Below are 222,199 nucleotides of genomic sequence, written 5' to 3' on the forward strand. Positions count from 1 at the left end.
TTATTATTATATTACCTACTTCGTTCAGATCAATATTAAATTACAATAATAAAATGAATTTTAGTGAATTACTATATTATGGTTGTTTTCAACAATGATACAGGAATTCAATTTTTATAAAAAAGTAATGTTATTAAAGTGAGTGAAACTTGGTGAAAATGGCCATATAATGATTATTAAGGGATCGTGATGGCAGTGTCAGAAAAGAAGTTGCCGGAAGGAAAAAGGTTTAAGAGTCTTATTTGGCAGAATTTATGTGGAGAATACGTATCGGAAAAAATGATGCATTTGAAACTACGTATATATTAAAAGATATTTTTCAAAAATTAAACATAACAACATACGCAGATTTAAAAAGTCTAATCAAGGAACGCATACAATTAAAATGGCAAACGCACTGATGGCTCAATCAGAAGACCAAACTAAGAAGAATAAAAAACTCAATCTTCAACTGGCCAAATTTCTCTCCGAATAGAAGGGACAAGGTAATTATAAAAATACTACGCATCGGCCACACCCGTCTAACGCATGGATACCTCATGGACAAAGGAGAAAACCCACAATGCACTATGCACTTCTTGTGGAACTGAACTCTCAGTTAACCATATAGTTATCGAATGCCTCCAATATACGCAGATGAACAGAGAAATTTCGAAATACCCAACACACTAGATGCGACCCTCGGACCCGACACAACTACCACCACACAAATCCTTAAATTCCTAAGCAAAACAAATCTGTATAATACAATTTAAATCTAAAAAAAATGTATGTATATAAATAACTGTAACTAATGGCCTTTGTCGCCGATGTTTATAAGAGCAATAAAAAAAAAGAAGATATTTCTGAGTTCTGGCCTTCTTTGTAAATTTATATTATTTTTTTTAAATTTATAATTATAAGACATTTTTTAAATTTTTTTATTGTGTTATACTATATTTTATTTATGGCGGAGCGATAACAAACGAGAGTGGCGAGGAGATAAATTGTATTTAATGTACTGGCGAGACGATAACAAACAAGTACCTTATTTTATGATGAAGTTGAAGAAATAAATCATACTGACGTATAATAATTTGAACTATATAGGTGCTTATTGACTTAGGTCTATATGCATAATAGATGGACGCCATTTCGAGGAATTATTAACAGACTTACCGTGTAGGTACACGTTTAATTGTGAAGGCCATCGTGTCACGGATGATGATGGAGTAAGCATAATACTACTTGTACGTATAATGTACATAAATTATGTATTGTGTCAAATTTATATTGCACTAAAGGTAGTTGGTGCGATTCCAGAGTGTGTGATGTAACCCCATAATTTTTGTTTGCAGTGATCATTCATTATTTTAAATTTTTTTATTGAGAACAAAATAGGTACTTAAATATATGATAATATATTATAGTTTTAAACATACAACTGCAATTATTGTTCGACACAAAAACATAAATTCCAAATTATGATTAAATTCAATTTTAACGATGATACACTTATTGGTATATTAATATCCTCAATACATAAAGCCCAAGTCGTAATGTTTATTTTTTATGATTGCGTCCTTTGTCAGTAGAAAAGGTTGATCATTTGATACAGGGATCCTCATAAGCGGGTCTTACAGCATTCTAGAAATTTCAAAAACGTATACACACAATTTTCTTTTGTAGACTTTTTAAGTTTTAATTTCGACGGAATTGGATTATATTATATATTATTCCTCTGCCGTGGAAAAGTGAGAATTTTTCTAATCATGCAATGTTATGTATATTATTATTATTAATAGCATTTATATAATATAATAATAATTCGTTTTTCATTCTTAAGTCATACAACAAGGAATGTACACTACTATATGCAATAATTACATAGACTCTATAGGTATAGACCAATAGACCCTAATTTACACAATACACATATTATATGGGTATACCTATTACCTATATACCAAATGTTATGTGGTTGGGAAATGTTTTATTTTCACACACGCCAAAAATCACGTCGACAGACTCTACAGAACGTCTACTGTCTATATATATAATTTTAATCACCATATTACAATTATTATCCAGTATCGTTATATTATCCAATACCGCCATATTCACTTTTACATTGGAAACCATCCCCAAAGTTTGAAATTGAAGCATTATTTCGACTAGTTATGCTGAACACAGACACAAAAAAAAACACATCATTGTAAAATCAATACATTATTCATCACTTCGTTCAGAATTTAAAACTAAAAATTAAGTGAAAAACGGGAAATTTTACGCACACTCAGTTTTCGACAAAATCGATTTTGATTTTTGATGTAACTTTAAAACAAATGACCAATGATACATGAAATTTTCACCGAATATTTATATAAGTATAAATCCAACCATGCAATTTTCGAAAATTTTCGATTTTAGTTGAACTATTCATAGGCATATGCAATTTTCGATCATCATTAGTTTTTTTAAAATTAATATCGATAAAAATTTATTTTTTGGGCAGAAAATCTTGAAAATTTAATACAATACTCTTAACATATTGTTACAATAGTAGTTGAAAAATAAAAGAAATTCATAGTCACAACTTTTTTTTATAAGCATTAAAATTTTGGATTTTGACAAAATACGTAAAAATCACAAAAATTCGCAAATTGTTTTAAGCTAGAAATTCATAAAAAATGTTCTTTTTAAATCTAAGATTTGAAAATTTAATACAAGATTCCTTACAAATTTGCCAATCTTTATCATAAAAAAAATGTCCACCGGAAATTCAAATTCAATTTTTATTAACATTTGAATTTCAAATATTGACAAAAATTCGTCAAAACCATGAATATTTGCAAATTATTTTGTAGTTCAAAATTCATAATATTGTTTGTATTTATATCTAAGGTTATAAAATTCAACACTAAGTTTTCCATTAATTTTGCTTCAAACAGCTATAGAGAAAATTTGAAGCGCCATTATAGGAAAAATGTTTTGAGCGTTTGAGTTTTAAATTGTTATGAAATCGTGAAATGATAACGATTTATCCTCAAAACAGGTAAATGTATATCTATGACAATATAAGGTATTATGAATTATGATAACTACATTCAATGTTTTTGGAAAAATTGATTAACCATGCCTTATGCAAAATGCGTCTTATAATTGAAAAATAAAATATTTGTTTCAAAATAGAATATATGACAATATTTAAATATATCCTAGACTGACAAATCATCTCCGTTCAGAATCGTTTTTCGTATACAATGATACCTATCATTGCATTCAAATCTAACCTACCCTAACCAGAGGTCCAGTCCACCACCTAATGTACAGCAGAGCGACATCCACTTACCCACCTTTTTTTTTTCAGTGAACAGTTAAAAATTTAATCAGAGTTTGACGACAATTCAATACATATTTATCACTAAAAAAAAAAAATACTATTAGTTAAATTGACAAAATAGATTTGTAGAAAATTAACAAAACTGACATTTGTTATAATGACAATATTTTATCAAGATGACAGAAATATTATTTAATTAATAAACATATTACTGTAGTTGTTTTGTTAAATGAACAATGCATTGTTAATTCAATAATAATTAAAATATTATTTCAATGATATAAGTTTATTATAATTTATATTATATATTGTTAAATCAATAACTATATTATTTATCATATAGAACAATTATAAAACAATATAGTTAATTGTAACGGATTTTTATATGTATATAGTACCTATACCTATTAATGTTTGTTTTAATCGTCAGTTTGATTTCAATACCGATTATTTAAGAATTGCGAATAATTAAGCTAAAAAGTTTTTTTAGTTCACGTGTTCATTATTATTTACGTATTACCTATTGGTGGTGGATATCCGAAATGGACAAAATGGTGCAACTGGTGAGAGTAAATAATCAAACAAAAGTTTGTAGGCATACACAAATGTAAACGGAATAATAGGAGGATTGTTATTGATTATTATTTTATATTACATACTAATATCCCCAATACTCCGTTAACCCTCTATAGTTCTATACATTTTCAGTGAATATAAAATAAATTTGAAAATTATATAGAGCTCGTCATTCGTTACTCGCATAAGACGTGGGGCCGTATTATTCTGCAATTGCCGACTTCCGTGGGCAATGTGAGATATCTAGACACTCAAACTCGAAATTCAAACGTTCCCGCTTTCGGAACGCGATCACCAACACCGAGTCTTATCAAAACTTCTTATCACTTTGGAAAATTTTGTTTTTTAACCAACAATTACTTTTATTTGTTTAAAAATAAATACGACACTATCGTTTCCAGCCAACACCACCCACTCACAACGAGTCTCACGGGCCCCCGAGTTTCAGGACAGCGAGTTTCCGATGGCAGCTAGTTTGTTTATAAAACTAATACCAGTAAAGGTCGCCACACACTGCAACGGTAGCGGTGGTGGTGATGGTGGCGGTTACGGCAAAATGAAGCCGGACTCGATTTTACCGCCACCGCTGCAGTGTGTGAGGCGACCTTAATACTATAGTCTATAACTGATATGGATTATGACGTTGTAAACACTTTAGCCGATCTAGTGAAAATCGTGTGTATTATTTTGGTGTATGTGGCTCAAAAATAGGACTGGTTATATAATGATTTATCCTGTTTTAGTAGTATAGACGTTAATAGCTTAAAAATATTATGCTTTAATAGTTTAATTATATAATAATCATTGAATCAAAAACGTTAGATATATCATTTATCACCTTATACAAATTTAAAAAAATATTGGTGCTCGTCTACTAATATGCTACTTACCATAAAATGGTATCTACCAAAAAACTGTATGCGTTTTATTTCATTTTATTACAGAAAAGTACATTTGAATCATTGAGATAAATAACATAATATTATAGCAGTTGTACAAAATGATATCTTAATTCTTAATACTTAATAGCCATTATGATATCGATCCACCAAGACTCATGATAACTTACTGTTAGATATATTATTTTAGTCTATATTGTGTTTGTGTTGTGTTCGTGTAAGTGTCCTATTAGTTGCGAGTTTTACTTTTTATTTTTTACTTTAAAATAAACAAAGATGAATAAATTAATGCGCTATTTGTAAGGCATGTAATATTTTGTAATGAGGAAACATGTATTCATTATCTTCAAGAGAGAAACTTGTTCCCAAAACTTGGTATAGTATGATAGTTCCAAATTAAAAGATGCTGTTATTTGTGGAGGTACGTTGAAAGAATATCAAAAAATTTCATAAATTATTTAGTTATAAATTGTTGTTAATTTGTTATTATTTTACGGCAGGTTACTACACCAACGAAGTAGCGGTAGGTACTAGATACCATAATAGACGAGTACCAAAATATTTAATATAAATCATTTTTAACCAATTCGTAATAAATACGAAGTTAAACAAGTTTACAAATATAAAAAAGTGGCTTGGTGTATCTCGGTTTCAGATCACAAACGTATTCAGCTAACTACTATAACACCGTCTGGGGCCTCTAGTTTCCTGGTAGGTGACAACTAGATCAACAATAAATAGGTAAATAAAAAATGCAACAGAACGATAGTTGCAGAAAATTTGATAGGCAAAATGTGTCGAAAAATAATCGATCGTAAACGTAAAACAATAGAAATTACTAATAAATAGGTATAATAATTTGATGAGAATCACAAACATTTCTTGAGCAATAACAATTATTTATGATATGTTTCAAATAAAGCTTAATTGAGGAATAAAAATTATATTAAATATTAAGTTTACTTATGGTTATTAAATAAAATAAAGGTAATCGATATAAATTGTCGAATAAAGTAAATACAAAAAACATAAACATTTTAAAATTGGATCTTTTTTTTAAAACTTAATCAGTGGTCTTTCTAGATCATAGCGTCTATGAAGTATATAGAACTCCATGTTCTAGATACAGTTTTAGTCATCACCGCTTAACGCTGATATTGATAAGAATCAAAAAAAATAACAATGTTATTATGTGTGCATGTAGTGTCACTGAATAAAATTAAATAGGGATTACCTATTTACTACCTCTAATCTATTATAATGCATTATTAAAATTAAGACTAAACATTTTTAATATTTATTTTAATGTACAATATATTTTTACACAATACCATGTGGTTTATATGGTAAGAGATTGCAGTAATAACTTAAATCTAAATAAGACGATTTCATAGTGTACGAAACGCGCTCAACAAAAATAACATACAAATCAGGTAAAAGTGACTAAAATAATTTTGATTACATTCTCCAACCACGTATGACATATAATTCGCAAGTAAAAACATCAAAAATAATCATTTTTTTAAGAATACTTTAATGCGTTATAAATTACCGAATAACGTCACAGATATATGTACTATTTATATATACATATTATAATTATATAAATAGTGAACGTGAGTTCATAAAAATTGTCGACGTCCGAAAACTATTAAAATTGGTGAAAGTTTCAAGGGTAAGATACGGAAAAACGCGAGCCATAACATCTCCAAACGTAAATGCTGTATAGTAACAATAATATTGTCCGAACCGAATAACAGATAACCTAACGCAATAATATTATTTAAGTTAAAATATTATATTTTATCCGGCTGTGCACTGCAATGGTAGGAGTAGAAGATCGTGTGACGTTCAAGAGGGGTAGTCTGTGTCTCTTCTACTTAAACCCATTGAGGTGGTCGATGATCGGGACGAGCAGAATTGGAGCGCGACAGCTGTTCAAATGGCGAAACCACCCGGCATGGGCGGATATTCGTCTGGTCTCTTCTTAACGGCGCCATTCTGGCCACGCGTGACCGGAAGCGGTGGCGGCGGTACGTCTGGCACCGAAGAGTCTGCCGGCCTGTTATTCTTGACGACCGGAACGTCCACGGGCCTGTTGTTCTTGATGGCCGTAGCGTCCACGGGTCCGTTGCTGTTGACGACCGCAGCGACGGGCCGTGACTCGTCGTGTTCTAACGATCCGTCGTCGGTACCAGACACCTCCACATCCGTCATTGACGACGGGTACGACGGAGCGGCCGCGTACTTCACTTGTGGCCATTCGTAAAGGAACTGGAACGGACGGAACACGGGCATGACGATCGGTTCCGCTTGGCTGGGCAACAGGCGCTGATCGGTGGTGATTAGGGCGTTGTAGACGCGCGGCAAGCGGCCTGCCTTCAACACCACTTGTTGCGCGGCTCCAAGCTGGGCCGCAAACATGACTATTGCAACGACCACGACCACGGTCCGTACGTTTCCCCAGCCGACCACGACGTCGGCGGCGGCGATGCGGCGGAACCTCGCCGACTCGGTCACCTGTTTAACAGTCATCAAGAGATTAGTATAAGGTTAGATATTATAGTATAATATTATGATTTATTTGGTCGTGTTTATAAAAATCGACGATTTTCCATAGAGATGCGTATATATAATGATGTACGAGATCAATTTTCTGCTTTTAGGTTCTAACCCTCTGGAGTGATAATAATTATAATTATTACGTGCAGTAAGTGATAAAACGTTCTCACCGTCCTGGATAAAAACGTGTCAAAAGAATAGTTTATAATTTATAAAAAAAGAAAAAACTAAAAAAGAGAACAATTTTCCATTCACCCAATCGCAATGAAAGTCCCTGTATCTCTTTAGAGTACGTAAAGTTTATAAATAAAAGTAATTTATAATTTCGCTATATACATAAAATACATTTACGAAAATTTCAAGTATCTGCGGTAATTTGTTTTAGAGTTAGGCCAAAATAAGATCGATAAATGAGAAATCTAGTGAAAATCCACTATTTAAATATGTTATATGTAATATGTTATGTAATTTGTAAAAATTTAAATTTCAAAGCTCTTAAAAATTTAATTTGAATTTCTAGGGGACATTTTTTTTTTTTTTTTTGATAAAGATTGACAAACTTGTAAGGAATCTTATATTAAATTTTCAAATCTTATTTTTAAAAAGAAAATTTATTATGAATTTCTAGCTTAAAATAGTTTGCAAATTTTTGTGATTTTTACGTATTTTCAAAATTCAAACTTTGAATGCTTATAAAAAAAATTGTGTCTTTGTATTTCTTTTATTTTTCAACTGCTATTGTAACAATATGTTAGGAACCTTGTTAATAATAATTTTTAAGCTTTTCTACCCAACAAATACATTTTTATCGATATTAATTTTAAAAATAACTAATAATGATAGAAAATTTCAAATGCTTATGAATAGTTCAACTTAGGTCGAAAATTGCGCGGTGGATAGAATATACTTATTTAAACATTTGGTGAAAATGTCATGTATCTATGATAATTTGTTTTAAAGTTACATCAAAAACCAAAATCGATTTTCTTGAAAACTGATTGTGCGTAAAAATTCCCGTTTTTCCTTAATTTTTAGTTTGTTTATCCCGATTATTTAGAAAAATATAGAGAATATTTTACTTTTGACCCCCCCCCCCCTCCTAAGTACCAACTAGATTCACTTTCTGATCGTACGAGGTATTGAAGTCGAAAATCGAAGCATATTTACTGCCCCAAAACGTGATTACAGACACACACACATCATAGTAAATTCAATACATTCCTTGCTCCGCTCAGAATCTAAAATCAACTAAATACAAAGTATTATGGTTTTTATATGTATATAGTTATGTTTATATGTTACTGGCAATGAAAACTTTCGGGCAATGTAGGCAAAATGAAACATTGCTTTGACTGTAGAGAATTGCCCAGTAAAGCTTGGACAATATAAACCGAAAGTTTTTATTTTATAATTATAAATCTTTCTAATCTTATCGATCTTATTAATAACTGTATTAGTTGAATATTATTACCTTAACTATTTATTGTTACGATAAGTATTACATTTTTTATCACAATTACATAAAACAAAAAAAAATATATGAATTATCAATAAAAAATTATTATCAAATTATAAATAATTATCAATATTGTTAATTACTTTATTAGTGGAATATTATAAACTTACAATTTATTTTTACGATTAGCATTACATTTTTGATAACAATTACCAAGGCTGGGAATTAACGCGTTGAGAAGTTAATTTAATTTAAACTTTTTAACTTAACTAGTTATACATGGATTTTCATTATCTTAACTATTCACTTAGGCACTAAATTTACTTTTTAATCGACAAATTAATTTTTATTTAAAGAAATAAACATGGTATATTCCTAATCTATATGTTGCAAGTATTCTTGATATAGTCACCCCTGATCTTTATACCTATGACGATTCATTAATAACCTACGAACATTATTTTTAATTTTTATACTATGAGCCATTAGCTGAATTTCGTACCGTACTTGTAATAAAATACAATATGCATACGGTATACGTTGCGGGTTTACGTTTCTCGCATACTGCTAGAGCAACACACTCGTCATCATCGGTCATATTAAACATTCGTGATGGGTATTATATAGTCACGTACAATATGTCAATATATAGTTATTAGTATTATTACAAGCACACGTTATGTCGTGTGAACGTATTTTCTTAAAATCGTTATTTTTTTTTTCAAGTTTTTAACATGGTCTATTATTTTTGTAAATTTTAATCAAATAACGGCGAACTTAATGAAAAAATGTTTAGCTATTTTTATAGATATTCAGTGTATTACGTCACATTTAAAAAAAAAAAATCCTTACCAAAAAATGTATTTTATAACACAATATAAATACAGAACATATATTTTCATGTAATGCTTACCGTCTAACTTTACCTACATGACTACATGCTTTTATTTTTATAATCCTGTTTTTTCTACGATTAATATAGTATATTAGTATATAATATAATATATACATACATTTTAAAAATATTTCCTGTTTAATCAATATAAATATTCGGTTTGATTATACAATATACCTACTAAACCTATTCACATTTCACTTTTTACGAATATTTTTCCTGCTCATCAAATATTTTATAATAAAATGCTAAATCAAAAAATCCATGTTTTTATACCTAAATATTGTGCTATATTTTTTGTACAAAGTTAGATGACAGCAATGAAGTAAAAAAGTAGGCACTTACATATACTTTACGCTTATGGAAGTTAATATGTAGATAGTTGCGTATGATAAAAATTATGTCAATTAATTTACAGCTGTTAACTGATGAGCTATATATACAAATATTTTGTTCCGTGAATTATTTTATCTAAGTATAGCTTATTAATATATTTTACTACTTAAATTTTATCATAACTTTGAAAAATATAATTTTTATAATCTATTGTATTTATGGGATATTAGAGCGTCATAATTTTGGGAGAGGCGACTTTAACTTTTAAATCTGTTTTCAGCCATCAGAAAATATCAATCAGTCACAGATCGGAGTCCCAAACCTTAACGATTGTGAAATACTTAATTATAACTACCTAACACGGTGTTCCTATAAAATAAATATCACTTTAGTCGAATTTATATTTCTAAGCAACAAGAAAATGATTTTTCAATAGCTGTCAAAATATATATATCTATAGGTAAGTATTAAAGTATAATGTGTATATATATACAATTATATTGCCAGTCCTAAGTCTGAAAAATGGGAAGGAAAATATTGATTTCGTAACCCTTAATGTAATTTACATAACAATAACAAATATTTATGTAGGCAAATATATTAAAATATACCGGGGCAATTTACGTATGATGTATAAAACTATAAAATATACCCGGGCCGCAATTTACATAAAAAAATTGAAACGGAACGCAATTTACAGCGACCCGTATAAATGTATTAATTAAAACAATTCAAATTAACTTTATATTTTGAATTTCTACTTTGAGGATAAATATGAGATTTCAAAGATATTATAATAATATTAGTTTAAAAAATTTGCGAAATCGATGCTAAAAATATAATTACTTATTATTTACAACTATATAATCAACTTGCGCTTATAAAATGTATATATTTCAAATATTATTTAGGTTAATGCCAAAATCAGTAAAATTTGCTATGAATGTTGAACAGCATGTTGTTAAAACCGCATTTCATCACTATGATTTAAAAATGGTTTGGCATAAATAATTAATATTTTTAACGAGTTCGGCCTAATCTTACAGATAACAGAGGTCATATCATAAAATTTATTTATAATAACTACAAAATTATCATATTTTATGTATTGCATGATTAATTTTTTTTTTTAATATGCTTTAATCTATTTTGGATGATCGTAATATAACCTAAAAAGAAATTTCATTGTAAACATTAAAAACTAGATTTACATATTATCATTGAAGCAGTTTTGATATCAAAACTATTAATTTGAATCAATAACATAATAAGTCAAAAACTGCGATTATATTACAGTAGGTAGATACTGAATACAAGAATTGTTCTACATCAATAATAAAATACCTAATTCAACATTTTACACAAAACCATATATTACTACATTAAAAAGATGAATATATATAAATTGTGTATTTGTTTAGATATTTCCATATTAGTAAGTCTTATTGAATTATCTAGATGTTGTTTAAAATTATCAGGATGCGATTCAATCAAGCATCTCATAAATTAATAATATATATTTAAGTTATGATATTTCTGTTGTTATGATTATAAAATATAATATAGACAATAAACAAAGTTGCGTAAAAAGTTGTCAAACTAGTTTATTTAATCAATTCAAATTTGCCTTGAACGTATAGTATAAAGGTAATACTGATGGAATAAAAATGTATCCGCAGAGAATTACTATATAAATTAATGTGTTTTGTTTTTACATTATTTATATTTTATGCAGAACCGATTAATACTTTAAACTTATATAAGTAAAGATAAGAACATGTAAAATCAAAAAATAATATAATCTTAAAATGTATGTAATTTGTAATACAACTATAAACGTAAACAAAATAAAGTAGTTAATTTAGTCAAACTGATATTTTAAACGTTTTTGTTACATTTTAATATCGATATTTTAATTAAGTAAATTTTAATTGCATGCAATAAATTATAATAAGTGATTAGTGAATTATATTTGCTGTTAAATTTTAATTTTTAGAGGTCATGATAAAATTAAAATACTATAAAATATAAAAATTGTAGAAAGACAAAATATGTATATTTATTTAAATAGTCGTAATTGTATGATAAAGGAACTTACATAATTTATAATCTCTAATTATTTTAATTATAATCGTTTTTCTTTTCAAAGAAACAATTAGCTGAAATGTATTTGCTTTGTAAGTCCAAGGTGTATTGCGGACAGCAACACAAGAAAAAATAAAAACGTTTGGAGTAGTATCGATAAAGAAAATCGTTTCTGTCTTTAACAGTAACACAAATACTGTATATTACTTAAATTTACTCACCTTATGAAAATAAGTATTTAAAAAGAAAATGTTATAACTTTCCAACATAAATATCGTAAAAATATATTATATATACAGTGGCAGCTGTTTTTACTATAATATGTATAATATATATTTTTAATCTCTTTGTTATGATATTTAATGATACAGGTAAAAGTGCCCAACTTTAAATTTACTTTTTATTATTATTATTATTTTACACAATAATATATACAATCTGCACCATACTTAAATAATACAAATATTACGTTTAGCTTGAAATTATAGAACATCTACTCAATGTTTGTTGTATTCAACATTTCAGCGTATCAATAATAAACAATTATTAAAATTATTAGAAATTTAGAACTCAAGATGTTTAATCTTAATTATACAGTACATCCATTATTATTTTAAAGTACATATAATGTAAAAGCACCAATAGGAAATTTATTTTATTTAAAAATTTAAAATAACCGTTTAATTTATATTTGAATAAATGTACAATATATGTATACATTTCATGTTATAATTAGGTACTAATGTATTTTTGAAAAATTAAATTAAAAATATGATAATAAATAATACAAAAATAACCTTGTTGTTCTATTTAAATTATTTATTTAATTAATAACTATATAATTTGTTGTATCTGTTAGAAAAATTTAATACTCACTATAATATATATGTATTATATTCCTGCGAATACGACTCAACTTTTCCTGTCTGTCAAAATATACCTAACGATTCACTTATATTTAGCGCGTAAAAAAAGTAAAATTACTTGCAATTAAAATATTCTTATGTGGATAAAATTCGGTGCACTTCAATATAATTATAAACAACTACAGCTTGAAATATTTCAAAACTCGGTTTATATACGTCTGCACTTGGTCAACAAAACTCGTGATATGGAACAACAATAAAAATTTAACACTAAAACAAGAATGTTCTTATCGCAGTACCGCACTTCGGTCAATTTATGTGGAGCGATTAAAGTCAAAATTAATTTCGTATAGTTTAGATTTTGTACATTGGTTTCTCTTCAACAGCGTTCTCTATGAACCTCATACAACCATAGATTACTGACGACTTGGAAACGACTGAATAATGTTCCAATACAGATCAAAACACAAAGTGGTTCTTAACCTTCAGTTCTTATTTACTCACAATACCATATAAATAAATTATTTTCTTCGATAACCTAGTCGTTGTTGTTATTTTCTTATGAAAACTTTTTTTACATTGAATTCATATGCATATACATATATATATATATATATATATATATATATATATATTATATATATATATATATATATTATATATATATATATACATAGTCAGGTTAGTTAAAACGTGTATGGCTGCATATTAAATTAGACTATTGTGTTTGGACTATGATTTTTGACTATTCATGCACAACTATTTACATAGAATATTTAACTCACGAAAACAAACTATTTGTAATGCATATTCATTTTTTATCTGTATAATTAATAATAACGAAATTCAGAACAAATGAAAAAATAAATAAATCTGAATGTTGCAACTCAAGTGTCATTAATTTAAATGATATTTACAATTAACTAATTAAATTATGGGACCTATAAATTACAATTTACGATTATTTTCAGTGTTCCGAATTTTTTATTCGCGCATAATATAATATAATCAATGTGTAGGAAGTAAGAATTTAATTTTAAATAGATTCCAAAGTGATCAAATTATGGTTATAAAATTATTGTTAGACCACGAAATAATTCCATGTTTTCTTGCTGCACTATTGATATTTATTTTATTACTTTTAACATATTTATTATACTCTAGCTTTAAAAAAAAAAATTAAATATAAATTCAATAACATACCGTTTTACGTATATCGTGTATTAGCTGTACCTATACTTAAAGATGCGGAGAGACGTCTTATAGTCGATTGACAGTTTTGTACGGTTTTGAATATCTTATTAATAACTAATTTATAAACACTGGAATATAGCATTTTACAGTAACATATTTATGAAATGCAAATTCGTTAAGTTAATAGGCACATATTACCTTCACATTGAAATGACAAAATGTCCGACAATGTAATAGACTATAATAATAATAATATATAGGTGTTCTTCGTATTTCTATTAAATTACCATTAATCAATATTATTTATCGTTTATTTTAACACATGTGTAATGTGTGAATTAATCCTCAACTAGAAACAATTTTAAGAACATAGTTTTCGAATTAAAATGTTATAAAAATAAAAATATTAATATTTAATTTGCCTATAACTAGCTGGTATGTACATATTTTGTTTGAAAAAAAAAAATTTCATTAGAACAAATAAATAAGTTATTACTTTAAATATTTTGTTTTTAAATGTTATTATTATTATTTTAGTTAAATTAACATTGCTTATCTGTCTGGTCATGTACTTATGTTTAATAGCTGTTATAGGTCTTTTACTACGGTAGTTAATTTAAATATTACGGATCCTTGAAATGTGTACCCACACCTTGGTGATGCCTATCAGCTATAGTAAACATACACGCTCTATTTACCTTAAGTGTTTAAAAATTAAGAAAACATAAAATCTCTATCACAACATTCTACAGTGACTGTACACTGTATAGATTTTAAGTCCTTGAAGATAAACAGTAAAGCTGTTTGTATTGTCTTCACACTTAATAAATCTCACAATCCAGGAAGTTATTGGAAATATAATTATCACTCCTATAAATATCTTAATGCATTTGCAAATACTCTCCATTCCAAGTATTTGTATATATACTGCCAAATATGTTATTCCCTTTTTAAATATAAGTAAAATGTCTGTATTTTTAATTTTTATATTTTATACGTTATTGTTTCCACGATATTAAATTAAAAAATTAAGTATAGGCATAAAATGTCTCGAGTTATTTTCTTATGAATTTTAGTACCTAATATGTTTGACTGTTTGAGTAATACGGCTATTAACTAATTATACAAAGAATATAAAGTTAAATAGTTTTCTAAATAATACTGATACTTTAACGTGCCTCTAGAATGTTTCATTATATATTGTTAGTATAAACCAATTGGTACCTATTAACACATTTAATTGTATTTTAATCATAATTTAACTATATAAATTTAGCATCTGCCTATAATAATTCATGATTATTAAATTAATAAAGAATATTTGTAAAATAGGAACTTTCTTAATGATAATATAATATTATTTATTCAATATATACTATAAAAAGAAATTCCATGACACATTAAAATATTAACTGTTTGTTTTCCTCTCAATAATAAGAATAATAAAATGTTAGATATATAATATTATATGTATACTATATAGTATATTATAATATGTATAGTATTACCTATACGTCCTATACTCGTATGATTCGTTATCAATAAGAATGGTAATAGGCATTAATAAATAATACGTATATTTTAATTTTATATAAACATACAAAATAATGTAGGTACAGATGTTTATCTAAATTAGATCAATCAAAATCAATTATATTATATTAGCGCACAATTTATTTTCTCTATCTGACCATTGACCAACATAGAAAAATCGCATTCAGAAAAACCTATATTGAGCTGCAGGTACATAACCTTTTATTTTCAGCTTTTATAAGTTTGAATATTTTTATATACCTACTCATATAGATCTCAAAAAAAGTGTAAATTTTAAAAATCAAACGTAAGAACACAGATGTTACAGATATTGTTCTAAACTTAAAGTTTGATATTAGGTCGATGCTCTTTAACATTATTAAACTAAACCATAATGCTTATGATACATGATTAGTTCTGCTGATCGGTAATTTACTATATGATGACTCATCATTGATGAGCCTGAACTCGTGTTTCGAAGAAAAAAAACAAATTGTGTGCAGACATAATTCTATAAAAATAGAAAAATATTTCTAATAGTACCTATATAGTATATACTTATAATAATTACCTATTACCTAAATGTTTTCTTAAGTACTGTGTTTTTATATTTTAAGACAAATTGAACTAAACTTTTAAAAATTTTTGTTAGTAGTTTTAAATAATAAAATGGTTATGATAATATAATGCTGAATTGTACATATACCTATGCATAGATAATACATTTAAAAGTAAAATAGACCGACCATAAAAATAAGTGAACATTAAAATTGTACTTATTTCGTTGTATGTACACATTGTAGGTATACTTATATATTTTGCAAGGGTAAGATCTGTTAAGTTAACTAAATTTAAATAAACAATATATTTTTTTGTAATCACGATATTACTAACACGATTAAGAGTTCCTTTATTGTAATAATGTAGGTATGAATAAATTAAACATGGTCAACTGTGGAATAAAACGTTTCACATACTTAAAAATGATAAATTAATAAAATCTAAGTAAATTTTTCTTATAATATGTAGGTATTTAAATAGTATACTTTAGCATACCTTAATATTCATAATTGTATTCGGACTGTGTTGGACGTCGATCGGACACTGTTCGGTTGGACTGTAGTTTTCAACGGCACTGTCCATACTGATATAAACTAGTCAGAAGGCCGTCGGGTCAACTTCCAGCTGTCTTTGTGTTGAACTCATGATTTCGACGGGACTCCAAACAGGTGATTTGACTTTCGTTAAATAGATTCAAAAGGAATGGTACCTAAACGACGAATGATAAGCAGTGGCAACTTGGGCAAAACTTCAAAGATTACGGTAGGCATCAGAGGATTAGCCAGAACCATAATAGCGGTATACCACATTGCCGACTGCAATAGCCACCAGTAAGCCATCTTCTAGCACGATTCTATAAAAAAAAAAAGGATACATAATAAAATAGTAAAGTATGTATGAAAAAATAATAAGATTAATACAACATTTTCAGAATAAATTTTGCAGCTTATGCATTCACTGGACTGGGTAGGTAAATATAAAAATTGTAACAATTGCACATATATAATAATAATAATTATCCATTGCAAAATATATACACAGGTATAATATGAATATTATTTAATAATTCATATTATTATATTATTACGAAAAATGAATTTTTTGCATGATTGGCGGATTAACTATGTGTTATGTACCTACCTGCTGGCTATAATAAGCAATATGTAATTTAAGTTGAATTCACTATACTGTAAAAATTTTTGTTTAGTCACATAACGATTTAGTACAAATAGTGCATTCGCAAAATTAAAATACGAACATTTTACTTATACCTAATACTTATTTAAAAACAAAAAATAGAATATGATAGGTAAGGAAACTATTATAACTGATTAATTCAATTTTAAAAATAAATTAAATGTGTTTTTATCTTTAATTCACTCATAATAACTCACAAATTTAATGGGCATAAGTATTCAAAATTAATCCTGTACTTAAATTTTTTTTCGTTATTGGGTACTTGGAAAAATTCAAAGATAAGAAAATACTATCCAGTATGGATAGTATGAGTTTACTGTCGGATATCGAGGTGCCTACCTAAATATAATAATTTAAAATCATAAAACCATTTTATCAATTTGGAATACCTATAAAACAAAATACAAGTAAAAATCGTTTTAACTATAGGGCCCAGATTTCAATGCAAAGTGCATCTTTTTTTGAGTGATCATAGACAATGCTTTCCAAATATAAAATTCGTTCTATGTAACGAGTTTTTCAAAGCTAAACATTTTATTTTGGCGTTTTTATGTTTTAAGAGCATTTTTAGCATTATTGGGTCATTTTTATGGTTTTAGTGCATATTCGTGTTTTTGGTGCATATTCTTTCAATATACTATACAAATTTAGAGTATTCATTAATATATATTTTAGTATCTATGTTTAGAATGAATAATATGCCCCAAAACATATGCGTGTCAACATCATAGCAGCATCAAGTCAATTTTTCCAATTTTTTTTTCAATAGTAATAAATATTTTTTAATAATAAATTCCAAATTAAAACAACAAATTGTATAAAAAATAAATATAAATGGCATTTTTAAGGTAATTTTTTTAGGTAAATTGCATTTTTAAGGACATTTTTGGCTATTTTTTAGAGCATATTTGTATGGTTTTAAGTGAATTTAAATCCGGGCCCTAGTTTATAACTTATAACTAATTATTATAAGCATATAGTCAACACATTACTATATAATATTTCCTGATTACTATACAATTTCAGTGGTTTTATACATTTTTTAATTAAATACAGCAATGCTACCTGCTGTATATAACGGACAGTCAGATGGCCATAAAATGTGTCCATTATATATAGACAGGAACTTTATAGAATACCTTTTATAATAGTTTATTTGACATTGTCATATTGACGTCCGTTGGAGGAAAATTTCTGATAAGATAGGTTTCACTGAAGTTATGTAAGTAGTTATATTTTCAATTTAAAACCAAAAATTATTTGATCTATTCGAAGTTTTTGATCGAACATAATATGAGCAGATAGTGATTATCGGATAATGCCAATACCTCGACGTCCGGATGAAACCGAACCGTTGGTAATCCTGTGTACAATGATTATTACTATACAGCTATGTATTTTCAACCTTAATATGGTGCGTCCTTAACCCGTAGGATATCATTATTCATTAAAGATTCATTTCACGATACATAACCATCATCATGTATGATGTATATGTATGTAGATACGCCTAGTCGTCTAAGCATTAAATTATTTAAACATATATGATGTTCGAGTACGTTTAAAATGCATCTCTGTAGTCTGTATTACAGTCTGAGGTCTGTACAGCCAGGCACCACAATATAAACACGTATAATAAATATAGCCTTCTCATTATTCACACATTTAAAAGTATCGTCAACATTAATTTTATAGTAAATTTAAGTTAAGAAATTTAAACGATAATCGACATTGATTAACTATAAGATACGAGCAGGTATATAATTCAAGTCGTTTGGCATCGAAACGTTGTAAACATTATAAAGGTTCACGATTCACGATTGAACATAAACATCACAATAATTATTTAAATACATGTTGTGTGCAATTGTATAATGCAATTCGTTCGAACTAAGTGCAGCCAACAAGGCGACAACCAATTAACGGTGATACGATGCCCGCGTAATTATCTTCATCCATCACATTTGATTTGGGCAAGTAATTATTGAGGTTCGAATTTATTAGGTTTACAGTCTCGTGTTCCCTTGGCAGTGATTTTAAAGGGATAGCAAATCTCTTAAGTATAGCTGGGTATATTTCATTATTTCAACCCATTAAGTTTAATAATTTTGAAACAAAATAAATTATATAAGTAGGTATACTTAAAGTTTTTAAAATTTGTACTTTTAGCATGTTGCGTAAAAAAAAATAGCTCAATTTTTTTGTTGAGATAATTAACTCAATTCTGAGGTGCCCGCGGTGGGTGGCAAAAGTCTAAATACAGGCCACTGCGTCAAGTTGCGTATATGCAGTATGCGTGGCCCAAGTGCATGGTCTAAAAACGACCATAAGTTATGTCATCCGCGCGAGTCGGTGACCTGGATTACACCAGACTGTCGAGGTGTTAAGCAATACAAGTGGTTTATTATTATTATTATTAATCCGGTCAGGCGGCGGCGGTTTAAGTTGGTCGTGGCAAAGTGAAAGACTGCCGCGTGCGCGTGTTCGAGTGCTTATAATAATATTATATTATTCTATAATAATATAATAGCAATTTTTTATTTTTTACCTACAACAGTTCAAGGACACGCGAGACCAGTCCTTGTCATGAGAGGATTGCCTGACTGTAATATGAACGTCGTAGTTAAGATATTATCCCCTCTGTTCGCGAAAGTATACGATTATAACTTACGTATAAGACAGTGGACCGGTTTAAACGTGTGGAAAAACTAAAAAATGCATTTATTTATTTTTTGTATTTAAACTTGTGGGTGAATTTTCAATAGGTAGGTACTTACGGTATTCAGTAGGTTTATGTAGTATTTGTGATCGAACGTCGTGAAGTTATGACGATGACTGCGGCGATGACGGCGGCGGGAGAGCGCGCCCGGTGCGTTAGAGCCGAAGTCTGCGAAGAGACTGCGCCGGCCGCATGTACCACGCTGTGTTACCTCCTATCCGACAAGTCTCAACGGCTCCGACCACGGCGAGTGATGTTGCAACCATTGAGTAGGTTATACACGTATATATATATTTACTATTTAGTACTATTATTGCATTTTAATTTAATGATAATTGTCATTTCAATAATCGGAGACATGCAGGCGCATCGTCATTTTTAATTTTGAGCGATAATATAATAATATGTAGCAACTACCTATTATACAAGCTATAACTCACAAGTCATATCTCTAAGTTTAAGATATTCGTTGTCATGGTACGTCGTAGATAATAACAAGATTTTGTTTTTACAATTCATTTGTAAAATAAGAATTAAACATAATATGTATGAATAAATAAATACATTTTAATAACCTATCCTGGCTACCTCCTGGGTACCTGGCTACCTACCTGCACTTGTGTAAAATTTTATTATTTGTGAAATCCAAAATAATTCATGAAAAGCATACTGAATTTTTCAAATTCTAGACAATACGATATAAAAGGTTATATATAATAAGCAGCGTAATTTATAAAATAGTTTGAACTCGTTATTAATTAATTTGTGTTTTTTAGAAAATATTTATTATATTACCTTATTTATATGAACAAATGATTGCTATATAAAAATTTTAAAATATATGTATATCAAAGGTCATAAAATGGTAAATATTATAACTAGTAAGTAATTATCAATAATATATTGATAAAAAAAAATAAGTATTGAATTTGAATAATTGTGTGGAAAGCAGAGTGATAAGATTTACGTATGTTATAAGTTCGTCCATTAAAAATATAGCATATTTAAATACAGAGTGATTTTTTAAACATGATGCCTACCCTATTTTTATACTTAAATTATACTTATACATGAATTTTGATTTCCTGAATTTTAAAACACCTTAACTTGAAGACTATATTTTCGAATACTTGAGTTTTTTTGTACCACTTGAGGATAATCCTGTAACAATGCAAAGTTCTGTGTTTCACAAGTTATGAGGTATGAAGTTATGAGTATATATATACAAACAATATACAATTTTAATTTTAAAATACACATAACTCGCTTTAAAATTAAAATATAATTAAAAGCCTATGAAAAACCTTTGATGATAATGTTACCTTTAATTTTTATAAGAGCTAAATTCACTCTAAATTTTAAACTAACGGAGCTATAAACGTGGTCTGTTGACCGTAAAATTTGCCGTGTTACGCACTTGTTAAGACGAAGACAACACGTGCGGGTATACCGTCCTCTTAACAAAATATGATACTGAAATACTTCCAACCATAAGATTGTATTTGCAAAATATATTAGCAACACTCCCAGTTAGTGTTGCATCGGCTGAGAGAAGTTTTTCAACTTTATAAGCAGAGTTAAAACTTGGCTTCGATCAAAGATAAATGAGGATCGTTTAACAGGTTTATGCTTGCTAAACGTACCTACATCAAAATATTAGTATGTATGACAAAGTGGATAAAATAAAATAATTATTTGTAAAACAAAAAAAAAATGAAGGCTGCAGATTGTTATATAAAACATTTAATTAAATAATACCATGTATAATGTATAAATACGAAACATTATTTATTGACAAACTTACGTTCTAGGTTAGGATATTCTCTAGGCCCCCTTTGCAATTTAGTTATAGCGACAAAAAAAATACCTCCCCTCAGAGACTTCTCTGAAGCCACGCCTGATTCAAATACTTTTTTCCATAATATATTGAATACTTTTTTAAAATACTTGAACATTGGACGGTACCTATATAAAATACATTTTTAATAATGAATACAATATTATTGAGTACTACTTTTTATTCTAATTTGTGATCTTTGTTAAATGAAAATTCGGCGCGCTCGTTGTCATGCTTCAACGTCAATAATTAGTAGCCGTTAAGTAAAAGCTAAATTGCCATTGTTGTTAACTGTAGAGTATGGGTACTGAGTGATTTTATAATATCAATCTTGCTATACGAAAATATTGTTATATTATAAAATATTTTAATATTTTAATATAAATATTATAAAGTATTTTTTATTTTTTTTATTGGGGGTTGAGGCTTCAACAACAAGGGCTATTAGCCTGTAAATTTTTCGGGAGGGAACTGTGGTTTTGGTACTCGTGAATGTTTTTGACAGAATTTCGAATGGGCACCTGTAGGTTTTTGTCATGTCTGGGTGGTGGGCGGCGGCCTTTCCTTTCCAGACAGTATGAACTTTCTGGAAAGCGATGCCACCCATGACCGGGATTCGAACCGGTGACGGTGCACGTCACAACCGACGCCTTAATCCACCCGGTCACTAGACCCATTTTAAAATATTACTATACATGGTGGTGTAACATAATTAACAAAAATAGAATAAATGTGACGGATCAGCATTTTAAGCAAATAATATTTTTTAAATGCAACATTAAAATTTTTAATTAATACACCTATAGTAAATACCTAGAAATAAATTGATTTGTTTTTGTTTTAGATTCTGGATGAAATAAGGAATGTATTGATTTTACAATGATGTACCTATATAAGTTTTTTTATATCTGTCGACTGCCATCACGTCATGGAGTAGAAATAATGTTTTGATTTCTGACTTTAGTACCTTTTTGAAAAGGAAAATTCGTCTAGTTGGTACTTTGGGGAGTCGAAAGTAAAAATTTCCAGCAGTTTTCATAATTTTCAGGAAAACCCTTAAAAAAGTAATGAAAAAACGGGACATTTTACGCATAATCATTTTTCGATGAAATCGACTTTTTTATTTTGTTGTAACTCAAAAGCGAATCAATGTAAATACTTGAAATTTTCACCAAATGTTTATACTATAGTGTTATGTATTTACGATTAAATTCTAAAAATATTTGGACATTTTTCAAAGCTATTTATAAACAGTTGAAATTTTTAAATTTTTCTAAGTTTTTTTTATTAAAATGCCTATAAAAAATTTGGCGGTCCAAAAAATCTTTAAAATTTAATACAAGGTTTATTATAATAAATTGTACTTATCGTAGTAAGAAAAAAATCGTTAGTCACAATTTATGTTTATAAGCATTTAAAGTTCAAATGTATTTGCGAAATATGTCAAAATCACGAAAATTTGCATTGAATTACGAAGTTAAAAATTCATAAAATTGTTATGATTTAAACCTAAGGTTAAAAAACCCAACACAAGGTTCTCCATATTTTTTTCTTGAAATAACTATAAAAAAATAATATCCTGAGTCAATATTTAAAACTTTTTGTGAAAGTATAAAAATATACTATAATTTAAATATATGTAATGTAATATATCCTAGACTGACTAATCATTTGCATTCAGAATCATTTTTTGTATTCAATGATATTCCGTCATTGCATTCAAATTTAATACATTCATTAAAGTGGCCTACTCTCCATCTCTACCACACAGCAGAGCGATACCTACTTGCCCACTTTTTGAAGATAATTTCAAATACTTTTAAAAAATATTTCAGTTTTCAGTAATACACAAATAATTTACTACAATACTACAAATAGTACCTATTTGAAATACTTTACTTTATAAGACATATTTGAGTAATTAATTTTTAAAAGTATTTTTTATAACACTATCAAAGTGTCAAACTAATAAAATATGATAAAATAAATACCTAATAAATTATAGTTATCAGTGGTGAAAAGCGGCATAGAAGACGAGACATCATCAACCCACTTAATATACGAACAATATGATTTTAATAATTTATTATATTTAAATAAATTTTTTTTACAATTTGAATAAATAATAAATAATAATATAGCTTTAATAATCAAGAATTTAAAGAATTTGGTTTTTTGCGAATTAGGAAAAATATTATAATACATGACTAAATCAAAAAAAAAAAGCGGGTAAGTCGTGTATGTCGCTCTGCTGTACAGTAGGTTACAAGTGGGTTACTGCAATGGATGGAATTAAATTTGAATCCAATGATATTACATCATTGTATACGAAAAACAATTCTGAGCGAAGACGGTTTATCTGTCTAGGATATATTATAGATTATTAAAAATTTTCAAATCTTAGTTTTAAAAAGAAAAATTTTTATGAATTTCTAGTTTGAAATAATTTGCGAATTTTCGTGATTTTTACATATGTTGTCAAAATTCAAACTTTGAATGCTTGTAAAATAAATTGTGACTATATATTTCTTTTATTTTTCAATAGCTATTGTACAAATTTATAATGAGCCTTATATTAAATTTTCAAATCTTAGATATAAAAGGAAAATTTTTTATGAATTTCTAGCACAAAATAATTTACGAATTTTCGTGATTTTTACATAATATGTTGTAAAAATTCAAACTTTGAATGCTTATAAAAAAAATTTGTGACTATGTATTTCTTTTATTTTTTAACTTCTATTGTAAAAATATGTTAGGAGCATTGTATTAAATTTTCAAATCTTAGAATTAAAAAAAAAAAACTTTTATGAATTTCTATCTAAGATAATTTGAATATTGCCGTAATTTTTACGTATTTAGTCAAAATTTGAACTTTAAATGCTTATAAAAAAAAATTGTGACTATATATTTCTTTTATTTTTCAATTGCTATTGTAAAAATATATAATGAGCCTTGTATTAAATTTTCCAATCTTAGATATAAAAGGAAAATTTTTTATGAATTTCTAGCATAAAATAATTTACGAATTTTCGTGATTTTTACATAATATGTTGTAAAAATTTAAACTTTGAATGCTTATAAAAAAAAATTGTGACTATGTATTTCTTTTATTTTTCAACTTCTATTGTAAAAATATGTTAGGAGCCTTGTATTAAATTTTCAAATCTTAGAATTAAAAAGGAAAACTTTTATGAATTTCTATCTAAGATAATTTGAACATTGCCGTAATTTTTACGTATTTAGTCAAAATTTGAACTTTAAATGCTTATAAAAAAAAATTGTGCCTACGAATTTTTAATATTTTTTAACTTCTATTGTTACAATGTGTTAGAAGCCTTGTATTAAATTTTCAAGCTTTTTTACCGAACAAATAAATTTTTATCGATATTTATAGAAAAAAAAACTAATAAAGTTGAAAAATTAAAATGTCAGTAAACAGCTCAAAACAAATCTAAATATTGAAAATTTTATCAAATATATATTACGCCTATATAAACATTCAGTCAAAATTTTAAGTATCTGTGGTAATTTGTTTTAGAGTTACACCAAAATAAGGAAATCGCTAAAAGTGAAAATCCAATGTTGTAAAAATTTAAATTTCAAATGCTCATAAAAATTTAATTTGAATTTCAGGTGGAATTTTTATTGGTGATAAAGATTGAAAAACTTGTAAGGAATCTTGTATTAAATTTTTAAATCTTAGATTTAAAAAGAAAATTTTTTATGAATTTCTAGCTTAAAATAATTTGTGAATTTTCGTGATTTTTACGTATTTTGTCAAAATTCAAACTTTGAATGCTTATAAAAAAAATTGTGACTATGAATTTATTTTATTTTTTAACTGCTATTGTAACAATATGTTAAGAGCCTTGTATTAAATTTTCAAGCTTTTCTGCCTAACAAATAAATTTTTATCGATATTAATTTAAAAAAAACTAATAATGATCGAAAATTTGAAATGCCTATGAATAGTTCAACTTAAGTCGAAATTTTTTGAAAATTGCATGGTGGATAGAATATACTTATATAAACATTAGATGAAAATTTCATGTATCTATGGTCATTTGTTTTAAAGTTACATCAAAAACCAAAATCGATTTTGTCGAAAAATGAGTGTGCGTAAAATTTCCCGTTTTTCCCTTAATTTTTAGTTTGTTTTTCTCAATTATTTAGAAAAGTATTAAGAATTTTTTACTTTTGACCCCCCAAAGTACCAACTAGATTCACTTTCTGATCGAACGAGGTACTGAAGTCAAAAATCGAAGCATTTTTACTGCCCCAAAACGTAATGACAGACACAAAAAAAAAAAAAAAAAAAAAAAAACACACATCATGGTAAAATCAATACATTCATCGCTCCGCTCAGAATCTAAAATACTAAAAAAAGAAGAAAATTTCAAATATCTATAAATATCACAAAATGAGAAAAAAATATTTTGAAAATATTATCCCATGGCTAGAAAATTGTGGTATTTTTGATGACAATTTCAAGTCCACATGCAGTTATTTTTAATTACTTGCAGGCTACAACAAAAAACAAAATCAATTCATTGCTCGACTCAGAATCTATAGTTTCAAATGAAAATTCCCATTACCACGTAAAATAATTATATAAGTCATTCAAATAGATAATATACAAACTTCAAACAAAATTGTAAATATGGTACCTGTTGGCTGTTACGATGTCGAGCATCGAGCGCAGGAGCAGAGCATAACTTATTTGCGCAACCAAGGGCAGTAGCGTATATGAAAATCGTCCGTGATGAAATATGGACACTGTAGGAGGGAGGTGATTAAAATGCATTATTTAATTAATTGTTGTGCTATAATCGACAATTTACGGATAACCTAACATATTCTTTTATTTTAAACATTTATTTCAAAATTTGAAATATACAATCTACCTATAAAGTTTATTTTCAATGTAATTATTTTTTTAATTCGTAACTACAATATTATTATATTACACGTAGATACCAATTTATTATTTACTTCTTAATTTAATAAAACACTGACATACCTATTTGTTATATTAGTTAATCAGAACATCACTAATAGCTTTTTTTTAATAGTAATAGGTAACAAGAACATATAGACCACTATAGGGATGGTCACTAACCTTTATTTTGGGAGCTGCAAATTTATGAAGCTATTTTGAAGTGATTCACATTATTAAGATACGAATAGGCGGGCAGTGGTAAACTCTCCCGAGTTAATATTATGTTAACCTGAAGTAAATGTGTAAACTCTCTTGGGTCAAAATTATGAATACCTAGAGTAAATGTGTAAACTCTCCCGGGTTAACTTTATAGTGACCTGTAGGAAGTATGTTAACTCTCCCGAGTTGTTTTAAATGTTAAAACATTTTTTTAGAAAAAAAATAAATAGATTCCCTAACTTTTTTAAAATCTGTATGTTCTTATTATCAAGAACAATAATTTTAACATTTTTACGTTTATTTTGTATTTGTAACTTATATCATTATTATTATTATTATTGACTATTTAAAAAAAAAACTTAAATGTATATTAGATTTTTAGAAAATTAATTTTTATTGTATTTTCAATTTTTACTATAATATTAAACTCATAGCATCTAAAGACATTAATTTATATTGTTATTATTATTATTGTTATTATATATGATCGACTATTTTTAAACGCAACTTAAATGTATATTAAATTTATTTTATGATTTTTACTAGACCTTGGAGAGTTTACATGTTTCCATCAGGTAATACAGGAATAGACCTGGGAGAGTTTACATATTTCCGTTAGGTAGTACAGGAATAAACCCGGGAGAGTTTACCATCAGGAGAGTTTACCATCGGGAGAGTTTACAATCGCCCCGATAGGTAGATATATTTATAAAATGAAACCACATTTTTAACTTTATACCTAACAAATAAAGGAACATTCATTTTTTACACGACATAGAGCATTTACGTTCAGATAGGTACACAAAGAAATGGGATTTTAAATTTGAGAGGTGCTTCTTATATTATATAAATTAATTTTACTCTAAGCTTGATTTCAAGAGTCACGCGAAACTCACCCGCGGAAGCTGCATGTAGCTCGCGAAACTCGTTGAGGCCATCCCTGCTATAGGCTATAGCCCGCCATTCAGGAGCGTGTTAAAAATTTTATTACGTGAGGGGGGCACACACAAAAAATTCAAATTATAAGTAAGTCCAGTCGTTGCCAGATAAATTGAGACGGCGGCGGTAGCTCTTTTTGGTAGGGTGTAGCCCAAACTAGTCTCAGTATGTGTCGATCACGCCTTACCAGTTTGTTTATTGTAAATATATAAAAATAAATGACTCAGCTGACAATCAAGTGGGGAGAATCTCTGGTTTTTCGTTATCGCCCCGCCGGTATGAGTTGCAATTTTAGGTGCCTATTAATTTATATTGTCTGACTTAAATATAAAAGCGAAAATTGAAATCTTTGTTATGAGTTGGCTCCAAAACGACTTATCCAAACGTCATGCGGGGTTTTTTTTAATTAAAAAGGACATCATGGAGCGACTTTTAGGCAAAATTATTATAATAAAAATTATTAATTATTAGTTTTTAATTTTTTTTTATACAAGAGTATTTACAATCTATAATATTTATATACAATACAATAAGTAAGTTTGATAGTTAAGAAACGATAAACACAACATGAAATGGCGTGAGGAAGGAGGTCCACCAGTAAGGAAGCCCTCAAACTTGGAAGAGAGAAGTTATTTTTTTCAATTAATACAGATCGGGATTCAAGAGAACTCGACATCAGTGTCTTTTTAATCGACGTGGGAGGTTATTTAGCATGACTTCACTGGCTAAATTAGAGATTAATGGACTTATGTGGTGAACTTTTTTGGTTTGGAATTTTTATAGCAATTTTTAGCTGTAGTAAAGACTGTTTCAATTTTAAGATCTTTATGTAGTGAAAGATTAGAAACATACCATGGCGCAGATGTTATTTGGCGAAGAGAAATAGATTGGAAGGCTTGTAGGGTCCGTATTTGGGAAGGCAGCACATCCACATATTTGGATCTTGGATTCCATAGGACTAAATAGATTTTAAAATAGATTTGTAAATTAATAGCTTATTGTCAATTGAGAGTTTGGAGTTGAGAATAAGTCGTAATAGATGAAGTCTAGGATTAAGAACTTTTCTTTTATACTTTCGGTGTGGGCCCCAGATTAAACGCTTGTCTAAAATTAGACCTAAGTAATTGGTTGAGTTGTAGTTTGAATTTGATTGTTTTGAAAATAGATAACCGGTAGAACAACTTTTCTTAAAGTGAAAGGGATGTGAAAGTACTTGCCTGAATTGATTTTGATTCTCCATTTTATTTCGTTCAATATCAGCATTCAAAACGGAAGTACACGGCACGACACATTTTTAATAAGCATTTATTATATTCACAATTAATTAAAATTTATAGCACCATTAATTTATTGTATGCAAACAAAATTATTATTAAAATTCACTAAAATTAAAAATTATATTTCAAAGAGACATTAACATCCAGTAATACGACGAGACCGCTACACAATGGAAGAGAGAGTGTGAGAGCACAGTTCGGCAGATATACACAATTTGGGAGCGATTATGACGCCGTTGACCAGGGTTAAGCACTCCTACTTCATAATTAATCACGCTTAAGCCACTTGTAATTTCTTAAAACATTTGTGGTCGGCGATGGAGGAGCCCGAATCAAGTTGTTTCTCGAAGAAGCAGATGCTCATCTTGGGCACGCCGTTGATCAGGTCAATTCCAAATAACACGATATTGATCGAATAAGCGGAAACCCCGAACAACAAGGACATGCTGGGCTCGGGCTGCACGAGTTCATGATCGAGGTACATATGTGGCTGCGGATTGATGTTTTTTGCAAACCGCAAGCATAATTCTAAGTCCAAGATGCCACATGGCCCTACAAAAGTGTATCCTTTGGTCGACAAATTAGAGCCATCGCCCTCGTTGACAACCATTTCGTCGTCAAACATGTTTTCCGGGCGAGACGCGTGCTCCTCGTATTCGGCCAACAGAGCAGCCGCGTCCTTGCCAACCTCGCCGATGGCCCACAGTGCGTACTGGTACATGTCACACTTCTCAAGCCCGTAACACTTGCAAAACTCCTTGTCCACTTCCCAAGTCCGCGTCTCACCGAGCCTTGTCAGTTCGGTGATCGTATCATCGTGTTTTGCCGACAGTTTGTTCGCCTCCACCAGGACGCGGTTCAAGCAATATTCAACCAGAGATTTTCTAATCGGTTTCTTCGGCGCACATCCATGTACACTGTCCAGCAAATTTATCATGCGCTGGCCGCGCAACACGAACTTCACGCTTTCGTCCACCGCGATGTTTTGTACCAAGTGACGCAACAAGTCGTCGACGCTTAGATGGGTTATTTGCTTTTGATATTTTTCAAACACAAGGCGAATCGCTTTCCACGCGAAAAACAGATTTTCCACAGTGAGATTTTCATTAAAAAACATTATGACTCGTTCCATGAATACAGCGAAATGATTTTTGAAAAAGTAAACGGAGTTCCATAACGCTTGACCCAAACAGTAAGGAATTTGCTCCATAGTTTTGTAAATAGGCGTCCACACAAATTGACAGGCAAGAATCTAAGAAAAAATGATTCAATTAGACCCATCATAATAGTTATTGACAAATAGACTACACAAATCTAAGTCAGCATATAAAGATGAGCAAGTCATCGAAAAAATAATAATAATTTGAGTAAAAAAATTAAACACAAATTTAAGCAATGGGTGTTTTACCCATGTAAAAAACATGAAGTATAGCTTAATTACATTTTAGATAAATAACATACTTATTAGATAAATTATTAAAATGTTAGTAAAATATTCTCTTTGAAATTAATACAATAAATGCATGAAAAATATATAGATATAGTAATGAAAATATACTTTTACTAATAGGTATTTTCTAACCTTTCTATAGTATTCAGAATATAATGCATAAATATCGCGTACATTGATTATAGAATAGACAAATAGCCCATACAATGTAAATATTTGGCAACGACGCGTAGGATGCAACCACTATGGAGCGCTAGTATAGTTGGGATGCAAGGAGGTGGTACCCCCATCATAAATGTTTGTTATAGCTATGCAGGGAAGGAAGAAGGTGGCTTGTCACGCGGTGCCCATCTAAAAATAGAATAATAATAAAAAAAACTCAAGATATACTAATATTATTAGAAATAATAATAATATTTTATTATCATTCATTACTATCTTGTTCACTGTGGAGCAATCTGCCATTCGAATTTGTGTGAATGTGTCACTTGGTGAGGCTGGCAATAATGTATGGATCGGAATGTTGGGCTATAGATAAAATAATAGAAAGGAAAATGAGTGTTGCGGAGATGAGAATGTTAAGGTGGATGAGTAGAGTAACGAGAGAGGACAGAATGAGAAATGAGTAAGTATATAAGGGGTAGTATAGGAATGGCTCCAATCGTTAACAAATTACGTGAGAAAAGGTTGAGATGGCTAGAATATGTTTAAAGAATAGAAAAAACTGAGGCAGTTTTAGTAACAAAAAACATTAGTGTGGATGGAAAGAGGAAGAAGAAGGTCGAAAAAGAGATGGTTTGAAGTTATAGGGTGCAATATAAGAATGACTAGTGGTTGTGAGGAGTGTGGTAAGGATCGTAGAAAGTATAAATAGAGGACCAGGGTGGCCGACCCCAAATAGTTGGGAGAGAAGGTGAAGGAAAATAAGAAGATATCAGCTATCACATAATCTCCTATTAGTAGTGCTACTTCTGAAAGAGCATTCTTTGCGACGTGTAAAAAATTTACTACGTTCAACAATGTCACAAGATCGTTTTTCTAATTTAGCTTTGTTAAGCATAGAAAAATATTTGACAAATACCATAAATACAGTGATACTGTCTTAGAACATTTTCTAGCTGATAATAAAAACAGACTATTAGATCTCAGTATGTAAATTATAATCAATGACCTATGTGACCATATAATATTTTATATACAACTTACAAGTACATCATTCTAAGTAATATAGTATGGTAATAATTTAATATGCTTGGTTTTTTTTTTTTAAGTAATAATTATTTTTTAGTAGATGGTGCCAAGGACGAAGCCCCCCCATGACTCACTTGACTATATTTATCTGTAGGGCTTCAGCCCTCCTAATATTTAAGTTATAGTTGCACAAATGTATATTCTGTAAGAAAATAATGAAATAAATTTTTATTGAAAATGATAAAATAAACATTTGGTGAAAATTTCAAGTAATCTACAGTTATTCGTTATTGAATTCCAACAAGACAGAAAATCGTTCAATAATTCGTTATTTATGGGTGAAATACTGATATCCAATGTGAAAAAAAGTATACATTATGTAAGAAAAAATGGTATTTTAACAAAATTGTTCCGAACAGGTATGGCTTTAAGTATTTGGCCGCTCAGTGCGATATTATAATATGTCCAATATATACCTACCATAGTGTATATATAAACGAATGCATATAATTGTATGATCTATTTAAAAATGTATATTACATTGATGGAACACTGGTTGATTCTTACCTTTAAAATATTTACAATATAGTTTGAAGGCATTAATAATCCCATAGCAACAAACAAATCCAAACGTAGTTTTAAGACATTTTCCGATGTTATTTTGAAACCATCATTTATAAAGTCCAGAGTAACACGGACGATTTCCAATGCACATTGAGTAATACAAGCACCATTTCGAAAAACAGTAAGAGCCTTTCTAGTCGATTGAATAGAAGAATTAATTTCTGAAGTAATTGCAGAAAATGCATAACATGGTGCTACTAGTACGCCAATCGCAGAAATCGTTAATTCAATCCATTTTGACGTGGCTTTTGTGCAAGATACATTATTTTCATATTTGTACATGTCTCTTAAATTAACAATCTGTCGATATGCTTTAAATGAAGAAGCACCTGTTACAACTGTAGCAGATATGTATATAATAGGTGCCGCTAAAGGAAATATTAAACTACCAGTTATCAATATTAAACCGCTCGCCCAATTGAATATGCCTGAGATATTTTCAATTGTTTTTAAAATTTTTTCAGTTTTATAGGAAGCCGGTGTTATATTTTGAGACAATTTTTTTGATGCATCATAAATTCCTGATTCAGGGTAGAATATAAATCCTTCGGGGAGATTATTTTTTTCTATAAATTCATCCCAACCAGTGTATGTTCTATGGTTTTCAAAATCAATAAAAATACATTTATTGTTTAATTTAAATCTGATTAATTTTAATAGGTGTATATCCTTGTCAGGAAAATTTTGACAACCATCACACTTATTTTTGCAAATTCTATGTATTATAGTTAAACCCAGTTTAATACTATTAAAAATATCAGGTTTAATATATTTTTCATCTATGAAATCATTCATTTTTAAAATATCTTTTTGATTTTCAGTTTTATATAACTTGAATATTTCATCGGAATTATTGTCATGTCTATAATTTTTTTCAGCAATTGCGTTGTTAAGAAACGGACTGTCATAAAATACGTATGCTAAAAATAATTTTAAATCATTCTTTTGTATGGTAGTCCATTCTGGACGACCGTTGAAATAGAGATATTGTATTTCTTCTAAACGATTAAGTAATAAGCGTCCTCTCTATAAAAAAAAAAAAAAAAAAAAATGGTAAATACAAATATGTTAAGAAATAAATTAGATTAATCAAGTAAATTTAAAAAGGTTATGATAGGAATAATTGATATGAAGGATTGATATGAGTTATCAAATAGGAAACTTAAAAACTTTTTTTCTTAAATAATTAATTAACTAACTAAACGTGATAAAAATATGAATAAATAGGTGAATATTGACAAAATGTTTATTAATTAATTTATACTAACTTTAAGACTTTCTTCAAAATTTTCGTCCATATTGAAAATCTATCAAATGTTTTCACCAACCACAACTTAATTTCCTAAACAATTTTTAAAAGGAATATTAATGTTATTAATCTTAACATTAAATAATTTAACTAATATTACAACACTTTAATTCCTTTAAAGTTGTATTAAAAATTTAGGAAAACTAAAACTACCAAGTATAAGATGTGTGTACATAGTTTGAGGTTTAAATTCAAGTTATATTTAAAATAAAATAAATGGTTTTCTGCTGCCTCCACCAGGGAATGGCAGAAACGGGCATAACACATTTCCACCAAAAGTAGACCTTTCCCTTTTCCACTAATACCTGTTTCTACCAATATCCGTTACCACCAGGCCCTGATTTACGCAAGTGCAGATGGAAGCACTTGCACTTGGCCTCCAATTTGGGGGGGGGGGGGCCGATCTCCGTGAATTGTAAAAAATTGTCTGTATTAAAATTTTTTTTTTAAATTAATTATAATTCCCATAGACCTTATACTAGTATAAGTCATTCCACACCTCAATACAACATATTAAAATAATAATAATAGAAAATTGTTTGAACATCGAAAATATTTGATACATAATAAGTAATAACTATTTATAGATTTCTTCCAGCCCAGTATCTACTTATTACCCGTCGTTGGTGACGCATTTCGCTCCCACAATTACCATTTTTATAACCATTAGTTTAAGTTATTCAGTTATCCAAGGAAATGAATAGCGAAAAACATTAATTAAATGTTATAATTATAAATAAACTAATATAGTTATTGTTGTCCAATGTTGTCGTACATGTTAGCGTTGTGCCCGCACGTCACTGATCGCTTTACCATATATTATTTATTTTATGGCAATATTATTATTATGAATATTATGCTTTGGCCGTAATTTCATATTTTCATAATTGTATAATAATTGTCAGTACCGTGGTTTATAAATTTGTACGCTCGTCACTCACACGAGTTACACGTGTATTTGAATAGGTGAGCATTAATGTGATAATTTATAATATTCGAAACTTTTTTTTTTAAATTTTCATGAATATTATTTAGATTTTTAAATATAATTGTTTTGAAAGTTTAATAGGCAATAACTAATATGTCGCGGCTGTATTTAAGCGGGGCGGCTAAACGAAAACTTAAATAAGGAAAATAAGAACAAAAAAAGCTATCGGGGTCTATGGATCGATTTTTTAATAAAATACTAGTTTTGGCTTGTGGTGGTGGGGGTAGGGGGTATGGGGCCTCCAAAAAAATTGTGCACTTTGCCCTAATTTTATTAAATCAGGCCTGGTTACCACCAAATGAGATCTACCTATAATTAAACCACGGTTAATTTACCAAAATAATTTGTAAACTACGCTTATATTAAAATCTTTAATACAGTAATAAGTTTATTTAAAATGCTAATGCTGGATTGAAAAAATGATATATTAGAGTATTTAGTTATGAATACCTATATTGTATCTACTTATATATATATATAATTGGTTTATATTTTTTTTCAATCCTAGAATATAATAGTTTACAATTGTTTTTGTAATTACGTGGTAAATAATTTTATTTGGTGGAAACGGATATTGGTGGAAAAGGGAAAGATACACTTTTAGTGGAAACGAGTATTGGTGGAAAAAGGAAAGGTACACTTTTGGTGGAAACGGGCATCGCCCGCAGAAACCTAAGGTTGTCCAATTCAAAATTCTGCCAAAAACCACACATGTGTACCAATAAACCTAGTACCTACCCAACACAAAAACCTACAATAACCTCCCCCCACCCAATGGGCTATGGTGCCACGGATTAATTAATAAAAAAATAAATAAATAAATGGTCTTAAACAGGATGAATTTTGTGGTTTTAAATGTAATGTTTGTGTTTTATAATAATAACTATATGTAATTATATTTGGTATTTAAAAATTGTAACATAAAACACATAAGTGATTAAGTTATAATTGGAGAGAAGCTAACTTGTCAGAAATTAAGTTAAATTTTTTAAGTTAACTGAAATTAGTGGTGTAGCCAGGATTATCCTCGGGATTATCCAAAAGGAGGGGGATTATTTTTTTGCACATCACTAAAATCGTTTAACTGTTTAGATTTGTCATAGAATGTATGTTTTTGTGGTACCAGTGCCTAATGTGAATTAATATATTATCACTGCGACACTGCATTATACCACAAATATATATAATAAACTAGATTGCTAACTGGCCTATACAGCCTATGTATTTAATTGAAGCCAACAATCCATGTCATTTTAATCGAGGCCTAAACACCATATTACTTATTATTTATATTGATAATAATATTTTCTTACAATCAATATTAAAAATAATTCTGTAGGTAGTTCACAATTAATTATAATTATATCAAGTAATTAATATACTTTTAAATATTTTTAGTTTTACATTAAATAAAAAAAATAGACTATCTTCAGTTTTTATAACATTAATCAAAAAATCACATACTTAAGTATTAAAAATTTATTGTCACGAGTGTATAACATTATAAAAATAATTAGGTATGGCTATTATAGACTAAAGTAAACTATTTTTAGTACATTCACAAAAATGTATTCAATCTAGGAAATGTAATACTTACAGTAGAATAAATTACTTAATAACGATATGTCAATATTAAAAAACGCATCATAAAATAAACTTATTAAAATATGCTGACAGACTGTTTTTACACAGAATGGTTATTGTATTCAGTGAGTTTTTCATTGATATCATATTTCATCATACTTTCTCTCTTTTGTTATAGTTGATTTACCAAACTATTTAGAATAGTAATAACATATTTTCATTTTAACTCTCCAAATTACTAACTGGATTCAGTTTCCTACTAAAAAAGTTTAAAATCTTAGAATTTTCAGTGATACGAGAGATGATGATAATTACAAAAAAAAACCCATGGTAATAATATCAATACATTCTCCACTTCACTACTTGGGTTTCTAAAATGTGTGACTCAAGTTAAGTATATAAGAAATACATACACTACCTAGTACCTACAATCACTGTTATTATCAAAGTGTATTAGGTTAAAACTACTAAAATTCATTAGGAACTAAAACTAGAGAAACTTGTCGATCATCAAAACAATATTGTGCCTAGACTATATACTGTGACAATGGGTATTTTAACAAATATTATAACCATCGAAGAATATTCTGTATTACAACTTACCAGTTAGTAGTTACCAATAAAAAATCATCGAATAATTATATTATTTATGGAAAACATCGTAACTCCATGGTGTTAACAATTGAATATGTCAACTTATAGGTATTCAATGAGTATTTTTTAGCGTTTCTTCTCGATGACTTAAGCCGCGGTCGCACCACAGATATATAAAAATATATATTTTATAACACTGATCTTCAATTGCTTATCATCAATAATATAAAACATAAACATTCACCTCTTAGATAAGGATGGCGGCCATTTTACTGGCGACAATAATAATATCGAATTTGGCTATCTAGTATTTTTATATATCTGTGGTTCTATCACAGTCCACAGAATAACCAGAATGGACACTCGCTGACTGGACGCTGAGCACTCAAAAATCGGGAACATACTATTCAATTTGGTGGAATATCAGTGTATCGGGTATCCATGTATATTGCAATTTACGACTTTATTACTTATTAGGCTAAAGGTAATTGCCCCTGTTCGGGGAATAACAGCCGGGCTAGAAACAAAGAATAATGAGAATTATCTTTCTACCGGCAGCACTGATATTCCACCAGGTGTTGCAAATCTGTACCCCATGATAGCAATGATAGTCCATAAGAACCCGGCATGTTAAAGTTAAACTGAATAAGTGTCTCTTCTGGTTATTCTGTGTTCATACTATGAACCTTCGACCATATAAGCTACTCAATAAACTCAATAAACGCTACTTTAAAAAAAAAAAAAAAAAAAAAACTATCATTAGGTATAATAAAACCATGGTCATTTATCATCAAACATTTAAAAACACAATACTTTCAAGTTTCAAAGAAAGCAGTTTGAAACTATGAAAGCTAGATGTGAAAAATAATTTAATAAACAAATTAATAATAACTCGAAATTGTTTTGCCCAAACGTGACGTCATATCATTAAACATGATGGCTACATAATTGTGCCTATACAAGCATATGATAAGCCATAAGGCTTATTATGGTCAAAGCCACGGTCTTAGAAGATAAGGTCGGACAACTATACATTATCAGCATTCCGCTTAGTGAGGCAAATCCATTTAAAATTTGGCCGCTGTACAATTGAGCGCTGCCCTGCAGACTTTTTTTGAGGTTATGGCATTATACATTTAAACAGATTTATAGTATTTATACTATTTATATTTATTATTTTAATTAATTTTATTTTTTATACTAGACAGTAGGACTAGTCATTACTCATTAGTCATTACTCATTAGACAGTAGACAGTAGTACTGTAGTATGTAGTAGACACTAGTTCAGAAAACTATGACGGTCATAGTGGTAAAATATTATATTATAATTTATACTTTATAGTCAGATAGTCCAATATTCTACAAAAAATGAAAATTACTCCAAGTGCTATACAATATACAAATATTATAATTCGTAATATATACATTAATAGGTATGTGGTATTTACTGACTACTACCTACTTAATAATTAAACTTTAATTATTAAAGGTTTTATTACTTAATACTTTTTGTAAAATACTTAAATAGTGAAATTTCTAAAACAATTCTGTTTATGGAAGTATCTATAAGTCATAATTAGATCTATGATATTCACAATTAACATATTATTTCCAATTATTCAAATTCAATAGTTTTTTGATATTTTTCAAAGTAAATTATCAAACTATTCATCCAAATAGTGTAACAAGTTTTGTATTTTAAAAATGTATTTTAAAAACTTGAAGTTATAATAGCAATAATAATTATAAAATACTTACAAAATTCACATTTCATATAAAGAAATAAGTATTACTATAATTATTAAAATGAATGGTAATATAAAAAAACAAAATACTATCTATACAGAACTGTTACTTTTTTATGTGCCGTCTAATTTGATAAACCAGAGCAAAATTCAGCTAGGTGCATCGCGAATATGTCCATTATAATACCATATACAGTTTCATACCAAGTTAATAATATTTATTTATATATTTTCAGTGTTGGATTGGTGGGGTCTCGTTAGGTTGGACCACAGCATAGATTAAATCTATTCTGTGGTTAGATTTCCCTTTCTTTTTTAAAAAAATGCTAAGCATACGCCTTATAATTATATCAATCCTCAAACATTTAGATCTTCACATACTCAAATTGTGTTTATACTTTTGCATTTTTAACTATAACTAAATGGTGAATTTATTTAATCATATAGGTAACAAAAATAATGCAAGTACAAAAAAAAATGACTGGTAGATGCCACTTACAAAACCACAATATTGGAAGATATCGTCCAAGACTGTGGACATAACCATGAGCCGGATTCCCACGACTGGTGTATTTGGCCAATATTTGGCACTGGTGGTTACTTGCCATGCCGTCGGATCACCATACTTGTACAATTTTTTGTCACTGGTGTCGTTCCCGGCGATTGTCGGTAAATGTGACACAAGTCAAAGGAACGGCCAATATACTTGTACTATTGATCCCACGACCGGTTCGTATAACAGCCAGCAATGGGGAAAACAGTGTACTTGGCTACTTGCACTAGTGCTCCAGACGCTCCAGTATTGGCGTACTTGTCAAGTACGCCAGACGTGTGAGCACCATATTCGTGCACTGGTCAAATGTACAATTATTGGCGTATTTGGCAAGTACACCAGTCGTGGGAATCCGGCTATAGACGAGAGCTTACAGGGAATATGCTCTCTTCCTAAGTGTCTATCCACGCCTGCAAGTCAAATATAGGTAATTACTGAACAAATAACATTTCCCCATTTGTCAACAATATCCTTTTTTCTAATAATTAGATCATCCCGAAAATGTTTTTCACATATCACCTCATTAGAGCTAAAATAATCTATCCCTAAAGATTGTAGCGATTTCTGCTTTAATTGTTTATCTTTAGGGATAGTAAAAACTGACAGTTTCTCCGAGATGTTACAATGAAAGTAACAAACGTTATTCGGCATTTTCAAATTACAATACTAACTACGAACTTCTATTATGCTAAATACAAATAAAAAAACGTAAATCGAACATCTAGGTTTATAGTTGCCACTAGACAATTATAGACAGCATTAGTACATTATGCAGTTTGTATTGTTTGTATCAAACTATGTTAGGATTATCGATTATTAATATAAATCGAAATAACGAAAATAAAATAATACTATTATATGTTTATAATATATTAAAGTATAAACCAATCTCAATTATTAGATGTTTGAATAAAGTATAAACCAATCTCAATAATTAGATGTTTGAATTAATTTTTGGCGGGCCTTTCAGTAAGCAACGGTTCCTTAATTTCCTAACCTCAAATTAAGTCTAACCGGCAGCGCTTTTGCGGCAACTTGGGAAATGTTTTTGCCTCATTAAGCGGAAATATTGCATTAGGCGGGAGGGTGGGAAGTTGTCCGACCTTATCTTCTAAGACCGTGGTCGAAGCTATGAACCAACAATTCTATGATAATAATAAATAGATAACAGGAAACTGATTTTATTTTATAATACGTTTATTCAGTTTATTGTGTAATACATTACTGCCACGGATTATTACGTGATTATTACACATTTTTCAGCTGCTGCTTAATTAGATTGTTTATAAAGTACTGGAGTGGAAATTCGTTATTTCGTCGGACGTTCAGTTACACAATATATAGGTTTCGTCAATGGTTTAACACTTGACATTGTGCCCAGTCTCGACTGTCGAATACTTGAGCGATGCTAATCGTCATTGGACGAAGAATCACACGTTCAACGATATCAATGTGCAACATGACAACCAGTGCGCTTTAGTTGACAAATATTTTTCACAATTTTTAGATCCACGAAATGACGAGTTAACGTTTACTCAATTCCTTCTGGCATCCACCATGTATTTAACCAATATAAGAATACTGAAAGTATTCTCGTCATATAAGTTTCGCTTTTGTATTGCATTTATAGTTGTACTCAGTTTTTGGCAAATATTTAGAGCCATAACAAATAGTAATAAGCAGGTAAATTAATAAATATGAATAAATATTATTTTAATGATTTTCTTTTTTATGCAGGTAGCTGGTAGATAGTCAATATTTATTTTTTAAATTATTCCGTTGACACAATAACTTCTTCACATTTCTTTATTGTTTGAATTGCAACTTCACTTCTAGTGTTGCATTTAACTTGCAACCATTTTAAGACATTTTAATACTTTAATAACTGCTGTAATTTAATGATTACTAAATTCTTTAAATTACTTTATAATATAATACTTACCTGTGTAATTTTCAGAAACTGATTCATTCTTCACGTGTTCTAAACCATGAAGCCTCATTAATTACTAACAATGTAAAAGATATGACACATCTTCCAGTTGGTGTATATTATGAAGCATTATGTCCAGATTCAAGAAACTTTATACTTCAACATTTAGTTCCGTCTTTTAATAAAGCACCAAATAGTTTTGATATCGAATTTGTTCCTTATGGAAAAGCCAAGGTAATCATTGAATGGTAATTAATTTATAAGGTTTATATTTTGTTGAAAAATAAATAATAGGGAAAACTCTTAAATAGAAAAACCAAAAAAAAAATAATAGGATTTATTATGATGTGTTATTGTTAATAACAGAAAATAATATTCGACGAAATAAGAATGATGACCTATGGCCTGTTTAAAACCTACTAATGTAAAATTTACTTTTCTTTTACACATTTAAACAGTTGATTTTATAGTATAGGCACTTTGATAAACTCATAGTAAGTAAATAAGGACAAAATTATTATGGTAATAATAATTTAACATAAAATATCAACAAAAAAAGAGAATCACAAAAATGATGTTTATTCATTAAGATATAAACTAATTAAAACACATTTTCTATAAAATCTGAACCCTATTTATCAGTAATATAAATATTATTATGTAGCGTAAAATAGTTTAATGTAATAATAAAATGAAAAAAACTTATTGTATATTTATTATTTAGACACATGAAAATGTTGATGGCTCAATTACATTTGCTTGTCAACACGGACCAATAGAATGCCATGCAAATAAAATTCATTCTTGTGCTACTCAACATATTAAAGATAAAAATGTTTTGGTAAAATATATATCTTGCATGATTGATAATAATTATGATCCAGAAATGATTGGAATTCTTGTAAGTAAAACTAAACTTAATGTAAATGTTTATTAAAAAAATAAAAAATAAATTTTTTTAGTGTGCCAAAAAATACAATATTAATTGGAATACAATTTATGATTGTTCAGAAGGAAAAGAAGGTGAACTATTATTAAAGCTAAATGGTGAAGCAACGGATAAACTGTGGCCTCAAGTTTCATTTATCCCAACAATCTTGATTAACCATGTAATTACAATTATTTCCTTAAACAATCATGTTAGTTAGTGATAAACATTTTTATTATTTGTAATTAGGAACAACCCAGACAAGCTTCTGTCTTGAAAGATTTTTGGGGTGTTGCTTGCAGTTATTTTCCTCCTGTAAGTTCTTCAAAATATATAATATTCACCTAATAATAATTGAAATTTTACTATTTTTAAAATAAAATATTTAAATGATAACTTATTGTTAGTTAGCACTGTAAATAATAATGTAAGTATCTCTGTTTAGGAATCAAAACCGGCTGCTTGTTGAATACCTGATATTCATCAGTTTTTTTATTGACAATGAAGTTAAACAATATTAAAGGACTAAGGTTATTAATTTATTATAAGAGAAATTTGTGATATTTAAATTAAACTATACTTTTTACTTTTTACTGATAATTTTTATTTTTTGTGACCATAATGGAAGAATTCTATATTTGTGTTCTATGTAATATAAATATTATAAACTAAGTATACTATATAAATTACATATAAAACTACATTGTATTAAAAATTATTATTTTATCTGGATTACACTTTTTCATGATGTGTTAATTATATTTTAACATATATTGATTGTGCTACATTAATTTACAGTACAGTTAATTAAATAATATATTTATTGTTTTTTTCCAACTATTTTTTTATTATTATTTTAAAAGATTATAATAATAATATTATAAAACTTAACATTTATACTGTAATAGTCTAACTATAATAGTGATGCTAAAAGTTCTAAGATAAAAATTAAACTTTACTTAATAATGTATGCAATACGCCAAAATGCCTTTGTGACTTATACTCATACAATTCATTTTGACGACAGATAATATCAAAAATGTATCGTAATGTATTAAAATAGTTCCAAATAATATAATATTATTATTATACCTAAGCATAATGTTCATAATGTTAATACAGTGTTATTACTCGCAATTTACGTGAACCATATTTTAATTTTAATGTTTTATACTCAATTAATCATTTTAATCTTTAAGTATAATTTGCAGTATTAAACAAAAATAGTATTATTGAACAATTCTGTGGTCAATAAATACTTTATTATTTAAATTGTACACATTTTCTATTAAATTAAGTAAATTAAAATTGTTTAGAAATATTCATTTGACGATAATTTTTTTTGCCCAGCTTGTGAATGAATATGTACCATGGTTGCACAAGCATACATTGTGATGTCTTGTATCTAGACTAATTTATTTCTACTCGTATTTAGAATTAGCATAAGTAATCAATAAAATATATAGGCTGTCAATATTAGTTAATATTTATTTCCTAAAACATCTACCTATACTTATTACTTATATATATATTATATTATATTATTATTTATATTATAATATTATAAATTTGAAGAGTTTTGTTTGAACGTTTAGAATTGAAAAATTGTTTTTGTGTTGGATAGTCTATTTGTTGAGGAAAGCTTTAAGCTTTAAATTTAAAATTAAAACTTAAAGCCGCAACCAATAGGACCATATGTATTTAAACAATCTTTTATGGATATTGAAATTGGTTAAATCCACGGGAATTTGTCACGAGGAGTTTAAATCATGACTAGCTGGGTATAGATGACAAATTAAACAAAAAATTTTGAATCATATAGAGTCAGTATTTTTAACGGGCAACAAAGTGCACGGGGATCAGCTAGTATACATATATGTGACCTGTTACCATTTATTATGAGCACTAGTGCCATGGTGGCATGGTAATACTTATCATGACATATTCTGTGTTGTTACCTTAAATTTTAATTTCAATTACATTTTTTAGTTAAATAATAATATCAATTTACTGTAAATCTTTTAGTCTGATTAAATTTATATTCAAAAACATTCACATATTTAAATATTACAATATCAATGCATTGTATTATTAATAATATAAACTGATTAATAGATGTATAGTATTTAATATAAGATTAGAATTTATTTTTATTTTTATCTATACAAATATAATATAGTATAGTATTTTTTTTTAAATTGTATCATAAGTTGGCACATTGAAAAAATCCTATTTGCCATCTCTGGTGTATGTGGTATGATAACTTTGTTGTTATTGGTATATAAAATATATATTCATCTAAGTTGATACTAAAGTATAATATTTTAATGGTTTAAGAAGAATGAATGACATAATATGTTTCTATGCCACTTATACGACGGCACAACACACTCGATTTTTACAAAACTCTTAAACTAGTTGTATACCTAGTGTCATATATTACAATAACTTACCATAGTTAACATAAAAATTTTAAATACTTTTGAAAGTAAACTTAATAAACATATTTAAACTAGGAAACAATGCAATTAAATAGGTAATAGTTAGCTCTCGCATAATATGTATATATATAGCACCCCTTATTTTAGATATTAACTATAAATTTTTTAATAGAAAATATATATTTAAATGTCATAGATCATATTTTGTGAACATTTAAATAATTACACATTATAATTTTTATCCTACTTATTTATGATGTTTTGGCAAGAATAAATTATGAATATAATCGAAAAAACAAGGTATCACTAATTTAGGTATCATATAATAATATGATAATTGCGATAATATTCGATAATAGACAATGAAAATAATTAATAAATATTTACTACTACAAGTTTTGTGAAATATTTCTACATAGAATTAAAGGTGTCTATTTTTTACTCAGTGGCAATTATTTTTTTTTACTATGAACTATAATAATCATTTAAATACGTATGGAAAAATGTTCATAATTACATACAATATACATCATACAAACAAGTAAATATAAGTGGATTAGAAATTTAAGTCAGTTTAATATCGAATAAATAAATATATTAAGTATGAACAGTACAATATTGTGATAAGAGGTGCGCAGGGAATTTTTTATTGGGCTTGGAAGCTAGGGCCTTGCTTTTATAAATTTCGTTGGGCCCCATAAATCATAGTGTCGACTGTGATATTATATTTAAGATAATATTTTTATAACATAAGTTAGTAGTTTAATATTTATTATATTATAATCCTTTTATATTTTAACATATTATATCAATAAATAATTATTAAATTTTTTATTCAAAACATTGTGGTTGTAATATTTTCTAGAGGTTAAATTTAACTACTACACGACAAAAAACATCTAATATATGATATAGTGAGACATTACATTTTTTAATAGCTAATTATTTACTATACTATAACAATTTATAAAGTTAAATCACAATAACGTTGTGAATCAAAATTAGTCGAAGTATTACTACCTAATAGATAAATAATATTTTGATATAGGTAAGTACCTACCTATTCTTATATATATTAATTTGATAAATAAGTATATGGATTTATGATATCACTAAAAATGATGGGTTTTAGATTTATTCAATATCTATTAATTAGTTATTCCAATAAATGTTTGTAATATTATGTGTGCTAAGAAACATTAAAATAATTTTAATCAAAATATATATATATATATTTTTTTAACTAACTAGTGAATAGTCATAATATTATTGAAATTATTATTACCATTTATTTTTGTAAAATTAATAATTGATTACTTACAATATCAGTCCATTGAAATTTATTACCCTTACGTTATAATCATTCATCACATTCCAAATATTTATAAATTATAAAGTATGTACAATAGTACGAATAAAATTTTTAGATAAATATGTACCTAATTAAAATAGGGCTAACCGGCTGAGTAGTAGACTAAATAGTAGGTAGTTTATTTTTACTAAAAATTTAAGTTTTATGAAGCTAATATATAAATACTAAAATAAATAACTTTTACTTCATGTAAACCTACACAGCGCTACACCTAATCAGTTTTACTGTCAAATAAAACTAAATGCAAAATTGGTTTTTATTCATCAGATCCTAAATACTTATACATATTCAACAAAAATGAATGTTATATATAACTATATTCTATGGTTAATTTTTTTTTTATTCTTAACTGTTAAATGTTTATATATTTTTATACTTGTCCTATTTCATTTAGTAGACAAGAAGAATATTTCACTTGTTGCATAAGTAAGCAAAGAATTTGACATAGGTATAGAGTATTATTAGTTATAGGTAAGTTATTTTTTATGAATAAACTATTTGTAATTTTAACATATTCTATAAATTAAAATTAAAATTTTTAAAACGTTCTGATGTTCTGAATAGATTTTGATAATGTTGAAATATTTGTAAAAATATTAATTTTTGGAACTTGTGCGTTATCGCGCCTACCGCGTGCCACATATGCGTTATCGCGACTACCTCATATTATAGGTTATTGCGAGGCCGTTTTATATGCAATTCTATTTTTTCCAGTGTCGTTACAATCGCACTTATCGCAATTTTTATAGACTAGCTGAGTAACTTTTAGGACACTTAGAAATTTAGTTAAAACCACGCTGTCAAGTGAAAGACTTTGGGGATCGGCGAAATGGAGAAACAAACGTCATAGAGGTACAGCTCGACACCATTTAGAATCTTACTTGGCTAAGTTTATGTGGAGGAATACTTATCATAATGAAGATAAGTTCAAAGTTTTACTTAATAGTATTGCAAATCATTGGCCACCACAAATTGACTTTTAAATTTTATATTTTATAAATTTTACTCTTAATTGTTGGCGTATAAATTTGACATATTTTATTTTATTAGATTTGACATATTATTATTAAACTTTATAATTATTATCATATTATCAATAAATACATTGACATTGGGTAGTTTTGTATTATTATAAACGTATTAAAAATATGCTGTGTTCGAAATCAAGGTAGTCGCGATAATGCACAAGTGAAATCAAGGTAGTCGTGACGAGTCGGCGGTAGTTGCGATAACGCACAAGTACCTAATTTTTTAGTTTAGAAGACGTCTACGGGTCTACGTAGATATTTTGGATTTATAATATTGAGTCGGATTTTTGAACAGGAACCCAGTGTTTTGTATATTGTGTAAAATAAAACATAGTATTATGATTGATTTTAAAATTAGATATCATTAGTTTTAGCTGTAGTGTAATTCGTGTATGTTTAACCTTTATATAGTATAGGTACATAATTGATATTAGCTAGGTAATAAAATTATACTAAAATAATTTAATTGAATATAAAAACGTATATAAGGCTAGTAAGTATAGTTGAATTCTTATGAATTTGTTCTAATTTATTACCATTGTACCATAGATACTGCACCATAATTAATATTGAAACATTAATATTGATTATCCCATCTTTGGTCGGTACTTTATATAATTTATAAAATAATATAATATATAATATACAATAGGTAACTCAATCGTAAAATGATAATGATTATGATAAACAACAATAAATTATTTTAAAATATAAAAATAAATACTATTAAAGGAGCGTAGGTACCTATACGATATAATATGGGTAGGTATGCCGTATAGGAGGTAGGTACTTTTATAGGTAGGTTTAGATACATGATACTTGTGGATCTCTGACAACCAAAAAATAGGATCAATAATACACACATTTTGTTCACTAATGTTTTTTTTTTCGTCTTATTACAATATCGATGCTTCTTCGTCAGGTATGTTCGTCAGATACGGATCGCTGTCCCAATAATACCGCGGAGATCCTTCTGATACGCAGAGCTGTTGTTCTAGAGGTTCTGTGCCCTCTACCCAGTACATGACGTAAAAATTGCACATTTCGTCGTCACTAGTCGCTCTGTGAACCGAATAAATAAAATAACCATCGGAGGATTAACCACAGTGACTGGATAATAATATTTAATGAGTCATGTCGATCTTACCCGATTCTTGTAACGGTGTTTCGTCTGCTTTCCATTGTGCACCTGGCAGCCTATATAATACATACAACACGTCATGATATACAGGAGTTTGAATTATAATTATATAATACATGTTTATGATAGAGTAAGTAAGTAGGTATAGACTGTAATGGTACCTATATTAGCGCCTAACCGCGGCATAATTGGTATCAAACGGTACTTGCTGTGGTAGTGTGGTATGATATTATATACTGAGACACTCAAATCTCAAAAACGATCCGAAATTTCGACGGTAAAATATATTAATAAAATTAATAAACGATTATTTTAGTAGTCGTTTATTCGTTTTCAGATTTATAATAAATTAATATGCGTAAACTAATAATTTTTATACTACCTACAACAAATCACAATACTAATAGTTAGTAAAATTATTCGGAATTGTATTATTTGATCAATTAGACTTCGCGTGGTGGCTAGGTAGATAAATAATACAGTAAAATGCATAATAGAAATTCAATTTTCAAAGGCTACTAACCAATATATCACCAGACTCGACGGTAATATTGTTCTCGATTGGATAAAACATTTGTGGAGTCATGGGATCCCTTTTTCCTAGCAGATCCCATTTTTGTTCTTCTTTGTTAATATTCTTTACTCTGTAACCTGCTACGACTTTACCTACGAAAAAGCAGAAATTCAGCAATATTATTTTTGTGATTCAGGTATAAATATTTAGTTTTATATATAAAATGTGTAACACATACCAAGTTCGTGGGTGTGGACCCTGTATGCGAACGGGTGTATGACTTTCCCAACCTCGAAGAGAGGACACGATGTTTCCATGTGTTCGATAGAGTTCGGGGGTATTCTACCGTTTGTAGCTAGTAAGTATACTCCAGCTTGTTTATTTAATCTGTACACAAAAAAAAAAAATGCACAAGTCATTAGTAGCACTTTAAAAAAAACTATAAATAAGAGGAGGGTATAGGTACCTATTTTAGTACTATATATAGAACATTTAGGTGATATAATACCAAAATTATGTTATGTAGTATTATTTAACTATAGGTCTTTAGCAGCAATAAGCACCAAACGCCAAGTGGTACTTAGTACTTCATGACTCATAAATTATATACCTAGGTACAGTGGCGTATTTTGGGTGATTTCTCGGGGGCGTCAACATTTATTGAACCTCACAAACAAAATTTTTAGTATTATTTACTAATGTAAAAAGACATTGAATTAATTTTTTAACAAATTAATATGTTAGGAATTGACAAGAAGTTTTACATTTGATAAAAATAGTATACTTTAAAATAAGTGACAACACTATAATGTCCAATATATTAGGACTTTTTTTTAAATGTCGGGGGGTGTCAAGACATGGAGGACACCCCCCCCCCCAAAAAAAAAAAAAAATACGCCACTGCCTAGGTAATGTATATATTGTGAATATACCGATTTTACAATGAGGTGTTTTTTCGCATGTGGTGTACACGATTTAGAGAAGAAAAAATTCTTCGACATTTAGATAATTTTAAGGGTGGTTTCTTGTGACAAATCGGATAAATTTGGTACTGTTGAGAGATAAAAATAAAAAATTCTCATTTTTCAGTACTTCTAAAAATAATAAGAAAACCAAAAAAGGAAAACGAGAATTTCTATGAAAAATTAGTTTTTAACAAAATCGATTTTTTATTTTGCTTTAAAAATAATTTAAAAACAAATGACTTTAGATAGGTAAGTACTTGAAATTTTAACCAAATATCGTTAAGGTATAAAAATTATAAAGATTATAAAAAAATTTGAAGGACGTAAAAGAAAACATTCGATTAACTTACTGTTTTTCTGTGTAATGCAAATATATTCCAGAGTTATCCGTTTCGTCATCTGCAAAGTAAATAAATAGGTAGTACACAAAAATTAGTTATAATAACGATGATAAAAATGTCGTAATTGTGACATATAATTTGGGACAAATATCTGGATTTCAAATATTTAGGATAAATTGTGTGTAGGTACTCATCAGTGGTGTGATCAGCTTTTTTTTAGTGTGGGAGGGATTTGATTTTTTTATTAGTTTCAGACTATGTGATGTAGAGGAGATTTTCATAGCTTTATCATATATTTTATAAAACAAAAATAAGTAAAAGGGGTGGGTGATATGACACCCTCACCCCCCCCCCGCAATTAAGACTAGTACTCATACTCATACTCAACTATATGATCGAGTAATGCAAACAAACAAAGTTGAGAGATGATTACAATTGGGTTATGTACGTCATATTTATATTTATAATACTAACCTTCAAACATCCTGTGGTAGTGAACCTGTAAAACTAAATAATTGATCTGCGAATCGCCACCGACTTTAAACCCAACGCCATTTGGAAGTTTTAAAGTTGGTGCATCACGAGCCCAGGCGTACATAATCTGAGAAAATGATAAAGTGTTTTATTATGAAGTACATGGAAAAATATTCAGTTGAGATGGTGAACACGAACATTGGATCCTGATTTACATGGTTTGGAATGCATGTACGACTTATGTTTACTTGATTCCATTTGCATTTCTCCACAATTCCTTAAAAAAAAAATTAATATACAAATATTACTGATAATATAATAATTAAAAACAAGCTCGGAGGACGTTGTTTACCAAACGGGATCTTCACTTCCTGGTTCTGAACACCCATAAAGTAACATATGATGTGATGTATGACCATGGGCTTTAGGCTCGAAACCGACTAAAAAAAAAATAATAATAATATTCAGTCTACTGTAGCAAGTATATGAATCAATATTGACTGAAATTTTTAAGCTTTGGAAAAATATTTTCTAAAATACATTTGATTAAATTTCTTAATATTACATAGGTATACCTTCTACCAGTTCTACCTATGTATAAAGCTGGTGTTAGATACTATAACATATGGGCATCCCATGCCTATAGGCTATAGTAGTTTACCAGTCTTGAAAAAGATACTTCAGATAAAGATTTTATTATTTTGAAAATTATTTAAAATACGTATTTGGATATTCACGAGTACTATTATTACGACCCTGTAGTTTCCAAATACACATAAATGCAGCATAATTAATAATGCCAATATTGCATGATAAAAATACGATTTTTTTATTTTATGTGAACAAGTAAAATAAAATTAAAAATGTTAATTAAAACTATTATTTTTTTTGTTATAATTGTTAGACTTACCAATAAAGTAAGACTTGTTTGGGTCTATCCGAATAGGAGTGCACAAATACAAGTCCATCTATAAAAATTTAAATAATTGTTAATTTATTTAATCTTTAATAATAACATTAAATAATATCATATTATAATACTAACAAAATTTACAAAATGAATAAATCATATTGGCGTTGAAAATTAAATATTGTAAGAGGTACTAAACATATAACTTGCTAAAAGAGCGAGCCAACGTCGTAAACTACTATTTTGAATTATCAAATTGATTAATTTGTCAAACCTTTTTTTACACTAATAGGTATTATATAGCCTATATAAATAGATAGGTAATATTTTGCTTAACTCCAATAGTTGAAAATTAATTAATATTGTTTTTGCATACAAAATAATGAATTCGCTGGATTATAATTATTTTGTCTGAATTGTATATAGGTTATTACTTATCTTATACCTATTAAGTTTAAAAATTTAACTCATATAATCGATATAATTATTTCCTATTATTTAAGCTACATCAATTCTACTCATTTTTGACACAATATTATTATGTATGTTTCCAATTGTATTTTTTTTTTACCATTTACATGTTAATACAATATAATAAGGGTTTCATTGACTAAATAAAAAAACAAAATCTACAATATAATAATACACTACACATATATCTCTATATAGGTGATAGCATGAAGATATAATAACAACATAACTGCATGTAACGAGGATAAAACCAATGTTTACCTACTCTAATTTATCGTTTTAGATTTTTACTTAATATAGGTATTTAGGTATTATGTAGAACATAAATTAATATATCGTTTAATGTTTTATAGGTTTAGTTTCTTAATTTTGTCATTTATATTAAATTTGTGAAGTTAAATAAATCGATCAGTTACTGCACAAAGTTTCATAGAAAAAAATATTTACTACACCAATCCACCGAGGTAACAATAAAAAAAATGCGAATTAGTAATCCCGTTATGTTCTGGTCTTGAAGTCTTGAATGTTAAATTAGTCAAACAATCTATATTCAAGAATCTATGACATTCGATGATCCATCGTCACGCCGAAATGAGGAAATAAGGAAATACAAATAACACAAACATCACGCTTCAAATATTTTAATAACAATACATTTTTATAACGTTACTTGAAATTATACTTTTGGAAGGAGATTCGTTTTTTTTTTCAAATGTTTGAAAACGAATTGTATTCAATTACTCAAGTAGTGGTAAAGTTAATTTATAATAATATTGTAAAAAAAACTCGACACAGAAGTATAATAATAATTGCGGTTAATTAGGTATAACATTGTAAAACCTCATTTTAAAATACAAATATTAGATTACTTTATACACATGCACGCGTATCGCATCTAGAAAATAATTCTAAATATAGTCAGATAATCAGATTGATCCAAAAAAAATTATTAATAGGCATTTGGTTAAAATCGCGCTGGTATCAAATTAAATTTGTTAATGTTTTGGTGTTTGTACGATTTTCATTATTGTCCATAATACTACAGATTAATTTGAAATCGTTTGATCGTTCAACTATCACTATTTAGTTTAATATATATTGAGCCCCAGAGGACACATTAAAGTTTTAGAGCTTTTATAATCATGCTATATGAATTCAAAGTGACATTTAGTTGATAATTATCTATGCTTTTACTATTGCAGTTCGTGTAAAAATTAAACAGTTAAAAAATGTATACTATAATTTCATTTATTTATCAAGCCATAGTAAATCATTGGTACCTATATTAAGGAGTGATTACAGATATCTGATAGATATAACGATTATATAAAGCATTGTTTAATATTCCGATAAATTCAGAAGTACACAAATAATATTATGAGCACTTAAAGCGTCTTTCAATATCATCACATTTGACTTACAATTAAATCGTACCTACTTATTGAATATGTCAAAAATTATATACTGATTTTTATTTTATGACGCGAATGTTTTATTAACCTAGTTTTAAATAAAAATATTTCTGATTTGTACAAAATTTAATTCATACATATTTTGAGAACTTAATACAACGATTAGGCATATAATATATAAAGTAATGATATGTGTGTATTTTAGCGTTTGCATAATATGAAATATGCATATATTATAATATGGTAATTTACTTGTTTTCTTAAAAAGTTATTCTTTAAGTAGGTATATAAAGTATATGACACGTTTTAACGTTTATATAGATGTGCAGTATGTACCTATATTTATGTATAGACCTGTAAGAAATATATAGGTAGCATGGAAGCAACTTTTTGGGGAGATTTAAAAGAGTATCATATATTCTTTTATAGTATAGTAACATAATGTGAAATTAAATACGTACATTGAATAGCTTGAAAAAAAATACTTGTTAATGAGTACTCTGGACCGAAATTCGTATATAATTTGGGACATAAATATTTGTTTAAATTGATATGGGACTTAGTGAATAGATCAAAAATAGGATTTGCCACCTTAGACTTATAATAGAACATTTTTTATTATTTGAAATATAAAGTTACAAATCAGCATTTAATTTCAAATTAGTACATTTGAAATACTTTGTTCCTGCAAACGTAGCTAATGCAGTAATGTGTACAATAGCATTTAAATATTACATAAACATAACAACATCAAGTATAGGTATGTAACAATAGTATTATAATATAATACATATAAATACGAGAGCCACCGCGAAAATACGGATGAGATGTACTAAATTAACCTAATAGACACGCTGTAGTCGAATCGTACAAGTCTCCCCCCTAGCTGCAATCACACGCATCGTAGCTATATAATTTAATAAATAATAATAGTACCTATGGGTATATTATATTGTGTTGTACAATATTATGATAATATTATCCCCCCCCCCCCCAAAAAAAAAAACCTAACGGTGAAAAAAGTCCTAGTTCCAAACTTCATCCCAAAAAAGTCGGTATATCAAAGTAGTGAAATCTACATTGTGGCCTAGTCTGGTATTTTTGAATTCATTACATCACTGCACTCCTACAATAAAGAGCAATACTCCTCTTTTATTCGTATTGTTTAATACTTGACAAGTTTTTGAATGAATCATTTTGGGAAAAAATCTAAACCTTTTTCTTTTTCTTGAGTTCTCTTCTCCCCATTACCCACGTAACTCATAAATGAGCACATTCGATAATAATGTTTTATAATAAAACAGTATCAGTGTTGCCGTAAAAAAAACCAAAATTATTTAATGCCAATAACTATACCGTCCTGGCAATAATTCTATGCTACACTCTCTAAAACGCCATTCATTTTGAAAAAATTTCAAATTTTATATTTTTCTTTTTAGTTACGCTGTAAAACCTACCTTTGTGCCAAATTTCACGTTTCTACCTATACGATAAGTGTCTTATAACGTTGATGATCAGTGAGTGATTCAGTGAGTCAGTAACAAAATTGCAAATTTTGAAATCCTCCTTTTTTAAATGGCACAATATTAAAGTCTCATTTTCTTAGAGCGTCCTAAGCTACTCTAGATTTATCTGTATTTTAAATTTCAAAAGTTTATCTTAAGAGGAAACAGAGATATATGGGTTAGAAAAACTGGACGAATTGGTTCGTGTAAAGAATTAAGATACACTGGCATTGCTGGAACTTGGCGGGCGCACTGCCGTGCCCTCAGATCTTCGTACCTTAGTAGAGTTATTTTTATTTGAAAATGTTGACGTTTCAACATTATATTTTCATTAATCAAGTAGTTTATTACATTTTTTTTAGATTTGAGAAAAATTTGGAATTATTAAATAATACCATTTAGTCATTAATTTATGTTTTGATATTATCTTGTCTCTTTTTCTGATAAGACTTATTTAATCATTTGTTGCTCTTCGTCAAATTTTTCAGAAAAATAAACTACAAAATGGCTATCTTTAATCTTATTTTTGTAAGGTTTTTACCAAAAAATTAAATTAAAATATGAAATAATTGTAGTCTTTGTCCTTGTGAGACTTACAAAATAAACAGAAATATGATGAATTTTATTATAATGGGTAAATTCTCACGGGATACTCTGTATCTATATGTATACACAGTGTGGCAGAAACACATTACAAATAAAATAACTTGTATTCTAACTAAGGATCAATATTTAAATTATATTTTTAATAATTTATAGACGGCTGTGCCACAAGTACAGTTCATTTTTTTAATATCAAAAATTTTAAATTTAATTAAATATTTTTTTTTTTTGGAACAAATTTTTATGGTAAAAATGTATATTAACGTAAAACCGTTAATTCTTAAAAAAAAATTTTAAATATCATAATTTAGAATGATGTAATTATTTTCAGAAATGTAATAGGTAATTGTTTTCGAAATATTCTTTTTCTAAATTTCCTGACGACATTTATATACCCATATATTTTCTTAAATCATTTAATATTCAAATAATTTTTGTAAATTGTATCATACGTTTAACTAATTTAACTAGTTTCAATATTTATTTTTTTTCATCAGGTGTTTATGTTACACTCTGTATATTACATAATAATATAATAATATTATATTATGAATGGCAATGAAAATGTGCAATGGTCGGCTGCGTGTGGCGTGTCACGCGTATACCCGGAGCGCTCACAATGCGGGCTCCCCCCTCTGTGGAACCGCGTGACTGTCTATAGAATAGAACTATAGAAGTCGTCGTCCCATTAAAATTGACATACTATAGTACAACGGTGAAAAATAATATTAGTTAGGTACAAAGTTGACCGCAAAAAATAAAATGCTACAAAAACAAAAAACACGGTGCAACTATATAGTTTTATACGACGTTAAATTTAATGCTTTCGCCAACATCACAACTTATAAATACGAAAAATACGCCATAAACTTATTCACATCGTCGTTTTTTGTTGTACAATAATACATGACCCAGACGAATGAACTAAATTTGCGTAGGACTACCGAGTGAGGGTCGCTCGCCCACCATCTCCCCCTAAAATCTCACCCACCACGACACAATATGTTTTAACTTGGAGAAAATTTCTCGAAAAAACCACAAATGCGTTTTACATAAAAATCACAAGTATCAGTTGTTGTAAGTCAATTATTAAGTGATCAAACTAAAATATCAAAAGCAATATATATAGGTAAATCGTTCACAATGACAATAAATCACAAAAATCGTATAGTAAATAGTAATACTACAGCTATTAAAAAATTTCTACTGGAGAATCTGGAGATCTGAGTGTGGTCCCCAAAAAATGTGTACCTAATCCACGCACATCGAAAACGAGATGTTATCAATAATGCGTATATAGATCCGTCACCAGAAAAAATATATATCACATCAAATATCAATAATGTAACTGATACCTTCATATTATGAGTTTGTGATAAATATCAAATCACCAGTAGCGTCTGCAGTACAAAATACAATAAAATACTCAGGGGCCAGGGTAATATACTAAAAAATATAACTTCAGTCTTAATTCTTTATAGAAAATACTTAAAAATTAATAAAATTATAAAATAAAAATAAAAATAAATAATATAAATTTATAGAACAAAGGACATTCGCTTATTTAATATTAATAATAACATTTTTATTTGTGGTAAAAAAAAACCTAACAGTCAAATAAAAATTGGACATGCCCGGGCCTAGTCGGCCTATACTCAGTAAAAACGCTACTGAGACCACCCCAATATTTGTGGTATTGGTACTTTTACAGAGGGTTACAGGTTGTACCACAATATATTATGTAGTTAGATCACGTCTTGTATTTAAAGATTTTAAAGGTGGCCTATTTTCATCAAGTGTCGTAATAACTGCATTACAGACGTGTCGCTCGCGCAAAGTGCGTCATATCAGTATATCAGGTTTTTATCATTATATAGTTTAGTGGTTCGTCGGTTGTCTCTCAATTATTGGTAGAAGTATTTATAAATTATAATATATTTTTATAGTTTAAAATGACATCCCCTGCAATATGTTTATTTACGACCTTACCAATCACGATATCGATTTTCTAGACGGATTTCATATTATACTAATAGTCATCCTGCAGTTCACTTATCAACGAGATATGCATTATTATTTTTTGTCGGTAGGTACTAGGTACGTAGGTATATTACGAAACTAAATTAGGAGCTGCGGCAGTTTTCTCCACTTTTTTCATAACTATATTTTTTTCTAATTCTGTTTGTATAAGTACGTTAGATATGACCCGAGATCAATATTTATATGGGGAATAGTATTTTTTCAATTTTACGTTATTTTTTTCTGCGTCTAAGTTCATTTTTTTTTCATGTTGAAATTATTCATATATTTTGTCGTTCTGAATACTAGATTGGTTGGATTTCGCTAATTGTGTAAATATCATTGTAAATTGTAAATTGCCCACCCAGCACTATATAGGTACTCACCTTTTTGGGCCGGACGTTGGGCATGAGCAGCGAGTACTTGTCTACATGGTACGACTCGGCGGACGGCCATATGGTAGTGACAGCGACGATCACCACCAGCGAGACCAAAGACCTCGAGTACGTGACCGACGGCATGACGATGCTGCGACAGTGGCGTTGACGAACGGGCGTGACTGCAAACTTGCGGGCGTGCGGAAAATACTGCCGCGAAGACCGGTTGTCCGCGGACGACTGCGGAGAGGACGGCGACAATATATGGAGCACGCGTACTGATCCGCTGCTCGCCTACGAGACGGTGACCGCGCGAATCATGTGCGCACGGCAAGCACCTCTATACCACATCACCGCCAACGCCACCACCAAAACGGACGTTGCAGTAAACGTCACGCGGAGAGCGTGTCACCCGTCACCGGCGGCGGAACGCTTGCAATTATTTTGTTATTCGACTACAATGTTATTTAATAGTGTTATTGGTGCTATAAAAACGGAAGTCGCGACAAAACGCCCCCGTGACAACTACAATACAATACCTACTGTGTGCACGCACTCGCGAACCGTTTGTCGTGATGTAGAGTAATATATTTTCGTTATATTTTGGCGCGCACTCCAGCTGCTACACTACAGCTCTCGGGGCCAACGCACCTGAACCGCGACGACCGGTGTACGGGCGAGGACTATTGAAACCTCTCTAGCGCGCGCGCGATGTTTGCGAGTGTGTGTGTGACTGTGTAATATTATTTCCTCAGTAAACCTACCGCGCGCGTCGGCGGTCCCCACTCCACTCGTCCACCACCACCGCGGACGCCGCCGCCGCCGCATGGCCAGTCCGTGTGGAGAGAAGACGCAACATGCTCCGTCCATCAGTGGTGGCCCCGCTGATGTGGCGACGTTACCGGCCGCTATCGATTTTCCCGGTCCCGCGAATCCAACAGTTGTGCGTGGGCGCCATCCCACCCCCTCGCCCGCGCGTGCTAACCGAAAGTGAGTGAGCGCCACCACCACCCGACATCAACCGCGACCCACTTACGGCTAGCCAGCCCACCCACCCCTCGTTCCTGCCGATCACTCGACGGGTGCGCTCCCTGCAGATCATCCCGCGGAGGCTGTATCTGGTGTACCGAAGTCGTGTGCGATACACGCAAATGAGTATTAGCGCCGAGTAGACCACGTTTAAGTCCCGTTCCAGCTGAGACGTTGTTCGTCTGAGCCGGTTTGACCTGCGCAAACGGCCACTCTCGTTCACGTGGTTGCGGATATTTCGTCGACGAGGAAAACTGTAAGTATACCGTCCGACCAAATTTCCGTCGTTTTCGACGTATTTCGTATTATTTGTGCCCGTCGTCTTTTTTGACATTTACCCCTGCGCACAACCCTCCATAGACGTCTTCGCTGTCGTGACGATATATAATATACAAGTATATAATACAATATATTATGCTCATTGCAGCGTGCTCGACAAGTGCGCAGCATTAATCAAATGTTAACATATTATTATTTTGTTCATATAGGTAGGTAATTTTTCGCGAATACCGATTAATGTATTATTATGCTGAATGATGGTTTTAAAATAATTGATTTCGTGTTCTTGACAAACCTTCTGAAATTCGTGGGTGCCATATTCTTTATACGTGTATAATATATATAATATGTATATTATATGACATTAAACTGGACGTCAATATTGCTTTTCACGATCATAATTTATTCATAATTTAATATATAAAAAACCATTATAGGCATACAAAAACAAATTCTATTTATTTTGTAAAAACCAGAAATCTCTATGATTTCCCATCATTTGCATAACCTTATTTATTTTAACATATAATATACACTAATATTACATTAGTATACATTTATTTTAATATGCATGATAGTACACATCGGACCCGTTATAATCTGAAAATCAAAACCAAAAATTCCTACAACCCCGCTACCCACTAGCCCTGTCTACTTAATACCGGTATATATTCTCTACTTAGATTTGAGAATGTGATTCGCTTAGGTAGGTTTATAGTGTTAACATTATTGTACACATCAGACCTGTTATAAGCCGAAAATTAAAATCAAAATTCCTACAACCCCGCTCCCTACCAACTATGTACATTCATCACCGCGTATACTCTCCACTTAGTTTCAAAATTGTGCGCACGCGCAAGAAAACTGCGTTAAGGTATACCAACATCTGACCCGATGTGCCTAGCCCTACACTAACTACTCCTTGAAAAACGTCAATCGCTTTAATTCAATTCATCAGTCATTTTTATAATAACTTATATGTAACCGTTGAAATAATAACTAAAATTGAACAACTTTTTTACACGTCAATAATTAAAAAAATAATGTATATAATATATATTTTCATATTATTATGTAAATTTTCTTAGGTCACAGCTTAATATGAACCTTAGACATATTATTATATGTTTATCGCTTCTGGAGAGCGTCCGCCGTCCAATCGATTATTATATTCTATTATGGTCCAACGTTCAAACATCTGTTTGTAACCTACTGCGCTAAACTCGAGTACCGATTGCAAGATAATGAAGCAATAAACACTAGGGGGAGGGGGGTGTATATCTCACTAAAAAAAACCTGTAGGACTAAATAATTTATTTATTTATTACTTTCCATATGCGCTTCTTATATTATTATATTGTCTATTGTTACGGACTATCCAATGCATCAAATAGTGTGCTCTCGCGTATTAAAAAAATTAAATGTACATTATAATATATTTTACAAAATAGTAAAAATACACTAAAATAAGAATATTATAGATCCCAGACATTTTTCCAAATGTTCATTTCATCATTTCTTAATTTCATATACATGATAATATTTTCAAAAAATGTTGAGGTTTTTTATGTACCTATTTATTGAAATTTTCAATTTTCAATCCATATTAGTCTTCCTATAAATACCGAAAAAAATTCGCTACGTCAAAAACCTTAAAAGTTAGACCAACCGTGTTTAAGGGATCATTCGCTCTCTATGAGTTCATTAAATTTTTAGTTGTAAAAGGAAGTAATATGGCCATGCAATCCAACTTTGAATTAAAATAAATATCTATATTATAATCTATATTGCATTGGTACTAATCACAATTTCTAAATTAGAAATATTCAGAGATATAACATACAAACCTAAACAATAAGTAGTCAAACCACATGATTATTTTTTAATATGTATATTAGGTATACCTACCTAAATACTTAAAAATGTTATTAAAAAAAGTTGCTTATTGGTGGGGGGGGGGGGGAGAAAAATGGTGTAAACCCATTCCTGAATATGTATATGAGTATGACGTATTACGTAGGCTACCTATTTAAAATATGACAACTGTTTCTAGATCTCTCTTTTTCATACAATTGTTTTTATTTTATATTTAAACAAATTTTCATTAGACATTATATTATACAACTATTAAATGATTACCATTTTTAGGTATCTAATACTATTTGAAGACCAATACATTTTATTAAATGTCGACACCTTCTGAAGACATGGACTTGAGTCGGCACAAGTTTCGTCGCTATGAATCATCATTTTCAAAACTTAATGAATATCGCAAGTAAGAGAACGTGGAAATAAAATATATTAATAATTTATAATGGTAATTTTATGACACGATGATTTGTATGTTTAGAGATGGTACATTGTGTGATGTTACTATTAAGTCTCAAGATGGAAACGAAATACATGCTCACAAATGCGTGTTGGTATCTAATAGTGAATATTTTGATAAAATGTTCATTGGGGCATTCAAAGAGACCACTCAAGATGTTGTACAAATTAATGATATTAGCAGTAATGCTTTGAAAAATTTAATTGATTTTATGTATACGGGTGAATTGGTTACGATCGGTAGTGATAACATTGATGTAAGTTACGATTTTTTTTATTCATCCCAACAAATACAACTCGTTTCAGTATTGTATAAATGCTTAATGGTATATACATTTTATTTTTAAAGGAAATGATGTACGGAGCTGATTTGTTCCGAATGGAAGATGTTCGAAATGAATGCATTTCATACTATCGTTGGTCATTGTGTGACGAAAATTGTTTGACGATTAAAGACATAGCTGATTTAAGAGCCATGACTGAATTATCTGCAGAATGTTTAAATCATGCTCTAGAACGTTTTAAGTTAGTTGATGATCATGTTTATGAAGATAATTTAGGGCATCGATTGAATTCTCTAAAAAGTGCAACGAATACCTTAATCACTAATCGATTCATTTTGTATTGTACCTAAATGCCAAAAATAATTGGAATATTTAAAACGTATTCGTGTGACCAAACAGTTTTAGCAATATAGATTTTTAATCACGAGATCATTTAACATGTTAAACATCAATTCAGGTCGTAGTAAACATGTTTTTTTCCATAGCTTGGTGTGAGGTGCGGACGTGCGGTCGTATAATGCTCAATCTGTGGAAACGCACTGCAGAGCGTACGTTCCGGCCGCAGTTGCTAGCTCCCGGATGAGAACCACACAGGATTTTTAGCAACATATCCTTGCCATACATACATAAACACGTGTTACAACCCTACCAACTTAAAAATCTACTAACAAAAATATACAAAAATAACCCCTACCATACCACCCACACCCAATAGCCTATGTTGTCCCGGATTCTCTCTATAATAATAATAAAAAAAAATGCTTCAAGTTCATATTTTCGATCTGTATAAGCATGTTAATATTTATAATTTATTGACATTATAAATTTTTCGTGAGTAACAGCGAGAAATTCGGTCATTAAGGATACGTTGTGAATATCAATGTAATACACATATAAATATATAATATGTATAGTTAGTAAAATATATAAAATAACACTTAGGTATAAATTGACAACATTATATTACTTTAAATTTCATTCAAAATTAAACTCTCGCAGTAATCCATTGATCAAAAACAACTATCCTCCATCTCATTGCCCGGTAATTTACGCAGCGAAGATTCAAAAGACAGTAATCTAGAGATCTACTCAAAAAATAAATTTAAAACAATAAGTAATACCTAAAAAATAGAACCTGGTCGGGAGGCACGCTGCAGCTTAGTGCCTGCCCATAAACGGTAACTCCGATTATATTTATTCTTGTATCGAATTTACTTATTACACTAAATACACTGTATAAATTGTAAATAAAATGTATAATAATATAATGTAAAAAATAAAAAGGTATAAATCGCAAAAATTCTCTGAATATAAAAAATCTTAAATTTTTAAATTTTGTGAAACTAACTTTTTCATGAAAAACAATGTTTTAGAACACTTAAAATACAACTATTATCCTATTTTATCCGTACAACCATGTCCTGATTATTTTATTACATAAATAGTTGATATATACAATTTTAAAATATTAATTTAAGTTTATTTCGTAGTGAAATAATCCGACATCAATCTTTTTTGAACGCCAACGTTGAACATATAAAACAACTGTTAAAGGACGATAATTTGAATACTAAAGAAGAGGAAACAGTTTGTATTCTTTTATCAAAACAATAATATTTAATAGGTGGTATCTATATGGTAAGTAGTGGGTGCAGGCGGTGCGGCTACCTCTATCTTATAAAATAATCAGTGGGCGCAAAATAATCAATTTCATCTGTATAGTATTCAACATTTTTAATAGGTATACTATTTTCTTAAAAACGTGTACATTTGTCGTTATTTAATGTTATGAAATAAAAAAATAAATATATTTTTATATATCATAAAATCATAGTATAAAATTTTTAATGTAATTTAATGTAATTTAATGTAATTAACAAATGTATTATTTATTTTTATTGAAAACATTTTAAGCTTAAAATAATGTATAAGTTTTCGGGTTGGAGCCCCACAAGTAAAATCATGTAGTAAATAATCTATTAAATTTCCACTATGTGCCACCTATGACAATATTATTTTTACAATTTATTACCATCATAAGTATATATAATTTAATGGTAGAGAAAAACTAAACATTTTCCAGGTATACAGAGCTGTCATAGAATGGACAAAACACAATGAAACCGAGCGGAAACATTTATTGCCAGAATTGTTGACACATGTTAGGTTACTATTTGTTACAATGGATTTTCTGCAGCAAGAATTTGAGTCTGAACCACTAATTACATCGAACCCTGAATGTGAGTTTAAGCTGATTTTAAACGATTTAATAAAAATACAAACAATTATAGAACCTATATAATTTATTTATATTATATATAAAATATAATGACAATGATTATGTTAACTATTTAGGTTTGCAGGTTTTCAAGAAAATATTTGACCATATTAATTATAAATACGGTGACTCTATGTCTAAGATAATAACCAACACCAGGCCTAGAGTGAATACCATCAATAAGGTAATTTTAATAAAATAATACAATACTGACTGGATTAGAAATTAAAATATAAATTGATTGACATCAGGCGCGAATCCAGAGGGTGAGCCGGGTGAGCCACCCAAAATTTTCAAAAACAATAATTTACATTTTGAATATTGGCATTAAAGTTGTTATTTTAGAATTTTTACTATAAGTTTTAAAATTGATTTTATCAAATATTATATATTATGTACTAATCGTGCACGGGGAGTATAACAAAAGAACATTAGGTACCTTATATAGTTATATCTAGGTACCTTTTATAATAAGTTATTATTAATAACATGCAATTGCCCGTATGATTAACCTAATTTTATCTAAATATGATATACCTATTGCGGTAAATAAATATTTATTAGTGATAAAATTGGATCACTTTTACATCTATAGTATCAGGTTATAACTCAGAGCCCAGAGATAGTGGAAACACTGGTAAAATAAATAGTTTGATTATTGCAAAAAATGATTTAAGGTTTGAAGTTTAAACATCACCATATTATCTAACAATAAAAAAAAAATGGTATTTTCATGTTCAACAACTTAAAACTTAACGCAAAACACAAAATGTTATATGTATTTCCATCCATTGGCAAGGTAGGGCACTTGCCCTCTCCTCCCTGGACAAAAAATATTAAATAATTACCAAGGCAAATTATATAGATAACGACTTAAGTATCTTAAATTTGAGAATTTTTTTATCTTGATCCCTTCTAAATTTTTACCTATGGACACCCCTGTTTCCATCGTATTAGTAGACATATTAGGTATACGCGTTTGACATATTCTTTAGTACAACTGAAACAGTAATACCTATATTGTACGAAAAAATGATCTAATATAAACATTATTATTTTACAATTTAGTAGAATAAAAATTTTATTGACTTATCCCATTCCAAAAATATTATAAAGTTTATTTTAAACAGAAAAAGTTGTAAATAAATTTCACTAAGTATATTAAATTATTTTAAAAGTAAGCTAGTGAGTGTTAAGAATAAATGTGAAAGTATAGTTTTCATTGTTTTATTGCGTATAGCCTATTCTGAGTATACGATAGCTGTTTATCAATAATAACTAAGAATGCATTTAAAAATATTTTATCCTAGGCTGGGTAAAATCCTTGAAAATTCGTAGGGGTGAAATTTATGATTTGCAAATTTCGGGAGTGGACTTGCAAATTCTTGCTAATTATAACGAGTGTTTTGACACTGGTTTCGAATGTTTCGGACAAAAAGTAAGTGCTGAGGTTAAAACTTTGAAAATTCGTAGGGGTGATGTTTTTAACTTGCAAATTTTGGGAGTGGACTTGCAAATTCTTGCTAATTATAACGAGTGTTTTGACTCTGGTTTCGAATGTTTCGGATAACAAGAAAGGGCTGCGGGAAGTTAGCCCTTATTTGCTTCCACCCCTAATAATTGGTTTATTATTGACTTGCAAATTCTGAGATTGGACTTGCAAATTCTTGTTAATTACTTGCAAAATTTTTTAACTTGTTTTAAATAAGAATAAGGGCCAACTTCATGGACGTATTTTCCCATGTAACTCAATAATTTTTTTTATTAGCTATTAATAGTACTGGACTATTTATTTAAATATTTATAACTAAATGAAAATTATTCTTGATTAAATTTTAACTTCACTGTATAATCTTTTGTGGTTAAATTTATGGGCCCACCCAAAAAAATATTCCTGGATCCGCGCCTGATTGACATTAATTTTAAGTTTACAAATTTGTATAAAATCGTGTTACTCTTCTTTTATTCTTCGCACAAAACTAACGCAATATTAGTAGCCATATAAACAAAACAATCATGAATTTTTTTGCAGAAGACATCATAAATAATATAAATTTATATGCTAACAGATAGCTAGGCCGTCTACACTCAAAATTGTATTTTTCGTGAATAATGATTTAACATTGAATTTTAAAATTTAAAATATTTACTACAGCTGCACGTATAGTCAGTTACCTATTCAATAATGAGGTGCACTCGACACCGGGGGGTGCTCTCAGCTGATAAAACCCAATTTTTATTTACCTCTATAATTATAGATTTTACAATATTTACCTACTTATCTCATATATTTTTGTATTGTGAATTGAATAGTTTTCCAAAGAGGAGATGTTGCGTTTACGGCTTTATCAATGTTCAATCAGTAATAATGGAATAGATCTTCTTGAATATTTGAGAGATTACGATTTCGATCCTAATTTCCCACATGTCGAATGGAATCAATATATGAGGGAAGACAATTTTTACCAAGAGTGGGACAAAGAATGGAAAAGTAATAGTGATAGTACTGATGAAGAAGATGAAAGCGACTAGTATGAACATAATTTTTTACTCAATAAATAAAAAAATAATAATATTTAAAATCAAATTTAAAACTGTAACTAAACTGTAGGTACAGTATAATATATGTATTATGTATAGCTATAGAATGTGTGAAAAATAAAAATAATGAGCATAGGCCTTATATGTCCTTATCTTATCTGTCCAAGTAGATCATACAATGTGTTTATAATACATAATATTATATTAACTATTATAGTTATATAATTATTGTTTTCGAATGAGGAACCAATGTATCAGTGCTTACGTATAGATAATATGTTTATAAATTACCATTAACCCATGGAGGCATGCACAGTTTACTATATTATGTACTATGTGATAAAAAAATCTCACGTATCTGGAATTCTGGACAATGAGTAAGATAAACAAGATTTGAATAAAAATTCAATGAAACTATAAATGCTCATCTGGCATTTGTGTATTTATTGATATGTACTACATGACGGTCATGATGTGTTTTCCAATATTTCCAATCACGCACAAGTTTGTGTTGTTATATTAAAAATTAAAACATTTCACAAACTATCTACACTATATGAACAGCTAAAAATTATCTATGGACTATATAGGTATTGAATATTTTGATAATATTTAAAAAAAATTTTTATTCAGATATTTATTTATGATAATTTACCCATCCATCTATGATTCTTTATACTGTTCATAAATAAATATTTTAAGTATAACATAAATATATGTATATTATATATACACACATACATATAATTTATGATTTTATGATTTATACACATACAAATTAAAAAATATATTATAATAATTATTGTGTTATTAATTAAGTTTTATACCTGTTTGTGATTATTATATACTTATGTACATGTAATTGTTATTATTATATTTTAAAATATTTACTTATTATAAATAATGATTTTGCTCAATTTCCGAATGATTAATACACATGTATACTTTTTAAGTTGTATTTTGGTATCACATACGTTTTGAAGAATCATAAATGTTTTTTTTTTTTAAAGTTTTATACTTGTACTGTAAATAGATAAATTGGGAATACAAAATATAAGATATTACCTTATTTATATAAGGTAACAATTATTTATATCAAAGTGTATTGCATTCACTTAAATTAAGTATACAAATAACAAATATGACTATACATCTAGTACAGAGGTTAGAAACCTGCGGCTCTGGAATCGCCATATGGTTCTTTAACATGTATAATCTGTGGCTCTTTGAAAAATGCAAGAATATATCGAGACCCGTAAAATATAAATTGTGTTTTTTTTTAAATGGAAAAATACTACAGCTACGACTACAAAAAAAAGTTCTTTTGGTTCCCGGACCGAACAGTCTGCATGTACGACTCCTCTAGACATGGTTTAGTAACTTTTTTTTTTAAAACATGACTCTTTCCTACGAAATGATTCCTGACCCCTGATCGAGTTAAATCTATACATCTATATAATAATATACTGAATATATATAAATAATAATATTTATAGATAATTAAGTACCTTATACTTACTTAAATATTATTTGCCATTAAAAAAAAAAAGTATTGGGAGGATACAATACCCAAATCTCCCCTCTAATTATGTCATTATTTACACACATCATGCATTCATGTGTAAACCAACATAGAGTATAGCCAAATCATACTAAATTATATTATCCATTAGTATAACCTATGATTATTGTATCATCCCCAAAGTATAATATTATAGCAATACATTTTAATTTAACAATATTATAAGAAAAAAATAATTAAATATTCGATTTTAAAATAGCACTCAATGCAATTTTTATGTAGTGAATAAAAATTAATAATAAGTTGAATTATGTAGCCAAAAAATGTATGCCGGCCTATCTTATAAAAATGAAAACAGTGTAACGCTTTTAACAAACAAAATGATTACTATCTATAAACCGCCAAAAATCTATTTAATATACAGTGTGAGGTGTGGATATACCCATTAGCCGTAGAGGGTTACTCGCCGCCTTGACAAAAACCAGTTTTTTGCCGTTTTATCTATAAAACTAAATAAAATATTAAAAATCATGAGATTCATGAAAATAAAGTGTTGAAATGTCAACATTTTCAGCAAAATAAACTTTATAAAATAGTTATCTTTATTTTTTCAATAACTAAAACATTAAAAATAATTTTCCTAACTATTTTACCAAAACATTTGATAAAATAAAAAAATAAAATGCATGTAGCCATTGTCTATGTGAGTCTAATAAAAAAAAACAGATTTACGATATATTTATTATCTCAAGAGATATCGCAATGGATAAATTCTTGCGGGACACCATTTATATATCATATATATATTATAGGTAAGTATCTATATTTATACATAAAGTTACATGGATAAATATATGTATTATATATATATATATAAATATATGATATTTATATATTTCACGATTATATACAACTGATGGATTACGCAAATATAATAAATTGATAATTTGATGACTATACACTTTTATGTACAGACTATAACAGGGACCAACAATTTCTTAATGTTACATTAATTGCGGGCTATCAAAAATAAGGTCTTCACTTTTAGCAATTTTAATCAAACACAAAAAAAAAATACATTGTTTAGTACTAATTTATCAGTGCTAATATTTTAAGGCCAAAATATCTATTTATTTTTTTAATATATAAATACAATAGTTTTATATAAAAATGTATGCAGAGCTATAAATCTTTAAAATTACTTATGATGACTCTTAAACAATATTATAAACGTATTAAACTTGCTATGTATTTTGATGTATTATTTTTCAAAAATTGTAAAATTAAATAGAAAATATAAATTAAACATTTTTACAATAATAAAAAGCTGCATATTATTAAGGATAAGACAGTTTTTACGATGCAAATAGCCAATAAGTATGCAAGTACTTACAGATCATGTATTACTGTATTTCAATATACAACAATTATACACAATGCAAAATTATAAAAAAATTATTTACTTTTGTAGAAAAAAAATTGTCTAACAAGATTATTTAAATTAAAATCCGTAAAAAAATTATTTATATTTGCAGGTCAAATATCAATCATTAAAATTAAAAATCACTATATAGATACCTAAAACACATTTTTTACTGAATTAACCGATGATTTTTTATCAAAAATGAATTTTAGGTTTCGTACCTCTTATGAATCAGATATTATTAATTGTTATTTTTAATTTCAATTTAAAACTATTTTAACTTCTTTATGTATTTCTACTCTGTTTCAAATAAATATTATTAGCAGACAAAATTAAATACCGTATATAATAATATTTTTTTCAAATCATATTTAAAACTTGAGTAATTATTACCTTGATTAAAATAAAATTACACAATTTAAGTTTTTCTAAAACCTTGTAAAAAAAATTTAATACTGCGCAGTAAAGGTTATTGAAAGGGATTGTAATTGTTTTTGGATACACAAATAACTTATTTTTCCAAAATATATCGCATAATTATTCGAAAATTTCGTTTGGTAAAATATTAGTTATCGATACCTATTTGACAACAGTACCGGCACAAGATACGGGCGAACTGGGTGGTTGCCCGGGGCACTACTTTTTTAGGGGTGCTTTTAATATACGAATATTTGATAAATTTTAGCGTAATATTTATTCAAATAGACAATAATATAACTAAATGACTAAATTATCTATGACAGAATATTCTGTTATATATATTTTTTATTTTATAGATTTTACTCCACTTTCCAGTTTTTATTATTATATTACAAATAATTGAAAAATAATATACAATGATATATAATAATTAACTCAGGAAAACCAAAAAAGTAAGTGTTACAGCCGATACGTCTATAAATTGTATTTAAATAAGTTTTTTAATCCTTTACCTATCCATAAATATAAGAATTTTTAACAAAATATGTAGGTAAGTATAAAAAGTATTAAATGTATTATGGAGAATTTAATTAAGGGCGCCTTTCAACAAATTTCCCGGGGCGTCAAAATACTTTGGACCGGCCCTGTTTGGCAAGTCATAATATATCAAATATGTCTTTAGAGTAAATAACAATTAATGGCTAATATATTAAATTTTTTTTTTAAATACCAATAAATTATAATCGTATAGGGACGTAGGCAGTATTATTACGCGTACTATACGAAGCTATAATACTTGTAGAGTTTTGAGTCTTCGTTTAGAGACGGTTCGTGCGTGGTGTAACCATCCCCAGTCGGAAGATCAATTTAGTTAGATGGAAGAAAGACAACTCTTGATGATTTATTATAATAGTATGAATTTCTTTAAGTCTTTACAGTTATTTAATAAAGTTCGACTAAGTCCAAATAATATTTTGAATAAAATTTCGTCTAAGTCAAAATAATTAATTGTGGACAAGTGATATGTGACTGAGTGTGGTGTGGTCTTCTGGTCGTCCAGTCGCCAGTCGTCTTGTTGTACGTAGAGAGAATCCCTAGTCCCCGCTACAGTTAATATCCCCTCGTATATCTCATATTCATGGTCTTAAAGCTAGCGCGCCACACAACAGGATGTCCCTTGCACATTTATTTGATAGCGCGATACCCGTTTACGCAAAACACACTATTCCTGCTTGACCTAACCTACTTTAATGAATATTCATATGAGTAGTGAGAAAAAACAACGTAATGCCCATACAACTCCCAAAAACACTAGTTTATACTTCAAGCTTACCAATTCTTGAAAGCAAAATGAAAGATTTGAAGCAACTAGGGAAATATATTTCAGAGGCAGCATTGCAATCATTTTAGAATTATATTTTTTCGTTACAAACCGAGACACTCCAAGGAAGACAAAATAGAACATAAGATATTTATATAATTAAATTTTTAATTATTAAAAAAAAATCAAATATTTGTGACTCAATATTAGTATACATATAATCTACTGCATATTATTTAATCATGTCATTTTAATATTTATGCATATTAAAGCTACTTATTTATAAGAAAACTGTTATTTTCGAAATATAATAATGGTAATTTGATACATAAACGGCACATGTCCACAACCTTAAAGTCCTTCAGATACCTACAGTTTAATTATATTTTTTTAAGTGATTGTAGAAACATGTATACCATGTCTTAAACTATATTATTCTATAACATACAATTTGTAATTCAATTTTTTTCAAATATATTAAGTTTTTTGTGTTTCCTGAAAAATTTTAAAACTTGGACATGTGTCCTTTCTGCATTTAGCGATTCATATATGATGCCACATGAATTATTATTATTATCAATATAATAAAATTGTCATTACGCCGTTGCGTTCTATCAGTTTTATTATTATGGATTTATACTATTTATAGGAAAATATAGATAAAGTCACAGCTCGCTAAAGTGGATTGTCGCTGAATATATACCACCGCCGCCGACGACTTAACGCCATCAATATGTTTAATAAAATACTATAATATAATATAACATTTCAGTCCTATCGAAATTAAATGATTGTATAACTTGTTTTAAAATATCTGGTATAATTCAATTAAATTGAATAGAATAATCTCGATGATAGTAATAATAATTTACTCATCTTGAATTCTGAAATCTCGAAACTTTGAGTAAATACTAAATAGGAATATTTATTAGAACCCCTTTTAAGACATAGATAGGCAATATATTAATCAGTATTATGGTTACCGCCTTATGAGAATTGATAAATATTGCGATTGTGCAGAACCTTGGTTAATGGTAAGGAAAAACTGATTAGGACCACCGACCAGTATAGAATAGATAATAAAGACCACAAAGCACAGAATCAAGGTGGATAAATTTATTATTTATTATAATATATCCACCTTGCACAGAATTTAACATATTAGATAATAAATGCATTTTTATTTATTATCTATGGAATTTAATCATTTATTCTGTGATAGCCGAAGCACCCGAGGCCGATAAGATGTTACCATAGATAATATATATTATGTTACACTCTGCTACCACTCTACCAGTGATTAAAAAAACGACTGTAGTTTACATTGACCACGTGCTTGACCAGTAAGTTGTTGTGCTTGTTGCTACTAGCTTGATAAAGGATCAACTGAACATTGAACAAAATAAACTCAAAATACTTAAAATACTTGTCGAAAACTTGAAAATGCTTTTAAGATATTATCGCGGTGAAGACGGTACACGGGTTTACACTTTAAAGGTAACGCAAAAACCTGTCTGTAACTGTATCGCTTGTATTTGTTTACATTTGAATAGATCCGACGAATGTATGTAATTGTGGACAATATATTATTATTGTTTAAAAAATATTAGTTACAAATAACTTAGATTATATTACTTACATTTGTCAATTCAAAAATGTAACCAAGGACTTTTGATTCTCGTTATACAAAGCTTGTTATATATTTTTTTTAATTAATCTTACAATTAATATTAATATATTCTATTTTCATTTATGAATAGAAAATGGATCCCTCTGGCAACCAAACTTTAAGTGCCCACCCAGGTAAAACTATTATTACTATTGTTATTATTACTATATTTTTTCTCTTCTTAGAATCATATAATGAATATTAAAATTTTAGCTCGATTTACTCCAACTGATCAACATTCTAAAGAGCGAATTCGTATCAAGGAGAGATTTGGACTTCTACCTACACAAAAACCAGCACCAGAATACTGATATCACACAATAGCACGCAGAAGAAAGAAAAAAAATGAACTGAAAACCCAATTTGTCAACTTTAATTCAATAAAATAAATTCATTTTTTTATCATATAACATTATCACAGTTTGTTTTAATTAAACCTATAACATATGAGAAATATAAATTTTATTAATTTAACAAGTGATTCAAAGTTTAAAATAACAATAGGTATACTAAATTATATACTTACAGCTAGAACTGAAACAACTAAAAGTTATAAATTTCAGAAAACTTTTGCAAGGATTTGGAATTTAATTTATGAGTTACATCTAAAATGAGACTGAAAGCTTTTAAATACCTCAATCTATTAAAGATAGGTGTTAATGTAACATTTTTATTTTTTTCTCTGTACACAAGACCTCTGCGGTATGACTGGAGTGATTTTGATATGTTTGCATCGCAGACAAGTTTAATATCTCGAAGACAGTAATGAAGTTGTTTGTTGTAATCCTTAAAACATAAATTATATGTTATCTAATGCAAACATTAAAATTTAATAAATCAATACTACCTCAGAAGAATCCCATACAGTACATAAGCCGACCATAGCTTGTAACCGAGTCTCTAGTAATAGATTAGATAGAATAAACTGAGACAAATTATTGGATGTTAACTCAGTGTTATATGGAAAAACAAAACTTTCAGCTTTTCTAAAACAAAACAAAAAGTAAAAGTAGAATAAGTTAAATAGTTTTCTTATAAAAACAATGATAACTAATATTACTTTTTAGCAGGAAAAATTATAATGGTAGGAAATGTTTGTACAGTCAAATGCCAACTTAAATCATTGTTGCTAGCATTGAAGCGGAAAAATTTGAGATCTTTGACATTTCGCATTAAACGAGCAACACTTAACAGCACGTGTGCAACAACTTGACAATACGCACAAAATGGAGTGTAAAAGTATACTACAACATTCTATAAGAAAAAAAAAACATTAACATTTGTTTAAATATTTAAAATTGGTATAAATTACGTCGGTGTTGTTAAAAACTGCATTATTAAATGTTTCAGAATTTAACGTTTCAATGTAGACAGTTTCTTTGCCTTTTATTTTCCCTCGATACAAATGAAAATTAACATCAAGATCAGCAGAAGACCGTAAATGGCGTTTTGCTCGATTCTCAAGAAAATCTATCAGTAATTTGGTCATTGTATCTTTTGTAACATGACTAGTTTTTGGTAATGTATGAACCATTTCAGACTAGAAAAAAACATGACAATTAGATATTATTAAAAATTAAACTCGGTTTATTAAAATAAAGAAGCATTAATTTATGAATGATAAAATAAAATATTGAGTTTGTCCCATGATGAGGGCGTCATACCTGCATGTGTTGTATCTGTATTACAAATATATAATAAAGCAATATGAAAGTCCAGAAGTTTTGGTTTTGTAATATAAATTTAAATATTAAAGTTAATTGACCTATTATCAAACTTAAATGTAAGAAGATTATCTGTGTTCTCTATTTGGTTTTTTACCACATTTGAAAGTTAATTTTTTAAGTGAATATGAGTGTGTAAAATACTGTTTGAAAATGCTCATAATTGACTTAAAAAAAAAAAATAACATCATTAAAACCAACAAGGAAACACACATAATGATCTAACATTTCAGTCTGATATTAAGTCGATGAACATTATAATATTTTAGATAAAAATACAAACTTTAATTTGCTGTATGTATTATAATGCACAACATACTTATCCAAGTTTTGGATTTTAATAGAATCCAATTTTCATATAAAAAATCAAATATAAAAGTTATTGTATTTTTTGTATATTTATTAAAACAATAACCAATTCTTTATGATATGTTATGAGTAGAATCCTTCATAATTACCATTGATTATCAAGCATCTTAACACTCATCACGAGAAACTCAAATCCTATAAGGTTAGTTTATTCAAAAAAAAATATTTAGGTGCTATAATTTTACTTATACTAATATAAATTAAAAAATTAATTTTTTTTGAGTACATATTTGAACTATATAGTACATATGTTAAAGCATTTTTGGCAAATGACAGTTAGTGCATATTATACATCAATCTACATTCTACATATTATAACCTATTTATTCATGATTAATATTATTTTTATTTCACTTAAGTTATAATATTTACCTATACTAACACAATATTAGATAAATATGATTAAAAAACATATTCAATTTATTAAATATAAATAAATAACTTGAATTTGTTTTGATATGGCTCATTAGTTAATATTATAAATACCAATAATCAAAGTTATGTGAATGTGGTTAATCTCTATGTTGTTCCCAATTAAATTATGAAAATAATATTGCAATTAACAAATATCTTATTTCACATGTTGTAGTGGTAGATGAATAACATAATAAAAGTGGAATTTAATATATAAAAGGCCCTTGATTTACTTCAATTACATTCACACAATATATCGTATATATTGTGATATGAAATATATAAGAGATACTGAATACAGCGACTAGTTTGCACCTCACATACTGAAATTAGTTTTAAAATGGTTGAGTATCTTATAAAGATTGTATATTATGTACTATCGTAAAATAAAAATTGTTTATGATTTATTATTTTTTTTCCTTATTCATAACCATGAGGTATACAAATTGTTATGATTTCCTACAAAAAAGGGGTTCATAAAGAAATAATAATAAAATACCACTGAAAACTAAAACTTATACATTTTTCTTTTCAAATTATAATTATATTAAATTTTATTTTATCTGCACTAAACATCTCATTGGTGACTTATCACTTTTTTTTTCAAGGAGGAAATTTCCGAAAAACAGACATCTATATGGATATTAAGTTTAAAAACAACTATAATTTAATTGTTCATAAAATAAATATTAAGAAGAAACATATAAAATATTTTAATTGCATTCCAAGCAAGAAAAAAATAGATTTATCTTATATTAATGAAAAACTTCGATGAAACCTTTACATTAATTGGAACTGTAAATTCGATACAATCAATATAATAGTAGATATTATATGATTTAGAAAAAATTCATATCAGTGAACTACAAGTCCTACTTTAAGCACGAACAAATGGCACAGATAATTTTACTACATCATTAAATTTATACTCAACAATACCTTCATATCATAAATCACAACTGCAGTTCTTTCACGATAGTGATTTAAGTTTATGCCAAAATCTTTAGCAGTATGATAATGATAATTTGAATCCAAAGCTAGAAATGTCATACTTTTATTTGCTAAACATGCTGATCTCAATGCATCAGTAGTGTTGTATATAAAAGCTTCATCAGGTTTAGAAAATCTAAATAAATATATAAATAGTAAATTAAAACAGATATAAATTTTCACAATTTAAAATTATAAGTAAACATGTATATAAAATATAAATATATATATATTATTGTGAGTATTATACTTACCTAAAATATTTGTTAGCAAGTAAGCTTCTGTAACACTGAGTTTCTTTCAATTTTTCAACAAATTGTTCTGTACTCACATGATTTGACATGTTGATTTTAGTTCTAATAAATTATATGGATTAAACATGATTGTCAATATTATAAAATAGAATATCTTACATTTTCTTCTTAGACTTATCCAAATCATTTGAACAATAACTTATTTTGGGGTCAAAAAATATGCTTTTAGACATTTTACACAGAGCTTTATTTAGATAATTTACTTCTAGGTTTGTATCTAAATTAAAGCTATCTTGATTTTCTATTTGCAATGTGGCATTATGTTTTTTAAGAATACTAGCCATCTTATCAGGATATTTATTCATTATTATCTCATGACACTGTTTCACATATTTTGGTCGCTCATTATAAAATGCTTAAAACAAAATTACATTATTAACCTAAAATAATATACTATAGATTAATAACAGAATTATTTACGTACATTTTATTTCTTTTATTAAATGTTTTGCAATATACTTTGCTGGAATAGACACTGTTTGGCAGTTGTAGTATTCAATACTCAGTAATTGAAGCTAAAACATAATATTTACTTTACTATTGAACTATTAAACACTATTATAACATTAATGATTACCATTGAATAAATTGGGTTAAAATCCAAATAAGGATTATGTGGTGTAAACAATAACATAGTAGGTCCATTTTTAAAACTATTATCTAGTATAAGAGATCTACTGCGTGCAATAGCAGGTACCCATCGAGTTGTTAATTTGGTCTCTTGCATTACCTAATTTCCAAGTGTTTCATGATTAATAAATGATTCATTAAAAGCCTTGACATATTTAAGAGCAATTTATAATTTATTTTAAACAATTGTATGCATAAAATATTCTCTATTTTTAAATATTAGTATATTCACCAATGTGTGGTTCCATAGAAGTAACTTAATCAAGGGTTCTTTACTACTTAATGGCCAAGTAGCAACACACCATTTTACATAAATTTGTAATGGATCGGCTTTTAAATGATTAATCGCTGCATCCAAAACAATTTTATACATATCCCATCCTTGAGTAGTTTTAAAATCGACAGATGCTACTAGAACATTCTGATAAACAATAACCATTATATTATAAACTGCTTATCTGTTATGATAATGCACACTTTTAGTAAGTACTCACATGATATTGCTGATGGACTTTTAACAAATCCAATTTGCTGTTCAATAATTTTACTGGGCGCTTCATAGTGTCTACAAAACGTGTTATATATGCTGCATCATCTGAAGGTCCTGCATAATAAATCCCAACTTTGTTGTAATCGTAAGCAACTATCATAGGATATATTTTATTTCCTTTAAGTACTTTACTGCAAATACTTTCTGGTTGCCAACAATTAACAGCAGCAAAATATACCTTAAATTAATAATATGAATTAGCACACATCTAGTAAAACGTTTTATTTCAGTGTTTTTATTACTTCTTCTTTGTTGTTTTCACATGCCTCAATGAACGCTTCTTGAGAATTGATAGAATCAGCATCCCATGGTGCATAGAACATTACAACTGCTATGTCAGCCAGGGTAGCTTTTTCTAACACAGATTTTAAATCACCTGTGTAGAAATCTTTGACACACGAATTAGCACGAAAAAATGGTTTTGGTTTGGGGCCTTTGACATCGTAATCATTTTGTCTAAAATTAAGAATACAAAAAAAGATTATACAACAAATACAAATTGGTTTCAAAACTGTGTACTTATACAGCTTACATGTTTATTATAGTTGCGTATGTAGTGCACGTAACAAAAAGTGCAAACAACAACTCTTTTCCTAGCCGTCGGACGAACATCTTCAACTGCTTGTACCGATTGAATGCTTGTTGAGTACCCTCATCCGGTTGTTCCTTGATGGGTTCTTCTTCCACTACGGTTTTCATTATTCAACCTCATTGGATCCGGTGGATTTCAAGACTGTTAATTAACACACCGAGCGACCAATACTGGTCGGCACTTGGTTCCTTGATTCGATAACTACTTTGACCACGAATATATATTGAATTATTGAAGGAGCTCAGTTTTAAGACGTGTATGCGGCGAACAACACTAAGTCAAATGATAAAGAACCAAACTGATAACTAATTCGAACCAAAGTTTGTAAACAGTTTACGTATTATGTAATACGTGTATCATAACGATTATTAACATATTATTTTGTAACATAAGATGAATGGCAGAGCAAAACACTGAAAAACCGATACGTACGATGATTTTATGCTGTGCGGCAAATAACTTTGATAACACAGTTTATTTCACTGATAACCATTAGTGGTTAACTGATAATGATAATCAGTTGTGGACGACGGACGTTGACAGTTGACATATTTTGGCATTGTTGACAATCTCATCTCATTACTTTTACTTTTACTGCTCGGTGCTGGGTGCTCGCCACGACGCGTCGACGCCACCTTATAAATGAATTATTTGCTGTATACTTACTGCGATACCAGTTACGGACGCCGGAGGATTTAACTCCAATTTAAAATATCGTTAATCAAATAATACTAAAAAAAAAAATCACTTAAGTATCTATCATCAATTCACTACAAATTATAGATTTATGACATTTGTTCTTACCCTATGTCAGTTACCAATAGAGATTATTCATGATCATAAAATCATGACGTGTTCGCTCACTGATTAACATATTTCGAATTTCAATTTCAATTAATTCGACAAGATGCATTTTATTACCTCCACTCTGGGATTTGCCATTTAAATTTCTGTAACCAATAGTTGTCCGTGTTTAAATTGTTTGTTTTTTTTCTTACAAACAAGTATATGTGCCATATTTCTACTAATGACGATAATAACGTATCGCTACGTTGTAATTTTTCAAATATGTATAATTTATGTGGTACAGCGATGCAGTGATTATATAAATATACCAATCTAATGTATCTTACAAATATAATAACGTTCATACTTAATTGTAAATAATTTAGTTGTCAATGTAATCTAAACCCAAAGTAATTAAAATGTTGTAACCCAATGGCCTATGTCGCCGAGGATATATTTCGATTAATAATAATAATAAAAAAAATAGCATTAATAAATTAATTATTTTTAAATATTGTTCAAAATTAGTTTAGAATGTTTAGAAGAATTATTTCTCACAATATTTAATACCAGTATTCGATTTTTGTAATAAAATCATATTGTCAATCATTAAAACAAATAAAATGTGTGATATTTAGATATGTGGAATTTTGGGAAATTTTCCTAATTTTTTGTATTTATTCATGTTTAATCATAAAATATTAATTATTAAAAATTTACACTAAGATATCGAATGAAAACAATTAATTGTACAATTTCTTCAAAAAACTTAGAAAAACATTCCAAGTCCCATTCCTAATGTTGAAGATATTTAGATATATATATATATATATATATATATATATTGTGTAACTGTCGGCGTAATCGAAAAAAAATTACAAAAAAATGTGGAACGCTTCACGATTTTGCGTGTCATCCTTGCGCAGGGGCCATGCTAATCTTCTCTGTATCGTTCCAATTTTAGTATATGTACTGCCGAAGCAAGTACATTTGCTTCTGTGGTTTCACCAGTATATATACTTTGCATTCTTATCATATCGTCACTTATGAGAGCTAGTCAAAATTATTCGGTGAATACCGTATTACATTAACGTAAACGTCACGTTGAACAATTCTTACCGATAGATCGCAGCACCGTGATACTTCTTCGCTCTCCGATTATGATTGTTTTGTTTTTAGTTTTTACTATATTATGTATTTAGCCTATAGGCTATAGGACCAACGTCCAACAATAATGATTATAATATTAATATATTATGTATGCAGTTGTGACCTCTAAATATTACCAATGATTTAAAACATGGGCGTCATTACTCATGGGTGGTGCAGCGTGTGCATTTACGATTTTGTGGTGGTGCAAGACAATGGTGGCCAGCCTCACTAGTATAGAATTGACAGAAAAGGTAGAAGAGGCAGAACTGAAAACAGTGGTATTTCTCCTATGCTCACCCCTCCCCCTTGAAAAAATTATAAAAATGTAATGCAATTTTTTATTTGTCAAGCTAGGTATGTCTACAAGTGATTATAATAAAAATTGTAGTAATTGTGGGTACACACAGTGATATAGTTTTGCTATTGTTCTGTGGTATTACTTGATATTCTCTGACAATTCTCATATCACTGCTGACAACGTACAAATAATTTATCAAAAATTAATATTATAATTTAATTACTTCTAAACAAAGAAATAAATATTTATATTTAAAAAAAAAATAATTACTTGTAATTGCACCACATGTGTGCTGAAACATTTTATGATTATAATAAAATAAAATATATATATTTATATTGACATAATATACTAAACATTCATATAAATCCATAAGTAATTATCATTACTTCATAATCATAGGAGTAACTATTCCTCTGTATATGGTGGGGGAGAGGGGTATAAAATCTCCTAAGAATGAATATTGCGTACTTAAATAATTTAAAAAGTTGATAATAAAGATTTATCTAACTTTATTTTCACAATTAAATAATTATTTAACAATTTTAAACAATAGTCATATACATATTCGTTATTCATCATATTTATTAGTTTGACAACTGAGATGGTAAAAAATGTCATATTATAAAATATAAAAGATGATAATTCACCAAAAAAACATTGAACACAAAATTCTACAAAACATGTAATTAATAACTATAAATTTAAATTCAACCATACATTTTATTTATTAGTTTAACAATTGGGATGGTAAAAAATTTAATTTTAAAAAGTATATAAAGAAAACTATAATTCATCAAAAATCATTTAACACGAAATTCTACAAAATATATAATTACTACAAATTTAAATTCAACAGGTTAAACTAAACTTTAAGGTTCAAAGTATTTAGAGTGATCTGTTATATCTGAAATTAAATTTAAGAGATGTGGATACTCTTTCTTTATGCCCGAATCATTCAATACTTTTTTGACTCTGAAATAATTAACAAGTATAACAAAGATATTTAAAATTACTTTCTCATACTATTTACCCTAACTGAATTGAATGTTTAGATAACAATCTTTTTTTATTAAGATTATCTAAAAGTTTTCCAGCATAATTTCTTATGTTTTGGTTTTCCTCTAGGGCTACAAGAATCATTGATACAACAAAAGATACTGGATCATAGAAAATCCAAGTACTGTTCATTTCTGATAACTGTATAACTTCCTGAAAGTATATAAATGACACATACTTGAATCAGAAATTATTTTACAGTAGGGGGTATTGATACATACATCAGTTTTATTTTTGTTGAAAAAATTGAAAAGAATATCATAGCATTCATCAAAAATCCACTCAGCCATAATTTTATATGATTTTAATCTATACACACTTTTAAATTGTGATGGTAACTCATTAAATGAAAAACAATTGTTGACAATCTTGACAGGCTCTGTAAATACAATAAAACAATTAATATTAAATTCATTAAATTAAGAAAATTTTGAAGGTTAGATATTAATTATCAAATAACTATTACAATTACTGAAAATGTTATATGACATAATAGTATATTATAATAATAATAAAATAGTTAATATTATGTACAATTTGTTTTTAGCAATAGGTCTACCACATGACTAATAAAAAAATGAATTACTAATTCAAATTTAATACATTATAAAATATTAAAATATCTATAAAAGTTTAGGCCAACAGACCAACTGCCCATCACCTCTCAGATTTAAGTGTTTTATATGCGATGATTAATTATATAATTATACATAAAAAAAAAAATGCTAATGTATAAAATATCATTTACAGTAACGTATTAGTGTATTACTTAATTTAAGGGTACACTCATCATTTATACAGCAGATCAGTTTTTAAAAATTCTTTTAAAACTAAAAAACAATTACCCTCATTTATCCAACCTTTAGAATGCATTTTCTGTACTTGGAGTATTAAACATTTTAGTGTCGATGACATATCATGGTTATCTACAGAGGATACAAGCTTGTTTACTGGTAAGTTCAAATCATGTGTCTTAAAAACAAAATTTATATATATTAAACAATTTCTTTCCAGCAATTTATTATTGTTACTTTTGATAATATTGGTCCTGCTAATTGTAGTATTATACATAAACAATGCATTTCTAGTTCATTTTTTTCTTTGCTTAAATCTGTAATGCATGATAATATAATTTTTTCTGGAAAGGCACCCTTTCTAAATAGTTCACCAATAAATCTATCAAAAATAATATTTGATATATAAAAAAATAAAAATAAAAGTATATTTATTCAAAATACACCTGCAATTGCATGTGGATCTCTTATTAAATTCAAATTGAAAATTATTCAAAGTGGTTATAAACGTCTCTGGTACCTGGTAAACAAATAATAATTGTTATAAGAACTATTGGACCCAACCTTCAAAAATAAGACACCTTTTTTGAATTCAGAATTATATTTAATTTCATACAGAAATTAGGAATAAAACAAAACATATAAAAGGTATTCTATTATGTCAAGAACCATAGATAATAATTATTAATAATTGCTAGATTTATAATAAGAAGCTAATAATAGTAATAATAAAAAAAATTAATAATAATTAATAATCATAGTAAAATATAATAATAACATAACTATTTACCATATTATTATTGTTTTTCATCTTATCTTTTAATTTGTCTAACTCTTGTTGATACTTTGTTGAAGTATAAAATACATTAGAACATTTTTGTAATAGAACTTTTTGAAATGTTATTTTAGTATCTGAAGCAGCCTTATTAAACTTGGAATTATTAATCATAGCTGCACACATCTGGGCATATATATGTGTAAGATTTTGTCTTTTTAAAGCCTAGGTGGTTATAATGAAAATGAGATTAAAAAAAAAATAATAATGATAATATTATACAGGTTGAATTACGAGTTAGAACTATAATTATTATTAATATATACATACTCGATCAAATATTATATCTGAAATTTCTTCAAATAGTTTAACATTATTTATTGGCAAAGCAATCATTTTCTGTGTCATATTAGCTAAATTGACTATATTTAAGTGATGTACAATCGATTTTACAGTATTTAACACTTCCTAAGATAATACAATTTATAAGAATTGTAGATTAAAATGTAGGTATTAATATAATATAGAGATTAAATAACACTTTATTGGATGAATAATAAATAACAATTATTCAAATTCTGTTTGTTTACACATGTACAAGAAAAATTAATTAAATTTGTGGGTTGTGTACATGAATATATTATAATGCTAATAAAAAATCATTATGCTTAGGCTAAATCTCTGACATTTAATTGTGATGTTCATTATTGTTTCTGTCAGGTTTGAATGTTAGATTGAATATGTAATTACAATAGGTAATGAATATTTATCTTGTTTAACATAATATGATAATTAGGTATAACAAAAAAACATTTATGTTTTATAAATGTGTAACATAGTGTATACTATTGAATACTTACAACTGAGTTGTTTAATTGTTCCATAATGATTTTATCAATTGTATCTGTTATACAAACAATAAACTAAAAATAAATAGCAAAAAAATAAATACATTATTATATTTATAAACTTATTTTTATAATATAAAATATAACTCAAATGTATTAATTCAAAAATGTAATAAAAGATTTTTAATTATTTACTACTTTGTCTATGTAGAGCTGTGGCTATAATTAAGGAAACTGATTAAAAAATTGATAGCAATAACAGGAATTAAATACAATTATTTTATTTATTTAAATGTATTGCAAAAGTACTTAGTAGTATTCATCAGTACAATAATTTTTATCATAAGATTTAAAATATATTATATAATATAATATAATTTAGTAATTGTATGAAATATTATGTTATACCTGCATTACTGCAAAGTCCATTAATAATTAATATAAATAATAAAATGTTAAAATAGACAACCTAATTTTATATTATTTGTAGGATTACAATTATTTTTACATGAAATAAATATATCTTACCAATTGTGGTTATATATGTATGGTGTTAGTTGGTTCTGCAAAATTTAATCTTTTAATCTTCAGCTGACATACATAAATCAATGAAAACAATTTTTAGAGATCAATGTTGATAATTAATTGGAAAATTAGTATTTATGTATAAGTAGTAGTTGATTATACTAAAGATACATACTACTTAACAACAATATACTAACGCAGGCCAAGTGCTAAATTATAAGTTGAAACAATTAACAATGGTTAACAGCACACCGGATAGGTACACATCTTAAGTCAACTATCTACTATAGTTACTATAGTTAGAAACTAATACAGAACAGTTCGCTATATTACTTTCTCGATCAATCTACAGTACACTCGTGTATCGATGTATACAGTATATTTACACTACAAGTACTTTTCAAAAATAATTAATGACTAGCATATCAAAATATAACGAGTGTAAATAGTGTAACGCAAAAATGAAAAAATAAATTATAATACCTAATAAAAGATTAATATTAAAACATGTATAACGCATAACTGTGTAAGATTTATTTTTTAAGTTTTAAAAGGGATTCTCATTAGTCATTTCTCTGTTCTCATTACATCTCCTCATGCCGGGTAGTGTACTAGTGTAAATTTAATTTCTTTGATTGGCTGAACCGTATGGTCGATTAAAGTTTACCATATGGTTAATTGTTATCACACAATACCACAGTAACCAAACGTTACCACATAGTAGAATAATATTTTTTATTCAAATTTTGGGCGTATGGCCCGTATCACAATATAGAGAAGATATCTATATATAGTAAGTTCTCTACATCGTGGCCCGTAATCGGCGTAATCCGTATGTTTACGGTAAGTTGTGTGCATATCCTTATACGTCATTACGTCCGAGGTTGTGTGCATAGACTTTTTACTAAATACTTATAGACTGGCACTCTTCACGTTCCCACCGTGTCAAAATAGGTAGCGCTTTTAGGTGAAGTATATATATATATATATTTTTTTTAAATAAGCTGCATCATTGCGCCATGGTGGCCTGTGATTAGGTATCGTTCTATTATACTATTATACCACATCATATAACATAGTTAACTTATGGTAGGTAGCATAAGCCATAAAGATGGATCATAATTCATAGTCACAGGTATAAAGTTTAAATTATACTATATACCTGTGATCGGGGACGGCGCGAAGGGGGCAGTTGACCCGGGCCCTGCGATTTTAAAATTATAATCAAGGCTCGAATAGAATTCTATGAATATAATTATGTATGTAGGTATTAATCTAATTGAACTCATAAAAATAATAAGTAACTAGTTTTTTATTTTTACATTTTTATTCATTCAAAAATCCAAATTTTCCGAAGTGTTTACCTAGGCTATAGACCTATAGAGTATAGACCATGGCCATGATCATAAATTATTCTTAATAAATATCGAATAAGTATGATGTAAGTATTGAAGTAAGATGGAAACATTTTTCTTGACATATTATTTGTTATTAATTATTTATATTAGTTAAACAATAGACCTATAATACCTTGTATTAAATCTTAACCACGAAGCCTATATTAATTATAATGGCTAATAGATACACATATTAAATAAATAAAGTTTTATAGTGTTTGTATATTTCTTATTTTGTTACATATTGTGTTCTAATGACTGATTTTTCGATTCGATTCCAAGAAACAGTGGTTATTCATTATTATCTATCTACTTACTAAAGTTGAGACGTTTAAGGCCGCGCGTACATTGGAGAGCGCTGTGCGTCAAGCGTCAAAATTCGAATATGTTTGATTTGTGACGCGGCGCGCCGCTGACGCTCGACGCTTGTAGTCAATAACGCACTTTGATTTAAATTATATGGGTTTAAATTTTTTGCGCGACGCAACGCTCGACGCTCTCCAATGTACGCGCGGCCTAATAAAATTATCATTCAGGTCACCAATAATATTTAAATTAAATACCGAGACTCTGAGAAATTTATTTTTGTTATACTTAAAAATAGTTGAATAAACACGTTTTAAATTTATATTTTAAGGTATAAAGTAATCAAGTTCCCATTTTTACCAAACTAACTTATAAGTTGGAAATTTGGAAAATTTTAGAAACTAGCTTATATTCTAACTTAGTTAGTTTTTGTATTAAAGTAATTTAATTTTTAGTATTTTTACTAGTTGAAAAAAATGAATAACTTACCCAAATTTGCCGTAAACACTGAAAACGTGATAACAAGTCTGTTGACGATAAAATAAAATAACATACTATAATTTATTATAGCCACATATTATTAAGTAAATATTATTATTTATAACTTATAAGTTTTATAAGCAATGTAGGGTTTAGCAGTTAAATTTAGATTTAAGATACATATAGCTACCACGCCTATACCAGCAACCAATTACTTGATGAGAGGTAGAAGTGATTAAATCTTCTAAAATATAAAAATAGCCCATTAAAACTCACATTGTACTGACTTATTTTGAATATTGGCACAAAATAGTAAATACTAATCATAAAATATATTAATTAATTGTCAAATTCAACATATACGACTTTAATGCTTTATAGAATGAATCACTAAGTATTTTTACTATTCTCAGCGAATCTACATTTATGCTTTAAGTAGGTATGCATTTATTTAAATTCTGTTTTTTTGGAATTTGCAAGCATACGTCTTGTCACTTAGAAATCCCATATTTTAATTCATTAAGATTTGTATATTATTCAAGGAATAACTAGTTATTTAGTTATTCTTATGACGATATAATATGTTCATTACTTTAGATTATTCAGATTATTAAAACTTTACGTTTTTAAATCTTGACGCTTGCTATTATAATATCAAATATAATATTAGCAATCAACATAATAGGCATTTAGTGTAACACGTATAGCCGTATAGGTGATTTTTTTCCTGTTCAAAAACTAGGAGCGGATGGGAACTGTTCAGCACAATACTGCCATCAGTGCCACCCGTCCCTGTATCGTTTATTCACCAAATACGACAATCAATCTATACAAAAATTGGGGGTCTCTAACCACCCCCCCCCCCAAAAAAAAAAAAAAAACAAAAAAAAGGTATATAGGTGCCTGTTTATCTTCTACAGTAAAATACTAGAACTAAAATGTATACAACATAATATATTGCTTTATATTGGTAGTTAATACGAATTAATGACAGTAGACGATTAAATCATTATTTTTTAAAAACAAATGTTGTTATAGAATAATAACATCGATACAAAATAAAATAACCAAAATAAATAAATATTAGCATTATATACCTATCAGTTTAATTACCCAGGCTTAAGTTTTAATGAGCCATATGTCCGTCGTGACTTGTGTTTATTAGTTACTTATCTTATTATTAATATTTATAATTTTATATTCTTGTGTATAAATTATTTTTGTTTTTTCGGTTTTTGATCTTCCGGGCAGTGACAATGGCTAAAATATATTATGACTTAAAAAGAAATAATGATGTTATTAATTTATTATTTTGCTCACGCTGACCGCGCGTATATAATAATAGTCATAAACTTTATTTTATTATAACCGAAGTAGGTATATAACTATATGCCACAGTGTTGGAAAAACTTTCCTATTGATTAGTATATTCAACAGTTTATTATATCATGAGTTATCTTTATATATATAGTTATCATAAGTATAGATTGTAAATTGTATAAAGCAAACAATTTTCATAAAATAATGAAAACTAAACAAATTTTATTAATTATCACCATGCTAGTCCATGCATGATGTTAATATTTAGTCCATACTCCATAGGTAGGTTACCTATTCCCATTATTCGGGACATCATTATTTATGATTAAATTAATATAATAATAGGTTTATAAATTGTAAAATAAAGTAATATAATTAGCTGATTTAATAAGTCTCAATAAGGCACTAAAAAGGTATTCACCTATATTTACTTAGAGAACATTGGGCAAGAAACAAATAAGCAGACATTGATAATTATTTTAAATTAAATTAATTACAAAATTAATATTTGATGAATTATTAATTTCTATATAATTTTGTAATAAAAATATAAAGTAATACCTCTATTATTATTCATTTTATTCTATAAAAATAGTAAGGTATTTATTAAATAAGCTTAAATCGCTAATAAACTTGTTGTATTAAAATAATTCTATGTACCTAATAGAATCAGACGAAATAATACTTACAATTAAAAGAAAAGCATTATTAATCATAACTAAGCTGTTTTTTAAGTTATGCTAAGTTTTTATTCTGTATAGTAATACAAATATTAAGAGAAAAGTGATCCTTCAATTATTATTTTTTTTTGCATAAAAATATAAGTAGGTAATTATCAAGCTTAAATTTCGAATAAATTTATTATGATAAAATAAATGTGCTGTGAGTATCAAAATCAATCAAAATTATAACTCAAATTAAAAAGAAAAAAACAATCATATTACTACTTATTAATCACAATAAAACTACTTTTTTTAATTATGCATAGTACAAATGATTATTGATTTACATGGTTCCTTAATAATATGGTTGCATAAATTACTTAGGACAAAGTAAGGAACCAATTATTATTGAAGTAGTAACTATATTATACAATGTGTCCCGTGGGGAAGTGACTGACTGGAATCATATATGATGTACTAGTAGTAGGTAAGTTATGAAAAAAAACTCCTTTATAAGGGGAAGTCTTACATTTAAATTTTTTTTCTTATTCAACTTTTTTTTAAACAAAACCAAACCTAGCTACCGCACATTTTTTGATATATTTTCAAAACTTTTAAGCTTTGTATCGTTAATCGGTCAGTCACTGCCCCACAGGGCACATCGTATAGCAGGTTTATTTTAAATTTGCAAGTATTAAAAATATTAAAACATCTATCTACTCCATGTATAGGTACTGAATGATGTAATGGCATGTTTTATGTGCAGTACCTACTATTCACAATCGGTTGAGACTAATCTGAATGATGTGAAATAAATAAACAGAGAAAAACAATTTTAATCAAACCTTCATGATCGAGTGATTCCGGTATGCAAGGGATTTTATATAATTTGGCACCTCGCCATTAATAGCAATAAATTAAATCCACCCGGATGCGATATAAATCTATATATGGTTTCTTTTAGAAGAACATATAATATGTATAGTAAAAACTGAAAAGTATAATTCTAAAATATACGTCCCTAGAAAAATATAACTAATTATGGTATCATAATAATATTGTATACAAATTCCTAAAACAATGAACTTAATAATAATATACCACAAATTACATATCTTACTATACCATACTAGTTAACAGTATCACCACAGCATCTTGCCAACTAAAGTACAAACAAATGTTAGCACAATAACTAATGTAATAATATTCTATCATAATATTATACATTCTACAGCCTATTTTCTATGGATGAACTAAAAAGAAATAGGCTAGTAAACAATAAGTAAATGATTATTTTTATTTTTAATAATAAAAAGGCAAAATTATAATATTCTGTTTTAAATTTGCTTATTCTAAATTTCTTTAATATTATTAACGTAAGAATTAGTATATTAGAGAAATATGTATTATAATATGTGTATTATTTGAACCCATATAAACGAGGAAAGGGCCTACTTCTAAAAAATATTTGCACTTATGCCTCAAAATTGAATTGCGGTACCTATATCTTATCAGGTGTATAAAATATAACATAATATAATACTAACTACAGTTTTTACTTACAACAAAAATCATTTTCTTAAGATGACTAATGGTTATAAAAATCTATAATATTTGCTTCGCTTAAAACTATACAAAGAAGAAGATAATTAATTTGTGTAAAATAAAAGCAAATTAATAAAGTTGTATTGAGGTTTTGTTTTAAAACGAAAAAAAGCGAGTACCTAAGTGAGTATAACGCACTGCTGTACATTAGGTGTCTATAGGGAGTCACTGTAATGAATGAGTTAAATGTGAAATCAATGATAAAAAATCATTGCATAGGTATGAAAAACGATTCTGAACGAAGACGGTCTGTCAACCCATAATACTACTAATATTTTACTATATAGATATTTTTTATGATATTATTAATAAAAATTGCATTTGAAAATGTGTGTATATACGAGTGTAAAATACAATAATATACGTTCTCTAAAAGTATCGTCGAATAATATTTTCTAGTTACAATGAAATAATTTAATAACTAAAGTTAATTTTTTTAAGTGTGGATATATATTTTTAGATTTTTCGGTTACAGAATTAACTACTTACTTGCGTACAACCTTGTTTTACATTTTTAATCCTTAACTAATTGCTAAAAATATCAATATTTTATAAATTTTTAACAACAAAGTAACTTTGAAATTTTGAAATTAAATATTCCTAAAATTTAAACTTAAAATACTTTTAAAAAAATCGTGTATGTATATTTTAAATATTTCCAGCTACTATTGTAGCATTATATACAAAATGCCTTGTGTTAAGTATTAAACTTTTTTACTTCAACTTTTATTGACATTTACACAAAAAAAACCTTAAAAAAAATTGACAATGTCTGTAAACAGCTCAGTAGATCAAAATATTTTCTAAGTTTTGAGTATATGGAATAATTTTTCCAGGAATTCTGAATGATTTAAAATCTTTTTCGCCCATTTGATAAGCTGATTAAATTTTAATATTATATTATATTGACAATAATCATAATAATGGTTAGGTTAGAATTCAGGGGCGAACGCAGGGGGGGGGGTTAGGGGTTTAAACACCCCCTGTAATAGTAGGTACAAAAAATAAATTATCTGACCTACAAATGTATTAAAGTATTACTAATAACATTTCAAAAAAATTAAAACAAATTATTAGTTATTAAAAAGTTTCTCTTTTCCCGTGGTTTGTAAATTAATGGATACAGTAAAATCATATAATAAAATCATTTAATCTATTCTGTGGTAAAATCACCAATAAAATGTATGATAATGCAGTTTAGCAGTTTCGAAGTGAGTTGACAGTATGTTATAACTTATTAATAACTGATGGACATCGAAGGCCGCCAATCCGATTATGTACGTAATGTAGACAGACAACGAGTGTAATTGCCGTCTACCGGAAGTTCCTAAAACTAACCTACACTAAAAATAATTGTAATAATTAGTTATTAATTATTATCTATGATATTATATTATCATGTAATATGTATATTATATAATATGTATTATGTATTTATGTATATAGTATAAGTGACTAAAATAAAATATAGAAAAGTGTAATACAGACATACAGTATGAATAATATGATATTTATGAATACCTACTTTAAATTTTTTCAACCACCCCCAAAAAAAAAAAAAATTTTTTTCCTGCGTTCGCCCCTGGGTTAGATAAGAGGTTTGTTAGGTTTATAAATATACTCATCATCATTATATATTATTACAATGAAGGTATAATAGGTATCATAATTTATATATTATACCTATATTAATAGGTATATTAACTGTAAATATAAGTATAAGTACCAAGGTTAGAATTTCTTATTAAAAATAAAAATATAGTGCATATGGCATGTCTTAATAACAATGTGTGAATGAAATTAACTATTTATTAACTATTTGTATATAAACCTATTATTATAATATATTGTACATAATGCTTATTTATTCATATTTCATAATATAATATAGACGTATGAAAGTGCGTATCTATACTGTCTACTGAACATTGTTTGGGTATATATTGTCATTGCATATAGATCTTAGGCGTTTATTTCATTTTAACGATTGCCTACCCTACTACGGGTACGTAGTCGTATAAATAGTGGTTTTAAAAGGGTGTAATTTAACACAGTGCGAAGTTTAAGGAAAAATATTATATCAATTCTGTATCACGAACAGAAATTATAATAAAAACGCGCGCCCATCGTATGAGTCATATAACGTATCATGACTCGAAAACAATAATTGTCATTATAATAGGTATATAATGTTAATATAACTTATAAATACAACTTAATTATTCTTCTCATCTACTCCACTGTACCCACACTTAAACACTTTTTCATTTTTCGTACCATCACGGTGTAAAGATGAATAAACTCCTGAAAATATCTACTATTACTATTCCACTATTCCATTAAAAGTGGTCGTTTATGTATAGCTTAATAATTTATAAACAATTGGTTCGTCGTTCAATTACTTATATTGGTTATGTAATTTAGCTTTGGGGGTTTTATAAAACATTTATACCTACCTAGCTCAATATTACTCCAATTCTCAATTACTGAATACTCAATTCATAAGCCTTTATACCTATTATAAGCCATAGCTGTAACGATTCCTAGTCTCAGATACGTTAGCAACCAGACGTTACTCATCAAGTCTCAACCTCTCTATTTAAAATCAACTTAGATACTCGCATTCTATTACTTTGAAAAAAGTTATAAAAACTTTTACAATCACTTAGCCATCTTACTTCTAATCTTGCTTATAATGCATTACCATTTACCATGCAATCTTTCTAGTTGTCTTAAAATAAATTGACTAAATGATATCATCTCAGTGTAATTTTTTTTTTAAATGGACACCAGTTAATTTTGAAGTAGTTCCACTTGACGCTTTCTTCTGTTACGCTATCGCGTTTTGTTATTTTTTACAATGCTTGATTATTGTACATAAGTAAAAACTGTACCTACATTATTTTTATTAAAAAAAAAAAAAACAAAAAATAAAAAAAATATTGTGGTTCTGCCAATAAAATTTGCAGGTGTTGGATTTTGAATTGAGACAGTTGCAGTGAAGAGTTTGAAAACTTATTATTATTTTAATAATAGCTGTTTCGATTTTTTTTTTTTTTTTTACTGAAGCCTGAAGGTGATACCAAATTTAAGAAATTTGATTTTAAATTTAAATTCAGCACTTACTTACGTTTGAGTAATGATTTTCAGTTTGCAGCAAGCAATGTTTATTTTTGTGACAAAATTTTCACAAGTTTTAGATGCTTTTTACATTTTTTTCTCGCACTTCGTTAATCGTTTTTATTTGACACACATATGTGAAAATAGTCACTCTCACAATTAAACAGACATTGTTAGACGTTAGTATATATCATGATTTTGTTTTTAAACTGTTTAAGTAATTTTAAAAGGACAAGTAGTGGAAAAAGTGTTAAATAATTAGTTATTAGAATACTGATCCATGGCACCTGCAGGAAACTGGCACCAATCATCAGTATTAAGCTCAGTTTGTATCAACATTAAGCTGCTTAACACGGACTGCAGTTAAGATACATAATGGCGCCAGAATATTTTAACCTATAAAAGAGTGTTATTAAGGTTTTTCTGGTACAGTGGTACCTAAATTGATCTCATTTAAATGCTAGTGTTAAAACAAATTATGTGTTATACTACAAAGCGGAAAATATTTTAGCGTTGAACCTATAATTTTTTTAAATATCTATTTGATTATTCAATAATGGTTATTAGATAATATTAAAACAAAACAAAATTGATTTTATTTTGTGGGTTAAGCTGTTTTGGCAGTGCGCCTTGGTTGCTGTCGTAACGTAGTGAAAAGCGAATTGCTCGAAAGCAGTTCGTCTAGGGGACGTAGACTGTAATAAATATATATATAATATATTGTATAACGGTACGTCGTGTATTTAGCTACAAGTGGTAGTGGACGAAATCCGTTTATGGCGTTGAACAAATTTAAACCACTAAACTTACAGAGACCAACACATCATTACGCCCACTTAAATAGCATACATTGGATACCTGCAGGAAGATTTCAAAGGAGAAAAACAAAATTTATAATATTATTATTAATATTATCATTGACCCGTGTGGCGTTTCACCTTAGGTCGTCGTTGCCCTGATGGCAAAAAACCCGCGAAATCCACGTAGGAAAATCCCTCCCCAACCGACAGCCGCATATATATAACGTAAGTACTATAAGTATTATATGTATGCGTTGGTATGAGTTCAATTATCCCACGAGACCACGGACCACGGTAAGTGGTAACGGCCGACCACGACCGCGACGACCACGCACCTACCTACCCAGGACGTCAGCTGCTGCTTTGTTGGGGGGGGGGGGCAGGGACACGCGCGGCGGCGGTGGCGGCGTGTGTGCGATCCGGGGGCCGGCCGGCCGGCCGTCCGCGGTCTGCGAAGCGGTGCGCGCCAGACCTTTCGTTCAGCGTTCAGTCGTCGACTTGCCACCGCCACCGACGATCGTGTAGGTAATTTTTAGCCGCGTGTCGCCGGCGTTTTTTCCGCGTCGCTCAGTTTCGAAACACGTTCGACGGCAATTTAAGACGTCATTGAATTCGTCGATAGCCGGCTGACAATAAGGATCGATAGTTCGTGTTGTGTGTACCTGCTGCTGCCGCGCCATGTCGTCGTCGCGCCAAACACGCCGAAGATTTGTCATCGGTTTGTTTCTGATCGCCGCTGTCGTTCAGGTGCTGTACCGCCCCGCCCAGTGTTCATCGCTGATGAAATATTTGGCTACCGAGTACAATTTGTCCAATGTGAGTACCTACTTGAGTACCTATTGTGCTATAGTGCTTGTATTGCATCGGCGACAGTTAACCTCTACCTCTCCAACTTCTTTCCTCCCCCAATCATCCCCAATCGCCAGTCCTATTAACACGTAAATACAGTTGCGTATATTATAGTTACATAGTTACGTTTACCTATATGTACATAGCATATACTATGCCAAATGATAACGACAATTATTATATTATACGATTATAAATTATTATAAAATATATTTAGTAATATTATATATTAAATATACCTACATAAAACCTTTATATGGTAACTAAAAAAGTATTTTACACGTACTATTTATAATCCGCACATAACAATACCGGTCGATTTTATCACTTGTGGTAGTTGTCGTCTGTAAACTATATATATATAGGTATCGAAGGGTATAACGGTTAATGGCTGGTACGCATTTTGGTCTTGTGAGAATGCATTTTAGGGATGAATCGGTCAATGTAAGGTTGCAAAGTGTGGAAAACCGTTTAAAACACGATTTATGCGTGTATAAATTAGTTTGATGATTGCCAGTTTATAGTAGGTACAGTTATTTATACCTATACTTAGTGTCCAATATATGTACTTAAACAAGCCGATACAATTATTATTAAATACTACTCGCAGAGCCGGATTTATATTTGGGCAATGAAGTTTTAATTAAATTGTGAATGAAGTATACACATATACTATGAACTTTAACACTTTTCTACAATTCTGTTATAACCTAACCGTTTTTTTTTTCGTTATACCTTCTCCTGCGGATAGTTAATTATCGCATAATCTTCGAAAATATTTTGAAACGTTTTCATACTTTGCTTGTAGATGGAAAGTTAACAAGTTAAATAAGTACTTGAATTATTATTTTATTGGAGCCGAACGAATAATTGTGTTTTAACAATATTTTTGAACAATTTTATATTTTTATAGAAATACTAAGACTTAGTAAAACTTATTGAATAACCAAAATTAATATTTAAATAAGAACAAATTACCAATAATATGAAGTGAACATAAGTAAGCGTGTAAGTTTCAGAATTTCAGATATTATTGTATTTAAAATATCATTTTGATTGGTTATATAATTAAGAAAATTAATTTAATTTATACCAGAAAAGTACCTAATTAATGTTTGTCTAAATACAACTTTGAATTAACTCCTTAAATAAAAAGTGGCAAAATAGTTGTGAACTCTCGAGTTATTTAGACTTCCTTGGACAACTTCCATAAATACTTTACAAAGTCCTTGACCCTGAAACTGTATTGATTGTTAGTTACTTGTTCGCGTACACAGGGATGAATGGAAGATGAACACTGACGATTCTAAAATAAATGAATTGTCAGTGAGTGTGTATATGATTGTATTTTTAATTTCTTTGAATTGAATAACTTGCACTAAGTATATATAATTATAATATTCTTATAATAAAATATATACAAAATTAAATTTATTTTATATTATATGCATATTATATTCTTCCCGATTGAATTGATATTTACTATCTAGTTATCAACTATACTTAGGTGGATAGTTAATTTAAAATAGGGATTTTATTTCTCGACTAAAATTTGTAATTTAAGTTATAAGAATTTTATCACCACAAAATGAATAAATACATTTTTACCTATATAAATCAATATACATTGAAAACGAAAAATTTACAACGTATAAAGTTTAAATATCAAATTAATTATAAGTAATAGTAGAAAAAAATATGAAAAAAATTTATAAAAATTAACTAATGAATTGTATCTACCTACTCGTATCAGACAAGGTAATAATTACTGAATAATTGGATAACTTAGAGCCGTATGAAGGTATCTACATATATTTTTGTAAGAATTTTTTTCATAAATATAATGCATTTTGTATCAGAAACAATAAAAAATATTATATATTAATATTTAATATTTTGCTGACGTACTTATCTATTGAATTGTTGTGTATTGGTTCATACTTGATATATCTACTAATAGCCTTATACCTACATATTTTGTCATAGTAGTAACATACACTCTTATTAATTCCAACATTTCTGATTAAATATAGCAAATTTAAAATTTCGATTTTATCTCTTTAAACATTTTTTTCCAATTATTTAATTAATTATCCATTAGTTAAATTAAATTATTTTAATGATATTACCTATATGATAATATTTTTACTTAATTTAAGTATATATTCTAGTGACGTTGTGATAAACTATAGGATTGTGTTTTGTTAGGCTCCAACTAAAAAATACCAAAACTATACTGCATCCAATTTAACTAATTTATCAACTCAGGAAATCATGAATTTGTATTAGGTACATTTGATGTAACACATCACGCGATGTAAAATTACTGTTGTAGGCTGCGGAAATGACACAAAATAGTATACCACGTATTCATAATGATATTTTACTTATACTCGTTCACTTGTAATTTTCTATTATAATATGTGTATTCATTGCAGTGGCGTAGCCAGGAATTGTGTATGGGGGAGGGGGCTGTCTCACAAAAAAATACAAAAAATACAAAATGCAATATTTTTTTTTATTCACACTATTAACTACTTACAATTATGTGTATAGGTATACATTTTTTCATTTTTTTATTTATTGTTGTATTCAATTATTGTTATGGCACAAAATTAATATTTAATCTTGATAAAATTCTAAGGTCGACACCGTCAATGGGGAGGGTTATAGCCCCCTTAGCCCCCCTGGCTACGCCACTGATTCATTGGTTTACTAACTCTGGGCATTTATTTTATTTATACTTTTTACTGATTATGTATATTTCACTTCTATATAGATTCCTCCACTACAATTCGGTAGGTTATACCCATTAAAGTTACTAAGTGTACATAATAGTGTACTAATAAGTTATTTTCATTGATATACTCTTATCCTAAGAAGCTTTGAAAATTTCTTTCATTTTTTTTTTATTAACCAGCTTTGTACCATTATTTAGAAATAATAGGAATACGAGTATTGGGAATTTGAATGGAATTAGTAATTGCAGGAATGATTACTTTACTATATTATATATATTATATAAACTAATAACATTAATATATTGGTTATAAAGGTACATACAATGTGTCCCGTGAGGATATACTCATTAGCCGTAGAGGGGAACTCACCATCTGGATAAAAAACAATTTTTTGCCACTTTATCTATAAAATAAAAATATTATAAAATAAAATAAATATATAATGTTGAAAGGTCAACATTTTCAGCAAAAACTATAAAATAGGTATATCTTCATTTTCCAAAAATTAAAAATTAAAAATAATTTCTTCTTACTTTTTTACCAAAAATATAAATAAAATTAAAAAATAAAATATATGTAGTCCTTGTCTAATAAAAAAAAAAAAAGATTTATGAAATGTTTATTATCTCTGGAGATATCACAATGGGTAAATCCTCACGTGACACTCTGTATATATATTTTTGAATAATTTAATAATAAAGTGACCATTCATTGGTATTTAGAATACTATCATAACTGTAGTATATAATGGCTATTTAGTATTTCAAAGCTTTTCTTATGTAATGCTTTAAACTTTAAAGTCAATATTTATATCGAATTAAATAATTTCCTTATTTTTGTCTGTGAATAATTTATGAATATGTATACGTAATACTAACGATTTATTCCAAGTTATAAATTCAATTTTTTTTTAGTAAAACTCAAATCCACTATTTCTATGAAAAATTTAAATAAATACTTTTACAATGTATTTTTAAAACATTACATTAACATAATTACGTTACGTATTACAACAATATGATATACAACATTTGCGTGCGAAACGTAAATAGATGTCGTGCGAATTCTATGCATAATTTTCTAATTGAAAATAGACCTAGTAAGTCATAAATCATAATAAAACAAAACAATTTTAAATATGTGTGAATAAATATAATTACTGGGTTATTTAATAAATAATAAGATAGCATTATTTGTTGTTTTTTTTCAGTAAAATGCAGGATATCTATATTGATTTGGCTATTTTTAATTTTAGTAGATAATTTTCACAATCAACTTTACCTAATACGAATTATAATCTACTTTCAAACAAAGCATAATGTTCATAAATTCCTAACTTAAAATATCCAATGTTTGGAATAAAATTATATTTTGAGTTTTGAAAAATGATGTATAATAATGCAGTTGTTTCTTGTGCCTGTAGACTGTCCGATATTGTATTATATATTATTGTAAGGTATAGCCACCTATATACTTGAAAACATGCAGTTTATGATTCTTAATTGTTATTATATATATATAATATAAAGATAAGATTCAAATAATGGCGTGTAAATTAATCTCATACCTACTAATATAGTTTATATTTGTATTATTGTATTAAATTTTAAAATTATTTTGTTAAATATAATACCATCAGAAACAATATAATTTAAAATATAAATGTAATACTAATAAATAATATCTATGTATTTGTATTCTGTTCTGAACATTTGATTACTATTTATCGACTACTCATTGTTATATTAAAAAAAAATTGAAGTTCCATCGCTGGATGGATTCTTCACTCAAGTCACCAGTCCCTTTTATTTTATTTTTATTCTATTTCTTATCAACACTTATACTCATTGTAAAAATATATTTACAGATTGTATAATAAAACAAAAAAAAAAACAAAAAAAAAAAAAAAAAATTAAATAACAGCTATCTAGAGGAAATAATTTACAAGATAATATCCCCCTTAACAATTTGTTCCGTTATTTAATTGTTGTGGCATACTCACTTAGTTTAAAGTATACGAGCGTATTGTGTTTGCGTATGTACCTAATGGCTAATGTAATATTTTTATGTAAATAAAGTAAAGTAAAAAGTTTGTATGTATTTATAATATTTAATTGATTTTCATATGTATATACGATATACATAAATATTAAATCATCTTGTGATCTATGATTCATATATTTATATGTTACAAAGAAATATTAAAGGCATTTTCTATATGCACACATGATATATAATAACTAGTTGATGAGTGACTAGACTTCGTTTTTGCCTTTTTGTTAGGGATATTGTTATGACATTGTTATAAATTTAATATCCCTACTAAAAATATGTATGTAATTTGGTTAGGTAGCTACTACAAAAAAGTACGTTTATTTCTAGTCCTAAGTCATATTGTGTTTACATACTATAAAAGTATAAACACGCCTAGCTGGTTATAATATATATATAGAATAGTTGGATTTTGTCCAAAATGTCAAAAAAAAAAAATGAAAGTAATCATAATATTAACGACAATAATTACATCGTGGGTGAATGACAGTGGAACGAATTCACGTTGATAGTTATAAATCAAGGTCACTAAAATATAGATGGAATGATTTTTTTTTCAGTTTTTGATCACATTCTTTTTTATAGTTGTCTATGTAAGAAATAATAATAAAAAAAATATACAATTAATTTTCTGTTTACATCTTGTAAGTATATGTTTTTCACCTCATTTTTTTTGTCGCATATTTACCTACTTTTTTGGTTGTTTGAAGGACATTTGAAAAATTATGTAGTTCAACCATAGTATTTAAAAAGCTATTTGGTGTGAAGTATTCAAAAGTATATAATCTATATTCTATAAGTAATTAATAAACACTTATAGAATTTAATATAAGTTTTATATTTTGTAGAAAAAATACTATAAATTTATAACAATTAACTGAATTACCCATTTATTAATTTTAAAGAATTAAAAAAGCCATATATTTTTCATTATTAAAATTGCTAAAAAATAAATTGTATATACTTACCTATTATATTATAAGAAAAGTCAAATTGGAATAGGATACGATATTTCTCAAATAAAAATAAATGGTCAAGGAAAACATTTATTTGATAATATATGTACAAGTATATGGTTTAAATGAATGGCGGCTCTCCCAGATCTTCACTCTGGATCTATGCCTAAGACCCTGAAGTATAGTATATTAGTAAAACATAAATTAATGTTATTTTATATTATTGCTAAAAATGATTTCTTCAAAAGTCAGTGAACAATATGTCGCTATTTTTAGGTCTAAGTTTTAAATAATATTCTGTAAAATCATACGAATGCCGATGTGTAACTTTTACTAGGTACAATATTATTTTGGAATAGATTATATCAGTCAGATTCTTTATGGTTTGGACAACGATTTTTTGTTTTTGTAAACACAACACATATCACATTATATTATTATGTAAGTATTATTATTGTTATTCACGACGGATTTCTTTTCAAAGATTCCAACAAATAACCTAATACCATGTTGTCTAATAGGTAAATAGGTATGAAATGTTTATAGATTTACATATATATTTTTCATAATACACCATTTATAAAAGTCATTTATACATACTTTTTTTTAAGTATAGCTATTTATGTAAGATAAACATTTGGGAATATATATATACATATATATATATATATGCTGTATCTGGTGGTCGTCGTATCATATTATATATATTCAATAATGGATAAATTAAATAAATAGATTTGTAATATGGACGTGTTAATCATTCAATAAAGCTTTTGAAATCCTATAAAGTTATTTGGCGTATGGGACATGAGTACTTAATATATTTAGTACTTACGGCATGCCTCGACTTAAAAAAATATATTACACAGTGGCGTATACTATAGAATAGTATATATTACATAGAAATAATTTTCGGAGTGGGCTATAATGTATTAACACATAGAAACTAAAAAATGATCTAACATCTAAAGGCTACTAGGTATATATTTATCAGTTACGACACTGATATTACCTATATCAGCTACCTACATCAAAGAGTTACATTCAATATTATGTAGGTTTTTATTAGTTTTATAGTTAGTTTAATTACTTTAAATCAATATAAAACAATTATTATGTCATAACAGTTTGTGATTTTCATATCTGTTAAAAACGTATAAGACAACCGCGATTTTTAGTGGCATTTCATGAAAATATTTCAAAAATTTGATAATTGTTTATTAATTTCTAATAAGAATATTCTCGCATAATACGTAGGTATATATATATATACCTATATATAAGTATTTAGTATTATAACTAATTTAATATGCAAATTTTAAAGTTTTGACAGAAGGATGAGTATTGAGTATAACTACATAAATATAACTAAAATTTTGAACTCATATACACATATCGTCTATTATACAATATTTGTGGACGGGCTGACATGTAATATATGAGAAAAATAACGTCGAACTACCCCACCATGTACAAATTTTAATGTTCATATTATACGAAGACCCCTAGAGAACACTAAATACGCCCCTCTGTATACAATGGATCTAACATTCTAACCGGACGACAACGAAGTGCGACTATTACCCTATATCATAATATATTCTCTCGGTTGTTCACTTGTCGGCCGTTGGTGTATAACAGACTACTCGTTGTTGCATACTATTAAAAATTCGATTTCGTTTTGCAATTGATACGTCACACCAAGTTCGCGTACAGGCTCGTGTGTTGGAGATAAAAACAGAAAAGGATTCGTGGGTATTATAGCGTTACACACAATATATTATATACATATACGCGATTATAAAAATTTATAAAACATGCGTAATGCAGAGCGGGTGTGCGATTTCGTCGCGTGCACTGCTGCAGATTTAAGTACCCACGACACCCTCCTGAAACGGAGTGTTGAACTACTCTCGTACACGGTATTATTTTATTGTATACGTATCTCTCGCACACGATCCGTCCGTTAACGTTTGCATGAATTCTCCGATCGGATATCGTTGGCCAGACCCCAGACGTTTATTATCGCGGAAAAAGGCGCGTTCCACATCAGCGGAGACCGGGCGTTTCCCGAGTCTGTCCGCCCGTCAACCGTAACGGATGTTTCTTCTCGCTCTCTCGAGACGCTAAACTGTTTTCGTTGTCGGTGGCGATGCGACGCAAAGGATTATCCACCGACTCTCCGCCAATTTATTGGATTTCTGCGTATGTCATATGACACGAAGACTATATTATGACGACTCGGAATATTGGGGTTAAAAAAACATACCTATTATAATATGATGCAATAGGTACTGAAATATATTTAGAAACGCTCTACGATATTTTTGTCCATAGTTCATAACTTTTCCCATCGATCGCGCGTTCCCGTATTTAAAAATGATGTATCGTATAACTTACACGCGTTATGATTCGACCGGCCACTGTTTATGTTTTTACTCTATTTCCGCCGTAGTGTCGTACTATTATACTAAACATTTGATAAGTATTCCGCCACACTTACAGGTAGGTATATAATACGAGTACTACGCGTACATAAATATAATATATTTTTTTATTATTATTGAGAGACGACGATGACCGTGACCACGTTTGTGCATCACCACCCGCCCACACCTTGCACTCGTTGCATCCTCTTATACATTTTATTTTAAGAGCATACACAACAAGTGCATCGCTGCTCGTATTACGCGTGTATGAGTAATTATTTGCATGGCAGGGACAACTTAAATTAATATAATATTATTTACAGCTCATGTTTAAATACGTTTATACGAGTATAATATATCGTTCATATACAGGGTGATTCGTCAAGAAATTTTAATGTATAGGATTCCTTCAAACTATTTATTTTTAATACATTATATAGATTTGTATATGCGTTTTATGGAATGTCATGTACTATGACGGTGATAAATATTATCCTTTATTTTTGTTCAAACAACAACATATCTTTTTATATAAATTATTAAAAAAATGATTTATTTTGATAACCTAATGTATTTAAATCGAAATTTGAACTGTAGTTTTTGAGTATGTTAAAAATTATGTCTATGTATTCATAAGAATACAAAAAATTGGAATTTTAATAAAATATTCACATTTAATAAGGACATAGATGAGGGATGAGTGAGCATTATTTGTGGATCACCCTGTAAGTAGTTACTGTACGACTGAATAACCTATATAACTTAACCACTAGCTATACCTAGTGTCTGTACATACGATCAATCGACAAAGTCGCGGCTTGTTATGGGCGTGGGAGTCGTAGATTTTAATCATGCACGCGCACCCGCTTGGGTGCCTGATCGTTGATATACGCGTATATTTTATTATATTATTATATATTATGTTCACCACACCACGACAAAAACCCCGACGTCGCGCCTACCATAGAAATAAAATAAAACGCAACCAAGCAATACGCCGCTGACACGAGCTCCGGCATTAGTAACCCTCCGGTTTTTTTTTGGTTTTTTGTTTTATGATTATTATTGTTTATTTGAATTTTTTTCAACGACTGTGTGTTTGTTTTATTACCGTGTGCCGCGTAAAACGAATAACGTGGCCATTTTCCTTCCTCGATATTATATTATGCCAAGAGGAGGATTTCCGATTATTTTTTTTCCCCATGATCTCGCATTTTTGCGTACCGTGAATAAAAACTCAACTACAGTAGATGGTTTTCAACAGAACGTATATTTTATAGTCGTATCGTTTCTAACGAATTGGAATGAATTCGTATTTTTCGTACGATAATATAAATATTCGATTTGCTAATACACCGGTAACGTAACTTTAAATTTGTAAATACTGGTGATGCCGACAAGTGCAGACAACCCTCTAATTGTCTATACTTCTATAGACTCTAAAATAAAATCAATGCACTTAATGATATAATTTAATCATAATCATTAATTATTTAAATTGTATGATTATATAATTTTGAGGTAAATCATAAAACTAAATTAATTTAATTATATAATGATAATCCGACACTATGTGACTAACGAGTAACGTATTTCTTAAACATTTCAATATTAATTACATACTCAAAAATGGATATAATGTTTTCAAGAAAATTGAGATACAATATTATACTACCTAAACGAAATCCAAGAATATATTTGCATGACGACACTCTCGGGTTGGCTTAATGTCCTTTTTCCGTGATTGCCAATTCTATACATAGTTGCAAATAAATTGTTCAAGTTTTGAAATTTATAATGTAAGTATTATTACTTATAATTAACTACATTTTTAAATACCATTTTGTTGTATCCTTTCTTATACTTTTTTTTTATACATTATTGATTAGTTCCATGATTTATTGTAAATAACATATTTAAACATTAAACTGAAAAGAAAATATTCAGAATTGTATAAATATTTAACTAGATAAGTCTGTTACATAAAATATTGGTTATTGATTATGGTTCTTTTCGTATTCTCATTTTATTTTAAATTCCAACTGAAATATGAAACTATGTTTTGGGATGAATTTTGATTTCTATGAAATTATTTTAAGTGCTTTTCATAATATATTATGATATATGAACATTGAACATATATTTTTACTATTACTTACCAATATGAGTTATTTTTCGTACATAAGATATTCCTAAAAAATGATTGATGTTGGAAATTTGATATAGTGGTATTAGATACTATTATTTTCCATGGAATTAGACACAAAATCCAAGGTTAAAAATGAAGACCATCAAATGGAACCCTTTATTTGAACATTGTATGTTAAAACCTTTAAAATCCTACAACTATTGTAAAAGTCAGCTATTTTTTGAAGACTTAAAACAATGACCTATTTTAATTTTTCATTGAGTAAAATAGTATACGGTATACGTAAAAGTCCACTGCAAATATTTGGAGAGCGTGATGTAATGGGAGCACCAAGCGGCAAGCACTAAGCTCGTATTTAAATTGTTATTTGAATACTTATACATAATATATATACTGGCATCAATTTTATGTAGCTATTGATTTGTTATAATTATAAGTAATAAATGCCTATAGTATCAAAAATAACAATAACATACCATTATAGTGCTTAGATGAAAAAAATTATGAATATGAGTTATGTCAAAATCACTTTTTGTTCCCTTAGAAGATATTTATTTTACGGATAAATAATAAATATTCAGGACTCATGATCCAACAAAAAGAAAAAGAAAAAAATGTAACATGAAGCCTTTGATAATAGAAAGTTGACTGTTGATTTTATTACGAGATAATAACAAAAAAATAGCAAACGTTCTGAACAAATAATAATAATAATAACAAAACTTGTTGTAACTTATTTACTCAACATTTAAAATTTGACTATTTAATGTTTACAATATACTAACAAATTGTTTTAAAAATCCATGAACATATTTACATATCAATAAAACAGGGCTATTATGGCTATTTTTATGCTAAATATTTTATTTTATGTGTTAAAGAAAAATTATTATTTCAGTTTCGTAATTTATATTATATTTTTATTTTTTTATTGATCTAAAAAAAATCGGCTTCTATGTCCATTAGTTTGACATTAACCTCAATTAGTTTACAAAGGTGGTTAACTTATATGTTAGGTATGGTATGACTTAAATTAGGTTATATAGCTGAATTTCTTTTATAAATTGTAGGATGTTCATGATTGATTGGGGGTCCGGTCCAAGCGCTTCTCCGATTTGTTGTGATATGTGGTTTCTCGTGTCATCGTATTTTTGGCATTCAGTGATGATATTTTTGACTGTTAAGTCCACTCCACACATTTCAGTGATTTCACATATGGGAGTGTCGTTTTTTTCCTATATTTTTATTATATATGTATGTAATGTGCAATTATACAACCATAATATAATATATGAGATGCACTTTGTTTAATTTAAGACTTTTTTATTACCATAATATCGTAAGAATATGTTTCCACAAAGCTATGTGTAAAATTTTCCTTATTTTACTTGGTCTTAACTTAAACGATTATAGTAGTGCATTGTTATATTGTATCTATATTATATTTTATACATAGCTACTACATTTGCATAATTATAATATTTTCTATTTATGTCTTATGTAAATTTATTATTTTTTAGTCTCGTTATAATTGCTACTAACATGAAGATTATTTTTTTCTGTATTATCTGCTATGCCACACCTTTTATGTATTTGTAATTCCTAATATTTCTATTCCCACACCTATTTTGCTATTCCATATTTTTAAATTTTCAAAATATCACAAAGAAAAAAGTTTCATCTCGTGGGATCCTAATACAGATAATATAATACGTGTTACTCAGATATAGCCCGTTATAGGTATTGTTCGTGTATATACATATTTTTAAGAAAATCCGTAGATTGTTATGCAATGACGTAAGAATTAAGAAATATTATAGATTTGCACGGTATTTTTTTATTTATACCTATATTGCACATAATATATTAAATAGCTAACCCTGTACACTACGTTGTTAAAAATACTACAACTTATAATATAGGTATATAATTTGAGATTTGCGTTATATTTATCATTTAATATCTGTAATAGTGATGAGAAATTCCCGTGGATTTATACCTGCAGCTTAATCTCTCCATTAAATATTTTTAACAGAGTAATATAAAATGCAGGTCTAAAATCATATCGAATTTATGTGGAAGAAAAAATAAATATCTATGAATATTAAAAAAAAAAAATCAAAATTTTAATATTAATATATTAATTGACGAGTATATTAATGTGATTTCGGGCTTAAATATGCATCAATTTTTTTTTCTATGTATCCAATTATAAAATAGGCAGGTGTTGTTAATATTTCAAATTTTTACTTGAACTATTATTCAGTTATTATATCAATGTACATTCATTTTAGACAATAGATTGTAAAATTGTATTAGAAGTTTCAAAGTAGACTGTTTACGGTGAGGCATTCAATGTATAATATACGTATAACACGACAATAGTGTGTGTTACAATATTGTAGCTTTGTAGTTGTTCTTCGACATAATATTGAACATTATTTGAAATAGAAGTCGTTTTACGACCTGTGTCGCACAGGAAATGGTTCGTTCACATCTATAATAATAGTATCGTTCTTCCGTATATGCGGCCCTGCTGATAAAGTGACGGCAACTCAATTCACATTCATACAAAACAATGGATACCTATTACTCGGGACCCCGATCCTCAAATTCTTTTTATGTTATGAAATAATGCTGTGTATGAACTGTGTTTGTGTGCGTGAGAGATGACGCGAGTGACGAAGAAATAGTTTTAACTTTCAGAGTTTTAAAAAAAGTATTTAAAATTATAATCTATCTAAACTTAATAATGTGTATTTAAGTACTCATCATGTCATATAAATATCATCTGTAAAAAATGTCTCAATCAGCTTGTTAGAGCTGGTTAAAAAAAAAATGGCAAATTATTTCTAGTGGTTAAATTAGATTAGATTTTTAGATTAGTTAATTAGAAAAATTAGATCAGGAAAAACAAAATATTATTACATTTTTAAAAGATATTAAGTATATATATAAATATACTATATAGAGGGTGATTTACCCAAGAATGCAACCAACCTTTTTTCTTTAATAGTTAATTTCTTCGAATTGTACAATATACATATGTATATACAAAAATCGTAGTAAATATTTTGAAATATGGCATTTATAAAGTTTTACAACAGAATTCGAATAAATTCATTATAAAAATAAAATATGGTGGCATATATTGCACAACAATAGACAAAATTATAATCATTTGGTATCTCAAGTTATTATTACATATTTTAATTTTTAAGGTATGTAATAAATGTGTTTTTAAATCATTGTCTTTATGTAAAATGAAAAAAAAACTTTTTTTTTAAAAATGCATTAGTATATTTTTGCCTTTGAGTGAAACTTTTTTTATTTTTATAGTGCTAAAAATGTTAAGATAATGGCACTTCATTTTTATTGAATAATATGATCATATGTCTAAAAAATACTTAACATTAAAAATGACATAATTATTTTTCACTTATTTTTTTTTTTGTATGTAAAATAGACAGTACAGACAGTACAGTGTATTATAATATAATATATATATGTACATACTATATTTCAATTTTATTTTAATTTTCCAATTTTAAATTATAGTTGATTAGTTAAATAATTTTAAAAAATGTTCAGGTTGTTATGGAAATTTTAATCAAAACAGATTACTTGTATATCACGGTTTTTTATTTTTTAGTATAATTAAAAAACATATTAAATAAGTAATCAATTTTTTGATGTGATTTATCTTTTTACTACATCAAACTTTATTTTCAAACCTGAACTGTTTTTAAAAAATTTGCCGATAAAATTAAAAGCAAAAATAAAAACTTTAATTTATCGAAATACATATCTACCTATACTTTTAGAAATATTCATCCTATTGAGAAAATTATTACGAGATAGAAAATAAATATGAATTAAATTTATATAGATTTGTTTTAAGCCCGTCGACCAAAAATATTTATGTATTTTTAGTTTCAGACTTATAAAACAAAAAACAGCCCGTCAATACACACACACAAAATAGATTCGTACTTATTTTTGGTGCTTTATTTATCTTCTATCAATCGAGGAACGATTTATTTGTTGTTCAATTCTAGTGTGCTACTGCATGCATACAATAATAAATACAATAACAACATACACTGATATAGCATCAAGAGAGCAGATTATACATATATATAATATTCTTACTCTATGGAATATACGATTGTTTATTTTCCTTCGTTGTTCACACTTACACACACATGCATAATACATACATAAAAAAAAAAAACATTAGATTTGAACTATACTTACATTGATATAGACGAGGATGCATATAAATTATAGTCGTGTCTTGTGTCTAGGTACTGTCTTTAGATCAATTTAGAGAGAGAGCGGTGTTAGGTCTCTATAGATATAATATACAGTATAGCGTAAAAATATAATAGATAACAGTAAGGCAAATGCCACTTCACCACGTTTTCACTCTGGTACCGCCATCATTTGATAAGAATCCAAATCGTCAGTTTCGTATAAACAGTCGACAGTGTGGCATGATGGTAGACGGTAGTATATTATAAATTATAGGTATATATAGTGTGCCTTCGTCGTCGTCTCGGAACAGATTAGTATTTAATGATCCGGCTATGATGACCTAACCGCGTAAAAGGATATTGAACACCGAAAATTAGGAATTACGGATTGGTGTGTCGGGAGCTCTTGCCGCGATTTAACCGGAACGCGGCACAATATTATATTACATTTTACAACCGTCCATTCCCGACGAGGTCTTCTTACGCGTGCAGCGGCACAGAGCACTTCACTAGATTTATCTTCTATAGAGTTTAGAGAGTGATCGGCGTCAAAATAATGCACTTACCGTGAACCGTGTGACTCGGCCGCACACAACAACAACTGAACAACGTGTAATCGTCCATCCACTTTTGATTACGTCATAATAATAATAATAACACTGTTATAGTATTATGTAAACGAAATATCGACAAGTGCTCGGGTGCTCCATGTTCTTCAGGCCGAGCGTGACGTAGAAACCTTAAACTGTCGTAAATTCTTATAAGATAATATGGAACGCTGCAATTTAGGCGATCGTTTGAGAAATTCGACGGAAAATTCCGGTTGTGTATTATGTGTGTGAAGTTCGAATTGCATTTGACATTTTACGAGGAAGGGAAAAACCATTCCTGGGTCGTATCACATGAACCCGACGATGTGGCGTGTATTGTTCACCCTATTGACAAGTCGTCAGTGGGACGATGTATGATGGCGTCGAGGAGTGTACAAATGACGCACGCGCAACGATGCAGAACGACCCAGTAAGCACAGAGACGAATCAAAACGAAATATCTCGCCAGTCAAACCGTCTTGTGGTTCTCTCTTATTAACAGAGAGATATATTTTGGACCATACTTTCTACAAAATTTAACAGAATGTTATACTGTTTGGACCAGATTATAAATAATTTAAATAGCATTTTCCTCTCAAGTTTCTACAGTTTTGAGTGAGAGGATTACTAGACTAGACTTGGGTAAACTGTTTTAGTCAAAACTTATAAATTTATATTTATTTTCAATAAAAGTTTTGCACTATCATAGTCAATAGTAATTATTATTGTGGCCTGTGGGGGCAAAGCTAATCTGATGTAGTTTGTATCCGCTCACTGCATGTGATGCCTATGAAAAAAGAGAAAACGCCAAAACGTGTGAAAAATTTAAATTGTGTTATAGGGGTTTATAAATTGGTTTGAAACGTATTCCACTAATTTTTTCTCTTTTACACCGAATGAAAACATTTTGGTTTTGCTATTTTCGGCAATGTTGGCCAGTAGACCATTATTTAAAGATCATTAAGTTTTATTCATTGCTCTATAGTAAACACTGCAGTGAAACCTACACTGAGTGATTATTTAAAAAATTAAATTAAAAATTATTTCAAAGGGTATCTATTAACGTTTTTGAAAATATGTTTTTGCATAATTTGAAGTCAAAACTTCAATTTTAGAAAATAAATTATGTTTTCTTATTGTTATCACTTTTTGAGCTTACATTTTTAATTGAATACTCCTATAAAGAATATTTTTCTAAGACTTTCGAAGAATAACAATTGAATTTTGAGAGAGTAATAGGTATAAGTTGTTAATAATTTAATATAATAGTGTTTAAAGTTTTTTTAACTGGCATAGTGGACCGACATTTTACCAGGTTACAACTTATAAATACTAAAGTTAACGCTTTAAATAACTATATATTTAATAATATCTACTTGCACTGTATTATTATGACATAAAATAGAACAAAAAGATTTTTTTTAGACATTTTATTCTTATAACGACTTCAAATCATATAAAACAAAATTTGAATGATAATGGGTGATTTATGTCAAAAGAATCGCCCTGTACTTTGTGTTAGTGTGTTTTATAAATTATAGGTATTTATTCTGAACTCAATCGATAAATGAAAAACCGTCAGTTATCCGTAAATAGAAGTTTCTCCGTGTTACGAATTGTTTCCATGGCCATTCGTCGTATATTCGCGCGTATTTGCAAGCACGGACGTTTTTTTACGCAACATAGTATAACTTATTAAAAAACGTTTTGTTTTTACTAATGAAAAAAGACGTTATTATAACATTTATAACGACACTATAAGACACTATACTTTAAGTATTTTTTTTTGTTGGAAAATTATCTAAGAGACTTAGAATAGTAAATAGAACATGACCTGTATACTAGATATAAGTAAATGATACTTCATTAAATTAACGATTCATTTACTTTAATATGATGCGCGAACGCCACCGTGCCGTAATCGTTTGTATATAATTACATCGTATTTTTTTTTTAAATCTTTTAATATTAGTAATAATCTATCATAATTTATACGTTGATAATATTAACTAAGACAATTTTTAAAATTGGAATAATTATTGAAATGTAAATTTATTAAATGATTAACAAATTTATAACATACGATATTGCAGCGCAGTATAATAATAATTCTTTTTTGTTATTTAAATGTATCATTTTTTTTTTTACCAAACCTATTACTGAATAACTATCTTTATTTATGTTATTAAATGTTTGTTCTATACTGTAAGATCTAAGTAAAAGTGAAGATGTTATGGTGTACAGCTATAAACATTAAGCATAACTATACTTATTACATATTTGCGTATCTATAATACCAGCTCTAACAAAAATATTCTGTGTTCATTTTTTTAGATTCTGAACGAAGTGATGAATGTATTGATTTTACAATGATGTGTGTTTTTAGATTCTGAACGAAGTGATGAATGTATTGATTTTACAATGATGTGTGTGTTTTTTTTTTTTTGTGTCTGTGTACAGCATAACTAGTCGAAAAAATGCTTCGATTTCAAACTTTCAACAGTTTTCAAAAAAATCGAGAAAAACAAAAAAAAAATGACAGAAAAACGGGAATTTTTACGCAAAACCCGTTTTCGACCAAATCGATATTTTTATATGGTTGTTATTCAAAAACTAATCACTGTAAATACTTGAAATTTTCACCAAATGTTAATGTTAGTGATATCTATATACAGTTTAATTTTCAAAAATGTTCGACATTTTTTGAGTTATTTATAGACCACTGAAATTTTCAATTTGTCTGAAAATTTTTTTTTGAAGTGTCGATAAAATTTTTTTGGCCCTATCAAAATACTTGAAAATTTAATACAAAGTTCCTCATAAGTTATTCTTAAAGTGATTAAAAAATTATAAGAATACATAAGCACAATTTTTTTTTATAAGCGTTTATAGTTAAAATTTTTACGAAATCTGTCGAAAATGCGAAAATATGCAAGTAATTATATGAAGCTGAAAAATCATAAAATTGTTTGTGTTTATAACTAAGGATTAAGAATACAACACTAAGTTTTCCATAAGTTTTCCTTCAAGTAGCTATAGAGAAATTTCGAAGCGTCGTTATAGGAAAAATTTGAGGTGCGTTTGAATTTTAAATTTTTACGAAATAGCGTTCCGATAACGATTTATTCTGAAACGATTTTAAATATTTGTTAGTATTCAAAAAGTATAAGTCGTAGATACGTGAAAATTTTATCAGTTATTTAGATTGGCATTTTCTTTGCATGATTTAATTTTCAAAATATTTTGACTTTTTTTGAGATATTTATAGACAACTGAAATTTTCAATTTTTCTGAAAAATTTTTTTGAAGGGTTGATAAAATTTTTTTGGCCCTATCAAAATACCTGAAAATTGAATACAAAGTTCCACATTAGTTATTCTTATAGTAATAAAAAATTTATAAAAATACCTAGGCATAATTTTATCTTATTAGCATTTGAAGTTCAAATTTTGACTAAATACATAAAAATTACGGCAATGTTCAAATTATCTTAGATAGAAATTCATAAAAGTTTTTCTTTTTAATTCTAAGATTTTAAAATTTAATACAAGGCTCCTAATATAATTTTACAGTAGCAGTTGAAAAATAAAAGAAATTTATAGTCTCAAATTCTTTTTATAAGAATTTACAATTCAAATTTTGACTAAATACATAAAAATTACGGCAATGTTCAAATTATCTTAGATAGAAATTCATAAAAGTTTTTCTTTTTAATTCTAAGATTTGAAAATTTAATACAAGATTCCTTACAAATTTGTCAATCTTTATCACAAAAAAAATGTCCACCGGAAATTTAAATTAAATTTTTATTAGCATTTGAATTTCAAATATTGACAAAAATTTGTCAAAACCATGAATATTTGCAAATTATTTTGTAGTTCAAAATTCATAATATTGTTTGTATTTATATCTAAGGTTATAAAATTTAACACCAAGTTTTCCACAAGTTTTGCTTCAAATAGCTATAGAGAAAATTTGAAGTGTCATTATAGGAAAAATGTTTTGAGCGTTTGAGTTTTAAATTTTTATGAAATCGCGTAATGATAACGATTTATCCTCAAACCAGGTATTCGTATATCTATGATAATATAAGGTATTATGAATTATGATAACTACATGATAACTACACTAATTGATTAACTATGCCTTATGCAAAATGCGTCTTATAATTGAAAAATAAAATATTTGTTTCAAAATAGAATATATGACAATATTTAAATATATCCTAGACTGACAAATCATCTCCGTTCAGAATCGTTTTTCGTATACAATGATACCTATCATTGCATTCAAATTTAATCCCATCCATTACAGTATCCTACTGTACAGCAGAGCGACATCCACGACTTACCCGCTTTTTTTTATTTATTAGAATAAGCCTCGGCAGCGAAGGTCACTGGCTGGCGTTTGACAATTAACAATGATATAAGATTAGTTATTACAATGATTTTGTTAGTACATTACATGGTTAGTATTTTTCTGTGAATTGTTTATTCCGGGTAATAATAATAGTTATGCTTGTTAAATCAATACATAAATGTATTTCAATCTATGTTTTATATTATTTGTGTGAATCGTGCTGAATTACAAATAAATAATTGATTTAAAAGCTCCTTTCAAAAAAAAAAAAATTTGTAAAAAACAAATGTAATTTGAATATTATCTATCTAGTACCTACTTATATAAACCATTTAAGAAACCTTACGTTACTTTTAACCATGCATATTGTCACTAATACGTGGCTTGCAGTACTATAGATATATACTCATGGATTGCCAGACGCTTCAGTATTACAGTACATAGCAATAACAGAGTACTGAGTATTTTGAATACCAATGTAATCAATATCTGCATATTAATGTTGTGAACGGAAAATCAAAGTGTCGAGAAGTCTTATTGAAGCAAAATAAATAACCACTATTATAGGTAATATATATATCGATCAACGTCGTCATAATTTTATATACGTGTATACGATTAATAAATCCAATTAGTTATACCTTTAGTCAGTGTCTAATAATTAATAATACATGTAGGTATGTATTTCCCTCTTGTTTTAATTTCCACGTGTAATAATTAAATCAAACAGAAATCTGTCTTCAGTAAAAAAAAATTTTACTTATACGAAGATACGGTTGAGCATTAAAACAATTTAAATTAGCATATTCGCATTTAATGGTTAAACGTAACGTTTAGTAACAAGTTGAAATTCTTGTATCTAAAATCCGTTATAAAAATAATGACGTGTTAGTTTTCTGGTAAAAACGTATTTTTAAATTAAGGAAAATTTAATTTTAGGGTGCTTTTTAATTCCCAACGTCTAATTGTGACCGCTATCTATTGGTGTTGAACGGAAATATTATAATAATAGAGCTATATACGTGAGTTAAAAATATACTCTTACTTCATTAATTATCAGATGATAGACAGCAAAAAATCGAAAATTTATCACAAAACACTATTGATTTTTTTTACACTCACTGTTCACTATTCTTCTATTGATAATGCATAAAATCGTTGAAGTTGATCTATAAATAATTAAAAAGCGTTTGAAAATAACAGTTGTTTATCTAAGATTCTAAACACTAAATTAAAAATGTTTCAATTTTTTGACTTTTGTATATTAAGGTATATACATTTTTTTTTTAAATCACACATTTTATCTTTGAGTTTAATATTTTAATATGTTTTATTACCTACATTTTTTATTTGATAGGTGCCTATTTATGGCTATATATTATTTTATAAACGTCAATAAACACTTTTGTAAAATTTCAAATTTAATTTTATTCAAATATTTTAAAATTTAAATCGTTATAAAAAATTATGCTTGTGTATTAAATTAAATATTATTTTTTAAATTAAAAACTCTTTTACTATAGACGTCAACCGTTTTCTGTTTCTCCAAAGTTCAAATATATAGAAAGAGATATAATAAGAGATTCTGCAATGTTTATTAATGAATCAGATAAAACAATATCATATACATACCACATTTTTGTATACACAATTTAAATTATAGATGTCTAACTTGAATTTGCGTTATTGGTTCGATATTTTTCATCGCTTATAAATTTCCTTTGATGTGTTTATCAAGATATTTATTCTATGTAGCTACTATTATACTTTCTATAATTTTTGTTCAAAGTTTCACCCGACAGCAGTTGTCACCGTGAATGTAGCATAGTTTTTAATTAAATGAGTTTGTAATTGGAAAATGAGTACATAATAATTGACTCTATACATAGTACATTGTACAATATGTATATTCAAGTATATTATTCATTGTTTGGCTAAGCAATCGTAAGCTAGTAATTATATTTTATTATATTTATTTCGTTTGAACGTTTGTTTACGCTGCGTATAAGCTTTTGAAGGTCGTTAAAACTGAAACGCCACTCTTCGAAGATGAATGTTATTCTTTGTATAAGCTAAAAAAACATTTTATAGATGTAATAATATTGAAATTGGAAATTGTCCGAGAAGAAAATTAATTACGAGAACTTTTCATCGAAAAGTCTTATGTAAATGTTGCCACGGATTGGAGTTATCTAAGTTTGATTAATAATAAATTAAATTAAATTTATGGCATCGAAATCCGTTAGATTTTAAACGCCTTCGGTATTTTATACTTCGGTTTTTAATTTGACAAAATATGTATCTATAAAATATTTTGTTAATTTAAAAACCGAGGTTACTGAACTCGGGGGGATGTCTCATCCCGTTGAATGACGACCGGGCCACAAATAATGGCGATAATAATCATGCTATAATTATTAAGTACAAGTGTTATATAATGACAAACGAATATTATTCATTATTATTACTGGACGATTTAAATATGAAATATATTTTACGTTTGACAAAACGTGTATTATACATTTTACATTAATATTATTATTATTATTTTATGACCTTTATTTTCGCCTAATGTTCACGAGGGCGTTGGTCGCGGTATGCCTAGCCGGCCGGAACATTGCTTCCTTCTGATACTACGTATACCGTGACGCCGCTACTGGGTCTGATGAGTGTACACGAAAAAAAAATTTATATATATTTAATAATTTACATTAAACAATAGGCTATGACAAGGAACATATTGACCCATCTTCTGATAGTACGTTATTGTCGGTTAAACTACTCTATTGTTAATAATAATTATGTAATTAAAAATGCGCATAATGTTTGCCAATGGACATTTAATTTTTTGACAGAGATTTTCATATTACCATACCTTAAATTGACAGTATAATACATTTCAAGGGATGACTTTTCAACAACTGTATGCCAACATCGTACCTATATCAATTCGAAGGCTGAAAACGTTGTTATCGCTTTAAAATATATAGGTATTAAAATTATGCTTTAATTAGATAATTGAATTGATGTAATATAAGTTATTTATTTGAATACATAATTAGCCGCTTATATTTTTTGATAACGTATGTATCAGGGGCGTAATTAAGGGGGGACGAGGGGGATATATTCCCCCAGAGCCTATATAATGTGTATATTTATAATATATTAATTTGAAGCTTATGGAATTATATGTTTTATCGTGCTGACATCACGACGAAATATATTAAATATAATTAATATCAAGAAATCTATAAATTATTATTTAATTTAAAAGTAAATTTTAATTCTAATATATTCAAAATTTACATTTTAAAGAAATTATTATAATATTAGAATTTTAAAGCACATTTATTAATACATTTTGTGTACATATATATTAGTTTAAGAATTTTTGATGAAATAGTTTTCCCAGATATTGTACTTGAAAATCCAAGTATTTTGTGTGGAAAAAAATGTTTATCCCCCCCTAAGACAAATTCCTAATTACGCCGCTGGTATGTTGGAGTAAATATATTGCAGACTTAATGTGATATATAATAATTTTAATGTGAAGAAAATTCTCAAACTGTTATTGTTATACAATTTAGGTATTAATTACTTAAAAAAATGTTTTGACTTATGTATTTAAACCGAGATTTAAACTGAATAATAATACGAAAAAAAATTAATAATAATTTAGCTACCGCAATAAATCAATATATACATAATATTATATAAATACAAAAACGAATAAGAAAAACGTTTTAATTTTTGTTTTTTGCAAGTATATTGTAATTTTTAAAATACTTTTAGTATTTATTTTAAGCAGAGTTAAATTATAAATTACTTAATGTATATTTAATAGGCTTTACTCTCATTAAGCGTTGTATACTTAAAAGACTTTTTTATCCATATCAAAATCATAACATGAAATAAAGTTGAATGTAATTGGCTTTTTATATTTTCAAACATAACTCCTCTACAAATATATAAAACATGGTACCGTAATCATTGAACCGGTTGTATTTTATATATTATTCTAATAAACACAAAATTAGATACATACTGTTGCAGTATCTAAAAATAAAAATATTTATTTTTGGAGTTTCAAATCAAAATAGTGTAGATAATATACAACAGTATATTGTATATTGTATACTAGATATAAATATATAATATAATGTAGATATATTATTAAGGAACAGTATTTTGTATGAAAATAAAAATAGATTGTTTTTTGTGTTATCTGAAAAAAAAATAACAAATTCCTATACTTTTATATAGCAGAAATTATTATTTTATTAAGAAACAAGAAAAATGTTTTATGTTGAAGAACATAATAATAGAAAATTGTATTTAGTGATTTAACGAATGAATGATTTAGTATTGTACAACAAATTACTACTATTATATACATCAATGCATTAATTATTAATATCAAACGTCCACGTATGAATGATGCATGTTCTGTATTTACCTTTAGTATTTTACTGTATATACATTTGTATTATTGTATTAACGGTTTTTTGGTGACGTCACCCATAATTACTTCCATTTGAACTGTTTACACGTTTTTAGATAGTTGGTTGAACCCAAACCTAACCATTTATTAAATTGATTATAAAAACTATTAATCATAAATTAGTTATAAATTATAATACTATTCAAGTTTCGTTGTATTCTTAGGATTTATTTTTCAAATAATATAATATTATTACTTAATATTAAAATAGATCATTAGGTTTTAGATATAAGTCCTTTATTTAACATTTAACTACGGCTGTATTTAATGGGTTTTTAAACTTCTTTTTTTACGAACACCTATAGGAATCTTCAAATATGATTTAACATTGGCACTAGCAAGCATGTCTTAAAATCTATTATCATTCTATTAGTGACTGTTGTATTTTATTTGGTGAATAATTCAAATAATTCAATCACGAACAATGCGTTAAAAGGGGCAGAGACGCTTTGTCCATATTAAAATAGCGTGATAAAAAGTGTCGGTATTTCACACAAAAGTATCTATAGCATATCTAATAAAGTAATAACAGTAATAAATATAGTAATAAATTATTACTATTACTATTATTATTACTAATGTTTCATTTAATTTGTGTGCATTAAAAATATGAATAAAATGAGCAAATGAACAAATTTATAACGATAGAAATGTCATAAATAATAACTAAGTAATGACTACTTATTACAGAGGTCGTCGCTTACATGTTACATAGTAATGTAAAAATTATCATAGTATATGATCATGGTTAATTTTATCAATTGTCTATTGTTATCGAAAAGTATAAGTATATGTGTAAATTATGCCGGTTATTGTAATCAATAAGCCGCATAATGTTATCAGAAAATTGGTTGAAAATCTATGAAAATATACCTACTAAATCAAATTTTACTGAAGAAGGTATTGTACATGCTTTACACAAACAAAACCTGGAGAAATAGAGCTCGAGCCACAAACAGATACCGAAAAACATCCAAGTTCTTTTGAAATGAGAGGCCCTACGATTAAAAGTAAAAAAAAAAAATAAACATCAATAAAAAAATACTATTGTTCAAGTTAGTAGTAGTTAACATTAATTTGCATTTTATTTAATTTATAATAATTTTAAATTTTATATACCTAATAATATGTACTTTAATTAATAATCAATAATATTAAATTAAATACTAGGTACATTATTATTATTTTTTCAAATTTCGTTTAGACAATCGAATTTTGTTATCAGTTATGTCCCGTACCAAAGTGATTACATTAAGCGACGACCACTGTATTTTCTTTATTATAATAAAAATGATAAAATATTTATCCATCTTCTTCTGTTTTTCGTTCTTTCGCTCTCTTGTTTATCTACCCAAAAAACCATATGATATTTCTAAAATGTATCTCGTATAATTGTATATGAATAATATATAGGTACTTTATATATATATAAATTCAGGATACGATCTTTCTAATATATCTTTCTATATATCCACATCTGGTTGTCACGGAGATGCCATGTTCCTCTGTTTGTTGAGACTTCAGAATTCTTCTTAAACAGAATAAAAAAATAATGAGAGAAACGCTCAACCGCAGCAATTTCACAATGAGAAAAAGAAATATCAGCAGAAACGCAGGAAACGTATACAAAGTTATGATTAATCTGATCAATATGTAGAAACCGAATTTACTATGTACATCATCGTTATTATTAGTACCTATATTGTCTTAATATTGTCATTGGGTAGCGTTCGGCTTTATAATAGCATGGTATAAATAGATTTAAATTTCTTCTTAAGATTGCCGAGGTTAAGATAGTAAGACGAAGCACTAAATATAATTTAATATTGTTTAGTACCAACATAATTTATGAGTCAAAATTATTTATTTTTACATATTAATTTGTTTCTTAATATTATAAGGACTTCAACAAATTATTTTAATTTAGTTGTTAATAATTATTATAATATTAAGTAGTAACTATACCTACAAACTTTATTTGTTCATTAGCTACGTTTAATTTTTACTGTTAATTAATTGAACAAAATTTGAATATTTTAAAATTTAAATAGTTTTTCATGTGAATGTATAATTAGATGCATATCTTTAAACATACAAGGCGTGTGTAATATTTTGTGAACATAAAACTATTCAGTTGTGTAATACGTTTAATATTATGATGATAAACCGAATAAGTAATATGTACAACATAATTTACTTGTGTTATACTCATAAATGGTTAGTAAAAAAATATCATAGAAAATACTGTATTTTTAATGGTTAATTTGTGTTCCTTCACAGTGAAAAAATATGTCAGAAAATTATAATTTTAATAATAGGTACACATTATGTACTTTGTACACACAACTGCGTAAGTATACAATTCAAGATAGTTTGCGTTTAGCTTCAAGGATGCAATAAAAACAAAAATAAAAAGGGATAAGTTTTTTCGATCATATTGTTATAATACATAGAAGTATAGAGCACTAAAGAGTGCTTCAAGTCCCTTCATATAGTAAATATGTGCAAGCTGTAAAGGTTAGATAAGTGGTAACATTTTCTAAGTGTCTCGACTGACATAAATTTCCTTTCAAAAGAACAATGTGTGTTTTATAGTTTTATTATTCTTTCTTCTGCGTCACATTTTACTTCACCACAATATTTTCATGAAGAAAATACAAAATTGATTAATCAAAACATGTATTTGCTTTTGGAATCAATGATATTAACATATAATATGGTTATCTTAAATGTTATAGAAAAGTATGGAAAAATATAATCAAATAATAGTGTTATATTAACCAAATTAAATAATATAATATTTATTTTTAAATTTAATTGTGTTGTGTAAATATGGGAATCAGAAAATACTGTATGGGCTTAAGTATAATAGTATATTAGTAAGGTAAATACTAATAGCACTAAGATATATGGAAAATTTAGCATACACGGATGAATAAATAATAGTTAAATGCATTACTGAATTAATATAGTAATTGTAACGAGAAGTTTATAAAACATCTAATTAAATAATACAAAAGAGAATATATTTCTTTTAAAAAGTCGAACTAAATTATGTAAGTTTGCACATTTATTAAAAACAAGTTAAAATTATTTAATAATATAGTTCAACAGTATAAGAGCAATTGGTTATATCTCAACCATAAAAATACAATATTGTTATTATATTATAAAAATGAATCAAATTGTTTAGCTACCGTTACCACTTGCCACGTAGGTAACTACATTTTTATAAACGTGTGATCACAACTACATACTTTTTATGGGTATATATCTCTGTACCTAATACCTATAGCATATATTTTTTTCGTTGTAGGTATTCAATTTGTATTTATTGCTGATCGTTATACTCAATGTAAACTCAAAATTACGAGATCGAAGATGATTTTACACTATACACTCTCTTGTAAACGAAATGGTATTGAATTTTTTTTTCTTGAAAAGCGTAAAATCCTATTGAACGTATAGCATATTCGTAGGTATATAATAATAATATTACCGTCGTCGTCAATACCGCGCGGTAGCTATCATTATATACGATACATAATGTATATACAGAGTGTAACAGCAGGAAGACCTAACAAAAATAACTTCTAATCAATATTTTTTCCACATTATCATTTAATGGAGATGAGACGTAAAATATAACGTTTTTACTTACATATTTTAAATTCAAAATTAAATCTGATTTGAAAATTCTTTGAAAATTTCACAATAGCCTATTTGTTAATTCTAATTTTTAGAAAAAATGTTTACTGTAAAAACACTTACCTATCTAAGTCAAGACGTTAATTTTTAAAATAAAACTCATTGTAATTTAAAAAGTATCTAATATATTTTTTTAAATATTTAAAGCAGCTAGGTCTAAATAGTTTTTGAATTTAAAATTTTTTTACATCTGATTTAACTTAACAAAAATAACGAGATTTCAAAAAACTGTTAAAAATAAACTGCGTGACACGAATAAATTATTTTTTAATCAAAAAATGTATTCCAGATTAAATTTTAAAATTTAAAATCAATTTTAATTTTTTAAAATAAGATAAACATGTTTATGTTATACCTACATGTAGTGCAAAGGTCTGTAAATGATAAATATAAAAAAAAAAAAATTTCGATTAGAACAAATATGTATTTCATTTGTCACGTCTTCCTGTTACACTCTGTGTATATTATTTAACATCCCTATATTACATACCAGTATACCGCATAATATTTAAATATGTTACGTGATGACGTGATGTTATAATACCTACTTTATTCTACCTACATGGTGTTTTTGGGAAATAGAAAACCGTTCGCGTTCCCCATAATAACATATTACACTGTGTAATAGACTGGAGGTAGGTACGGTTTTCTTGCACTACGGAGCTTCTCCGTCAGCGCGGCACACTTAGGTGACTCCGCGCAGATTACGTATGACTATCACCGCGTTGTCGGGTCCCTGAGACAATCGATAATCTCGGCGTCTCAATCAAAACACGACCTGCAATCACACCGGCGTCGGACATACGATACGCCGGGCTGGCGGACGCGGTAAATTCGAAATAATAAAATACACGCATCCGACGACGCCGCCGCCGCCGCCATAACGTTGCCGCCACAACGACGGCGACCATCATCGCCATCGCTACCGCCCCACCACCCGCGACCGGTCATCAACCGCGGACCGGTGAGCGGCGCGTGGAACCGTTGCAGTGCGCCGCGTCGGTGGCGGGAAATATTGATCCGGACGGACTGGCCCGCCTGCCGCGCGTAGTTTCGCCGGGCGCCGTCAGCAGACGCGGCTGTACCGATCTCGCGGCAACAGCACCGGCACCGTACCATCCCGCGGTTTTATTTCCCCGTTTCGATCAGTCTGTCCGTTACCGCCTTACCGGCACCACTCTCATCGTTGTCGTTGTCGACGTCGTCTCCCGGTTAGGTGCCCGCGCTCTGCAGTTCCGTCCCCCGTTTCGCCCGAGAGTAATATTATGTTCTTCGACGGGAATTAGTTTTGGTTTTTTTTTTTTTTATGAAAAATTTATTTTTTATCGTTGTACTATTATTTTAGTATTAGCAGTTGCATTTTACGTAAAATAGAGTTTTAAAGATTTTCCAGTGTTCCATTTTATTTTTTTCGAGTGACGGTCTATTTTATTTCAAAAATGAAATCTTTCACTACCACCACCACGGGTTTCGCGTCCGCGGTCCTCCTAGTGCTGCTATGCGGCACGACGGCCGCGCTGAGCTTCAACGATTATGACAAGACAGTTATCGACACGTTGGCGTGGACCAGCGATCTGTCTGAGGTAAAAATAAAAATAATAATCGATGACCGTTTCGAATAGAATATAATGTGATGTTCTTATTTTTGCGCGGAATAGCATTAGTTTATTATAATAATAATATTGTTATCTTACAGTAATATCTTAAGCAATCGATTAATACTGTGCGCGTAGAACGGTATATTATTATTATTATTTTTATTATTATAAACTTACTGTTAACCGGTGTAATTCGTTGACGCGCGCGAATCTCCGCGCAGATCTGCAAAAACAGGTTTTCGATCGGCACACGGAAAATTAAATCACTGCTGTGCATGCGTACACTGGGCACTACCTATTATTATTAAACGCCAAATGAGAAATCTGATTTATAATATTATTATTATGCTGATACGTTTGTCGTATATAGCGATATATGTATCGTGGTTTTACGTGGTGTCTACTTCCATCCGACGAAAACGGTTCTTTCGAAATCCCCCGTCGTCGACGTATCGCGAGTCCAGCAACCTCCTTTTCATGCAAGCCTCCCACCCTCCCCACACACCTCACCCTTGCCACAGCCGCTGCATTCATATATTATTATTATTATTATTATTCTCATATTCTTGTTCACGATGACGGTTACCTGTCCAGATCCCATGGGGTACCTGTACCCAAGTATCGTGTCGTCATGCCGGAAATATCATTTCTTTTTTCTCAAGAGTCTGGACTACCCGAATAGTTATATGTATACCTATGCGATATTATTACGTTAGAAAATATAATATGACAACAATACCTAATTGTTATTTCATGTTTCGGTCACGTGGGGGGACAGGAGCCACTCCAGATGTGTGAACGACGGCGCTACCGGGGACCTGATGAGAAAAGTTCTCGCTTAACCTATTTTTCCCAGGCGTCTAATTATTAGGTACACGGTGTAGTCGTTGTTGTATAATATCGCGTTGTGCTGTTTGTTGTCGAGATTTTTCGCCGCGGGAACCTTTAATGGTATCAACCGCCGAAAATAACGCTGCGGATTGTTATTGGTATCTATTTAGCCGTTTATTAGGTGGATAGTCATTATACCGCAACACTCACGGCGGCCGCGCGGCATCGGAAAAATCGCCGTTCTCATCGCGGTCGAATCGCCGCCGCCGCGCCGTCGTTTTCGTGTAGGTTACCCACTAAATACGCTCGACGGAGACGCAATAAACCGGTATTCGCCATTACTACAGTGCCCCCCTTCATTCCCTCTCGCCCACCCACCCATCACCCCGATGGACCGTGACCAGGCACATAATATTATATTGTATTTTTATACGTCATGTACGTCGTCGGATCTGTTGAGCAGTGTCTCTCGTCCGCGCCAGGTGTTTTCGGAGAGAACGAACAACACAAAAAAAAAATCAAATTTCAAGTCCGTGTTTGTAGGTAGATAGGTAGGTAGGTTAGGTAGTGGTCGTGTGGTGCGTGTATGCTGCAGCATATAATATTATAACATATATATTATGATGTGTATACCGTGTACCCGGTGGACGGACAAAAGACCTTCGCCAAATTGTTACCGGCCCTTAGCACGGTAACCTGATAATATAATATACGCTCCAAAAACGAAAAAAGAGAAGAAAGAAAAACTCACCCCATTGTGTGTGTATTACACTATTACCTATATACCAGCGATTTTGGTATTGTAATACAGAGATGTCGGCGTGCACGAGGTTAATGTGTACATCTCCGTTTTTATCCGTTCCATCGCACGCTATATTATATAAGATCAGTTGTAGGTATAAAACTCTACTATTATATGCATGCGGTAGGTTTCTCAACAGTGGTCCAAAATAAACGAGGGGGATATTAAAATTTCGTGAACACTCATCAATGTCACGTGTTTCATCTGCATGCTCTTAACGAAAATATCTCGGAAAATGTAGTTATAAATTATAGATATAGGTTGATAGTACGGGGTTGGAGTGGTTAGACACTCTTAATAGCTTGCAAGATATTTATTTTATATATTATCTATAATTTGTAGTCTTTATAAAATACAACGTGCAATTACGCACATCACTGAATGTCCAACTCATATAATATAGGTACAGGTTTGGAATATTTCATTTTCCAGCTGGTTTGTTTTTATTCATTTAATCTGTGTGCCGACACACGGGCTATTTAGGCTGTTTTTTAATCTACCTGTACCACCACAGAATAATAAATATTGGCCGACATTTAATAACTAGCATACTTGTTCTCCATAGGGCTAGAGGAGGGGGAGGCTATGTCATTTGTTTAGGTCATACTTATACCGAACTAACAAAAGTTTTTTGTTCACCAAGTACTTGGTTAATATTTCCACTTAGATTTGTCGTTTGTATGTTAGATTCTAGGAAACAATTATCGAATGTGTAATAATAATAATATATATGTATTATGGATTCTACGGAGACTTGGAAATATATATTATTATTGTTGAAACAAGACACTGTTTACAATAAAAAAAACGGCTTTATGATTAATTGATATTTTTTTGTTATTACACATTTTCTGAACACGTTATATCCAGAGCTCAGTGTTCTATAATTCATGTAGATGATATCAATATCGTTTTGTAAATATCTCGGTAAATATTAAGTTGCCATATACGTCATACGTAGGTACATAATATATCAAACATGTACCTATATCTCGTAATTAGTGGTTTTTTTCTCGTAATCGTTATTTAATTTTTCTTTGGTGTTCTATAAAGTAAACTACCAATGTACCAGTGCATATATTATTATTCGATATATTTCGCTGTGTTAATACAAATATTGCTGTAAATTGGCAAAGGATCTTAACTCCTTGTACACCCTGTTTATCTGAGCCTATTGTTATTATATTTAGGCAGGTGTTGCCAGGTGACCACCTGGCAATATTATATCCTGCAATTCAACTCTTCTGAAACTTCTGTATGCGTGACATTAACCTTGAGTCGAGAACATCCATACCGGTTGGGGGGGGGGAGCGTCCTACACCACCCACTTGAACTAATATTATATAGTTTATAGGTACCTATTTAGACTAATATATTATCGAAATTTCAAAACAAGCTCTTCATAATTTTTCTTCCAATTTTGGTGCATCAACTTAAAATTATATTTCACATCTAGAGACACGTTATTATTATAATGCGATGACCCAAGATATAATATTTTAATTTAAGGTTTACAAATCGTATTTGTTGTAATTATAATGGCTATCATCTGAGTTACTGTTTAGCAGATGTTTGTATTATTATTATAATTAAGATTTTTATGACGTATAAAATGTTTTTTAATAATCGATTGTGATTAATGTCAGCTCCAATGGTAGTGTACAATAGTTATATTTTCTTAGTCAAGTAAAAAGTACAATCATGATTTTGCTGATGTCCTCATGGCAGTTAATAAAAGTCTCCACTTATGATTTATTTAAATCTACTAAAAACGGTGCTACTCGAGGTTCTACTATACTTAAGCGTTAAGCACTGTCACAAAGTATAATACTATAATATTTAAATGTTATAATACTATATGAATTGAAATAGGTATTGATTTTGTTAGGTTAAATAAATTAATATAACTCCATTCTATATATTATGTAGGTATATTATATAAGGCATAATCTCTAAGCATTTTGATTGTTTGGCACTTGACCGCTAACGATCGCAGCGGCTACAACTCACCACGTATCCGCTTAAGGGCGGCATAGTATGATAATATTCAGTAGCTTTAAGGGCATATGTGGGAATCTAGTAATATTTTTGGTGGGAAGGGAGGGAGGAGGTTAACTACTTAAAATGCAATAATAATAATATACAGAGTATCCTCTAAGACATATTATAATATATCGTATTATACAAAAATAGGTAACTAAATAAAAAAATATAAATTTTATAGGTATACTCGCAAAAACTATAATCTTTAGGTATTCAAGCGTTTAGCTTTTATACATAGTAAAAAAATTATTTTATGCAACAATAAAAACAAAAAATATTAGTAATATGAATATTGGGACTTGAGAGTTAATCACGATTCGGCAGACTAGTTGCGACAAAATAAGACAAATTTAGGTACCTTCTATAGTCTATAGTTTATAGTTGATACCTTTAATCATATAAATACATTTGTAGACTATGATATTATAATGTTGATGCAATAATGGTCACAATGTTATTTGGTTATTCATCGTAATAATTATTATTTATGTATACATATAGTCAAGGGGAATTTCATTGGTGGATACCACACAGTGAAAAATTATTTATGTAAAAAAAGCGTACTAAATCTATCTTTATTCAAAACCAATTGAATAAGTACAAGTAATTTTACGACAAAAGAGTAGTAATATTTTCATATCACTCCCGATAAAATAATAAAGAGCATGATTCTGCAGAATATAAACCTTTGAGTTACAGTTACAGTTCACAAATATTTATTTTCTGTCTACCTTATGCTATTTCATTACCGGCTAACATAATAGTATTATCATCGCCCAACGGTGTAGTCCTGTGACATCTGAATGTAACTTGTTAGAACAGCAGCTCGGGGCGTTATATAGGTTATAAATGTTATAATACAGCTCTGGTACAATTATTGCTGTCATCATTCGTATACTTTCTGAATGCACGTCGCCATTGGGCTAACCATATTCGAAAATGTCTTTGGGTTACATAATAAAGCGTGAACTTCTACTATCTTGAGTCTAGATTTATATCTTTGTTTTCATTTAGATGCGTTAGTGTTTTTATTAAATAATTTACATAATACAAGGCATGAGATTTATTTTGAATATTCATTATTAAATTGAAAATAAACGGTAACAAACTGGGAATGTGGCTGTTCAATGGTGCGTAGTTTTGTGGTTATTTGTGCAGAGTGCATTGGCCGCAATACCACCGTCAATTCGGTATTTTTTGAGCGATATTTAGACGGTAAGATTAAATTATAGGGTAGAAAGTTAATTGAAAAAAAGAATAGAAGATTTTATCCAGTCTATCCAAGTCTCATTTGTATAACCATATAATATTTTAAAAAAAATGTTATATCACATTTTTATTTGAATATCTCGATCATAAACTTTTAGAAAATGCAATATATTGTCACAAAACGTCGAGTCATCGGTATTATTGTCAAAGAAGAAAATCGACACGAATATTTTTTACACATAAAGATGAATAACAATTATACCATAAAAAAATGTTTAATTTAAAAAAAAAAAAATATTAAATTTATTTAAGTAATAAAAATTGTATTTACTAAAGTACATAAACTTGATGAAAGAGACTTTAACAGATAATGAAAACGATTAAATGTGACATAAAATATCAGTTATAGAACTTGAAGTTTTTATTTAACAAACCGTTTCGTCCATAAAGTCAGCGTTGTAAATTGCACTTTTGGGGAGACTCATACGAGTGACAAGCGTATCAATAAAGTAAAAAAGTTTTGTTTTGCATTAAAACTACTTAAAACCATGTAATTATTAGTGGGTTGGTAGCCAAACGTTTGTGATCACCAAGGACTTTTAATAATAGTAATTAGGAATGGATAAAACTGTGACGTGTCCGAAAAAATGCACGTCTAACCAGGTGCATATCCGGTTGATCGATATCACAGTTGCGTATTGTGTGTCGTCACATAAATGTGTGTATTCGTCATATTAGGCGCATATAATATATTTTGTGACTAACGAGACCAACTGCACTATATATTATAATATTTATATAAATATATATTATACCTATACATATATCACGTGCTAGTGTGTGTGTGTGTGTGTGTCAGATGGGTATATCTACGTATTATTATAGAACTGGCAATAAGGCAGGCGGGTCGTCGAAAAAAATGTGTTACTTCCGGATATGCTTAACTAAGTATCTACCTTTATAATATTAAATTACATAATATACGTGCACACGTATATTATACGTTCAGTCTGTTTCACTTTATTTGTGATATTTATCATAGTTTATCGCAGTGACTGTGCGATATTATGAAAGATTTTCAATTTTCACCCAGTCAGATGTCGATGATCGACGTTTATCGAGAATATTTAGTTATGAATTTAAATGTAATATTGTCGTAGATACCAAAAACTAACTGCAGTTGCGACTTTAATAAGATTATACATTTTTATTCAAGTTTTCTGTGTACAATAACTATATATGTTATTCAAATTTGAAAATACACAGCTAAGTGACTTGTCGGATACATATTGCATCATCTGCCATATTATTATACGCCTGTTCTCTTGTTTCTTTGCAATTGTCCTATATAGCTGATAGAAGAGTATAAGCAAATTTACGTTTTATAAGCAATAGATATTCTCAGCATCTCAGCTTAAATAGACTCCAAATCTCCTTGAGTACATTATTTTAAAGTGTCTTTTTTTACATCACGTAATATTACTAGCCATTTTATATTCCTATGTACTGCAAGCTATAATGCTAAATGCTGCTAATTAGCCCCTCCTAGGATGATACGGTTTGCCAATGTAGAATCATTTTTATCTTTTTTTATAATACTTAACACATAGTTTGGTACTAAATTATTTTGTAAATTTTTTAACTATATATGTTAATATATTATATACTAAAAACATTGTATTATTGTTATGCAATACCATTGGGCTACCAATCCGTATTATTAGGTAATACAAAATAAACAAATACACTTGTGTGCATTTTACATATAATGTACGTACACAAGTACAGACAAGTAAAATATATACGTAAGTATATATTATAATATATTCACGCCATTCACTTTATCTGGGGAGGGGGGGGGGGGTGCCGCCGTCGTCACCGAGTGTTGTGTGTGCGTGTGTCGTTATACAGTATTGTAAAAATATTGATCACGCGCGCGCGCACCCCGAAAACACGGCGGCGGTGGTGGAATTGGGCCGTGGACGGCGGCGGCTTTGGCGTTCGGCGGTGGGGTAGTAGGGTTCAAGAACCCCCAGGGGAAGGGCTCGACAGCACCATAGGGGTAGAAATCCGGCGCCACGACTTTTATTACGTTCGACGGCCGCGAGGCGTATCGCTCCGCGTGCAGAAAACCGATTCCCTCCACCGCCGGATGATAGCTATATTTATAATGGTAAGCCACTGCGTGCCGCGTATATATTTATATATATGCGTGGACACCAACGTTTGGCCGTTGTAATTATTCGACGTGCGTATTATTTTACCTTCCCTCCCAACTACCGCCAGCGATCAACCTTGCTGCCATATACCCTTCTCCACCCGGGCCAGCCAAAGTGCCGTTGGCGTGTATACAGAAACCATTAATCCTGTGGAAAATTAATTTTACCTTTGCGGATTTGCGCACTTATATATACTTATATATATTAAACATGTGCATATAGACCATAGAGTCAATATCACGTAATTTTTATTTTTAAATTCATCTCGTCAAGAAAGCTTTTTAATATATATTTTATTATATGATGCGTATCTTATAATAACAATTTATTACCATACACCTATCTTATTTACTTGACTGTATATCGAGTGTATCGATTGATTTATTAATAAATCATTATCTTTGAGACATTTTAAATTTACAGTATCATATAGGAAATATGCAAATTATACATATATGTTTTTAAAAAAACAGATTTTGAAATCGATTAATTGATTGTATGCAACATACTCTATGCTATAGTCTATACTTCATTTTTGTTTAGTTCCCAGTTAAAATGCATTTTAGTTTGTAGTTTTTAAACTACATATAAATACAAATTACTATTAGGTCAAAGCTATTCAAGTTTTTTTTTGTTAGATTTCATCAAAAATCTCTGACCTGCAAGTTTATATGAATTGATATTATGATATTAGAATATATCATATTATAATTTACTTTTTTTGTTAAATTATTAAACATACATACATTTTGCTGATGACATTTTTCTTTTGAACGTATGGAACATCACGATTATATAATATCTCATCCTAATATTTTAATGCACTATAAAAAAATATAAAAAGAGAATATAGATAAATATCATCATAAATGTTAAAAGAATTTTGGGTGTAAGTTGGTGTGTGGAATATAAATTTTTTTTATTTGATATTTATTTTGCTTATACATTTATATTAAAATATTTTATTTTATTATATTTTAATAAGAAAAACGAGCTTCTATTTATTTAATATAATCATTATTATTTGTATTTTACAATATGTTTGACTTTATGTAGATATTAACTTTAGACTTGACTTGAATAATTTTTACCAACTTTATAAACTTAGTCCGAATTGAAACGAATAAGTACGTATAATGTACGTTTTAAGTTTTATAAATTAAAAACTAAACATTTACTATAAAGTTACTATTTTTTTATTAGGTATAGGTACAACTAAAAAAAATAATTTCTTTTTTTAATAAAAAAAGATTCACTGTTTTGTGATACTAAAAGATTTTATATTTTAATTTACATTCAATTTTAAAATTATAAAAACTCATTTTAGCTACTGTCTACATAGATTAGTTTCATAAAAATATAATATTTTAAATGTTATATAATAATAATAATAATTTTATTTTATTCATGCTAAGGTTATTAGCTTGTAACAAAATTATTATTATTGTTATTATTTTAAACTTAAATATAATATAATTATGTAATTATTTGTTATGGTTACTGATAAGTAGTAAAAAATTTAGTTTGTGTCAATTAATGAATAATATCAAATAATGAATAGGTACTAAATAAATAAACGTTCAGGATACAGCTTTAAACAAGTTTTAGATTAGGTTCTGCAAAAGTTCTAGTGAATGTGTTAAACATTTATCATAACTTATAAATAAATAATTTATTGAATTATCCTTATAATTTGCCATTCAAAACGATGAGTGGCTTATTTACATAAAAACACGAGGGTTTAGTGTCAAATTAATAAAAACTTTATGTCCGTCTTTCCGTATAAAATTACAGATTGGTGATTTAAATATTTACGTTTTCTATGTAAATATGAATTATATAATTCAAATGGAAACATGATATTATACAGTCACAAAAATTTTTCCATTACCTATATTAAGTTATCAAAAGCCGAGTCAAAAGCTTATATTGATACGTTTTTAAATTTAAAGCTTACCAAACGGATTGGGAGCATTTGGAGCTGGTCAAGTTACAATTTACATATAATTCGTCTTACTTTTTTGAATGACTTATTAAAACAATAATAAAAATAAAAATAATAACAAAAAAAATCTCTTAAATATCATTACTTTAAAAATCACTATGTCATGGTCATTGATATCATCCACAAATTCCCACGAATATTTTGCGGAACAGAACGCTGTTACCGGTAGTTATGTACGTAAAAAATCATACGCATGTGATAACGTGAATCGCTCTTTTTGTGTCCTTGTCTCTAAGACTACGTCTCCCTTGATACGTGCATAAAAATTTAGTTTATTTTTTCAATAGACGTCCCAATGCGGTGGCTCAGCAGCAAGTAGAACACGAATCGTTGCTGCCTGCTATTGTTGTGTAAAGTATAATGTATATTACAGTACGTGCATGTATTAATTTAGACCCGTATTTCATTTCTTTTGTGTGTATAAGTTTGATAAGTCACCGTGTAATTTTTCATCGTTTTTATTTAAAAAAAAAAATAGACTCGTGTTGATGGAGAGAGAGCAAAAATATAGGCGGCTTTTGGTTTACGTGGCCGAAATTTAACAGGGTTAAACGTTTTTAAATCAGGTTGAAGTTATGGTTTTTGTAATTGAATTTATTATATGTAATTGACATTTAATGATTCATCGTAATAGTTAGTATAATAGCTGTTGTTCGGATTCTATTGTTCCTTTCAATATAACCGATTTAACGAAAATTTTGAAAGTAATTTTCACCTTTCCTTCTTGACTGGACAAGTACACTTGAAATATTTTTATAGCCTGAAACCGTTTCTGAAAATCACTATGCGTGTAGAAATAATTTCATGTTAAACATTTAAATAAAATATAGAAATTAATTAAATATTCTTTGAAAAAGTTTACCTACAATATTTCATATTTCATATATTATATTTTACTCTTACGTATAATGTTTATACATTTATTGTCGTTTTCATTTCATGAATATTATATTATTATGTATTTATTTGCTTAAAAAATTCACTAGAATATATTATAATCATATTTAATATTGTTTTGATTGAATTAAATTAAATATTTTTTCCTGTTTTAATTTTTAAATATTACGCTATTATTATTTCTATTTTGGTCTTATAAGCAATGCTTCTGAGACCGGATTAGTATCATCCTATTACAATGCATTGTAAAAAAAAAGGAATATAATAGTATTGAACAGAATCATAAACTTGATTTGATGCTACGGTCAATTCAAAAGATACGGGCTCTTTTTTGTGCCCTTTAATCAAACGAATAAAGAATATAAGTCTGTGTCCCACGGTATATAAAAATCCAATAAATATAATTATACAGTGATGTCTTAATGTAGAATTTATGAGTCAGATTACAAAAATCAATTTACTTAATTTAATTTTGTTTATTTAACTTTTAAGTTTAAATATGACTCATTCTTAATTTGTATAAATAGATATTATATTATGTATAATGCTGTTTTTGTGTGAATTTTAACTTTTTGTCATCGAAAATCCTGAAAATTCTGTAATGATATGCTCTACTTATTATTTATCAAAACATCTATTGAAAAGGTATTTTTTTTTGCTTTTTAGAAATTATTTCTTATATAGGTATATCTATTCAAAAACCAAATATTTTTTAAGGCATCTATTTTGTGTATACGTATTTATTGACTATCTCACAGAACTTACACATGTTTACCCTTTCTGATATTATTATTTGAAAGTATTGAGTGTCTTTTGTTTAACTGTATGAAGTTTACTTGTTTACTTGTATGCGTAAGCATTTAATGTCCGTTTAATTGTGCTGCTAGGTCATTATGTTATATGTTGTATGTGTATTTATAATTTTATATAGTATTTATACTTAAACCAAACCTGTGTTATTTAAAATTTATATTATTTTGAATTTTTACTACCTATGTGTTAAATGTGATAATTCTTTCATTTAATTCAATCGCATCGAACTGAATAATTTTTAACAATGACAATAATGACATATAATATTATATTTAAACTATAATAGTGATTAAATCGTTTACATTTACCTATTATTTGATAAATTATGTAAGATAATGCGCACGAAAAACAGTTATTATTATTCTATTAAAAATCAATAGATAAATATTATACTATTATATTTTAATCATATAAAAATTTGTTTAAATAGGTATTTAAAAAAGTCAACATTTAATAATTACGTATAGTTAAGTAGGATAGTGCATTTAAACGATAAATTACTCTATACCTAGATAACTAAATGATAATTAGCTTAATAAACTTAAATAAGAATCATTATTTTACAATGAAAGATAAAAATTATAAATACATATATTTAAAAATAATTAAGTTTTTAATGTTAATACTAATTAGGTTGGTTTTGTAACTAATAAGTTAACGATTTTGTTGAAAAACAAAAATCACTGCATTATTTTTTGAAGGGACGTGTCACGTATTGATACGGTTTAACAGAGTGTAAATGTTTGATGAGTAATTAAAAGTAAAATATAGGTATACAGAAGGTTTAAAGTAGAAGGGGACTATTTGAATCTATGGTTCTGATTCAGATGATTAATTGTGCATCGAAAATCGTCTTTTAACTGCTGGATGATCACACAGAGCCAATGACAAAGGATTTCCGACCGTGGTAAAATGAGTTCAACGAGCCACTGTCGTTCCGTTTGATGTAACTTCATGGTATATTCCTAGGCTCTTAGATATAAAAAAATTTAGGTATACGATTCAATACATTTTTGTTTATATCTTATTAGTGTAGTTGTTATTCATATCTAGTCTCTATATATATTTTAATTTACTTTTAGAATACGTTATAAGTAGTTAAACATTTTAATTACAAAAAGGTGTGAATTTATTACCTAATTATATTATGTAACAATTATGCTCTTGTTGTGTTGTAAGTACTTAAATTACTTAATTTTTTTTTATTCCTAAGATGAGTAAAATAGTATAAACCTCTGATTTGATTTTGAATATTTTAATAGATGATTTCTTAGATCAAACTATATTACTATCTGTATTTTTATATTTGTTAAAGTACCTCAGTTACATGATACGTAATTTAATAGAATTAATTCATAAGTTGATTGTATGATTTTAGAAAATTAGAGATTTTTCAAAATATAAACATATTACTCAAAAACATTAGTCTAAAAATTTTAGAATAAATTTCTGATGGTACAGATGATTTAACATGAAGTTAAACTGAGAAATATCGACCAACGTGTTTCCATAATTAATTGGTACTTACATCTCATATTTTATTACAGTTAATAATTGGACAGTTTAATAAAATATAAATATTAACATGCTGAAAACAGCATTTTTTTTTTTTAAATTAATACAAAATCGATCGAATTGTTCACTTCTCTAAACATATTTTATCATTATTGACCTGTTTGGCGGTAGTGGTATTTTTATATTAAACAAATAAAAAACAAAAGTAGAAATTGGCTTTTTATATCTATTGAATCTTTCATTATACAGGAGACAGGATGATGGCAATTTGCCCTGAAAACTGACTTCGCAGTATTTCTATCATATTCGTGATCTTAATAGACCATATTTATACAATATTCCATTGTATTGACATTGTATAAAGAATAATTTAGTTCAATTGACCGTCGGTATGTGAATAGGGTATTCTCTAGAAGTATTTATGCAGGACTAGCACATTTATGGTTGCTTCTATTGGAATTTAAAATCGTATAATAATTAGTACACATGATATAATATTCAAAGGTCAATTTAATTTGTTATGGATGCTATTTTTCATTTTGTTGAACGAATTGTAGTTAAAACTATTTATAATTATTGTTACCTAACATCTATTTGTAATTATTACCTACATTTTTAGATGCATTTTGTTTCAATTTTAATAAGAACCTTTAATGTTGTGCTTTTGTGGAATTCATTAATTTGAAAATTCTGAATATGTTTTAAATATTTTCGTAATTGAGCTTTAGAATTTATATGATTGACTAGTATAATGCAAAACTTGCTATTCGGATGCCATTTATGTACAATAGCTCTATATTTTATTAAAAGTATGACTAGTTTGTGCATATTAATAATTTTGCAGTAGATCATTTATTTGGTTGGTATTGTCATGGTAACTTCGAGAACTGGACTGTGTCTCAAATATATGGTATATAATTTTACTTAGCTTATTTTGTGGTCCGGGTGCAGTATTTTAATGTTTACTGAATTTATAAGACTGATATATCAATATGTTTAATAATAATGTAAAATGCAATTATTAAAACAAATACAATACATTTTATTACATAGTATAACAGAGTATGACGTGCATTTAAGCATTTTATTTTATTTATTATTTTGGATGAATATTATTGATATAAATTATCATAATTGTAGGCCTACGCTACTTAATTAATTTATAATGAATATTATATTGAATGTATTATTATTATTATTTTTATTTTTTTGTAAAACTACGTTGGTATTTTAGTTTTGTCTGTTTAAGTTATTTATTGTTATAATAATAATACAATTTTCACAGTTAATTATATGCGTATAGTAAAAAAATAAAAGATTTATTCATAAAATTATTTGTATTTATTGAAACTGGTACTACTGATTTATTTGCAAATACCTACCTAATATTAAATTATAAGTGTAAAACATAATTCTCCATTCATATTAATAGTAACTACATATATATTATGAATGGACAAACCACAGATAAACTAAAAAACACCTACAACAGGGAACAGGCTGATGTCACTTTGTAGATTCGAATTTCATTAATCATCCATCATCACAAGCAACTTAAACGCTATTACCATGTCCGTCCGACCAATGGTTTCCGTATTTAGGTCGGTAAACGGTTTTTATAAACGATAGTAATAATAAAAATTGATGTATTGTTTCTTTTTATTTAAATCAAACAATATGAAATGTACATTGTATATACTCATATACTATGTATAGTCGTCATGGTAACACTCGGTGCCCCTAACGTTCACATAATTCCTATTAGAAGGGTCATTTGAATGTGTTGTTGGCGCCCTCTTTAATTTCTCCCCAGCTTGGCCAATGAAATATACACGTGAGCGTTTAAATTATAAATAATGTCAATTACCTATATAAAATAATATAATATACGTATTAATTTTACACATATTATCGCCGACTGCTGAAATTTCATTGTTTTTATTCGCTGATTATTCTTACTTATTTTTAATTGACAGAAAAACATGGTAAAGTTTTACTTAATCGTGTAACTATTCCGTTGTGGTAAGAGTAGATATTATTGCAACATAATAAAATAGTGCGAGTTTAATGAGTTGCAAGCGAACCAAATTAATTTTATGTTTATTTGTTTTCTGTGTTTTTAATACGTAACTCAGATATAGTGTCTATTTAAACGTATTTAAGTATGTAATTTTTTATTTAAAATTATTCATTTAAATATCAGTTAAGGTAAATTCGAGTTAATGATAATATTTATTTGAATTATATAGTAAGTTAATATGTACGTTAAATATTAAATAAGCTTAAAATGTACGTTATATATTACTTGTATTGTCATAAAAATTTAAAAATATATTAAAAGCACGTTTACAATTATTGCATTCATAAAACCTTTGTTTTAATTATCATAATGGGATTTTTGTAATTACTACTGTTGTAATATTACAGTGATAGAGATATTAGTATATTACTGATTAGGTAGGTTGATTATTTATTTTTTAAATAACTACTTTTTAAACAATCTTCTGTTGATTTTAATGTGTATCTCGGTATCCGTATAATATTATATTAAATTTAAACCATAATATTTATTGATTGAAAATAGTTTTGATTTTTCAAGATTTTTTGTAGGTATTTTTAAACTAATAAAGTTATGTTTTCTTGTTGAATAGGTAGTTTTTTTAAAATTAGGTCATAGTTTTTATCTGCGCTATGGAAATGTATTATGAATGTGAACATTAATTATATTTACATTCTAATGGGTTTGGGTATAAATATTTAAAATCTATTATTTCCATGTTATCATATACCTGTATTTAAATTAAAAATGTTATCGTCCCTTAAAATAAGTTTGTGAACTATTCCTGTGTTTGCGTAATTTGCTAAAACCAATAAAACATTAATCTTGTGACTCTGTATACGGTATACAAGTTTTTATTTATAATCTTTTAAGTATAATAATTCTCTTCATAAATGCTTAAAGTAAATTTGATTAAATATCATATAAAAAACTCTGTAACTCTGATTTTAGGAAAAAAAAACATTGACGTATTATATTGATATAATAATATATTAGGTGAGTAGATGTGCCCCACTTATAGTAGCGCGTTTGGCGCCGTTTCCTGCTTTGTATTGTGGAACTGGAACACATACGCTAGCCAACCGGTTCGAATGTATATCGTTGGGAAAAGCGATCGATTACCACGAAGCAAGGTCAAGTTTATATGTTTCTTCAAAACTATAGATGTTTAAATGTTACTTTTGTTTTTTACGGAATAAATAACGAACAGTACAATTTATTCGCTAGTGGGTCTCTGGCAATTTAATCACTTTCACCACGAAAGTCGTAGTCGTGAGTCGTGACCTACCAGGCATGGTATAAAACAGTCACTATTGCGTCCATTAATAACTATTATGAAAATAATATGATTATATTTTAGTCTCGTCTCTCACATAAACCGGAGGGAAGTTAATGTACTGCGCAATTTCGCAATGTATTATAACAGTATTTTGTATGCCATTTTATCATCTTGATTTTGTTTACTTGTGAAGATAAAAAAACGTCGAACCCGGTCGCTATGCTAATACTAGGTATTAACCCTTTTATCTTTATCCTAAAAGATAAATTTCCGTATTTGTCATTTTTTTTTTTCATGTTAAACGTTTAACTCATAACATAACATTGAATTATTATGTGTTGGGTGTTATATTAATAAGCAAACTTTAAGTGACGTGATCATTTCTCGAGGCTGGAGCTTTGTTATTAACACTTTTTGAAGATTATAAATAAATAGCTGGTTATAATATTACTATGTTAGTAGCTTTTATACACATTTTCTTCATTGTTTATTCGTGAAATAAAATAACTATAAAATACCATTTATGTACGTGCTCAGCTGTGATGACGCTCTTGATATACCCCGAGGGGTTGGTATGATCTCGATTACTACTAAATTCTTTGACCTTTTGTTACGTGACATTTTACATACATGTTATGATCGTATGGGTAAATTGTTGCTGGTTAGATATACTTTGTTGTTCAATTTAAAATAATAAATTATGTAGGTATTTACTTTGTTTGTGTACCTACTCAAGCGATATATTTTTGAGATATTGTTTGTAACTCAAAAAATCCTTAACCGGTTTTTTGAAATTCCAATTAAAATAGAAAAATGTTATTGAATACTACTCATTCATCGATTAAATACATAACAAAGTGCGTCATGAAAAGGAAATGTTCAAACTTTCAAATTTTCGTTTAATACTATATGTATTAAAAAATAACTGTACCAATTAGTATTAAATAGTAGGTATAATATTTTATATTTCGGAAACTTATTCTCTAAAAATTATATGGTTTTATTATCGCCTAACACAGCGGTTCCCAACCTTTTTAGTTTCGCGGACCACTAATTTTGTAAAAAAATATTTGAGGCCCACCCATAGCATACCTATATACATTTTCATAAAACTATAATATACATATATATTATATACATATAGGTATACATGTATATATAGTAATTAGGAATAAAAAATGTTATTAGAAAAAAACTTAATTATATTATATTATTATATATATATATATATATATAATATTTAATATTATACCTATGGCTCGCGGCCCAGTGCCATGCTGATTGGGGCCCACAAGTGGTCCGCGGTCCATGGGTTGGGATGTTGGGAACCGCTGGCCTAACAATAGTCATATACAATTGAATTACTTATTTGTTTTCTGCTTTGAATTATAAAATATTAGAAACTGTACTTTTTTAGGATTCATATATGTGGTATGCGAGTCACTATGTAGTACTATGTACTAATTTTTATAGTAATTTATATATAGCTTAGGTACTTATTATTTTAGTATTGCCATACTCAATGATTATATTTTGTAAATAATAATGTATGTGACATATTAACTGTTGTTTAATTTGTTTAGTTTATTACTAGATGATTATACAGAATATAAAATTAGTAGTTACTAATTGGTTAGTTTTGTAATATAAAAAAAGTATAATTACCATTAAATAATTAAGTTTTGTAGTGAAGCATATATAATTTATTAATCGATGGGCCTGCATAAAATGTTTTTTTACCGAGTTTTGTAAACAACATTTTTTAAATTTATGTTTGTGAATGTTATTATATTATTTATTCGAATTAAAAAACAACATGATGTTATGCATGTATATATTATATTAGACTTAGATCTAACTTTCAAAGCATTCATATACATATATACTAATCAATTGGTTCTATTACCTATATATCCACTAAATAGATATAGCCATTTGAAACATGTTAGTTCTACCAATACGAAAGTTAGGTATGTATGTGATTGAATAAATGAAATGGATTTTAAAAAGCAATATTGTATGGTTAACGTAGTGTTTATTTTCTGTAGTATTACGTCAGTTACAACTTTCAAATCGGCTCTTGATTCAAGTGTTTAAATATAATGAATATTGATAATAGGTTTTCAGAGAACGTTGAAAAGTTATGATGGTCCATACAAATATGAAAAACAAATTATTAATGCATTGAATTTATGAATTTATTATACATACATTTTACGAATTCACTTTTAATTGATCTCATCACTTTGCGAGGCTTACGCCTTATATACTTTATACCATTGGGACTATGTCGCACGGTTGTTACAACTAGAAAAGTTTTTTCCATACATGTGCACAACAAAATGTATATTATTCTTAACGTGTTACACGCAAACCCACTGTACATATACATATATATTATAATGCACGGAGGTCGTACCGAAGCCCCCTAAACGTTTCCCAACTAAATCGATAACTAACCCGGAAACTTAGGGATCTATATTGGAACAAAAAAAAAAATAATAATAATAATAAAAACCGGGAGGGTCGGTTTTATTACCCAATAGGGCAATAGTAACGACTACTGGCGTAGAATTATCAACGGGACAATAATATAGACGATCTAGAGTTAGTACAGCGTAAAAAAAGTAATAATAAATAATAATAGTGCGTGTAGGGGAGAATGTACTTGGAAAAATAAGCAATGTAAATTCAAGCCGAATATTATATTCCTAGCTGCTCGCTGGCCGCAACCAAACATATCTAATAGAAGTATTGCATTGTGTTAATATTATTTCTCACTCATTTCTTAGTGCTTGACTATAATTTTATTTTAAACGATAAAAATGGTGGAATTATACTGCTATTATATTCTATATTCTATGTATATTATATTATAACGTAACTGCTGTTTTGATTATGCAATAAATATCTTACTTTTAATAGATGTCACGGATTAACGTATACATATGAATAAAAGTCGTGAATAAAATTATCCTCTTATGTGGGACTATATTTTTCTAGATTTATCCTTTATATTTCCGATTGTTATTAAAATTACGTCATACAGCGTTTTATCAATTACTAAATTATCTGTATCCGTTATTCGTTTTAGTACAAATTGTTCATGTAATTACGCAAGTACCTATATGTTTTGTTACTTGTTCATAAATTGGACTTATTTTAGATAATATATTACTGTATTTCGTTTGAAATTAACTTCAATATATGTTGCAGTGAATATATAGTTTAAATAATATTAGAGAAATTTTTTAATTATTTCTGTAAAAGCATTATAAATGGAAAAGTTGTAAGTCCTTTTCATTACGTGATCATACGGTAAAAGTAAAATATTGGAACACCTTTGATTTTTTCTCTATAAATTGTACAAGGTTAAAAATTATATTTTACCTCTTCAATATTGAGCAATACATAATTGAAAAAATTCTTTTTCTATATTTTTTTGAAAATTTTGAAGAACTAACACATCCCACACATATAATTCAGACACCTCTGAATATGACAAACGCTAAGTTTTAAATTGATGATTCACCACAAATTAATGAATAATAATTTTTTATGACCTTGATAGTTTGCTGGATTTAAAAAAAAAATACCAATTAAGTGTATTTGTTAACTTAGTTTAATATGCATAATTAATAGTTCATTGCCTTACAAAAAATATAATGTAATACTTCATTTAAGTAATATAAAATAAATTCAAACTCTTAAGATTTTTAAAAAAATTTTCTTTAGTAATTTACTATTTATTTTAATTATTAGTTTAATTTTTTTTTTTTTAATTCAAACGTGCGTTGAATGTATTTGCAGGTCTTAAGTTTTTGTATTGTTTGGCAGATTTTCAATTATAACGGCCACATTCCATCCCATTTATGTACTTAATAATAATTGCTAACTAACTTATGTGACCTTGACGAGTCAAAATCTACCACGCCTTTCATATATTCTCATTCGCTACCGGTATTTCAAATCAATTTCCTATTCAAAATTGTAAATTAATATATGTCTTATTCTTAAATATGTATTCCATTATAATTTGTCTATGTCCGATCTTTCTTTATAGTTAACTATACTTTTAACCTCATATTACAATTTCTTTTTTATGAAGTGTATGTTTTGTTGACCACTAAAAATAAAGAATTGTATTGGTATTCTAAGCTTATCTATTAACTATTGTTGCAAATCTAATCAAATGTTTTTTATTTTGCTATTTCTTAGAATAAATGTTCCTTCTATGCCATTCAAAAATTTCAAACGTGTTAAAACAATAAGTATCTTAAATGGTATGAAATTTGTTTATTTATCTTATTGTTATTTATAATAACCGAATAGTGTAAAAAAATAAACAAAATAATGCTTGACAAATATTCACAAGCTTTTAACAATAATACATGATAAATACAACAATTTGAAATAATAGCATTTAGATGTATCCGTCATAATATTAATGTCTCTTTGTATGGTAGAACTTAAGCAAAACCATATTTGTTCCTAATTTCCTATAAATCGTTGTGTTGTTTTTTAATATATTATATTCGCAACACTAAATATTAAAGGTGGACTCCCATGAGTATCTTTTTTTGTTTCGTATACATTGTCATTATTCCTTTGACGACGAAATAGTAAGTGTCATATTGTAATCACTAATCACTAATCATGAATATTTAAAACAATAGTTAAGTTAAAAAGTATTTTCCCAAAATTTGTGGTATTCAACGTATTGCGAAGTATTTTAAAATAAACCATCAACATCATCTTTTTTTGATACTTGTATAGTTACAAGTATCAAAATTGTTATTCTAATGTACATAAAATGTGCGCACTGATTTTCCCAAGATTAAGAGAGCTATTAATAAAACTCGGGATTGTCTCTTAGACTCGTTCTCTGCGGCAGTATCGATTTAAAGCGAGGTGCAAGGTTTTCTACGTGTTCACCCGCTTGCCCTACTAGGGGTTCCCAGCAGGGCCGGTTTTAGATACAATCGATGAGTACGACGGCACAGGGGCGCAAAAATTAGGGGGGGGGCGTGTGGTTGTGTGCTTATATGTTTTAAAAGAGGGTAAAGGGCGCCGAAACAATACTTAACTGGGCGCTGAAAAAAGCCTGTCCTGATTTCCAGCTCGTTGTTATTACTGTCGTGCAGGGGGTATTGGATATTAAATCACTGGCATAATGTTTATAATACCCACGACAAATATACTTGAGATTAAAAGCTATTTATGCGATTATTTCTTAAACAACGGAGATGATATAAATAGATATTATATAGTGAATATATGACGAATCAGGGGTATGATTTTTGAGCTAAGAACAAATATAATCCAAAATCTGATGCTTATATTTTGTATCTTGATTAGGTGTGGTAGCTTAATTAACAAATTGCTATTTGTAGAGTACATGGTTGTGTGATGTATTTTTTATTAAAATCTTATGCACTGAGTCGAGTTCTTACAATATCAAGTATTGTAAATCTATGCTTTATGGGGTTTATACAATTTATAGCTTGGAGAATATTACATTAAATTATATTGGCGCTGATATATATAGTAATAAATGAGTATCAATAGAACTTTTGAGAGTCATAATATTTACTTGAATGACTGACTGATATTTAAGGCGTTGTTTCTTTTGGTTTGGTTTTATTAGAGTAGATTATACCTGCGCAATTCGAACCTATCTCAAAAAATTGGCCTGTCAACACTATACTATATAGATGGTGCAAGGCTTCGGGAACATTAGTCATATTTTTACTCGCTTCGCCTGTTGTGCTATGGAAAAAAGCAATCCAGATAATGGTTTCTACCTGTTTAATTATCATTATTTACCTTGTTTTAGTACATGCACGCAACAACCAAGATCGGGTTGCGTGCCTATTATTAATCAACATTTTTGAATGGCGTTATTTAATAAAGGTACAAAATATGCCATAAACGCAATGAACTGATGTAGATTATTTTGAGTATGGAGTTTAAATTTAATATTTTAAAATTGCATGAAAACTGATCACAATTGGATCTGAAAGCGTGAACAACCGACAAAAAAAAGAGAGAATTAGTAATGAAATAAATATGCTAAATATGTTGCCATACAAACATTTTAGTTTTAAAAACTGCTTTTAATGTTTAGTGTGTTAAATAATATATTATAATTCTGTAAAGTTTTGAATTGTGTAAATATATTATGAGTTATGACCTTTAATGAATTACTTATATATTTTATACATAGGAAAACCTCGAATATTTATTTCGTTTATTTAGTAAATTATCGATTTGAGCATCGTATTAATTGTTGTAATGTTTTAGATTTCTATCTCTGATATTATACATTGCAAAAACTATACATAATCACTACATTTATTCGATCTTAACCGTTTTATGATTATGACGATTTATAGGTATACAATTTCAACTGAATATGCTTACTTAAATTAAAGTTTTTTCACTATGAATACAAAATATACATATATTTATTTAACGTGTACGTTTCTACTTGTGTTAGTTCTATATAGTTTTATTTGACATATTGAATTGGCGTTCCCTCCAAACTATAAATGAATAATTTATAATATTTTATAATAGAAAATGATATGTAATTTTTTTCATTTTGTAACCCATATGCCATAGTGTGCAATGATTCATCATAATATTATAAACTATTTGAATTATTCGGATGTCGTTACAGTATCACTATATTATCATGGGCTGTTATATTATCGCACTATTTTATTCTATTATTAAATATAGCATAAAAATATTATAATATGTATACAAATTATGGTAGGTACTTATTTTTATTTTTAGTCATCATATGAAATTTAATAAAATAGTAGGTAGGTATGATTGTATGAATCATTATGTTTTTGTTCGTTGTTCATGTTATATGTGTCAATGAGATTTCTGTATGGCGATTGCAGAGTACCCTCACTTCCATCGTAGTTGACGTGTCGTAAGTGTATGATTCATATTATAATGACAAATTATAGGATTGCGTGTTAATGGTTTTTAGCTACTGGTCAGATTCGTTTTATATTTCGGTGAATATCCTCGGAACTATAGAGACTACTTTAATTTGTATAACTTTTTTAAATCGGAATTACTCAATAAAGTTACATCAAAATCCCCCAGATAACAGTCTATTAAGGTTCTTTTAAGTCGTACATGTTTTAACTGTTTTAAGATAAAATCATATGAAGAAGGAACCAAAGACAATGCTATAAGAATTCGTCTCTCGTACCTATTTATAATAATATTAGAATGTATGAGTTCAATATTATAATATTCATCATTGGCCTGCTAATTTCTTTCATATCAACAGTTCTGAATTGTAAATACACTAATATTTAATTTTATACCGAAGACATTATCTTGCATTTTTTTTTTTTTCATGAACACATTTTAACCGCTATATTTTTATATTATATATAATTTTCACTTGTATGTTTAATTATCGTATTATTATACTTTTTATGCAATATCAGTAGGTAGGTATGTATGTAAATGTATCCTAGTTTTTATGATCGTGCATAAATCTAAATGATACAGTCTGACATTTTGTATTTGATATCAAAACTGTTTGTCTCAGCAAATTTAAGTATTCATTTATGCAATTATATGTATTTAAAAAGTAATCTTATGATTGTTTAATCTGTTTTTCATTACTCATCAGATATAATAAATAACACGCTGTTTGTAATGTATTACAATTTTCGAACGCGATTTGATATAAATAATACTACATAAACCATTTTACTACATTCGACAGAAACGTTTTCTTTATTTTCATTGTTCACATTTAGTATTCCAATAACTAATAAGTAATAAGACTAGCAGCTTGTAATAGGTACTTAATAAACGAGCTAGTGGTGCGTAGTGGTCTGTTCATTTAATACTAGTGATTAGACGTCACATTATCCTTATTGTTATTGTGGTCATTTTAAATTTTATAAGAATCATTATATCTTCAAGTACCTATTACTGTAATTGTACATTTTTTTTAATCTAAAATTTGTTTTGTGTACGTTTCAGATCTATAGTATAATCGAGAGGAATCAAATTGCCAACTCGACGATACATTTAAGAAGTGTTACGGTGTTTGCTCCGCACAACGAAGCGTTTTTGAAGATAACTAAACAAGATAACGACGATGAATATTTACCGTGCTACCATATAAGTGAGTAACTGTTTTTTTAGCGATTTTCCACTATAGTTTAGGATGTGTAAATAATATATGAAATACACTTTATATAAATACTCCCAAAGGATATGGTTGGTTGAGTATAGTACCTACCTACTCGTTAATAGGATTCAGATGAACATTTTTGTTGCCCCGCAGGGCACATAAAATAAAACAATAATGTATTTTGCACTTTATTGTCTTATTTGTAAATTGTAGGTATTTATTTTTTGAAGTAGCTATTATTACCACATTATTATCATATTTATGAAAAAATGACAGTTTTTACATTGTTATTCATTAGGTACCTATCTATATATTGAATTTATTTTTAATTCTTTTCATTTAATATTATTTTTAACTGATTTAAGTTTTTTTCCAACAAAATATTTCTATTATACATTGCCATGTTTGTATTAGACCATATGTTAACAACCGTCATGTTAGAATAACTGTGGATAAGTACACGTCAATTTTAAATTACTCCTTTTATTAGATGTAACCTTTTATGATCAAACATTAAAAAATAATATTTCAATGAACTATACTGTACTACTTGATATAAATGCACCTTATATTATTTAAAATGAGACCAATTATGATTATGAACACAAGGGTTGTCCATAAAAACATAATTGGGAAGGAAATGATACATTTTATTTTCATAGAAATTATAAACAATGATACTCAGTTTTCACAAAATGGGGGGGGGGGGGTAGATGCAGATGAAAGGAAGTGTAATAGGATGTTACGGTGCATTAACTTACCAGAGTGTCACGGGCTTTGGGCTTAATAACGACAGTACACCGAAGTTCAGACTACCTCGACCGGTGGTTTTAAACGCGTTTGTCCGTTAAAACCGCGACAGCCGGATTGCATCGTCCATAGAATTTTCTTTTTTTGAGTACCGTTGAATGCGCGCATGGTATATATAATGTAATTGTATATTATTATTAATGTCTATGCGACACCATCATTACATATTATACGAGCAAAGTCAATCACCAGTTGACCACAAGTATACTTACGTATATAACTTCCCTGTTGTATACTGGCATGTCAACAAGTACATTCAGTTAGGTAGGTAGATAGAAATATTTGATTGCAGTTTTAAAACATCAAAAAAAAAAAATTTAAAAAAATAGAGGTAGGTACTTCATCTACGTGATATGTGAATGTTTGACCATATCCATAAAAAATTAAGTTAATATAGTTTTACAATTCTTTGGTTTTTATAATTTTATTCGAAGTGTAGGTACACATAATATAATATAGCTTCATTATAATAAATATTATGTTACAATTTTGTATTTAAAAATTTAAAGACTATTTAACGTAGTATAATATATTCTGTAATAATATACTAATTTCGCTGTTCCATAAATCATTTCTCAAATGTGTATATTTTTTGGGATGTATTTTCTGAATGTTTCGGCTTAAGTTAAAAAATCTGTGTACAAAAATATTAATTTTTGTTTTTGTGTTAAGTAAATGTTTGTATCTCATTTATTTACATATATAACATCACGATTGAAATGCTAAATTTATCTTCCAGTATCTACCGACGTTTCAAAGTATTTGCTTTTTTGTTATTATAATTCATTCCGTACGTGTTTTTTTTATATAACAGTTGTGCTCTACCTACTTATTTTACCGGGCCTAACGCACAGTATTGTTATAATACAATAATAATTATTTTTAGTTTTTTTTTTTTTACCGCCATTCTTTGCGACTATATTTTTCAAGGAACTTCAGAATTTCTTTGTTTGACACGGTGCGGATACGCTTATTAGAAATTATAATCTCCCAGGTGGATACTGCACATGTAAGTTATTTTGTACCGATATGAATATACGCTGTTAGTATTTTATTTTTTAAAGCCATTTAACGTTTGGCCTGGGGATGGAACACTCGTCCTTCTTGACACATTTGTTTGGGTCATATCAAGATGTCACCTTGAACATTGTTTACGTGATTTAAAATTGTACATCTTCATCGTTTTGTAAAATAAAACTGTTGTTCACTAAAACGTTCAACACATGCAGATGAAATTATATACTAGCGATTGTTCCTATACAATATGCGCGGAGTTATAAAATGAAATTTAAAAGAGTAAATATAATATAAACAGTAGGAAGTAAAAAATAGTGAACCCCCAGTTTCCCTACAACAGTAATACAATATTGCCTTATAAAATTCAATATGTTCAAATTAACTTAACACATGTAAATTAATTTAAATAGTTGCAAAAAGTATTGTGATATTTGATATGTGGTATTTGTAATATTAGTTTTGTCAATAAAACAATATTATATCATAAAGACAATAATGTAAACAGTTGTTAAATGTTGTTATTACTAATTAATATTGCTCACTATAGAAAAACTCTTGGATTTATAGAATCTAATAGAAAACTAATGAAAATAATCAAAATATATCCTCGGGAGTTGATAATTTTCTATTCAACAGAAAAAAGTTTGAAATGTATGAAATTATATTGAAAAAATGCCTTTGTACGTTACACATCATATTTGAATATAAAACATGAATAATTAAATTATATTTAAATAGTTTTTTTTATTTCTTGAATCACAGGTACAAGAAATAGATTTATTTATAACAAAAGTTCCATTCTATTCGTTATAAAATATTTTTTGATATGGTTAATTTATTGTTATACATAGTAGTATAAACACATCAGCATCACTTCGCTTAAAATCTTATTAGTAAGGATAATTTTTTTTATCCTATCGTGTTTAAGACTTATAGGTAATTTTTCATAATAAACATTGATATTTTTGTTCAAAACTATCGGTATCACGATAGACTATTATAGGACATAGGTACTCTATATTTTCTACATTATTGGGATTTTCCAGCTGTTTACTCTACAAACTCGTTTTTGTAACTTTCAAGTTTTTTGATTTCATAATATATGAAAATAGCTAATGTTAATTAAAATTTACAGCAAATGTACCAATGAAATTGGAACAATTGGGAAAGTCGGTATTTTCTGAACTAGATGGTAATCCGCCCATGTGGATTACAAAGAAAAGTTCAGAAGAGATTTACGTTAACCAGGCTAAAATCGTCTATCATTTAGCCAACTATGAACACAATAATACATTTGGAAAACCTCAAGTAAGAACGCGTTAGCCTAGCTATAGCTCATCTATTTCAAAGAATGTATTTTATATCATTTTATTTATTAACAGGTGTTGCACGTCATTGACCAAGTTTTACAACCTTTGCGAATGAAGAAAAATAGCCCTCAAAATGTTTACAACCCTAATGCATGGGAATTCATGGAAAATGCTGAATATTTGGATTTGGATAGTTACCACACTAAGTAATTATATTATATTATACTTGTAACACATGCACTAGATCAATTGTTATAAATTTATTTCTTAAGTTTAAAAGTTTAACTTACATTTTTATTGAGGGAACTAACCACATTTATTAATAGACACTGTTTGTTCTCGTTAACATTTTTTTTATACATAAAATATCAAACATTCGATTTTCATGTTGTTAAAGAATTTGAGCACTAATTATCAAAATTTAAACAATTAATTTTTATTAAGTACTTTTGTACGTATAGTGTAAAAGTCTTAAAGTAGGTATTATTGAGATGTGTGTTGAAAGTAAATATATTTGTATAAGGATAAACACGGGGAAACACTGTTAGCTCTGTATACAAATTAACTATTAAGTTTATACATAAGTAGCATGCAACTGAAACCATAAAACTAGATTTAATCATCATGCTAAAAATAACATAAGTTAAATTTTGAAAACATGAAAATTACAAATAATTATGATATTGATATCAGTATATCAATTATGGATTTTTAAAATGTATTTTGCTAATGTTTTCTTTTACAAATGCATGTATTATATATTTTGTATAGGTACACTAATATGACTGTACTATAAGTGTGTGATATAAACAATTTGCAATGTTATGTTTATATAAGATTACAGTGTTTTAAAAATTAAAGATGAAGACTTAATGTTATACATGAAATATTTATTATTTCATATTTTCGCTACCTATTTGAATGATTTCATTTTTTTCTTCATAAGTTAATATTTTTCATAAGTAGTACTATTAATTAAATTAGTGTTGTATCCAACTATTTTAACATTCAACTTCAAAATTTCTATTTCCTATTAGTAATATCAAGTTTCTTTTTTTCTAAAAGTGATCGTTACATAAGTTAAACCTTATGATAAATACAGATCTATAGAGATTTTTTAAATTATATTTTGTGGTTGAAATTATTTAGAGTCCTCATTTAGATTTTCGTTATAAACATTGAGAACTGATGTCCACTTATATTCTATTCCAACTACAAAACAACAGTTATCATTTGTAAGCTATTCAAAACAAAATATTTTTTGTTGTTTATAAAAACAATTTTACCATATAATAATAGTACCTATTTAGGTTTTGGTGTTGACTTGTATTTTCTAAGAAGATATTTATTCAATAACCGAAACTAAAAATATTTTAATATTATTCTTTTAGTAAATTATTTTATAGTTTTTTATACACATTCATCTTTGTATTGCTTTTTTTTAACGAATTTTTCTACTAAGGTATGTGCTACGTTTTTCATAAAATTTAAAAACTACTCTACAAATTTAAATTACGAATCTTAAGTGTAGTTATTCTAGGGTATTAACAATAGAAGTCTTGTGCAACGTTAATGTTTAGAAATCGCAGTGAATTTTATATAGATATATTTACGTACGGGCGTCATCCGAAAATTGTCTCCGAGCTTAAGAGCAGACCGCTTTGTCTTGTACGTCTCATTTCCTTTTGTACTGTTTCTTTTAATTACATTTAATCATTTTCGCTTCAGTTCTTTACACCCACTTCCATAGTATGTTTAATTACCTCATTGAGGGGTCTCCATACTACCTCGGTCAGGGGCACACCACGCATTTTTACCCGTACATCCTGTTTATCGTTGGTAAATCATTAAATACAGATCATACCCATTCTTTTACATTTATCAGCATAATTGTGTATCTAATTTAAGTATTAAACTGCAATAAATAAATATTTGTTTGAATTCAAACGGCATTTTAAAACTTAATATCTTACAAATTCAGTATAAAAATGAAAATATCAACATTAATTTTTTTCGTGACTATACTATCTTATAATAATAAATTAAATATTCACAAAATTGACTACTTCCTTAATTTTAAACAAAAATAATGTTGGTTAGTTAAAGTGTTGAAAGCTATACTCGTGTTTAATTATATACAAAAATGTAATTAATTCTTCTGTTAAGTTCTTCTTTACTTTTAAAAAAAAGAAAAAAATACTTAAAGAGTAAAAAATGAATATATTTTTGAGTGTATATGAAATAATTTAAAAGTTTAGGAATAATGAAAAAGTTTTCTTTGGACCTAATTTTGCAATAATATTAACCATTAAAGTTGTGGGTTTTTAGGACGTTTAATACAGCTATGAAATAAAGCATATACCTATTTAATGTACATAAAAACGTAACGTACCTACTTAAATGTGACCAATTAGATAATGTGATGACAATAGCGTATACAGTTTAAAAAATACTTTAAATATAAACATAGTTTGTTACTTTATCTATTTAATATTTATTCATATTAATTTAATTTAACTATTTTCTAGTACTTTTTTGCAACGAGTACAATATCTTGATAAAAAGAGTGTATTCTCCAATCAAGGTGGACATACATTTTTCATACCTGTGGACGAAGTGGCTAATGTAAGTTTATAGACTTTATGTAGTGTATAATTTATTTCATGATAAAATATTTTTGTGTTAGAGGTTGAAAAAATAATATTCTCATTCATAAAAATGGAAGTCTTTGTTAAGTTGATAAATAGTTTTAAAAAACATTTATACTGAAATGTAATAATATCTATTTCAAACATCGTCATTATATTATTTTTGAGTGTTCCATAAAATACACTACTGCCCTTGACTTTATAATATATAGGTAACATGATCACGAACTATCATTTCAAAAGTTATTTCATACTTGAGTATGTGTACCAAATAATGACGGTAAAATATAATAGTATTCATCATGACTCTCTTTTAGTTTTATATTTGAGGTTTATATTACAGAGGTTTTTTATACATTTTATTGATATTACCAAAACTTCATAAATGTTATTTTTAATCAATTCGATATTATATAGATATAGTTTATAATATTATGACAATATTATTCATATAAATTCGCAATAATAGTTTCGAGAGTTTTCATTGTCTAAAATCGTGTAGATTTTAGCTTTCACCGTCGGTGAACATTATTGTTGTAATATAGGAGCAGCTAAGCTTTATTTTTTTCTAGATAATATGCTTCTAAATTATCAATATTATGTTTGCCTACGTCATTATATATATCGTGACCGAAATAAGATTTCAATAGCGAATTGTTATGATCAGTATTTTTAATGATGATTTTAATGATCTATGTACTTGATTTTTGGAGAGAACTCGTTTCTAAATCTAAATGGCATTAAACAGTGGAATTATATTTTATGTTTTCAATCTAGGAAATAATAAAATGTTATAATCCTTCAAACTTAGAATACATATTTTTTATGTTAATTATTTTTTTTTATAACATTTTTTAATAAACAGTGAATTTAAAATGTTTAAACAATTGACATAAAGATAGAATATAAATTAAATAAATTATAAAATTTTAAATGTATTATTTATCATACATGTATATTATATTTTATGACGATCGAAGGTTTTTATGCTAGGATGTTAATTATCTTACTAGGTTGTTAATCTAAACCAATTAATTTATCGATTTGATTTATGTTTTAATTTTATCTAGTATCCAAAAGTAAGACCTGAAAAAATCGATGTGAAAGTGATTGACGCCCACATTGTTCCCGATAATGTATTGTTTTTGGGACCAACCAACGAAAACGAGCAATTTAAAACTTTAGCGTTTACTGACATGCTTAAAGTATTTGCATCTTTATCTAAAGCCGAAGAAGGAGATAAAACTAAATGTAAGTTATGTCATATACAGAACTGAAATTGAATTTTAAAGTTGTGATTTAAGAATGTTATTTTATATTTTATGTGTTATTCGATTATTTCCTATCACGTATTTTTTTTTTTTTTTAGGCGCATCTTATTTTAATATATCTATCATATAATAATATAAAATGCGTGTGTGATTGTATACTTCAAAGTAGTAACATTTTTCTAACAAGCATTTTTATTATGCGTTTAAAAATTGTATCTTTACGAAAAATTTAAGTATATTTAAAACGTATTATGATTTTTTTGTGTTTAGATTACGTAAGCAGTGACACTGTTGTTGGTGATGGTGTCCACCCGACTGGAGCTGTAGTGGCAGAAATTGTTAAAGCCAATATACCTGTGAGAAATGGCGTGGTCCATTTGATTAGCAGGCCATTGATGATTGTAGATAACACAGTTAAACAATTCATTGAGGTCAGTTAATATTTATACTTTATTAAAAAGTACTTTGAAATTATAAAATTTTAATTTTGTTTTGTTTCATATTTGATACTGCTGGCCATAATAAAAGCAGTCGTATAAGGTAAGCATATTTTATTATTGATGTTATTTTATTTTCACTTTAAAATAATATGCACAATCATATTAATACGTAATAATTTACTACGTTTGTTATTTACTAATTAGAATTTAATGACATCAGTATATCTTACCAATCTTAAAATCATTACTTATTTTTGAGAATGAAAAAATAATAGTGTTTTTAAGTTTAAATTAAATGGTTAAAAGTAGAATTGACAGTTCAATTATGACCTATAATAAATTATAGAATTTGACTGGCTTTTTATAACACATAATAATGAATTTCACTGTTTACCAAAAAAAAACAATTTTCATACAGATTTATGTTAAGATAAACAATAAATAAAACGAAAGTGGGTATGCATCTTGTTTTTCTGATTTAGAGTACTCAGCATTATGTAGAATTAACCTAATTTACGGTATATTTACTTAATACTCAATTGTGTGTTTATATATACACGCACAGTAAATTCTAACTGTAATTATATATATTTGACAAACAAACATATGTGTAAACAAATTCTTATTTTTGTTTTGTAGGGAAGTAATATCATTATTTTTATTTCTTTATGTGTCTTAAAAACAACTGATACAATATATGTACCTATTTACAATGTTTTTCTGTATTAATATTGAATTAAGTTTCCGTATATTTTCCAGACTTGTGTGCTACTAAATTGTGTTAGCTTAATTCATAATATAATATGTTATATATGTAATAGTTTATAGTTACATTAAGGGTGTTGGAACTGATTCGTTTTTGAAGAAAAAATCTTTGCTCTTGAAATTGTGATATTTCAATGATTTTATTTTATCTGAAAGAACAAAATCTGAGTATTCTACGAGGTGTGATTATCGTTTTTCCGATTAAGTTATTTTTTTGTATGGCTATACCGCACCATGTAGGTAGTACATTATTTCGACTCTGACATTCTAATTCCGGTTTTCATGAATAATCACCTTAACACATAATGATTCAGTAGTAAGCTCATAAACCTTTAAACATTATTTAGTGATTCATGATGGTTGATTCCTTAAATTTTATTGAATTGCATCAAGTTATTAAATAGTATCAACAATTTAATGCAATATGGCATTAAGTTAATAAATTTCATAAATAATTTTGATGCAACTTGACATTAATATAGTGTTATTAAAAAAAAAAAAAAAAAAAACTATAATTAATTCGCATTTCCAACATAAATCAAATCAAATTCAATTCACAAGAGTACGCAATATGCATTTTACATAATATTCATTGATAGGGATTATATTGCTATTGTTGTCACTGACAGCTAACTTATTTCGTTTATCTTAATAGAAAATACATCAACATTAGTTTTTGCAACTTAATTAATAGATGATTAAAACCGTAGAGTTTGACTAAATGTGATAATATATTATTTTTTTATTCATATTATCAGGACAGAGAAGACAGTGTCTTACATCGATTCTACGAGGAGATTATGAATTCTGGTGGTGATTTCTTGGAAAAACTCACCGCCATGCCAAATATTACGCTTTTCGCACCTTCTAATGCAGCGTTCAACGAAAATTCTATTCAGTCGTATTTGACAAATCGTACATACATCAGGTCTTTACTTGATTTGCATATCGTCAATAGACGTCTCTCCATCGATGATATTGTTGCTGAATCCATCGATAAGGTATGTAATCTACAGTAAAAAAGTTGTACTTTGTTTGTACTTTTTATTTTCCTTTAAGTTTTTTTTATTCGTTTAAAAATTTTTCAACATAGATTATTTACTATTATAATGCAATATGTTATATTAGTAAAATATAATTTTCTTAATATTATGAGTGAATATTAAGTTTTTACTTGTATATAATAAAATATATCCCGTAGAGTCTTAATAGCATCCTAATATTTTCGAAAAACCTGTTGATTAATCCGAATTAAAAATATTTATTTTTTATCACGAACATATAAGGTTGTACACTGTATGTGCATTATAGGACTTAAAGTACCTATATCTTATATTATTCATTCTGGTCCATCAAACATACTCAGTACTCACTCTTTCTTTATAAATTCATAACACACGAGTTATTATATTGAAATTATAATTTTAGGAATTTTTAATTTAACATAAAAGCAATATTTTCTTATATCTATATAATTTGTACGTTTGGTAATTTTCTCTTTATTTTAGAGTTTAGACATACATTTACAAGCACGTTAAAGTATATTGTGGATATAGGACCAAATACTATAAAATACTTTCACATTAGGTTTCAAAATTTTGAATTAGTCTTATTATAAACTAACGTTTTAAACACGTTATTTTAAAACCGTTTCTCATAGTACTAATCCTGCAGTTTGAATTCCTTAATATTATAACTTATTTTATTCGTTGCTATTTTACTAATTTTGTAATAAATTAATTCGATATAATAGATATGTTCCTCGTTCCGCTCGTGTAATCTAAATGTTTCTTGTATTTATCCTTAACACGATTATTAAAAAAGTGCAATACATTTTAATCGACTAGTATTATTGTAGGTATTAGTGTATTACTAATTGTATACTGCCGTTCGTTCACAGTTATTGACTTTTTAGTTGGTTATCTACTAATTAAAGTTACTACTTTCATGAGATATTAGGATGCAAACAAGTTTTATTTTAAACAGTTTTCTGATTAAAGTAGTTATCTTTTTAAATACCTAGTATTTTTATTTCATATATTTTATAATTACGTAGGTAGTACATTATTTTGGTAGTTAAAAAAGTAGGTACTTGTTACATTATGAGAATCTGCAGTAAATTGTAGATTGTCTATAAACTCGTTTTAAAAATTATAAAAATCAACCTCATACTTATATACCGAGTTAAGATTTCATATCAATAAACTTCTACAATTTTTATTGACATTCATTATAACCAATAATAATTGTACCACCACTTTTCTTCAATTTATAATTATGCATACCAGTAACAGTAGGTGTTATACTGTTATACTGATATATTGTGTTTATTTTTTTTTGTATAATAGCATGAGTGTGCATGAGTGTGCATGATTTTCATTTTTGTTTTGTTTGGTTTTTTTTTCCTGTCTACAATGGATCAGCGCTTTCAGGTTCCCACCGAAGTGCCCCGCAAGGATCTGTTCTTCAACGTGGTCACCAACGGTAAGAACCGCACGTTGACCCTGGAGGGTGGCGGCGTGAACGCTACCGTGGTCCAAGCTAACTTAGCAGCTACAAACGGCATCATACACATCATTGACCATGTACTGGGCATTCCATCATCGACTGTCGACCGCAAACTGGCCACTGACCCCACGCTCAAGTGAGTTACTGTGATAACTGCCGTGTTACGCGTCTCGTGCACAGGAAAATCGTTGTTTTTTTTCAATTCACGTTAATCAGTATTATAGACAACCTACTATTAATTATTATGTTCAAAAAGTGATATACTTATCGAATCAGAAGTTAAAAATTATTATATTGTAATATATTTGATGTTTTTCTATTATAGTGAAACCAACTATCTTGGCCAAGTGTCCTCGCTTAACGATCAATTAAGCGACGGCCATAAGAGATTCACTTATTTTGTGCCCAGAGATTTTGCTTGGAAGAGGTTGGCAATCGATAACCCATCAGCGTACAAAAAATTGTTCATGCCCGAATACTCGAACATTGTAAGTATATAATATATAATAGTAGCAGATTATCACATTTTTTTTTTTTTGTTGTAAAATAGTGAATGCTTGCTGTACTGTATAGTGATTTTTGTTTAACATTCGTATATAATATGTCATTTTCTTGTATAGGCTCGTCAGATTTTGGAACGCCATTTGATAGTTGCGGATAAAGCATTTACAATGGACGATTTAAGGAAAGAAGCCAATAATAACTACAATTTGTCTGTCAAACTACCGACTGTACGCGATGTTTCCATGTATATCAAAATCAAAGACTCTGCAGTTGAAGGTATTTTTGCTCTCTCCATCGAAAACTGTATAATAATATTTAATCATAAATGATTATTAATTAATTTTTGATACATTTTTTTCTTATTGGAATTGCTCAACCATTAGTTATTCTTTGACAGTTTATAGGTATAGCATATAATTATATTTTTTTTTTAAATCACGATTTCTCTCCCCCTTACAAGGCAATTACAATTAAATTTATTAATTTTTTATATTTAACACTCTTTGTTGAAAATACATTTCTTATTCATTTTCAAAACGTTGTTATTCTTAGTGATAAATGATACATTAAATTGGTATCTTGAATTTTGTTCTTAATATTGTTTAAAGTTTAAAAAATCGCTTTTTAGAAACAGTAAAAAAACTATTCTAGTATGATATAATTATGTGTGTACCATAATTACGGTAGTTATATTTTTTATAATCACAAATACATATAAATATAAAAGATATCGTATATAGCAACTAAAATTTAAAATAAAATTTTTAGAATTGCGGCAAATTTTAAAAATCCGCTTATTTGTTATTTTAACAATAACCATTAATGATAAATCTATTTTCATCTACTTTTTTCAATGTATTATAACATTTATAACGACTAAAATACATTTATTGGCTGTTCGCAACATGCTAATACAAATTAATTTCTCTTGTGAACCTTATAATTCTTTATTGAAAAATGAATGTATGTAATTAATTTTATTATGGTTTTGTCAGTAAATAAAATGTATCTACCTAAAAAATTTAAATTATCCTAAATATTTCATGAAAAATATAGTTTTTATTTTTTAACTTTGAATTAATATTTAAACAATTATATATTAATATTTTTTTTTTTGTAGGTTACTCTATTGAATGGCGTAATGAATGGATACATGTACACCGTTCTGATGTCCGTTGTACCAATGGTATCATACATGTAATCGATAAAGTTTTGATTGACGACAATGATATTGAAGTGAATGGTGCTATTGCTACCAAATCGATAACTGCATTGGTGTTGGTCATGGCCCAATTTCTTGTGTTCTATTATTTCAACTAGTCAATTTTACTCAACACGCGTGTCTTGTATGTGGAACATCCTAAGATGCGTTTAACAGTTGGTCATAACGTTCCCACCCTGTTGTTTCCACTATATACATAGGACCTACTGATAACATGAAAAATTTCAAATATTATCCTCTTTCCTCATACGACACGTTTGGTTTTTATAAAGTGAAAATTAGTTCCCATTTGAATTGTATCCAATTCTCAAACGGACAATGTATTTTTTATTTCCTATAACGTTTAAGTTTTTATTAAAGAATTTCCCTTTAACATTTTTTTTTATTGTAAGCTTGTGCCTGATTAGTTTTATATACATATATATATGTATAATATATATTTCTTGTATATATAGTATATACATATATGCGTTTGTGTAACTTAATTTTATTCTTCGCATTTGGTAAAATTTCATTGTTTCAATATTTTCTCTTTGATGTGGATAGTAGTATAGTTCTGTTTGTCCAAGAAGGAGGAAATATGTTGATTTTATTTCAAACAAAATTTGCTTTTAGAGCTGCACATAAACGCATTTCAGCAATGCATCATTTTTACATTACCATATTACCAAAAAACCCTAATCTTCACTATATTCTGTATGACATCCTAACCCTTCCTTTTAAAATATTAAATTTTACATATGAATTTTAGTATAAAAATTGGAAATGGGTAAAAGTTGATGTGGTTTATTAAAATCAAAAGGATAACACATAAATGAGTCTGACAAAACAAGATATCCAGTATTTCACATATTAGGAATATAATTTTTTTTTAGATCTAAATATTGATTTGTAAATACTGAACATGGTATAACTATAGGACTTAATAGTATTAAAAAAAAAATTATATATTATTATGTATGCCTTACGATAGTTCAAAGTAAACAATTTGTTATTCGTTAAATATTATTTAAAATAAAAGACAAAACTAGAATTAATAATAATAATAATATAAATACAAAACCCATAGGTTCATCTTAATCATATTCTATTTATATATTTTATAAGTTATATATTTATACATGTGTAAATTATAATTTGAGAATCATTTAATAGGAGAATTAATATATAATAGAAAATAATCTTGTTGAATTTATACAAAAATTTTACGAAAATATATTAATCTCATCCTTTCATTGATTAACTATGATATTATAATAATAATTAATTATATTATACTATATTATATTATACTGTAATACTCAGTGAAAACTGATAATAGTGCATTGATGCTTGGTGTCTATTTATATTTTCTACTACTGTTTAAGTGGAAAATAAAAACCAAAATTGTAGTTTTTTTTTCTTTGTTTAGAAATAAAATTATTCATAATATATTTAATGGTTAAGAAACAAAATTAAGAGTAAAGACAATTAATTGGTAATTTTGATATTGAATAGAAATAAAAAAAACTGTGACTGCTTCATCTAAATAAGATTGTAAATGGACTCGAATTTTCGATGAAAAAAAACCATCTTTGTTTGTATTGTATTAACAATTTAATAAATGTATATATTAGGTTTATATGTTAAACAATTTTTTTTTTTTTGTAATTACGGTTCCACTGCTATTATTTTCTGTGTACCATAATTTTATTATTTTTTATTTATTCCTTATTAATTTATATTAAACATCATTTCAACGACCTGCACCAACTAATAAATACTCCATATAATATAATATATATATATATGTATTGCATACATTATGATGTAATATGTATACTTTTTTTTTAGTTGCATTATCCATTTAATAAGTGTATACAGTGTTTTGGCACCAAGGCTTATGGCCATTGAATGAATTTTGGTCAGTTATATTATATGTTTGCGCCAAGTTTCTAATATTACACTCTTAAATCATAATACCTTATGTATTTTTTTTTTCAAGTGCTAGCAATGTTATGATTATAATAATTATCTACTGCGTACATAATATAATATGTAATCTTGTTTTTTTTTTTTTTTTAAACAAATAAAGTATCAATATTACAATAATAATCAATTTGAGATGTTGAAAAACCGAATCTAATATTCTAGTTCTTCAATTTGTTTGATTTTATTGCTAAATGATTGTCAAACAATTTCTTCGTGGCTTCATGCTGTTAAACTTTTTTGTTAAATCCAATTTCAACATGCTCTGATGAACAATAAATTGAATATGTCAACTTTGATATTATGTTAAGAAAAATGCAAAATATTTTGTGTGAATGGATATTACATTTTATTATTAAAAATCTAATTTAAGAGGATGTGTTGGAAAATATTTGCTTCCTTCGTCAAACCCACACACATGAAACGTTTTTACCTAAAATATTTTTTTTTTTTATAATGTTTTAATAATTTTAAATTTTTTCCCCTTGTGGTTTACTGTCACATGTGAGATTGGGGTGCAGGCGGACAGAGTCCGACTTCATTTTTTTATAGACATCAGCGTTTCCTTTAATTTAATTAAGCGAGGAACACTAGAAACGCGTCTCTCCTAGAAATGTCTACTTTTGAATTGTATACCTACCTATATGGATTTGGTTTCATTTACCTCTAGAAATGTAATGGGTACTTACAAGAAACGGTTATCGTCAACGACATTTGTTACGGTACCAATATATATAGCTATATTCATTGCCTTATGAAACATATTTTACTTTCATAATTTTATTATAAGAAAAATGTATTATTACCATTAACATTGAAAATGGATTACCGTCAATGCGAGGTGCTAGCAACACCTGCTGGTACGTACACTCGGACCGTTTCCACCGTAGTTGAGCGTGCGACAGTGCCACCACATATTTATTTATCAGTGGCGTGCTTATGATTTTGCCAAACGTTAGCTAACATTTTATTTTCCTAAGGGGAGGGGGGTAGTTCATTTACCATCGGCATCACAATATTAAATATAAGTAACAAATAAGGGACCAAAGGAGGAAATATTCCCCCCTCCCCGTAAATACGCCACTGCTATCTAATACAGTAGTCACTCGATAATTCGAAATTCAAGGGACCGAGTTAAAGATATGATCTATAGAGATTTTCGATTTACCAAGTGTTCGAATAATCGAAGGAAAAAATTAATTGTATTTAAAAAAAAAAAAAAATTGTATGTATGTACATACTACATTTATTTTTTATAAATACGTATCATTATATTTTAAAATTTTTAATTTCTATTTATTTATCATATTATTATATTTTCATATTAAAGAAATCTGTTACTTTTTTTTTTTGTAATAAATTGTTGGCCACAATCTGATCCATAGCGTTATTGTCTAACTTACTGATAACAAGATTTTGATTCGAATTATATAGAGGTTCGTAGAATAAAAATTCTAATTAAAGAGTGTGTCCCACCGACAGACATTCGAATTATAGAGGGGACTGGAATACATGTATTTTCTTCCAATTATATAGTGATTTTCTCAGGGGACTTGGCGTTTAGTTCGATTTATGGAGTTTTTCGAATTATCGAGGTGCGAATAATCGGGTGACTTCTGCATATTATAAAAATATCGTGTAACAGTGTTTGTTATTGAACTAACCTCCGAAATAGCATGACCGATTTTCATCAAATTTTCTGTGTACATTTGATAGGTCTGGGAATACGTTTTAGGCTAATTTCAAAAAGGAATTGATCGCCCCCGGGAGGTGCTCCAGCTCCTACATACAGGAATTTTGAGATTTGCGATAGACATTTTTGTTTATAATTATTGGTTGCCGTTGATTAAAAATGGTTGCTATTGATTATAGGAGAAATAATTAATACCTACAAATTAGTATTTTAAAGTAGGCTGAGCTGTTCTAATAGTCGCTAATCTATAAATTTCCCACCAGGGAGGTTGAATTGCACTATTACTGCTGCGAATTATATCCAAAAGGATTTGAACGCAATCACAATTTTTTAAAGGGTTGTCATATTTTAAGGGCAAAGTGCACGTGATCAACTGACAACTAGATTTACGATAGAAATTTTCGTTATATATATATTTATAATTATTCAACAATCTTATTATTTTTTTTTTTTTACTTAAACTCGGCATCGATGGGTAATACAGATTATATTTTAACCATTACCAATCTAATCTATGTGTTTAAAAATGCACTGCTAGCATAATCACAAGAAACGAATTTAATACATATAAGAGTTAGGTTTTTTAACGGGCTACGATGTGCACGGGTCCATAGTAATTATTATAACTTGATAGTTCGTCATTATTATTCGTAGTATTGATTATTGTAGTTATTTTTTAGTTGCTACCACATAGTTGAGATGATTATCAAGTCGAATGTTATACAAGGTCGTATAAAAGTTACCCAGCACTTGAGTAGTCTTGAGCTCGTAAAAAAAATAATTTTAAAAATCAAAAATAATAATTTTAAGAGAAATGAGTGTTTAAGATATAATCTAGTAACGATAAAATGAATAGCCTGCAACGAGAAGCCGTTACTAAGTTATGAATTATATTGGTTTGAAGAGGAATGTGCGTGTCAGTAAATATGAGATCATCATACACATGGCTAAATACTTAGCTAAGTATTTAGCCATGATCATACATATCTGTTTAGTCATGGATAAAACCATGTATATATAGATACATTTATTTAGAATTTCTGAATTTCTGAAATTTTAAAATATATATCACATGTCACATTGGCATCAATGGTGTAGTTATGAGGTGGGGATATTATAGGGAAATATCCTCCCAGAGCCTTTTTTTTTTAATGTTGAATGCATTGACTTGATATAAGATTATAAAATTATAAAGTTACCCATAATATCACCTATATTTGTTATAAATAATTATAATCACAGATATTATCCACCAAGCCCCTATCTAGGCTCTCAAATTATACACTCCCATCAGACTATCATACACATCCAATAAATTAAATATCCCCCCTCCCCCCCCCCCGAACAAAACCATAACTACGCCACTGATTGACATAATATAACTACCCTGGTGGTGTATATTTAGTGATGGGTCGAACCGAATATTGTCAAAGTATTGCGAACCTGAATCGAACTCACAATATTATTCAAACGAACCCGAACTGAACTATTAAAATGCTTTATTGAACTAAAATTCCATTTAATTTTATTTTATCATAAATTCATAACCAATCTTAATAATATAAAAAGAATATTATTTTTATACTTATATGAATTATTCTACTTGCATTTCAATTACTATAATGTAGAGAAAATTAATTTTGTTTGCAGATAAAGAATTATATTTTGTAGTTCAATTTTGAAACTGTAAAATATGCTTGATAGTTCAGTTCGTAATTTTTTTCAAACCGTAGGTATTCGAATTTCTAACCGAACCAAACGTCAAAGTTTCGGTTTGAGATTCGAACAGTTCGACACATAATTTGTAAGTGGATAAAAATACAATTTAAATTTTTCATGATTTATCAAAATTCCTTCCAGCAGATGATTTCATAGTTAGTATAGGTACAGAGTACAGACACATGTCAATCATGGTTGCACTGGAAATGATAATTTGCATCCTAAGTGACCGATTATGGTCGCGTGCAGTTTTTCAGGCGCCAATTGAAATGCATAAACGTCGTACGATTCAAATACCTGCGCACACTTCCGGTGCGTGGAAAATTGCATCCGGTTCCCATTTTCCCAATGACTCCGTCAACGACACGTCCGCCATATACGGTATTGCATGCAGTGTCCGGTGTTTTCAAAATGGCATATAGCAGGTCAACTGGAAGCCAATGATATTTCGCTGCAATTTTCTGTCAGGGAATTCGTTTTAAAACAACAGCAGACGAATCAGTGAAGACGTAACAGCCGGGTAAGCGAGATATTTAGTTATATATATACATTTAAATGCAGCTACATTAAAAATAACCGTAGCCAAGATGACACTGATTTTTCATATTGACTTTTCAATTTTGTTTTAACTTTTTTTGGTCGTTTTTTCGTCTGCAACGGCCGTGACTTGCGCGACTAAACCGCAATATTATGTCATATATTGGGTAGGTACTAGAAAAAAAATTAGAACCTTTACTGTACTTAAGCGCAGTGGCGTGGCGTTTTCACAACAAAATATATTTCAGTACCTGCCCACCCACCACGCTATTTTTTCTCAAGCACACCGTTTAACGGACTTTTTTTCAAAAACACTAAAAACTATTGAAGATTGAATTACCCATCTACTAATGATTTACCTTAAATGGTAATTTATAACTATGTTCCTATTTATAAGTAAAAATAAACATTGTCATTACTCATTGACGGTTATAAATATTTAAATAGCTTATTTTAATATTAAATTTTATCATACAATGAAATAGCAATTATACACAAAATACTTGTGAAACTGACAATGAATTAAACAACTTTATACGTAATACAAAAATTATATGGCGTTATAGCTTATTATGATAAACGCATAATAAAACGTGAAGATAATAACTTTTACATATTTTAATATTATACCTAAGTTATAGGTTAGGTTAGGTTAGTCCCAAGGCCCCTGAATAATATTAGTCGAAAATAATTATTTTGTATATATATATATATACATATTGCCTATATAATATGTATAATACCTTCACATTTCAGTTTTTATTTTCCGTTGATTTAGGTTTAGGTACGCGGTATACGGTATACGGTATACAGTATACGATAGGTAATTTTATGAATTTTATAATTTATGCTTAAAATATACTGTATAGGAAATAATTTGTATTAACAATAAATGTTTTATGTCTTGAAAACTATGTGCCTATAGGCTATATGAATATATTACAGTCTATTACGATTATTAGAATTACTTACCTAATTACTTTTTATTGATAAAATTCACACACGCCAAGGAGATAGGGTGAAATCCTCCGTAAAACCATTTTTCGGTAACTAGACGTATATATACATGAATGAGCCAATAATAGTTTTACCATTGCAATTAGATTAAAATATTTTTCACAAGTGTATCAAGTCATAGGGTGCATATATTATGTTCATAATATCAATCATTTTTAAACTCTTTTTCTCACGTTTCTTCGTCATATATATATATATATATTTTTTAACTCGCATCAAATACAATTGAGAATTCAGCAAATACAGCAACTTTTCATGGTTAAATAAAAAACACGAATTTGTAATGTTTAATATGCACGTCAATTTTGTCAACAGTATTATAATATAAAATGTGTTTTTTAGTATTTCCTTACTTTCTCAAAAATATTCATCAAAATCTAACACCACCAGTGAAAATGAAAATGAAATATCTTGTGTTATTAATTACCATTCAAGTGAAACACACACTGTAACTTCTTATTAAATCACCGACTATTAATAGCAATTGATTTCAAAACCTGGTAGGACTGGATTAGAAAACAAATAATTTATTTATGCATGTTGATTTAAATACTATATACGTATAATTACAACTGCATATATACTCGGTAGTAAAAATATTTGTTCAAATAATTATTAATTACAACGAATCTATATAGAAATTGAATAATAATATTATTGTAAAATGTGTTAATGAAAATGAAAAAATAAAATAAAAAATTCTAAATGTATCGGCTACTGCTAGAATGATGCTAAAAGCTAAAAATGCTAAATGATAAAAGCAATGACAATATTGATTAAAATACTATTATTGGTCAAGGTAATAAACAATATCAAATATATTAAATTATGATAGGTAAGAGAAATCTCTGCTTGAAAATTCAAATATCCAACTGTTTTCTAATTATTGTTTTCATTCAAGGTCGGTCATGGTCAAAAATAGTCTTAATGGTTGCTTTAGTTATACCATAGTATACAATATATATATTATATATACTAATATACTATACATACTAATATTTATATAATATATTTTTTTGCGTCCGCCGTAAATAGTAAATACACAATACCAGTCGAGGCTAATAATTGTCATTTGGTGTTTAGAATCTTTGTAGGTATCTATATAATATCTAGCTATCATCGTATTGTTACTATGCAGAGAAGGTCGTTTTGAGTAATCACTATTCAGTGTCGGGATTATCCATTCACACTTTTTGATTTAAAACGAAAAAATATTTTATAATAATTGTTAAAAAGATAAAAAGCATTTGAAGGTTAATGACATGGTCTTTATTTTGCAACGAGGAATAATATGGCTTATTTGGCTTCGCATCATAAATATTGGGAATTCCCTAGTCATTTTTATAGACCGAATAATGAAGGATACAATTTATTATTCACTGTACCGTATATTTATAAACGTGTATGCTTGCCAGAAATAATTTTTCTGTGACGGCGTTCATACAGTTATTGGAGATTTCAACACGACACGATAAACATGTGCGTCGTCGTCACGCCTAGTCCTTGATCCTGTCCACAGGAGACACAGTGGACATATACAGTAGTTTTTATTTCCAAACCGTGGACAAGTTCAAACGATATGCTTTGACTTTGACTTTGTATTTAAAAATATATATATATATATTAATGTCAACCTGTTGACCTACATCTACAGGCTACCGTACGTAAATCAAAATGTAAATATTATTGCCTATTCGAATGACGTGTGACACGATAAAACTATGAACGTTTAAATACGTCAACTCCAGCCAACTGTATATGTATATACTTTTTGACCTCTGTACTTTAAAATGTTGTACAATGACTTCAATTTAAAAAAAAAAATCATAATAAATCCAGATTCAGAGTTATGTGAAAAATATGCTACCAAGTTTTACTGAAAGTGTGTTGAATTTGATTTTTCAGTTTTATTCGTGACCTTTATTTTCTAATAGAACAACTTTTTCAAAAGTTGCATGCGATTGCGCAATGACCCTATACTGTCGACAGACATTTTCTTTCTCTCCATAGTGTATTCAACAATTATATGTTTGAGTTGACGGAATGAGGTATGATTGGTTTGACAATAGTTTAACATTTTAAACGTATAATAATATATATTTTTGTGAACAAACGATAATAATAATGAAATATTTTCGTGGCAGTCTTTATATGTTTGAAGCAAAAGATGAGTCAAAATGCTGACAAACCGCAACTTTTTTTATGAAAAAGTAACAAAAATATAGGTTATTAAAATATAAAAATGTTTTTTTTGTTTGGCAACAGTTTAAAAATATTTAAAATACTTAGTCGCAATGTTTTTTATGAGACATAAAAGTTGAATTTTTAACAAACAGGATTGTTCATTAATTGTTCCTCAATCATTTTTTGTAATTTTGTTGTCATGATTCGATGAACATAAATCGCATACGTATTGAGACTTATAACATTTTATGATACAGATAACGGGTATTATTATTTTATAGGTAAACACGCAATGCAATTAAATATGTAGACTAATTTTAAGCTATTTGTATCATTGATCTATTCACACCGTCGACACAGCACATTAACATGTTTTATGACACCATCAAACAATAAGTACATCAGTATTGGCATTAATATAATATATTGGATAATTATTGAAACAACTAACTCAACCAACCTCATAATTAGGGAAATACTACTAATAATAATAATAATATAGTTATTAGTTACAACCAGGGCTGTGCAATTAATGCATGTTTAAATGTTTTGCATTTTTTTTGCATATCTTATGGGTAAGGACTAAGGTCATATAAATGCGTGTTTTCATGCTTTTTTTTCTAATATTTATGTTTTGTTTGAAATACGACTTTTATAGCTTCTGTGAAAACATTCTATTTCTTTTCTTTTTTCGTGGGTGTTGCTAACAACAAAAATCGAGATTAGTCTAAATTTCACATTAATATTAAAAACTAAAATTTCAACTATTATATTTAAAAAAAATATAATGTTTAGCGTTTCTTCGGATATTTTTGAAAAACATGAGTGCACATTTTAAGAATTTTAAGAGCGCATTGTTATCCATACATCATTAAATTTTAGTGCATATTTAATAGTTTTTTAGTATATTTAATTTACAGCCTTGGTTATATCATACACTTATTTTGGAACAGATGCTGATCCACCTGTCTCTTTCGCTTAGAATCGTTTATTGTTGAATGTAAAAATTAACATACACATTACAGTGACCTACTCAATAGCGACGTACACACACAACGTTCTTATAGGCTATATATGCAGAGATGGTTTGTTTGTTTTATATTTATCATATATTTTCATGAATGAATTTCTTAAAATACATAGTCACGACTCGAAAAAACCTTATTGTAAACAGATATTTTCCCAGAATCTATTTTTGGATGCGATTCTAAAAAAAGCCTTAAAATTGAATATTCCAATATTATATTTTTAATTGGTATGCTATTATTTAATTTACTCACACACACACATCCGCGTGGTTTAACTAACATAATATAAGATTTTAGTAGGTTCGCAATAAAATCATTCTCCCGGATCTTATGTTGTTCAAGGTTATGGGTTCCGCAATGCATCGACACGACATAATATTATGAATACCATGATGATTGTGTTGTAGACGGCATGAATTAGCTATATTAGACACATTACGACGAGCACGTGTGACTCATTTTGGCAGTAGGTATTTGTCAATAAACCTGTCTAAACGCCACGCACGTAAAATTATGGGTAATCGACTGATTATTAATTAGCAATTTAAATCTCTCAGACTAAAAACTAAAATTGTTTCATCTAATTAACTCACGAGTAAGAAATATTCTGATCAAAAACGTTCGAATTCATTCAATAACATTTACCTGCATTCGATAGCATTCGCTTGCATTCGTTCGTTTTCGAACTCTAAACGGTTTATCACTTGTTTATGTCTACGCGAGCCATAAAGCGTGTTATGAATGGAACACGTAAAATGTTTTAGGACGACACTGTTTAATCGTCCCCCCCTCCCCCATGTAGTAGGTATATAGTGTCCCTTAAATGACACTTAATGGCTTTGGTATTAAGTGCGTGATAAATACTTGAATGAAGTATGCTTTCAATAACAATAAAGCTATACAACAACTTCATCGAAATGTTTTGTTCGGATCAATCTGATTTTGTAGCCAAACTCGAAGGTGTGTCAAATGTTGTCTAGTCGTGAAATAAATTTAATTTTTAATATAATAAATATATTGTATTAAAAATTAAATATAGTAGTACGCTTATTTATGCTCATGATTTATTCTTATAAATAGCCAACGTGCCAATTTAAATTTTATAGTTAATGTATTCTTGGCCGCATGTTTAAATTGTGTTTAAGATATTAAGAATTAATTAAATTACTCATACAAATGAGTAATAAATTGTATTATAAATATAGTTGGTTAATGTTTATTTATTTATATGCAATATTTTATTTTTTTTATTGGTATATCATCAACAACTAAGGTTATTAGCTCAGAACAACAATATAAACATAAGTAATTCAATATGAATAATGTATTAATACTTGTACTGAAATGAAATGTATATAAATTTAATTTGTCCAAATGTTGTTCAAGTGTAGGCTCAAAACATGTGGTGTTGAAGCATTACATAATAATAAATTCAAAAATATTACAAACATTTTAATGAGTACATCTAATTACATCGATTGAGTAATACATAACGTGACCATAATTTTTTTCCTTCAAAGCAGGACACCTGTACATTTTAATAAGAAAACCATATAATTTTGCGTAAAATAACAATTTTTTTTATTGAATAAAAAACATTAATTGTTTATATGAAAAATGCGAATATTATATTAATCATAATAGTCTCCCAACAATTATGGATTTTAGTGTTTCACAGTTTATATAAAATATGTAGGTATACGTCATTTACTGTTAACTGTATAGATACAGTCAGGAGCGTCATTTGGGGGGTGGCAGGGTGTGCGGTTGCACCCCTTACTTTTAAAATGTTACAATTGGCCTGCGCCTTGCTGAAGCCTAAAATAATGCACGAGCCACGAATGCACAATTATTTATATGATTAAAATCAAATTGTAATAACCGGTTTATAATGTATGGAAATAATTGAATGCAGGATAATATACATATACTTATGCATATCTATTTTTATATGGCCTGGTGAAATTTCAAAATGGCCTGCTTGAAACTTCGCACACCCAAAAAAAAATCTGAAATGACGCCCCTAGATACAGTATAAATGTATGACTGTGATATGTGATCAATAATTAATACCTACCACATGTCAACTTATCTTAAAACGGGACATTTTTAGGTTCTTTGGGGACGGCGGGACACTTATCTCGAAAGCGGGACGTATGGTCACGTTAGTAATACATATTAACTTATTATTTAAGAAACAAAATAATTTTTTCGCTGATATCTTCAATTATTGAACTCAGAGCTCCAATAATAAGATTGTGTGGACTCGGTACGCTATCTCTGGTTTCGTGAGTGGTTCTCCGCAGATTTGGCACAAGTGTGGGTTCATCTTTTCTTCGCATAAGATGTCCATGTAGAGCGACTTATACGGAGTCAATTGGTAATTACTAATTACTAATTTATCTTTGCGATTAAATGAATGGGGTTTAGGCCACTATGTGGTAGTATTTATAATTTCTCTCAGTTTGTTATTTTGTTGTGCATTGTCCCATTCGGATTTCCATGAATCGGTACAATAGGTGCTAACATTCTCATGATGGATATCAATAAGTGAGGAGTAGTACGCACGTATTTCCGTCACACGTTTTTTGTTGCTTCTCGAGCTATTCAGTCGGCTTTATTTCAATATTATTAACTTGTAAATGTATAAATATATATTATTACATAATATATCATCACAATTTAAATATCCTAATATTTACTTATCTAATGAATCTTTTCGAAAAATAATACTAAATCAGTTTAATTTATTTTATGAATTTATTAAAAATAAGTTGGAGCCTATTGAAAAGTGTACTGTTTGATAAGTACAGCCATGAATATCAATTATGAAGTACCTATATATAGATGCATAGGCGTAATCTGGGGGGGAAGAGGGGACAACTGCCCCTCCAGATATTTTATTGTGGGGGCAATAGTATCGTTTTGCCCCCTTTAAAAGTTATAACTTATAATTCAATTTCTATTTTATCATAGCAAAATTAAACAGCATAATGGATTGTTTAATAATTAATAATAATAGATTTATCGTTTTGACTTTGAGTGCCTAAGATTATTATTTATTAATAGTATCATTATAAACCGAGCGCCTTCTTATCGTAATACGAGGAATTGCAGATAGATGACAGTGATAGCATGGCGGGTTATTAGTTATTACCACAATAGCACAATGCGAACTAAGATTAGTTATATATATATATGCATTTTTAGTTTTACAACTGCTTGCCCCCCCCCCCCCCCCAGGATTGACTCCAAGTTACGCCACTGTATAGATGAGTGTCCCGCGAGGATTTACCCATTGCGATATCTTCTAAGATATTAAGTATAATAAATCTGTTTTATTTTTTAGACTCACTAAGACAACGGCTACCATGTATTTTATTTTTATTTTTATTAAATTTTTTGGTAAAAAAGTTAAAAAAATTATTTTTTTATTTTGAAAAAAGATACTTTTTTCATAGAGTTGATTTTGCTGAAAATATTGACCTTTAAACATTTTATTTTCATTAATCTCATGATTTTTAATATTTTTTTTTAACTTATTGATAAAAAAGGAAAAAAAACTGGTTTTTTCCCGGGTGGCGAGCCCCTCCCCCCTTTGCAGCTGATTGGTTTATCATGGGACACTCTGTAATATGGTATATAGTAGCTACTAGCTACTCAACATATAATATCTACAGAATCCATATGTTTTTTTTTTTGTCATTTGAATAAATTCTAACTCATAATATAATATGACATTTACATAGACCTTATACGTATAAGGTCTATTGACATATATTATATAATATTAAAAACACGCCTCGAATTTTAATAGATACTACTCGTATATATAGGATTTGGGAGACACTCAATTGGTTGAAATCGAAATTATCAACTGACATCGAAAATTGCAGATGGAAAGTAAATTTTCACTGAATAATGCGGTTAGCTATATAATATATAATACTTTTACTCAAAAAGCAATGACGGAGCCGATAATATATTTAGCTTAAACACAATGTTTTCTCGCCTACGAAGGTGGTCGGTCAAAATCACATTAAATATTACGATACTCGCTAATCTTAAAATTACTGTTCACCGGATTTTTTGCAAGTCGACGGTGGAAATTACAGTTACAGATTCACTAACACGACAATATTATGTACTTTTGGTTATTAAAACACCACCGGGAAGATATAATTGAAGTATAATTAAACAATAATTTACTAATTTACAGACCACCTTGTGCAGTTTTGCAAAGTTCTAATCACCATAACTGTTTGAGTGTAAAATAATATTAGCATTTGTTATTGATTACTACCTATAACTTTGATAGTTTGAATGACCATAATAGTCATATATTATTGTTCGTTGAATGCCACCGAGCAGAGGGTGTTACGATAAATTGAGATTTTAAAGGTATAGCGAATGACATTTAGAAAAAAAAGAATCTAACACTTATTTATTGTTTTTTTTTTTTTTTTTAATTTAGGAGTGTGAAAAACAAAACCTAAGGTCAGGTCTGAGATTTCGTGAGTACCTATCTACTCTGAAAATATTTTGAAAACGATACTACGGCAATGTCATCATTATTGTGTATTGTTATTGCCTGCAATCTCGAAACGACGGTAATTTGTACGTATTTTATTTCTACACTAACATGTAAAAACATTATTATGGCCAACGAGTGACGGTCGTGGTCTCCCGCTGTTATTAAAACGCTCTGATTTCGGAACACTTACCTGGCCAAGTGCCAAAGTATAATAGTATATGCAGGAATTGACGTTCACGGTCTGTTAACCATAACACATATTATATTCCTATAGTGTATACGATATTGATAACGTCCAAGATTACGCGTTACGGCCATTTAGGATTGTTCGTTATGACGTAGTGTTTTAATCGATTATTCGGTGCGTTCGATTCGCCGTTAACGCACAAAACATAATGTTTTATTGTATTATAAAATAGTTTGCAATGCATAATAAATAGCAATACGTCACATCATACGTATGCACATTGTAATAGACACACACACACGTGCGCTCGAACTTTTTTGTCAGTGAGCCAAGAACATTTCAGTTGCGCCGCACTTACATATTTTATTGCTCAGCACCGTGGGGGTTGTCCTCACCCCTACAAACACAAGATGATTTCATATAATATACAAACAAGTAATCTAAAATAATTGATATTTTTAAAATGTTGGAAACAAGGAATAAGGATATATAATAATATATTACACGATGATGACGTAATAAACACATATAATAGTTAAAATAAAAGTAATTTTATTATATCCATGAGGAATATATATAATATATCTGGATAAACAAAACTGTAATATTATGAGGCTGTACTTAACTTAACCTAATCTAACTTAACATACAAAACATATATTTGCAATGTTCAGTCCCGACTACTGTTGCTCTCTGTCTTATACGCAATAATCGACTTTTGTGAACTTTACGATGATCACACAGCTTATTCTGTGCATTCATTTTCTAATTTACATATCATAATCATGATATCGTGCCATATACGGTGTGATTGATAAAATATTTTTTATTTCGATGCATTTTTCAAAAGCTTTTAGCTATATTTGTCATTCTGTCATTCATTCATTGTTAAATATAAACTATTTTTTTTTTTATTGTTAAGGCTAATGTTGCTCAAATAAAGTGGCTTTAGAGGCTATTAATATCAATATAAATTTTGAACCAAATTAAGTTTAGTATCAATTCATCCTAATTCATTTTTTTTTCAAATTTGTGTTGTAATGTTTTGAACTTGAAAATGATTGAAAACTTAAATTTTGAGGCGACCGATAAATGCATTGGTTTATATTTTGAATTTTCTAATGGAGTATCTATGTGTTTTTTTTTTTTTGTATCCGTTTTCATATTTATAAAATATCATTAACGTATTTTAGTTATGTTTCCATTTGTAAGGGATGGCAAAACTTTTTTGGGTCACGTGCCCAAAAATTTTACTTGAAGTGTCTAAAAAATTCAAGTGCCAATAATAAGTTTAGAGGTTCACAGTTCACAGTTTTCCAAAAATGTTATTGTATTTTTTTAATGTCAGCTGTTAATTTTATTAATCTATTATAATGTTTTAATGAAAATCAAGATCATTAGCTTCATACAACAAAGTATTAGTCCTTTGTTTTGATATAAAATAATTAATTGTAAAAAATAAACTTTCACAAAGTATATAGATACCTTAACTTAACCTATTGACGCGAGTATTAATACTTTATTTATGAATAACTTTTTAAAAAAATTAATAAGAAATAGGTATTGTGTCTGGAAACAGTGATGAGTTTTATATTTTTTAATTTATGACTTAATTTTTTAGAATAATAAATATTTTTTTATTAAACGCAAAATTAAACAATGAAATACAATAGCAACAATAATATTGATAAATTGATAAGTGATTACAGATTTTTAATTTAATTATTCACAATAAAATATTTATGAAGTCCCTAAATATTTACTCGTTCGTATGAATGTATTATTGTACAAGCTATACAATTTATTACTATTTATGTCACAAAAAAAAAAAAAAAAGAATAATTAATATTAAATATTATTGATAGGCGCGGGTGTTCTAGAAAAAATCGATACGTCTGTTGTGCAGTGTAATTTATTGACGTTTTTGAAGTGAAGTTCTTAAAGTCTCTTTATTCTAGACTTGTTATTAGTCCTTGTAGATCTAACCGTGAGTCTTTATAATAACAACAAACTGGCCTTATGCCAATATCGTTATTATTTTTTCTATTATCAGCTGTACCATAATTCAGAACGATGAATTGCATACACATACACACGTACACACAAACAAACATTGCCTTTTATTAAATTTATAGATGAATAAAACACACTTAAATACTTGATACTTGCTCATTAACTAGGTGACTATAACTAACACCATATTTAAGCTGTGAGACAATTTATAATATTATTGTACCAAGTACCAACTGTACAAATAACCTTTTTTCGACGCGACTGCATCACGACAATAACACGTGGAAAACGGCCAATTTGAACGCACGTCGTACAATTTCATATAAATATATTATAGGGCTGGATTTATATGTGTGTGGGTAGAATATTTACGTGCGCCTAGTGCGATTCGTTGTACAGTGAAGTGCTTATAAACGTATGATGTTTACTTTGGTTTTGAGTGGGTGGCGGAGGTGATAAATGGACACCCACCGCGGATAGGTATAAGAATATATTAGTTGGGCACTTCATGTGCCTACGGCCTACCTATAATAATGTATCCAAGTACCATGCTTAAACATTTTTCAAGAGCATGCCCCTCCCCCCATATTATTACGTAACGAAGCTAATGCATCAGCGTGATTTGTTCAACAGGAAACACTCTTGATTTCAATATATATATATATATATATATATATATATATATATTAATATTTATATCATCCATACTTCATGTTGTTTATTAAATTATATTTATTTTTTTATTTTTTGTGAATTTAAGATGGGTTCTGCGCACAATCCCAATATTTTATATTTCGACCCTTATTAGTTATTATTACTTATTGTTATTACTTTATTAGGCGGAAATATGAAAATTTATCAACTTAGCAACGTTTGATTAAAAACGGCTACAACGTATATTTTTGATTTCGTGAAAAAGATTGCCTTAAAAAATCAAACATGGCATGAAGTTTTCTTTTATAAATATTTAAAGCTAGATAAGCGTGTTGGGTTATCTTTCGTACAACAGATTTTGATCTATTGGTTTTTACAACTGTATGTGGTATGATTACTAATTTATATTTGTATATAGTAAGTAATTAACACCACTGCATATATTATGCTGTATTTTGTCATATCATAATTTGGGTCATAAAATATTACATTTGATCAGATTTAGAAAATTGATGATTGGTAAATGGAAAGGATTTAACAAAACTGATGCATTCAATACCAGTGACGCGATGATGTAAGTTTTTGAAAATTCAAAACATAACTATTAGCGATGGCTATTAATATTCAAATTTACTTTTTTTTTTTTTTATTAGCTTTTAGTCAGAGACTGACAGCTCGTCAATTATCGATTACACAAACATACAAAAATTTACAAAAATTTACTTTTTATCGATGACGATATTATATGACGTGCAGTCACGCGTGTACACTGAACTTATACTTCTAAATTGTTATTTGTTAATAATATTGCTATTAATGTGATTAATCTTTGGAATATCTATAATAGCCGCTGAACCGTTCATTTGAAGCTACAATAGTTGCAAACAATTAATAAGGTTTTTACCTAATTGAATATTATTATTCGTATCGGGATTACGAGTGACAACGAAACAATTTAATGTGAATAATTTTTTTTTTTTTTTTAATTAAAAGTCCAAGTAGTAGAATTGAGATAGTGCAGTCTTGTAAAATATTTTTTAAATTCAAGAAATATTTATTTTTGCTCAAAACTTATAAAAAAAAAAAAAATTGAAATTCTTTATTTTGAATTTTTGGTTACGATTATAAATCATGTTTTGGGGTTTTTTTTAAGTCATTACCAGCCCTTAATTTCGTTTCGTATCTATAAATCACAGTTTCGCTCGTGATATTAAAGTTCAGTGGTGGGTTTCAGGCGAAGGGGGAGGGGGGCGTACACCGAGGCCAATAAGTACGATCGCCGTCCATATAGTATAGTAGTAATTATGGCTCATCGGGTATTATTGGATCTCTGCAGCGGCGCCCGAAACCGTTACAAGGTTTGACGAGGATAGCAGTAAAATAAACCACGATGACTCTCACTTTCTTCGGGAAGTGGTTTAAGATATATATAGGCATAATACGTAATAATATTATTTACGTTTATCATATTACATTTTATCGGCACGTCGGCCGCGATAATATATATATATATATATATATATATATATATGTTATATGCTTAGGCATCCACGACGAGGTTATTAGCCGATACAAATTATTCAACTACAATTATTATTATGTACAGTTACTTGGTGAGATCAGTTTTATTTATAAATTTGGTTAGCGGGTGTCGGTCGACTGCTCAACTGTTTTTGCTGATGATTCGAAGATTTTACCCCTAGAGGAGATGAAGCCGATATTTTCTTATGTTTATACATTATTGGGTTTTTTCGACTGCAACAAATATTATACTAGCTGTGAAGCATACGAGTATCTTATCTTATCTGTTTTATTATTTAGTTGAAATTTTATTTACCAATAATTTTACCATAGCAAGATCTGCCATTTTTCTAGTTTTGGCCAATCGGCATATTATAATAAATATTGTAGGGGGTGTAGTGGACTGGCGGATTAAGGCGTCGATTGCTACGCGCACCGTCGCCAGTTCGATTCCCGGTCATGGGCGGCATCGCTTTCCGGGCAGTTCATGCTGTCTGGAAAGTGAGCCCCCCCCCACCCACCCGGGCATGGCAGAAACCTACGGGTGCCGGGGTGCCCATTCGAAATTCTGCCAAAAACATCCACGAGTGTCAAAAATCAACAGTTCCCTCCCCGACAATTCCACAGGCTAATGACCCTTGTTGCCGAAGCTTCAATCCCCCCTGCCCCCCCCCAAAAAAAAAAAAAAAAATAAATAAATATTGTGTACTTTGCATTTTTATGGCCATCGAGAATTCGAGAATCGGCTCACAGAAAGTATTAATTGGTGACCTCTGCTCTAGAGTTTCTGAAAAATGACGCGTTTGAGTTTGGGATACCATAATATTCCATACCTATATATTAGTATTGTAAAATGTCTGTCAGCCTGTTTTCTGTATAATATTAAGTGTGCCTGACCTCTGACTGATGGTAATATTCTTGTTGCGTCGTGATCGACTTATTCGGCCGATGCGCGCGGGAAACTCCCGCCTTGGCGTGACGTCATTCGGATCTGTGTGGGCGACTGCGGTGTGCATATTGTATACATTACCTATATGTAATGGGTATGTAGGTATACACACGGTGACGACGATTAGGTCGGCCAAATCCTACGACTTGCCTTTATTGACCGTCTGTCATTTCGGCGTCCAACTATCACGTCCTGCCTATATATTATGCCCACTGCTGTAACGCATGTCCGCCACTCCGACTGCAAAGTTATTATCAGTTCCGGCGGTTTGCGGATTGGTGGGAACGCGATGACGTTCCCGGTGAAAGTGTTTCACGATGAAGGTTTTGTAATAATGTTGCACGCCGTGTGCGTCCAGTCGGCCATGGGATTTACCAGACGGACACCGCATTCCCGTATTACTACTACTACTACTACTACCACGGTTGCTACAATTACCATTGCTGCTGCTATTACTACTGCTGTTGCTGTTGTTGTGCCACCACAAGACCGACCGACCGGAACCGAACCGGACGCTCTTTGAAACGCATTTCGCTTAAGACACATATCCGCTGTAGTGACAAAACGGGCGAATCGATCGTACACGTGCTCTGCCGCCGTTTTATTTTATTTACGCGGTTTCACAAACTCGATCGCCACCACTACCCCGAGGATTATTTTCCGAAATCTGCCTACACGATCACTGGATCAACTCCGTCCCTAAAACCTATATAGGTAAGTCACACAATTATTTATTCTTGATTACGCGGTATACTTACAGGGTGATGAGCTTTTGACACTCAGCACTCGTCACCTCTATTATTATAATTTTTTTTGGAATACAATATTTCTTTTTTAATTATTTGAACTTAAACAACATTTTTTACTATTTTTAAACGTTGTATATTTTTTTAAACGAAATCATACATAGTATTCGGTTTCATGATCAAATACTGAAAATTTAATTCTTTTATAAAAATCGAATTTGCAACGAGTAGTTATCATCTGTTAAGTTTTAAAACTTATAATTTATATAAGTTTTTAATGTTTATATGAACGGTGCACAGTAGCGCAGGGGTACTTTGCTCAATTAAACTTTAAATAAGTATTTATATACTCAATTCGTATAACTTTAATTAAGAACTCGTTTGCAACTCCCAGAAAGATATTCTGCTTGGAAATATGAAATTATAATGAATGTCATTCGAAAACGTAAAACAACTTATTTATAAAAAAGAAAAAAAGTTATATAATTATTTATCAAAAAAGTTGTTTCGAAATTATGCATGTCAAAATAAATGTTGAAAAACATTAATAATATTCGAAATAACAACTAAAAAAATAACCTGTTATTGGATGATTTTTTCCGATCGCCGAGTTAAACCATCATTACATGTTACAATATTTGTATCGTGGTCTCCCGATAAAAATTATTAGTGTTCTTATTTAATATGTTTTTTAACTATCTATAAATAATACTTATGTGATTACTGATTACTGATAAGATTGCATCCTGGTCAATGTGTACTGGTTACTTATTGATTTACCGGTCCGTATAAGTTAATGCGTAAAGTACTAATTGAAATTCTAAAATACTACTGATAACTAATATCTTTTCGTTGGAAAAAAATATACTAGGTACCTAGTTAGATTGTAAACAAACATTGAAGTTTTTAAGTCTTATATCTAGTTCCGACTAAATGTGTTATAACATTTTAATATGTATGCTTAAATATTAATAATGCTTAATGTATTTATATATTGTATAATATTATGTAAATATTTCTGAAACCAATTGGTTAATATAACGAGTACCAATCTTGGTTTATATACCTAAATAAATGTAAATGTTTTTTTTTTTTTTTTTTTTTTTAATATCTTACAATGAGCTATGATAGTATAATGCACTATTTGTGCTTTATGTAATAGTTACACTAAACATTAAAATATTTATATTTGAATAAACATATAAATGAATGGATTATAATATATTCAATGCAAATAAATTATGCACTTTCTAAAATTTATTTAATCAAACAAAATTATATCATGTTATACGTGGGTACTGCTGAGTATGTGTTTATGTTATTAACAATTTATGATATAAAAGTTGATTTAGTTAATACTTATTCTATATTGAAAGTCTAACAATTAATGTTCTATTGTCTACGTTTTAATATACATTTTTTGAAATTATTTAAATTATTTATTTACTTAGAGGAGGTTATACCAATATTTCTAAATATAAACATTTGCATGATATTATTTGCACTTTAAGGTACTCTTCTCAGTCTTACAATATTTTTACCTTTATATTTCTTGTACATAAATAAATTGAGGAACATTTAAATGAAATAAACCAATGAAAATATGTGTTCATTGTTTTCTTGTTAGTCAAGTTAATTAAATAGGTATCGATTGGTATTCTTGCGAAGTGGCTGTGTTTTTGATGTCTTAGGTATTTATAAGTATTTTCTTCGAAAATTATTTTGCACCGCTTATATCATTACCTAAGATTGCTAGTCACCCTGAATAGAGGCGTTATGTTAAAGGATCAAAGTGAGTATAATATGTCAAGTCTGATTTTAAAAGCAGTTCATTAATTGGGCAAGTATTATTGATGAAAAAACAAAACTACGATATTTTTGTTTCGAGAAAATATTAAGTTATGTGTAGGCACTAGACAATTTATTATGGTCATACCTAATGATAATAAATATTCATAGTTTTTTTAGTTCAAATATAATATATAAGGGGCAGAAGCGTTGATATTCAGAATTCAGATGTAATAGACATTCTATAAACAAAACATTCAATTTTTAAAATTAACCATGATTTAAAAAAATACTTTTATAATATTACAATATTTTCCATTTTTCCATTACGTTTTAGTGATCCGTGTTTTATGTTGTAAATTAATTTGTTCGAACCCTATAGAAAAATCTAGAATGGCGCCACTTAGGAAGGTATCATAATTATTTAACTTCTCACGTCTTTTTTGCTATAAAATGAGGCTATTTTTTGTGTAGAATGAGACACACATAAAGTTATATATGACGGGAATTGCTTCGACATAAAAATGGAAATGGAAATCAGCGAAATGTTTTTTGTTCAGTTATACGGGCTGGTCAAAACGTTTTCCTCTCTAATTAACAACTAAACTGACCCTGAATATGAATAAAATTACAAACTATTAATTAAATATAAACAAATCGTAATTTTTAAATGTGTTAATCGCACGGATAATGGATGTTTTTATTGCAAATAGTTGTATTCGATACTACGAGGAAGCGTATTTACGTTTCAAAATAATATAATTTATTAGAATTACCCAATGTTTATAATAGGTATTGGTTGTATTATAATAATGATCATCACGTTTTAAACAAAATATCATTACCTATTTCAAACATTATTTTACTTGTATAAGAATGTATTATCATCATGTACTATAAACGGGAATTTTATTCAAAAAGTAAATTTAAAATTCAGATGTGAACTCTGCACAGTGGCATATAATGTACAGGATACCGGATTTTTTAGTATGAATAATATGTCAGCATAAAAATTTCAGTATAAATACATAACACCTATATGACAACGGAATAGACTCAAGAGAATTGTACAAAATGTGCGCTCTTGTAGGTAAAAGTTTTGATCCCAATATATTCTGATATAGACGTTTGGGGTCTATAGCATAGTCGTAAAAAATAAAATAAGATGAGACCACGTTTTTTCTTCTTTAAACCGTTTGTTTCCGGAGTGATCGATCAGATTGAAAAGGTTTTTGAAGTTTTCTACGCTCCAAAAGAAAAATTACACAGTAAAGTACCGATTACTTACAAAGTTTGCCTATGCATTATATCTATATATTATATATTTTTACGACAAGAAAGCAGTTTAAATCGAAAAACATATAATTTTCAATTATTGTTAGAACTTTATTATTTTCGCTATTTTATGGTTACTCGAACACGACTTATTTCATGTTATATTAATATAGTACATTATATATTATTATATTATGTATGTGTTCTTAGTTTCTTATATGTTGTCCTTTTGTCGCTATATTTCTAAACTATAAACTGCAAGCAGTATTATAAGAGCTGAGTTTGTCATTTGAGATTGAAAAATGTGCTCTTAACTTTTGCAAGTCACACGCCGACTGTTACCTACAACATTTTCGATTTATTAAATAAATAAAATTAATCAATGTGATATTAAACTTCGATTCAAAAGTAAAACACAACAACAAAATAAACATAGTGCAAATAAATACAGATCGTCATTCGTCAGCGCAGGAAAACAGAAATTAAACGAAGAACTTAAGTCAGCTGTTGAATATTTTTACGACGAACACTAACCGTCATGACATGATATAATATATTTTATGGCCATTTAACACAATATAATATATTTGTAAACTGAAAAGTTTAGAAGCAGTTTTCGATGACGTGTCGATATGAAAATAAATACGTCGTGTCGGAATGGCGCTTTCTCTAGAAAAATAACGGCAACAAAATAATAACAAATAATAATACACTATATAATAATAATATGTAGGATGTATTACATGGAACCCAACCTGTCATATGCACAAACATACACTATATATATATATATATATATATATGGATTGCGAACAGACACTTTTGATTTAACGTCGTTACGCATCACTAAAGTTAAGTAGGAGGTTTGTGTTTATATATATTATATACCTACTAGGTCGATATTGTAGTAAGACGAATAACTGCAGGAGACTAACATTTAAACGGAGAACAGACACAGTGTATATTATTATTATTATGTTATGTATTCACTATTACACTATAAGTACACATCCATTATAATATTATTTTATTATATATGTAGGTACTTACGACGTGGTACTCCTTCTACTGCCGCCCTTTTTATATCATTACCTGTGCATAATATGAAATATATTAATTAGGTGTGCCGTGCGCGTAATAATGAGTAATGACGAATGATGATGATGATGATAATAATGAAGATGACAACTACACGTCCTACGTCGACCAGTGATGTTGTAAGTGTAGTATACTGCTATTGATCATCGCGGCGTGGGAAGACTGGGAAGTATAAAATAATGTTATTATTTTTTCTATATTTCACCATTATAATATTTGTCAAATTTTTATTCGCGATCGTATCCGATTTCGTCGATATAATAATATAATATACCAGCACAGTGCACACTACCTGCTGTTATTATGTGGACCGGACGGGAGTGAAAGCGATCTCCGTAGTCTCGACGGCGCCGGAGATCGCAACCATAAAACGTCAGATGTAACGATTGAGACAGCTGCCGTTGCTGCAGGTGTTTAAATAATATTATTATGATGTATTATGAACTATTTATATAAAACGACACGCGAGTACGCAACGCGTGTGTCGGTCACGAAAAACAAATCTATGGAATCGAGTACCTATATTTAGGTACCTAACAATATAACGTATTATATATACATAGGTTTTATTATTATTATTGTTGTCATCGTTGTTGCATATTATGATCTATTACCGCGACGAGTATCCCGTCGTACCTCAAGTGTGTTCGACTGCTTTCTCTCCGATTTTTCGGCAACCGCGATATGTCATAATGGGTAATAGTGTATTAGTGTCGACATAATATTATTATTAGGCTTATTATTATATTATGCGCGTAACAATAACGTTACATCGACCGTTGTTGACTCGTCGGTGTATCATCTTATCCTGTAGACATATTATTATGTATGGATTGTGGGTAACAAATAGCAATTATATTATATTATCATCGACATCGGTTCTGCGACAACGACTGTGACGAGTGACGACGACCCGTGAAATCTTAAGAAAATTAGTGGAAAAAAGAAATAGATGAAAAATTGGAGAATACGAATATTGACTATAAAAAAAAAAAAAATTAACTTATCGTGCGATACAAATCGTATACGGACTCGGGAATATTACTATTACAACTCGCTGTCGTAACGTCGAACGTGTTTGATCGCGTATTGCATATACCGCCCGAAGCCCCTGTGCCTACACAGTCACTTCTGACTTCTATTTTGTTATAGTAATATTATAATATTAACATAATAATAGTTAGTGATAAAAATATTAATGGTATAAGTTCTGGGACGATTGTGATGACTGACAATGATCATGAAATCGTCCTGACAGCGAACCCGGCGTGAAATTGGCGTCCCCGATAACCAAAATACCGAATACTCAACAGTAGGAAAAATGCATTCTACACGATTATATGGTACATTCGTAAAAACAATTACGATACACGTGGTCAGGAGCTTAAAACGGTCCAATTATGCGAAAGCAAATAAATAATGGACGAAAAATAAGCGGTTACGAATATTGACTGTTGACAAAAAAAATGCAAACCTTTTGTGTGATACAAGTAGCATAAATATTATCGTAGATATAACTCGTCGTCTCGTAATATAGCACGTTTTAGATCGCGTATTGCATAGCACCATAGGCCACAGCATCAGCTTCGCTTAACATGTCTCTTCCGACTACTCATAATATTTTGTTTTATAGTATGGTACACGAAAGACACAATAATTATTATTGTTACGTTGTTTCGACTTCTGATACGTGCTTAATCATGAAACTCGCAGTTATGGTATTATATTTTCGAGAAATTCAACAATTACATATTTTAACCTAATTTCGCATACGACTGTTTGAACATTTCTGACTGACTTTGTATTTCGCGGTTAAAATTAATGACTATATATTATACTAGGTACAAATTCCACGTTCAAACGTAACTACTATATAACTACTAACTATATATATAATATTATTTCATTGTTTAGCAGTCAAATTTAGGTATTTCCGTTATTTGATTGAACATAATTTGGTTGTTGTTTGATATAATATATTTCCCAATAGTATTATTATGTCTGGTTTGAATTCCGGGAGCAATTCTTTGTATTGAATGTTATGAAAATGGGCTCATTAACATTTTGATACAAACGGTTTGAGTTACAAGATTTTTAAACCCTTTCGTTTGTACTAACTGGTAGATTCAACGAGCTTTTGACATAGTAGATACGAAATTTGTATATATTATATGTACATCGCTTCAAATATTTTACTACGACCTTATTATATTTAGTGAAATCCTTGGTAAATGGTGTTTAAGTTCATCTGAGCTTTTAATAATTCATTCACTATAATCTCTGAGTACTCATCATACGAAAAAGCTTATACGAATACTTAAACGCATTGCTAAGCATATTAAAGAAAGAGAGAGAGTACAATATTCGTTTGCACAATGCTGCATGTTCTATTCATTAAAACGTTTCAACATCGATCTTTATTTAATGTGGTGACAAAAACAGTACTCGAAAAAGTTCAAACGTCGTTGGTATGTTTGCTTAAAGCTTAAATGGAAAATCATTCTGTTAAGTTACTCAAGAGTTGAATTGTCAATATTATTGAAATACGTATGATATATATACATCAAACTATTGGGGTGTTGGCAATTAATATTGTTGCGTGAAATAACAATATATACCTATCTTTATCAGTACCTATTAATAATATATATGTTAATACACACTATCATAAAATCTAGAACTGTTTGCTGATGCGTGAGTTAGTTTTGTTGAAATACGATAGAAAACAACACTAAGGAACTTAGTAATATTAAATGAGAGTAAATATATAATAAACATAATATACATATTATTATTATTATTATTTTGGCTGTACCATTGTTTTTGCAGAGTTGGACGAGTTTAATATTATATTAAATTCAATAATATCGATATAATAGTAATAATATCATCGAGATTATAATTTAACGCAACTTATACAGTATGTATAGACCTACCCTATTTCCGAATATTGTGGAATAGATCGACATTATATAATCATAAATTTTGCTAATAAATCAATTCAATTCGTAACTGCAGCTCGAATGTGATGTCATTATTGAAACGCAGTAAGAGACTAGTTTTAAAACGACTTCATAATAATGTCAGCTACCTATAAATATTTTATATTTATAAAGTTTTTGTATTAACAAATACTTACGAGACATTCCATAAGTATTTTCTGCCTAACCGTTGTCTATATATTAAATCACATCTCAAATATGCAATGCGATTAATTGATCGATTGATGCGCAATGCATTTCAATTGAATCGGCTTGGTATCATGTGATTGTTGCACACTAATTTTCTCGCAATGAATGCGTTATGCGTATAATAATATGCTTTTAGTACTTTGAAATTGAACTTCTTTAGACGTCTCCGAAACTCATCAGCTAGATTTAGAGGGTAGGTACTAGGAAACTCGAAACACGTCTCGGGTCCACAATAGTATGTGTAACGGTATTCTTAAATATTTATAATATGATTGTATCGTGTTTTGAATCGTATGTAAAAATCTAAAATTGATAATTTTTTATCTTTTTTAATATGTTTCTACTTTTGAGGAAGAGAAGATTCGAATCGAAAACTATACACGTGTACCTACAAGATAAAAAATTATGTTAAATTAGAATGGTGTTAGAATAATAGAATGGAATCGTTCATTTTGTTGATGGACTATATTTTTATCTTAAAATGTCTCTTAGTGGACAGGAGTGATTAATGGAAAACGTAGTGTACCTATTATACGTTTACCACAATAATTAAGATTTTAAACGTTAAAAATAAGGCGTATACTCCAACTTTCAATCCCAAATATGAATAAAATATAATAAATTAAAATATTCAATATTTCCAGAAATGCATATTAAATTTAAAAAACAACGATTGCTGAAACAAGTCATGTGAGATATAAATGAAGTCTCGCTAGTTCCTTAATTGTTCGATTATGGACCTTAGTAATGTTATTTAATACACGTTTGCACTATGCACATATTACGTTTTAATATCCTATTGCAGGCGATTTTAGAGTACAGTAATATTAAACATATTATTATTTTACTGTTTACATCATACACGCATAATATAACGTTATATCATAGATATCTCGTGTTTAAGTAGTTTCGTCGACCAATAACGATAACAATAACAAGCATAATATGTAATGCGCTAATGCTGTAATGGTAAAAATACATTGTCTCTTTGTCAATGCGCAACCATAGTTGCACGCCACACGCGGTATACCTTGGTATATGGTACAACGCGTTAACAACGCGGTTATGGTTTTTAATGTTGCAGTCATCGATATATACAACAGCTAGATAGCTGTTTTTATACTACGGCTGTGACCACGATTTAAGATGGTCTATCTTGAGTCGTGGCTGTGACAGAAGTTGAAGTCAGCAATGTTTATAAGTTATTTTACATTTATTAATATTCATATTATATACAGATAATATTGTTTTATAGACATTGCCTGCTTTGTAAATGTCAATTGACTTCAACGATTCGAAGGAGATGGCTATCTAGTTGTTGTATATAATATCTAAGATCGTAGTAAAAATATGTCAACCCACTAGGATAGTATTACCTATAATTAGGGCTGGGATTTATATGTAATAAAAAACCAAAAATATGTACATATATTATATGTAATTAAAATTGCCAAAATACGTAGTATAAAATCAAAATTTTTAAAAAATACAATAAATTGATGTTTAATCAATTGCAAGGGAAACAATGACAAACCATATATTGTTTTAAATTTTCAAAGTTAAATGAACGGCGATTTGGTCTTAACACTGACTTATACCTACTAAAGGAGCGTTCTACATCACAAGATGTTATCGGTGCATACTTCATCGCTGTTATTTCACTAGGTGAAAGATTGAGCTCCATCGTGTCTTCATCCACAATACCACAAAGAATGTTTCTTATACATTTAATGGTCTTCAGTCCCGAATTTTTGTTTAAAACGACGTTCATTTTATTCTTTAATAATTCTGCTGTTGGGCCCTCTGATTCATTAATTTTTGAAATTGATAAATCAATAATTTGTATGCTTTCACTCAACGGAATCTTGGTGTTTTCTAATTTTGAAATTGATTCACCCAAAAAACTAAAATTAGACACAATATATGATAGAGCAGACTTTATATTAGGTCTCTCAAAAATTTCTTTTCCCTTGGAAATTGATGCTGCATGTTCAGAATCCAACATAGATACTATATTTTTAATTTCATAAAGTGTATAATCTAACATCATTAAGGTATGGTTATCGAACAAAAACAGATAAGATAAACTAAAATCAAGTTATTAATATTTATTTTAACCTACTTATTTCCTATATGTATTATACACTTACAATTTTCCGAATACCGTTATCGAAATAAAAATGTAAAATATTACTAAACCACTGAAATTGTCAAAATTTACGAAATATGTAAATAAAAACGAAAATTTTACAAAGTATGTAAAAATATGTATTTATGACGAAATATGTAAAAATATGTAAAGTAAAATATGTCTTATTTTATTGCAAATCACGTGAAACGAATTTATCATTTGCAATAATTAATTTATCGTGTTTCACTAAAAATATGTATTTACATACAAATCCCAGCCCTACTTATAATTATCATCATCATTGTTTGTGGTTTTAACCGAATTACGAAATACGCGCGCGCATTCTGAACAATAATAATAATGAAAAACTAAAGATTATTTTCTTCCACGTCTGGCGTGAGTGCGCGTGATTATACGATATAAATGATAATGGAATAATTTATTTTGTTATGAACATTGTGTGCACTTTGTATGACGATTCACTATAAAGGGTAAATGTATTTTATGCGAACACACGGTACACTTGCAGTGTTGTACGTCGTCGCGCGTCGGGCCAAAGGCCTAAAATTGCAAAAAATGCAGTTGCCCACACTATGTGCAGTAACAAATATGAAACGCGCAGTATCAAATAAAAAGTGTGTAGTACCTACTTTTAATTCATTCACAGATTAATCGGTCTATTGTTTTAGAATATGTTATGGGTGTGCAGTAGCAAAATTCGTCGATTTTAGACACTGTGTCTGGCTGCAGGTTCGTGTGTGGGTTTTCCGGTCATTCTTACTCGAGGTCGCGACTATGATGGGCGCCGTGTTATCGGAAATGTCACAAAAACATAGGAACGCTAGAATCGGGGAAAACAAATGAAAAAAAAAACTGATGTGATAACAATGCGGGAACCCGAGTTTGTCACGTCTCAACGATTTCTTCTCGCCAGCAGGTTCGGCCGTGAATAAACTACCTTATACCTACAACTACAACACACGTGACATATGATTTTATTTTTTCTATTATTTTCGCACACGGTGCATAAAAATAATAGCTGGTATAATATATACGGTATATGGATATAGGTATAGGCCAGGTATACCTACCGACCCGCCAAACGCCGTTGTCTCCTCCCATCCTCTTAGCGCGCTTATACAACCCAATTTTATTCGCACCGAACCGCACTCACACATAGTACCTATACCATGGTTATATTATAGTATTATACACATCGAACGCAACCTACCACGTTCTCGGATCATAACAAAATTATTTTCGCATAATATATAGCGCGCGTCCTTGTCGTTCGATGACGTGCGCCCGCAGTCCAGCCTGCTATATCGTCTATCTCCCCGCCCGCGATCACTCTGCACCGATCGCATTGTGTTTATTTTACACGACCCACGTGTCACAGTTTCCTTTATTGTACCTATTTCTATAGTGTGACTGTTTAATTGTATAATTGCATAATGTGATTTTAATTTGTTAGTATAGTTAGTATACGTTTTTGGGTTTTAAAGAAAAAATTGTTTTAACGCAATAGTAACAATAATGTACCGATGCTGCGACGAGTGATTTCCGTTTTTGATACTTAATTTTTTTCCGCTGCTGCAGTCGTCTCCTTGTGTCACGTGATAATATTATTTCATAAATTGTGTTGGTATGAAATTTCTGCAATATTTTGATTATCAGCAGACTGGCAGTTACTTCCAATTTACAAAGTGAGCTTTTTACGTCATTTAGCGATATAACATTTTACGAAGCATATTTTTGACTTGCAAAGTCTACTATATATTATTTAACTAGTTAATTATATTTGTATTTAAGTAATACTGATAGTCAAGTTCATTATTATGAGTGCTAAAATTGTTTTAAAGTCATAAAAATTGTTGCTTACCGAATTATATTTTTGCATACAAGCAGACCATGATCGCTAAGACGTAGTTGACATTTTTTAATTTATTGTTTTTACGTATTATTGACAAATATTATACCTAATATAAATTATAAATTAAATTTTAAATGTATGATACCAAACTTAAAGGAACCGCGAGCCGAGCCCAGTTTAACGATAATGTTATCGATTAATAAATTAGTTCTCGACTTCCGGAGCAATAAATATTAGTTTTATCCGTAATTTATTGACTGTTAAAGATGCGACGTTTTAAACACTAAACAATGGGGGAGAGGAATTATAAGACAATTAATTAAAATTAGAATTCCAAAATTATTTTAGAAATAATTAAGTAAATGTAGTGTTTGATCATCTGTATAAACTATAATACACATAGTGTGTAAAAAAGTTTCAGTTTATTTTTTTATATGGATGTATAAATAATATAGCAATAATTTTATCGGAGACTTTTAACTCGTACGACATTTTGAATTATTATAGTTATTATTTAAATACATATTTTTGTATAAAATAGCTTAAAATTGAAAATAGCAACACATAAGAATTTAAGAGTTTTTTTTTCAATCTTGTTAGTTTTCTTTTGTATTTCTATAATAATTACGCTGGCAAATTTTCTCAATCGTATCGTAAAAAAAGGTGTTTTATGTTCAATTATGTTGTAGCCTTTCACATAACTTTCTTGAAATTATATTTTTATCTACTTATACCGCCTGGTACTAAATGGTACCAACATTAGACTAAAAATTTGTCCGTTTACATCGATAAATATCCATAATGTTCTCGAGCAAAGTAAATTATGACTGTTGTTATTTTCCCCCCCAAATTGATCAAATACTATAATATTTTATAAAATAGTGTATACTTATTGTGAACTGTGTTCGTTGCAAGTATTCAGTCCTGCTGTGAAATCGTCTATATTAAAGGCTTTTAGAAAAATAGGTCAGTTTTTCACGTCTCTGTTGGTTGTTGTACAAAAAAGGATTCAGCGACATGTTTTTATTATTTTAATACCATCAATTAGTTGTTCAGTTTTTTACGCAAAAAAGTGATTTATGTTATAAAATGTATTTTTTACACCTGATATATTACGTATAATATATTTTTGGAAAATGTTTTTTGTGAGCGAATGAATTTAATTACACTATAGTCTTATATAATATGCCTGCATACATTATGTTATTCAGCACTATATGTCATACAAGAAATATTTTGCTTTCACTTGAAATTTCAGTTTTAATATATATATATATATATATATATATATATATATATATATATTTTTTTTTATTATTAAATTAAAGTGTTTCTGACATACAAGGTCATCGAACTTATTGATATAGGTAATAAAGAATTTTTAACATCATTAAGTTGTTAAGCGTAAATTAATTACAATATATACAGTAAATTACAAAGATGAATAAATAAATAATAAAATATGACATCATAATATTAGTTAATCTAAGTGTATTGTATTATATTTTAATTTACGTTAATTATTATATTATTATAGCTTTGAAATTATTAGTAGGGCGCACAAGTAGTAATTGTAATGATTGTGCTTTAAGAAAAAAAAAATATGAATAAGTCGTATTTATAATTATTTTACATCGTTAAGAAGAAAAATAATAATTTGAAATGTTTTTTTATACAATATTTTTTTGAGTTATAAAAGTCATATTTATTTATTTTTTTTAAACAATTTATTATAATATATTTTAATTGTTGATAAAATAGGTAGGTATACCTTTTTAGTCAATTTAATCTTTCATGAAGATTTAAAATATTTGAGATTGTAAAGCAATTACTACAAATTAGTTTAAAACTTTCAAGAACTAAATAAATCGCATTACCAAAACGTGAACCTAAACTTAATCCAGTTTTTCAATATTACTTCTATTGTAGAACAGTTATGGTATGGCACGTCACGTAATAAATTAAATGGTATTTCACTCACAATTGTGTTTTGTCAGATCTTAGTAGTTAGTTTTATAAAACTAAATTAATAAATATTTTAAAATGATTTCCAAGCTTTTGAAAACAAACAGTAAAGATAAACTTATTGTTCACAATTTTACCCTTATATACTTAATTTCACTTAAATAAACAAATAATTATTACTATTGTCTTGAACAATGTTACAATAATTAAAATCCCTATCGGGCCCAATTGCATGACTTGTTTTATCAAAATTAAAGAAAATATTTTTTTGTCAGGACTTCGCATAATAAATCTTTAGATTTTGGAATACTATAAATAAAATATCAGATTAACATAATTCCAGTCAAAATAATGATAAAACCACGTAATAAAATTCAACAGTATTTTTTTTGTTCATTAGAGGAGGGCTTTACATAATAATAACCTAGAGTAGTTTAATGCACCTTTTTTCAGACTGAACAGTTATTTTTACCCATTGTTTGGACCCTTATGTTGTACAATTATATTTCGTCAAAATCAATCGCAACTTCCAAATAGGGAATGTTTAATATTGAGATTTAATATCAATCATTTTTAACGTAGTCAATAGGAAAATATGTCATCATAAACTCATAAATCATAACCAAGCATTTAGAATGTTTATTGATTTTCAATGAAATTAACATTAAAAACTGTCTGTAACAATTAAAAAAAAATTATTTTCCGTTGATAAATCAAAGAAAATCATTCATATCCCCACCTATATATTATACATTTTATGATTCATATTCAAAATAACATTTTATGATAGCGGACCATGCATATTATTTACTATTTTGTACTTAAGTCACAGAATAAATGATTAAGTATTAAAATTGTAAGTATGCACCATATGCAAGTACATATTATTATTATTATTTATATGCATATCTTCAACTTTATAATACAATAATAGATGTATACATTCTATTTGAGTTTGACAATAAGAACGTCTAAAAAAATACATTATGTGTGCCTTTGATTTTATAATTAAATAGTTCAAAGCCAAAATATTCATAATAGCCGCGGCCACATAACATCTTAACTAGAATTATTTTTCAGAGTCGTTTTATTGTTATGCATGTAGCAGCTACTGAAAAATAATATTATGCATTTATCATAAAAAATATTTTATAAAAAAAAACGAATAAAATAAACGACTTAACTGCATAACAGCAGTCGCCAACCCACACAGTGTTGACAACGATATTAAATTGTTTTTTGGCTAAAAATACTGCAGATCATTGTCGTGTACACGAATCGTTTTAGACAATATTTTATTTGTTTCAATATTATTCGCGTAAGGTTCGTTCAGATTATATTTTTATCGTTTGACGACTCCGTTATTTTTCACGAAAATCTGAACGACCTTATTGCAGTATCAAGTATATATATATATATATATATATCAGTATCACAAAATATAATTATAAATAATATTCACTTGTACAGTATATTTTTGCTCACGTACTTATTCACACGACGGTTATAAAAATATATATATATATATATATATATATATATGCGACTGCATATCACCTATTCCATAGGTTATTATTATTATTATTATACCGTACTCAAACCCACATCTATACATGTGTAGTAAATTATACGTTTTATAGTACGTATAATACACAACTATTGTTATTTGAGCAATAAGGCACGGACGTTTTTTGACATATGTGCACATGAATTCTGATTCATCGTTATTACCTTATTCAATTTTAAAATAAAAACTTAACTGCTGATTTGTTTTGGCACACTTATACTCGTGTGTAAAAGTTCCATCAAAATCCAAACATAATAAGTTGTTGGAAATGCACGTAGAGTGGTCTACAATATTATATTATCATGTCTGTTGCGATGTAATGGTTATTACATCATGTCGGTTAAAGTTCCTTGACTTTGTTTTTAACATGCGTATTGTTGTATAAAGATTTGTTTCAAACTGTTTTTGAATAATGAGGTACAATATACATTATAAGCAGGACATAAAGTTGAGTACCTACATAATATTAAATCTGAATATCTGATAACACATACCGCCGCTTCCTGCATTACCTGCAAAACTTACATATCCTGCAGATATCTATTTGACTGATATGGGCAACTCAACTTTTAAAATATTTACATAAATATTGACTCTATTTAGAACAAGACAGAGGTACAAAAATACCTGCCACATTTGTTGCTATATCAGATTTTAGAAATGCGACAAAATTAAAACCTTTTCTATTTTTATTTCAAGTCAACTAACTCAACTATAAATTAATAATTGAATCATGAAATCGAATTAATATTATGTGAAACATTATGAAATGAAACAACTATGGCTGGTGTATTGTATTTAGTTAAGTAGCAGTCTATAAAATCGTAATTAAAAAATATTCATTTAGACAAATCACAAAAAGTATTATAGAAATAGCACATTCTGTAGGTACGTTAGTTTTGGTCGGCGGAGTACGCGTAGCTAACTAGGCGTCGTGGTCTCGGTGACGTGATTTATGATGGTGCGCTAAAATATTTGAAGTCCGAACCAAAAATATGTTATCAATCACGTGTATTCACAGGTATTTGATACGTATACCGCAAGTACCTATGTACGGTCATATATGTATAATATAAACGCACGTACTTTTATGCTTGACGCGGTCTATAACGAATTGTTTGTTGACTGTCTTAGAAACAATCTTGTTAAGTGTTTACTGTCGAGTGTATGAAATATACAATAAATAATATAGTTATCATGCTAAAATAACGATTTGATTTTGGTTGCTTAAACTTTTTTTCGTTCTATTGACGCGTTTTCGTTATAAAATAACGACTATAGATTCGACTGTTAATCTCAGTGTGTCTTTCGCCGCGATTAAAGTAATTTTAAAATATATTCCACGATACGAGTAAGGTGTCACAGGTACGTTATACGAAGTTAAAGCTGACGTGATTAAAGTAATTACGGGTAGGTACAATTGAAATAATTAAATGTTTTCAGTATCGGTACCTAAAAGAAATGAAAACGTTCCTGTTCTGGTTTCGGTACGATTCTTAGAATGAAACCAATGATTTCTGTTTGCTAAAGTGGAAAAATAATTTTTCTAATGCGTACTAAATACCAGTTTCATGGTTTCTAAAATATTTGAATAAGTCTCGGTACGATAGGTTCCGATGCCTTTTATAATGTAATTTACTATAATGATTTTTGATTAGATTTAACGTATATATTAGAACTTTTGTTACTTCTTAATATAATTATAATCATAATATATTGAACAAAATACTGTTAATTATAATTTATTAGTTATTTAAGAACCCTTGATTATATGAAAGTATTATAGAGACGAGTAGATACGAGTATTATACATAAAACATAAATTTACATAAATGTACATTATATAATAGGTCTATATATCATATTATTAGTTGACACATGGCGGATAGAACGGCACAACGTTCGTTTATTTTCTTAAAAAGCGTTGTAAATCATAATAATACAATATGCACCTATTATATATCTGTCCGATACGTCAGATTTCGTGAAATAGGATTTCCAATTTTTACGTAGTCCCACACTAAAGGTAATAGTAGTGTGCGTATACACTCGCAGCACAAAACGATGTATTATGATATTATTACTTGCGCATAGACGTATGTAGCCATGTAGGTATTATATTATATTAAAATCTCGAGACACTTTTTAATAATACAATATATATTAATAATAATGTATATTGCAATATCCATTGTGTGTGTTCATTATTATATTATATGGCATAAGTCTATTTTACGGGGATAATGTTTTGTCGATACGAAATTCGCTGAAACATTACACACAACACCTAAGTGATTTATTATTCATAAAAAAATATAAAAATATTTATTATCTAGAAGAACGCGTGGATAGTTTCTGTGTAGAAAATAATTTCTTTAGGATTGATTTCCGTCTTACGATAACTGGCGTTGTGCAATCACTGTTTGCACAGAAAAGCGTTTCCATAAATCACGTCGCGTATAATAATGATAATGTGTGTTTAAAATTATATCATAGATACGTAATTATTAGGTATTAATAATATTGACGTCATTGGTCGTGGAATTGATGTGAAGACACCATTGATCATAATTATTATATTATTATAATATACATCTACAACAGCCGGGTTCGGTTTTTTTTTTTTAAGTAGTTGTATTCACGCGATGATGTTATTATTATTACATATTAATATATTTATTAATAATTTCTGAATATTATGATCATCAAACGTAACGCAAAGGAATACCGAGGAAATATTGTATTTATGGTTCGTAGACGCTCGCTATAGACAGAATATAATATGCAATGGCTATAATAATATTATATAGGGGTACCTAATAAGAGTACCCATAGGGTAATTTTCAGAGAAGGGATAAAGTTAAACTAGGTTCCTAAACCTATTTATATCATAGGTACCAAGTTGGGGTTTCTTGAAAAGGAAGAGGATATAATATTATGCAAGTATTCACTTCAAAAAAACGTGATGAAGAAATAATCAAGTGTATATATTTTATATTTAATTTTTGAAATCTAACGGGAAAATATAATGGGATTGTCATTAATTGATGTTCATATAGATGTCACTGATGTTAACTTATGTTAACATACACAATCGAGGATAATACATAAAACGTATATGGTTGGTATCATCAAAACATTTGCGTTTTATATGCGGAAAATTTGAGAATTGAAACTGGAAAATATTGTAATGAAATCGTTCGTTGTTTGAATTCATAATATTTTATGACAATATAATTAATTCAGCAAATCGCAAGTGATTTATTTTTTTGCAAAAACAAAATTCAAATAAAGGTTTCCCCTCCATCTTCTAACACGATTCGTCAACGCTTTTGGAGCGAAGTGTTATAGTTTTTTTGTTTGTTTTTCCTTACACATTTATACACAACAGTATATTAATGCCGATAAAAATTTCACCAAAATCAATTATACTTACTATTTTTGCTATTTTTTACTTCAACTGTAAGTCCATATATTATACAATCGTATTATTGTTATGATAAACAACTATGCTTTTGCGAAACTAGACTAGTCAACAACCGAGGTGTTTCGTTATACAGCACGTCATACTGCGTATATACTTAGAAATGTTTTGTTTAAAGTTAATAATATTATTACACAACGGGTTTCAAGTATTGAAAAGATAAATCAAACAGAATTTGGAGTGTTTATATTAGCGACTTGGCGGGTCACATCGGTTATGTTTCACATGCATATTACGCCTCACTAATCGAAATTCACGCGTGGAACAAAATATTATTACAACGTTCTAAAAATAACTATTCATCTAATTACTAAATAAATTGTTTTTATTTGTGTAGTTATTAAATACTTTAATAAGAAAAAGTAAAATCGTAGTATATATTTTTACGACAACTATGTATTATTCAGCGCATAGCTTGCTGACATTACTAATAATGATATGCACTAAAATACAATAATTATTATAATAATATAATATCATGCAATTACGCAATTTTTACGGTAAAAGTTTTTTGAAAAATTACAATTTTACTAGTTCGGTCATTGTTGTCGTTTTTTAATTACACATCTCACTGCGTGCGTATAATTATAAGTATTTAGACGTGTGGATGATTTGACAACATATCACTAATTTGAATATTGTTAAAGAATCCGTATAACTACCTAGCTGCCGTACACTATACAGTGTCGTTATTTCCTACTGGTGATAATGAGCTTTTTAATTATGCGTTCACCGTATATATATACCTATAATACCTTTCTACATTATTTCGACTTTATCTTGTTGTCGTTCTTTATGGCATTAATTAAAGACAAACAGGTAAATTGCTTCAAATTATAAAGTGCTGCCCGGAATGTACGAGTCTTGTAAAACTACGATGTAAGGAATGTATAATATAATGTTAGGTACCTTATTTATACACAACCGAGCGTGCTGTATTTAACAGATAAGAAGGTCTCGTGTATAAATGTACAATGGACGATATTATATTAACATCGGGGGCTGGAACCCGATTGAGCACAGTTTACCTTTTTCATTACCCTATTGAGCATAGATACAATTAAACAATAGAAATCCAAAATATAACACGATTGAGCATAGAAATACGTACAACGTTGCCATTTCACACAGAAAAATAAAAATTTAAAAAAAAAATTGAAATTTTTACAGGAATTATTTTTATCTGGCCCAGAATAAATCATAGCTGTACAATTATTTTTTGTGCACCGCCATTTTAATAACTCGCCTTTTTTAATTAATCCAATAAATCTGTACTTAAAAGCACCAACATTGGCTAATTCTTTTCCTCTCTCGGATAAAATAACTTTTATTTCACTAATGTCCATCGCGTTCTATGTATATAAAAAAAGTTATCTAAAACAAAACGGTGTAACGTACTAACGCGTAACGACGAACGACACTAACCACTAACGCCTGATAATATTGAGTCTAAGTTACTTATATTTTGCCATTTTGGCAATACAAAAGCCCACTTCTATATGACTATATTATATTATGTAGATAACAAATAATATCCAATCTTACAGTCGTACAGATAATCTTAATTGGCGTAATCGACAATGCATGAGTGTACCTATTTTGATTTTACGATTACGTCGATCCTAATTTCCTACACGACTCGTATATTATTTATCGATTAAACTCGTGCCGCTTTTCAAAATATGGGAAACCACGATTGAAAATAATCACCACGACTAGTAAAGCACACAGATTGACAAATATTTCCATTTCATAGTACTAGTATTTCAAAATACGCGTGTAGTCTAGCTGGTTGTAGTCGGACAAAAAAATTGGCAACGTTGCATTTATTTGACTGTGCTCAATCGGGTTGTTAAAAAATATGGACCGTGCTCAATCGGGTTTTTTCAAAATAGGGACTGTGCTCAATCGTGTTTCACCGACATCGGGTTACCAAGTTGGTATTAAATTACCTGCGTCGTCAGGTTTTTCGCGGCAAATTTACGTTAAACGATTTCGGCCGTTGCCATTATAATATTATTATGTTTAATAATTATTGGACTCCGCGCGGAAAAAAGTAGCGCGTACGGCCCGCAATGGATAATAGTTCGAGTAGGAGAAGAATAAACAAAAAGTAAAAAAAAAAAAAAAATGCAATAAAGTACCGTGTTGTAATATTATATTATAATGAAACCTTATTATACATTTATTCGTATTATACAGGGTATCCCTCGACGGCGAACTAATATAAAGTGACAGTGTAAAGGAGTATGCTATCTACCACTGTAAAAACTTTAAAAAGTAAATATCTCTGCACTTATACAGTTACACCCAGAAGTTAAAGTGGGAAAAAATTCCAGAGGGGACTAATGTCTCCATATAGTTTTAAGCGTTCCATATATAATTTTATGTATAATGTCAAATGTATAAAATCCTAATTTGTTAAAGAGGACGCTTTTTAACCGCCGTCAGAGGTTAGGGGACTGAGTCCTCCTGCGTCCCCCCCCACTTTAACCCCTGGTTACACCCTATATCTATTGGCTATTATATACGTAACACGAAACTACGTTACAGCAGCGTTTAGCCGTTACAGATGTCTGAAACCAAATTATATCTGCAAATAAATACGATATTGTTATAAAATATAAATTATAATTATATAGAAACAGGTCTAATTATTTACGTGTAGATAAAAAAATAAAAACAATTTTTTTCTTTAAATCAATTTTTTTTTGTTTTTGTTTGTTCTTTAAATGTGATTTTTTTTTGTACCACGATGTTTTATCGAACAATTACATTTACTTGATAAACTGTTCGTCCTGTTCCAGAAACCAATAATCGACGATCGACGTGGAGATGCATTGGCTGTGCAAGTGTGTTGTCGGCTTGGCAGTGTTGGCCTCCACTACCTGGTCAGCGACGCTGCCGAGCGTAACACAAAAATGTGTGCCCCCCGGACCGGGGCTGTCGCTGAACGACTTCCTTTCCGGCAAGTTTTACCTGTTCGAACGGCAGCAAGAGTTCAGCATCAAGCTCTTACAAACTGCCATCACAGCTTCGCCCAAGCAGAACTTGATATTCTCACCGCACAGCATATACACGGCCCTTTTGATCACTTACTTCTTGAGTAATAATGAAACGGAAGAGACGTTAAAGCGTTTCCTCAATATACCACCAGAACAGGTACCTATGCATCGCCATCGAAATCATTGAAAGTTTCGTTATCCTCTATAAATAAAATCCTTCGTTCGTTTGTTAGGTATCTATGTAGTATGTATCATTAAAACCGCTGTAATTAATTGTATTTGTTTCCGATTTATTTGTTAAAAAATAGTAAATCTAGTAAACAGTAATAAAATATGGATAAGATATTATTATTATATTTTAAACATATTGACTTTTTATATCTAATCGTTTTACTAATTCGCAAATTCGTATCAAGTTCGTGATTATTTTATTGATCTCTTTTTTTATTTGATTAAAAAAAAATTAAATTATTGGTATTATATTGGTCAATTTAGATTAATAGATAAACTTAATACATATTATAGTAAATCGCTTAAGCATATAAGACGTATATCATTACAATAAACGTATATAGGTAATAAATGCTTTTTTTTTCTTAGTACGTAAAAATATTTTGATCGGTTTTCACAACATGGTTATGGCTTATTTACCTCTCTTAGGCTATATTATGTTAAAATTCCAGATGAATTATTCAATCATTGATTATAAATTATAATACAGACAATAAGAGTAAATATATCAACATATATTTCGACTATTTCAAATATAAATATTGAAACGACTATAATCATTATTTATTATATAAATATACACGGTTGCTCAGAGGTCTAGAAATATATTTTGTTATAAAGTGAGTAAATAAACTCCAAAGTTAAAACTAACCTTTTAAATTTGGAGTAACAGTATATGTTAACTTGTATACTATTCATTGAAAATGTAGCTTCTTTGATTTTCCGTTTTCCATTTATTATTTCCAACTTTTAAATCAGATTAATTTTGTTTCGATATAGAACTTTTAGTAAGTTCTTGGTATTTTTCAATGACTGCGGAATTTTTGCGACACAAACAGAGTTTTTTCTAAAGATTCACTCCGCCAAGTTGTGGAAATTCTACGAACTCTTTAAAATCGTTTATGAAACTTTGTTAAATTTCGTAGAATATAACATGCAATATACTTAAATTGCAACTAACTTTTTTATCGTTAACTAACCTAATTCATCATTGATGCAGAGCAAACTGAGCGTGATGCAGGCTTACCGTATGGAGAAACTGTTCCACTCGATGAGGGCGTTGAACACCACCGGAGATTACGAGTTCAGCTCGGTGGACCGTCTGTTCGTTTCCAAGAGACTTCCGATACAAAAGTGCATTGCCGACGTGTTCAAGGACGAGGTGCACAAAATGGATTTCGTCGTCGATCCCGAACTGGCTCGCATGTACATCAACAACTGGGTGACCAACCAGACCAACCAGCAAATCAAGGACCTGTTGCCCGAGGGAAAAATCACGTATGAAACGAGACTTGTGCTGGTGAGCAACATTGCATCATAATACAGTATAGATAGTATAGATTCTTATTAATATGTCAAACGTCTTGATCTCTAACTGTTCGTAATCTCTAACTCAATTAAAGTCCCTATTGAAATACATAATCAAAGTTACAATAAAACTCAATATTTCGAATTTTTTTCTGTTCCCCTTGAGTTTCGAACCAATGAAAGATATATAAGATATATAAATAATTATCATATTTTATGATCGGATTTATCGAATATTAATTGATTTATAACAACTTCGACATCACGCTTATTATAGTAACTATAACGGCTATAACGAGTAATAACGATCTGTGTGTTTTTCCACAGGCGAACGCGGCGTACTTCAAGGGCTTTTGGAGCTCGAGGTTTTCTTCGGAGAGCACGAAAGATGAGGTGTTTTACACATCACCCACCGAAAACGCGTATGTTCCCATGATGTGGCAATCCGGAGTTTTTAACCTACGTAAGCATACACCCATTCGTTTGAATGTGAAAAATTGACGTTTTAATATTATATTCTTGGCATATACCTAGATATGACTCGTACCAGCAGCTTTTAGATATTTTACTTTGTCACGAAATATAAATAGATAGCATTAAACGTAATGCACTTAGCAGACTAGGCGGTTTTAAATTTTCATATCATTTAATTGTGCAAGTACATAAGAACGTACTCAGCCAACCATTTAAACTGTATTTTAAATACTTATTAGTTATTATTTCAACATTAGCACCAATGTATATTCTGTCTGATGTCCTCTAAAATAAAGTACACTCTATAAATTTGTTACTTATATATTACATTACTCATTAGTCAGTATCCATGCATATTTTTAATTCTGTTTACGGTGTATAAAATCAGATCGTTGGATCTAAAATTTTAGCAGACAAATATTTTGGCCGGCTGTATTTAAGCCAATTTTTATATTAGCAGGCAAACATTTTGGCCTACAGTATTGTATAGCTGATAGTATAGTTAACAGCTAAATTAAGATTCTGCCAAGATATTTTCGGAACAAATTTTGTTATCCAAAATATTATTTGGCTGAAATATTTTCGTGTGAAATATTATTCAGTCTAAATATTTGTCAGCTGAAATACCGTCATCGAAATTATTTCACATATAATAATTAAATAATTTTTGCAACCTTAAATACATTAGAAAATTCAATGAGGTATTGATTTAACCATCTATATTTTAATATGTTATCAGTTATCACTTATCAATTATCATAAATATATATTTATCAAAGTTTATGTTTTATTTTTGTAAACAATTGCCATCAGACATGGGAAAAAAATAAAAACCGCCACTCCTTTTAATCCACTATTTCAAAACGATATCGTAAACCACACATAATAATACTTGTAACCTGATTTGTGTAGTGAGCTCCGACGAGTTAGGTGCGCATGTCTTGGAACTCCCGTACAAAGGTGGTGACATCAGTCTGTTCGTGATCCTGCCACCTTTCAACAAACAACGTGGAATTAGTCAGCTTAGTAAGAGGCTCAATACGAACATTTTACAAAACATTGTTTCGTCGGGCGAATGGACGTCGCGCCCCGTCGAAGTATCTCTACCCAAATTCAACGTCGAACAGAGCATGGACAATCTCGTTCCGGTAAGTGCAGTTTATAATTAATATAATTATGCCAAATAATTAATGTATTTGTTTTTTAAACAAATAACTTTACTTTTTAAGCACCTGTGGTGGTTAGCCGAATTAAAATAGTTTCTAGAATTAATAACCATTTTTTTAATAGGTAGCTGTGTTAGGGTTAGTTTCTTGTTTTTGAGTACTTTAAAATTAAATTTTATGACGTTATTCAAAGCCAATTGCATAATTAGAGCTCAATACAACCTAATCAATGGTATTACTCTTAAAAAATAATAATATCATAATCTGATAATTTTACAAGGCGCATTATCGTTATTCATGTAAATTTTATTTGATCGTCGAAAAGGTTTGATTTAATTTTTTCCGATTCTTTAGCTGTCGTGCTACGTAACTACAAATTTTGGGAATTATATCTGGGCTTTAGTTGCTCTCTAACCAAACTTGCTTAAACACCCTTAAAATAAAATAGTTCTCACTAATGTTGATATAGTGGTCGGTTGTTAGAATAAAATAATTCTTCAGCTGAAACAATATATTCACGATTCAATCATTATATAATGACATGACATATTCAAAATCATAACTGTGAACTGTCTAACGTGTGTATAAGTTTATGACATTGCAGTATGTCGATAAATCGGTTATTTTGATAAGTGTTAATGATAATACTTCCCAACCCATTTTTCTAAAATCGACTAAATATTTAAACGACGATATAAGATATAAGATAGTACATTTTACTACATAACAAGCATAAAATAATAATGTTATCGAAAGAAATATTTTTGCTCAAAACAATGGTAGAAGGTTTTTAATTTTACATTTAATAAATGTATTAATTTTTGAAAAATGTTTCCTTGTTTAATTATACAATAATTATCTTATAATACTATTAAGTAAAATCTTAATTTCATATACATACCTAGGAGCGAATGGAATTGTTTAATATACATTTCATAAGAATATATTTGGTAGATAAAGGTATCATTAAAAGATATTTGAGGAAATTATCTTTTCGTTTGTCTAAACCCTTAAAAAAAATTTCAGTGATGAAAAATTTAAAAAATCAAGATATAGCACTTTATCTTGTTCTATGCCCTCGGATGCATTATTAAGATTACTAAACGTTTGTCATTTTTTTCCAGCTACTTGAGCAAATGGGAATCGGAAACTTGTTCAAAGGCAACGTCGACCTGTCGGCGTTGACCGGTAACGCGAACGACGTGACCGTCGACGACGCTGTGCACAAGGCGAAGATCTCCGTGGACGAAGAGGGCACGATTGCCGCTGCGGCCACGTCGTTCCTGATGTCCCGGTCGTCCAGGCCGGTCGAGCCCTTCAAGTTCCGGTGCAACCATCCGTTCATCTACTTCATGTTCGACAAGGTCACCGGATCGGTGCTGTTTATGGGCGTTTACAATTCACCGAAATCCGACTAGATTTCAGACGTGGTGTCAACGGTCGTGTCGTGCACTAAAGGATTCGAGACGCAGGACTGTAGTAGTGGGAAGAAACCCTATTATTATGTAGGATTATGATCGATCGCTTATTATTACAACGTGATTATAAGATGTAAATATTTGTATAAGTTTAAGGCCATTATTACTATTATTATTATTATTTGTATGTATATATTATTATTATTTTATATTCTAATTTTTCTCTAATCGTTTCTAATCGATCGCGAGAGATTACCTATATTATGTCCTGTATTTCGAATAACATATAGATCGGATCGCGACTATATACCTACACGGCTACATACCCGCACAGGCGTCACATGTGTCACGTGAAGGTAGTTTCCAAGATCCAAGATTTATAGGTAGGGTGCCACATGACTATGTTATTGTATTATTTTTATAAATCTATGTCTTGGAGTTTCCTTTATATTATTTATTTACCAATAATATGTACTATGATAAAAAAATATTTTTTTTTGTAATATATTATAAACACCATATATTATAGTGTGGCGTCAAATCGACGTGCCACGTGCGCCGTCAAACTTTTTATCAATTTAATAATATTAAATTAAGCCAATGTCACATTTCTCTAACGTACGGTGTTTTTTGGAAGAAGATGTTAGTGTAGGTATAATTTATACGTGTATATATTTATATATGTTTATAATACCTATTACACGGTTATGTATAATATTCGTTTGACATTAATATCATTGTGTTTTATTCGCTTGTTAACAGTTTTATAAGTGAAATGAATTACACGACGATGTACAGTATAATTAGATGTATTATTGACACTCGTGTTCGCAGATAATGAGAGTAAGTGAGACAAGCAGACAGACAGTCAGACAGAAGGAAAAATGGAGGGAGTGAGGGAAGAGAGAATCGGTTTCAAAACTTGAAAGTATGAATTTAATTGAACACTCTGCTGCTGCCATGATAATAATATTAATAATAATAAAAATAATATAATAATGACAATAATATTTTATTGGTTGAACGGAAAGACGTGTGTGCAACAGACCAGCAAATGGTACGGCGTCACTGCGTCAGTATAGGTAAAGTATAATACGCATTATAATTATATTTACGATTTGCGATCGCTTCAAGTAGATTATTCCATTATAGTTCACACAATAATATAATATATTGTATATAACAGTAAGCTCGGGTCTTTATAGGTATATTGTTTGATTGAAAATCGAAAGCGCACTAAAGTTTTTCCCTGCGATCTGCGACCCGACGACTATGATTATAGTATAAGTGTGAAACAATTATTTGAGAAATAGTATCGTTCAACGGCGATATTATTATTATTATTATTATTGTATGAAGAAAGAGAGAAGAATGATAATAATAATAATAAGAAGAAGAACACAACGACGATGCGATGTACATGTTGAAGAGAGAACAAAATGATTATATTTAATATAACCTTGCAACGACACGTTATAATAATAATATGATTCAACGACGCACAATTATTGCAACCTGCCGTTCTCGGCATTAACTAGAAAATTGTATCAGGATAGCCGATAGGCCACAATATGATAAATATGAGAACAATTCTAGTCACAAACCGAGTTTTTAATTTCAATAAATACGCCATTAAGGGCCAGTTGTACCGTCTCTGATTAAAGTTAACCGGGGTTTAATCGGCCGAATTTGCACGGATAAATATCTGTTATCAACTGATTAAGCGTAATCGAAGTTTAACCGTAGACGGTACAACTGGCCCTTAGTCGACATAAAATAATATGTAATCCAACCGTTTAGTGTTTTAAGTATGAAACATTTGATACATTTTATTTGGAAATGTTTCACAAAAACGTGAACTATTGAAATTGTTTCTATTACAAATATTAATGATGATTATTTATCAATAACCTAACCAAAGAAAACCATTACTATGATGAGTTTTTTTTTAGTAATTTAATTAATTTAAAAAAAATAATACTAATCAGCAGTGGTGTTTTTCCTAATATTATAAGTATACAATTGTGAAGGTAAGAAAAGTAAGTTATGACAATTATATGAAAAAATAACACTTATTTAAATATATATATATATATAATATATAAATACTAGACATTTTTTCAATGTTAAATTTCATGAAATTTTAAAACATTACAACCATTATTAGTAGTAAAACCATGGCCTGACTGAGCCTGGGCAGTGAAGTTTCGTCCATGTCCGTTGGCATGACGGATGGTTCCGTTATTTTTTGATAATTTACTATAATGGTTAAACTAACTTTAATGTACTATTTTGGTATACCAGGTGGAGGAGGTACGAATAATATGTTATTTTTTGGATATCACGCGACTGCGATTCGGCAATGTATTTAGACGACATGACCATGACAATTATCGTCATCCGATTTAAATACCGCACCGCACTGCGCGTATATAGATTGCAATCGGTACCTATACCACATTTTATATACCTATAGAGGTTTAGATTTCGCCTGAACCAATTATGAATATTTTGTGTGCGGATTCACACAATGGGTTCGTCGCCGTAGTCCGCGCTCGTTGGTAATTAGCGTAATTAAAAAACGAATTTTGAAAAGTTAAAAACCTATTGTGTTCCAGAATTAACGGCGCCCGACGGGCTGCGCTGTTAAAAATTATAAATACTACACTATTACATATATACTCGTTCGTATATAATATATTATTATCACAAAAACCCACTGCAGTGGTAACGGTCGCCCGAAGCTTTTCTATGATAATACAAAATCATTATGCACAATATTAGGTATCCAAGGCAGGAGAACCACAGAACGTAATAACGTATAATATAATATTATAATAATGTATTATGTATCTACGACAGAGCGCGTTCGAAATATTATCAAAAACATGTTTCCTGTGATGTTACTTCAGTTAAATCTTAGCTCCCTGGATATTTTAGCGCAGGGGGGTGTCGGGGTGTGATTTTTCTAGAATAATTTGACCTCCGGTAAGATATACGAGGGTTATTTTTTCCCTCTGTTAAATGATCCTAAGATAAACACATACCTGGTGGTGGGAGAGGGGTGTAAAAATGTAACCAACCCCATCAATATATTGAAATATGATGTTTTGTTAAAAAGGTAATACGATAAATTGGAATTCAGATAATTTGAGTTTTACTACAGTAAATGTGTACGAGTACTAGTCAGTAGTCAGTGTTAAAAAAATATTGAAATTTGAATGCTAAATATATAGATTCATTACCTACTAGCCTGCAATATTAAAACATGGGCACGAAAATATTAAAAAGTACAAAGTTTACCGAATTTTTTTTAATTTGCATATACGATATACGATATACGAAATATTAAATTTTATTACGTTATAATAAAATACATTCAGAAACCGGCAATGACATTTTTTAGCACGCTCGCAGAGTGAGCTTTTCTGTAACTTGTGAATTATTTCAATCGATTTCGAATGGAACTATTTTACACAATTTTCCTAAAACGTAGTCACTTTGTAGTGTATTTTATTTTATATTTTTTTTAAATAAATTGGTGTGTACAAAAACCCATCGAATACGACTCAGTTTCGTTTCGTGCACACTTTCGTTCAATTATTCACGTATATCCTTATACATCATGCCCTGAGAAATAATATGCATCTATAATATTTATAGAGATATAGCTTTGACAATCATTGTTCGGAGATGGTTTATTTCAGTTGAAAATTATCGCAAAAAAATGTTTAACGATCTTGCAGTTTTACTAGCAATACACCTTACTTGAGGTAAATTAATTCATGTTTATATTATATTTTATATGTATGATAATTCTTAAAAAAGTTGTATAATATATTAGTGCGCATAAATTAATTTTCATGCACACCATACAATTTTATCTTGTCGGGAAACAAATACTATAGAACCATGAAAGTTGCACAAATTATATATTAAAAATATTAGTTACTCGTTTTTTAAAACTTATTTAAATATTTATTATTTTTCTGGGTAAAAAACACAGTAATTTAAATAATATTAATGGTAAAAATGGTAAATTAATTGTCTTTAGTTTAAAATGTATCTATTTTTTTTAACCTTAAAAAATCGTATAGAAATTCAATTTCATAATATTGTTTCGTTCTTGATTTCAAATAAAAAAATATTAGTTCAAAACGATTAACCAATTTTTTTCATTAACAAACCAATTTATAAAATTACTGTTATTTCTCTGAATCACTACAAATTAATTATTATACATACTATGTAATATATTAGCGGGAAATTATATACTACAGAATCATAAACGTTGCACAAATTATTTATTTAAAAAAAAATTCACTTGTTTTTTGAAAACTAATTTAAATGTTTATTATATATTTTATCGATAAAAAACAAAACCAGTATATTCGCTTTGATTTAAATTAAATTATTGATTGTAGTTTTTTTTTTTATCTTATGAGCTCATGCAGGAATTCAATTTTATTATATGTTTTGTTCTTGATTTCAAATAAATTATTGTTCAGCTTTAAACGATTATCGGCTATTTTTTTCATTAGCTAACCATTTCCAAAATGAATAATGAATATGTTATTTGTTTGTATCAGTAAATTCGTGAGTATTATATAGTATGGTTACGATATATTTTATTATTATTACCACTGAATATCTCAGCTGGTTGACCTTGTATTGAAATGGGATTTTCGGGAGGTGATAGGGAGTACTTAAATACATATTTTCAGACCAATTTCAAATTTTTAGCTCTCTTGGTACGCGCATGCGCGACACAACTTATTTTTTTTAAAAATCAACCCAATTTTTTTTCTGCAGATTCGGGTAGAGTATTTTTTTTAAACATTTATTGTATAAAAAGTTTTTTTCTATTTTCAAAAGTGACCAAGTATTAGAGTGAGTCAAAATTTGGATTTATGCATAATTCGTGCAAAACAAAAAAAAAAAAATTAAATGTATTAGATAATTAATGTATCGTATGAATTGTTCAAAGTTTTTCCCATCATATTCTAGACATGAATTCAGTCGTCTCAAAAATTCAGTTAAAGTTGTCACCTTAATTTGGTCCTTGCTTAAAGTATCACATTCTGCCAGTATTTTGTTTTTCAAGTCTCGAAGATTGACATGTGGATCTGCATAAACCGCAGTCTTCAAATAACCTCATAAAAAAAATCCAATGGTGGTAATCTGGACATGTGATATTTTAAGTGAGGACAAAATCAAGGCGGCAACTTCGACTGAATTTTTGAGATGACTGATGAAATCATGTTTAGAACATGATGGCGAAAACTTCGACCAATTCATACGATAAATTTATTCCATAAATTTTATTTTTTATTAAAATATCAATATTAGTATTATCACTATAAATATTTTGTTGTACATTTAATTCATATAGTTGACGAAATATATCATACGTTAAACATAATGTTTAATTATTCACACTTATTTAATTATTTCCAGTGGTTATAAATGAAAATATCATTAAACAAGAACTATGCATAAATCAAAATTTTGACTTGCTCCAACTTGGTCAGTTTTGAAAATAGAAAAAAAACTTTTTACTCTATAAATGTTTTAAAATAAAATACTGTACCCGTTAAAAAAAAGTAAATTGTATTTCGCATGCGTGTAACGAGAGATCTAAACATTTGAAATTGATCTGAAAAAATAAATTTAAGTACTCCCTATCACCTCCTGAAAACGCAATTTCAATACAAGGCCATCCAGTTGAGATATTCAGTGGTACCTATAATATCGTGATCACACTGTATATTATTTTGTCATTTATTATTTCTGGCTACCCGGTGGATTTTTTTTTCTGAATTCATACCATCAGTATAATGGTGCATGTTTAAATATTTTATTTATTTCGAGCGTTTTCATTTTACATAATAAAGACTTTAAAAGCAATTTCGCGATAAACATTTCCAAGATAATATTATAAAAATGACGCATATAATAGTATACCTATTTACCAATACGATACACTAAATTACGAAATATATAGCTACCTAGCAATAAATATTATGCTAATAGTTCGTACATGGGATAACAATAATATTTGATTTATTCTTACAGTTTTTAAAATTTGTTTTCTTGTTTTCTATTCAATTTCTAATTTTTAACTGACGCTCAAAGAGTAAATATAATAATAATATAAAATATATTCTGATTTCGCGATTTCGTCACGCAACTTGATCAATAGATCAATATGTATAGTAATTAGTAATTATTTTCTCACGGCAGTTTACCGATTTGTCATTCGTAAAATATGGTAAATATAATAATTATAACGCTTCCACGCAGATTTTACTTTCACGGTTTTGAAAATTATTCCAAAGTCACTTTCGTAATTGACTTCGTATTCTTACTGACAAACTGTGAATGTGTTTCATGTGTATAATTACATTTTTTTTTTTTCGAAATTTTCTCAAGAAAATTAACAATTCTACGTTAAATACATCATAGCAAAATATGCGGATAAAAGATTTACAAAATGATTGTTTATGACTTTAACAATATGATCAGACAGGTCGCATCCAGCGATATGGAACCCAACGTGATTTTATTTTATCGTCGAGTACTTGTTTGAGTGAATCTCTGCCCCGTTGACGTTTCAAACGATGCGATGATGCCAAAGATTTAAAGGAATTAAAATTTACAAACGATTCCTGCTATTGGACATAAGTGTACGTAGGTGTACGCTGGTTCGATTTTTTTATACACCTCGAAATCCAGCGAAGGTAATAAATATTATCCAAACGAACGAGAAATGGGTTTTGCCGCTGGATGTGTACTCACGGCATGGAGGTGTATAACATTATTTGATTTCACTCCAGTGTTTAATAAAGTTCATTATACCTTCATAAATATTAGATCACATTCCGTACTCGGTTTGGAATGTCATGATATTAATATATCTGCATTCAAGTAAAAAAAATAAATATATATCAAACGACGAAATAAAATAATACACGAAAATTCACTCCTCTCCTGAACCTACCTATATATTATATGTACATAATATTATACGTTTTATTATTTTAATGTGATTTTGTCCCGTAGTGTATCACGTTTGTAATGACGTAGTTTACAAATCGCGAGATTCATTCGAAAGATATACATATACGTACGTCACACTTGAATGATGTTATTGTTATATAAACCATTACGAAACGAGCTGAGGGGACTTATTTAATCAGGAAAATTAATGTATTTCGCGGACATTTGGCGTGTTGGAAGGCATATATATATATATATATATATATATATATATATATAGGTTGGGGTAAGCAATGCTTCGTAAAGAAAAACAACGTCGCAGAGTTCGTATTTCCGTTCGGCGTTTTGTTTTTGACGATGTTGTCGTACTACACATTAAAAGATATATTATGGTTTTTGCGTAGTGTTGTACTGAGAACGCGACTGTCGGCTGATAATCGTCCCTTAAGCTCTTGTCGCTTCTGATTGACATACGCATGACAGAATTATCATATATCCTAAATCGCTGGCAGCGCTATATAATAAGAATATTATCATAAACTATTGTTGTATGACGGTTTTCAGACGAAAAATTTGCCAAAAACAAACGAGTTGTTCGTTTGCAACAATCCAGTGATACGGCTTTTAAACATCCGTAATGACTAAACTGCTATTATTATTATTATTATTCATCTAAGATGATTCCAGTGGCGTACCCCCTACCCGGATTAGGGGTTAAATACCCCCCTCCCTTATCACCCCAAGACACCTTATTTGTGGAAGAAATGTAAACTTTAGGGCTCGCGTTTACTTTTTTATTAAATTGTAGATTGGCCCTGAAATTTCAGGTGATGAAAAAAATCAATTGTTGTAAATTTTGGCCCATAATTTTCTCCCATAGAATATAATAACAAGTATGATAAAGCTTAATATTCTAATTATATTAATATTCTATGTCATATTTCTGTATCAACGCGTAAATTATATGTACTGTACAGTGAACACAATGATTTGTAATAATATGCTCACATATCATGTTTATAAGTTGTTTAAATATTCAATAAAAATAAATATAACGGTCAAGTTGTCACACGCAGATAACTGTTGAACCCAATAAATACTATTAATCACTGATGGGAGGAATGATTTGCATTGATTGGTCACGTAGGAATAACTCATGCGTAGTCGTGACAATGTATAGCGCCGCACGTGTGATCTATTTCGTGTGCCACGTGCCACCAGAGACAAAGGATAATCCAATGAGAGTCTCCACCACCAAGAATAACTGTAAATCTTTGGAAACGCAATTCGATGGAGACACCTGCGACTCTGGCTGGCTTGACCACGTCGTCTCCTCTCATCAGTGAGCACCAGTGCAAGGGCAACAACCCATCACGAGTACAAGAGAACCAGCCAAATCAACCACAATTAGATCCTGCGAACGACAACTGACTTTTTTCATTTTTAACGATAATTTATCAGTGTTGTATTTATTCCAATTTGAGTATTTAAAACTTTTATTTAACCTTATTTAGTCATCTGCATAAATCATAAACAGCTGCGAAAAAGGTAAGATGCATGAGCATCATAATATTATTTATATTAATTTTTATAATTTATAAATATTTTATTACTATGTTGTACGAGTGATCATATTCTCGAATTACGACCTCGAGAGTCCTTCGACGATCAGAAGGAAGGCGATAGCGCTAATTTAGATATTTTATAATACCTATACCCCAGCTCTTATAAGAGTAGAGAATGACACAGATAACCATAATTAAATTTTATATTTATAGTTATTATAAATAATTTTTATTTTATAGCACATTTAATTTAATTTAAATTTTTATATAATTTAATTTATTTTATATTTTTGAGTTATTACAAATTATATCATTTAATTCTGATGCTACGAATTCACTTATATTTTTAATAAGTATAAAAAATAAAATAAAACGAAATCATTTTCGGGAATTATGAGAATAGCTTCCTTGTTGTGTTACTGGTTTATACTAAATGGATTTAAAAAATATGTGATTAAATATAAATATTATTATTAATTAGATATAAGAAGATCCGGGCAAATTGTTTTTATTCGGTTTGAATTCACTAAAGACCTTTTGTACATTTTTTTTTCGGGGCCAATCGTCTCTTAGTAGTCCTATTTGTGTCTTTTATATTACCACGCAAAAATTTATTTAAATGAATTATTATGAGTAATATCATTTCTCTTCTCCATAGAAAATCTCCGGATCTGCCATTGGATGAGGCATCTCCGATAAAGCTCACTGCTAGAAATTGTTTATCGATTAAAAATCCTTAATCTGAAATTGATGACTATTTTAGTTGACATTAAATAATATTACGATATCATCGAGACCTGTAAATGAGCAATTTATTACAATCGACCACTAAATTTATTTCTAAATCTCTGCAATTTTAAGCGATTGTGACTTATTTATAACTAATATAATAGTAGGTAATTAACAATACGATTGGATTACTATTGTATCGAATACTTAAAATTTTTTCAATAAATCTCATTAGAGCTTATTTAATGATTAATTAAAGACCTCGTGCAATTTCCTACTCTGCGCTGTACCCTTTAATGAAACCTTTTTTTTTGTTCTTTTAATGAAATCCCATAGAATAACAGTTACCTGAAAGGGTCACAAAAAGTTATTCCGGACAAAATGTTTTTATGAAATTAAATGGTTTTTACAAAGTAAATACGTCGAGCGGTGACTGAGAAGAGAAATTAACGTTTCGAACCATTCAAGTAGTCAAGTCGTATTATATACACAATCGATGTTAAAAATAATCTTTAAGATTACATTTTATAATCATTACGTTTATATTTTAAAATTGATGATTCAATAAATTTTAAATATTAGTGGATCAATTTTAATTAGCCTTATTACTTTTAACACTGATACAATTTATTATTAAAAACCATTACCATAGGTAACCAATGTATTTTTATTGAAATATTTGAAATGCATTTAATATGCTACATTGGCTTAATTACACTCATTAAGTGCATTTTTTTTTTGTGATACCTAGATTTAATGCTTGAAAATTTTATAATATTTATAGAATTTTATTTTTTAGGCTGAGTACATACATACTGCAGCAACAGTAGTTCAGTAACGTATAAACCCTATAAATTCATGCAAATAAATCAGATTCGTCATACGCTGCCTACAAATATTGCAGAAATAGGGGGGAGGGTTATCATGTTTACACTATTTGTGTGGAATTCGTGATAAAAGTCAACGATAGCAAAATTAATTTCCACCGTGATTATTATTGATAATTAAATAAAAACAAAAATTAAAATTAATAACTATTTCACTTCGGGCAAGGATTTGACGTTTAATAAATCACTTAAATTTCTTAAATTGTTGGGCTGTACGTTGCACCGAAAATTGTGTAATACATTCTCAAAAGCACCTTTGGCAAGTGGCAGGTATCACATACCTGCATGGGCTGTTTGTATGTTTGGGCATTATTATTTTGAAGTACAAGTATTTATTTATTTAATTACACTTAATATTACCAAACAACATGAAAACTACTACGTAACTATTTACTATTTACTATAAAATACCATTAGCCCTTTGGTGACGTGGACTTGAACTGTGATAAAGAGAATATGTTTTTATTATATTATTACCCAAATTTTTACTGTATACATATTATAGAAGTTAGTACAACATTTTTTTCTCTATTGCATTTCTAACTTCATAACCCTGAAAGTATGATGGTAATTAATGATCAATAATTATTGCTTATTTTTAAGTTAAAAAACGGTTTGTGAATATACTATTTGAAAGTAATTGTATATTTTGTTAATATATTTTTGTTTCTTTTATAAAGACAACGTATTGTTGATAGAATTAATTAATTAAAATTATTATTTATTTTAATAATGTTTTACGTCAATATGTTATGTTATAATAGATAATATACCGGTTAATTAAACTAAAGTAAGACACTCATTATTCAAAATGAATTGAATTTTTTGAAAATATTTTTTAAATCGTTAAAAAACTAAGTTTGTTTTATATATTTTTATTCTTATATATATATATATTTTTTTTTATTTTTACTTTTTTTAAATTATAATATTCACGTAGATTTTAGAACACCTATTTAATTATTATTTATATCAATTAGAATCAGGTCTACGATAGGTTCGTCGATTGCGTCCAGGACTCAGGTAATCGATTTTTTGTCATGATAAATTTAATATATTTATCACATATGCTGTGCAGATACATTTTAACATAAATTTTTTTTTTACTTTATGAGCTTAGGAACATTTTATCTTATGGGCTGCTTATCAATTTACGGTTTAGCTATTTAGTTCGTCTGCAAGTGACTTGGTCAAAAGATATTTTAAAGTTTATAGTGCTATAGTATGAAAAATTAATAATGAATACTATTTTAAGTGAAAAAATAAAATAAATTCGAATCATTGATAAGTTTAAATATCGTTTCTACAAAATGTTGGCCAATGATGTCGAGCGCTGGAGTTTTACAAATAAGAAATGCAAATGTTATTTTAAGAGAAGTGGATCAGTGTTATTAGAAAATGAAAGTAACCTAACTAATCACTGACATGAGCCGGAAGTTTGCATTCAAAATTCAACTATTTTTTCCATACATCACATCCGAATATTCATAAATTTCTAAATATTTTAAAATAATGTCAAACTGTCAGATAGGTACAGTGTACACACATACAAATAAAGTCTAGTCATTAATTTATATCAGTAAAACACAGAGCAAAGTATACAAAAAACAAGAATTTATTGATGAACAAATAAACAAATCAAAAAATTTAATTATACTTACCTATCTCCTTTACAATATCTTAAAACTATTCCACTTAAAAACCGTTTTTTTTTTAATGAAAAATTTACTGACTATAGAAATGTAATATTTAGATTATTTATTATAGGTTAGGACTTACTTTTATTGGCTTTTGTATTATTATTATTTTATAATACTGAGGATTGACTAGAAATGAATTTTTTGAGTTATTTAATAATTACAAAATATAACTAATTATGATTATTCATTTCTCAATCCTAGAACTAATGGGGAATCGTAATCTCCTACAAATTATAGTGTTAACTCCTATAAAAGATAATGTTAACTCCTATAAAAATAGTGTTAACTCTTGCAACATTAATATATAGTAAAATACAAAAGAACAAACTTAAAACAAAAATTGTTTGAAAAAAATAAAATAAAACAATAGTCATAATCATTTACGTTTATTTTTGTGGCATACTTTGGAGGTAAACTCTAAACGTAAAATTTCTCTTCATATATATTTATTTTTTGTGTACTATGTATAAATTCATATTTTATTAGTGTTCGTATTTTATATATTCAAGTTATGATAAATTTTAGTTTTTTGAACTTTTCAACTCCAAAAATATCCATGTAGGAGATTAAAGTATCTTTAGCCATAGGCGAAAAAAAAACAGTATCTTTGATTCTCAGGTAAAAAGGTTTTTGGTGTATGAGTTGACATTTAATGATGATTCAGGTAAAAAGGTTATTAATGTAGGAGTTTACATTTGGCCGAACTAAGAATGTATTCAATAATCATTACTAAAATCATATTAAATAGTGTAATTGAATATTTATTATATAATATATATTATACAATAGGACACAATCGACATACTAAAAAGCTAAAAAGGTTTAAATGGGACGTTATCAAATGACACCCGTTCTGAGATAGATCTTTGTAAATCTGATCATTATCATGTTTTATAGACAGCATAGCTTAAAAGTATATAAGATAACATTTTTAGTAAATGCGTTTTTGTAGAAACCTATAAAAAAAGACAGACAAATAAAGAAGAACTGAATGTTCTCTAAGTGTATCATTTCGAAGAAAACCAACCCGACTTTATATAGTGCCCTATTTTAAACCATTGTCAAGATTTAATGAAAATAAAATAGATAGCAATAGAATATATAGGTATATTGACCGAACATCTAGTCTCTGAAGGAAATACCTTTTAAATTTCATTTGGAACAATTCAACGAAGAAAAAAGAATAGTTTGGACATTTTTTTTTCGATATAATATAGGTAATACAATGAATTATGCCTATCATATTAAAAAAATTTTTTTTTTATATTTTGATGACCTTGTTCCCATACTATTTTCACTACAAATGTTAACCATTTTACGTACAAAATCCGTTTATTTAAATAACCACAAAAATAATTTAATTTATAAAATGTTGACCGTGTTTCAAACGAATACTTACTAATTACTAAACCATACAAGTATAGTATCTACTTAGGTAGTTATATTTAAATTAGGGCTAGATGTTTGATGTTTAATTCGATAAGCTGATAATTTAAGGTGATTACGTTTTATAGTTTTCAACATGAATAACAGTAGCGACCGTGACCTGTTGTTTCTACTGAATAACATCACACGTTTGAATTCTGTTTGAATGCGTCCAGTAAAAGTTTTCCAACAAATGTGAATTTCAGTTGTTCTATAGAAACTAAAACAATGACTGGTATAGTGATAATTACACGAAACTATGGTAGTTGTGGGTAAAAGTTTGTATCATCAGCCATAACGATAATATTATGATATTATATGAACCATCTACATATAGTCTTGTTAGGAAATTTTCAAGTTGTAAAACACAGAAGACTTCGTGTATCGTGTTTTTGTGACTATTTTTCAATTAAAAGAGTTTTATTTCACGTCCGAGATATCCATAGGTACTGGATTTAAATGATTTAGAAAAATGATTGTAAATAAAATTTCCAGCTCAAATGAAGAATTAAAATAAGAATAGAAAAAATGTCTTTATCTGTTGTTGTTGTTGTAAATGTTATTATTAATGTTTTAGGTGTTCTTTTAATTCAGGTAAACATTATTATGATATACCAACAGTAGTAGATATTAATAATATAAAATTTATGAATTTTTTATGAAAAAAAAAGTGTATTATAATATATTGTACTATCATATTAATAAACAATAGGCACACAATTGTATGCTAAAAGCATTCACTTATTACAATGTTATCAAACACGGTTTCTAAATGTAGGTATGTAGGTAATCATAATACAGTAGTTATACCTACTTAAATGTTCAAACGTTTGTGTTGTTCATACGTCATAGATGTAAATAAAGCGAAAACAGTGCGCTGCAAAAACAAAAACAAAAAAATGCACTTATATATCTTAAATTCCTATTCTCGAATCTGCGCCGTGCAAAAATATTTTTTATTCCGTAGTCCTTTTAAGTCGGTAGGTACATATATTCAATGTTTACTCTCATACGGAGTGCGTGTGCTTATATTATATGTGCGTATACGTCATTTGCTTTGTAAACTTTTGTTTGGTTACGGTAATAATGTATGCAATATTGTAATATTAATAGTTTTTTGAATATTTAAACCTTAAACAATTTATTG

General features: G+C 28.6%; 11 protein-coding genes, 1 long non-coding RNA gene and 1 other non-coding gene across 27 annotated transcripts; 6 read left to right on the forward strand and 7 right to left on the reverse strand.

The window, feature by feature from the left end:
• Positions 1 to 5,826: 5,826 nt before the first annotated feature.
• LOC107173111 (uncharacterized) lies at positions 5,827 to 20,408 on the reverse strand. Of its 2 annotated transcripts, none has more exons than XM_015523500.2 (3): positions 20,260 to 20,408; positions 16,781 to 17,138; positions 5,827 to 7,317 (listed from the first exon to the last, which is right to left on the reverse strand). In XM_015523500.2, the coding sequence occupies exons 2-3, from the start codon at positions 16,865 to 16,867 to the stop codon at positions 6,736 to 6,738; spliced, it is 669 nt and encodes a 222-aa protein (XP_015378986.2). In that variant the 5' UTR covers positions 16,868 to 17,138; positions 20,260 to 20,408; the 3' UTR covers positions 5,827 to 6,735. The 2 variants fall into 2 exon arrangements, with proteins under 2 accessions (XP_015378986.2, XP_089077838.1); XM_089221712.1 differs by lacking the exon at positions 20,260 to 20,408 and adding an exon at positions 20,031 to 20,045.
• A 6-nt stretch (positions 20,409 to 20,414) lies between these two features.
• LOC149058862 (uncharacterized) lies at positions 20,415 to 39,944 on the forward strand. Its single transcript, XM_089221713.1, has 2 exons — positions 20,415 to 20,470; positions 39,349 to 39,944. Exon 2 carries the CDS (start codon positions 39,390 to 39,392, stop codon positions 39,879 to 39,881), a length of 492 nt encoding a protein of 163 aa, XP_089077839.1. The 5' UTR covers positions 20,415 to 20,470; positions 39,349 to 39,389; the 3' UTR covers positions 39,882 to 39,944.
• Positions 21,370 to 29,471, reverse strand: LOC107173094 (uncharacterized). Of its 2 annotated transcripts, XR_001506360.2 has the most exons (4): positions 28,991 to 29,274; positions 26,709 to 26,817; positions 22,006 to 22,166; positions 21,370 to 21,844 (listed from the first exon to the last, which is right to left on the reverse strand). It is a non-coding gene; the product is annotated as an uncharacterized LOC107173094 (long non-coding RNA). The 2 variants fall into 2 exon arrangements; XR_016190624.1 differs by lacking the exons at positions 21,370 to 21,844; positions 22,006 to 22,166 and adding an exon at positions 29,356 to 29,471 and having other exon boundaries at positions 25,897 to 26,817; positions 28,991 to 29,096.
• Positions 29,425 to 37,618, reverse strand: LOC107172435 (uncharacterized). Its single transcript, XM_089221711.1, has 4 exons — positions 37,165 to 37,618; positions 33,949 to 34,022; positions 32,624 to 33,706; positions 29,425 to 30,667 (listed from the first exon to the last, which is right to left on the reverse strand). Exons 2-4 carry the CDS (start codon positions 33,976 to 33,978, stop codon positions 29,693 to 29,695), a joined length of 2,088 nt encoding a protein of 695 aa, XP_089077837.1. The 5' UTR covers positions 33,979 to 34,022; positions 37,165 to 37,618; the 3' UTR covers positions 29,425 to 29,692.
• Positions 39,945 to 40,583: 639 nt separating the features above from the next.
• LOC107173087 (gamma-interferon-inducible lysosomal thiol reductase-like protein) lies at positions 40,584 to 43,786 on the forward strand. Its single transcript, XM_015523462.2, has 6 exons — positions 40,584 to 41,137; positions 41,412 to 41,618; positions 42,109 to 42,285; positions 42,347 to 42,493; positions 42,562 to 42,627; positions 42,758 to 43,786. Exons 1-6 carry the CDS (start codon positions 41,012 to 41,014, stop codon positions 42,779 to 42,781), a joined length of 747 nt encoding a protein of 248 aa, XP_015378948.2. The 5' UTR covers positions 40,584 to 41,011; the 3' UTR covers positions 42,782 to 43,786.
• A 3,852-nt stretch (positions 43,787 to 47,638) lies between these two features.
• Positions 47,639 to 58,607, reverse strand: Phm (Peptidylglycine-alpha-hydroxylating monooxygenase). Of its 3 annotated transcripts, none has more exons than XM_089218733.1 (11): positions 58,429 to 58,607; positions 57,895 to 58,340; positions 51,499 to 51,556; positions 50,941 to 51,028; positions 50,787 to 50,865; positions 50,589 to 50,715; positions 50,124 to 50,172; positions 49,047 to 49,195; positions 48,818 to 48,960; positions 48,301 to 48,350; positions 47,639 to 48,215 (listed from the first exon to the last, which is right to left on the reverse strand). In XM_089218733.1, the coding sequence occupies exons 2-11, from the start codon at positions 58,027 to 58,029 to the stop codon at positions 48,050 to 48,052; spliced, it is 1,044 nt and encodes a 347-aa protein (XP_089074859.1). In that variant the 5' UTR covers positions 58,030 to 58,340; positions 58,429 to 58,607; the 3' UTR covers positions 47,639 to 48,049. The 3 variants fall into 3 exon arrangements, with proteins under 3 accessions (XP_089074859.1, XP_089074858.1, XP_089074857.1); XM_089218732.1 differs by having other exon boundaries at positions 58,425 to 58,607; XM_089218731.1 differs by having other exon boundaries at positions 57,895 to 58,607.
• A 129-nt stretch (positions 58,608 to 58,736) lies between these two features.
• LOC107173104 (kelch-like protein 21) lies at positions 58,737 to 67,891 on the forward strand. The gene is made up of 8 exons (XM_015523490.2): positions 58,737 to 59,170; positions 61,342 to 61,468; positions 61,544 to 61,778; positions 61,871 to 62,046; positions 63,296 to 63,392; positions 63,889 to 64,045; positions 64,161 to 64,267; positions 66,397 to 67,891. The coding sequence occupies exons 2-8, from the start codon at positions 61,380 to 61,382 to the stop codon at positions 66,613 to 66,615; spliced, it is 1,080 nt and encodes a 359-aa protein (XP_015378976.1). The 5' UTR covers positions 58,737 to 59,170; positions 61,342 to 61,379; the 3' UTR covers positions 66,616 to 67,891.
• A 4,614-nt stretch (positions 67,892 to 72,505) lies between these two features.
• Nop10 (Nop10 ribonucleoprotein) lies at positions 72,506 to 73,391 on the forward strand. The gene is made up of 3 exons (XM_015523513.2): positions 72,506 to 72,807; positions 73,071 to 73,113; positions 73,193 to 73,391. Exons 1-3 carry the CDS (start codon positions 72,754 to 72,756, stop codon positions 73,288 to 73,290), a joined length of 195 nt encoding a protein of 64 aa, XP_015378999.1. The 5' UTR covers positions 72,506 to 72,753; the 3' UTR covers positions 73,291 to 73,391.
• Positions 73,331 to 79,012, reverse strand: LOC107173117 (thioredoxin domain-containing protein 11). The gene is made up of 13 exons (XM_089220144.1): positions 78,503 to 79,012; positions 78,213 to 78,426; positions 77,915 to 78,148; positions 77,653 to 77,841; positions 77,368 to 77,520; positions 77,215 to 77,305; positions 76,890 to 77,145; positions 76,731 to 76,832; positions 76,426 to 76,612; positions 74,292 to 74,519; positions 74,040 to 74,233; positions 73,827 to 73,965; positions 73,331 to 73,765 (listed from the first exon to the last, which is right to left on the reverse strand). The coding sequence occupies exons 1-13, from the start codon at positions 78,667 to 78,669 to the stop codon at positions 73,523 to 73,525; spliced, it is 2,397 nt and encodes a 798-aa protein (XP_089076270.1). The 5' UTR covers positions 78,670 to 79,012; the 3' UTR covers positions 73,331 to 73,522.
• Positions 79,013 to 80,229: 1,217 nt separating this feature from the next.
• Positions 80,230 to 80,336, reverse strand: LOC149058863 (U6 spliceosomal RNA). Its single transcript, XR_016190642.1, has one exon. It is a non-coding gene; the product is annotated as a U6 spliceosomal RNA (small nuclear RNA).
• Positions 80,337 to 81,376: 1,040 nt separating this feature from the next.
• LOC107173095 (uncharacterized) lies at positions 81,377 to 110,689 on the reverse strand. Of its 6 annotated transcripts, none has more exons than XM_089219101.1 (11): positions 84,975 to 85,527; positions 84,803 to 84,865; positions 84,287 to 84,349; positions 83,757 to 83,894; positions 83,442 to 83,651; positions 83,098 to 83,171; positions 82,889 to 83,033; positions 82,718 to 82,829; positions 82,079 to 82,236; positions 81,832 to 82,010; positions 81,377 to 81,773 (listed from the first exon to the last, which is right to left on the reverse strand). In XM_089219101.1, the coding sequence occupies exons 3-11, from the start codon at positions 84,308 to 84,310 to the stop codon at positions 81,671 to 81,673; spliced, it is 1,143 nt and encodes a 380-aa protein (XP_089075227.1). In that variant the 5' UTR covers positions 84,311 to 84,349; positions 84,803 to 84,865; positions 84,975 to 85,527; the 3' UTR covers positions 81,377 to 81,670. The 6 variants fall into 6 exon arrangements, with proteins under 6 accessions (XP_089075227.1, XP_089075226.1, XP_089075225.1 ...); XM_089219100.1 differs by lacking the exon at positions 84,975 to 85,527 and adding an exon at positions 109,923 to 110,689 and having other exon boundaries at positions 81,380 to 81,773; positions 82,703 to 82,829; XM_089219099.1 differs by having other exon boundaries at positions 81,380 to 81,773; positions 82,703 to 82,829; positions 84,997 to 85,523.
• On the forward strand, positions 94,984 to 163,117 carry Fas1 (fasciclin 1 Fas1 domain-containing). Of its 4 annotated transcripts, none has more exons than XM_015523505.2 (13): positions 94,984 to 95,305; positions 148,375 to 148,519; positions 151,491 to 151,663; positions 151,738 to 151,871; positions 154,194 to 154,290; positions 155,384 to 155,564; positions 155,855 to 156,015; positions 156,113 to 156,124; positions 157,548 to 157,790; positions 159,213 to 159,433; positions 159,623 to 159,785; positions 159,918 to 160,077; positions 160,922 to 163,117. In XM_015523505.2, exons 1-13 carry the CDS (start codon positions 95,168 to 95,170, stop codon positions 161,119 to 161,121), a joined length of 2,028 nt encoding a protein of 675 aa, XP_015378991.1. In that variant the 5' UTR covers positions 94,984 to 95,167; the 3' UTR covers positions 161,122 to 163,117. The 4 variants fall into 4 exon arrangements, with proteins under 4 accessions (XP_015378991.1, XP_015378992.1, XP_015378988.1 ...); XM_015523506.2 differs by lacking the exon at positions 94,984 to 95,305 and adding an exon at positions 124,156 to 124,662 and having other exon boundaries at positions 159,222 to 159,433; XM_015523502.2 differs by lacking the exon at positions 94,984 to 95,305 and adding an exon at positions 124,157 to 124,662.
• Positions 163,118 to 181,419: 18,302 nt separating this feature from the next.
• LOC107173110 (serine protease inhibitor 88Ea-like) lies at positions 181,420 to 208,479 on the forward strand. 3 transcript variants are annotated; one of them, XM_015523497.2, is made up of 6 exons: positions 181,420 to 181,741; positions 202,953 to 203,307; positions 204,382 to 204,681; positions 205,017 to 205,152; positions 206,076 to 206,311; positions 207,454 to 208,479. In XM_015523497.2, exons 2-6 carry the CDS (start codon positions 202,981 to 202,983, stop codon positions 207,745 to 207,747), a joined length of 1,293 nt encoding a protein of 430 aa, XP_015378983.1. In that variant the 5' UTR covers positions 181,420 to 181,741; positions 202,953 to 202,980; the 3' UTR covers positions 207,748 to 208,479. The 3 variants fall into 3 exon arrangements, with proteins under 3 accessions (XP_015378983.1, XP_015378984.1, XP_015378985.1); XM_015523498.2 differs by lacking the exon at positions 181,420 to 181,741 and adding an exon at positions 192,939 to 192,962; XM_015523499.2 differs by lacking the exon at positions 181,420 to 181,741 and adding an exon at positions 197,891 to 198,026.
• Positions 208,480 to 222,199: the final 13,720 nt, after the last annotated feature.

Source organism: Diuraphis noxia, unplaced genomic scaffold (assembly GCF_037042655.1).
Source record: "Diuraphis noxia isolate RWA-SAM2 unplaced genomic scaffold, SU_Dnox_SAM2 contig0002, whole genome shotgun sequence".
In the NCBI taxonomy this organism is placed as follows: Eukaryota; Metazoa; Arthropoda; class Insecta; order Hemiptera; family Aphididae; genus Diuraphis; species Diuraphis noxia.

Bases quoted from the DNA above. Each gene is read 5' to 3' on its own strand.
- LOC107173104 (XM_015523490.2), top strand. From the start codon at position 61,380: ATGTCGACACCTTCTGAAGACATGGACTTGAGTCGGCACAAGTTTCGT. The intron at 63,393-63,888 runs GTTTGTATTCTT...AACATTTTCCAG, and splicing joins ATACTAAAGAAGAGGAAACA to GTATACAGAGCTGTCATAGA. The intron at 64,268-66,396 runs GTAATTTTAATA...TGAATTGAATAG, and splicing joins GAGTGAATACCATCAATAAG to TTTTCCAAAGAGGAGATGTT.
- LOC107173095 (XM_089219100.1), bottom strand. From the start codon at position 84,310: ATGGAACAATTAAACAACTCAGTT. The intron at 83,652-83,756 runs GTATGTATATAT...ATAACCACCTAG, and splicing joins CAGATATAATATTTGATCGA to GCTTTAAAAAGACAAAATCT. The intron at 83,172-83,441 runs GTAAATAGTTAT...TTTGTTTACCAG, and splicing joins TGAAAAACAATAATAATATG to GTACCAGAGACGTTTATAAC.
- LOC107173087 (XM_015523462.2), top strand. From the start codon at position 41,012: ATGTATTTAACCAATATAAGAATACTGAAAGTATTCTCGTCATATAAG. The intron at 41,138-41,411 runs GTAAATTAATAA...TGTAATTTTCAG, and splicing joins TAACAAATAGTAATAAGCAG to AAACTGATTCATTCTTCACG. The intron at 42,286-42,346 runs GTAAGTAAAACT...AAATTTTTTTAG, and splicing joins CAGAAATGATTGGAATTCTT to TGTGCCAAAAAATACAATAT.
- Nop10 (XM_015523513.2), top strand. From the start codon at position 72,754: ATGCTTTTAAGATATTATCGCGGTGAAGACGGTACACGGGTTTACACT. The intron at 72,808-73,070 runs GTAACGCAAAAA...ATTTATGAATAG, and splicing joins CACGGGTTTACACTTTAAAG to AAAATGGATCCCTCTGGCAA. The intron at 73,114-73,192 runs GTAAAACTATTA...TTAAAATTTTAG, and splicing joins AACTTTAAGTGCCCACCCAG to CTCGATTTACTCCAACTGAT.
- Fas1 (XM_015523502.2), top strand. From the start codon at position 124,519: ATGAAATCTTTCACTACCACCACCACGGGTTTCGCGTCCGCGGTCCTC. The intron at 151,872-154,193 runs GTAATTATATTA...ACTATTTTCTAG, and splicing joins TTGGATAGTTACCACACTAA to TACTTTTTTGCAACGAGTAC. The intron at 159,434-159,622 runs GTGAGTTACTGT...TTTCTATTATAG, and splicing joins GCCACTGACCCCACGCTCAA to TGAAACCAACTATCTTGGCC.
- LOC107172435 (XM_089221711.1), bottom strand. From the start codon at position 33,978: ATGGACGAAAATTTTGAAGAAAGTCTTAAA. The intron at 33,707-33,948 runs GTTAGTATAAAT...TTTTTTTTATAG, and splicing joins ATTTTGAAGAAAGTCTTAAA to AGAGGACGCTTATTACTTAA. The intron at 30,668-32,623 runs GTAAGAATCAAC...ATTTTTTCTTAG, and splicing joins ATATTGTAAATATTTTAAAG to ATTCTTGCCTGTCAATTTGT.
- LOC149058862 (XM_089221713.1), top strand. From the start codon at position 39,390: ATGCCACTTACAAAACCACAATATTGGAAGATATCGTCCAAGACTGTG.
- LOC107173117 (XM_089220144.1), bottom strand. From the start codon at position 78,669: ATGAAAACCGTAGTGGAAGAAGAACCCATCAAGGAACAACCGGATGAG. The intron at 78,427-78,502 runs GTAAGCTGTATA...TCTTAATTTTAG, and splicing joins TACGCAACTATAATAAACAT to ACAAAATGATTACGATGTCA. The intron at 76,833-76,889 runs GTAAGATATTCT...ATAATTTATTAG, and splicing joins GATAAGTCTAAGAAGAAAAT to AACTAAAATCAACATGTCAA.
- Phm (XM_089218733.1), bottom strand. From the start codon at position 58,029: ATGCCGTCGGTCACGTACTCGAGGTCTTTGGTCTCGCTGGTGGTGATC. The intron at 50,866-50,940 runs GTAAACAACGTC...TTTTTTTTTAAG, and splicing joins GGAAGTGAAGATCCCGTTTG to GAATTGTGGAGAAATGCAAA. The intron at 49,196-50,123 runs GTAAGTTAATCG...TTTTGTGTACAG, and splicing joins TTGCATTACACAGAAAAACA to ATTAAATAAACAAGCTGGAG.
- LOC107173110 (XM_015523497.2), top strand. From the start codon at position 202,981: ATGCATTGGCTGTGCAAGTGTGTTGTCGGCTTGGCAGTGTTGGCCTCC. The intron at 204,682-205,016 runs GTGAGCAACATT...GTTTTTCCACAG, and splicing joins ATGAAACGAGACTTGTGCTG to GCGAACGCGGCGTACTTCAA. The intron at 206,312-207,453 runs GTAAGTGCAGTT...ATTTTTTTCCAG, and splicing joins GCATGGACAATCTCGTTCCG to CTACTTGAGCAAATGGGAAT.
- LOC107173111 (XM_015523500.2), bottom strand. From the start codon at position 16,867: ATGGACAGTGCCGTTGAAAACTACAGTCCAACCGAACAGTGTCCGATC. The intron at 7,318-16,780 runs GTATGCTAAAGT...ACTGTTAAACAG, and splicing joins ATACAATTATGAATATTAAG to GTGACCGAGTCGGCGAGGTT.